Source organism: Betta splendens, chromosome 21, assembly GCF_900634795.4.
Source record: "Betta splendens chromosome 21, fBetSpl5.4, whole genome shotgun sequence".
Classification (NCBI taxonomy): Eukaryota; Metazoa; Chordata; class Actinopteri; order Anabantiformes; family Osphronemidae; genus Betta; species Betta splendens.
The window spans coordinates 4970142-5256747 of record NC_040899.1 but is presented as its reverse complement, the minus strand read 5'-3'; the positions used below and the strand labels follow the sequence as shown (position 1 = coordinate 5256747).

General features: G+C 46.2%; 10 protein-coding genes and 1 long non-coding RNA gene across 34 annotated transcripts in view; 7 read left to right on the top strand and 4 right to left on the bottom strand.

Annotated features, from left to right (window-relative positions):
- LOC114846734 (uncharacterized) overlaps positions 1-55965 on the top strand; it is a 94939-nt gene extending 38974 nt beyond the window's left edge. For 2 of the 3 annotated variants that reach the window (XR_008693348.1, XR_003784105.3), the window contains 8 exons: positions 4361-4460; positions 8922-9047; positions 9348-9677; positions 9958-10070; positions 10408-10712; positions 10850-11061; positions 33714-47721; positions 54974-55965. This is a non-coding gene — a long non-coding RNA (uncharacterized LOC114846734). Of the gene's footprint in view, positions 1-3785; positions 4092-4360; positions 4461-8921; positions 9048-9347; positions 9678-9957; positions 10071-10407; positions 10713-10849; positions 11062-33713; positions 47722-54973 lie in introns of those variants that run through there. The other variant, XR_005897137.2, reaches the window with a different exon arrangement.
- On the bottom strand, positions 51257-59178 carry tmtc4 (transmembrane O-mannosyltransferase targeting cadherins 4). 5 transcript variants are annotated; one of them, XM_055504786.1, is made up of 19 exons: positions 59122-59145; positions 58680-58758; positions 58371-58574; positions 58146-58261; positions 57828-58044; positions 56676-56760; positions 56428-56528; positions 55841-55933; positions 55499-55660; positions 55002-55204; positions 54666-54840; positions 54182-54313; positions 54010-54089; positions 53826-53933; positions 53608-53749; positions 53407-53521; positions 51801-51913; positions 51626-51695; positions 51257-51525 (listed from the first exon to the last, which is right to left on the bottom strand). In XM_055504786.1, exons 3-19 carry the CDS (start codon positions 58530-58532, stop codon positions 51377-51379), a joined length of 2223 nt encoding a protein of 740 aa, XP_055360761.1. In that variant the 5' UTR covers positions 58533-58574; positions 58680-58758; positions 59122-59145; the 3' UTR covers positions 51257-51376. The 5 variants fall into 5 exon arrangements, with proteins under 5 accessions (XP_055360761.1, XP_028992865.1, XP_028992866.1 ...); XM_029137032.2 differs by lacking the exon at positions 59122-59145 and adding an exon at positions 59087-59114; XM_029137033.3 differs by lacking the exon at positions 58680-58758 and having other exon boundaries at positions 59122-59178.
- Positions 59179-71143: 11965 nt separating this feature from the next.
- On the bottom strand, positions 71144-107288 carry nalcn (sodium leak channel, non-selective). Of its 9 annotated transcripts, none has more exons than XM_029137475.2 (46): positions 107162-107288; positions 105242-105353; positions 104968-105029; positions 104149-104289; positions 103888-104070; positions 102520-102603; positions 102227-102366; positions 102017-102145; positions 99938-100089; positions 99348-99490; positions 99160-99264; positions 97684-97770; positions 91849-91980; positions 91575-91742; positions 90107-90298; positions 88973-89110; positions 88413-88487; positions 80684-80820; positions 80104-80245; positions 79854-79927; positions 79103-79204; positions 78948-79017; positions 78781-78872; positions 78575-78697; positions 78342-78398; positions 77812-77932; positions 77567-77698; positions 77327-77494; positions 77130-77234; positions 76840-76946; positions 76634-76754; positions 76454-76552; positions 76266-76359; positions 75503-75609; positions 75345-75419; positions 75140-75259; positions 74980-75048; positions 74745-74893; positions 74510-74603; positions 74287-74419; positions 73831-73946; positions 73340-73497; positions 73112-73262; positions 72875-73024; positions 72290-72407; positions 71144-72086 (listed from the first exon to the last, which is right to left on the bottom strand). In XM_029137475.2, exons 3-46 carry the CDS (start codon positions 105007-105009, stop codon positions 71944-71946), a joined length of 5238 nt encoding a protein of 1745 aa, XP_028993308.1. In that variant the 5' UTR covers positions 105010-105029; positions 105242-105353; positions 107162-107288; the 3' UTR covers positions 71144-71943. The 9 variants fall into 9 exon arrangements, with proteins under 9 accessions (XP_028993308.1, XP_028993309.1, XP_028993312.1 ...); XM_029137476.3 differs by having other exon boundaries at positions 105242-105311; positions 107162-107287; XM_029137479.2 differs by lacking the exon at positions 104968-105029.
- Positions 107289-107377: 89 nt separating this feature from the next.
- itgbl1 (integrin, beta-like 1) lies at positions 107378-125770 on the top strand. The gene is made up of 11 exons (XM_029137486.2): positions 107378-108524; positions 111204-111406; positions 114114-114260; positions 114789-114911; positions 115078-115218; positions 116612-116752; positions 116888-117034; positions 119837-119953; positions 123038-123184; positions 123680-123793; positions 125199-125770. Exons 1-11 carry the CDS (start codon positions 108433-108435, stop codon positions 125285-125287), a joined length of 1461 nt encoding a protein of 486 aa, XP_028993319.1. The 5' UTR covers positions 107378-108432; the 3' UTR covers positions 125288-125770.
- fgf14 (fibroblast growth factor 14) lies at positions 125577-186388 on the bottom strand. Of its 5 annotated transcripts, none has more exons than XM_029137488.3 (5): positions 185179-186388; positions 143020-143130; positions 141938-142041; positions 129211-129409; positions 125577-128770 (listed from the first exon to the last, which is right to left on the bottom strand). In XM_029137488.3, exons 1-5 carry the CDS (start codon positions 185384-185386, stop codon positions 128628-128630), a joined length of 765 nt encoding a protein of 254 aa, XP_028993321.1. In that variant the 5' UTR covers positions 185387-186388; the 3' UTR covers positions 125577-128627. The 5 variants fall into 5 exon arrangements, with proteins under 5 accessions (XP_028993321.1, XP_028993323.1, XP_028993325.1 ...); XM_029137490.3 differs by lacking the exon at positions 185179-186388 and adding an exon at positions 183422-183543; XM_029137492.3 differs by lacking the exon at positions 185179-186388 and adding an exon at positions 183418-183521.
- Positions 183741-194741, top strand: cfap97d2 (CFAP97 domain containing 2). Of its 2 annotated transcripts, none has more exons than XM_029137494.3 (9): positions 183741-183862; positions 189973-190039; positions 190848-190965; positions 192969-193100; positions 193215-193317; positions 193663-193743; positions 193898-194016; positions 194110-194290; positions 194380-194741. In XM_029137494.3, the coding sequence occupies exons 4-9, from the start codon at positions 193069-193071 to the stop codon at positions 194584-194586; spliced, it is 723 nt and encodes a 240-aa protein (XP_028993327.1). In that variant the 5' UTR covers positions 183741-183862; positions 189973-190039; positions 190848-190965; positions 192969-193068; the 3' UTR covers positions 194587-194741. The 2 variants fall into 2 exon arrangements, with proteins under 2 accessions (XP_028993327.1, XP_028993326.1); XM_029137493.3 differs by having other exon boundaries at positions 183750-183862; positions 194104-194290.
- Positions 194742-194881: 140 nt separating this feature from the next.
- Positions 194882-200298, top strand: cdc16 (cell division cycle 16 homolog (S. cerevisiae)). Its single transcript, XM_029137485.3, has 18 exons — positions 194882-195191; positions 195349-195403; positions 195626-195723; positions 195808-195846; positions 195978-196118; positions 196470-196629; positions 196732-196826; positions 197145-197278; positions 197391-197470; positions 197589-197638; positions 197722-197795; positions 197882-198007; positions 198392-198544; positions 198642-198705; positions 198821-198882; positions 199052-199187; positions 199284-199374; positions 199494-200298. Exons 1-18 carry the CDS (start codon positions 195144-195146, stop codon positions 199745-199747), a joined length of 1860 nt encoding a protein of 619 aa, XP_028993318.1. The 5' UTR covers positions 194882-195143; the 3' UTR covers positions 199748-200298.
- Positions 200299-200819: 521 nt separating this feature from the next.
- upf3a (UPF3A regulator of nonsense mediated mRNA decay) lies at positions 200820-204137 on the top strand. Of its 2 annotated transcripts, none has more exons than XM_029136004.3 (10): positions 200820-201007; positions 201501-201607; positions 201709-201815; positions 201990-202088; positions 202185-202295; positions 202392-202447; positions 202527-202685; positions 202760-202893; positions 202985-203273; positions 203397-204137. In XM_029136004.3, exons 1-10 carry the CDS (start codon positions 200870-200872, stop codon positions 203583-203585), a joined length of 1389 nt encoding a protein of 462 aa, XP_028991837.1. In that variant the 5' UTR covers positions 200820-200869; the 3' UTR covers positions 203586-204137. The 2 variants fall into 2 exon arrangements, with proteins under 2 accessions (XP_028991837.1, XP_028991836.1); XM_029136003.3 differs by having other exon boundaries at positions 202985-203285.
- A 145-nt stretch (positions 204138-204282) lies between these two features.
- p2ry8 (P2Y receptor family member 8) lies at positions 204283-207239 on the top strand. Its single transcript, XM_029136005.3, has 3 exons — positions 204283-205187; positions 205816-206111; positions 206219-207239. Exons 2-3 carry the CDS (start codon positions 205825-205827, stop codon positions 206961-206963), a joined length of 1032 nt encoding a protein of 343 aa, XP_028991838.1. The 5' UTR covers positions 204283-205187; positions 205816-205824; the 3' UTR covers positions 206964-207239.
- Positions 207240-207571: 332 nt separating this feature from the next.
- asmtl (acetylserotonin O-methyltransferase-like) lies at positions 207572-212330 on the top strand. Of its 3 annotated transcripts, none has more exons than XM_055505201.1 (15): positions 207572-207992; positions 208191-208312; positions 208871-209002; positions 209084-209131; positions 209215-209279; positions 209397-209461; positions 209551-209659; positions 209946-210225; positions 210295-210519; positions 210721-210883; positions 210973-211172; positions 211265-211397; positions 211476-211616; positions 211704-211826; positions 211963-212330. In XM_055505201.1, exons 2-15 carry the CDS (start codon positions 208220-208222, stop codon positions 212166-212168), a joined length of 1983 nt encoding a protein of 660 aa, XP_055361176.1. In that variant the 5' UTR covers positions 207572-207992; positions 208191-208219; the 3' UTR covers positions 212169-212330. The 3 variants fall into 3 exon arrangements, with proteins under 3 accessions (XP_055361176.1, XP_028991833.1, XP_055361177.1); XM_029136000.3 differs by having other exon boundaries at positions 207573-207742; XM_055505202.1 differs by lacking the exon at positions 207572-207992 and having other exon boundaries at positions 208004-208312; positions 211907-212131.
- A 71569-nt stretch (positions 212331-283899) lies between these two features.
- The window catches only part of shox (short stature homeobox), a 9165-nt gene continuing 6458 nt past the window's right edge, over positions 283900-286606 (bottom strand). For both annotated transcript variants that reach the window (XM_029136006.3, XM_055505203.1), the window contains exons 5-6: positions 286219-286431; positions 283900-285866 (exon numbers count right to left, since the gene is read on the bottom strand). In XM_029136006.3, the coding sequence (XP_028991839.1) occupies positions 285777-285866; positions 286219-286431 (303 nt within the window). In that variant the 3' untranslated portion in view covers positions 283900-285776. The remainder of the gene's footprint in view (positions 285867-286218; positions 286432-286606) is intronic.

Below are 286606 nucleotides of genomic sequence, written 5' to 3'. Positions count from 1 at the left end.
TGTGTGTGTGTGTGTGTGTGTGTGTGTGTGTGTGTGTGTGTGTGTGTGTGGGGTTAGTGAGGAGTTCAGTGTGTCAGAGGTCTCGGAGCTCCGGCTCTTTGATTCCACTCCCTTGCCGCTCAGAGAATTTCCTCTCCAGTTTCCCAGTGCTGCTCCCATGCTGCGCTCCGAGAGCCACGCCAGGAAAATTTATGTTGATGTCAGCAATGAAAACACCACCAGCCCTCCACCACATCTCACAATATTTGTCAAACAGCAGTGTGTCGATTCCTCCTCTCTCCCCTCCGTTCTCTCCTTTCTCGCTCTGAATATTTCCATTCTTGCCCGTGTGTGTTTTTGAAATCTCAAAACTCTGTTAGCGAGGGGTTTCACACTTCACATGGCTTGTTGTCTCTGCGGGGACTTTGGTAACACAGCTCTCTATTGGTCTCCTCAGGGGCTGGGCCAGTTTGGGGGTGTCTTTTAAGGTGTAATCCACACATATTCTTTCCCCGAGGCGCCGTATATGGAAAGCTCAAACGAAATCACAAAAGAATTACAAATCCGGCATTAGGCCACCTCTGTTTTCTAAAGCGTCAGGTGCTTCATCAGATTGAAGGCTTCGGCTGCTGATCATCAGGGCATCATTAAGAACTAAGTCACAAACTCCTACAAGTTGTAGTTTTTTTGTAGTCTTTTTCTGTTTTTTCTTGTGAAGACACATTTCATATATTCATATGTTTTGGAAAGTGTAACTTACCTGCACAGCTGCATATCTAAACACTGTTGCACTTATAAGTTTAAATTTTGATTTACTACCTGCTGTATGGAACTTCTGGATGTCTGGTATAAACAACATGCAGAATATGTTTGTTGCACCCAAACAGATGTCATCCCTCGTATATAGATGCATATAGAACATATTGGGGGATTCTGTTTTATGATGATCTATAATTATATACTTACCGAATGTGAATAATATCACAAAAATGAAAAATATGTTAATTCATTTGTACCTTTATTAAGTTGCCATCTTGTGGAAACAAATGGGGCCTTTCTCTGCACCTTATGTGGACCGTGTGATCCTGCAGGTGCTCCAGCTCATGCAGAGACTAATCTGTAGACACGACACACTCCTGAATGAATTTTAGCACCTTTTTTAGGGTGTACTGTCTGTTGCTCTGTATAGAGTAAAGAGAAAAACGTATGTTGCCTGGATTTGTCATGCACACACACACACACACACACACACACACACACACACACACACACACACACACACACACACACACACACACACACACACACACACACACACAGTCTGCCTGGTCAGTGTGGGGTTTTAAGTCCTGTAGCCTCAGGGTCAGCGGCAGCGCTCAGTGCTCAGTGATGATTCCTCAGCGCTGGAAATTCACAGCCTCTCGTCAAACAAAAAAAAAAAGGGTCATACGGCGGCGTGGGCTCTTGCGTGTATACGTTTGATTGGGTTTAAAGCCAAAGTGCTGGTGCCGGACGGCGTCTCTGCGGTCGCTGTGGTTGGCCTTTTAGCTGTGGCTGTCAGTGTTCATGCACATTAAAGAGAAGACGTGCGTCTGTGGTATAAAATAGCTCCAGTCCAGTAAATCAGCTCCCATTTTGCATATTCACACAAACACACATTGAACTGGTGGTTATTTACTCCGGTCTGCGTCTGGACCTGGGCCATGCCTTCAGGCAGCCTCAGTCCCTTGATTCCCAGCCCCGTGCTGCTGGCCCCAGCTCAGCACCAGCCTCCCTCTACTGGGAGGCAGCCGGAACGGCCTGAGCCGCCGTGTGGAGGTAAATCACCGCGCTGGTGCCGCTTTTACTGCGTCTCTATTGTTATTATTACAGATGGAATGCAGAATTAGGCGGTATGCATATTTCACACTTAAACGCTGACACAAATAGGCTCCAACCTTGTATCATCAGTGTGTGTTTCTCTCTGATGTATTTTGCATTTCTACATGATTTGAATTTGAAGCTCCATCTTTGCATGTTTCCTATCCATAATTCATGTCATCTGCAATCTTAAGTCAGTAATCTGCACTGTTTTTCTCTGTAACGCTTTGAGTAGTCCTCATTTGTCATGTGCCTTAACATTATTGTTTTTTTATTATCATTATTATTTGCACCATCACCAAAGCACATATATGCCGATTGGACATAAGCGTGTGGGAAGATGCAATTTATGAAAAATCTCCTTGACTGGAGACATAATAAGGCAACATTCTAGTCACGTTTTCTATTTTCCTCCAGCATGGCATCTATCCATCATCTCATTGGTTGGCATGCTTGGCTCCTGCCATCATCACCATGGCAATGTGAGTGTCCTCCCAGTAGCCATCACCATGGCAATGGGAGTGTCCCCCAGCAACCGTCAGCATGGGCCGAATGTAAGCCTCTTAACCAGGATCACCATGGCAATATGTGGCTGCCAGCGCGGCGGGCTGTGGCACGTCTGTGGGTATGTGGCTGAATCGAAAAGAGGAAAAAAATGACAACCAGGCAGCGCTGGTGAACTCCTTCATCTGCTGCGATCATGCAATGGGCACCTGTCACTGTCTGCAACGCTGCGGAAAAGCAGCACCGCGGCCCGTGGGGGTCCGGCGGGAGGCCGAGCCCCATCCAACCCCGTCCTCCCGGGTCGCCATCATCTAGTGTCTGTGTCCTGACGCACAATAGTGAAAGCTGACAAAGCCACGGGGGCCGACTTCAGGAGGAGAGGGGGGCTGACGGCGAGAGAAGCATGTCGGTGCTCCAGCAAGGACGCGGACGCATCACACACAAGTGACACTCATAAACAAACACTGTCCCTCACAGTCCCACTGTTTAGACAGCGCGCACGCACACGCATGTGCAAAATGTAGTGTAACACTCGTGCAAAGACGCACACACACACACACTCGCGCGCGCAGAGTTAATTGTGCATATTCATGAGCATACATACAGGGTGTTCCGTTTCGCTAGGCTGACTTTTATTGTTTCCCCAGTGTGTGCGGTGCATGTGTGTGCGCCGGCACACGCGGGTCTGTTTGTATGAGAGCGTTGTCCATGTGTGAAAAGCATGTGTCTCCACACGCGTGTGTGTGTGTGTGAGGCTGGTGGGTATCAAGAAGCATAGCTTTAAGGTATGATATGTTAATAAAATGTGTCAAGATGTCTGGAACCCTTTCTCTCTTTATAAACAAACTTACAGCCTGAGCGCTGCTAATTAGCGAGCCCATCTGTTCAGTTTAGCGAAGTTGTTGAGATTTACCACAGAAACTGTAAAAAGACAAGCTCACTTCGACGCGGCAGATGACAAGTGTTAGAAATCCCAAATTCAATTCCCCAGCCTGCAGACTCTCCTCGAGTCTCCTATTCAATTACGCCTCTATTAATAAACGTGTTAATTCATTTATTTGCTCCGTTGAAAAGCGGGTGGCATTCTGGTTTCCGCGCGCTGGAACCGCTGCGGCCGCGTCTTCGCCCGGCAGCAGGGCCGCGGCGCTCGCACACGAAGGCGCACGGCAACGTTCCCCAAACAGCACCGTCCAAAGCTGTGGCAATTTGCTGGGAGAACATTAATTGCTGTGGCTGGGGCCCAGGTTCTGCATGCTAAGCACTCTGCAGCAGTGTGTGTGTGTGTGTGTGTGTGTGTGTGTGTGTGTGTGTGTGTGTGTGTGTGTGTGTGTGCGTGCGCCAGTGCCTGGTGGAGGGGGGGCACAGGGGGTCCATCTGCTCTTTTCTGCTCCTCTGCGCTGATATAAGATTACGTTAATCTGGGTACTTGTCAGGACAGGTTAGTGAAAGCAGGCGACTGGGTGGGACTCATGCTAAACAGGTTGGCTGGAAAGCGGCTGTTGGTGCCCTCGGACTGGCTGTGGGCTTTGGCACGAGGTGGCGGATGGTGAGATGTAGCTGCCGTGGGGTTTCCGCAATGTAGTCTCAGAAACCTTGCTTTAAAGCTCCAGAATCGATGGCCTCTGTGCTTGTGGATATCAGACATATGTGGCCCTGTGAAACCCAGGCTCTGGGTGTCCCTGCCATCAATTAAATAGCCCTCCTAAAGCCCGTCCTGCATCCTGGGCCCTTCTGATGTTGTTTTCTCTGTAAGTACTTTAAGGCTGTAATGATTTTGTAACTTGTTATGCTAATTAGAGTGGCTTCTCAGACTGTGAGCATGGAGAAGGATTTATTGCCCGTTTGCTTGGAGGGGAAGAAAAGGAAGAGAAGTTAGAGTAATTAATCCCGTTAACCAAGGATAATTGGGCAAAAAATAGCCCTGCCACTGGCGCTGGCTGGGAGGAGTAGCAGTTAACCTTGCTTCCTGTGTTTTATTTCAAACTTAATGTTTCCTCCTGTTTAAACTTCCTCTCAGGACTCCTGCTAATCCGTTTGCCTGCGCACCATTGGTGGAGTGAGGCAGCGTCGGGGGCCGAGGAGAGGAGGTGCCTGAATTCAGTCACACATCAGTAAAGGTTTGCTCTCCTGTTCACAGTCAGAGTTTAGATTGGATAGAGCAAATTTAAAAAAGGAAAATTATTATGTATATGCATATATAGATTTTTTTAAATGCTTAATATTCATTATTTTTTATTACATTTGATTTCTATTTTTTCTTTGAATTAATTCTCATCCCTTTCTGTATAAATAAACATTATTTCAGTCAACATACTGTGGACGTTTAAACGTTCCTATTTTACCGTCTTAACTGTGTTTGTCCTTTCTTTTAACTGTTTTGAATTAAGGTGTTTTTATAGGAACAAATATTTTCCACTTTTTACAGTGGAATTCCCGCGCTCATAGCCTTTTATGATGAGCTGCAATAACAGGCAGTGCTAACTGGTTCCATACTGGTTCCCGCCGTCCGCTCCCTCAGGAGAAACACTCATCTGTTTTTGTCAGTACCACGCCGGGACTGTAACCGGAATAGGCAGATCCTAATTTCATCCACTTTCAAGGAATTTACAGGCTTAAACAAGACCTCCTTGAAGATGTATTTTTGTTAGAATAAAGGAAAGGAAGAACTGTTCGTCCAAATGGATTGTTTGGTGTATCAAAGTGCTCGTGTCATGTTATTCAGAGAATGTGGGACGATAATAATCTATATCCAAACTTAACCTTTGATTTGAAATATCTTTTTTCATTTAATTTAATGTTGTGATCTAATTCTTTCTTTCTTTCTTTCTTTCTTTCTTTCTTTCTTTCTTTCTTTCTTTCTTTCTTTCTTTCTTTCTTTCTTTCTTTCTTTCTTTCTTTCTTTCTTTCTTTCTTTCTTTCTTTCTTTCTTTTTCTTCTTTTTTCTTTTTTTCTTTCTTTCTTTCTTTCTTTCTTCCTTCCTTCCTTCCTTCCTCCCTCCTTTCCTTCCTTTCTTCCTTCCTTCCTCTCTCTCTCTCTCTCTTTCTTTTCTATTTATTTCAAATGCCACTTGAATCCAACCCTTTGACATGAAAGGCAGCAAACACTTTTGTCCGTATGCGTTTGAGAAGTCATCATTGCGCTGCTGTTCCTGCTAATTGCTCTTTTGATTGTTTTCAAGTTCAGTTATTAGCCACATTAGGTCAGATTAAGGACGAGCACGATGAGACAAAACCAGGTAATTAATAGCGGATGTGGGAGCTGGAGTCGGTCCTGTCGGGCTTCATTACTATGGCCGGCTGAAATCAACCGTCACCGTGCTAGCAGGAAGGTAGTGTTTTCTCAATGTGAACTTGTAGTCCTGCCTCAGATTTCACAATAGGCTGTTTAGCATCCACAGTATGGCTATTGTCACTGTCAGCCATAGCATAGGAGGCAAGGGCATGGCAGAGGAGACGCTTCCAGCCAGAGAAGGAAGAGGGCGAGCACTTGACACAAGCAAAAGCCCTCATTAATTACACCCTAAAGATAATTATTTTCTTGAACTGTTTGCTCTCCGTGGCCACGTTTCCCATTGTGTCTGTGTTCCCGTCTCCTCTTGTTTACTTATTTATCTATTTTTGTGTTTACCCCTCCTCCTTGCTTACACCATATGGTTGCAGATCAAATAATGTCAAACATTTTGCCCTTGCAAGTTTTTGCAATTTGCAGTTTCCAAATGTGAGACCTGTTGAAAGCCGGAGTGATAATGGACATGCTCTACCACCCGCCGCTTTTGTCCCACCATATCTCCCTTCAATTAATGCTACAGCGGGAGTTTCATGTAATAACACTTGCACTTCTGAGCTGTCCGCATGAGAGAGGGAGAGGAAAGGGAGACGGGGGAACAGAGGGAGGAGACGGAGGCTGGGAGGAGAAGAAGAGGCCGCGGAAAACAATTAGAACGCGGCCGGGACGCGGCCGCGTGAGTGTGGCGGCGTCAGCTAAACGGAGCAGGAAGGACGCGCTGATTGGTGGCGGCCGCAGCGCACGCTAAGCTTGTCCATCATTGTTGCCGAGCGCCATCGCGCCGGTGCCAGCAGGACGGTGGACGCCTTGACAGCTGTAATTACACATCGCCATGGTGATCACTTTTGGACTTCCACGGATGGCCAGCGGAAGCCCCTCCTCCAGGCAGCCTTTAATCAGATTGGGCCGTCAGTTGTCAGGTAGACATGGGTGGGCCGGACGCTCTGTGTGCCTACTGTCATGGGCTCCTGGTAATTAGATTTTCCGTCCAAACACCACATAAATTAAGAGCCCAGAAATAGGAGACGAGACAACGAACGCGTTGGTCCAGTTGTCCACGTTTGTGTTTGTACACGTGGTCGCTGATGGGACGTATTATTGCAGCACGCAGGATGTCTCTTTGTGCCTATTTATAGCATCTCTTTGAATTTCCATATAACAGCAAACATAATCATTGTCTCCATGCTACCATGTTTGTTTATGTCTTAGTCATACTTTGTAGCATAAAGGGATAGATTAAATTTAAAAAAAACATTTCAGTTCACCAGTTCACTTCTCTATATAATAAATGATCAGTTTTGTGTTTATTTAGTATATTAGTGACAAAAGAAACTAAGAGTGTACGTAGCTCATTGCACTTTAATGCGATGCAGTTGTGGCCCATATTAGCTTAAGGTAACGGAGAAGCCAGGTAGAGCCTGATAATGTCAGTGCGATAATTAGTGCAGAGGAGCTTAAACCAGCGGCCCACAGGGAGACGGCCCCTGGTGTGGAGAGATGGCACGCAGCTGGATCATACTTAATTAACTAATTGAATCTCATTTTGCCAGTTAGCTGGAAATTAGTTAGAAATTAAAACACGGACAAGCCCAACAGTGAATGGACATTATGAAATTAATTTGTTATAATTTTTTGTGCAAAAGCTTATGTTCTATTGATGGGAGTTGATTTAATTCCACTGTGCATAATTAATGTTTTTATTACCTGATTTGCCCAGTGTTTAGCTGCGTCTCTGTCTGTCAAGCTCCACGTTTAGTGCCCACAGCCCAGAGAGTCTTTGCTTTACTGCACGCGGTGGTGTGACTTTCATTAGTCCCACACGGGAAAGCCCGAGTAGCTTCTTGCTGTGAGGAGGAAGACATATGGCTCAAGAAGGCACAGAAATGTCTGTGGATGTCATGAAAAGGAGGTCAAGCGTCACGGGTGACACTGGGACCCAGATTAAGTTCCAGTGATTTGGTGTTTATCCACAGTTCTGTAGGCGGTTCTGCACACGCTAACCTCATTTCATAACCCTGACTTTAACATAAATACATGTAATATCAGTATTCAGGCTGATATTAATAATGAGGTTTGGAATAGAGTGGTTGGCTTCAGAACATTAAAGCTGTTACTATGTAAAACACATCCAGGTCTTTTCTTTATCTGGCTATAAGTTCTCATTAAATAAAAATAAATCTTAAATGACCCCCTGCACAGATTAGTCTAAGTATCTGCATTAGTTTAAAATGTGCATTTAAGCCTCAGGCGGAGATGCCGGACTAGTGCTTAATACACAACCAAGTCTGCATTAGAACATGTCTATATAAGAGTAGCTGTTTGGTTGGTCTTCAATTACAGCGTGCTGGTGTTAATTAGCAGCACGACCATCGCTATCATATAGAGCGTCTTACACTGTACTCACAGCAGAAATTAATATGCGATCAGCGTGAAACGTCAGGAGCTACAGGAGGAACCCACTCAACACTACATGTTGTGCTGCCCCAGTTAATAACTGGGAGGTATGAGACAGAGACACAGTGTCAGTAGTAGCACTGCCTGCTTATTATTAGCTGAGCTGAGATCTTTATTCATTGCATTCATTCAAGTGTTGTATATATTTGTCTTCGGAGCTCCAGATCTGCGTCCTGCATCTGTTATTAGCTCCACTTTCCAGGTATTGATTCACAGCTGAGCGACATGCCTGAACGCAGCTGCAGCAAATCTCCACGGTCGGCGGCCACGTTTCCCCTTCCAGTCCATCGCAGACTCGGGTCATTTCAGTAAACGCAGCGATCACGAAGTCCAAGTGCATCTCGGCCGCTCCGAGCGCAGGAACGGCTCCGTGACCTCACGCGGCGCCGCGTCCCGGAGCCGCTGTGTTTGTCCGACCACAGGGACGCTTTGGTTCCTCAGATCTTAACACAGCCGCACACAATGGGCGTTTAGTACGTGGGGGTCAGCACAACAAAGGGGCTTATGGCTTGTTGTTTCCTAATTAAGAATGTAAAAGAGGATTAGGCTTCAAACAGCACGCTTTCTGCAGTTTCCTTCTTCCGCCAGCAGTGGAGGTGCAGGTTCCGTGATTAGCATTAGCCCATTATCATCCTTTTGTTTTATTTGTCCGAGCTCTTCCCGTCCTTCTGCCTCGCAGGCCTCTGTTTTTCATACCCCCCTCCACTCCCATCCCTAGTGGCCGGAGCACAAAACGTACCACTGGATCCCCTTTTACCCCGCCGCCCCCTCCCCCCCTTTTTCTGTTTCTCTGAAATAAGCAGTATTCTCCGGCTGTGTTTGATCCTTTGACTATGCAGGGGCTTCATGTCTGGCCAGTGTTTTTGGATCAGCAGGTAGTCGCAGGCAAGCTGTTAAAGGGGTCATCATTCTTCTCTCTCGCTGCTCCTCACACACAGATGGGGACCTGCTGAACTCTGCCAAAGGTCAGCGCTAAATTACATATTTTATGAATTCTTGCTTTAGTTCAGGCTTTTGAGGGGAGGCACAAAATAATAAATGGCTGCGAGGGGAACAATTACCGGACATTTTCATTAATCCCGTGGATATTTCGTCAGCTTATGTGTAATTTGGCTATTTTAGATTCATCTGTAAATGTCTGCTCTTCATTTAAGGCTTGTGATGCGTTTCATTGTCTGTGAACTGGGCCTGTGTGCCATGTGTGATGTTTGGAGAGGAGACGCTCTTGGCCGGCGTCCAGCTCATTGTCCACCGGTGTGCTTTAGCTTAGCGTACGGCAGGCGGATGACACCGGACCGGACCGGACCGGACCGGACCGGACCGGACCGCCACGTCGGATGCATTGGAGGCAGAAGTCGTCTCCTCTGGTCAAAGCAGGATGAACCTGATGCTGGTTCTGCACGCTGCCATCAAACGCCTGCAGGACCAGCACACACAGGACGAGCGGCTCCGTCATCGGGCGGCGCCTCATCGGACCCGCGTTCGGCGGGCGGCGAGTCCACGCCAAATGAAAGCGGGGCCGAACCCCGGCGCCTCTCGCTCACAGAGGCTTCACACAGGCTGCGTGGGAGCCAGGGAGCGGCGCCTGAGGGCTGGTGTGTGTCTGATGTTGGCATTGTTTACTCTGTTGTCCCAGAGCATGTAGGAGATTGTTGCTCACTTAGGCCGCGCTCCAGCCATGTATTATTCACCACGACTGGTGCGGACAGCGGGTTACTGTCCAGGAGAAGCGAAATGAAGGGGCCAGAGATCGAAGCAGACAGAAAGAGATCATTGACTGTATCTTTTCCCCGTGTATTTGTTCACACACCGCTCCTCTCTCCTCTTTGGTTCGTCTTTGATCCCTTCTCCTCCAACCTCCCCGTGGGTCACCAGCTGTCAGACAGCCGGAGCAGGGTGCCGCCTCTCTTCTTATCCTCTCTCCTCTCACTTCTTGCCGTTTGGGATCCGCGCCGTTTTGCAGCCGAGGGCCCATGTGGGAACCCCAGGTAAGTGAACCGAAGCCACACAGATGTTAATCTCCCCCCTCCCCTCCAGACACACTCCTTCACCCCCTTAAAGTCTCTCCCTTCCTTTTTTTTATCCCTCTTGCCCTAAGTCTTTGAAATCTCATTGAAGACAGCGAAGTGGGAGTTTAAGTCTCTTGATTGGGTTTCTTTTTTTAATGGAAGAGCGGAGGGGAGAGGTGGCTGATAGGAGAGGAGGGATGTGTCTCGCGGCTGGGAGTAAGGGCCTCACTTTGGGCATGCAGGCAGGTGAGCTGGTCCTCACCTCAATCTGCTCTCCCTCCTCCTCCAACAATCCGGTTATCTGTGTCTATTACAGAAGGCTGGCTGACAGCCTGGATAAACCCTCGCTCCTCCAGACATGTTCCCCGGTCCTATCAGCTGGGGACAGCACCTTGAGCCCTGATGGGAGACCTGGTCCAGGGAAATTGAATTAGCCTTTGTGTCTGGGACTTCATTGATTGCTATTAGAGCTTGCCCGGAGCTGGGTGAAGGAGCGACCAGGGGAATTAAGGCGGTTGGAGGCTCCTCCAGACAGGCTCCAGAAGGTGTCGGCTGCAAACGCTCCTCTCAAACCGCAGCGGTGGAAAACAAGCGGATTAGCAAGACAATGTTCACACTGCCGTGAGTAATGGTCCGAGTCAGTCATGTTAGAAGTGGATAACAATGAGAGCCAAAAGTCTATAAATGTGACAGGTCTTTTGGCTGGAGATGATGGATGGGGTCTGTGATGCAAACACTTCCTGTTTCTCTGGGTGCAGAGCCGCGGATGAAAGAGCTGCGCTGTGTTTTCAAACTAAGGAAGAACAATAGGTCAGAGGAAGAAAGAGCTAGGCTGACCTGACCCCCCCTCTGCTGAAGCTGAGACACCACTGATCTCTCCGGCTGACTCACACAAAGAGGGAGAGGAGCTACCTGTGGGCAACGCGAGGCTGCAGAGACACCTGCCTCATTTAGAGAACGAGAGGCCCAAGTACAATGACTAGCCCTTTTCTGAGATCATTATGCTCTTTATTGATAAAAATACATGCTATAATAATAATCTTTAATGTTGTTTAAAAATGGAATCATGGATGAAGGATGTAAATAGATAGATGGAGTCCTGCTTCTGAGCCAAACGGTGCTGATGAGAGTGTTCATGTTTCTGAGGCTCTTCTACCGGAGGGATGCAGTAGCATGTCACAACAGCATCACGCTAAGCTCGACACGGATCCGTCTGGGGGTTTGTGACAGCCACCTGTGCGAGTGTGTGTTCGCCTCCTCTGCTACACCGCCACATGTCGCTTCCTTCAGGAAACCAGCCGGGATGATTAATGACGGCTTCATTGTTTGGCGCTCGGCTCTGTTCGCGCGTTCACATCTTTAAAGCCCGGACCTGGTGCTATGGGACAGAAACACAACTGGAAATCAAATGCATTTCCTGCATTTCCGGCGTCCGTTGCTTGTTGCGGTGGATGTGGAGCTAAACGCTGCTTGTTCAGTCCCGCCACTGTCTTCGTTAGCAGTTCCCTGCGTATTCATGCGAATGCTCCGCTCTCCGCTGGGGAACCTCACTTGAGCGGCGGCTTCACATCCTCCGCGGGTGTGGGCCCAGAAACGGGCCTGGCGGTGCCTCACACTGCGATCGCCTCCAGCTCTCGCTGCTCTGAGCCCTGTTGTGCGCGCGCATCTGCTAGCGCCTCCGTGTGTACTCTGGCAGCCCTGCTCTTTTATGCAGGGACGGCTCTTTCATACTCGGCGCGAGGACCGCGGGGTCCTGCCCTCGGAGCCCCAGAGATGAAGTGGAGTGTTTATGTGCGTTAGATTTCCATCCCACTGAGCGGGCCCTCCCCTTCGACTCACATTAAAGAGGGGATGTGGACGGCGTTTTCATAGCTGTCCAGTTTTTAGAAGCAGTAATAAGTTGGGATAAAAAAAAAAGAGTAAATGTTCAGTTTGAAGCAGGAAACAAACATGGAGGTGCACGGACACACAACCCGCGACTGTACACACTGTAATGCACCGGGCTGAGAGACTGGCGGGTCAGTCTGGAGGCAGAGGCCGGAGCTGACCTCTAGTGAGTGTGTAGATTTATTCTAATCAGTACTCTGCTTCTGACAGGGTACCTGCTGCCCTCCGACCCCGCGAGCTCTCCGGGTGTCACCGTCCTTGTGTTGCCTGTCCGCTTTTATCGGCAGCCGAAGGAAAATGGAAATTAAATGCAGCATAAAAATAGATGATGGGAGCTTGTTCCTCTCATCCTTTTATTCACCCCATCTTATCTCTCCGCTTCCTCTTTGTTGTTGCTTCTTTTTTTTTTTAACAGCTACATGCTCAAAATGTAATCGTGCGGCTTTCTATTTTTTTCCAACCCTCGCTTTTTCTTTTCTCGGTCCACGTGTGCGCGGCTGATATAAAAAACCTCAGCCGTGCAGCGGAGGGCGGGTAGTTTTCCCGACAGGTGATGATCACCGGTGGATTTCTCAGCGAAAGGGCTTCCTGCAAACAGACTCCAGTCCTCTCGCAGGCGGCTGCAGGCGTAGCTGTACACGCGTCGGGTGTCCCGGGAGAAGCGGAGAGGCCGGTGCAGTCTGACGGCATTGTTACGCCTCCATCAGAGTCGTTTTCCAGCAATGCCACTAAAAGCCCTCACACACTTCATCAGTATTATTGTAATTCTTTAGCTTTAAGTTATTTGGCAGCTGCTGTGCCCCACTGGCAAATCCCATTCGCGATGCCGTCCCTTTCACCGCAGCCAGGGAACTATTGATTTTTTTCCTTTTCTCTCCTCCAGCCTTGCCCAATTCATTTGGTATTGCTCGACAGGAAACATTTTAATTTCTGGCCGCGCCTCCGTTTGGAGTTTTCCCTTTTGTCCCTCTTTGTGCTGCGTTCCTTCTTCCAACTCTTTAACCAGTCAAGAGACTAAATCGATCCAGGTTATTGACGTCGGCGTGGAATTTCTTTGACAATTTATTGATTAAAATAAGTTTACAAGCAGAGAAATCAACCTTAATGTGAAGCGAGAGTAACAAATGTGGGAAAAAAATTCTATTTATATTTGTGTTAAAATAGATTTTACCCCCAGACCGTTTGAGCGTTACTCGTTTTTGAATGTGTGCATAAGTGCAGGTGTGTAATCAGCAGTATTCCCTCTCTGACTGGGCCCGGACGCCCTGTTAGAGAACCATGTGCAGTCTGATGGAACCTATTGATGTCTGAGTAAACAGGCCCTACCTAATTAGTCCATCACACCCACTGCTTTGGTCTCTATAGGATCCCGTAAGTGCTTCTCCTTTGCATATGCTGTGAGATTTCTCTTTTCTTTTTTCCTGTGAAAATGATGGGAGGAATAACAAACATCATGAGCATCACCGGGGATGGGACTGTCTGCTTCAGTCAGGCAGTCTGTCTGACTGAGGCGCTTCCTCCACGCTTTCACCGGGAACTTTCGCCACGTGACCAAATTTGTGTCACTCTGCATTTTTCACACTTTTCCGGGAGCCCTGCCCTGGACGTGGCAGACATTTTGGACTGTGTCATTGATTTGGAATCGAGCTACACTCCTTGTCCTTCACTTAGTGTTGAAATCAATGATGCCTGCTCCTGACCATGCATTAAAATCCCCCCCCACGCACGGCTCCACTCTTACTCCTCAGGACGCTGACTCTGGCTTTTAATCTGCTCTGCAGCTTGTGTTTCTCTTTCACTGCTGGACTTGGAAATGTGCCACGCATGAATATTCAGATAAGATGGTCGCTATAATATTGAACATCGCCTGACACAATGCTGGGAAGCAGACAGATCCCGCGCGAACCCATTTATTTATCAGGGACAACACACATTAATTAACATCAAATGACGTAGATGTGACAGATGTAGCCAGGAGGCCAATTTTCCTCAGCTTTCCCAGACTCCTTGATGAATAAATATAAAAAAGAATAAAAATATTAAATTAAGTATGCTGTCACCGTACTGTGCTATGCAGGTTGACCTTTGACCCCCTGTGTCAATTCAAACACCATCACTATCAACATCTGGATGCCTCTCGCGGTGCTTTGCATCAAGCAGTGTTTTTTGTGCACTCTCCGTCCTATTCTCTGTTCAGCAGAGATGGAGTCGGTCGCTGTTGATGTCGACGGTCACTAACTATCATGGGAGACGGCTGTTAGTCAACTCACTGAAGGTGACAATGGGTGGAAAGAACGGGCAGGAGGAGCAGGGGATGCACAGGGTCAAGAAGAGGCAGACGAGGAACGCGCGGATGAAGAGGCCGTCTCATATGTGGCCCCCTGCGGTGCCCGGCTGAATGGGCCCTGCACACATGTCAAAGGCTTGGCCCAGGAGCGGCATTGTGCACCTATCTACCATCACACCAGCCTGACAATAGTGCATCCCCTGTTGACAACTAGGTAAATATTGTGCGTGGCGGGGGGTGAGAGGTGCACGCTGGACCTGCAAGGCTTAAGTGGAAATCAATGCTGGTGAGACGGTGTTTTGGAAGTGCAGCGTGTTCACCTGGAGTGTTTGCAGTAATGGCAGCCTATCATAATCACACACACTTAGAAAGGTGTGTGGCTCTAAGTGGGCGCTGTGCAGGCCGTGCGGAAATATGGAAATAGTCGCCAGCGAAATCCGAGCACCGGCTTTCAAATAACAACAGATTCCAGCTGCTCCACGTGTCTTACGTCCATCCTCTGCCTTTTGATCTGATTTCTCGTACCGAGAAGCACAAAAACATGATTAAGCAAAATCCAGAAAACCCATTGTCTAAGGCGTGTCCCTCTGCTCCCTCCGTCTGCCAAGCAGAACAGCTAGCGCTCACCCGCCCGGTAATGAGACCCCGAGCAGGGCAGACGGGCCTTTGGGCAATCACGCGCTCACACATACACACTCGCGCTCTAACAGCCCTGGGAGACTTTGATAAACACGGCTCAAATGCCAAGTTAGGACTGGAACACGGGCCTCGGAATCGAGCCGCCGTGCTTTTCATCGCCGTCCCAAATCCAATTCCGTGTTCTAGAAGCGCGGCAGTTAAGTTCTACCGCCGCAATGCTACGCTGGCGTCATCCAGGAGAAATCCAAGCGTATGATTAGGCCTCTGCAGCTTTGGGCGAGGTCGAGGTCTCCTCTTTCGCACTCATTTGCTGATCCTACGGATGGAGCCGGTTCCACGGAGGACAATAGCGGTGGAAATGGATTATGGTTATTAAGGGCAGTACGCTACGCGTTAATATGGCAAAGATCACTCCAGAAGGTTTGCTGTCTTTTCTACCTAAACCGCGGTCTTGGTAATATTTGATACTATTTTTCTGAAGAAGAAAAAAGCTCTTCTGTGGCTGTGCACCACACCTCATACCTTATTTACTCCTCCAGTCAAAGCCTTCAATAAGCCGCTGCCATGCTTTGAAATCTCCTCTGGCTTTTTTCTCTTATGAGGGAACTCAAGTGTGAAGGTTTGATATGGTCAAATAATCAGCATTAATTTGATAGAATCACAAAAGAAATACCTTTTTTTTATTCCCGTCTCCATCAAATAATCGAGTTGCACATTTTGGATATTTGATAGCTGTTTGGACATTAATAATTCATGCTCGCTAAATTCATAAAACATCATCTTGTCCCCAGCAAGTAACATTTGATATTACATCTAAGGCCCAGAGCAGAAATGTTTGCCAGGATCCCATCAAATGAAATTTCTAAAAATACTGACTAGCATGTTCCCCCTCAAAGGCTCTCAGTGGCCCTTTAAGAACGACTGGAGGAGGAGAGAAGTCCCCTGCTATCTATTTTCTTTGGCACCACAGCTCTTTTCTGAACGTCTTCCATTTGATTCCCTGCCTCTCTCTCTCTCTTTTTCCCCGTCCCGCTCCCTCTCTCTTCCAGCCCCTTCTCACGGTGTCAATTTAATTCAATCTAAAGGACTTAAAGCGACCGGTATCTTTTAATGTCTGCTGGAAAGCCACTTGTAACACATCAAATTTACTCTCACCTTTCTGCTGGGATTTTGAGGGGGGGAAAATAAAGATCAGTTATTCAGCGAATCTGAAGTTTCATTAAAATCACTTTTCTCTCTCTGTGTCCTTGCATCGTTTTAAGTGGGCCATCTGTCTAAACATCTCTCAGGGTTCTTTTTCCTTTTTTTCTGATCATTTCCTCGCCTTATTCATGAACCCTAGGAGTCCAGCTTTGTAGTAGTGTTGGAGCTGGAGCAGCCTACCCCCACTGAATACAGCTCTGGGCCTCAGCCCACACAAGACTCCCCTCTTCCCTCTTACCTCTCCCCCAACTCTCCCCAATAGCCTTCCCTTCCCCTTACCTCCCTCCACCTCTTCCCCATAAGGACCCACAGAATCTCAGAACTTGCTACACAGAAATGACCCGTCTTATTGAGATCGCTTATCCTCATCCTCTGTCTCTCTCTCTCTCTCTCGCTTCCCCTCTCAAACCCACCCACTGTTTGAGACCCCCTCCCACGCCTCGTACCCGGCCTTTCCCTCCTTCCCTGCCTCTTCTCCTTATTGCGGATTTGTATGCAGGCTGTGACCTGGGCGGCTACAAAGCACCGCACATTATTCTTGATCATTCCTCTGCCCCCCGTGAAGCCAGTTATGAGGAAAGATCCCTTAATGATGCTCCGACTATTAACAGTGTTTTATGTCCAAATGTCTTCCTCGTTCTCGTAACCAGCCGGTCAAATATAGATACAAGAAACCCGGGAATCTTCACTGGCAAGATTTGGGTAAAATATACATAAGCATGTTTGATTATGGCAATAACGGCCAAGTAAAGGGCCCAGCGTGACCACAGTGTTACTGAAGGGGACTTGACTGGGCTTGATTTTCTGTCAGTTTCAGCCAGTGATTTTATACATTTTTGTTTTCACCGTAAAAGATTGAAATCAACACTGAACTTTTATGAATCCATTGATGTCTAAGTAACTGCAGAAGGTTGAAAACGCCGATTTTCTATCATATACGTTAAATGACACCACGTAGAGTTCTTCCGCGTGTTCCGTCTCATTTAATTTAACGACATGGACGTGCAGCCTATAAATACAGGATGCGCGTGTGTGCGTATTCGGGAGGGGGAGATTAGTCTTGATCGGTGTCTGTTGTCACGGTGCCAGTATTGTGTCTGCAGTCAGTCCATCCAGGCCCCCGCGTCTCCCGTCCCGTCCCAGGCTCATCCCTCTGTCTGCGTGAAGACAAGTCACAGTGCCAGCCTGGCCCGACGCCAGCGCAAAGCTCTGGTTAAGACCCTCTGCCAAGCCTGGATTACACTCAGATGTTAATCACTGGAGAGCACATTAAAGACCACTATTATATACTTTTAGTTTCCGAACTGGATCAACTTTTCCACGCGGTAAACGTCCCACCTGCGAGCTTGTGGTCAACTGGGCTAAACCAGTTACCAGCTAGAGCGTCTGTACTGTGGTTCTGGGTGGAGTTTGGTGAAGACGAATATCCACTGGCTTCTGTTGCTTCATTGTTGCAGCTTGTTGTTGGTTTTACATGTTGTTGGCTGGTCTGTGGGATCTCTCTCCGGCGGGAGTGGATCCACTGGCCTCTTGTGTGAAAGGTTCCTCCCTTATTGACTTTTTCCAGATTGACACGTGACCCTTGTGGCGAACAAAACTTATAAAGCAGGAACTGGATGCCAAATCTGACCTCCCTGTAGTTTTTGCATGTTCTGTGAGGAATGTGTAGCTGATTGCCTTCATGCACGTGTGTGTGCGTGTACAAGGTTCATCTAATGGGTTTGCAGGAGCGAGTGGGAGCCGCCAAAATGGCAAAGGGAGCAACACAGACAGAGATCATGTTTCAGTTTTCTATGTTTTTTCCTAATGAACCAAAGCAATATATCAAAATTATGCATAATAAGAGCTTTTCAATATTGGCTAAGTTGATTTGTGTGAGATGTGTGTAGGAGACAAGAGGCTTCTAACGAATTCACTTAGGGCGTATGTATGCATGTGTGCCCCTATAGTGAAGCAGACAGACATTCAAATTAAAATGATGAATTGTTGGGCTCTGCTAAATCTGTCTAATCGGACTTTGGCAGCATATTTCAGGTGACCCGTCACTCATACATTGTCTCCGCTGCTTTAATCCTGTTTGAGCGGCCGCGTCAGACATGCGTCTGCGATCCTAGCGATTCGTGACAAAGCGGGTGAAAAATGCCTGTTTGGAGGAGAAAGAAAGCAGGGCAGACACAGACACTGTGTCTCTCCATGAGCATGGAGAATTAAGGCATTGTCCAGGAAAGTGGCCGGTAATCAGCGGGAGCTGGACATGATGAGGTTGCTGGCAGGGCCGGGGTTCGGGGCTCCATACTATCACTGTCTACCCTACTGGAGAGAGCTCCGCAGGGGACGCGGTGCCCTCTGGCCCCCACCACCCACACATCCACGCACAGTCCGCACACATTCCGTGCATAGCCTCGCTATTGGCCTGTCCATCTTCCGTGCATTCTGTCTGACTTACACCAGTATCTCGCTTTACATCACAAAACTGAATGCATGTGCTGCAGCTGTAGTCAGTGGCATATGTGTGTTATCTCAGTAATGATTTGCCCAAACGCAGCAGCTGCAGCTTTCGCTTTCGCTCTTTAAGGGATATCCGTTCTTCTCATTATTTTACCGTTTGCGTTTCCTCAACGAGAAAGTTTCAGCTCAACGACTCAACGTGCTCCTCAGCCTTAATGAACCCATCAGTCAATAACAGTCAATGACAGCAGTTCCCCGCGTTACCGGTATTCACGTGGGAAATCGTCAGCTTTCTAATTAAGTGGATCAGAATTAATCAAGCAGCCGTTCGCTGTGGCTGCGTGTCAGAGGAGGAAGCTGCCGTCACCTGAGGAGCACAACACAACGTGGCCCACGCAACCGACACACAAACACACACCACGAACGCACGGGTACAGTAAAAATTCAACCTTCAACCAACAGCATCCGTTTCGTACAGCTCATTAAAAAAGCCATTAAAAGTACTTAATTAACAAAAGCCATAATTGTACGTTTTGTTTTCCTGAAAGTACATGGAGCATGTGTTTTCCCCACGTTCCCTGTGACTGCGCTGCTGTGATGGACATCAACCTTCGTCTGGATCTGTCTGACATTTAAACCCCGCTCCCCTCGATCTGTGGAATCCGCTAACCTTTCGGAGGCGAGCCTGCGCCTCTGCGGCGTTCGAGTGACTCTGAGATGCTGGACCGTACGTACGCAAGCGCTGGTGAGAGAGGACGAGCGAGTCCCCGTGTGTGCGCTTTTATTGCCGCTGCTGCCGAGATGCCCCCTTCATCCCCGCCGCAGCTTCAGCACCGCCCTCCCCCCGCTGACCTTTAATGTAAACTGCTTGCTTTAAGATGCCACGTCGCATCAGCGCAAAGACGCGACTCCGGTGTCGCTGGGAATGAGGCAGACGATTCAGAGGTGGAGAGAACCCGTCCACGTGACCTCCCGATCTTTTGACCTTTGGATGATGCTTTCATTGCTCACATCCACATCCACATTCATATTGTTTTGTTTTGGATTTAACCCCCATTGAACCCCAGAGTTGATGTTCTTCCCTTTGAACCTCCGTTTCACTCCACTTCCCTGTCTGGTCCATGACTTACTCTCAGTATCCGTCTCCTTATTACATTCTATTAGAACAGCAAATGTATCAGGAGGAGATGGACACATAATAAACCTCCAGCGTCTCCTGTGACTGTTCTACATTATAATGGGGGAAGAGCTTTGATTTTAAGGATCCATTGTCATTGTAGCTCAGTGGGACGGATTAATGTGTGTGTGAATCTCTTTCAGTACGACTTCCTCTAATCCCTCTAGTTTCATTCAGACACTGCAGACCTGAGCATGAAGGATTTAGAGCGACAGAATTTTGCTGAGGTTGACATAATCTGCCATCGTTCAGCAGCAGCTGCATAAAAGTTCTCCTGTTTTTAGGGAAATGAATATAAAAAACACAAAACTTAATATTTATTTATAAGCAAATATTTGCCTTTTCACACTAAGGCGTGATGGGTTCTCTGTTGTTGGTAGATTGAGCAGAAACTGTCCGGCTTCTCTTCTCCACCGTCCCATTCAGGACTTTCATCATGAACTGTCTGCTTAGCCTGTGGCTGTCTGGCACACTGACCCCCTCAATGTGTGTGTGTGTGTGTGTGTGTGTGTGTGTGTGTGTGTGTCTGTGTGTGTGTGTGTGTGTGTGTGTGTGTGTGTGTGTGTGTGTGTGTGTGTGTGCGTGCGCTAAGCCTCCTCCAGCCTGACATCAACTCGTGTTGTCCTGGCTGTTATAAATAATTCATTGGCCATTTGAGGCCCCTGGAGCACAAGAGCACTTGTGTGAGCCTCTACCGATGGCCTTTAGTGACTCCTTACAAACACCCACTTAACCAGTGGAGAATACACTCCTCTCAGACCTCAACAAAGCGCCAACTTAAACTGTCACAGCAGATCAGTGGGAAGTTTCGTCTCAGTCATATTCTCCTAGGAAAGGTTCTGAGCACCTGCAGGTTGCCTTTCTTGGACCCAGAAGCTCCAGCCAGCGCTTGGTGGTGGAAGAAGAAGAAGGTGGATGACATCAGGTGAGCTTCAAACACTGGTTCATATCGTTGGATATGACGTGAGTGAAGGAACTGGGCGCTGAGGAGAGAGCTGGTAGAGGAAGGTGAGGGAGGCGCCGTGTCAGCAAGACGGGGAGGAGAAGATGGAGGATGAGGTCAGAGCAGCATCCCAGCTCCTGAGGAGAGGAAACCAAGTGTCCACTGGCACCTGCCTCATTATCGCCCCCCCCCCCTCCACCCGGCCTGACCCCGCTAACCCTGAGCAGTATGCATTAAGTGAGGGCCTTACCTATGGGCCACGCCAACACATTAGTACAGGTTTCTGTCCATGAACTAATTCAGAAGTGAGCTTCATTATTCCACTGCCCTTAATTGAGATAACAATGCAAATTCCCTTCATTAACTGTGACATGGACAATTTCTCCCGGGCTCCGCAGGGACACTATTATATTCAGAGCCCATGGAGCAGGTTGCAAGGTGTCATCAGATATTCAAATGGCATGCTTGTTTAATTGCAGTAAATGTAGCATGTCCGGACGGCTCGGCGGAGGACGCGGGGGCGCGCGCCCGGCCGCGTCCGTGTCAGCGCCGCGGCGCCCGAGTCCCCGGTAATAGAGGCGTTTGGACGGCGGCTGAGGCAGGAGTCGCTTCAAGGTGTGCGCGTTCGCATGCGGGGGGTGCGCGGGGCCGGCGCCCCCCCCCCCCCAGCCCCCCACTGGGCAGCTGTTTGCAGGCCCCTGTGCGATCCCGTGGGGCTCCTGAGGGAGTGTGTTGTTGGACTCTTGTCTTTTATTGCAGCAGCAGTAAACATGACAGGCTGTTTGGAGACCATCTGTTTCCAATGGCTGCCGCATGGTAACAGGGAGCTCAACCTGAGAGCTGCTCGGTGTCTGTCTCAGAGGTAACAGTCCTGTCTCCTGGCTTCTGCAACGGGGCTCTGACAGGGAGAGAGACGGGAGGTGGATGCGAGCGAGCGAGCGAGCGGGCGAGCGAGAGGGAGGGAGGGAGGGAGAGTCCGACGCGCTGAACTTGGCAACTGCAGGTGCCGCCTAGAATCAAACAGCACCCCGAGGACCCACAGGTGCACCCTCATCAGCATACAGGCCTGCACGCACAACAAACACACTGGAGGAGAGCGGCTACGCGCGAGCCTCTTTGACACACGTCGAGATACGGCGGCGTTCGGAGAGGCGGTCCCCGAGCGGGACAGATTGAGTCAAGTTCTTCTAACACTCGCTGGCTGCCGACACGGCGCTATGTCAAAAGCGTATTTCCCTCAACACCTTCTCTTGCCAAATTGAAATGAAGAGAAGCGGCGACTGTTGCACTCCTCTTAACACATATGTCATTAGTATGTCTCTAATGCACTCTTTGGTTCACCCCACTCATTAATTCCCATCCTTTCTTGCTTAAGCGTTTAAATCAAACCAGTGCGGGAGGCTTTGAGGTGTGACTGGGGATGATTTGCAGGTCCTTTACCTTTGAAGCCACCTTGTCATTACTACAGTATCACAGTTGCGTTTTTTTTTCCGCAGACGCTCTTTGAAAGCAGACTTTAGAAAAACACCAAATCACGGCCTGCTAATGTTAAACTGACATTGTTTTGATTTAATGAATCTGAAGGTGCGTGTGTTGGTTTCCTCCCTGTTTCGGCCCAATTTGCTTTCCCATCATTACCCTGCTTAAAGACCCTCATCCTGACAGGCCTTGAACCCCTCTCTCTTTCAGCCTTGTCATTTCACTCTCCCCAGACATACTCCCCCATTAAAGAGCTGCAGCAGTCCGCCACTCATTATTGCTCAGTACATTTACATTCAATAGGTCATTGGGACCCAACTAAGTGGAACTAATGTGGGACAGAATAGTGGAGGGTTTGAGTTCGGTGTTACACAAACCCGGTGCTCTCTAATAAGGAGTGTGTGATTGCTGTTAAGTGGGAGGGAGAGTGGCTCACTGAACCCAGGCGTGACTGAAGCAAACGTGCTGTTTGTTTGTTTGTGGTTGTTTTGTTGCTCTCTATTAGCATTTTAGCATTCCTTCTTTTTAATGGATCAAGATTCATTCAAATTATTAAAACGTAGCAGAAAACCCTTCATTTTCTCACCATGCGCACGTTTAAAAGGTTTCCTTGTGTTTTGTTGGTTTGTTTTTTTCAGTTGAACCCATTCTCCGCGTACAGTATCGGCCTTATGATTATGCAGACACAAAGACACAGAAGGCGAGGCCATATGGTAGATGTCTCCTCACCGTCCTGACAAACTGAAGACTTGGAAACGGGCCGCAGGGTCACACTTTGACACGGACTACAATCCGCCGTAAAGGGACAGCAATTACACGCAGGCAGGCAGTCGACCGTACGCTCGGACCGTGGGCTTTCATCACTTGCTCCCTCTCGTTCTGAAACATCTGTCGGGTTTATTGAAATGCAGCCGCGGCCTTTGTTTCGTTTTTTCACGCTGACAATAAAGTCCATCTTCCTACACAACACGTGTTGGGTCTCCAGTTGACGTAACCAGGCAGTAATTCTGGATCTTGTTTCTTCTTGGTGGGCTCATCTGTGGGTGCGGGCAGGGAGGAGATGAGAGCTGATACTTACACCTCTGGCTTAACATGGTGGGTGGGAGCACAGCAGCTGGCTGACTTTTATTATGGCGTTGCAGTGTGTGTGTGTCTGCGAGAGAAGAAGAAGCAGCAGCTACTTAAGCTCCATTTAAACGATACAGACAAGCGGTTTTCTGTAGTTGGTTGTGAGGTCATTCCACCGAACACGAGAAAAAACGCTAGAACAAGGAAAACGTGGAAGGAGAGGTTGAAGAAGAGAGAGACGATCCTGTCTGTGTGGATCTACCTCAACTGGATTTAGCTGTATGAAGTGAGATAGATCAAATATTGAGTAAGTGAAGGAAGGGCATCACCACATCAAAGGCATGGATTGGGAGGCACAGGGAGAGATTAAAGGCAGCCTTGAAGAAGTGGTGAAGGAGCCCAAACTGTGGTAGTTGTAGCCACGCTGGATGAGCCAGTCGATAACCAACCCGCTGCAAGTTGCCACTGTTTGGGCGGTAGCTCCCGCTTTTTTCACTTTCTTCTCAGGCTGCCAGATCTTAAGGACTCACACAATGACCTTGATGATGAAAAAGATTATGAGACCACATGGAAGGAGGTAATCAACCGGAAGATACGTGTCAAAATACAGACAGACCAGAGAGGCTCCACCGGCAGTTAATGCCGCTGCAATGCTGAGTGAAATATTCTCAGTGATCCTCTCATCTATTGTCTGTCTCCGAATTAAAATGCCCGTTTTTCTAGACAGCCAAACAATTAAGACAACAATGAAAGGAACGGACAAAATAGTGCGTAAACAAAGTGGAGTGTAGACCTAGACCCCTGCCGGTTCTGGCCCAGTCAGCCTGCCCCGTTCTGGCCCAGCTTGTGTGCCTGCATGCCTGCCTGGGCTTGGCTGGCTTTGAAAAGTCAGGCTTGTGGGTGGATGATACTCATAAATATGTATTTGGCTTAAGCCTTGTTTTCCAACTGCTCTCGGCTCTGCCTCGCTCGCCCGAACCTTATGCTCCTCTCTCGCCGGCCCTTCATAAGTTGAGGATGCAACTTCCCGGGGCACCGTCATGAAAAAGCTGAACAAAAAGAGCGATTGTTGCTCGAATTTCTGCTACAGGATGCCGCCGCAGGGGAGAGTGTACGCGAGCCTGACAGGGCGATTCAAGTTTACCCAGATAAAAATGCAGGTAAATGCCAGCGTTGTACCGGCAAATTCTGTCAAATGAAGAGCTGTTGTTGAAACCGTTTCTCTGGCAGCGAAGCCACACACAAACATGTGAGGGATTAAAAGATTTGTGTCGAGATGGCTAAATCTTGGGAGAATCAGGACCTTACTGGGAAGGAGCCTATCTATCTATCTATCTATCTATCTATCGAGCGAGCGATCTAATCGAGCGAGCGAGCGAGCGAGCGAGCGAGCGAGCGAGCGAGCGAGCGAGCGAGCGAGAGAGCGAGCGAGCGAGCGAGCGAGCGAGCGAGCGAGCGAGCGAGCGAGCGAGCGAGCGAGCGAGCGAGCGAGCGAGCGAGCGAGGCGAGCGAGCGAGCGAGCGAGCGAGCGAGCGAGCGAGCGAGCGAGCGAGCGAGCGAGCGAGCGAGCGAGCGAGAGAGCGAGCGAGCGAGCGAGCGAGAGAGAGACGAGCGAGCGAGCGGGGCGAGCGAGCGAGCGAGCGAGCGAGCGAGCGAGCGAGCGAGCGAGCGAGCGAAGAGCGAGCGAGCGAGCGAGCGAGCGAGCGAGCGAGCGAGCGAGCGAGAGCGAGCGAGCGAGCGAGCGAGCGGCGAGCGAGCGAGCGAGCGAGCGAGCGATAGCGAGCGAGCGAGCTAGCGAGCGAGCGAGCGAGCAGCGAGCGAGCGAGCGAGCAGCTATCGAGCGAGCGATCTAGCGAGCGCTATAGCGAGCGAGCTATCGAGCTAGCAGCTATGCGAGAGATGCTAGACTATCTATCTATCTATCGATCATCTATCTAGCTATCTATCTATCATCTATCTATCATCGACTACTATCATCCCTACCTACCTACCTACCTACCTACCTACCTACCTACCTACCTACCTACCTACCTACCTACCTACCTACCTACCTACCTATCCATCCATCCATCCATCCATCCATCCATCCATCCATCCATCCATCCATCTATCCATCCGTATGTATGTATGTATGTATGTATGTATGTATGTATGTATGTATGTATGTATGTATGTATGTATGTATGTATGTATGTATGTATGTATGTATGTATGTATGTATGTATGTATGTATGTCTGTCTGTCTGTCTGTCTGTCTGTCCGTCCGTCCGTCCGTCCGTCCATCCATCCATCCATCCATCCATCCATCCATCCATCCATCCATCCATCCATCCATCCATCCATCCATCTATCCAATCAACCAACCCTTTTGAATAAATTCCTAAATTTGACTTGTTTCATCCCAAAAGCATATTTTTTTTCTTCTCCGAATTGAAAACTGAAGAATGTCCGACTGAGCTTGCGATCCCGATGCTGAATTCTGATTTCGCCTGGTATCTGGTGTTTGGGAGGATGCGTTCCTTCTGTATGCGCTTCATGTCAGAAAAGCACAGAAGCTGAGACCTAAGATCTCTGCGTGTACAATCTGCTGGGAACCTGTCATGTGATGATCTCTTTTTATCCACACAGTTGGCGCGTGTGCGTGCGTGCCAGAGTGGGAAGTGTTTGCTTCGGTGCGTGCATGTGTGGTGCAGCTAATAAGCCGCAAAACCGCCTTTGTGTCTCCAGGTTACAGATCTGAAGTCGGGAGGACTTTAAAAGTACAGTAGCAGGTCTCATGACTGGTTCTTCTTTCATTTAGGACGATGGCAGTTCGTGCCTTTTATACTTGCACTTGTGTTCTCTGACCCCTGCCTCCAAAAATGCAGCATCAGATCTTAATTGGAAAGGAAGCTTTTTTTGTATCACTCCTAAATCCAATATGGAATAAGAAAATAAATCGTTTCTAAGCAACTATGCGGTGAGATTTGGATATTTAACTTTAAAAAATAAAAAGATAATAGAATATTGATTTCTGTTCTTGTGTTTATGTGTAGATTACTGCAGAAGGCTTAGCCTGGATATGATGATGGGAACAGGGAGACGTTTTCAGGTGGGAGTAAAAAGACGAGAGCCCCCGAAACAAAGTATTTCTCTTTCATGCTCATGTTTGTAGTCGCTCAACAAAATATCCCACTGAGGTTATTTATTCCTTCAATTACTTTAGGAACATATTCCTGTAATTAAGCAAGGATCAATTAAAATTCATAGTTTTATATGTACGCCTGTGTTTTGTGCACATATGTCAGTTCAAAGGCCAACAGCTTGAAAGGGAATCATCCACCACACGACGCAGAGACTTGGAAAGACTCGTGGTTGTTCTTTATTTCTGTCTTGTCACCCATGTCCCACTTTTAAGACAAATGCATCATAATGTTCCATCTGTATTTTCTCAATGTGCAGTGATTCTCAAGCTGAGACAAATTATTAAATATAAATGGGGCGTCAACTCTCTGTCAAAGCACAACAAACACATCGTGCAGCACGGAGTGACTGCTTTGAACGTGTGAGCGCCGTTCCGTACGCGAGCCCGTCGGAGCAGAGGTTCCACTGGTTCCACTCGTATCTGCTTTGTTGTAGCGAGAATGGGAGAATGACAGTCTCCCGGCCGCTGGCCAAACCGAACCTTTCAATCTCTGCTCTGCGGGGACGAAGCGCTTGACTCTGCCAGCCAAGCACCGTAGGCTGAATGCCGCAGTCACCTTCACAGGCGCTGACCTCTGCAATTATAATCCCTCTTTTCTCTTGTATTAGTCCTTTTTTTCTTATCCTGAACAGAGAAAAATGAACTCCTGTTCCCATCCTGCACCTTTGCTCATCCTTAGCTTCAGCTTTATGATAAGCTCTAGCCCTTCTCTGCATATTTCCCCTCTCCTCCCCAAGGCCCGTCCTCTCCAGGCCCAACCCAGTGTAAACTCCTGCGTACAGTAGCCTGTCCACCTTGTGCCCCGGCTGTCAGCTTTCCAGGCAGGCTGCGTTGACAAGGGGAGGCCACTAGGGCTGTCTGTCATGGGGTTATTCTCGGGGCGGAGACGGTTCAGCTGATTCGCTGACACCGGCTGGCGTGCGCAGGGGCTGAAAGGGCGGGCGTTTGGCGGGGATTTTACAATTTGTGTGTGCGAGTTTGTCCGTGTGCGCATTTGGCGGGGCGCTACCAGGGGTTAGCCTTGCCAGATGACAGGTACTTATGAGAGAGGTGGGGGAGAGCGAGAGAGAGAGAGAGAGAGAGAGGCTTGGGAGGGAAAAAGCAAAGAAGAAATACATCTAAACACACACGGAAGTGATGCCAGGTGAAGGACAACAGATAGACCTCGAAGGCTATCGAGCAGAAGCACAATTGTGTATGATAGGATGCCATCAGGTCCCTGAAGTAAAGTAGCTGCATCAGTAATTTGTGCTGTTTTTACAGATGTAAAGGTCTCAGAGTATTATTTGCTATAGTCAGGCTGAATATGAATGGTGTGTATCTGTGTGAGGTGGAGATAATCCCTTGATCTTCATCAGAAGGTCCCACTGACATGCCAGTGCTGACTTTGGCCATGGGAGCCCAGACAACCCAGACACCACGGCGGCCATATTTCACTCATGTGGTGCCAGCACTTTGAGCCTTAAACAAACAGGGTCAGCTTACAAAGACAAAAGAGTGACATGAAGCCACCGGACTCAGTCAAGCTCTCACATTTGCCTTCCACGAATCGTCAGAGACACAGAAACGTGCACAGCACTGGGTTTTCTGCTCCTTTTTCCTGTGATTACTTCTTATGAAATGTTCTAACTTCATTTAAAGTATCACACTTCATTCACCGTCTGAGAGACAATTACTGAGTTCACTTGAGAACGTCTTCTCTACTCTTACCTCAGACCTCAATTATCATCTTGAGAATTTCGAAATCCTGCTTTGGGTGAATGTCAATTGACTTTTCTGCTTCCTATAATAGAAGCAGCATCCTGACACCACAAATGAGATAGAGTTCAGACATTAGTATTCTGTTAATTTGACCCTAGGCGCGCCTATGCAATCAGATCCGAAGCCAAAGCACTTAGCCTATGCTAAGGATTAATGACAGCCATCTAAAACAATTTGGGACCCAATCAGTTGAACTGAGGAGGGTAAATCTAATATGATAATTTATCTGCATCAATGCAAGTCGCCTGGCAGGGAGGAGTATGCTAATTGTGCGACCCTTACCTAGTGACTGGATGCACACAGCTGGATGTGCCGGCTCGAGCGCCGCTATTAGGGGAACTTTGAGGGACTTTGGAGTTTGCTGAAGCGCGTTCTCCTTGGAGGGCGATGGGAAGTGAACCCCGCCACTTCACACTGAGCTCAGCCCTGCTCCCCTCAACCCCTCCATTTCAATTTCCATAATGCGCCCGCCTCCGTTGACATGACAGCAAGGCGCAAATAAGTGTCTATATTGGTATCAGATGGAGACGTAGAGGATAGGGTTTTTAATGTGCTCGGAAGGCCTCCCCGAGGGACCATTTTTGTCACTGCAGAACATCAGTTTCACAGTTACGACAATAGTCTCTTAATTGATTCGTTTAATTAGCCAGAGATGGAGCTAGTGCTACAGCCTGTCATCCTGTATCATAGGGGGTCTCCCCAGCAACCCGCATGGCCAGCCTCTTACCCCACACTAGTCAGACTTCCATTAAAGTGTAATTATATGTAAATGAAAACTACATAAAAACCTTTCTTGAGTTGACCACTGAAACAATCTTGGCTTTCAGTGCCTCTTTTTTTCCCCTTCTCTTCTTTTACAGATGAAAAGAGAGTGAAAGGGGCATTTTGAGAACACAGCAGCCAGTTCGCTCTTATGCTTTACATGGACACATTTGAAATCTTTTGCCCTACTTGTGAAAGACAAGCAATTAATCAGCGCTTTTGATGGAGAGGTAACTCTGTGCAGCAGTTGGCAGCTTTTTATTGTACAGAGCGAGTCGGGAGTTGGAAGGAAGGGTGGGGGGTCAAGGGGCCTGTTCGGGGGTATGTAAGAGTTTCTATTTAAACTGATGCCTCTCAACAAAAACAACCACCCTCCCAAATCCTATACACCCACTACACTCCCCCCCCTCGTCTCGTTGTTTACCACAGGCCCAACTTCACAAGCCTCCTTAGTATGAAGTTGGAGCCAAAGAGCTAAGAGCAGGGGAGTGATTACAACTTCCTTCACTGTGAATGGTGCAGATGTCGGCCTGGCCTCAGTGAAGCAGAACAATGCCCTCAAAGGCGTCCGGACACAATGGGCCTTTCTCCTTTGCTGGAGATGTCTCTCTATAGCAGCTTGCAACGCGGGGATGCTAAGCAGGTGGCGCACAGAGAGACAGAGCCGGCCGCAACCCTTTTAAGTTCCCCCGGCTGAAAGGCACCGGTGGGTGCGTGTGTGCGGGCGTGCGAGGGGAACCCGCCGCCCATCGCCTCTGCGCTCAGTCTGGGCATTAGTGTCTGGAGGTGTCATTTAGCGGCGGATTAGCCAGGCGGCCTGTTCTGTGGGGATTTCCCCCCATTGAAGGGCCGCTGAGGAGACGCTCTCTGGCCTCTTTCTCTTGATGTGCCACGGCTGGATTGAGAGGTGCTCGGCCTCGTGTTAAGAACGTTAGGTGTGTATTATGTATTGGTAGAAGTCATATTAAGGGGAAAGCATAAAATCATTTCTCCTATTTTAGGGAGTGATGCAAAGTTTTAGATGATGTCATGTGCTCTCTATGTACAGTATTTGTGCATTTCTATATTCGATATGATATTCAGCCTGGTATTTCGCGGGTTCAGGCCCTCTGCTTGATTGGGTTTACCACACCCCATGTGTTTGTGTACTAAAATGGAAGCACCCTGCTCTTATGGATTTGCAGATTTAATTATGACAGTGTGAGCGTCCCACCGCGTGTTTACCACGAAGACTCCCTCTCTATGGAGCTCAATAATTTGCTCTCCACTTCCCCGACTGTGGGGCATTACTGTGATTTTCCCGGGCCCAGTGGAGAGCGCTGGGGACCAAATGAAGAAGAGTCACCTGGCGTCTCCTTCCAAGGTCTCGCAGAGTTAACATGTAATGAATAAATTAATATCTAATGAAGGAGCGGCCCATTATTACGCTCGCCCCACACTCGTGCCATCAGGGATGATGGAGGCTGAAGACACTAAATGTTGCACTGGATGCTGTGAATTGACAAACAACATCAAAAGACAGAAAGAACGGTGCTAAATACTTTGTGCGCTCTCCTACTGTGCTCATTTGAGCAGAAGTTAATGTCATCTGTAGTTTCGTTCTTTTGTGTTATTTGTGTTTTCATCTGGCGAGATTCACGCTGAAATCATGCTTTCATCACAGTGAGGGTTGATTAGAGATTTTTGACTCTTGTAAGTAGTCTTTTCTGTTTTTTCTTCGGAATAATTGTTTTAAAATAGTGAGCAATGATTTGAATCACTTCTTTGCTTGCGTTACGTCTTCCACACAACAAACTGTCTGCTGTGAATTCAGATCCAGGGGCCTTATTAAAAAACCATTCACTCATTATTAATGCTATATTTTTCCTGTAGCCACCTGAACCTCCCTCTATGCTGTGTGTGTGTGTGTGTGTGTGTGTGTACAGTACAGTGTCAAGTGCATGATAGTGGCAAAACAATGTGCCCACAGATTTACCTTCCGTGTATCTTTTGTCATTGAGGGATTTAATGCGTCATTGGCACACGTGCAGGCTGGGTCCTGCTGGGCTGTTGCTAATGTCGAAGCCCCCTTGTGTGAGTACATTATCTCTGAGCCTTCCTATTATTCTGGAACAGTCTTTGACTTCTAATGTGCCTATCTACACGTCCCTGGATGTCTAGCGTCATTACGAAGCAAACTAACAATCCATTATTCTCATCTCTTGTCATTACGGCGAGCAATACTCCATTAGCTTAAGTTCTTTTGTGTAGTTCTCTTAAATTAAATGAATAACAATTTGCTGGCCAACAAGGAGTGATGCAAAATGTGTCTGGGCGAAGACTTAGACACAGGTAATGATTTGTTGTTCACATGAACAAAATTTGTTTGTCTGTCGAGTGTAGAAAAGCTCCAGAATAGTAGCATCAAAAACAGGCCACGAGCAAAAGCATCAGTTAATTAATTATGTCAAGTGAGGGTTTTAATATTAATTGAATGTGATTTGTGTGGACACTGTGAAATCAGGCCTTCCGCTAAATCACATTCTCACACTGTTTCTGTGACTGAAGCGGCACCAGACCTGACGGGCTGCAACACGACTCTATGTGACATAGACTCTTGTTCCACAGACTCGAGCTAAAGGAACAATTTGTAAGTGCAATTAGATTCCCTGATATTGACTGTTAAAGCGAGCTCTCCTTCTCCGCAGGAGTCAAAGGAGGCACATGTACTGCCTCCGTCTCCGATTACACAGATAATACTCAATGACAATGTTCTCGGCTGCAAAGGTGAAACATTTTTTTCATCCTTTTTTATCAGAGTATTTCTGTAACACCTCCCATATCACTGTTGTTTAATACAGCGCTCACACTTTTCTGCGAGTAGTAAACCCAACGTGTTGCCTCAGAGACATCAATTATCTATTAATTATTCAATAATGCAGCTGTGAGCCTCTTAGTGGTGTCTTCTCGTTCTAGCAGGTGCATGCTCTCTGCGTAAATCTGTCACTTTTACGAGCACAGCCATCATCTGTGTGGCGTGTTTGTGCAATGGCATCACTGACCACTGGCTGATTAATGGCCCCACAGGTCTATTCATAGGCAAGGTGGCGTTGTGAGGTCACAACCTCGAGGGGAAATGGCTGCAATAAGTGGGGGGTCATCCTTCTGCATATTCTACAGTGACAACCAGCATCACCTGCGACCGAGTTGCAGGAGAACAGCAAGCGGTCGCGTCTGGCACCACACTGTGGCCCAGGAGAACAATAAAGCCGTGTCAGTTTGCACAGGAAGATCCAGGCAAAGTGAAAGAGGAAACAATTCATCCACAACAGGACACACGGCCGCGGAGGATAACCTGCCTTCAAAGATGCTGGTGGGCCGATCGGAATGGCTCGGAGGTGGCGCACTTCAAACGGCCCGGCGCGGCTCCTGCACCGACTCGTTTTTCCTGCCATTCTTGTGAGCGGGCTCTGGGCTGCTATAAGTAGCCTGCATCCTGTCCGTCTGGTCTCAGGTGGATACGCGTTTTGTTTTCGTAGCTGGGGCCGGGCTTTTAACGGCCGCCCGCGCTCCCACTGCTTCTGTCGCCTGCGCTGATTGGCTTGTTAGCGATGTGTGTACACAAAAGAACAACTGTGTAAACCCACAACGCTGCATTGGGGGGGGGGGGGGGGGTCCCTTTAGCTTCCTTAGCTTTAGCGCTAAAGAAACATAAGGCTTCTTCAAGTGACTCCCTGAGCTTCGCTGCGCCACCCGTCCAGTCTGTTACTGCTGCACATCTGCTCAGAAACATCTGCTAAGTGCTTTATTGCTTGCTGTAGTGTTTTACACCCAAAGTTTTACATCTGCAAGAAGGCATCTCTCCCGAAAGTGAAAGGCCAGTCACATTAGAATAAAGTCGATATCTGAAACTCGTGCTTTGTTAATGTCTTTAAATCCCCTTTGTCCTTGTGTGAGAACGCATCTGCTCCGCGCTTGTCTTAAGTGTCACTGTATCCGCCTTTATCCTCCGCAGCCTCCGGGATAAATACAGGTTGGAAGACGTGCCAGTCTGCAACTTTAGTGGCCCCTTCCCGCCCGTCTGTCTGCCTCCGGCCTCTCCTCATGTTCTCCTCCTTTGTCACCTTTTGTGTCCTTTTGAAACATCTTGTCCATGTTGGTGAGAGGTGGTCTGCTTCTTACCTCGGCTCCTCCCACCACACTTGGAGGCGACACATGGCCCATTGTTGGGCCCGATTAGCGTGCACGCACCGGCAGGGTTGGCGGGCGAGCCACTTAGTGACCTCCGTGGTGTAATTACGCGGTAACCTGGTGCTCCGAGCTCCAGCCGGGGTGCACCTATGCCCCCCTTGGCCCACCTGCACCATTTCTAGCCACCCACGGAGGAGTGCGTGTCCAGCATAGCCTCCTTTTTCCTGTTAATGGCTCTCAGCTAGGTCTGGCTGTCCTTTCTGCTGCCCTGAACTGCAGGTCAGGCTCGCCATTAATTACGGCTTCTGGTGATTACGGGGCGAGAGGAAAAGTGGCGCAGTTTGCCGAGTGTGTGGCGGGTCCACACAGTGCAGCCCCCGTGTTTATTTAACCACGTTAGCGTCCCAGGTTAACTACTGTATGTTCATGCTATTGTTTCCTCGTAACCCATGACCCCTCGACTGCCTGGAATGAATCCTTCCATTCCTGTCTGAGGATACGAGCAGGATTAATGTGCAGACGCTCTTTTAGGTTAGATGAGGTTTATTTCTACATGTCATGTCACAGCTATGGCTGAATATCAGTAATCCCTCTTTTTTTTTTTTACGTTATAGGAAGCCAATGCAGAAAGTGGAGGAGCAGCACGACGGCCGACTCACACATTCTAACGGATGCGATGACGGACTCGTATCCTGATTGTGCAGTTGGTAGTGTGCACAATGAGGGCGGAGAGAGGGAAATGTGCACGGCAGCTTTCCATTATGAGATAGTGTGTATTACTGTAATCCAGAGGGCCTCCTGCTCGCTGTGGCGTGTGCCAGACTCCTGGGTGGGCAATCTCAGAGACAGTGGGGAGGCCCAGCTTATTTCTGGGCACATTTGGCATGGCCTATATGGCTGTTACAAGAACTAGAAGTGGAACAGAAGTCATAAAAAGACGTTTTGATATTTCAGGAGAAACTTCTTAAGTGCTTGAGGCGAAAGGTGTGTGTTGTTTTTTTTTTCCTTTTGCTTAAATTTGGTGTTAAAATGGGAAAATGGGCAGGTTGGTTAACACAATAATCATTCTCGAACACATATAATCATCACAATATGGATTATATATATATGTGTGTGCTCACTTTTATTGAAAGGCATGCAGCTCTGGTTGATGTCTTCTATTCTTTAAATAGCTGGAAAAGTGTGATGTTACTTTTTTGATTCTGTGATACAAAACACAGGGAAGCTGTAAAGTTACACATATGACAAGTGTGATGTGGTGATGTTACATGGTTTGGAATTGATTGTCAACTCCTGTCGCTTACTTTCTTGCGGTTCACTTGTCAGAGACCCTCACAGTGTGAAAGCCTGCGCTGCCCTGAAGGCCACTTGTTGGAGTCCTGCTGATCCTCTCTGGGACTGAATTGGCCTCAGGAGACTTTGAAAGCTTGTCAGAAAAGCTTATTCCTGGGCTGATGGCACCAGGCTGGCACTGGAGCATTGCTCTCTGCTGTGATAGAAAGCGATGGCTGACGTCCCACTGTAAATATGTCTCATGCCAGTTAAGGTGCCTGCTGGAGCATTGGCACAAAAAAAACGCCGTCTGAGGGCTTTGCAACAAAAAACACAGTGCATATTTACTGAAACAAGAATTATTACTGTCCCAAGGTCACAACCTTGCGCGGCCGAGTTCGGGGGAGGTTGTCTGTAGTTTCCTGAGAATAATAAGTGGGAAATCTCTGCTTCCCAGACCTCCCAGTAACCCTGCAAAGCGGGAGTTTTACAATGCCCAGCGAGGACTCCCCTGATTGGCTTTATTGCAGGACTTCCACTCTGTGTGCACCCTGTCGTCAGGGGGTCCTCCACTCTAAACTTAGGCCGCTGAGGTCACGCCACTCCAGCCGCGCTGTACGGACGCATTGATTTTATGTCTGCGAGCACGTCATTTGTCAAAGCAGCTGATAATAACTCATTCTTGAGCACATTGTGTTGTTCTGTTCTGCTGACAAGCTCGTTTTCCTCCTTCGACCATCAGGTGTCCTAAATCTAACTAATGTCCACAGACCATGAGGTGGAGCACATTCTGTGCCTTAGTAATTGTTTAGTCGTTTCACTGTATCTGTAGCTAAATAGTTACTGCTCTTCTACAGACAGAAGTATAAAGAATAAAGTCTATTAGAGATTATGGATGTAATTGCTCTGCCCTTCCCTTCAGATCCAGAAATAATTTGCTACTCATCTCATTTGTTTTAAATCACGGAATGAGCGTTAAACAGGCCACAAGTGACCCGCGGCCTGCTAATGGCTGCGAGGAGGCTCCCTGGGAGCAACCGTGAAAAATATGTGCAGGCGCCCATGACCGCTGAGATAATAGCTGCTGCCCGGACCAGGGCTCCTGCGTCCCCCATCTCACACAGGTCTGAGGTGGATCATGTCCGGGACAGATGGTTGGAGGAGTTTCTGAGTCGCCTGCTGGAGAAGAGGCCATGGAGCATCACTCTGGCTGTTTGTGATCACCAGGTTTTTGTACGCGTGTATGTCCTTTAGCATTCATGCATCCTGGCAGCTGCTGGCGCTAAGTGCCTGCTAACTGGGCCAAAGTTGACTATAGTGACTATTTTCCAGCGCAGAGTTTTGTTTGCGAAAGCTTTTTGTGTCCGTGTGTCGAGCCGCGTCTCCAGTAAGAAAGGAGAAGATGGGGCAGCTCTAATTAAAGCCAAAGGAAGAGTGTCGTCTGCTGTGAACTCACCACTAGGGGCCACAGCAAATCAATAGGCAGCCAGCACTGTCATCACCATCAATAGCTCCCGATCGGAGCAATTTGAGGGGAACAAAAACCAAAGAGAAAGGCTCTACCGGAAGGCTCCTACCACCTGTGCAGGGGAGGAGAAAGAGGAGAGAGGCAGGGAATAAATAGAGCCAGAGCCAGATTGTGACGCCACGGTTCAGGCTATTGTTAAATGCTGGAGATTTATCATTTCTTAGTTTAAGCCGGGCAATTTTGTCATCATCTCCAAGGACATCTATTTTGATAAACAAGCTGCAATTGTATGAACACTGGCCATGATTAAAATGATCTCATGACCCTTTAAAAGTATAGATTTTGGGGGGATCAAACCGCCGCTCGCGGTGAGTTTCAGTGGCAAATGTTCCCGGCGACACGGAAAATGTCAGAGCAGAGCACATTTAGACTATTGAACCCTGTAAGTGGTATCAGTGCTTTCCTGTTTGTGTGGACTGTGCCTCTTGGCCGGCGGGCGGAGGCGGCGCTGGATCGGATTCTTACGCAAACACAGGCGCACAAGCGGCGTGTTCTCATGGCATTAGCATTCCCCGTGTTTTTCAGGGCCGACGTGAATGCGGCTATTTTGGTCCCGCAACCCGCGCTCCCCGATAGCTCCCATTGAATAAATGAATCCTGACAAGGGGAATCTGCATACAAAAACACAGCGGGCCTGGAGGCGGCGGACGGCCCGGCGGCCGGGGCCTCTGAGCCGCTCCATTCACTGGCTGCTCCTTTAAATGGACGCCTCTGTTTACGTCCCGTTCCCAGCAGACGCTGGGGAGACGCTGGGGAGCACAGCTGCACATTACGTTCTCTGTGCTTCTGGCTGCCACCTGCACATCCTGCACATCCTCTACCTGCTCCATGTCACACACAGGCTGCAGCGGGCGAAGCTTAAACATGAACAGTCTCTCTTCTCAACATGACATAATCACAGTGCACCATTATTATGGTCCTTGCTTCATTAAGTGTCATGGTACTAGAGAGTTGTGTTTGTTTTACAGTAAGAGGATGTCACGACACCATCGCCTGGATGTTCTCCTCCAGCATTAGCTCCAAGCCCTGTCGATGAGGTGTTTGAAGCGTTAGTGCATTGAAGAGGGGAGCTCCCTTTTGATCGCAGGCATCTTGAGGCTACTCCCCCTGTCGCTAGCTCCACGGTTCTCCTTGGTAGGACTCCTCTAACTAACTAACTGTGAAGCATGTCAGTTTTTTTTTAGATGTGTTAAATTGTTGCTTTAGATTTCCTTTGGTTCAGCTAATGCTAAATATAATATGATACAACAAATATATCTGACCTATAATAAAATTGCAGGCCGGTGATTATACAGCTCATTATTTTATGGTGCAGTGAGCAAGGCCATGTAGTAACTACATCACTAATTATTTTATTCTAACTAACTAACTATATTATTTAAACGTAGTCATCTCCAGATTAAGTCCACGTTACCGTACAATAAAAAACACCATCTACAATCATTTGTTGTCCGCTGCTGTGTTTCATGTTGCATGAACCTTGCATTAGTCGACTGCTCTGTTATTGGCACTCCACCCGTCGTCCCACGCGGCGCTGGTGGGCATATAGAGCAGCCTTTCAAAACGGTGCCATCTCCATATGTTTACCACGATAATCTTTTATCTGCCATCCCTGACTCTGGTTCATTCGCTTCCTCGCCTGTGGCAACAATTTTATTTCTGCATCAATTAGCACAGTGATTAATGCAACAAGCAAACAGTTTAGAGGTAATGGCACACAATTAACATCTTTCCCCAACATAAAGGGTATGCTAAATGCTCACACTACCACTTTCTCTGCCTGGAATGGAGAGAAGTGTTTAGTCCCTAATTCATATGCTGTGGGACGGAAGTGAAGTGGGCCTGGCTTTGTGCTATGCTATTACCACATTAATCTAATTATAGTTAGCTGAAAATGAGTCTTGCAAATCAGGACTGAGTGTGACACCACCCCCCCCCCCTTACCCCCCCACATACACATTCACAATGTCCCCTAAATAGGAGAGTGAATGAGAATGCCTTCGCCTTTGAATGCACCACCGCCGAGCACGACTGCCAACCCGCTCTTCAAATGCCAACGTCGCCGCTGAAAAGACGCCATTCACTCGCTTTGTATCCAAACTTGTTATCGACTTACTTTTACCACCTACCCCCGGCTCATTTCTCCTCCTCTGTTTTCTAATTACAAACCCAGTGGCACCGGGAGGGTGTGCATGGGTAAATAGAGCTGTAGGGGCTTGTCATGTGTGTAGTAGTGGAGAAAAGTCCTCGCAGCGCTCAGGGATGAGATGATTTGTTGTGATTGACAGCTACCTTGAGACTGGCCTGATGGAGTTGTCAAAGCTTTATGCTAACAGCTGGTTTTCTTAGCACTGCAGATGTACTCTGCTCCGCTGTACTGCACACACACACGCACACACACACACACACACACACACACACACATGCACTGCTACATCATGGGAACTCAAATATTTATTGGGACAGTGGTTTTTAAATGCAACACGAGAAGAGACAGTCCGATTTCAAATCCAATTTTGCTTTCGGGGGGGTTGTTCTTGTATAAACAAGCATTTGGTCCGGACAGATTCTCGCTGCCACCTCTTCCATATCACAGACTTGTTTTTTCTGCCAAGCCGAGGCAGAGCTGTGTGCGAGGGTGCCGTCTTGGGCTAACACTGGGTGTGTGAATACAATGGCAATCCTACATCTGGGAACTCAGTGGGAAAACTATCCCATTTCTCACTTGTGCTGTTAGGAGAGGGTGTTCATTTTTACAAGGTGGATAGTGTTACTACAAAATGAAGCTGTGCAAAATTCCCTGTGAAAATCTAGTTATGAGCGTTCGCTTGGATTTTGACTGGTACTATTCATCACACGGGTCCGTCGAGAGTCCGCGGAACCAGTTTGTTTGTGGTGGGCCGGTCCCTTCCCACCTTTAGCAAAAGAAGCAGACTTCAGAAATTAAGTTAAAGACAATTACAGTTTGTAAAATTCAACTTTTCTTTTTTCTGCCAGTGTCTCTCTTTGCGTTTTGGAGCAAAGGCGACGCTGTGTCACAGCTCAGGGGCTCATGTTCAGTAGGACATGATCTTGACAGCGTTTTAACACATTTTGCACTTGGTCGCCGGATTTCTCCTCTGACCTCAAACCCTTTTCCCTCGGTCCCACGACGTTTTCCCTTGCACCTCGTTCTCCATTGCAGTTATTCATCTCGGGAACAAAAGCTAAGTGTTTAGCTGTGACCCAGATCAAGGGCCCGCGTCTTCCTCCCAGGAAAAGGTAGAATAACAAATAAGGCTGACGTTGAAATCAGCCGTACCTTCTGTTGGCTCCAGACTCCAACATCTGCGCCGCACCTCTCTCTGTCGCCCACGCAGCTGCTGCCGAAGCTGGGGAGGCTTCAGCCCAGTGCGTCCCAGCTCCCATCGCCTGGGACTCCCCTGGGAGGATGCTGACTGGCACCCCGGCTGCCAGCCAGATGATGGATCCTACCAGGAGAATCAGACGTGACAGGGGGAGGTGAGGCTTGGGAGAGGCCACCACTGAACCTGAGGACGAGGGGCCGACGCGGTCAGCCGCCTCGGCTCCGTGCGCGCAGCATTAGCGTGCTAGCGTTAGCATGTTAGCGAGTGGTGCTTTGGGGGCCCCCGTCTGCGCATGCATTCAAGCCTTTTTTTTTTAAATATAACTCTTTCACTCTAATCTCCATCTGGATGTGAAGCGTTCTAGCCGTAGGATGTTCTGGTTTATTTTGAAAGCTGACAGAATATCGACAGTGCTTGACTCTTAATGTTTGTCGTGTTCGCTGATGGACCCTCTCAAAACTGTGACAGATGCCAAATGACACATGTTGCGGCTGCGCAAACGAAATCGGGCTGGAAAGAGGGGAATCGTAGGAAAACAAGTTGGAGAAACGTATTTCCAGCGATAACATATCAGGTTCTTCCAGAAGACTTAATCCCTTTTCACATAGCATCGGCCCAACTGGCAGCCACGGGTCAGCGTATTGTATTTATAATCTGCAACTTTCAATTATTACACACAAAAAAGAAAAAGAAACAGGTTTTAAAGCCTTTATGGAGCCCAGCATATTGTTTTGTCATTTCTGGCATGACCAGCTTGATCTTGTGATACCAGCTGGATGAAAGCTTCATTCTTGCCCCGCGGCGTCCTGCTGTGCCATTGCCTCAACCAGACACTGTGATGGTAAGTGACTGCTGTAATTGTTCTGCTCCCAGCTCTTACACTTCAGCCATCCAACTGGCTCCTTCCTCCTGGTCATGCCATATTGCCCTCATGGGCCGCCTTGGCATTGGCCCACGGCCCCCAGCACAAAGATTTAATACAACACTTGGTTTAATGTGCAAGTTCTTTGCAGATTAATGCATATAGATAAATATACAGTAGCACTTACCCAACACGCATCCTTCTGTTGATGCAATGAAGAATTAATAAGAAACCTGTCCTTGCTTAGGTTCTTGATAATGTTTACATTGTTATTTAGCAAAAATAAAAAAGATAAAAAAAATTTTTAAGGCTAGATAATAAATATTGTTATTTATTTTAACATTTAAATCACAGTTAAATGTAAAAAGCAGCGATTAAATCACAAATAGAGACAAGCAGTGTGTGTGTGTGTGTGTGTGTGTGTGTGTGTGTGTGTGTGTGTGTGTGTGTGTGTGTGTGTGTGTGTGTGTGTGTGTGTGTGTGTGTGCAATAAACAACACCTGACTCATAAAACACGCTCTTCAGGATCACTCTGGAAATATTCATACAAAATAAAAGCAATGACGCAGCCGCCTTCTGTACAGTAAGTACGTATACGCCTGCACCAGTACCTCCGCGTTTACTTAGCAGCCCGCCTGTTTTCTTCTTCGTCATCCGGAGATTGAACATGCACTCAGACGCTCCCGTTGCCTCGCGTGGCCTTGCTGACTATACTCCAGCGCTCACACAAGACAACAAACAGACTAGAGGGGAGAGGAAGATGAGGGGGGGGGTTGCCTACTGTACAGTACATCAAATATTAAATTGTTTACCATGGTAAATAGACTCATCTTAGCCCAGTTTGTTTGAAGTGACAGTCACGGCTGCGAGTAGCGGCTGCACTCGTGCATTTGCCATTCACACTGTTGTGCCTCGTCTCCGCGCACTACATTAGTCAGGACTGACGCTGATATCTCTGCGTTCGGGCGCTAATGCTGGAACCCCCGTAGCGGTCTCCGTTCGTTTGCTTATGTAATAAAAGCCGTACAGCGAAGGGGAGGAGAGGAGGAAGAGCACAAACAAAATCAGGGAGGAATATTAAACTGTTCTTCACAGCTAAAATGTTTTAAACATCTGAAGCAAGCACACCACCCATCATCTCCCTTCACCTGTGGAGCAGCAGCACACACGCACACACATGCACACACACACACACACACACGCCGCACACACTTAAACCCACCCTTAGGGATTCGTGAGGCTGGCTTTTATCTTGCCTAACGACCAGTAGTCAAGTCAGGAACCTAGTGAATAATTCACTATATTTACCTGCTCCTCTCTTCAAGACTTATAATGTTTGTATTGCACTAAATAAATATATAAACGAAGCACTAGGTGAACATGTGAATGCATAAATAACTAAAGGAGAAGTGATGCGGACGAGCGCTTCCGTCAGAGGTATGTTGCCATCTTCTGGTTTTGGAGTCAAACTTCAGGGGAGCAGTTACTCGTTTTGATTAGAGCTGTGCTGTCTTCATTACGTCTCAGTCGTAAATGAATTGAGTAGTGAGTATGAATCGTCGGGATATTTTTGTTGCAGGACTCAAGGCTCAACTTTAAGGAGCCGTGTCATTTGCGTTGATGATCGTCCACATATGCCGTGCTGTTCCACTGCTTCCACTGATCTGTGCTGTGGCAGGGTGTTAATTGGCTCGGCCCCGCGGTGCATCTGTACCTCCACACAAATGTTTGCCTCTGTGCTGTATGTTATGAAAATGAGGCCATAGCCTGGTGCTTCTTTTCTTTCTGAGTGGCTCCTTCCTTTGTTGCTAACATCCCATCATGCTCGGCTCCTCGTCATGGGGCCCCGTGTTCCCGGAGCTGAAGCCATCATCATATTAGACTGCACACGTAATACAAAAAAACAGTGTGATCTATGGATATAGTTTTGAGCTTGTACTATTTTCATTTTTTAGCACCACAATGTCTCACGGGTTTATTGAGCGCTTTCATTCACACCAGCGAGGCTCCACCATGTTGCTCCAGGGCACAGCTCCCGTGTTTGTGTGCGATGGTCAGCAACATGCGAGCTGCTGCTTCCTTCCATGTCAGGAGGACATGTGTGACTTAACTTTGTGTGTAGTGTGGAGTTTTTGGTGTGGGGTCAGCATGGGGTGCTGAATAAGCGGGAAGCCACGCTGAGTGGGCACATGCCCCAGAAAGTGCCAGAGGACAATCAACGCGGCCGCCAAACACACACACACACACACACACACACACACACACACACACACACACACACACACACACACACACACACACACACACACACACACACACACAGCCATCCATTCTCTCTCTCTGCCTCTGTTTTCCTGTTTGTATCTGTTTTCCCATTCTCTGCTCCTTTTTGCCCGTGGCTAGACAGCTGTGTCCATCAGGCCGTGAGGCCTGTGACAAGGGTCACATGCTAAGAACCCACTAAGATCATGGCAGTGGAGCAGCTCTTCTGCTTGTTTGTTCGGGGGTGAAGTGCAGGAACCCAGGGTTTAAGCAATGAAACTCTTATTTTGATTACATCTTATTCTGTACCTGATTAATAATTAATAATTAACATAAAACATTGTAATTGTTTTTGTAAATGAAAATCAGTGATAGTTTCAACAACACAGGCTGATGAGTCCAGATCTCTACTGAAACTGACATTGTCCTTATTTTAAATGTTTAATAAAACAACACAAAGAGTTTCAAAAGTAGAATAGCGGGTATCATGTTAATGAATACATGTATATAATCAGAGTCAACAACAACAGACAATTAAATGCTTTTTTGTTCACTTTGCAGGCCTCACTTCACTCTATTAGAGGATTTAATGTGACGCTGGCAGCAACAGAACGTCCACTGTTTTGAAAGCACTCTGATAATGAGTCAGTGTCCCTCGAATGGGATCCATTAGATTTTATGCTTGGTTGGGTTTTAACTGTGTGTCCTGTGATACGTTTACAGTCGTTTGAGAAAAGTGCCAGAGTGTGAGAAACAGAATACTTTTTTAGGTGTCCAGAGTGGAGAAATACTGTAGCATCTTCATCATCTACAGATCAGTTTAAGAAACGAAAGAAAAAGAAAAGGCCAGGTTTGCACATTACTATAGATGAAGAGTGTACACAGCACGGGGATTTACGTATGTGGAACCATGGGTGATAATTATTATTATTATGTTATTTGAAATATTGCACGGGTTTACAATAGGTACAATGAAAACCATTAATTTCAGTGAGTGAGTGGAGTACAGTCAATGTTCATTCCCTGGACGCTCATCAGTGGGAAAGTCTCTCCATCTCCTTGGTTCTCCCTGCGTTGATTAGGAGGTGGTTCTGCTGACACCGGTCCACAAAGTTCTGAGTAAGTCCTCTGTTCACTGCGTCCTCGTCGTTGATCAGGCCGACAGCCGCTGAGACATCTGAGAACATCTGTAGACACACAGCTGTCCATGTTGTGTCTGAGGTCTGCGGTGAGGAAGTCATGTGACACCTGGAGCCTTTATTTTTATGTTACACACACAAGGAGCAAAACGTGATCAGTCCAAAACCTGTGGTGATATTTTTATCAATTTTATTTACATGTTACTGATGTTTTTCTAAATTTGCTGGACTTCAGAATGTTTTATGACCATTTCTATAATAACCATATAACAAAGGACTAATGACATGTGAAATGCCACGTGCTCATAATAAATATAAAGATATATTTGTCTCAATTCATTTTTCTTCAATGTCAGTTTGCATTTACATTTTTCTGTATTTGTGTTTTTGTTTTGTCCCATCGCAGATGGTTTTTGTATTAACATTACAGTAATCCTACTGTTGGCCATCCATTACCTCCAACCATGTGTGGCTGTGTTTATAGTGAAAATATTGTCACACACTGCTACAGCTGCTCAGATTCACTTCATGTCGGGCTTTAAGGAGCAGCTACAAGCTTTGCTTTAACAGCTCTGCGTCTTTGATGTCGGGGAACTGAATATCCCCCCAGATCTTGAGCGCAGTTCCAGAATAAACACTGTGGTCTGGAGGTTAACTTGCGGGGCATTATATAGCCTGAATGCTGAAATCCATACGGCTTCAATGACTTTACCCCTCTCTCTCTCTCTCTCTCTCTCTCTCTCTCTCTCTCTCTCTCTCTCTCCTCCCCACCTCGCCCCTCATTCATGCACTGCATTTCTTACTCTCTCTCTCTCTCTCTCTCTCTCTCTCTCTCCAGCAGCTTTTGTAACTTTGTGGCGTGGCAGCATGTGCCCGCTCGTCCCTCGTCTGTCTGTCTCTTGTCCTCTGTCTGTGTCTCCTTTCACTTGCCGAGGTCCAGTCGAACAGAGGAGCCGCGCTCTCTGTGACCTGCGCTTGTCACTGTTAATTGTATGGGTTTAATTACAAAAACACATTTAGCACGTTGAAAGGGGTTTAAGTTAAATCCTTCCTCTGCAGAGCAAACCTCCAGGATTTGGATGTGGCAGGGCTGTATCAGCTACGCGAGCAGATTAGATGTTGCTTCTTATCTTATCTCAGCCTTTTATTCAGCTGTCTGTCTGAGCTTTTACAGACTGCTTAGAAGCTCTTACAAGGGAGCTTGATTTGTGTGATGCACCCAATCACTTCCCTGAAGGATGTTTTGTGTTCCCTTCTGTTCTCTGCTTATCCAGTAAATTCTAACATAAACCAATAAATTTTAGAAGTGGACCTACATTTAACAATAAATGTTTCAACAATAATTAAACAAAGAGGAACATGGTGTCAAGAGGAAATTTTAGTTTTATCCTGTTGTATTTGTCTGCTTTTTCTTCGATGCGCAATTTAGGCAGAAGTTGTATATTCATTGCATCTGGAACAAAAACACATAGAAATGGACACAAACAAATTTGAGCAGTTTAAAAAATATATTAAATTTATAATAAAAAAATAAATGAATAAATCTTTGTAAATTTTTTTACTTTATAGTAGGCAGTCTATGCAAATATCTTTTAAAATAACAAACATGCAGCACAGGCGCATCCAAACCTCATTCACTGGATCCGGGTCCATTGTAGAGGAGCCACCGAAGCCCCGTTTAATCAGAAGGATTTGTCATGTGATTGACGGACTGTTGACAGCAGTATTGGGGCAGTATTTAGCAAGGTCTCAGGACCCCCGTGGCTAAAGTGAATTTTATGGAGACACTGGAGGGTCGCTGGCATAACAAGAAGTCGGGCAGTTTTTAGAGCTGATGCAAATGAAGGTATTTCATGTTGACACCGTCTGGGGTGTGATGGTTGATCACTTTGTGCATGGTGGGAAAACAAAAGTGTGCGCACAGCCAACCTAACAGCATCGCAGGCCTGTGTATGCGTGTGTGTGGTGTGTGACCACTGTCCCGCTCCACGTCTGGGAGCAGAGCAGAGTACGTTAACAGACCTAATTTACAATGTATGGACTCTGCGGACTGGAACATTCGGAGTTATGAGATAGTTAAGCGCTTGGTTAACAATGCCTGGATTAAAAATGGGGCCAATGGCTGGTGATGATCTTGTGTGTGTAATTATGAGTTATTACCAAGAAGATTAAAAAAGCAAACTGTGAGAAAAACAAAAAAAAGAAAGAAAGAATTTAAGGGAAATTAGTGATGCATAATTAGTAATGGTCGTATCATGTAATTTATAATATTTTAATGTGAGATTTTGTCACAATGATTATTGTATTGTTATATAATATTAACATCACTTTGTCTAATTATTTATTTGTTTTGCAGTTGATTGTTTTATTAGTATTATATTTTTTTGTTTTTTAAGATGTGAATGTGCTAAAATGTTGTTTTCCCTTTTTTTTGTCCCCAAAAGAATCAAGCTCTCACAAATGAGACTGTAATTGTTTTATTTGTAGCAGACGCACGTAGATTTTTGTCACTTGCTATTTCAGTGAATAAAACTTTGATTAAGTCTACTCCACAAAATACTGCTGTGGCCTCAGTGAAAATATGATCAGGCTAAAATATGCAACTGATATAGTCCTTTAGAACATTAGACTGCTTTTAATTATGAGAGCTGTGTTCTTTTATTATTTTATACTCGTTTTTTTATTATTATATAATGAGACTGTATGAATGTAGGTGGTAAAACCAAACTAATAAAAGTAAACTATAGTTTCACTAAACTATAGTTTCACTAAACTCCTATCACATCCTTTTTGACCTTTGCCTTTTTTAATTTTAATTTACATTTTCTTTTTACAGCCAATTTTGAAACAATAATTCAGAGGAAATTACGAGATTCAAGCCTTCCACTGCAGTCCTGAGGTCATGGTTTTGTGGGCAACACCGCCTCTAGAGGCAATAGGGAGAACTGCAGTTCTATCTCTATTTGCAGCTTCGAAAGAAAAGTTTTTTTGTAAGAAATGTTGTTTATTATTATCTTAAAACCTACGTTCAAAACTATTTTAAAATTATTTACTAAAGAATGCTCATTGTCTTGATTTCATTTAATTTCCGTTCGTTAAGTGTTGCATGATTGTTGTTGAGACGTGTTAAATCGGCAGCTGCTCTCTCTCACGCCAGAAAAAAAACGAACAAAAAATAAATAATAAAAAATTAACGCACATAAGTGATTTTAAATTAGCTTCTTTCCAATGAAAAGATAAAAATAAGAGTGAATGAATTGCAGCTCTGAGGTTTAATTGCTTTTTCATGATCCAGCAATCCTGCAGGAAAATGCAGCGTAAAAAAGCCCAATTAGAGTCTTTTCACTTTGTGCTGGAGACAGCAGGGTTCAGGCTGATTGTCTTTCTCTGCTAGTTGCTCTGCTCCAGAAGGTGATACTGGGTTGGACCCCTGTTACCCTCCGAGCCTTCTGTTAAATTTGGCAGAAAAAACACCAGTGCTCAAGGAAGAACAAAGGCGCACCAGTTTCGCCATAGAACCAGAAAAAGAATCCCTGAAGAATGGATTAATTTGGTCTAATCGACGAGACCCATTCCACGCTTACTCTAGCAACAAGAGCTATTGGAGCGAGCAGGAAGCGGCGCTGCTCCTTATTAAATTGCCTAAAATGCCTCGGAAGTTCTTTAGCACGCTGCCTCTATACAGCAGATGCTCTGCATTAATTGGTCTATGAAGGCCTGACCCAGGGCTCCGTGCAAGCGGTTTAAGAAGCATATTTATTATTTGATGTAACCTGGCATACATGACGCGTGCTCGCGAGGGTCGTGTTTTGGGATATTATACAGTTCCTAATGTTGCGCGCGCTTCGGGGAGACGGCGTTCAGGAGGTAATGTTTTAACAGCAGGTGAGTTCCCAAACGCATTCATCAGAGACCTGCTCTCTCCCCTCATCCGGCCACGGCCATGACTGATGGGCTTGTCTTTTGTATGAATGTTTAGCACAGTGGAAAGCCATATGCCACTGGCACCGGCTCCTGCCCACCACCTTCCACTTCAGCTGTGGTGGAGAAGAAGAACGTCAGGATGAGAGATGAGGACGACGCAGAGGAGAACGAGCGCCGAATGAGGAATAATGGAAAGTCCCACGCACCTGATCTCTGCTCCAGGAGCTGAATGCAGCTGGATGGACCTTCTCATCACAGCGACCAGCGTATGCATATGCGCATACTCACGTAAGTAGTGGTGGAGATGTATTTTTAATCAGAGCAGTGGTGGGAGGTGAGAGGGGAGGTGGTGTCGGCTGCTCCATCTGTCCCAAGCAGCCTCTCTCCCAGTGCTGCTGCCGCCCCCTCGTGAGAGAAGCACAGCTGTTACTGGAAAGCCCTACTGTCCAGAGAAGGGGGCCGGCGCCCCTCCCCTCCCCTCCGTCCCCTCTCAGCCCCGAACGCCCCTGCACGGGGATGAAACCAAGCGGCGAGCCCAGCCACTGTGCAGTCAGCCTGCGCGTCTGCAATTTCAAACCTCTTTAGATCATTTTTCATGCTCTCCAGAAATGAATAATGCACACATTAACTGGTGCCAGTTAATAAATTTCCATCTCGCTGCACTATATTTTTCAATAAGGGTCTAGCTGCTTCATTTTGTTTTGCTAAACAGCCTGTGAGGGTTCCTCCTCCCCCCCCCGCCTTTGACTCACGAAATAATAAAATGACCTGAAATCAGCTTAAACTTACACTGTTGCATGCAAATGTCGGTAAGTATATGTGCTATTTCCATGATCCTATCTGTGATCATCCGTTGTGCTTTTCTCAGCTGAAGATAATAGAGTGCAAAGAGTGCAAAGCATCCTCAACATTCAGCCCCCAGGGCACCGCTACATAGACGCAGAATCAATCTTGGGGAACTTCCAGCTTTTGTGAAGCAGCCAAATTGGCAGACTATGTCCATTATATCAGTTGTGCGAGGCCCTGGCTAGCATCTGGTCACTCTGGACGTTTTATAGCCCATCTCTAACTATTAATCAGTGGCGGCGACACGGCGGCCTCTCCAGAGGGCAGGCGGGACGCTCGGCCGCTGCAAATGCCAGGGCGCGTGGACGCGCCGCGCTCCGCGCCCGCCGACAGTGGCCCTCCTTAAAATGACAGAGTGCATCCGAGCCCGTCGGACAGGGCGGCGTCGGGAAGGGGCCGTGACAGGCGAGGGGACCCCTCGGAAAAGGCCAGCGCGCCCCGGCGGCCCCGCCGCGCCGCGGCGCGTCGCCAGCATCCGCTCGCAGGTCGTGTCATGTAATATGATCTAGATGAAGCGGACAGGGTGGGTCCCTCTCCAGGACGCGCACGGGTTGTCAGACAAGCTGCTCCTCTAATAAGGACTGCCATTCTAATGATCACTCAGTCGGCCTCACCTCTGACCCCTACTGTTATAAGGAACAGAGGGAGGGGCCGGCTGGGACGGCGGAGAGGACGGCAGGTTCAAATGCACAGTATTTACATCAATTAGACAGGCACGATGGAGGTGCCCATCACAGCCCATTAGGGTTGTTGTGCTTGGGGGGTAGGAAGGGTGGACACATCACAGGGATCGCATCCTGTCACACGGATGGGAAGTCTGTCAGCGGATCCACACAGTGTCTGTCACGCTATGAAGTCCAGCGGCCGTGGCCCGAGCTCAGTGAGCTCGGTTCTGGACCGACCGGCGCCGCCGCCGCTTTGTTTCTGTCGTGGACGTTTCCATGAAGCGGCCGCAATAAACCCACTGCTTCTTTATTTTGTTGGGGGGTTGGTGCTTATCAAATGCAAAATAGCACACCTGCTGTTCCAAAACACCCCCAGTGGGTTCAAATTAGTGATCCCCTGCTTCCTGTTCTCCTGTTTTGTTGCAACAAAAAGATGACAGCGTTTTGTTTTGTTTTTTTCTTTGTAAAACAAAACGCAACGTCTCGCAGAATTTAACGTTACAGACTTCTGAATTGTTTTGACCGGGAGCGAATCAGGCGCCATCCTCCTGAATCCATTGATTAGGCTGATCAAAACTCGGCAGCGTGATTATTAGAACGCCACGAAGGCGGCTCGCGCCGGACTTGATTTCATTATCGTGGCGACGGAGCATCCAAGCAGGTAAGAGGTGTACAGTGAAACCAGGAGAACAAGGGGAGGACTTCATACGGCAGCGCTGTTCCATCTTTTATTAATGTCACTCCCTAGGACAGCAGGTTTTTGTCAGTCAGAATGGATAATGAAGACGTTGGTGGGGCCGGTGAATCCATCCCTTTAATACTCACATATTTTATGATAATGAAAGGTATTCAAAGAATGATTATGATAAAAGTGGGCTCCCCTACTGATGTGCCAGCACAGCTGTGCAGCCAGAGAGTCAGCTGCAGGCACTGAATAAAGGGATCACACAGAAAGCAGAGGAAGGATCCATAAGTACATAAAGCAGAAGCTGATGGTATTGTAGCCAACTGTATATCAGCAGCGCTGCGTGTTACAAAAAATATAAAGGGGAAGCTTTTAGTCTTAAATGTCACTATCCAGACCTTTTTGATGTTGTTCTGTCTACATTTGTCTACATTAGCATAAAACCCTTTCACCACGCTGACCTTTACACCAGACTTCTTTCTTTTTTCCCCACAAGCTTTATCTCCAACAACACAATACCCCGAATGTGCCGCGTGTCCATCGGCTGTTTGTTGTGCTTGTGCAAATGTCTGCCACCGACTCTTTACATCAAAGCAGCGAAAATAAAAACAAAGTCACCGAGAAGGAAATTGCAATGTTATATTAGTGGCATGCTTAGGAGGTCATATACAGAGGACGCCGATGGTCGTGTGTGCTGGTGCAACCCCCCGATGTGTGTATCAGTAACATCTTCCCAGCATCAAAGTATCAACTGGTGCATTGTACTGTATGTGTAAACAAACTAAGGAGCCTAAAGCAAAGCCATACCAACGGGCCAGAGCTTCAAAAGTTTCCTGCGAGCCGTAGGATGCAGGTGAAAAAATAGAAGTGCGTTGAACTTTGACCCCGGGTGCACACTTGTTGACTGATGTCTCACACCGGGGTCACCCTTTTCCCTTGGCAGCCTTCCTTGAGACGCGCGAGCCCTGCGCTCGCGGGCGTCCGTGTGTGCGTGAGTGCGCGCGCGGTCCCCGGGGAGATCATCCGCCATCTCCCTTTGAAGGCTCTGTGCTATAGAGCTGTTTTCATACAGCACCGGCCGCGGGTTTCCTGTCTCGCCTGACCCCTCGGCTCCTTTTGGACACTTCAGAAAACTTCCCAGCATAAACACCTTTCTCCCATTAACTACAGAGGCTGGAGGAGGAGAGGGGCGGCAGACGGGCGTTTTGAACTTCAGAGTGTCATCCCACTCAGGAACAAAGAGATGAGGGTATTAAAAAAGCTAACATGATATCACTGCCCAACAGTGGTCAACACTTACCAGATGAAGCCTGCTATTGATAGTCAGAGTCATGTTTTTCCTACTCAAATAAAGGATGATCTAATGATCAAAATGAGTCCAAACCTGCAGCATTTAGAAAGCGGGCCAACACGTGTGTCTGCACTGACACACACATGCTGCAGTGTCCAGCTGACACAACACAGGGCCAGCGATGCAAAGAGGACGGGGCTCATCAAGTGTCACGTCCACATGGCCTTCAAATGGGGCGCAGAGCAGACCTGCACCAGACAACTCACACATTAAACCTAGTATGTTCGTTTTCCCTTTTTTAAGCAGTGGAACGTGGAACAAAAGTAGAGGCTCGTGCACAGATCATGGTCTTTATTTGCAAATGGTACAAAGCCAGAACCAGTGAGATAAAATCATACCAAATGGAAACAATGGGACAATTTGCCTTGCGACAGGCGGGGGTCCCGGCGGGCTCCCTCAGGGTGTGCTGCGTTTAAGCTGGTCCAGTTTGCGTCGCAGCATGTTGTAGTTGTCCCTGGTCCCGGGAGCTTCGGGGTCCAACGTTAGAGACAGCTCATAGTGTTTCTTTGCCAGCTCCAGCTTCCCCCAGCGATGATACAGAACAGCTGAAAGGAGGAAAACACAGGAGCACAGTTAGGGAAGACAAGTGTTCATTTATTAATTACTGCTTAGTAAAAATATACACCAAGGTTGTATCAGCTTTACCTAAATTGCCATGGCAACTAGCAGCATTTGGGTTGATGCGAAGAGCATGAAGGAAAAAGCCCTCTGACTCCTTAGGAAATAAACAAAACAAACTCTACAGAACACTAAACACTAATGAATGGAATCAACAGTCACAATAATTATGAGTTCCAGTGTTTATTCCGTGTTCACTCACTTTGTATTTCTGTAATTTCCCCAGGACGTTAGCCAATGAAAACATGATCGTGTGGTCATTAGGGAGGAGCTTCAGAGCCTCCCGACCAATCAGCTCCGCTTGACCCAAGTTACCTCAAAGACAGAAATGCAAAACAGTGTTGATGCTCAGAGACAAACAGAAACACATGCACATGTACAATTACATGTATTTATGAATTCCTGAGGATTTCTTCTAATTCTCCCTCATATCTTCACCAACTTATCCATCAATTTATTTCCTCCAAGTAGGAAAGAAGAATGAAACGTTGCATTTACTCATATCTGAAGGATTAAGTAACATTCTGACATATAAACAGCAAATACTCCAGACACACACATCCTTCGTGTGAGACAGATGGGACCTTACTGATCTGGTCAATACCCACACAAGGGGCTCTAAGCCTGACAAGGGGGGGTTATTTATGACATTTACCTAATGTCTCAGTACCAGGAAACGCTTCACCTGCATTCCAGTACCCATCTATTTCTTGTGATTTATACATACATACCATGTACAATATGTATCACTCACCAGGCATTTGATTTTACACAGACATGCATCTGCTTTAAATTGATCATAAGATATATACTGATAACACAGACGTGTTCCTTCTGAAGTGTACAGGGACTGACTGCTTGCTTTATCTGTCAGCGGTGTCTGGAGCGGAGTTTTTCCTTCTCCACACATGGAAGAGCGGTTTAGTCTCCTAATTAAGGTTGAATACAAGGCCCACTGGGTTATTGATCTCTGTCACAGACCCGTCTGATGTCTGGCCAGGAAGGGAGAAAGAGGCAGAGAGACAGTCAGACAGACAATGACAGCCATGTCCTGAGTCATGGCCTGTGCCCTTCAGACACAGCGTGCCAACATGTGACTGTGTGTCACTGTGTCTGAGCGTATCTGCCTGAATCTACACTGATTATGTCTTTTGTTTGTGTAATGATCAAAACAATGAGAAAGGGGGGTGGACACCAAAGAGAAAAAAGTATTCCTGTTTTCTTGCTATTTGAAAATGACACCTATTGTTCTTCTTTTCTCGTTTTTGGTTTGGATGGGAGCTGGGGAGAGGGGTAGAATTATTTCTGTCAGATTTGGGGAACAAATGCGGTGGGGGGACTCTGAGGGGGCGCTGTTCCGGCTGTGCTTGCTCACGTTTGATCAGGAGCATACTGGGCTCTGATTGGACAGTTCCAGTGCCCTCCTGGGAGACTCCGCCCCCGTGGGAGCGGCTTCTGACAAAACGGCTCGAGCGTTTGGAAATCAGAGCATTCTCCACACGGCAGGGAAGAGTGCCTTCAAAACTCACAACACAAAGCTTTAATACATAAATTTCAAGCATTGCTGATTCCTGCTCTTCCGGTCTAATCTTGTTGGTCATTTAGATTTCCTGCCTTTCTGGAAGAACAACACAGTTTTTTGGCTATCAGTGCTGAAATGAAAACAGAGAGTCTTACAAACTAAAAAAAAATTTACAAAACCCAATTCAAAAATGGGTCATTATTATTAAAATAGTTTATTTTGGCATGATTATATTAAAACGAGACAAAATGACTAGTACTATAAAGTGCAGTGAATGTGTTATTACCAGTGTTGTCTAGCAAAATGACCATGTTGTTCCAGGCCAGGCTGTGGTCGGGTTTTAGCACGGTTGCATTCCTCCATGCGTTCAGGGCGTCCACGTGTCTGTTCTGGTCAGCATACTCACAACAAACAGGGAAAATAAAACTGAATCTTCTGAATTTTTTCCATCTGACTTCCCTCTTGTTGGGTCTCACTGAACACTCACCAAGCGTCCCAGGTTATAGTAGCAGTCCGGATATTTCTTTCGGAAGCGTATAGCGCTCCAATAGCTCTGCTCTGCTTCATCAAACTTCTGGAGGCTGTTCTGAACAATCCCCAGGTTCATCCAAGCTGCAGCAAAGTCTGGCCTGCGATAGGTTATAGCTTTCAGTGTTAAAGGCCAAATAAATGATAACAGTGCTGTATTTGTGCAAGGCAACATACTGAATAGACACGGCTTTAGACAAAAGCTGCTCTGCCTCAATCAGCTCATTCCGCTCCTTCAGGATGTTCCCCAGGTTATTCATGGCATGGACGTAGGTGGGATGAAGCCTGAAAGTCACAGGAAAGGTAGCATCCTGCTCCTTTGTTAACACAAGATTGAATCGCTAGTGTTTGTGAGACATACCTGACTGCCTCTCTGTAATATCTAATAGCAGCAGTGCTGTTTCCCTTGTCAGCCAGGTTTTTTCCAACATTATAATGCACCTGAGGGATCAGTCATCAACACATAAGTTATTGTCCACATGGAGACTGGAAAGCGTACTCACACATGCAACAAGCACTGGGTAGAGCTTGACCTTGGCATTGAGAGGACAGACAGACAGGGCACTGGAGAAGAGGCTTTGCTCTGTCCGCCACTGGTGACTGCGGAGAGCGCAGCGAGCTACATACACACACAGCAGTGCAAACACCGACGCACACAGCAGCTTCTGGAACACAGAAGATGACAACACAGACCGTGACTCATTACTAGCCTTGAGTTTAAAAATAAAGTCTCTGCGACTGGGAGTGAATAGCCTACAAATGTATGTTTGTGACATGTCTGCACCATATGCGTGTGACATCCTTTAATATTAGTCAGCTCTCATTGTCTGCGTCTGTCCCTACTTTGCATCACAGGGTCACTGAAGCATCTAAGCTGCATGAACAGGTGGTTCAGCCCAGTGTGGCTGCAGAAATAGAGAGGTCATAGGTTTTATTGTGGGAAAGTACGGGGACAGTGATCAGGGGGCCCACTAGCACCACACAGTTGGTTACGGTTTTAATATGATTTAGTCCTACCCTGTATCTGGTCCAGCAGTAGCAGCAGTGCCCCAGAGAGTAGGCCAGCAGTAGACAGTAGCCAGCTGAAGACAGATAGAGCACTCTTTCAGCAATGACAAAGCCCACTCGGAAAAACATGTTAGAAGCTGGCAGGAAGGGGACCAACAGCAGCACCAGACCCAAGGTCAGTGTCCTGGCAAGGAGAGGAGAAGGACAGAGAGAAATATAATATGTACAGGAACTGTGAGACTGGAGTATACATAATACAATATTAAAATTCAAGTGCAAGTTTGGAGATGCCAACATGCTCTTCATCTCATTCACAGCGAGTGCGAGATGGCTCTGCTCTCTTACCTCCTTCTCTGGCTGTCCTGTGAGCATAAGGCTTGGCCTACCAAGCCTATCAGGATGCACCACATCAGCAGCAGCCACACCATCCGCCAATCCGCCGGCGACCTAATGAGTGGCACGCAGCCCATGGACCAATCGAAACACAGCCACCAGGGACACAGCAGCAACCACGCATTCAGAGAGTAGTAGTAATTATAGTTCACTATCTGCCAATCAAAGGGGAACAGGAGGAGCACAGAGTGAGAGAGGGAGGGGGAGAGAGGAGGGAAGGGCGAGAGAGTAGGAGCATTTCAAATGTTGGTTCAAAGTCAATCAATGTTTAAAATTGATGAATATATTAGGCACAAACCATGTTCAAGATTAATATTCCTCAATAAAGCTGATTCATAATTGAATAGAGCCCAACTGAAGAAATCAGGATGAAGTCTTGTATATCTGTAATGTGTCATTAAATGTGGCGTCTCAGATTTAATTATCCCATAAAAGCAATTGTTACTCACTCTAAGGAACAAATTATCTGCAAAAGAGGCCGGGTTGTCTACTTCAGTGAATGCCGGGGGTCCTGTTCCCATGATCCTCCAGCGTGCATAGAGCATTAAGAGTCCTCCGAGACCCATGAGGGTCAGACGTGTAAGTAATCCGGTTCGCAACATTTCACATACCTGTCAGAAAAAACATACTACAGCTTGTCATATACACATCTGCGCTATGCTGAGCACAGTGCAATGACATTCATTACTATACATACACAAAGTATGTGATTTGACATTAATCATATCATAAGGTTTAATTTAATAATTTATGACAGAATGGAGGGGGAGGGTATAAAAACTGGAACTCACATCAAGTGGATTCTTCCTAAGGAGCAGCCTCTGGCTGAGTTCATACACATTTACATTACAGATCACAAGGACATCAAAGGCTGCGTTCACACCCTGAGGGGAAATGGAAAAAGAAAAAAAAATTACATCTAAGATCTATATGTATATTAACAACACAACAGATCTACTCATGCATGTACATGTTTTCCATGGAAGCAGTAATAAGAACCAAACTCAAATGTGCACTGTTTTAGCTACAGATACTGATTCTCAAAATACTCCAACTTGAAAAGTTGCACCACCTGAGAAGCTAATAAAACAAGTTTGTTGTGGACTAGATTTGATTATTTTTCAAACTGGACTAAAAGGAACGTCTATGAAGATTCCTGACATGCCTTTTTGGGTGAGTGCTGTCAAACGCTCACATTTCAAGGATCATCAAGAACTGATTTCGGGATCGTCAGCGAGCTATCTTTGCGCATCAGATGAACGGTAATACATGAAAGGCACAAGCTGGGGTTATTATTGCGTATCACAGATAAAGTCTCACTTTGAAGCCTTGTTTTTAGCGGAACACTTTAAAATGATTTTACAAAAAGACTTCATACCAGGACCGTGATGCCTTGTTCTTTACAGAGCATCGCTGCAGCACACAGCGTGAGGCTAACCACAACCCACTGGACAGAAAACCTGTCATTTCTGGCGCTCCCTGAAAACATAAAGCCAAGACCACCATGCACAGTTAGTGTTAAAATGTAATGTTCAAACCGATGGATTTCAAACTTAGCAGAATCTCCTCTCTTGTGTACAGTGTGTGTACAGTGTGTGTACAGTGTGTATTAGGAGTACTACAAACCTCTGAAAGCTTTGCAATAGGTGAGGAAAGACAGCTGGAAAAACAGCGCACATAACAGGTCTGCACGGCCCACTATCCCAGCCACCTTATTAGGACAGAGAAATGGCAAGAGAGTTATTGATGTCATATATTAGGCAGAAGAAAGACATGTAAATATACCTCCTTTCATAAATTATATTTCATATCTTTTGCATAACCTACTGTTTTGCATTGTGCATCCGGTTACAACTGGAACCTTGTTATGAGAGGTAAGAAGAATCTCTCATTACCACTGTGGCCTGTTGGTGTGTGTGTTCTATACAGTGTGTGGGTACAGTATGGTTGGCATCCTGGGGTTGCCTGCTTTGATACATACAGCAGGCCTAAGCCAACAGTCTGCCTGCCTGCCACCCCCCAGGTTTCACCCAGTCCTTGCCCTGAATGATTAAAGAGAATGGAGAGGGGGAATTGCTGCCTTCCAGCCAGGCTTTACAGCAAACACACATATGCTGGCAGGTCAATAAGCCTCCCAGCTCAGCTAACAGTGAGGTCGCGCTACCACACATACCCTGGCCCTGCACTCCCAGCTGAGACAGGGCTTTTGTTCTTGGCATGGAACCACTGCATGTTTAGTATTAAAACCTCTGGACTGTTATGCCAAGATGCCACATTGCAGTGCTGCATGTTGTTAAGAAAACTTTTTTTGTAGTCAAATATCACAAAGAATAATGTAGCCCCATCAATGGTCGAATGCACCCAGGAAAACGGGGTTCACTTCACACACTGTAAAACTTTGCACAATACAGCAAAATTCATGTAACACTTCTTATAATGGTTAGAAAAATTAGAGATAATGCTTTCTGCTGTGTTGGCTCACTCAGTGTGTGAGTACATCCACGCATCTAACAGTTTTTCCTGTTGTGTCTCATTCATGTTGTGGAAATCCAGATAATTATGGGAACACTGTTTTGAAGCCTGTATTTGTTGTTGTCCACACAATAATGTGAAACTCCCTATAAAAACCTGGCACTGTTGTTTATAGTGATGCACAAAAAGAAATTAGAAAATATGTACACACAAATGCAACTATTTCACCCCTTTAGCACTGTAAATAAAAAACGTGATAGCAAAAACAATTCAGACTTTATGGAGTTGACCTTGAACTCTACTTACACTTTCTGTGTGAACTGGATGTGCAGCAAAGAACAGGGCAGCAAGAAGAGAGGTCTTGGGAGCGTGGTTAAATATCACACCCTTCTCATCATAGGCCAACCCACCAATCAGAATGGCAAACACATCAATCATAAGGGCAGATATGACAGCATGGAGGACAATGTTCAGCACATGGAAGCCAACAGGGTGCAGGCCTCCTGCCACGAGGTAGTTGAGCCTGCAACAGCAATAACTGTTAACAATATCTGATCACAACAGATTTTTACTGCCAAGGTTTTACATTATTGTGTAGGTCACAGAATGAACAGTATGCCCTACCTAAAAGTAAGGACAGTGAGAGGTCGGTAGGATTTGTGACTAGAGTTGCTACTCAGATTGCTTCCCCAGAAGTCATTGCTCCAGATGTTGTTCAAAGGAGTTGTCGGTTTCAAGTCCTACAATACAAACACAAACAGCTGTCAGTAGAATCTCTCATTCATTACAACTGACATAAAATGCTAAATATTTGCTACATAGATATTTTTGTGCTTTAGAAATATCTACCTTATTGTTGACAATCGCTTCTGAATCATCAAACACAAACTCCCCATCGTAGCTGTTAATGAAGCACAGGAGTGCCACCAGGGCAACAGTGACCTTGGCCTGGACCGGGGTGAGCTTTGGCAGGGGTATCTGGTGATCCCAGTAAACATCTGGTAATGCCATGATGCAGTGGGTCTTTGGTCATTCTGCAAAAATATCTGGTCCCTACAAGGAAGGAAGCACAAACAGGCAGTGGCAGGTGATATAAATACAACCGTATTCGTTCGTGGATTGTAAAGGCTGATAAATAATAAATGGGTTGGTCGTTACCTTATCTTTTTAGAGACGCGTTACGAGAAGTCACCTGTCTTCACTAAGCCCCATGTTAGCGTCTTTGCTAGTTAGCTAACTAAGGTTGGCAAACATAAGTAAATGTTCATTTAGGAAAAGCCAGCGGACTTATGCACAAACCATGGTTGCAATTCACGTTACACTTATATACGGAGAGGTCAAATAATTTCACTGTCAGATACGATTAGATGAGGCGATGTAACGCGACGAACTTCAGCAAGCTAGGAAAGCACAACGTTAACTTTAGCATGCCGTGCTACTGTCGTTATTATGCGGCATAAACATGCCCGGCACACAGTAGTAGCTACGCAGATATCACGCGCTCTCCGTTTAACTAGTTTTCTCAAAAATGTCAATATTTTTTATTCATGCAAAACAATCCTTACGCGGTGCCGACAGACAACTGTAAACAAGTACCCACGCTCAGGGTGAAACACTTCCTGGCTGACGTCAGTGTCACGTGTTCACTTGCACCCAATGGCTGAAAACTTGCTCAGCGTTATAGCCCGGTTTAACTGAAAACCAGACCTCACGAACTTCACATTATCAGCTGGATTCAGCTACAGTAAAATTATTTAAAATAAATATGTAGTCATCAGCTTTTATAACTTTGGCTAATTTTAGACACGTTTTTTTTTTCACAAGTCCATTTTTTAATACCTCTGACGTGTTATAATCCAGTTATTGATTGTTCTTGACTTGTTTATAGCACAATCACACCTTGACTGGATGGGAGCAGCAGCCCTTTTTACAGATTCTCACATTAAATTTGGTGCTGTCAAGTTCAGAGAGCAAGGCGACATAACGGTTTGTTATTATAACAGCTTGACTAGTGTTGGGGCAAAGGGCTTTGTTTTGCTTCACGTGTGTTTTCTATATAAAATCATTCTGAAAAATGTGAACATGACACTGATGCAGGGGTGGATTCCCAGTGCAAATGATACCTCTGCTTCTACAGCCCTTTGTAAAACAAGACACAGCAAACCTTACAGCTGCATGTGTGGATGTGGTATCTTAAGACGCCTGCGAGAAAAGTCACTGTTTAAGAAAGGCACCTGTGATCTAATCCATTGCTAAACTGTACACTTTTAATCTTCTTATTCTAATAAATGCCAATAAAGTCTATACGTATAGGAGGACGTAGTCTAAATCTCAGAAGTCATTTAATATGATGAAGAAACATGCCTCCACCAGCATGTTAACAATGCGTATTCAGTACTAATATGTTCAATATGTAAGTGTTCAGGTACTTATGCTCTGAATTCTACATCTCTTTATCAATGTGTGGCTGTGGTCCAATGCTAATCTGTTTTCTGTCATGAGCTATATTGGTGAAAAGACGTGTTAATAGTGGGCCGAGCGTCTGTTAGAATTAGCGAGGCTGTGGTTGAGAGGCCCGTACGCCAGGCTCTGGGATTTTGTGCTTCATTTCACCTGTCATTGCTTAAGGAAGACAGGGAATCTCCCTAATGGCTGAAGCCAGGGGCCCAGGGCAACGAGATGGCCTTAAGGTTGGTTAGAGAAGAAGACACTTATTCAGGAGGAAAGCGCAGATAATTAAGGCCAAGCTTCAGAACTGGAGAATCACAGCTTACATTACCATCACTGATACGTTCCCTTCATAAATGTTCAGATCTTAGTTCATATTTACCCAGTTTGAACATCTGGCCTTGACATTACAAGTGTTCCAGTCATATGCATACATGTAGGAGGCATTTAGTGCACCCAACTTTGCCTAATTACCAGTCCATGCAAAATGCATGAAGTATGGGTATCGTCTCCGGTTTCTTCACCCATGTCAGTCACCAGGAATTCCTGTTATTAGCATCACTTCCAGTGGGTTGGTCAGGGCAGAGCTGGGGAGCTAATGAGGGAGGATGTGCCCGTATCACAGTATCAATGGAAGATCGAGTGGCCCAAATGCAGGGAGACAGGGCCGCCAGTGGAGACCCCGTCAGGGAGGCTCCTCTGTCTTTGTCACCGCACAGAAGGTGACAGACGTTGATTGTGCGCAGCCTTGACACAGAGCCACAGCAGCGAGGAAAGGTCAGGGTCAAACGGCGTGAAAGTGAAGAAACGGGTGAGCGCCGCGCGACGCGCCGAGAGGAGCGACGCGGCCTGCATGTGTTTTTCATCAGTCGCTGTTAATCACAGCTGCTCTGATCACAGTTCATTGAAGACAATGTTAACGATTAACATTCAAAGTTTATATTTTTAGACCAGTTACACAGATGTACAAGGAAATAAATGAGAGCCTCTGGGGTGATGTGTGTTTTTTTAGAGCCAACACAAAAAGGTTCTGTGTTTGTCTTTTGTCTTTGTCTGCCTGTTGCTCTTTTGTCATGGTTCTTGGTTCTTCTCTCTCCCCAGCCGGTCCAGGCAGACGTCCGCCCACCTCTGAGTCTGCTTTCATTTAATTCTAATGTGCTCTCACTTATTCTGCTTGCTAATGCCTAAGTTGTCTTCCTACTGTATTTCAAAAGCCAAGGACCCTGTTTTCCATTAAAGTCGCTGGATTTGAACATTCCTATTTTTGTCTGGGTGCCGAGGCAGGAGCAAACATCTACAACAAAGGTGAGCGAGACGTAATTGACTGTAAGCCAGGTACTGAGTAATCACTTGTCACGCGGCCTGCCTGCTGCTCTTTAAAGGGCGCTTTTCACTCATTAGTTTGATAAAGCTGGTGCGCCTCAGCTTTTGTGATCAAAAGTTTCTTAATACCACTCTAACCAAACTTATCCTTAAAGACACCATTGTATCGTTGTACAGTTTCATCTCCTCTAAAGTTCTTGTAAGCGACTATTGATGCGGCGGAGTTGAACCCACTCCTTTTGAAACGCTCGCCTCAAAGGTGCTGAATCCAAATCGCTTCGCAGTTGAGCTGAGCCGCGGGGACTTCACATGGAAAATCAAAGGTTGTTTCAAGCACTTCCAAGCTCTACATCAGGAGATGCTGATGTTCAAGGCCCTTCGAAAGCTCCCCTGACAACCTGTACGTAAGAACTGCTAATTCGCTCACCTTTTGTCATCCGGCGCACAAAATCCACACACAGCAACGCAACGTGTGTGGAGCCACACAAGGCTTCGAGATGAAGCCACCAAACTCAGACACGGAGCCTATTTTTACCCATTCCTTCTATATGCCTGAGTGCTCATCTCTCAGCTCAACACACACACACACACACACACACACACACACACACACACACACACACACACACACACACACACACACACACACACATACAGGAAGTTAATATACTGTATATAACAAGCTTGTTGCAGGAAAAACGAACATCCAGCTGAATGAAATGTTGCCTGCTAGCATTTCAACTTGTAATAAGTTTAGAGCTATCAGCAGTAAATTACCATCTCATACTGTATACTTATACTGTGTCCTCCCAGTCCTTTGCAGCAGAGTAAACAGACGTCCAGGCTCTGGCAGATGAAGCTACCTGATGAGTGATGATGAAAAGCCGAGCGCATGAGATCAATCCGCCGACCTTAAGCGCGGCCACTTACACTCAAAGCCTTGTCTTGTAAAATAATGACATCAGTACAGTCATCTACACTTTAATTAGGTGTGAAAGCCAACAATTTCATCCTTGTCAGAGTTCTGTGGCCTGTATGAGGCAAGCGCCTCCACAGAAGATGGTGATGGAGCTGGCGTTGCATTAATGAGGGGAAGCACAGCAGGCAGAAGCAAAGGAACCAGCACTTAAAGAGCTAAGATGGTGGCTAATACCCAAAGCCTACAGAAGAGTGGGACGGGATGACACATTATAATAATGATGCATAAGTGCAAAGTAAGCATCTTACTGTAAAACAAAGTCCATTTGTTCCTAAAGAAGGAATGCGGCAAAGTATGAGTAAAGTTTTTGGCTTCGTTAGACTGACGGCACGTCAGAGAAGCAGAGAGGAGAAAACGGCCCCTGCTCCTTAATTCAAAACTATCTCATTTCAGCAAGAAACGTAGACAAACCTCAGCAGCCATTAGCGTCACTTTCAGATAGCACATAACACGTAAAAACCTGTAAATGGACATAAAGGTTCATATTATGGAGGCCTTACATTGATGAGCGGGCTCATGAGTGTGGGCTGAGGCAGCAACGCGCTCGGTAACGTGGTTTCCTTCATTTTGTGTGCGAGAATACGGTTCTTTTGCCGTTTCTGATGGCCGGTGCTGAGAGACTCCTTTGTTCTCCACATGGGGCCCAAGAGATGGCGATCCGCCGCGACGCGGGCTTTCACATCAAGATGAAGACCCGGGAGACCGGTGTCCATCACAGAGTCCCCATCGAGAACCTCTGCAGGCGGACGTTTGTTCTCGCCACATTTACATTTTGCTGTGATGGCACAGCCGCACATTTCTGCTTATGTGGTTCCCACTCCTACATTGATTACTTATGTGGTATGTATACGGTGCATCACAAGTGTCACATCTGGGACCGAACACGTCGCCTCCATCAGGCTCTGCATTTATTACGTACGGCACGTTTTAAAGTAAAGGTCCGGCTTTTGGCTTTGGTCGTCTCTGAGGCCTGGAATTCAGAATGAGGATGAAGTGAGATAGTAAATCGGTGTGTTTTAAGTCGTTTAAAAATGAAATCAAAATTCCTGCCAACAAAGACAAATCCGGTTAAAAATCACATAAACTCCCAACAACACCTGCTGTCATCGCCAGTCCCTTCAGACGGAGACAGAGATTAAGTCCTGTCCAATTCCATCAGCTGTATCTGGTACCTCCACAGGTGTCTGCGGTCCTGCCTGTCAGCGTGACAGAGCCATCATAACACATCACAGCTCGCAGTGGAAGAGTGGCAGCACCCAGCTAGTCTATTGTACAGCGGAGCCCCCTGGGCACCGAGTGGCGGCGGAGGTTCGCGCCATCCACATCCCGGGAACGGCTCCGAGGGCGCGGCCCAGCATTTTGTCTGCACGTGACCCCTACTGGGTCTCCTTCTTACAGGGGTCAGGAGTCAGAGCAAGGGAATGGATGGAGGCTCGAGTGGCCAGAGGGGGTCTGTAAAAAAACCACGGGATGTGGAGACCCGGCGGTGCTTCGGCCGATCCGTCCTGTACTGTCGCCGTCTCCGTTGGTGCTTCCCCTCGAACGCCGTGGCGCCGCGGGCCTCGCGTGATTGACAACCCGTCACATCGCCCTGTGACAGCGCCGGTGGAGCGAGCGCTGGGGAACGGTCCTGGGAAGTGGCCGGGGAGTCGCGCGCGCACACGTGCGGGGGATCCGAACCCAGAGGAACGGCCCGGGGAGCTGGACGGCGCCAGCTGGGGTCACGGAGATCTGTGCCTGCGTCCTCCAGAGGCAGCGGAGGAGGCTGACGGAGGGACGCAGATGTTTCACACACAAGATTAGGACCGGTCTCCAGTTCCTCTGAGATGAACATCAGGCTCCATTTAAGATGGATAGTTTCTTCATTCTATACTCAGGAGAGGCTCAATCTTTGTTTAACATTCAGGAGGATCCAACAGCTGAAAGGTTCCTGCTGTGGTTCTCCTCAAGTTCTCCACAGTTCTAGTTGTCTGTTCCCTCCACAAAGAACGTTTGGAAGTAGGTCTAAACATCTGTCACGGTTTTCACAAACTTCCACACTTATTTGCTGTGAAACCTCACAGTGTGGCTGCAGGCCGAGACACTAAATATAGTCTATAGGCGTGCGTGTTGGCGGGTAGGTGTTGAGGTCTGGGGGCCGTTCCCAGGCCTCTAAGTAGAACCGACAGCGAGAACGCTCTCTGTAAATGGGAATCGCGGGAAGCCGTTGCCTGCAGTGGGCCACCAATGTTTGTCCACACGGTTGCGACCCTTTGGAGGGCCGGGTCGGGGCAGGCGCGCCGCTAACAGCTGGGCGAGGGCGACGGGTGTCAGACCGCAGCAAATGTCAAACTCCAGACGCACATGTGACAGCTGGTTGACATTGAACCGGGAGTTAAGGAGAACGAGCCACACTCCATCATCACGTTACTTATTACGTGCCACCCAATGTTTAAATCATATATACACCGGCTATGAGGTCAGAAACGCTTTGGGACAGAATGTGAACGGTAAATTCTAGAGTGGTCCCATCAATTATTTGGCAGGTGTGAAGTCCCCCATTAGCATTTGAGGCCTGTTTTTAGATTGATATTCATCCAGCTCCAGTTCTCACACAGAGAGGTGGAGGCTAATCTCTCAGGGTAGCCCCTAACCCCCTATCGCCTGGCTTTCCATTCCACCCTCCCCTCCCTGCACCCCCTTTTCCTCTCCAGAGGCCTGCATTAAACATAAAGACTGTGCATGGATGACTGAGTCAACAAATTACCACAGCCAATAAATGGGGAAAAATTATCCGGCCGCCTATCTGCCACCAGCCTCTCATTTCACCGCAGTTTGTTCCTCTGGTTCCTCCCCTGACGCTCACCTTACTGTGGTCTATTAGGTTATTGTCCCGGGCTTTTAAATAAACATGATCTCAGCCCAAGCTTCTCCTTATTGCATTTGGTTAGAGCATCCCTCCTCATGCTTGGCTGGCCGTGTCCATCAACTCGGGGGAGCTTGACTAGCTGCAAAATCCAGCTAATGCACATGAAACCGCTGCAGCTGCTGGTCTAACCTTTGAGTGTCTCCTAAGGAGCACAGTGATATTTGCACTTAATAAAATTATGCCTACCAGGAGAATATGCCACTGACATTTGCCATTTGTCAAGTTGAGGTGACAGTGAGGCTTTATGAGTCATTAGTGTCCCGGGTACAGTCAGGAGCTTAGCCTACAGTCATGTTACTGTACACAGGGCAAGTAACTGTCACGCTACATGTGAGGAGTCATTCCCCTCTCCACTTGCATAACCACACACAGCATCATGTTCATTTATTCTCCGTGGCAGCTCCTCAGTTTTGTTCCCAAAGCGATCTGCCTTCGTCCTGTAAATAACCAGGAGGACGACGCAGGTCCTCGAAGAGAAGCCATGAGAATCAGGGGCACAGTCAGCCAGCGAGGCCCGTGCAGAGTGATAGATGCTGCAGATGTCGTGCCCTTCACCGATCCACTTAAAAATGGGCCACGCCGCGGATGCATGGGTGCTCCTGCTGTTAAAGTGAAAAAGCAGAAGAAGTTGCACCCAGTGGCCACAGCCACGTAAGGAAGGAAGAGCAGCGGAAAGCAGAGCAGAGTCTGGCATGTCTTAGATATAACAGACATGTAATTATTGTTGGTGAGATGCAATTCAACGCGTAGGTCTGGTTATTAAGAGCACATTTACTCTAAAATTAGCCATCATCCATAGCAGTAACAATGAGATGAAGTGGGAATAGATCAGAGACAATAATGAGCCTAAAGAAGCGAGTCACTCGCACGATTCCCTGTTGACTTTTTCATCTTTTATCCCCAAAGTAAAAGCTTATACCCAAGCAGTCTCTGTTCCAGTCCCTGGAAACCTGAAGAATGTTTGGCATTAAATATGCGTGAATAAATGAGCAGCAGGCAACGTGAGTCTGAAGAAAACAAATTTTTAAGAGTGCATTTTAGTCCAAATACAAGTAATTTCTTCTAATTTGAAGTTGGGAGTGAAACTAAGGATGAGCACAAAATCTAAATCTTACCAAGTGTATTTGTCTTGTTTTAAGTAAAATAATGTCATTATACCTGACATAAGTAATAATAAATAGCTACAAGACACTTTGTCTTATAGTAATAAAAAAAGAATATTGGCTGGGCAAACAATCCCATTCTATCTCATGAAATGTTATTTGTTAATTTGTTAGTATGACTTCTTTCAAGTATAATGACATTTACATTTATATTTTACTAAAAACCAAGATGTGATTTGACTTGTAGTCTATCTGTGATCACTTAACTCGTGGGACTCTCCTGGGACGAGACTGACATTGTGCTACGGCCACCAGACTACGTTTGCTGCTGATTACACACTGCAGAGGGAAACGGGCTCCGTTAATTGAACTGATCCTTGTACTAACAGCCGTCATCAGCCTGTGCCCTGTCATTACCGCCGGCTTCCTGTTACTGGAGCTAAAAATACCATTAGGCTGAATGGATGCTCCTCAGAGCCTCTTCAGACCATGAGCCCAGAGCACTACAGTGCAGTGGTCTTCATTACAAACGCTTTGCATGATCATTGCTTGCAAAGCAACCGAGGCCCTTGTGTTTGCTCCTTAGCACTGAAGGGAGGTGAAGCAGGCTGCTTCCCCGTCTCCTCCCAGCGACTCGCACAATGAACAGCTGTGTCTGCGCTCCGCTGAGTCTGGATCCCTTGGCCTCCGTAGCCTGTGTTGGGCTCAGTCGTTTCCATTCACTGCGGCTGCTGCCGGACGGCAAAGTTACACAGTAATGGGTTACTCTGTGTTTGTGTTTGCATGTGTCTGTAGAGACGGACCCCCTGTGGAGCCACATCAGTAATAATGAATTGTGTGGCTGCTGGACAGGGTGAAGCCTGAGCTGCAAACCACTGGTGCACTAATTTTGTTTGTGTGTAGTAATTATGACCTTCCTCTAAACACATCCATGCTATTTAACCTCAGATGTCACCCAACAAACCCGGGCATTTACATTATGTACCAGTAACAATTATAAAGTTAGAAAACTTAGTGGAGCAGGCTCATCCTGACAGTTTTCCTCCGAGCCATTTGTACAGTAGGTGTGTTCTGACAAGTCCTGTCCCCAGAGTGAAATTAATTGCTGTAAAGCTGTCACGCACAATATCAAAATCCTATTTTCAAATCAGATCAACACTGTCTTAAAAATCAGAGCTGCGCCAAGTCAAGCAGGAAACTATCTGTAGCATCACACGAACCCATAAAGGACGCTGATTTTCACCTTGATCCCGTTTGATGTGTGATTGTGTTTGTTTCCTCGGGAGCCGTTTCCTTGTGCGCGGGCACGCGCGCAACTCGGAATCGTGGCAATCTGAAAAATAGACAGTGACTGCAGAGCAGCGGAAGGTTACATTTGGAAAACAAACCGCGTGACAACGGTGTTGCCTTTTGATATCGTGATTGGCAATCTTCAAATGCAGCCAAACAAAGAGGGCCAAAGAGAGAAACACAAAGCAGAGGCAAAATTGAAGTTGTCAGTTTGTACCTGAGTTGTCCCGAACTATTCCATTCTGCAGCCAGTGGGGGTTTCTGTCAGTCGGCAGCAGCTTTCTATATTTCTCTGCTTCTGTCACCACCATTCAATTTCTCCGTCTGGGCTTTTACACGTCTCCGGGTCTGGGGATTAAAATCACTGCGCTGCACGCAGACGGAGGAGAGAGGCAAATGATAAATACATATAATGAAGCAGAGGGCAACGTGGGCGATGAGGTGAAGTCTGACAGAAATTAAAGGCCGCCTTTGATCTACAATAAGAACCTGCATATGGATTCGTATTGAGCTGAGGAGGGAGCATGTTGTTCTTTTGTGTGAATGCACAATATCCCAGTGCACAGAGATGGAGCGTTGGAAGCCACACTTCTTTAGCTTGACCTACTGTAGCATGTGGGATTGTGTTGCTATTCGATTGTTTGTTCCGGGGACTTCACAAGCAGGTACAAAGAGTCCCAGGATGCTCCGAGTGGAGATATCGGAAGCAGAAACACATGCGACGCCCATCAGACAGTGGGTCCTGAGTTGGAGTCTCACAAAGGGACGAACACATGGATCAATACCAGACAGGTCTCTGTTTTAGCACATCCTGTGATTTTCCTCCCAGTGCTGCTTCTGCTGGCGTCGTTAGTGCGTTCAAATCGCATTTTTCAGTCTGAACGCCTTTGCCTGTTGATAATGTCACATCCATTTTCTACTCCCTTGCTCACAAACACCATATTCATGCACAATTTGACATAATAGCAGCATTAAAAACATGAAATTATAAGGTAATGTCCCACAGAGGGCTATAGTCACATTAGAAAAGGCTTTCCCTGTGATCTGGAAGATTGCAGTGGAGTGTAATAGTTTGAGCATAGCACCCCCTGCAGGCAGCCACGCATTATTCCCTGCTAATAACACCGTCAATGCTCGGACTGAAGCGGAGCCTCTCATTGTTACCCTTTCACTGCAATTACAGGCCTTTCTACTTTGATTGCTGGGTAATTGAATTGGTTTGAGCCTGTATGATTTCCTCCTGAATTTGCCACTCATATTCCAATCTTGGCTCCAGATCAGACAAAGACCGTCTCCCAGTAATTAAAGACGCCAAAGCCAGGTGTAGAACTGGGGGAACTAGGGAAGCATGGCCAGATGAATGGGACTGATTAGGTGTTTAGTGAAAATGAGATTTTCTGGCTCAAAGACAAAGTACAGGCTCCCGCTCGGTGCTCAGCGTTCAGTGGGGCGGCAATTGACTGCTGTTGATGAGGAACATGAGGTAAAGGCCTGAAAATGACTTCCGACAGTCACCGCGCTTCCAAAGGAGGAGGTTTCAAACATGAAACAGGCTTTTGAGTGAACGCTTCATGGAAAAATACAAGAATTCTGCAAAAAAGAGATGCAAACATCCAAATGACCGCTTTAAACTTCACCTTTAAAGGAACTAACAGTAAGCGCAACTCCTCAGCAGCACAGCATTGGTCGGGTCAAGGCGGAGATGCCGGCCGAAGGAGAGGCTTTTCTGCCTTCATCCAGACTGGAATGGGTTTTAATCAACACGTTATGCCAGTTGTTAATTGCTTTTGCTGCCTGCTGATAAAATAATTTGCTACTTTTTTATCGTAGCGGTCGCCATCTGTTTCAAAACACAGGGACAGGATCGGGCCTGGACCTGGGCTGGATGTTGACACGAGATACAGGCAGCTAATTTGCGCTGCCGCCACCTTATTTATGAGGCTGCGACTGCGTGAGAGGAGGGACGGATTTACAACGGGGCTCAAGAATAAAGCGCGGCGCACAGAGAAATTATGAGATTACAATGCAATAATTACCTTCATTACGCATTCAAGGACTCCACTGTGCTGCTGTCTCGTGCATCTTTGAGACGTCACTTCGGCCTCGGGGAACAATGGCCCCTTATGAGGCTGACCCTGTTTAACCCCTGTCCGTGTTCCTTTAATTGCTCAAGGTTGCAGACAGACACTCTCGGTGATGCCTTTATGGGGACAAAAGCACCGAGGAGCTGCTGAGAGGAGGCTTTTACCCCGCTTCACCTCATATTTGCTCTAATCAGTCTCACACATCAGCAAAAGAACGGGCTCAGCCCTTCGCTCTCAGTTCTTCGGCCTGACGAAAGTACGGGATGCTGACAAGGACGCTGTCCCCCTCATCTCTGGAGACATCTCTGCCTCTCAGCAACAGGCACCGCTTATTAATAAGTGCTCTATTTCAATAGCACATACAATGTGCAGCACATGTTTCGTAATCTACTGTAGGAATTTCTGTTGCTGAGTTGCAGCATTTATACAACGTGCATGTGTGCGTGCAGCTTTAACAGTAGTGCAGGCAGAGAAGGCATTTTCAATTTCATGTTCCAAGAGCGACATCTCAACAGGAGGGGACCAATCCATCGAAGCCATCATGTACTTTAATTACAGGTAATCTCGACTCGCAGACACTTATCCCGTCCCTCTGCTCTTAAGAACTTCTTCCTCAATTACCAAAGTGCGTCAATTAGGCCCTAAATAAGCAGTGGACATGCACGAGGGAGAGATGGGCAAATTACAAAAGAGAGGGTAAAAACAACAAGGTCTGTAAGTGGGAGTGTGATGCAGAGGCAATTAAAAGACAAAAAAAAGTGTTGTAGCACGCAGTGAGGATGAGAAAAAAGAGAAGGAGCCCTTTGATGAGCTAGTTCTGAGCTAAGTGGCGCTTAGGAGGCAATGGTGGAGGAGAAGAAAGAGCAGGAAAAGATCAATTAAAGACAGTTGATTGGCACGAGGGCTGATGTCGCACGGCTTCGCTTCAGCACCAGACACTGGGAGAACAGGAATGAGAGAGCAAGTCGTCCTCCCACTGATTACACACTGTGCACTCACCATTAGCCCCACGCAACTAAAGCTGGGCTTTGCATGGATTAAACCAGTCCTAGTTAAGGGTGAATGCATCACTGCAGCTTGAATTGGTCAACGGGCTCGACTTTAACTCAGAACAACACAGAACACATCAAATGAGAGGCTAATAGACACACCACTGTTGGAGTGTGTGTTTTGTGTGGATGGTTCGCATGCATTTCCCAGGAACCACCAGAACAGAGCCGTAATAGTGAAGAATGGCATCAACAAGCGGGGAAGCGCTTCTCCAGGCAGCGCAGCGTGGATCCAGGAGAGTCCAGGAGAGGGCAGTGTTACCCAGGGAACGCAGAAGAAGCTTTCCTCCCAATCACCCCTTCCTTAGTCTAACATTATGCTCTTCTTTGACTCGTAGGGCAATTACATTTCACACATACTCCACTGCTGTAGAAAAAGGGGATTAAGTGGAAGTTTGCTGTTTTTGATGGAATGTGAAGAAAGAATCAGAGTCTGTGTTTGCTCATAGGCGCCTACGCAGTGTAGGCCTTTATTAGAATATCTCAATACCTGATAAAGATTTATTGTAAATAATATTAAGATAAATATGACTTTCAAGTACATTCACTGTCATGAATTTAAAAGTAGTTTTTCTGCCAACCAGAACAAGAAGTGGCTGAAGCTGAAGTATAAAGTGGCTATAAGAGATAAATGATTCACGATTAATACTGAAGACTAGACATGATCAGAAACGTGGACTCAACGCAGAGAAACACGGACAAAGCATCAACATGAACCGACATGACAAAGTATTATAGCTGCATCAACACAGGTAGTGTTTTTGAACATTGACGAGAAACAGCAGAACAGTAGAAAACACACGCGCACGCACACACACTAGCACACACACACACACACACACACACACACACACACACACACACACACACACACACACACACACACACACACACACACACACACACACACACACACACACACACACACACACACACACACACAGCAGCCTCTTGGTTTGCTTCGTACGTGTAAATCCTGTCCCCGCCCGTGCCTGCATAGGAAGCCTCATAGGAAACCCGCTCGTCCCAGAGGTGTGAAATCATGACTGCATGTCAAAATGGCTACTGCGATAAATACCATACAGATAGATTGTGCACAAAAGGTATTAGCCTTTCTGAACAGTTCTGAACCGGGATTAGGACAAAAACCAAACAGGATAGAAAAAGCTGTTGAGATGAAACCACCTGATTCGAGCAGCAGGGCCTCCAGCTCTGCACGATGCTGCCGCCGCTGCTCTCTAGATGTCGATGAGGTCGTCGCCGCTCTCGTCGCTCTCCACCGTCAGCTGACGGATCCACCACTTCTTCACCTCCGACCCGGAGGAGGCTTCGTCGTTGACTGGGTTCATCTTGCACACGATGGACTTGACGCTGGTGCGACCTAAAGCGACACGCGCAGAAGCGCCTCAGCACCTTTGTCCATTTCTACACCACCCGGGCTTTTGGGTGTCGTCAGACAAACGCTGTTATTTCCTGGACCAACAATCACATAATGGCACCAAACGCTGCTTGAAGGACAGCTTTGTTCCACCTATATGAACGTAGCTACAAGCCGCCACCGACAGAATTGAAAGCCTCACGCACCTGCAGGAAGCCGCCACTGGCCCAGCTTCCTCTGCGGCCGCCCGGCGTCTGAGGAGTCCTGCCTGTAGCCTCCTCTGTCTGACAGCGTGGGGCTCAGCAGCTGCTGGAGTCCGCTCATCTGGACAAGAGGGGACGTCCTTTGTGTTACACCTGCTATACGTGAAGCTGTGTGTGTGTGTGTGTGTGTGTGTGTGTGTGTGTGTGTGTGTGTGTGTGTGTGTGTGTGTTACACCTGCTATACGTGAAGCTGTGTGTGTGTGTGTGTGTGTGTGTGTGTGTGTGTGTTACACCTGCTATACGTGAAGCCGTGTGTGTGTGTGTTTTGGTTGTGCGCGTGTGTTACACCTGCTATACGTGAAGCGTGCGTATGTGTGTGTATGTGCATGCTTGTGTGTGTGTGCGTGTCTGTCTGTGTGTGTGTGTGTGCGTGCGTGTCTGTCTGTGTGTGTGCGCGCATGTGTGTGTATGTGCATGCTTGTGTGCGTGTCTGCCTGTGTGTGTGTGTGTGCGTGTCTGCCTGTGTGTGCGCGTGTCTGCCTGTGTGTGTGCGCGTGCGTGTCTGCCTGTGTGTACGCCAGGCTATACCTCAGGCTGCGAGGGGTTGTCGGGGTTGTTGGCGTTGTGGTCTTCGCTCGGCACGGTGGTCTCGATGCTGGGAGGGTTGAGGAAGCGGCTCAGTTCCTGCTGCTGGCTCTCCCTCAGGCTGTGGATGATGCTACACGACTGCTGCTGCTTCTGTGGACACGCACACGCACACACGTGATCAGCGCGCGCCGCCGCATCAGCAGCAAAGGGCGTTTCAGGCTCGAATAAGACACGCACCGCGCGGATGCGTTTCAGACACTTCTTCAGCCACATGCGTATGGTCTGCTTGGCGACCTCTTCTTCGATGGTGTACTCCAGCTGCTCCCGGGCCAACAGCTCCTCCAGCTGGAGAGACTTCCTGATGTCCACCGAGCGGTACGACAGCATGCTGCACATGGAGACGGAGCAGGAGCACATTAGAAGGGCTGGGATCCCAGCCGCCGGCGGCCTGGGAGCGCCGCCCACCTGAGCACGTCGTGGAAGGTGACGTCGCCGCCGCTGTGGAGGCGCTCCATCTCGTAGCACATGTGCTTGAAGAGCAGCTTGTCTTTGTCCAGGTCCACCTCCAGCCTGCCTCTGAGCAGGCGGAGCAGGAACTTCACCCTGGATGTCGGGATCACCCCCTGAGGAAAGGGGTCGCAGGCAGTGAGTGCACGTCCTCCAAGACGCAGCCACGTGAAGTTTAAGGAGAGGAATGTTGAGTCACTTGTGATGTGCTAATTATTCCAGCGTATACACAATATTAGTAGTGTATATTATGTTGCAATGCCTGGTTTTAATCCATCATCACTGTTCTAATCACAGCTATTACTCCTTGCGGTTTCCCTTCAACCCTTTAAATTAGCTCCCGAGCAGCTTTCAGCCTGCTCTCTGCTCTACTTTGTGCTTAGCTGTATTACAGTCATCCTCTCCCATCTGCCGTGTCCTCACCCTTTCTCCCACTGCTCATTTCTCACCTCCCGTTTGTCATCCACCATGTTCCAGATGATTTGGAAGTGCCGCAGGTCATTATAGCTCAGCAGCTGGTCCTCCTCGGTTGAATAGAAGAGGGAAAAGTTCTCCACAATAATGGCTGCAATGACAGGAATGGAGAAGATAATCACTAAGGCAAACGCTCTATAATAATAATAATAATGTAGATATGGTGTCAGCCATTTGTATTTCTATCATAATGAATTCATGTAACTGTATATTAATGTCTTGAGTTAATAACTCAGGCTTTTGGATAATTAATGAATCATTCTAACATAAAAGAAAATAAAAAAATATATCCATGAATACACATACTTTAGGTTTTACCACCTTAATCCAATTAAATAAATGAGCCATCATGTTAAACTAGGTCAACAAAACAACACAGAAAAACTTAAATGATCTCTAACATTAGTAACACAAGACAAACACGCACTGACCTACAAGTAGGTTGAGCATGATGTAGGCAATAATGACATAAAACGAGCAGAAGTAGATAAGAGCTCCAGCGTAGTTGCCACAGTCGGTCTCCCAGTAGCGATGTCTATCTGGGGTGCAAAATGGTGCCTGCACCTAAACACACAACACTTAGTTCCAACACTGTATGGAGCTACATTAAGGAAATATTAGGTTTAATAACCAAAAATTCAAACAGAGTCTTACCATGCAGTCATGCATTATTTTATTCCAATCCTCCCCAGTGACGATGCGGAAGAGGACAGTGATGGCCCTCCCTGCGGTAGAAAAGTTGGCATGTCTGCGAGGGGGAGGGGGTGGAGGGGGGTGTCAGACAGGAAGCGGCAACACTGTAAAGATGCGTCTGGTTGCATCCGCTGGACGAGGCCGGTGCTGCTCATGGCGCCGGATCGTGATGATGACGGGAAAAAGCGCAGCTCACCGGTTGATGTTCTCGCCGTACTTGACGGTCCCGAAGAGGACGACGCCGGCGAAGGCGTAGCAGAGGAGGAGGAGGAACATGCCCACGATGATGAAGAAGCTTTTGTACATGCTGACGACCACCGTCAGCAGCAGCATCTTCAGCGTCACCTGTGAACACACATCGTCTTACGTTATCACTACAGTTACTATTATTTTGGGTACAACACTATTCTGCAACCAACCAACGGACTCACATGCTTCCCACATATTGTGAAGAATCTGAAGACGATCACACATGTGCCCATCATGTAGGTATACGCATTCTACAAGGAGAAAGGGCTCATTTGTTTTAATTGTTAGAAGTGCTATTAAAATATCTACAATAATTACAATAATGGAAGAATGTGGTTCAACCTCTAAGGATAAGTGCAGGACGATCCAGATGACACCCAGCGATGTGACTAACAGATCGTAGCGGTTGCGTCGGCTCTGCCAGTATCCCGCCGGCGACATAGCTATCAGCTTCATGGTCACCTAGGCAACGGCACCAACACAAACCCTCAGACAGACACGCACATACAGACGAACCTTTGACGCTTTGGATGTGTCGCATTCTCACCTCCAGCACAAATATGAAGGTGAAGACCACGGACATGGTGGCGAGGGGATACGCTACATCTCCTTTGACTTCCCACTGCAGTTCCACACATACAGCACCAGCGTGTCAGTGCGGCTTTATTTGAACAGCGCGTCAGGGATTAACGTATGGGGCTTTACCTTGACTGACAGCAGCACAGATTGTGCCAAGACCAGCACAGCGATGCCCCGTTTGAAGAAGGGGTGTTGAGTAATGTCATACATCTTGGCCCTGAAGCCCCCGTTCTCTGCCAGACAGATCAAAAACGGGGGTTTAGTGAAACAGAGGGGATCGGGATCAGACTCCAGGCTGAGAGACTCTGCTGAAGCAAAGAAAAAACTCCTGTGGCTGAAATGAGTACAGGCCTGATGTGTGAATCAGTGGTACTACTGCTCATGTCCTGGAGGTGGCACTCACACGCTGCCGATTCAAGCAGATGCATCCGTACTAACATGTTTTTGATTTTAGCACTAAATGTTTGACATGAATGAAATCAGCCGTTCTGATCTTCATACGAAGGTCAGGTTGACATTGTTGGCTCTGCTGCCTTCATCTCCATCGATTTCCTCCGAGGTGAATGTTCTCGTGTGCTGTGTAAATGTGAATTTGCTGCGGATAAATCTGCAAGTTTACTTCAGCAGGGGTGCGAAAATGTGATTAATTCAGTAAACAAATTTCTTGCAGGAGGCTGCGACAGGCGTGATTCAGAGCCGGAGCCGTTCCCGTCATCTGTCTTCATATTCAGTTTTTCCATTACTGCTGCTAGTCATGATCTGGGTGTCACAATGAACTCCTCAAGAAATCAATCCTCAGTGAAAAACATGGACTATTAAAAATGGATTAAACGTCCAGGTGTTGATCTGTGGGTCTGTACTGCACACGGTGGACTCTGCATGCTCTTACCTGGGCGGGGGGGCAGGTGCAGAGGTTGGGCTATTTTTAGCCGACTCTTCAGGTCCTCCCATCGCCTTTGGTCCACAGTCAGCAGAGCAGTGCCCTGACGGTGAGAGACAACACGCATAAATCCAGAAAGTGGTGTCACGCCGGTGAGGCTCTTCCTTCACTGATCACCGATCGGTCGGTGCCTTCACCTTGTTCTCGTTGAAGTTTGCAATGACGACTCCAACAAACAGAGTGAGTCCGATCATGCAGCCCAGAAACACGAAGACGTGGATGTAGATGCCGTGGATCTGCAGGCACAGAGCTTCATGGGTTCAGCTGCACAGACTCAGCAGTGGAGTGGAGACGGCCTGATTAAAGGTGTTACGTACGGGGCCGACGCGGTGGATGATGACGTCTCGGACCTCCACCCAGCCTTTGAGCGACAGCACCTCGAAGAGGGCCAACATGGCATTTCCTACGTTGTCAAAGTTGAAATTACGAGGGTTGGCCCTGGAGACGGGCAGAAGGCACACATCACTCACCGTGCAGGTTACGCTCTGAAACCAGGCGCTAATGAAATAACAAGCAGTCGTACCAGACTCTTGGCACCCAGAAACCCGGTTTCTTTTCTCCAGCCATCAGCTTCAGATTGAGGTTTTTGGAAACGCTGACATTTATTCGGAAAATACCGTGACAATCCTCCTGTAATGAAGCACACGGGTTGAGAACACCAAGTACCGATGCAGTAAAACAGTAAAGACTTTTACTGTTGATTCGGATTCACTGCAGCAGGATAATGGGCCGTTAATTAATTAAGCCAGATTCATAATTTGACTGCTCTGCAGGAACGCCGTGGTATCGAGGAGCTTCTGTTTGTCGCTGTACCCGTTTAAGCATCCGGGGGTCGTTGCACTTCGCGAGCTTCCCGGCAAACAGTTGAACGCCGAAGCTCGCAAACACCAGCATGAGAGTGAGGAGGAGGATGGAAACCTGCAGCAGAGTCAATGCAGCGTCTCAGGCGGACAGTTCAACGCGAACACAGCGAGATCACACTTCACCACAGGAGAGCGTAAGCTTCGTACCAGGAAGATTTCTTTGAATCCTTTGAGGACCTCCCTCACCACCTTGCGCATCTGGGGCACCAGTTTGAAGATGCGGAGCGGACGCAGGCAGCGCAGCATCATCAGCAGCTGAGCCCCGGACTCAGGAGGGACGTCAGGAGGCAGCCAGCACAGAAAGATCAGGCTCACCTACGGAGCAGAGGGACGTGTGAACAGTAGCAGGGTGAGCATATTCCTGATAGCACTTAGCATTTAGCTTACAAGATAAATGAAGATGTCCATGACTCCTCCAAAGTCTCTGATGACAGCTGTGGGGGTGAAGAACAGCCCGTCGGCCATGATCTTCAGGTTCAGCTCGATGCTCATGAAGATGACAAACACGTACTCTGCGATCTGAAACACACACACACACACACACACACACACACACACACACACACCAGGCTTTTAGCCGCGTCTGCCCGTCGTTGCCCGTGTGCAGCCCCACAGCCCTCGGGCGTTCATACCTGCAGAGTGGGGACGTGCATGACCCTGGTGAAGGGTGATTCAAACATCATGGAGATGCAGGAGCAGATGGTCACGACGATCATCACCCAGTCCAGGTAGGTGACCAGGCCGAGCAGATCGCTGCAGGAACACACAAAAATACACCCACTGAATGCATCTTTGCCTTAACTAGGTCACCGGAGCTGCTCGTTCTGCAAACTAAAAGACTCTGGGATGAGACAGGGACAGAGAGGGAGAGATGGAGGAGAAGTGAGTGACTAAATCTGCGTGTACGTGAGCAGCACGATCTGTTCTACAGCAGGACGCCGTTAAAATCCCTCAGCACCAGCGCTCTCTGACACAAAGCGCTGCCTCTCATTTCAATGGCATCACGTCGCTGGTGGAATCTACTTCATAGCTCTTCAAGTCCCCATTCTCATTCCTTCCCATGCACAACGGTCAGGTAATGAGGCGCATGATTAATAAGCCTCCCACCCCTGAAAATGAACAGATCAGAGGAGAGAAGGAATCGATAATTCATTCCACTTACTACAGCTGGTGGTATTTGGTGTTCTTCACTGCTCCTGTTATGGGGTCAGTTTTGGACCTAGATATGAAACCATACAAAGAAATGAACTGACAGCATTTTGACTGGCTGAATATTCACAATTCTTACCCAATACTACGCTTGTTGCAGGAACTAACACATGAGCAGGATACTGTATCATTTTAGGCAAAAACACTCAATGAAGAGCGCAAACGAGTTGAAGGTACTGATCGTACACATTGAAGCGCGCTCGCACAATCATCCTGCAGAAGTTCCTGAAGCGGTGTTCCCGACCCACGATGAAGAGAGGCTTGTCAAAATACGGATGGTTTTCTCTCAGTTCCTCCTCCTGGACCTTCCTGTTCAGTCACACGACAGCAGAGCAGGAACATTCAGTCACAGAACATGCTTTGCACCGTGCTATTATGCTGTGAACGAACACCTCTTCATCTCTGCCTGCTCTTTCTTCTCCTGGATCATCTTGATCTCGCTGTCCTCTCTCTGGGCGTTCCGGTAGCGCACAGTGCTGGAGTGCTGCAACGAACGGGACAGTGAAGTTACCTCCCTCACACTTCACACAGGACACAACGCGAGTCAGTCGGTGCTCACGTCCTGAGTGAGGGTCTCCAGTGACTTCCCTCGGCTGATCCTCTGACTAGTGGAGCCATGTCTCAGGGATCTGCGGATGGAACCACACGGTGTGAGAGAAAAGGCCTCGCGCAGCGACGGGGCGGGAGGCTGCGCCTGTTGGTGTGTTCACAGACCTGCGCTCCTGCCGTATGTGATGCTGGACGCTGAGGATGGAGCGCTCCTTGGCCGGCTGGCCCTCGAACGAGCCACTCAGAATGCGCTGCCTGGTACAAGCCCTGGAAGAGAGAGAGAGACACACACACACACACCTCGTGCTCAGCCTGATGATAACAGTGTGTAAGGTCACAAGCAGATTCGTGCTCAACAAGCAGTCATCGGCCTGTGGACCAGGCTGTGATCCAGGCTCCAAGCGTTCCCTCAGTCAGTGTGAGTGTTTCCTGTAGGTTCCGGCCAACGACACAGCTAACGGCACCGTGGGCATCAGTGAACGTACTTCAATCATCCACAGAGACTCGGAGCGAGGGCTTGTTTGTTGGCAGGAGGCGCGGGCCGTGTTGGTGGTACTCGGAGCCTAATCTGTGTGTTTGCGAGAACGACGTCGGTCCAGACAGAACGTGTCATGACTACTGATTTGCTGTCTCTCTCTCAGACTGACAGAATAAAAAAAAGGGGGGGGGGGTGGATTGGACACGGTGTCGGCGAGCTAATCCACACGGAGGGCCAGCTCTGCCATGCTGAACGGCAAATTATCCATTGACTTCATCACAAGAGCGAATGCGTCTGAAGTGGGTCTGTGTGAGCAGCAACAGAACCGGAGCTGCGTCTGATATGCAAACGCGTTATTGGTTTCACCCGCACAAAGGCTTTGACGTGTTGGCTGCACACAGGATGAGCATGTTTGTTCATGTGGAGGATGTGTCTTACCGCAGGATTTTGTTGATAGTAGTTTCTTTTTCCAGGAGGTTACGAGCGCGGATGCTAAATATTGATCTGCGAAGCTGAGAGCAGAGAGGAGAAAAAGCCTTTAGGACACTGTTGGTTGGAGGGAGTTCTACTGCCACGGTACCTCCTGGTGCCGTGGGTGATCTACTGGGTGCCAAGCCACCGAGACGGACCTATCGCCACCTCCCTCCATGTCTCAGAGAGGGGGGGGGAAGGGAGTGCCTAAAAGTACCTTTTGGTCAATGTACTTGTTGTCTTCAATGGCCGAGCGCTTGGAGTGGTCGCAGGAGGAGGAGGAGGCCGAGGGGAGACGCCGGAATAAACAGCTGGTGTCCTGCTGCTGCCGATCAATGAACTGCTTCATGAAACTCTCCCTGGAGGACAAATGAAAAGCTTTACAGCCCGGCTTACTACTGATGAAATCCAGGCTGACTAATGGGAGCCGCCGTGAACGTTTAAACCAGCTCTGCAGGAATGGAGCAGCTCAGCTCATGGCGACAACTGTGGAGGCAAAACGCAGCGGGGACGAAGAAGGTGTTGGCTGAGATCTCATTCAGGTTCATATTCAGTGCATCTTTACCTCAGAATATGAATGTGACGTATTATTAGCTGTTAGCAATGTCAGATTTTAAGCCGTTATACATTCACTTACACTGATGCATGGTGACAGTCTGTGATTTCATAAGTGGTCAAACTTATAAAGAGATAATACACAATAATGCCATTTACTGGTTCTGTGTGAGCCATCAGTTCATGCAAATGATTCATTCACCCAAGTAAGGTTTTTTTTGCAGCTGACAGGATGAGTGTACCTGATCCTGGGGACGGTGAAATCTGAGGGGAGCTTGGAGATCTTCACCATCTGAGGTCTGTTGGGGAACTTTTCAAAGATCCTGAGGCGCAGAGGGAGCTTCTCTTTGGTGTCAGCGTTGGCTTCGCTTTGCTTGAGCTAGCGGAGGGAAGCAGACGCCGGTTCACTCACAATACACGAAAACGTGGAGGAGCAAGATTATATTTAGATAGAAAAGGAAAGGACACGAGCAACTTGGGTTTGGGTTGTGAAAAGAATTGGGGTTTGAAGTCACTCCTTGATATTCATGGGGGAAAAGCATGGAACTAATCCTGGTGCTGCCAGAGGAGAATGGCGGTTCTGCCGTCACTGGACCAGTGCAGCTTTACGTTTCTGCCTGATGATGGCAGCAACACACTCTACAACACACACGCACACCACACACTGGACAGACAGCACATTTAGGATGAGATCCCACTTACTTTCAGAAAAGAATGGAGGAGGCAACAAAAGAAAAAAGAAAGATTACTTTGGAGTATTTGATGGAGGAAAGGAGCGGTGCAGTGACGTGCATGTGTGCAGGCGAAAAGAAAAGATGACAAAGGGGATGAAAGCAGTTATTCCATTTAATTACACGTGAGGAGGGCCCATTGAAACGGGCCCTGCAGGTGCTCTGTGTCTGGAGATGCTTTGCAGATTAGGCCTGGACGTGAATGGCAGCTTATCATTCAGAGCAGACTGAACGCTGACTGAATGTCCCTCTGTCACTCACTCCATGCAGACGGTCTGCACCACTGACAGCATCCCTCCACTCTGTCCCCACGCGTTCGACTGGGAGCCACGGGAAAACCGGAGCGGGCTCCCGCTCCCGGGGGACAACAGCCGCAGGAAGGCGAGACCTGACAACGGAGGGAGTGGAAACGCGCCTATCGGCCCTCCTCTCCTCGCAGAGCAAAGTGTGGGAGCGTCTTTTTTACCCTGAGTGGGTGAGTGGCGTGCTGTGAAGGCAGAATAATGCAGCAGCATTTGCTTGCCTGGGCGTTCTGTCTATATTCTGTCTCCCAGGACAGATAGAACCATGCAGGGGGGCGAGGCTAAAATAAGTAAACGGACGAGAGGGAAAGGCGCTCCACGAGGAATGAATGACAGGAAACCTACGAGATCTCTCATTACCATGGGATGTGGAGCATAAAGCAATTAACACATCCTTTTAATACACGGTGTGCTGTAGAAATAGGGAATAAAAAGCTGTGTCCAAAGCTGCGAGCATGTTTCTAGTGCTGTGGGTAAAACTCACAGGAAGTGCTGCAGACATCTATAATAATATCTATACTGTTGTGTATGGACCTGCAGTACAAGCATGCTCACACACACACACACACACACACACACACACACACACACACACACACACACACACACACACACACACACACACACACACACACGCGCACGCAGTGCAGAGTTAATACACAAAGCCTATTCCTATTCTCAAAGGTCCTAATCAATTGGGCCAAGTCAGCAGGATGTTCAGTTTAGCCAAGACTCTCCCCCCTTATCTGCAGCGCTGTCCCACTCCAGCTACCCCCCCCCCCTTACTCCACTTTACACTGCCTCACTCTCAGAATATTAGCTCCAGCTTCCTATTCTGCTCGTTGCCTCTTTCCATCACTGATCACACATTATTCCTGCTTCTATATTTTCCCGGGGGAGAAATAAAAAGAGCTGCGGAGAGAAGAACAGAAGTCGACAATCAGAACCGAAGCTATTAAAATATGTCCTCATAAACAGAGTACTGTAGCATGAGTGGGGCCCATTTATTCATTTATTTCTTCATACTAAAACAAAGGACTGTGTCCACAGTAACACACAGTTGAAATATATTGTTTGGGATCAGCATCCAGTGTAAGAAGTGTCTGTCAGCTGAAGTCAAACAGGTTCACCTAGAGATTACATGCACCATTAAGATGCCACAGATAAAGAAGTTAAGCTTTTCCCAATAAGCTACTTTAAATAATGAAGCCTTGACTCCTGCTTCAAATGCACGTGTGTGTTTGCGTCTTTCTACTTGTACGTTGAGAGAAAATGTTTCCGCTTCCTTTTGTGTCACCGTCAGTGTTTGATAAATCAAAGCCGCTGCTTGAATTGCCACAGATGAGATTTAATGTATGGGTGTAACAGCGGAGCCGAGACTAATGTGTTTTGCCTTGAGACCCATTCAGGTAACTCTCAGCTGTTTCCCTCTCCATTAAAGCCAATTTCAGGCTCGGCTGAGCTGGGGAGCCTTCCATCTACTGTAGGACCTCCACAGATTCCCAGTCTGAGCCCAGAGGAATAAAAACTAATGCGTACCATTAGCATTAGACCTAATTCATTATTAGCTATGCAGTTCGCATGGTACTGAAAGTTGAACTTTGCTTTTAAGCTGCCAACTAATCAACAGAACACGGGATCCAACTGGAGGGTTCACAAATCAAAGTACTCCACGTGTCAAGTACTCAAAAATGTATGAGGCTTGAAGAGGTTGAGAAGTAACTCACAGCTCTGTGACAGCTGATTCTCCAGCAGCGGGACGACTACATGGAGTCTGACGCGGTAAGAATCACCAGCTGACTCACTTTGTCACCATGCAGTCGCTCTAAACTCCGATCATTCCTGCGAAAGTGTCTCAGGAACGATCAGCAAGGAGAACAATGGAGAACTAACGAAGAGCCACCCACGCGCGAGTGCAATCATCCCCATTCTACCGCTCAGGCATCAGGGCCGTTCAGCAGCAGCAGCAGCAGCAGGGCATGTGTGAGATCGCATGGGGACAACAAATCCGGCACAGAGAAAAGCAGGACTCCTGCCGTGCCGTACTGTACTGACCACACGCTGGGGCTCCCCCGGCACCGGGCCCGTCCAGTTGGACCCAGGAGGGCGAGGGAGCAGGGTCGCCCCCTCCGTCATTAGCCGGGTAATGAGCTGCGGTGGTGGAGCCGCTGTAAAGACACATCAACCCGAGACGCCGCCGCCCAAAACAACTGGGAGTACTGTAAATATCATAATACCTACACTGTACTGCGTTCAGCTGCTGCGTGTCGTGGAGTCCAGGTCAAGTGGCTCCATGAGTGACGTCATGTTACATAACATATGCACAACATGGCAGAGGCTCAGTAGCGTCCTCCAACAGGCTGTATGAGGATTCTCCAAGGGCCCAACGGCTCTTCTCTGCTGCCTGTGTCTTCCTTGCCTTTCATTAAATTCCCAAATAAGTCCTAGGTCTATTAAATCATGCAAATTAGGAACGAGCATTTAGTTTAATTCATAAATAATACAATCTGTGGTGGGAGCCCACAATAAAGTCACTCAATAAAGCATCTGATCGGACTAGATGTGGCTGAGGCGACACCGTGCGCATGTGCACACGCATCAGGAGTGAGAACCCAGTGTCACCGTTGCCACGGCGACCGTGCATGTTCCAGCCACAGCTGTGGAGCGGTGACTTCTCCTTATTTGCACTCACAGCAAACATCCATCCTCCCTCTCCTCACGCGCCTCATCTCACGCGTGTTTACCTCCGTCTCCCCCTCCCTCGCCCGCTTCTCCCCCCCCCCCCCCCCCCCCCCGTTTGATCTCGTGCACTCGGTGCCAACGCGCAGTGTTCGAGTGACAAGAGTGGAAGAAAAAAAAAAACAGAGAGACACAATTTACCTGGTGACCACACGCTGTCACTGCCATGTGTCTCCCAAAGCCAATGATGACAAGCCTGACACACTGAGAGCAGTAATCTGATTACCTGTGCACCACATCACACCTGGAGCCTGTGGCCTGTTTAACGCCCTGCAGGGCTCACATGCATCTGGTGGACGGTCCCCCCTCATAACTGTGTCTGTTAAACTCCTAATGTGAGTGGATCTGAGGGAGTAGTCAAACATCATCATCCATCATAACGTGTCAGACGTTCACCTTCATAATATGAGGAGAGAAAAAAATTACGTTTATAATAATATTAAGCAAAGTAGTTTTCCCTGTTTGCTTAATATAACCTGTCTAATGAGCGCAGCCTTCAGGGCCAAGCAAGGCAAGACAGGGAATAAATCTACAAGTTAGCTGCTATTAAACAACTGTAAGGACATAAAGTGTGTGCTTTGTACAAGCAGGATTTTTCCACACTTCTAACTGCTCCAATGTAGCTGCTCCGCGTCCTTATCTCATAAATGATGGGAGAAGACAAAGGCTGCGCTTGTGCCACTATTAAAGCCCCGACTCTGCCTGTGGAGCACAGATAGCAGCATGGCTCCTCTGGGCGTCTGCTGATACAAATCTGGCACACTTTGAAAGAGAGAGGCCGTCAGGGAACAGAGCGGAAAGTCTCAGAGCTCCACGTGCAAAGGTTCTAATGACGCTCGACGTGCATCATGTCAACAGAATGTAGATGAAGGAAATGGAGCTTTTAGCTTTTCCTGCTCTCTCTTCCTGGTTCTGCACTCGCTCCAGTTGCCCAGATGTGTTCCTCATGACTCATCTATCAGGCCTGAGGACCTGCTGGATCCCTCCCCCGAATCTTCTCTCTCACACAAACAGACAAATGCAAAACAAGTTTGAGTGTACGTAAAAATCCACACGCCGATTTATCACCACTGAGAATTCAAGTGCAGACACACACACACACACACACACACACACACACACACTCAGGCATTATTATGGTCATTATCGCTGCCCGTGGGGGTAAACACCTCCTATCGGGTTGCATCTTTTCCTGCACCTCTGGTCCTGCAGACATTGCTCTGTGGACATGAATGATTTTGTTGCACAGTGATGAGAAGCCGGTCAATAGTCTCTGCCTCCACAAAGCCCATGTGACGCTGCACATGAATACAGCATCCAATAGACAAAACATGTTGCATGTTACATGTAGCGTAAGAAAAAAAGAGTGTTCACTAAATAATAATTAATAATAATTTTGACGTTTCCACAACAAGCCTCCAGCTTCTTGAACCTGTCTGGCACCAGGAAACCGAACCATGAGTGTGTCAGAGAGGGGGCTTTCATCTGTTGAACATTGATGGTGATCAATGCCAACATCAGTGGTTAAACACAGACACTTGATTAAACAGCAGGTTTTTCTCCTGCACATCATGAACGTAGTCGCTCAGAGTTCTCCCACTTTCCCTCCGGCTATTAACAGAAACGCACCTGGGAGGAGGCTCGGTGTGTGTGTGGGTGTGTGCGACAGTCTACTCGCACACTTCGCTCCTCTTTTCCTCCGCTACCTTTCCTTGTGTCGCAGGATTCCTTTCATTAAAAAATCCACCAAACCTAATTTCACGCAATAAGAGCATTATCATAATCAACGTCGACACTGAAGCAACAAAATTCAACTTCGGTGAGAGGTCGCGAAGCCGTTCATCAGCTCCAGCTCCGCTCACTCTCACTCCCCTAATTAATAAAGACGAGTGTGTTCAGACGCTTTAAATACTGTTCTCACACAGTAACTAAAACGCAAAGACGCCGAGCTGTTCCACTTAGGCCGCCACACATCAGCACAGGAGCCAAGGATGATGCGATGATGCTCAAACACGCATCTGGCCTCGGCAGCAGACGCGGCTGCTCGACAGGTGAAGCAGGAACCTGTGCGGCTGAAGACGCGGTGACGAGCGCCCACGCGTTGCCTGGTAACGCCGTCTATAGCGACCGGCTTCATTAACGCCGCGCTGAGCGCAGATTAGAGTGAATGGGTGGGAGTCGGAGACGCAGTGACATTAACTCTGTTGAGTCGAATCCCAGGATAGAAGCTGTTCAACACGAGGCCCACAGAACTGAAGGTGATTTTTATTAGTTGTTATGAACTTTGACGCTGCTGTGGTTTAGTCCAGTGCCTACTGTATAAGCAGCCGTGTCTCTCAGGACGTTCGTCTTCACCCATAATGATTTACATTTTCATAGTAATGTACTGACACTGCAGCATCACACTCACATGGGCTCTATTTGCTGCCGACCTATTAAAAATAAACTTGATTCCTAAAATGAATCAGTCAACTTTGTTATTCTACTGTACATGCACTGCTCCGCTAGGGGATGGGTCCAAATGAAGAGCTCTATTATTATTATTAGATTTATTATTATTATTACTACTACTACACAGAGAAACATGCATGTTAGAACCAGACAAGGTTGCAGAAGCAGAACGCTGTGGGCTTTTGTGCCTCGTTTGTACACTTTGTGGCCTGAAGCTACAGGTGACACGCACACACGGAGTCACCAGCAGCACACCTGCAGCCGCGCACGTCTGTTGCCTAGCGTCTGTCAGGGGTGAGTGGATGCAGGCGCAAGCGGCAGGTTCTATCAGCGACGGATCTGAACAGTATTATACAATTAGCATGAACTCACTCTTTGAATAGTTTATTCCACTTCAATTTGTTGTTCTAATATTTCCAATTAATTTCAACACAGGAACTGTCTGTGTGCTCGACCAGCCGTGAAGAAGACTGAATTAAAAACTGTCCCAGAGAATAGGAGACGCACGCGACTTTCATGTATCAAATTCTAAAGCTAAATTGATCGTTTCTATGCAGACGCCATCACTGACAACACACCGTAGAAACATATCACATATTAATACATATTATTAGTTTATGTCCATCAGCAGGTCTTTCTTTTTTTGGAGACAACACTTGACAAAGAGTGTGAGACTCAGTGAAGTCATTCAACAGAGAGCGAGCAAAGGATTTATCACACAAAGTAATTAGTTTTTCATCTATGACAGCACTCGTGCAAATTTCCTACAGAAAGGCTGAACACTGGGCTCCCGGGCTGCAGCCATGTTTGCAGAAGCTGGAGGCTGATCACTATCTGCTGTCTATTTATAGCCACCGTCTGCATCTGATTGAAGCACCTGTAAAATAGGCGGCTTTGCAGGCTGTCTGTGCACCGGACCGGACACACACCCTGAGCTCGTCCACGCGACGTCCCTGAAGTGTGTCTGCAGCTGCTGCTACAGCTTTTCACCCAACAGAGCTATGAATGCACAAACACTATGTTCTGTCAGGCTTTGGTGTGTCACTAAGCTGCATCACCTGTGACATCAGCACCAGAGCTGATTAGAATCAACACCTTATATAGAACTACAGGAAAAATGGCTTGTTTTTCAAAACTTGTTTACACCTACAGTATTATAAAACCTCTGGCATCGTATCACCGTCTGGAAAACGCTGGAAAACAGAGCAAGACACTAGCGTTCACTCCAACATAGTGAAGTAATACTTTCCCCTCAAATGGAAAGAATTTGGAAATCCACGTGTTTATATTTTAAGACTGATGGATTTTGTGTTTTTGTATTTCAACATCATGTTGGACAAAAAGGAACAAATAACACAACAGACTAACAAGAGAGACTTTGGTGGACTAAAATCTTCCTCTGACGTCTTCGGTGGCTTATTCAGACTCTGTGCGTGTCGGGGACGGATTACAAACAGGCCGATCAACGCGCCACAGTGACTGAGCCCCTCTTTGTAGTCTGCCAAAGGCCTTGGATGTTTTGATGTGAGAGAAACACAGAATGTAGGTGATGAAACCTTTTAACTGTGCAACAAAGCCACTTTTTTAGAAAAAATCACTCCGGTGAAGAATCTCAGACTCGGGAGGTTGATGAGTCACGTTATCATCTAAACATTAGTTCTTTCTGTATCAAGGCTGAATATGAAAACATGCACACTGTTCATAGAAATCTGAACCTGTTTAGCGTCTTTTATACATGAGCTTCTAACCTGTTTGAGCTTCTTCAAGTCTTCATCCAGCTCCAGATTGTCCAGAATAACAGCCACAAAAAGACTGAGCAGAATCTATAATGCAACAACAGAAGGTGAACAACAACACATTCTCCAACTCAACATATAATGCATTTATTAGCTTAATCGTACATTCCATTTTCTAAGTATAAAGTCTGCTCAGTAATTGCATTTGTCCTGGAAAACGTCCTCTCTGTCTGAGCTGGGCTGTGACTCATGCAGACACTGTGTGCTGTCTGATGGCTCCTTGTATCACAAGGCCAAACGCTGAAATGCCAGCACTTCTCACACCTTCAAGTCTGATTAACTATGATTAGATGTAGCACTTGAGAGAAAAGTGAAGAGGCCGGGGCATTAACTGAATGCATTAAGAAAACACTGTTTGCCTCCTTTTGACACTTTTCTCTCCAATCTGTTTTTACTTTCTAAAATAATAGAACACATGGTTGAATAGGGTCCAAATGGACAAACACTGACTAAAATAGACAACTAACTCAACAGTGCCTTCAACCTTGAAGGCAGCAGAGTATGCTCCTTACCAGGGTAGCAAACAGATGGTAGAGGATGAAGTAAATGGCCACGACTGGAGCCCACACCTGACCTACAGCCACCAGAGTCTGGTCCATGACGTCTACCCAGCCCTCCTGGGTTAAGATCTGGAACATGGACATGAACGCCTACAGGGACCAGAGAGAGGCCGAGGGCAGACGGTGACAGAGTCAGAGAGGAAACTACACAAAGATCCAGGCAGGTTTGACATTTTAAAAAGGGTTTTTTTCACAGGACAGCAAATATCACACAGCTCGTGCATGAATCCCCCCCCGACGACTGTGAGCTTTTTAAACATATACATGTACCAGGGTCTGAACGGGGGAACCTGTTTTTTTTATTTGCTCTGCTGCCCTCTCGTCTACTTGATAGAGGTCAGAGGAAGGTGCAGGGAAAAGCCAGCTGCGACGCAGCGGCCCCCGGAGTCAAATGGCACAACTGCGCTGCCTTCTTAGCCTCTCACCTCCAGACAGCGGATAGCAGCTCCCCTCCTCTCAGCCTCCCACCCACTAACATGTCACAGTCACTGCAAATAAAGATAAACCCTGTCCATGGAGGAGACAGCCAAACATCGTTAACTATGATGGGGGCATGTGTGTGTGTGTGTGTGTGTGTGTGTGTGTGTGTGTGTGTGTGCGTGCGTGCGTGCGTGCGTGCGTGCGTGCGTGTGTGTGCGCGCGCGTGTGTGCGTGCGTGCATGTGTGAGTGAGAGGCACAAGCAATACAGAAACAGAGACAGAAAATGAGAGCGAGCATCTGTTTGTGAGCACCCCTTCATGTCCCGCTGGGTGAGATCAGTAAAATGTTGGCGGGGAGAAAAAGGGGAGAGCAGAAAGATAAAAGATAGAAGCTAATGAGTGGGAAAATATGAGCACTTAGAAATCAAAGGAGGTAGCGCATCTGTTGACCCATCATTAACATCTGGAAGTCTCCCCCCATCCTGTCGGTGGAGTCCATCTGGAGGCGCTCGCTCCGATTCGTTTTGAATTTCAAAATTTAGATTCGGGGGTTTCTCTTCACACCAGGTGAGTTTCAAGCCGCATCCACTGTGAGAACGCTTCTTTGCTTTAAACTGCTCAGCGTTCCTTCCTACCGACAGGTCAGATGTGCGTGACGCCTCTTACCCTGGGGAAGGTGGTGAAGCGGTCCAGCTCCTCCACGAAGCAGAACATCTGCAGGCTGATGGCCGACATGACGATGAGAAGGCTGGCCGTGAACACCACCAGGCTGCCCAGTTTTTTACCTGGCCCGAATATCTTGTACACAAAGTCCTCCAGGGCGGGCGAGATCTTAATGAGACGTACCACGCGTAGCACCTACACATACAAAACCAGACGCGGTGTGAATGCATCTCTGTGACAGGAGCTTTACAATCTGCAACCAAGAAAGCAAGAGTTGTTTCAAGGGAATGAAGTTTAAAATTATTACCCGCGAACAAGTTCACTGATTACCTTTTAATTTCAAAAGCAACACCATTAATAACGGCCCGGTGCAAATGTGCTTAGTCCATAAATTGCTTGTGGTGACAACAACCTCAAAAAGGTAATGCATCTTGGTCAAGCTTGGATGGGGCTACAGAGAGTGGCTATTGATCCAGCCGTGCTCTATGATGCCTCTGGCAAAAGATTGTTCTTTACAATCAAGCTGAGCCAAATTAATGACTATTTACTCTTCCCCAGATACGGTACCCAGCGAGGTCTGAACCTGATACTGGGAACCCACAGTAAACAAATCCTCTAATAGCGCTCCCAGCATGAAGACAGATGGGGCGGCGTCTCCTCCCGACAGGCCCATGACCGCTGCCCGCTTTCTAACAGACGTGAGCTGAGAGCGAGGAAGCGATGAGAGAGCACAAGGCCACCGCAGAGCAGCCCTTGGTTCGTACAAATACGGGAAGAAGCAGCAATTATTGGGACCCTACTACAGTAAATGTAGGCTGATGCATGTGCACGCAATCGTGTGCCAGCGCCGTTATTAAAGAAGTGGATGCGCTGTGTTTAATGTGGTTAATGCATGTGCTCCCCACGCTTCAGTCGCACGGGAGAGCATTCATTGTTTGAGTGACTGGGGTTAGTTAATAAGGAGAGCAGCGCTGTTCTGGGCGGCGGCGCTGGACCCACGTTCAGGCAGACACTGATCTATGTCAAGTGAAAAGTGCTGGAGATGTTCCTTTCAGTAAACAAATTCTAAACATATGAAGAAGAAAACGGTTGTTTTGGTGGACTGCAGCTGATGTGTTTGTACTGTACGTCTGCGTGTCTTGGCTGAAAGCCTCAAGCGGACACACATGTGGACGACAGCTGCTGGGACTCGCTCAGCTTTTACAGCCGAGGCTCATTAAAGATGCCCTTTCCCACGAAGCTTTTCATGGGCTTATGATGCTACCTACAGCAATGTCACAAGGTCAACTTTCAGGTCTCTGCTCACGAATGATGCTCCAAGGCACCGTTGCCATTAGAACCATAGCATATGCAACTGATTTATATTCCTGCCTCACCAGCTGAGAAAAACCATGAGAAAGAAGAGCAAAATACAAGAAAATTCCAAAAAATATAATACTGTTTAACCACCACTGTGACAGCGTTTACATACCTGAAAGTAGGTGAACTGCGAGTGGTAGAGGTCGGGGTAGATGTGCAGCGTGGTGCCAACCACCAGCAGAGACTCAAACTTGTGCAGAGAGGAGCTGATGTAGCCGGTGAAGCCGAGGCACCAGATCTTCAGGAGAGCTTCCAGATCGAACAGGACAGTGAAAGCAACCTGAGGGCAAATAACAGGAGCAAAGCCTGATCACACTCCTTACGAGGCACCACCCTAACGCTGCATTTGGGTGGGCATTTGTAAAGAAACAGACCCGATACCTCACCTCTGCCAGGTAAAACTCATCATAGTGCCGGCGGTAGTTCTCGCCTTTATAATAGTTGCTGGCAGCGACGATGACGTCCACGGCGACCATGCTTAGGATGAACATGTGGAAAACAGAGGACCGCATCAGTTGCTGTGGAAACAGAGGAAAGCGCAGTGAAAATCAAAGCAAATTACACCGAACGGGCAAAGACAGAAGGCATTCATAACCAAAAGTCCCAAAATAACACAGCACTGAGGTAATGTATTATTATTACTGCTGGTTATGACTAAGACAGGCACCGGCAATCAACCTACAGGTACAGCTCACTGTAGCAACTACTGGATGCTAGAAAGCAGCCATTCACTGGATCATGAGCACATTCAGAAACATGCGACCTCTTCAAGCAGCACAATGTTTTATATGTACAATATGAAGGTTCTGAGTTGAGTTGGAGGGAATTAAGATTGATTAAAAAATGGATTCAACCACTGTGCAGAAATAAGATGCGATGGGGCGATGATGCTATAAACTACAGACCGGCCTGACTTCTCATTAGGACCTTCTGGCTGCGCGTTACGTTCCGGACAATGCGACAGATGTGATCACAGGCTTGAACCGCACGTATGTGGCAGGAGAACAGCTTGTGAGTGGGTAAAAGCGTTCACCCTAAAAAAAGACATGCATGCTAGACCGGCAACGGAATGGACTGAAGAAAGAGGAAAACGCCAGAAATACTTTAGACAGAGGAAGAGGCTTTTTTTGCAGCATTGCTGGAAGGGTGGAACTCGCTGCAGGAGCGTGGGGCCGGTGCCATCTACACTCCTACACAGAGAGGCTGAGCACACGACGTGTACGAGGCCCAACAGGCCGCATTCACTATTAGGTTTGGTACCAAAGACAATGACAATGGAAAAGGGCAGACACAACTCTTTGAATGGGCTCCGGTGTAAAATACACTGGTTCGTTGCAGCTTTAAACAAAAGTTTTCACAATTTTTAGGTGAAAGTGTGAATAAAAAAATAAATCTGTGCAAAATTATTGAGGACGACGTGATTAAAGACGCTGACAATCAGTTAGCTTGAAGCTAACAATCTGAGGGTGTCAAGGTCAGCTACAGTTACCCAGAATGCATTGGGAATAACAAGAATATCATACATCCAGCACATGCAGGGATGCATCTGATCATGTCATGAATGTTAGATGTTAAGTTCAAATTTAAAAAAATTAAAATCACAAAGTCCTTGATGTCTTGAGAGTCTGTTAGTCTTTATAACCTTAACGCTCTTGTTTTCTTTTCTTTCATTATTTTCACAGTATCTGGTTGCCTCTTTATTGGAAAAATACAGAAATAAGCAAGCATGCGACTACATGGGAGTCTGAAAGTTTAGACCAGCAGAGCGTTTAGCCTTGGGGTTGGGTGTTTGTTTCCTCTGCAGAACACACATACACACACACACACACACACACACACTGGTTAGACCCCCTGACTGAGATTGGACGTGACAAAGCAGTTTGACATTTCCAGCAACCAGACGCTCTCCCCCACGGGGGCTTTGGGCTCAACAGAGTCGCGTGTGTGTGTGTGTGTGGGGGGGGGGTCGAGCCGAAAAAAGATGGAGGCACTCTGACGCGGAACAGAAAGTGCACGCTCGTGCGCATGAAGCGCTTGATTCTCTCAAGGTCCTGACTTTGCCCATATTCTCTGTCAGCTTTGGGAATCGTGCTGCAAAGAAAAAGCCGTGGAGCAGCGTGCGTTCGTAACCTCTGTCATGCACTGATACAGTCTGAACCTTTTAATCCCCCCCATTATTTCAGAAACGGCTGAAGACGCTGTGAGCTTCACCAGATTCCGCTCTCCTCGCGTCGTCCTACAGATAAAAAGCTTTATCTTTATATATTTATTGTTTGCCCACAGCGGCTGACGGCGCCGCGACACGGCCTCAAGATGTCACAATCAATTCAGCAGCATCAGTGGAGGGACGCGGTGGCGCCCCCCTGCTGTCGGATGCTCCGCGCAGATCCCTCCCCGCGTGTCTGAAGGATGCTGTTTATTTGTGCTGCCTGTGGCTGCGTCTCATCAGCACCAGGTGCTCAGCGTGCGCGGGCACGAGCGCGGCCTCGACCGAGGATGATGGCTGCTGTGTGGTACAGTATAAAACCTGACTCAAACACAGAACGCGCTAATTCGGAGCGCTATTGTCAAACGAGCAGCTGCGGCTGGAGGAGTGGGTGTGTGAAGCCTTTCGGGACGGCGATACAGCGCAGTGAAGGCCCCTCGGCTCATCACAGGCCCGACTAAAGCACGCTGACTCATGTCTCTGGCTGAAAAGCGGCCCTTAATAAAACATGATGGTCGGCCTGTCTGCACCCTCCTACTCTTAATAATATCTGCTGTGCTTCGCCACCTCTGCATCCATTTCCTGACCCGCTCTTCCTCATAAGCTGCGCTTCATTTTATTTCGTGGCTGATCGCGGCCTCCGCTGAATAAACTATTGCGGTTCTTTTAACCACAAATGATTTTTGTTCCTCCCGCGTTTCCGTTTTCCGGCCGATTTCTCCTTCACCGCATGATACAAATGGTGCCAGTGGGCAGATCCGCGAGGCAAAGATCAGCACGGGGGGAAATCAGGGCTGCAGGGATTTAATAACATCTGGCTCGGGAGGAAGAGGTCCAAAAGGTGTTCCATTCACTGGACAGCGCCAGCGCCCCGTGAGCCCCTGGGTTCTACATCATTCTGTATTTAGCTCTGCAGACAGGGGGCTGAGACAGGCCCAGTGAGTAGCATTAGCACTCCACGCCAAAGAGGCAATGCTAAATTAATCATATGATCCTCCTGGACTACTAAGTAGGCAGCACTTCATCAGGGCTTTTCCCCCGTTCTTCCGCCGTTGCCATTTTATATTGGTTTTAATTATTCTGTTGAAAATGTGCAGCTTGTACATTTTAATTTGGGGTGAGATGGTGCTTCTTAATACAAAGGGATTCACCCTAACAGCCAAGACTCCAGCCTACAGAGTAATTATGGCTCGGTGCCTCACCAGAGGCTAATTACTAGACCAAGTCTGTGAAGACTGAAACAAGGTGTTCCATTAACCTCTGCTGGTTATTACTGTACTGCACCTCTCAGAGAAAAAGCCAGGAAAGCGCAAAAAAGTCGTAAAAATAGCTGAACACATAAAGACCTATGGACCGGATGCAAATTCAGTGCAGTGGAACGAATAAAGAATTATAGAATCAACATTATGGCCGTAATGAACGTGGATCAGACTATTTCTGTCCCTGCTGTGACCGTCACATCAGCCCACAAATTTACACTGTTAACTACACATTAATTACGCATTCAAAATAACAGTCAAACTGCCATTTAGGTGTGGATTATTTAGTAATTAACTCATCATTAGTCGGTGAGGAATTCAGATTATCACTGAGTCAAACCCAGTGTTTTTTCCTGCTCTTGGCAGCACTGACAGTTTGTCTGCTAATAGATCTCATGAGCAGCAGTAGCCGTCGGGTCCGCAAATAGAAAAAGAGGCGAGCACCACCTACAGAGACTCAAACTTCCCAAGCAACTCAAAATTAAATCAGACGAAGTTGTCAAAGTCGTGGCTCCTCTTACAGTCCTGATGAGACAAAGCAGGAAGGTGGGGGAGCTCAGAGGGGTTTGTTTGTGTTCGCAGACCCCCGGGAGGAGAAGCTACTATTTCCTCTCCGCCGCCAAGAGGAGCAGGTGGTTAATCAATTATGTGTTATCTCCGACCGCTGCAGCCTGTTGGACCCAGACAGAGCCACGGTGACGCGCGTGCACGAACGGGCAGACCTCCGCAGCACAGGTGGTTTAAGAGGAAGCCGCTGAAGGAACAGGAGGAGCACAAAGGCGGCCTGTCTGTGGACGGCGCCCAGCTGCCAGCCCTGAAACAGCTCAGTCATTTGATGGCCAATTACTCAGGAGCCAGGTAGAGCAGAACAGAACCTCTCACTTCACTGTCCTCACGCTGCCCCGTCTGCAGCGCGAGCAGTTCAGGGAGAAAGCGGCCGTTCTGCTCCGGCACATGGAGACAGACGGGGTTTGAAATCAACGCACGTGTGGAAAGAAAGGAGTCCGAGTTTGGTCTCTGCTTTCCCGCCTCATCGGGGAATCATGACTGCATTGGCGTGGACCCGCGCTGAGTGGTTGGAGGCTGTGAAATGCCACAAAATGCCGTCAGTGTGTGACTGGCAACAGCAAACAATGGGCGGCTTTTGAAATTACGCATTGCACGATGCACGTCAAAGTCGCTGTCGACACTATTCAACTTTTACACTTCTTGACTGCCTCGTGTTTGACACTTTGAGAGCTCAAGTGGGAAGAAATTTAAATAAGAACAGAAGTGCTTCAAAGTGATGAACAGAAGCAGGATTTCTGTGCCAAATACTCCCAGCACTTGTTTCCTTATCGGTTGTTGTGGTCAAACTGTAAGCAATTAATTCAATAAATTAATCGTTTTCAGTAAAGATGGAAACATTAATAAAAATGTATTAGTTCTGTAGGAAGCTGAGGTAACGCTGCCTTTCTTAAAACAGGCTTGTAAGTAAAAGAGCTGAAGACCTAAGACTAGAAATGACTGCAACCCCATATACAATGAAGAAATCGCTGTGCTAATTCATGTAAATGGTGTCACATACTCAATACAATGGCTCTTTAAAGGAATAGTAATCTCAGTGATATACGACCAGTTAAATACATTCCCTTCAGAATTACTGGATCCAGAACGAAAAGCACAAATAATAAATGACTGGCAAAGATCTGTCATAAATCCACATCAGCAGAGAGGATTGTTTTAAGCATCTTCATAGGAAAAACACAGAATGTTGTTAGTCCAGGCCAGAAATAGAAAGAGGGTTGGACAAAGAACTAGAATGTGCAGAAACAGCCCAGCTGTCAAAAAGATGCTCAAAATGGACTAAAGGACAGAATCCAGTAGAATCTATGACAACATCATCCATATGGTGGTGCACTGCATACATATAGACGGCTGAAGCCGGAGTACAGCCAGTGTTCGGCTGGGGCGCTCTGGGATCTTCTTCTCCAGTCGGACTGAAGCTGTGTTTCTGACACACACACTCATCCGTCTTCATTATTCTCCATTCCACGCTCAGAAATGGTCTTTCTGTTGCCACAGGAAGACAATAATAGCTATTTTGGTGGGTGAGGCAGACGACGCAGTCTGTCCCGTGTAATAGAGCACGGGGCTCAGAGGGAAGCCAGCCGTGTTTACCCCTCTGGTTATCCCTCCATCTAAATCTAGATGAACTGATGATGAGGCTCTGGGGAACACGCTGCTTTAATATAAACACTGCATATTTCTGTGGCACCTCTTTACTTCAAGCCGTTTGCTGTTTTCCCTTGTCCCTCGCTGGGTTTTTTGCACGTGCCTCCTCTCCTCCGCCTCCGTTTGCCGACAGCCTGTCGCGACAGCAGGCCAGCTGTAGGCGACGCCCACGACCCGCGGCTTATCTTTACAGCCCGACCGCGCGGATCACAGCGAACTACAAGGCGACGGCGGCGTCCGTCATTAGGATGCGATTTAAAAGTCGCACATCGCTGCAGTGACACCGAGCATGAGCCTCCCTCATTAACACACAGCAACTTTACAGTAGCGATTGGACACAGCTGCACAAATGACAAAACAATGACTCTGTGACATGAGGTAAGTTTAAATGAGTTATGTCTACTTCTTTCGCCATCCACGCCCAATGCAACAGGCTGCATGCAGGTGCACACGGCGACTTCACACATCGTGCAGGTTGGAGAAAAAGAGAAAGCACTTCACACCAGCGGCTCCAGCAGCATATTAATTTCGTGGTGTGTTACCTGGAGGCAGGCGGGCGCTCGGCCATGCGGTTTGTTGACGTCCACCGCCACGAGCTGCCACCCCCCGGCAGCGTCTTCATGGAACATCTGTGGCACACAGACAACACACAAGCACGCGGTTCAGGACGGACGAGGCTCGGAGACGCGCGTTCGCCCGTTGGCCACGACTTCACGGAACATCTGTGGCCACAAAAGAAGCCGCGGGCGCCATTCACAGGAGAACAGAAGAAATAACAGGGGGAATCAGGGAACGGACTAATGTCTGGCCTCACAAATGTTCACTCATCGTGAATGCGAACACCAGCAAGTCATCTATATTCCACCCAAAGGCAAAGTGAATGAGGAATCTCAGTCCTAAGACACACTGAAATGGGTGAGTGGGTACAGCGCTTTATGAGGGGCCTGACTGTTTACACAGAATATCACGGGCAGACAGCAAATATTTGTTAAGATGCCCAAAGAAAGCAGCACGCCAACATCTCGCTGCTGCTGCTGCTGGAGAGAAGTCAGGACATCAGCTGAGCCATCAGGGTTCACTTGGGAGGGAACGGGCACAAAAGATAAAATGCCAGTCCGTTCTTCACTCTACATGGGAGAAAGCACTACAACCTGGATGTTAAACAATAAGGTTGATATAATGTGATCTGAGCTGAAGCTAATTTCTACTCCACTAATCAGATTAGGGTCTTAACTTACCCACCGTTACTGTAACGATGTGCGAAGAGCGCACACGACAGACGATGGAGTCAAGAAACGAGGAGCGAGCGCTGCTTTTGTCTCCCAGGACCCACTAATACCAGTGCTTCTCTCCAGAGAATGTGAAGACGGGAGCATTCGGTTTCAGGATCGCTGATTGACAGTTAAGTGTTACACCACCGCTAATTAGTTTCCCCCCCTCCAAAGATAAAGATTGGGGCACGAAGATGTGATTACAATTAATTTTAATAATGGCAAGGAAGGCTAATTGTTTTCAAGGTCACAGCAGTGTGTGCACCAACAATTTTCCCTTCACGTTGAAAATAACAGGTATCAGTTGCTTTGATACAGACGCACTGTATCATTATAAATACTGAGAGCACAGGAGCTGTTTGCCAGGCCAGCCCCATTATGACTCAAATATGTTTAAGAATTTTTGAGCCATTGGCTAATGACTGAATAGTCGACGTGTATTCATATAATAGAGAGAGAAGAGCCTAATATATTTAGGAATGGTTGGAACACAGACTGACTGACACTGTGGTTAAATCAAGAGCTTACACTTGAGGATCGAGAGCCTGTTCCTGCTGCTGATGCACACGTCTGACTGACTGTCTCTTCCCGTCCTTGTACGTGAATAACGCCATATAATACTGGAGCTTGTTCACCATTCAAGCGTTACCTCGCCACCAACCAAGGAAAGGCCATGCCCTCCGTTTGCCTTGGTCTGCCCTGACCTCCACTTCTACTGCTTTGTTCCAGTGAGTTCTGAGTTTGTACCTGTGTCGTGGCAGTAGAGGTGGTGCTGCTCCTCGACCCCCACATCTGCTGAAACTGCACTCTGATCTCAGCAAAGGTCTCAATGATGACTGCGATGAACACATTCTGTGGGCGAGAAGCATAAAGCATGAACGGGCTGTGACGAGCACAAATACAAGCTCGAGAGAGAGAGAGAGAGGGGCTCCGACCTTGACGAGCCACGCCAAGAAGAAAATGAGGGTTATGAAGTAGAAGTAGGAGCGCCAGCGAGGGAAGCTGTCGATGGCTCTGTACATGAGGAACACCCAGCCCTCCTGGGATGCAGCTTCATACACAGTGAAGATGCTCGTACCTGAGGAGAGCAAACACAGGGGTCAGGGTTCTAATCTCTTTTGCACTGTAGGCTCTAATGAATGTGCTCCCCAGCAGCATAAAGGATGAAAAATCCTCACAGTCCTTATTTATAACGACAAGCCTTAGATTCCTAACTGTTTGGCAGAGACATTAGTATGATGAACTGATCTTTAATGCATGTCTCTGTCAGCATCGCTGACAAATGCGGCCAGCCGAAGCTAACATTAATTCTGTGAGCTGGCGCCGCTACAAAAGGAAACTCTTGGCTCGTCCCTCAACGCAGTCTCTGCAAACGAGCCGCTTACCACTGGGGCGATGACTTTTTAAGGAACAAAACCCTTTCTTCTTTACGGTATTTAACGTTTGGAAGGAGCGGGACTGGAGTCATTACATTTGCAGCGTGTTTGTGTATGGATGTGTACGTATCAGAACGTGTGCACTGCACCTAGTTCATTAAAGCCGCTGTAACCCAGCTCCTGTCGGCTCAGGCCCATCTCCTGCAGGTCCTCACACTTGAAGCCATAAGGACACTGGTAGCCTTCTCCATCGGGGGAACAGTGTGTGTCTGGGATGGCCAAGCTGTTCCAAGACACATTACTAGGAAAAAAAGCACATTACTGTATATCAGTGACCACTGACCTGGTTTATGCTAGTAAACATAGAGTCTAACTCCCAGTATTTTCACACTGCCCTGCGGCGCCTTTACACTGTTGAACTGTCTTTTAGTCACAGGTGTTACTGCAGAAGCTGCTTGCGTTCACTAATTAAAATGAATGGTTTCAAGTTACCTGTTCACACAATCATCCAAACTGTTTATGAAGAGGTACAGGATCAGAGGAAAAACTTATAGGGCAGTCAAAGGCAAAGAGGTGAAACCTGACAAAACTAATTAGTCCAGTTCTATAATCACTATTTAATAACAAGCTGAGTTGAAATGCATCCGTGGATGTCCAGCAATAAGAATATGGCTGGAAAAATGCTTTGAAGTTGTTTATTGGGTCTTTGGTGAAGGTTTGCAATAGGGATAAATACTTTAAGGACTTGTCAGCAACTTCTACTGATATTAACAACATGTAGCCTTCACCAAAATCACAGTTCAATGTCGTCAAGGACACTTCAACATGAATCAGCAGCAGCGGGGACTGGACGACCGGCGCTCTCAATAATAGACGACCAGCGTTGAGACACAAGGTGAACTGTGTTACGTAAGCAGCTGCATTTTGACTTAACTTCATTTAGCTCTAATTCACATTGTAACAAACTATATGTGATATTCGGCTCCAGGGAACTGAGGTCAATTGCAAAAATCCTGACATCCAGAAAAGCCGATGTTGCATTGTTCACAAAGCCGAAACCATTTTCATCTAATATCCGTATCAGAAAATGTTCCTCCTTCTATTTTCCCACTACTTGCTTTAAATCCCTTGTGAGTGAGAAGTGAGGGAGTTTTGACTTTGTGCCAAGGGCATATGGCAGAGAGAGATTAGACACATCAGTCCCCATGTGACACATTTCTAAAATACTCTATTAGGAGCATATATACAGTATATGAGGGTTACAGCTAACAATGTAGATGTGCAGCTGCGGTGCAACATCTGCACTACTGTGACAGAGACACGTCAGAGCTCAACATGCAAGAATGTCCTTCGCTGTATGTGCTGCTGCTAATGGACAATAAACTGTGTGTGGTTTCCCTCAGATCATTAAGGACGATGGCTCTAAGGCTGCAGAGCATGAACAAGCTTAATATGGTGAGTGGACAAAGAAGGAAAAATTAATTATTCTACTTAATGGCTCTTCATGCAGCTTGGGGCTTTAACCCTGATTGCTGCTTCTTCCATCTATTGTGTCCTAAAGGATTCATATTCTCGGTATCACATTACCGTTCATGCATAGATGTGTTTAAACGTACACTCTACTACAGTATGTACTGTACAGTACTACACACCCCGACGGCGGCACCCAGGGATTTTAACATTACAATACAAAGCAATTTACTTTTATTACAATCACTGACAAAAGACAATTAAAGAATAGTGGAGTTAATTAAAGTCTGCTATATTTTTAATATCTCCAAAAAGTTACATTTATAATATAAGGAATTAAACTTCAACCACTTTGCAGAAGCTCTGTCTCTTTCTGAAATATGTGGGCATATTCTCAGTGTACAGTATTTGCAGTTTTATACCATATATTTACAGAACTTATAAAATACATTTTATAGTGCAAAATAAACGTGCCAAGAATATGGCAACTACCTTTACAGACCTTTAACTTGAAGCAATAAAACAAGTTTAATCATCTTAATGACAGATATTAGGGAGAACCAAGCCTGAAGAATAAGACTAGACTGTGCATAAAACATTCACATTTAACTTAATCCCAATTCGCTGTGGGAAATAACAAAGCTAAACTTTTATTACCAGTGGGAAGGATGGCTACTATTATAAGTACAGCATTTTTATAACAAAGCTACAGAACAATAAATGCTGTATTGTGAATCACCAGAGCTTGTTAAACTCACCCAGACACTGTATCGTTAGTGACGCAGTGAAAGTTAAACGTTCCAAACATCTGGACTCCCAGAATTCCATAGAGCAGAAGAAAAAACAGCAGGAAGATGGAGACGCTCCAGATCTGCTCCCCGGACCGCCTGTGAACGCAGCGCAGCCGGCGTCAGATGATGTCATTCACAACACAACCCTGTATTCATTTGTATTCAATATTATCTTACTTCAGAATGTTGGTGATGCGGGAGCGAGGAAGCTCGAAGCGGAAGTAGATCCTGAAGGCCCGGATCATAATGAGTGCTCGGGGGATTCTCAGCATTCTCCAAGGAGACATCTGATCCACAAGCGTGGCTATTTCAAACACCTAAAGCCAAGAGAAATAGATTGTTAAGAGGGAAAACCTTGCAGGTACAATAAATTGCCTTATGTCAAGTTGTACAAGAATCCATGAAGGTACAAAAACTCTACTGCGGTTTGGAGGAAAGAGGGAAGGATATTGTTAAATGTTACAGTGTACCTGCAGCACCAAGGACACCCAGATGAAAAACACCATAAATCCATCGAACACACACCAGCGATCTTTCACATAGGAGTTATCCCCCTGGGGAGCGGAGCCAAGAAAGACGAGACAGTGAGAAGAAGACAGTATATGGGCATGGTTGGCTGCATAACGAACGTCACCATAATCCGAGGCCGCATCGTTTTAGAAATCGCCTGTGATCTCCTGATTTGAGGCTTTAATTACGCTCGTCTGAGTGCTTCTGCAACAGGCCCACTTCAAGTGCCAACCGTTGCGCTCTGAAAGCTTTTATTGTGACAGAAAGCAATTGAGGTGAAAGCTGATATTGGGAGAAAAAAAAAAAAGCTGAATGCAAGATTACTGTGTCATTTCACAAGAAGGAGCACAGGCGGTTCTAAACATAAGTCGACCGGCGCAATTGAGCCCCCGGAGTGTGAGCGAACTGATGTGTCACGCAACCAGCAAAAACGGGCAAACTTAATTACCACGTACCAAGAAAGTGTCTGCAAGAAGCTCTTAGGGGGTCAGTGTTCCACAGGAAGAATGGCTGCAAATAGGAGGGTGTGTTCTGGAACACGCTACGGATACGGACCGTGTTTGATTACACACTGACAAGAACAACAGCGTGCAATTACTCCACCACGCGCCGTGGATCCTTCGCTTTTCGGAGGCATTTTAAATGACTAGCTATGAAATAATATGAAATATAGGTTCCAAGTGTCAGTCATGGAGAAACTTGGTTTTACCTGACAACTTCCACGTGTCAGTCATGGAGATGCTCAGTTTTACCCGACACGCATGAAGACAAAGAGGTATTTTATCTGTCTCCAAGGAGGAAGAAACATGAACAAGAAGTGAGACAGACCAAAATGTCCCGCTTTTATGCTTTTTATGCGCTGGTGGTTTTAATTCTCTACAGTGTAACTTCAAGGGCCTCCCTGTTTTTTTATCCTTGATTTGCCAATTAAGCTGTCCACACGTTTTTATGGCAGTAATTATGGGTCCTTCATCGCGCCAGCTGTCTGTTCCTAGATGCCTCTGCAGAACATTACCTACCTCCGCTCTGAATTGTGTTGATTCGTCTGAATTTACAGTTGAATACAACTGTCAACTAAGGTTAAATTTAAAGTGTGAAAAGAAGCTGAAGTGGCACAAAGAGGTCATATTTCTGAATATTATCAGCTTGTGCTAAAGCTCCATCCCATAAAGGCAGAGGCGTTAGACCACACAGGTCCCTGTTGTACTTTCTAAAGTTCATTCACACAGATAGTTTCTGGAAAAAAAATCTCCTTTAACTGAGATAAAAATGTAATAAAAACATGTAAAATCCCAATTATCTTATCTGTGTGTGACACTCTGCGGTACCTTGATGATTCCTCTGATGTGCATCTTGGCGATCATCTCAGCGGTGTAGAGGAACATGAGCAGCGTGTCCAGGGTGAACGTCACGTACTGCAGCGGGGGGTAATGCTCAAACGTCTTGGGGGTGTTCATGCACACGGAGATGACACTGATTATGGCGCAGGCCCGCAGCAGCGAGTGCACCCACTGCAGAAGGAGGACAGAGCTAGAACCTGCAGCTGTTACAGCGGCTCCTCCCACCACGTGAACACCGGCTGCACTCACCGGTTTGTTGATCCAGAAGATGTCGGCGCTGTCGGCCAGGGTCTCATCCGGCCCGAAGTCGGTCATGGGCTGGGCCTCGACCCGCGAGCTCTGCTTCCTCTTCAGCATGCTGGGGCTTGCCGTGCTATACAGAGAGTGGATCTGACAGAGAGAGGGAGGCGGACAGCGCGGTGACCACGGGGAAAGGACGCCGAGGGGAACACTGGCTGCATCCAAGTCTGGGCAGTGGCAGTAGCGCTTATTGTCTGATTGGGTGGATTATTACTGGAGATCACACATAACTTAGAATTAATGCAGCTCAGAAACGTGGCAGTTAGCTTGTCATGTATGGCCACATTACCAGCAACAGGAAGATCAGAGCACCTCTTAGGAATGAATGACTCTACAAATTGATCTTAAACATTATGTGACTATAGTATTAAATAGGCTGTGTATCAATAGTGGCTTCTCGGTGTGATTTGACATGTTAACGTAAACTACCCTGACTTGAATTGCCAGAAGCGAGAGGAGTAAAACTGAACGCGCTGTTGAATGGCCACCGTGATACACAACGTAGCACACATGGAACACAGGACAAGTGTATTCACATCGGAACAGCCCCAGGAACTTACCCTCGGAGAAGATCTACGAGATCTTCGTGGAGGCTCCAGTAAATTAGGCTGTACATCCTAGAGTACAGTGTGAGGGGGTGTGATTTTATCTTTGCATGTGCCTGTTTGTGTGTCTGTGCGTGTGTATGCAGAAAACAAAAACTGTCCAGGCCAGTTCAACATAAGAACACAAGAAATGACACTCTGAATGGAGACAAAGCGCACATACCAAAGGGAAAAGTAAAGCTGAAATTGCTCCAGCACTGCACATAACATGCGATCAGGCATACCCTGTAAATAACACACAACAGTTAGTCAACATCATGGCTTATATGGTGTACAGTACACTAACCACATCTACAGTACGCTCAAAGAGACAGGAATGCCCACCACGTCTGACATCAAGGCATTTATGCAACACACTCAGTGAGTGAGTGAGTGAGTGAGTGAGTGACTGAGGTGTGGTGGAGGGAGATGGGATGGAGGAGGACCAGGGCACTCACTGTGAGGCTCCTCATCGGTGCGTTCATCCCCAGGTCACAGACGGGTGGAGAAACCAACCACAGAGATAGACTAGAGGTGCAAAAACGAGATTGTCCTAAAGGCCCGGAGGTCCTGCGGCAGCAATCAATCAACGGTAGCAGTTATAAGAGCAACAAAGAGGGTTGAGAAAGCGTTAAACATCTCCTACCCCACAGTTAAGGCACCACACAGTCTGGTTACACTTGAAAATGCCGATATATCGTCATCTGAGCTCTCTGATGTCTCCCCGACACAGAATCTATACAGGAGACACAATTTTCCCAAACAACGGGGTTTATGGAAAGAAATGTTGCTTTTCAGAAGTTTAAATGTCACTCACAAATGCTGTGAGCATCATAAGCTGGGTTCATTACACGGGGACAGACGCAGAGGTCTCAGTGACACATACTGTAGCTCGGCAGATACATTTGAAACCATCACGGTCATATACAGCAGTAGCATCAGTGTTATACATCACCTCTGAAACTCCAAAAGAAACCAAACTCGAAGCATGAGCGCAAAACAAATGAGGAGAGGAATCTGGAACAATACAAATGTATCACCCTTGTTTCCTTTGTGCTTTAACCAAGAAAAGAAACCGTCCATCCTATAAACCACATGTACTGTAGTTAGCAGCAATTTCCAGTGTAATTGCTACACTTAACATAGATGGAGACATGAGGAAGAGTGAAAACAAAATTACAGGGTCTAAATGCTATTATGTGGGAGTATAGGTGGCGAAGACTGCAATTACTTTTCCATTTGGAGAAAGGACATGTTCCTCACAGGCAGGATGCGATCACTGGGCAGATTAATTGTAAGTGTGAGTATTTGTTGAAGGCTGCAAACTTTCTTTGCTGAAGTTTAACACGTAAGGGGTCCGCGCTTCAGGAATCGCAACAGACAGGAGAAAGTTGGGACGTTGGGGGAGTCCAGTCATTGGACACATGGGCGTGTAGTGGCAAAAGGGAGCATGTGGGGAATTATCACTCAACTCAATGGCTGTGCAGCTTTTCGTTTTCATCCACTCAATCTCAAGACCTGAGACTGCTGAGCAATATTGTTATGGCTGATTTCCCATTACAACAACCAGAAAGACACTCCCCATGCAATATCGTAGCGCATGGCCACAGGTGAGAGAAACAAACACACAGGTGACATTAAATCGGAGTTATGAGTGGTTCTGCAGACACAAAACACAACTGTTTCTCAAGTTAACCAACAAACTCAAACATTAAAATACAGCTCGATGTTTAAAATCTGCATTAAAGCACTATGATAAACCTTTGACCTGTGCAGTAAAAACACCAGTCCTGCTGCTCACAATACTGATCACAGCAGTTTTTGTTGCTTTAACATCTGGGTCTAAACAGAACCTGCAGCTTGTTTTACTGAGAGCTGATTCACATGTTGACTTTACCACAACCTGGAGATGTTTAATGATAACGTGTGGCCATGCGGTCCTGAAACCCAGCCGTGGCACACGATCGATCAATACGTCACTGTCAATACGGAAATGTCCAGATTAACTGTCAATGTCATCTCTACGGAGCCAAGGTTACTATGGGAACGGATGCGAGCTAAAACGCTACACGGGGCAAAGCAAAGGCTAAAAGCTCTACGTCCACAAAAACACGGGAGAGCACAGGTGCTAAACGATGCTAACACGGCAGATGACGACCCGGTCACGTGACACCTCAGCAAATACGCGCTAACGTTTCAGCGAGGCCTGCTCCAGAGGATGACAAGCTGTCCACTTCCTGGAGAGCCGACGAGCTAGCGAGCAGCCGCAGCCGCAGCCGCAGCCGCCGCATCCTCACGGCAGCCCAGCTGCCGACGTCCGTTCACGCGCGCACGGCGAGCCAAAGCCGCGGACCGACAGAACACGCCGAGTCACTTACGAGCGCTGGATTCCCCTTATCTGCCGCGCGCCGTCCTGCCCATGACATCAGCTGTTTTCCGGGTGCGTCGGGATCGTGTGGAACGGCGCGGGAGCGCGCGGGCTGCAATCACATCCACGGCTCCGGCGCCCGCAGCCGAGGCGCGCCGCCGTCTCCATGGCAACAGCGGCAGGTCTTCAAGCGGCAGCATCACAGCGGTCCCACTAAGTTTAAAACTGTAATTGATCAGTGTCAGGTGTAATTATTATTATCTGGATCTAAATTAAATACGTAGTCCTGGGACGCCAGCACCCACTGCGACCACCATAAAAAACCTGGGCAGGATTATCAACCTTCTGACAGCTTCAACTTAGAGAAATTACAACGTGGTAGAAGTAGAAATTAGTGGAAAAGATCCTGATTTGGACTGAATTAGACTCAATAAAGTGTCATATGAGTCTATATTTAATGTCTAACAATCAGAGCCAGCCTTCATGGAGCTGATTAGCATAGAAATTAAACATTTTCTACACTTATTATTTTATAGTTTTTAATCATGTGGAATTTGATAAAACACATATACTATATGAGACCATAAATACTGCATAGGAATGAAAACGCTGACAGGCTGTTGTGGATGTGAGTCACAGAAATCTTTGAGTCTGTCAAAATCCCTGAAAAGTGCAAGTTGCGGTCTAGGCGAAATGTGTACTTGTTTGCTTTTTCACAGCTGACATTTCACTTCATTCTCCTAAAAGCACCGATTTTACTGATAGCATTAACAGTGACCTTTCTCTTCTACTCAGTGGAATTTAAGCCACAACAGGCGCTGCCGTGAGACGCCGGGTCTCCTACTGGGACGTGTCAAGTCGGAGTCTGCGACGAAAAGGAAATTCATTTCTCAGCCCCGTGTATTTTTTTACCAACATCACAGGAGAAGGTGGAAACAAACTTACAGCAGCGTGGAGAGATCATCTGGAAAAGGAATGTGGAAAAAGTGAAACAAAAAAAAACAAAACAGTCTGCTTCTAATTACGTCTCAAACTGGTGACCTAACTTTTCATCCTGGCCGTTTGCCCCGTTCCAGCTCCTGCCCAGGACCGGGTCTGGGAGTCAGGACTAATCAAAGGCACTTGTAGGGGAGCGGTGCTGGCCTCTGCAGGGATCGAGCCAGTTCTGGCCTGCTTCTCTCTTCCCTCTCACTCTCTCTTCCTGTCCTGTCTGTTTAAGCAGTGAAAGATTTGGGAAATTCCTTCAAGCTACTTTACTTCACGTTTCCGTGGGACTTAAACATGCACACTGAGGTTCTGGTACAGTCCATGTCAGTGCCGCTGTTTCTGATTCTGCTCTCCACCGTGGATGACACTTTGTTACAGTCGGTGAGGTGAGTTTGTGCACAGCTTTGATTTTCTTGTTTATTTTGGGGTAGTCTGGAGAGCAGGACGAAGGAGGGAGGTGCAGCGTTGTGCTGACAAAGATAACATTGGGAGAGCACAATGGGAAAAAGTTCAGTTTTTGCCTACACGCTGTTCGCACTTGCAGGTTTTTATGCAGTTTTTACAGGCACGTCGTTTTATTTGACAGAGTTTGTAATACTGCGCTGTCACAAGACACGAGTCGGATTTGTGTTTTTAGTCTTTTAATGCTCCACAGCGCTTTTTGAAAACTCAAGGACACAGCTGTATTTTTATTCTCACAGCTCTGCCGACGTCGACTATAACAATGCAGTGACAGGCATCTTCAGTAACACCACAAGTTTGGTTCAGATGGTTTCACTCAGCGAAAAGGAGCCGCAGCCAAAGAAATGTCATTTAGCAGGAAAATAAAAGCCTTATTTAAGCAACAACTGTTAGTCGCTTGTAAAACACTGAAAGAGATTCGGAAATATGAGATTTGACATCACAGGGAAATGTGAGTGTGTTTAACTATCACGCGTGCATGAAATCATGTGATTTAAATGTGTCTGCAACAGTTGTTGACCCCAAGCAGGTGCTTCATGACCGCGTAGTGATTACATACGTCCTGCTGTACGTTGCGTAGTATTTACTGGAGCAACACACACACACACCCACACACACACACACAGAAAGTAACAGCTGCTGGGGAATCAGCTGATTTGAGCTTTTCTGCACAGATCCATGTTATCTCTAAATTGTCCGTTTACTAGGTTATAAAAACTATTCTGACCGTGTTGGTGAGAACCTGTCAGTAACGCACGGTTTGTTTTCATGAGCTCCGTTCTATGAGCACGGTCTGACTGTGACACATGACTCACTACCCATAAAAACATTCTTTTCCTCTTACTTGTCAAAACTCTGCTTTTATTTTGAAGTTTAGACAGTGGATGAGAGTCACTTGAGAAAAGTAAAGCAGCACACGCCGGAAGCAGCTGAACTGATACCATGATTTCAATGTGCGTTCAAAGCGTGTGCAAAGCTGTTTGAGTAGATTCAGTGGTGTGAAGCTTTTCTGCTGGTGGTGTTTCTTGTCTTCCTGTTATTTTGTCCAGATAAGCATCACAGTTTCTTAGTTATAAGAAATATATAGTAAGTCTACAGTATGAAGACATGGACAAATCCAGTGTCAACAGACAACACGCTTCCATCCCTTTTTAATCCATCCTGCACATCTGTGCTGATGATGCATTTGTTCACACTGGTTATAATTTATAGATCACTGAGTGGATTAAGGCCAACTGTTCTACACAACATGGACTGAACTATTTATGTGCCTCTGAATGAGCAGGCAGCTCAGTTGCATTAAATAAGAAGCACAAAGGTCAGTGTCAATTACAATTATCACTTACTGTACAGTAACAGACAGAAACGCTGTCTGACCTCCATGTGACACACACAACATACATTCTGCTTTTAATTTGAAGGGGAGTGTCTGCAACACTTGATCTGTTGGTAGTCCGTTGAACAGCTGGCCAACACCGAGAGAGGGCAGGGACAGAAAAATATCAGAACCCGTCCAAACGAAACAAATCGGACCGCGTGGAGGGAAACTGAAGCTCGGCACTAGTTGTGCGACTGTGCTCCTTCAAAGGTTAAGCTGTTTCTGCACAATTTGATTTATTTGATCCTCACATTCTTTGCATGTGCGTATGTGTGTGTTTGCTTTTCTCCATGTAGTAGACTCATGCTCGAACTTGCATTCCACACGCTGTTCTTCATCTTAGTGTTACTGTTTGGGCCAATAGGTGAATGAAAAGAACACAGCAGCACAACTGAGACCTGGCAAAGCGTTACCGAACTATAAAACATCACACGTTGTGCTTTGTGTTTTCTATTTTAGATTATTTATATTGTAAGAATGTGAGCTAAACTGTGATTTAATTATCATCCAAGACTTAAAAATCAGATCAGGGAAACAACATCTAACATAATAATTTATTCATTGTGGAAAAAAAATCCAGCCTTAAATATTTAAGTGTGGCAAGCGTGAACCCCTGGGGAAGCTAGAGATTCGTTTATATTTGAGGAATTTTTTGTGAAATTACAGTCTGTGGCTTCATACTGTTGTAAAGGAGAATGTAAAGGTATCCATCCATGAGCTGAAGCTCATGAAAAGTGGAAACAAAAACCCAAAACGCAGTTGTTCTGCCAAATGCCGGTGGAAGCTATTTGCTTTTGATCCGAATGGCAAGTTCTAAACTCGGTCCCATGAACCTGAAGCCAAGTAAATTCTGTAAGATGAAGCTGTTGTGAAGGAGAACGGGCCCAACATCCCTCCGAGCTGATGTGCAGGGCTGAAAAACTGTTACTGGAAACCTTAAGTTGAAGCGATTCCCAAACAATGAGTCACACAAGTTCCTGAAGGCATCGTTCACATACTTCAGCCCCACAAGCTTATTTAAGCCTGGATGATTTTCCCTTCATAAAAACACAAGTGTGCTTGAAGCCCAGCTAGTCAAACGCTGCCACCGCTGCCACATCAGCACAGACACTTCCACCACAGCTGTGGTATTTGTCTCCCCGGACGCAGGCAGACGCAGGTGCTGGCCCACTTGACCTTTGACCTTTGACCTTCCAAACGCCTGACCTTTGCCCCCTCCTCTCAGCCAGGTGGGCGGTGCGTGCCGGCTGTCTGCCGAGTCGTCCCTGCGCCGCTGTCGGACGCCCGACGGCAAGATATGCAGCGGGAGGGGCAGGTGCAGCTGCGGGACCTGCATCTGCGAGGCCTCGGACCCGGGGAAGTTCTACGGGCCTCGCTGCGAATGCCACGACTGGGTCTGCGCGGTACACGACGGGAAACCCTGCAATGGTGCGTACAGTGTTTTCCACAGACGTCAGCTGCTGCGCTCTGAGCCGTAATGGGGACGTGCGTCCCCCCAGTAGGCTCTGATGGTTGCACTGGGGCTGTACTGGTGGAGCGGCTCGTTTGGCTGCCGTGAGGAGCTCGTTACGGCTCAGCGCTCTGCAGCGAGAGGCTCCTGCTGCACCATAACAGGCTCTTTTTCGCAAATGGCCGCCGTGCGCCGACGCGCTTGTACTGGAGGCATACTGGGAAGCGGCGCCCTCGCCGCCCGCCTCTCAGTGGCCCATCAGCATGCGCGGTGCCGCCTCAGATCGCCGGCCAATTCCTCTCCCTGCTGCCGCCTTATCTCGCTTCTCACAACTGCCCACTGATAAGATTCAATAGATTTTTTTGCCTGAGGGATAAACTGTTATTTCCCCTCTTTCCCAAACCATTATCTTTCCTGGCAGTGGGATATTCTTTATTGTTGGACGGCGTTCATTAGACAAACGGGGGCTGATGCGGAGCCGCTGGCATTAAATGGACTGGGTTTGAGTCGGGTGGGACTCGCACCATGGTCTCTGCTATCTGTAACCTGGTCTCCCTCATGGCAGCAGAGACTAACATCTGTTCACCAACTGTGCACAAGCACCATGTGACTCCACTAAGTCTTCCCTGTTCCGTTTCCTTTGAACTGCGCTGAACTCATACTTTCAGAGGGATTCTCTGCGATTTCTGCTTTTGATTATTCGCGGATGCAGATTAATGCAGTTTGCTGGCATTCGTGTATAATCAGATGGAGGCCATGTTTTCACCGCGTTTCTCTCTCTCTGATTGCCTTCGTGTTCCGGCTCCCTCGCTGTTGTCGCTGAGCTGAGAAAAGCATTTTCCTCTCGTGCGTGTTCAGACAGGCTGTGATTTACTGTGTGGTCTTCAGCTGTTAGACGCCCGGAGAGCTGCAGACTCACATTGTGCCAGTAAAGAAAGAGAACCACAACACTGTATAATAACTTGTAAGTAATTACTCTTACAATACCGAGTCACATTAGACCATTTTATGAAAAGCAGACCCCTTAGTGAGCAATCATTTGAATGTGTCTCCATCAGAGAGACTCAGTGATCAGACACGAGCCTGAAACGCTCCCTGAGCAGGTGATGGAGGCTGCGGCACGAGGCCAAATGAGCGCAATCTGCAGCGTTAGGGTCCTGGCAGACTTCATCAGGAGCATCCTCTCACCTCATCTTAAAGATGGGGGGCGTTGCCAGCGTGGGCCCCTCCTCCCTGATGGATGTGTGGGTTTTTTTTTATGTGAAGGCTACATTTCCTCCTTCTTTCTTCTTCTTCTCTGGTTCTCCGGGAGCCCTTGTTCTTCGGGCTCAGCCCCTTTCGTCTCTGTGCCAGAACCAGGAAAGCCAGTTGAGCCCTGCTGTTCCAAACCAAACTCCTCCAGATGCACCTCCTGTCTCTATTACATAAACTCACAACGGCGCCTTCATTAAACACACATTACGGAGCGACGGTGGGAACGAATCGGTGGAGAACATCGCGCCGTGTCCAAGCTGACTAATAGCTTTTAATGCATAACTCCTGCCGATTTCCCGAAGATATAGAGCCCATAAAAGCGTGCGTTGCTGTAATGTTTCCCTAATACATACTTTGATGTGCTCTCACTCTGATACTGTGAGCTTGGTGAGGCTGTGTGCCTGCGTGATGAGTCACCTAATGATACCAGTGTGGGATGCGAGGAGAAAACGCCACTCAAGTCTACTAGTAAAAGGCTCCTGAGACTCCTGAGCAAGTGTTTTCTACATTACTGTGATCTTTCATGATGTAGATTATAGCCTGTGATGCACAGCGGCATTTTAGTCACATCGCACTGGGTTTTGAACTACAGATACAAACTGAACAGGCGATAACAGAGTTGAACAATATGGGACTTAAAAATAAATCAGCATCATTCTTCTTTTGATCACAACCTGAAGGATGAAACCGGGAGTTCCTGATTCGCAGGACGTCTCGCGATGATTCATTACACCGGACAGGTGACTCCTGGAGCTGCTCCACACAACACGAGCTGACGCGCTGTCGCTTCTCGCGCCGCAAACCACAGGCAGAGGAAGCGCAAGGAGCCGTAATTACTCCCTGGAATGAGCAACATCTCACAGAGAAGAGGAGGCAAAGTGGGAAAATAGCGTGCGGAGCGGCGGCACAGCATCCATCCATGTGTGGGAAGCACCAGGAAGGATGAGGTGTGGACGGACAGACACGAACCCACACATGAACCTCCACCCAGCAGAGTGGGATCTGTGCAGGAGGTGGAGTCTGTTCTTTTAAATGGGCTTGTTTTCTTCCAGTCCCAGTTTCTCCGTCGTGACTGATCGACAGCCCTTGAACGGGACACCACATTTACATGACAAACAGTCAGGCTAATGATGGAGCGTGACGTGCAAGGCCCCCTGCTGCTGCAGCATCTACAATGTCTTGTCAGCAGCTCTTATTTGCACCATGAGGCGGCTCCTGTTCTCACAGTGAAGGGGAACGCTCGGATCAGGCGGCCGGTGCGGGTCCCGCTGCATAAACGCAAATTAAAAGACTCACCTGGGAGCAGCGGCCTGTTCCCACGATGAGGAGTCAGGGGGCAGATGAGTTCTAAGACCCCGATTCCCCTGGTGGCACTGTGGCACCTTGCTAATGGGCATCCTGTGGGTGTGGGTGTGTTTGGTCTCCACTCAGACCGAGGCTACTGTGACTGTGGCTTGTGTGAGTGTGATGAGGGCTGGTTCGGAGACGCCTGCCAGGTCCAGGAGGAGTGCAACCTGCCCAGCAAGAAGAGCAAGGAGCTCTGCAAAAACCCACAGGGGGTGGTCTGCTCCAACAGAGGTACACACACACACACACACACACACACACACACACACACACAGAGACCGTGATGCGTGGGAGGGAGAAAACAGCAGAACCATCAAACAAACACCACAACTATTATGTTAAAGAGCATTGTACTGTTTTACTTTTGTTAAATATCAGCAGATGCCCTTTACTTTAATTTGAAACTAACACTGTGAGGCCGTGGGACTGTGGCAAACATACAGTAACAAGCCCGTGATAACGCTGTAACATGTGTATTAATTGTTACATGTGCATATCGCTCCATGCTGTGGATTGTGTGTGAGCATAAAGGAATGCAGATTTATTCTCAGTGTGTAATTGTCTGTTCCCCCATTTGAAACGCCTGCGTTACACAAACACAGCTGCAGTCAGACAACGGTCTAGACAACAGTCTGGATCCGGTGCACTTCTGCAGAGCAGCTGGGCTCTGAGGTGCACATATAATAATAATAAAGGCACACAGACGTCATCCCCTCACACAGAAGCCTCAAGAGCCTCTGACGCCGTTGTCGTCCTCAGGTACGTGTCAGTGCGGAAGCTGCTTGTGCGACAACAAGGACGACAGGGGTCTGGTGAGCGGACGCTTCTGCGAGTGCGACGACAGCGAGTGTCTGGACGAGGACACGGGCGACGTGTGTGGAGGTAGAGCACAGCCCGGGCCGGGCCGGGCCCACTTTCACACACGCGCGGTCCACGTCTGCAGAGTCATTCTGTCGTCTCGCGCCCAGAGACGTGGGAGGTGGCGGCGGTTTAGCGCAGGCTCTGGTGAAGTCATCAGCTGATGCTTCTTGCTCTCATCCGCTTCCAGGCCATGGCCAGTGTTACTGTGGAAACTGCTACTGTGCTGCCGGTTGGCATGGAGACAAATGTGAATTCCAGTGTGACATCAGCCCATGGGAAAGCAAGCGGAGATGCACATCTCCAGATGGCAAAATCTGCAGCAACAGAGGTCGGTTTTCCCACTTCAAAGCATGAAATTATTACAACAACATTAAATGAGTAAAGTTACATTTATCATCTAAAAATATAAGGTGTGGAAAAATATACTTTACAAAGCAAATGCTGGCAATAAAACACCCAACTAATAAATATAATTTTTATGTTTGTCTGCATCTTTAGACTATTTTTGATTTTTGTGTTTGTCATCATTAAAGACAGATTCATGAATTTAGTAAAACCCTGTAAAAGAAATAAATGTAATTCATAAAACGTTTAGGTTTAAATTTGAAATTTGAGTTTTATGATCTATTCAGCAGATATTAGAACAATATGAACGTAAAACCTTGCAGAGGTGGTCTCTGATTGGTTGGGAGCGTGAGCCGGGGCACCGCTGCCGGCTGCTCATTAATGGAGGAGCCACTGTAAGTGCTTAAGGTCATTTCACAAGTCAAGAGAACGCGATTCAGTGAGCTGTTCGCTATCGGACCACGGATCCGTCACCTTGAGGCTGACGTTGGGCAGAAACGAGGCTTTAGAGAGTAAGACCTTATAGAGAGGCTGTGGCTGCACTAACCTTGTTCAGACGATCCTGCAGGAACTCAGCAGAGCTCTCTGGTTAATTACAGCGGGCTGAGAGCTGGCTGAGCGCTGGTTCTAAACGCTGACCCAGTCCAGACCGGACCTCCGTCACACAACTGCCATTTCTGCTTAGACGCACAGCTGACGCAGCACGACCCCCTGCTGGGCCGTAACCAGAGGAAACATGTCTGCAGTTAAACAGGGAACCGTTTTGCTCTGTGGGCTTGACAGCGTGTTACTGTTCAGATTACCGGTCCAGAACCTTTGATTCTTCCTTTATATGTTAGTGGAAAATGGAGAAATGGGCCTCTTTGGTAAAAATGCACCTTTTCATCCTCCCTCATCCTCATTTCAAGTGTTTTACACTTGAAATGAGTCACTTGAGTGACAGTCAAACCTTTCCATCTGTTCGCTAGTCTTATTATTCATGAGCAGCTACCAGGACACTCGCTGGGTTCTGGAGCCGTGGGCTGGCGGTGGTGAGGGAGACCGAACCACGGGCCAGGGGCCAGAACGGCGCCAGCCCCGGCCCGCGGGCCTGCCAGCCTGGCCTCCCTGGGGTTCCCCTGCTCTGTCACCGCTGATAAGAGAGAGAAAAGGGGATTTCCAGCGGCTGCAGCTCAGCTGATGTCCTGATGTAAAGCGAATGAGGAGAGATAAAGGAGAAACGAGCCAGAGGGAGAGGGAGTGTTTATGCTGCTGGCTGCTGACACTACCCCCCCCCCCCCCCCCCACGCTGTGAAAGATGTCTGACACGGCGTCAAAGACGGCGCTCATTCACTCAGGGAGCCGGTTCCCATTGGTTCCGCTGTGCTTCGCCGCAGGGACCTGCGTGTGCGGGGAGTGCAACTGCCACGACGTGGACCCGTCCGGAGACTGGGGGGACATCCACGGCGACACGTGCGAGTGCGACGAGCGGAACTGCCACGCGACCTATGACCGGTACACGGACGACTTCTGCTCAGGTCAGCGGAGGGGGGGGGGGCTGAGATGTAGTAATCACATGAACATAACATGATGCTTATTAATCTGCTACAGCTCAACAAACATGCTCTGCACAGACTTGTTATTGCTGCTTAACCCCCCCCTCCCCCCACCAGGCCACGGCCAGTGCACCTGCGGCAGGTGTGACTGCAGGGACGGCTGGGCGGGGAGGAAGTGCGAGCACCCGCTGTCCTGCTCGCTGTCGCTGGAGAGCAGCCTGAAGAAGTGCCGGGGCGCGTCCGCGCTGCCCTGCTTCGGACGAGGTAGCGGGTTGCCGTGGTTACCGTGGTCGCGGCGCAGAACACGCCATTTTTTTGCAGAGCACATCTTAATCCGCACTTAGGGGGGATTAGGATCCATCAGGGGCCCAGTCGTCACGTGACCACGTCTTTGACGGAGCCTCCAGCTGAGTGGCGTCCACTCAGCTCGTTATGCTGTGTGTGTGTGTGTGTGTGTGTGTGTGTGTGTGTGTGTGTGTGTGTGTGTGTGTGTGTGTGTGTGTGTGTGTGTGTGTGTGTGTGTGTGTGTGTGTGTGTGTTTGTGTTGTTGTTTTTCCTGCTTTGTGTTCTGGGATGCGCAGATACCTGTGTGTGATATTATAGGGATGTCTATTATTACTGTGCACTGCTGCACATGCTTCATTAGTGGTCCTTCAGGAAACTTCTCAAACCTTGGGCCTAGTGCTAACACTAGACACTAAACACCAAAGGTCCAGATGATATTTGTTGCAGCCATGAGTCCTTATGTTGAAATCTCTTAGCAAATGATCCCTTTTGAGTTATAGCTACTTGAGTGAAGTCAAAGCATAGACACACATTTCCAGTAAGCAGAGCTTTGTCAGACTGATGCTGCAGCTTCGTCCGCTGTCATTGTTCCCTTCACGTCTGACAGCCTGCATTGTTCCACGGGAGGCTGCGGCCATTTGTTAATAAGATGAATGGCCTCAGAGCTATGGATTCCCTGCTTAGCAGTCTTCCGAGGGACGCCCTGCACTGGTACTTGATTCTGATATAGAAAGCTTAATCAATCAGCCTCCCGGTGCTGCTCGGAGCATTGTTCAGTATGTACAGTAGCTCTTTGTTTGCCTCAGGACACAGTGGAGCCCGCTGCACCTTCCTGCTCTGGCAGTGACTTAATAATGTAGTTAGCAGCGGGATGAACCGCACGGAGCGCAACCCGCTCGGTCTCAGGGCTCTGCGGTTGCGTCAGGGGTTAATGGGAGCCATTGATTTCCCGTTTCATTTGACTCCGGGGGGAAAACACAGGGGATTCGAGCCCTTAAACCTGCTGTGCTTCAGACAGAAGAGGCCGTGTGTGTGACAGCCCGCTGTGTTGGTACAGCACTAGGAGCTATAGATGTACATTACAAAAATATGACAGTTTAAATCATAATTGGGCCCTTTCTAGTAGCATGTGATTCTAGTGAGGTTCTAACCGATCCTTTAAAATGCTTTGTCACTAACTCCAGTCCCTGTCTGAGGTAGAGGTTAAAACTCAAGGACATTCTGTATCGGATCTTTTAGCATTGATATGATCTCACTGCTTTCTGACTTATTGCTACTCAAATTATGAAACAAGTCGAGTCAAGATAATCACGATTTCTAATGGTTAAAGCGTTGTCTGCTCCTCCCGCTGCCTCATCCGTTGTCATAAATATCTAAAGCGACCGCTCACACTGCTCAGAGGCCGGAAACTGTCAGCGCGGCAGCAAAGAGGACGGGGCTGTGCAGGCGTGCATGCCTGAGTGTTCAGAGCAGCATCCGATTCTGTGCTGGGAAGGTCACACACAGACACCAACACGAGGAACTGGAGCGGAATCACGAAAACAGAGGGTTTGTGGCCCACGTGGTCGAGCGAGGCCAGAGAGAGAGAAAGTGAAGGAGACGGATGCTCAGGCGTGGACGAATGCGGCGGCAGCTTGAGCGGAAAAGCCTTGAAATGTGAAACAGCAGCGTCGGCGCTTTTCTTCCTGAGAGGCGGAGGCGCGACACACGTGCATATTCTGTGGTATTTCCTTGAGGAAACACCTGCCTCCAGTGTCTTTCTGCTGATTCTCGGGATTCCTTCCACTTCCTGCTGCTGCGGGACTGAAGCGAACGCTAGTCCTGGATTGTTTCTATTCCTGTGCACATAAATATGGCATGTGCTCACATCTAGAGGATGCTCAGGAGGTGATGGGGCACAGAGCAGTGGGCCATTGTTACACCGGACACTAATACGTGCTGTGTGTTTGATTGAGTCAAATGTTGGGTTTAAATGGGTTTAAATGGCAGAAGTGCAAATGTTTCTTTTAACACACACACACACAAACTAAAGAGAGAGTGTTATGACATCATCAGTTACTAGGTCCCTGGAGCAGGTGGTGGTTTGCTATATACGGCACAGGAAGAGTGTGTGTGTGTGTGTGTGTGTGTGTGTGTGTGTGTGTGTGTGTGTGTGTGTGTGTGTGTGTGTGTGTGTGTGTGTGTGTGTGTGTGTGTGTGTGTGTGTGTGTGTGCCAGCAGTGACAGTGATGTGACAAGGACAACACATTCGATGATGCTGTCAGTCACTGCCTGTCTTGGAGCCTCCTTTACGGCACTATTTATTACCCATAATTCCACTCAGTGACTCATCAAAGCATCGAGGAAGCCACACAAACATTATAAATATGCTTCAGGTGTTTGTAGTGGCACTAAACACAAAATGTACCCTGCAGGGCTCCGAGCACTCAGGGTGAATAATACCCGGCTCAATAAAGCAGCAGAAAATAGAGGGAGAGCTCCTCAGCGCTGCGGCGAAGCCACCTGTCCTCAGCGAGCTGCCAAACGTGTGCGTTTACGGTGGGCACAAACCTGAAGCCCCGCTGGGCGTCCGTGGCCCCGGCATCGCTGAATACGAGCATTAAACAGCGGACGACGCCTGACGCTTTGTGGGATGAGCTGAACTGGAGCAGGTGTCGTCTCTCAGGTCGACGCTCTGATGAGGCTCTGATGAGCGCTACTGGGCGTCCTATGGAAACCAGTGAGATGAGTGACAGCGGCACTGTTGTGTGAGGAGACGTGTGTGTGTCGGTGTCTCCACAGGCCAGTGTCTGTGTGGACAGTGCACCTGCCACCCGCCCGGGGACGGACGCGTCCACGGCAAGAACTGTGAGTGTGACGACCGGCAGTGTGAGGACATCAGCGGAGAGGTCTGTGGAGGTGAGGGGGGGGGGCACGCAGACAGACACAGACAGACAGACAGACAGACAGACAGACAGACAGACAGACAGACAGACACAGAGACAGACAGACACAGAGACAGACAGACAGAAACAGAGACAGACACAGACAGACAGACAGACAGACAGACAGACAGACAGACAGACAGAAACAGAGACAGACAGACAGACACACACACAGACAGACAGACACAGAGACAGACAGACACAGAGACAGACAGAAAGACACAGAGACAGACAGACACAGAGGCAGACAGACACAGAGACAGACAGACACACAGACACAGAGACAGACAGACACAGAGACAGACAGACAGACACAGAGACAGACAGACAGAAAGACACAGAGACAGGCGGACAGACAGACAGACAGACAGACAGACAGACAGACAGACAGACAGACAGACAGACAGACACAGAGACAGACAGACAGACAGAAAGACACAGAGACAGACGGACACAGAGGCAGACAGACAGACACAGAGACAGACAGACAGAAACAGAGACAGACACAGACAGACAGACAGACAGACAGACAGACAGACAGACAGACAGACAGACAGACAGACAGACAGACAGACAGACAGACACAGAGACAGACAGACACAGAGACAGACAGACAGACAGACACAGAGACAGACAGACACAGAGACAGACAGACAGACAGACAGAAAGACACAGAGACAGACGGACACAGAGGCAGACAGACAGACACAGAGACAGACAGACAGAAACAGAGACAGACACAGACAGACAGACAGACAGACAGACAGACAGACAGACAGACAGACAGACAGACAGACAGACAGAAACAGAGACAGACAGACAGACACACACACACAGACAGACAGACAGACAGACAGACAGACAGACAGACAGACAGACAGACAGACAGACACACAGACAGACAGACAGACAGACAGACAGACAGACAGACAGACAGACAGACACAGAGACAGACAGAAAGACACAGAAACAGACAGACAGACAGATACACAGACAGACAGGCAGACAAAGAGACAGACAGACAGACACACACACACACACACACACAAAGAGAGAGAAAGACAGACAGACAGACAGACACAGAGACAGACACACACACAGACAGACAGACACACACACACACACACACACACACACACACACACACACACACACACACACACACACACACACACAGCGTCTGTGAACAGCGTGAGGACCAGAAGGGAGTGATAACATGGCAACAAGCAGACGGTGAACGTGTGTAGTCGTATTATGGGTTCCAGCTGTTTGCAGACACGTTATTCACTCACAGTTAGTTCTGCACAGGCCGCCGGCCTCATTCGAGCCCATCCTTCTGCATTTATGAGCACTTTCAGCAAAATTGTCACATTTGCCGATTTTCTCACACCTGGAATTACCTGGAAATGAAATGCGCCAGCGACGGGAGCCCGTCGGGGCCACGCGCTGCGTCTGCCGCCGCCGCGGGGAAGCGCTCGTTTGACTCGGTCATTAAATGACAACGACGCTGCTCAACTCCGCGTTACATCCGCTGATGGCGGCGAACGCAGCGACGCGCGCGCTCCGCTCGCGATCACTGGACGGGCTGAGACGGATGTTCCCCCCACAGCACGCGCTTCCGTTTCTTCCGCGCTACCCTTTGATGTTGCCGCGCGCGCACGGACGTCCCAGCTGCGCTGCGTCTGTCTGTCTGTCTGTCTGTCTGTCTGTCTGTCTGTCTGTTCATTCCGCGTCCTCCGAGGCTGCAGCGTCTCACAGAGCGCGTGGACTGGGCTCATCCGGGCTTCTGGGGTAGACCCTGCTGCGGAGCTGAGCTGACACGCACGCGCACACGCACGCGCACACACAAGTGCGTCTCGTCAGAGGCGTCTGAAAGTCATTGAGTCTCTGCTGCACGTGCCCAGGGTGAGAGTGGGCGAGACGCTTCATGGAGAGGGAGGCAGATGACAACAGAGCAGCGCTGACGCACAACAACACTGACGCACAACGACACTGACACACAACGACACTGACACACAACGCGGCCTGAAGCCTGAAAGTGGCCGTGGAGGAAGCGCTCCAGGACGAGCGAGGCGTCAGCGCGCGCTGATTTCCTCTGGTTTGACTGGTCACAGCAGGAAAGCGCCTCCCACCACTCACTGGACAGCACAGCACGCGTTCATCCCTCCATTAAATCAGCCGGCGTGGACTTATTTCTGTGAAAGCTTTGATGATTAAAGTACAGTAGCGTCCTCCTTTCACTGAATTAAATTAGGAGCACTTCAAGCTGATTGTACAATATTTGAATAAATACATTTACATTTTTCCCTCTGTTCTGTTTCACAGCAGATTCATTATCTTTGGGTAATTATTTATCTCTGTAGCTGTGAACCCGTCTCCTCTCACTGCAGGTCACGTGCCCCTTTTTTAAAGCAACGAGGCCCAGGCCGCTGTTCCTGCAAAGCAATTAGCTGATCTCAGGTCAGCTCGACTGACAGGAGCCGAAGCTCGTCAGGCGGCTGCTTCTTATGACTAGGACCTGATCGGTGCAGAACGATGATGCCGTTGTGTCCGTATAAAACGCATGCGTGCCGTCTGACGGTTTATCGCCACGTTTAAAGGCCCGAAGCATCGACTGGATCGATGTCGTTCTCAGCCCGTGCTCATTAGCAGCTCCTCAGACTCACACCTGTTACCGCACAGCTCTCAGTCGCGGATGCAACACGTCTGTTAAAGTGGGCCCACCGTGACCGGTCCTGAAGGCACCGCCGTCAGAGGATCCAGCAGCGGCCGTGCTCTTCAGCCAATTACGCGTCCGCGGTGCGTTCGCGCTCTCGTCTGGCGCCGCTTGTTTCCCGTCGCTCTCTGGAGCGCGCCGCGGCCGGCGATGACAGCTCCTTTCATGTCCCCGGGGAGAAACACAATCAGCCCGCTGTGTCTGCGCCTCCTCGCGCTGCCCATTAGTGTCAAGGTTGTGTCAACCCTGTGTTTAGACGCCTCATCGTTCGGCTCTCGCCCGTGGATCTCGCCGATCTCCGCGTCGCGTCTCCTCTAACGCTCCTCTGCCCTCCGCCGCCAGGTCACGGCTACTGCTCGTGCGGACGCTGCATCTGCGAGCAGGGCTGGTTCGGGAGGCTGTGCCGCTTCCCGCGCGCGTGCGACATGGGCGACGGCCGCAGCAGGGAGCTGTGCGAGAGCGCGGACGGAGTCCTGTGCAGCGGGAGAGGTGAGGGACGCACGGGTCCAGGCCCAGCACCGAGCTTTGGTCGGGTCATTATTAGAGGAACGGGTCCCACCCAACACGGTTCCACACGTTGTCAGCTGCCGGACCTCTGCGTTTCCTCACACCGAGCTGCGGTACCGTATTATCCTGAGGGGGACGAGGCGGTGAGCAGACAGCAGCTTTAACGCGTGGGAGGACCCGTTTCCCGGTGGCAAAAGCATATTAGTTGGCATTTTCCCCAGGGTGGATCTCACACCCACTCCACCCAGCGCTGTTTGTTTTGTGGGTAAAGAAGTGACAGCAAATGATACAAACAGCATTTTTTAGAGGCACCGGGAGCAAACTGAACACAAGATAGAGCCTGTCAAAATATTCCCAGCCTGAATGGAAAAATGGGATGTTAATTAACAGCTTTGCGCGTGTGTGTGCGTGTGTGTGCGCGTGTGTGTGTGTGTGTGTGTGCGCGTGTGCGTGCGTGCGTGCGTGCGTGCGCTGCAGGTTCCTGTCACTGTGGCAGATGCATCTGCTCTCCCCAGGACTGGTGGGTGTCTGGAGAGTACTGCGAGTGCGACGACCGGGAGTGTGACAAACACGACGGCCTCATCTGCACAGGTAGAACCCGACCCGAGTTCCGGGTCCAGAATCTCCCTGACCAATGAAAAGCGTTCAGGCAGCAGGATGCAGCGACGCCGAACGCTGCCCGTCAGCATCTGTCCACTGGACCCGTCCTCCTCCGCCGCACATGTTTATAATTACTTTTCCCCCCGAGGGCTCGTCTCCGTCTGGACAGCTGTTCACAAGTGCTTCCCATCACGACTCCATGACTCCAAATGTCATCCCTAATGTCATTCAGAGGATCATTAGTGGGTCCAGAAGCGGAGAGAGCGTTGTTTAAAAAGCTGCAGAGAAGCGGGAGAAAACAAAGAGAAATGCACGGAGCCCATCTGCACAATGTCCACGATTAACATATCGAGTGGAGTACGTATGTGGAAATTACCATATGCATGAGAGTTATTCTAATGTAATGTTTTTTTACATGGAAGAGCGCTTTCTGGGAGGAAGATAAGACTCAGGTTGTCGTTTTTTTCCCTAACTATACAAAAGCTGGATGCTAATAAATCCTTCTGCAGCTGGAGGAGCCACGGTGCCTTCACTGCCCATTCTCATCACAGCCACTGCCGATGACTGATGTGGAAAATGCTCCCTATTAGAAATGCTTGGCGGCTAATTTCATGCACTGGATCCGAGCGTTCCAGCAGCCAGGTCTGTTGACGCAGGTGAGACCTGTAAACGCCGGCTGAGCACAGACTCCCGGACGCGTCCCGGCCGGCACCGTCCAGTCAGACGCAGGGGTTCTGCCCAAAGAGCACAATCGCCAAACGATCCGCCGCCCTGACGCAAAGCGTGACGGAACCGAGCGTGACGCGTGAACGCGGGGAACACGGAACCCTCCTCTGAGAAGAGACGCTTCGTTTAGACCCTCACTCCTCCTCCTCTCCCTCCGCTCCCACTGAGACGTTTTGCAGTAGATGTGTCTCTCTGCTGTGTGACAGCAGCTCATCGTGGCCGCGCACCTCCGAGGCGCCGGGTCTGAACGCTGTTTTTCCACCCTGTGTGTCATTATGCTTCAATCAAACACTCTGATACCTACAGTACATGTCAGCACATCCTATCACACACTATGTGACTGGTCACCTGTTGATGGAGGACGTGTCATCAAGCTCAGTGAGCTACTTAGTGAAGGTTATAGAGGCAGGATTTGAGATCTGCTGCCTGAAGCTTCAGACGCGATCACGCACTTCTTATGTTCAGTAATAATGTGTTGAATATCTATCTATAAAAAGGTTTTCACGCTCCATTTTAAGCGGCGTTTCCTCCCGTTCTGTGTGGGCTGCAGCAGGGACCGCCTCCACCCCCCACACGGGGACGCGGGGTGTGAAAGGAGGCGCGCCGCTAAAGGTCAGACGCGGCGGCACAGCTTCCAGTTCACAGCTCTCCCTCTCTCGTCTCCTCGCAGGCAACGGGGTGTGCAACTGCGGCACCTGCGAGTGCTGGGACGGCTGGACGGGGAACGCCTGCGAGATCTGGGTGGGAGCCGAGTACTGAGGACGGCCGGGCTGCCTGGAGCCGCCAGGAGCCGCCAGGAGCGCGGGGGAGGACGAAGCCACGAAGCTCTGCATGTCGACAACCTTCTTTTTTTGGACTGGCTACAAATGAGTCTTTATTAAAGTGGAGTCTGTTAATTTAACAAAAACGCCGCGTTCCGCTGCAAACGAGGCGTGTGTTCCCCACAGCTACACTCACCCTGCTAAGACCAGGTTCTCTCACCGAGACGCGGGGATGATGTGGGCCTGTCGGAACCGGAGACAGAGTTCACGCGAGCTCAAGGCAGAGGTCACTGTTTGAGTTTTTTTATTTCTTTTTAATAATAAAACATTAAATGTGCTGCATTACACAACATTTTGCATGGAAAACAATGCGAAGACCTTAATCATACATGGTTACAAATTCGTTATAACATGACATAACTCCAATGGGCATACTTGCAATGGTATATATATCCTCTGAAAATAAATCATCTCAATAGTGCCTGTTCTTCTCCACTGGGAAAGCGAACCGCTATGAAACCCCACGACGTACTGACGGTACATGATGGACATTTCTCACACCAGTCAACTCACACACATCAGGTGATCAGGTCGAACGAAGAGGAAGGGCATTCGCATGCTGGGCGTCCGTGTCACTCCGTGAGGCGGCGTCGGGGGATGAGATCTGCATCGACATCAGGACCAGGAAGTCGCCACAAAGAAAATTGGATGTAAATTCTACTTTGGCCTTTTTCATGCTTACACTAGCCAACCCCTCTGTTTAGTCTGTCCCATCAGGAATGACAGGTGCAATAATATACTGCACACTATATTGCATTAAGTTTGTTACTGACGTTACAGTACACCTTTATATAAATATTTGATTCAATATGTTGTATATGTGTATACAACCAACACAAACTGTATAGTGTAGACAAACTCGTTGCATATATGTATGTAAAATTAGCGCTATACTGTATACCAACAGTTCTTGATAGACATAGCCTATTACATGCAGTTCATCAATGCCATCCTCTCCCCATGCAACAGATGGGACAATGCACAAAGTAAGTAACCGAATGGATGGAGAAATTACATCTGCCAGAACGTTACTGTGACGCGTCACGCGAGGAAAAAAGACATTGAGAGGGGGACGATGGACGGGAACGAGGACCCACATACGACACCGGCCCCACATACGAGTGCAGCACGCGCGGGTGCTTCCGAGTAGCTTTGTACAGAAAAATATAGAAGTCCCGCTCGTGTACTGTAGCAAGTAATGGATCCCAATGAACTTAAATCAGTTTCTTCATATAGTTGCAGTTTAGCAGCATACAGCAGCAACAATCTACCTAACACTCTAAACCTTAGGAAAAATAGTAGTAGGAAACTCATTAAAGCAAGACAAACGTTATAAACGACTGATTAGATATAGATTTGATAAACTGCTAACAGTCGTGATGGAAACGCAGGAACAGAAACTGCAGTGGGTTCTCTTCAGGTCGGCAGCCTACAACATGCCCGGTCACCGGCGACAGCCGGCTCCGGCCTGAAAAACAGCCTCGTTCCTCATAGAAAATACATGCACGTGAACAATTCAAGACATACGCACTCCTCTAAAATGACGCCGGCCCGAGACGTCGGCCGGTCCGAGCTCCAGACACAACGGATGCCGTCACAGTGAAAGCTGATGAGTTGAATCGGAGAGAATCTGATTTGTTTCGTGGTGTCGTTTATTTATTTTTTCTTAAGAAGAGGAAACAGCTCTTCTTGGGATGACATAAGACTTTGGTCATTTCAGAATGAATACATCTGAGCGCGGTCGGTCGATGGATAATGCTACGTCCTCTACATGGATGTATCGAGTGGGTGAGGCACCTTTGGCCCAGTGGGGACTGGGAACCTGTTTTTGCATGCCGGGAATCAAGGTCCAAACAGGCACGTGATAGGCCAAGATGATCAGTACTGGACTCTGCATGCTGAGCTAGGACACAAATCCTCTCAATAATAATCATTATAATATTATCTAGTCAGGATCTTTAATAGTCATTTCCCCGAAATGTTATACAGTGAAAATGTTACAATAGAAGCCATCTCTTATATAACTGCTGCGAGAAGAGAGAACACAATATTAACCTTGGCCATGCTTCAGTTTGCTGAACCAAACAGGGACGCAGCCAGTACAAATGTCGCCTTGCAGCCATGTTGTTTTCTGGCTAAGCAGGCGCTGCCGTGAGATGGCTGCCGTGCTGCAGTTAGAGCCCATCTGGGTCAGAGCCACGAGCCTTTTGCCTCGCGGCCCCAAGGAGTCAGCGAGTGAGGGACGGGGCCTACAAGGCCTAGACATATTCCTGGAGCCCACGCTCCGAAATCAGGTTAAAGAAAAATAGACTTCAGGTTTGGTTTTTACCAGAGAAGGCGGCCGGAGCCGCTGGTGGGACGCGGTGATATGTATACGCTCTGCTCCCACACACACATGTGTATGGAAACGTGTGTGTGTGTGTGTGTGTTTAATGTGTGTGAATATGTGCGCGTGTTTAATGTGTGTGTGCGCACGTGCGTGCATATGTGCGTGTGCAGGGAGCTCCTCGCATTGATTGCAGCGGCGGCAATTAGCACTTCATCAGCTATGATTGCGGGAGCTTTCAGCCTCCACCGCGCGCGGTAGAAAAGCACGATCGCAGACGCTCGCCCACGATCCGCGTGCGTCTGCGTCTGCGCATTCGCATTTGTAAAGAAGGAAATTTGGATCGTACAGCGTTTCCTTTTCTCGTGTGTTGTTGGTGAAGGTGTGTCGTAGAAAATCGCACAGCTCTCTTTGCAAAATGCTTCTTAACGTCTAGGCTGACGAGGAGAAAAGCGCGTGACTGGAGATAGAAAGAGAGGGAGAGGGGAACAAACTTGTAAAAAATATTGACTCTATCTATACAGTCTCTGTCCCAGAACATAGCTGGTGAACTGTGGTATAGAAAATAGATCTGCAGGTACAGACTCCGCTCCAACGCGCCGACTCAGCGAGGGGGAAGGCGTCGGCAGCAACGCGTCGCTCACCGGAACTCTCACAGTTTCACAGGAGCCCGAAGGCATTCCACCACCAGAAGTCCTCCTCCCCCCGTCGCTGCAGAAAGTCAGCCGTCTCACGATGTGACCCCCACGCCTCCCCTCCCCCCCCGAACCCTGCGTTGAAACAGCCGGCGAAAGGGAGGACGAAGCGGGGAGAGAGAGGAAACTAAAGAAAGGGGCTTCGCCTGGTTGGGGACCGCAGAAGTGAGAGGGTGGAGTTCGTGGGGGAGAGCCCTGCCTCCGTTCCGCTCCGCGCCGTGCCCTCCGTCCACGCCCTGGCCTCCGGCCGGGTGCGGCTATGTGGCCGGCTTGTCGGCCTTGCTGACGGGCTTGCCTCCGTTCATCATCGCCGGCTCGCTTGTGCTTTTGCTGGGAGGCGCGGCCGCCTTCGGCACCGTCTCCCCGACGTCGTGCAGCGACGGCTCTCTGTACATGGCAACTGGAGGAGGAGACAGAGACGAGCGGCTGTTAGCGTCAGCTAGCGCGGACCACGCCTCCACCGCCCATTCTGAACTCGAGCGGGCCACAAAGCAGCAGAGAGTGTCTCATTCTCAGCCACTTTGTGGCCACTACACTACAGCTGTATTGCCGTCCTGACAGGACCCTTCAGCTTGATTGCATGCTTAAACGATGGGAAGCAATCAGTCTGACGAGAGCAACGATGGCACCGAGTCCAACTGCCCTCAGTCCCACATGGTGCAAATACCGGGTGGAAACATTCAACACCATGCGTCAGATATGTGGAACCATACAAAGGCTGATCACTTTATATGGAGCCAGGTGCATGTGTCAGAAGACCCATTGGTGAAACACCTTTTCCCCCCTTGGGTTAAAGACACAGAAATCGAAGCAGGTGAATGAGACACAGCTGGGACGGACCTTCTAATGGCTTGGGCAGGAAGTGAGCAGCTGGTTTGGTTTTCTTCACCCGGTTCCCCTTCATGGCTTGGCCCTCTTTGTTGAGCCCTAGGAACCAAGCCCTCCCCGACTCCTGCTGCCTGTACAACATGGACGAGTAGATCACGTAGTAGTTCTCGAACACCGACTCTTTGAACTTGCACTCGGCCGTGAAGAGTTCCTGCCAAGACACAAAGGGCAGGAAAAGCAAACGCCATGAGGATTCAAATGAATAATTTATGATCCAAAAGAATGAAATCAGACTCATTAATTACATGTGAACTCGCATGGAGGTCGCAGGGACAAACACAATGCTTATATCACACTCTGTGTCTAGAGCCATTTGATGAACATGCACTGCTGCCTTAGACGACCTTCATCCCACCTGCCCTGAAAGTGTGTGCGTTGCAGAGAGGATTGCTACGATCAGGTCTGATTTCAGGCCCAATGACCTGCTCCCATGAAACGCTGTCTCTCCTTGACCTCAACCGTGACATCAGGCAGAGGAGCGCTTGCTTAGTCAATGAGGTCCCGTTGGGGCCAGAGGGCTTGTATTGTGGCGCTCTGACCCCAGTTCCCATCACTGGACACGTTACTATTCTCCATCTACACCTCCATCGTCACTCATCACTTTGTCCATTAGTGCTTTTTGAACTTTGCACCGCTGATCACAGGACGAAACAAGTGACTCGCTCCATCATTTACACCTCAGTGTGCCGCTGATGAATGGGCCGTGTTGCCTATTCATCTCCAACCAGAATAGTAAAAAAAGAAAAAGCGTGTCCACATTGTCTGCCAGGCTAAAAATAAAGGCATTCATAGCGGTGTATTAATCAAAGCACTCGTCACAATGGCTTTCATTACATCCTTTGTGGGCACTGAGCTCACAGTACATGCATAAGGAAAAATCCCAGCGGAAAACAGACAGTAGAATATAGTTTTACAGTAATTTACTGTAAAATTTAAAATTGCTGTGCACTAAATTTAAAAAAGACAAGATGACAAGCTTAAAAAGTTCAGAGATCTCATTATTTTAATTGAGAATATTTCCATGGGACTTTGATTGTACTGTGTGGTTTCTGTGCTGGGACGTGCTCTTGCAGCTTCACAGTTTTACAAATGGGTGAAATGCTCAATTCTGAACACAGGACACCCTGTGCGTGATTATGGTCTAATTAGCTCTTTGGTGAATTACTCCTGTCGGGGCGCATCCTCAGCAGCTTTCAGCCGAGCAGGAACGAGCAGAGGGGCCTTAATGATGCCGAGCAGCGCCCGGCCGGATCTGGAGTGTCCTCTCCAGCCTTGATTGAGGACTCGTGGGCATCTCTGAGCGCGAATGCGCGACGTGGAAAAACAGCTCGGGAGGAGATGTTGGAAAAACACAGGACGCGGAGCGGGCGGAGCAGGAAAGGCTCCAGACTCTCCCCGCAGTTATCAGAGCGCCTCCAGGCTTCAGCAGAGCCCTGACCCCATCATTACTCCCCGTCCTCGTGCTTGTTAGGGTGGCAGGTTGATCACAGAGCTGCTCATTCTGTCAGCAGGCCTGGCTGCGTGCTGTCTGCCTGGACGTGTGGGTGACACAGCGGCGTGTTATGGACTTATTGGATCCCATATTATACGAGGGCTCTCTCAGGGGAGGCGCCGCGGTGTCTAATTAAAACACACTTGCCTGGGTGAGCTTTAGCCAACGACACCCAGCAAACGGCTCCATTGTGCTGTTTCACTTGTTAAAGCAAATACCTCTGTTGCCCGCGAGATTGTTTGACGCATGCTCCCTGTTACTGAGCCGATTAGGTTTTACCTTCATGGTTCCCTGACTTACTTCAATGTCGCTAATTAATTCAGCTTCTCCCTCATCAGGTGAGCCGCACCACGCGGCGGTTTGCTACGGTAATTAGACACATTATTTTGATGCCGGTCCAGGTTTAAAGCCCAGCACTGATTACTAATACGGCACCTCCACAACAGCCTCAAGTCAAAGCAATCATACAGGCTGGTGCCAAGGCCGTAATTGTGGCTAATCAAACGCTTTCACACAGACGCACTAAAAATCTGTCTTTGTTTACGGAGGCAGAGCAAGTGGAGGAGGTTTGTTTGGTGGAATGAGGCTTGATGGCGAATAAACACTCAGTCAGTCACATAATCAGTTTGATTTAAGGCCCGGAGCAATGATGACAGAAATTCAGGTACATCGTTTGCTGAATGAAAATGAATTCTGTATCAGCGGCAAGATGGGCGCCGTCTATTAGTGGGTGATGATTTTAGTCATGTTTCATCATTTTGGGGATCAGAAGTAATTCATGATGACGCCTTCCCTGAATGTGCGACTGGTGGACGTGGAGCAGCCGTCGGGGGGACCTTGCACTGAACACGCTGAGACACAGGACCGTAGTTCCTGCCACACAGTGAACTGCTCCCTGTCGACGCCAGTGCAGAAACCTAGTGACAGGAGACTCCTTGCATGTCCTCAGACATGAAAGGGGGCTGGCAGCTCCTCTTCCTCACCTACACGCCCGACTGTGATTCCCTTGAAGGAACGCGTTGCTACCGTTCTTTCTTCTAGAGCTCAGCGCATGAACACACGTTTGCTCTCAGGTTACCATGGTAACACTGAGGAACCTCAGGACAATATAGAGTAGTAGGAAGGGACTGGGCATCTCCATCACATCCATACATACAGTAGTGGTGTATTTTAACAAATCAATTTACAGTTTATTAAGAGGCTTTCTGTGCTTTAATTAAATTGAAAGTGTGATATTAATGCAAGAAATAAGAAAACTCCTCTCTTCTCACAACAAGCACCTCCACCAGAGAGAGCATTTTCTTGTTTGCTGTATTATTCTTCACATCCAATTAATATCTCAGAAAAATAATATATGGGTGACATTGAGGAGGGAGAAGACACCGCACACAATTTCACACCAGTGGCAAATCGAATCATTTTTGAGGCACCAAATGTTTGATTTTCGTCCCGCTCGATCTCTCTGCCTGCCGAGCCACATCAATGGCTCCCCGGCCTGTGATTGGCCATGCTCTGAATGGGGAGGCCATAATTGACCTTGGCCGCAGACAGCGCGAGGGCCGAAACTGCTCAGCTCCACATAATCAGCCCGTGTCACCAAAGCAGAAACGCAGGGACACGAGTGAAGGACGGGCGAGGAGTCGCAGACGTCCAGGAAGGAGGCGCGGGGCCTGTGTCCGCACAAAATAGGAGAGGAGAAGGAGCCAAATGGCTGCAGACAGATGGAGAGAGTGGGAGTTTAAAGTTAAACAGCCCTGGGAACAGTGAACAGGCAATAAAAGACAAGAGAGCGAAGAGTCACTCTGGAAAAAACAGACGCACGGAAAACAGGCCGTGATCACGAAAACCCACTAAAAGTAGGTGATACCAGGCTGGTACAGGGTTTTTTTTTTGGGGGGGGGGGGTGATGCCTTGCTCACTACCCCGATACTGCCAGTGTAAAACCTATTAATCCATGGAAAAAGGTCAGCCTCCAGGAAGCTGAGCTGCATCCTCAATGCTCAGCCGCTCGCGCTCATATGCACCAGAGTCACGTCGGCAGCGCGTGCAGACAATGAGGGCATGGGCAGACCGGTCTGATTATCACGCCCAGAGGAGAGCGGGGCGGCGGGAGGACGGCGAGGGGGGGCGGAGGTGGAGCGATGCTGGAGACGGGCTCGTTTTCAGTGACGGCGCTTTAGAAGCACATCAGTAATTAACTATGAAAAAGACCCAATACTTCCATTTTACATGTACACATCGCACTCTGCATGTCTGACTCCAGCGCTGCAAATTATCAGCTCCAGCTGATGGAGACATCTGCAATTTATGGGCTTTGGCGATAATACCATGTTTCATGAAGAAAAGCAGCTCCGCGGTAAGTGACGCTTGTAAAGCGCCGGGTTACGAGAACTGTAAACACATTAATTGTGGCTGATAGCGATGACATAACGCGCATCGATAATACTGTAATGTAGCCAACAGCTCCACGTTTTACTGTTGCGCAGTTGTTGCGGTATAATAGAGTTTTCAGCTGTATTTTATGATGCTTTGCTTCATGCTATCGCAGCAGACGTGGGGGGGGGGGTTCTGTTCCCTCTGTGCTCTGCAGATAAAGACATTTTATTTTCCTATTCAGTAAAGTAGATTAAAAAAACACTTAATCAGTCTTGAAACAATGAGCCAGCAGGCTACGTTCCTGCACCCCGACGTCTTAAAGCCAATTTACTGGGTGAAACATGACTTTATTCCTCATTCCTCTCAGGCCATTTGCATAAAGTCGTCCTGTTCGGATCCCTGCTCTCTCTGTGCCCTTCTTATTGAGATGACGACCAAAGGAAGGGACACGGTTCAGGCGTTTGGGCACGAGAGGCACTTTGGTGTTCGATCCAGATTCCCTGAAAGCAGAGAGCATTTAACACTGAGTCTGAGTCACAGGACCCTCGCTGTGAGTCAGAGAATCCACCATCAGGCATGATCTGGGCTCACAGAACCTCTGAAGGGAAGGTTTTTCTCTCGCTGCGTTAGAAGTGAAGGCAACAGGAACGTTCGCCGCTGCCTCAAAAAGTGTGAAATCCCCGTTTTATTGGGGCCATTCTGGACAAACACACTGACTTTAGATGAAATCCCTGAAGCAGGAGTGAAGGCTGCAGGAGGCAGAGAGCTTCTCAAGTCCTCATCCCACTGTAAATAAAAACACACACCATTCTGTTGGCGCGCAGACATGAAAGCGCGTCCACCCACAGTCGGCTCAGCGGGGGGTCCAGTGCATGGGAGTGTTTGTCCACTCTGCTGCCGATCAGTGAAGTGGTGCCAGGCTGGAGCCGGGGCGGCTGCAGTAGACTGTGTCTTGTTAGGAGAAGGCAGCAGTCTGCACCTCGCAGCACGCTGACAAGCAGATCTCACACACACAGTACACAACTCCCCCCAGCGAAGCACCCACAACAACAGAAACAAGTGCTCGCTGTGAGAAGGAGAAATGAGAGGCGTAGGTACTGTCTCTGTTTGTGTTGAGTTCACCCTCAGGAACGCGGACCCAGATCGGGAGCGTCGTCCTTTGAGGTGAAGGACTCGTCCGTGGCTGTGGATGCACCTCTCCCGACTCCTTGCACTCAGGTCCTCCTCATCTGGACGGAAGCTGTATGTCTTGCATGTTTTTATGCTCGTTAAATTGTGCTGGAGAACTTCCTCTAATCAGAATTACACTACAATAATTGCCTGTAAGTTCTGCTTGTCAGTCGCCACAGTGGCACAAACATCCTCGTCCCCATCCACCTCCTGCAGCTTCTCCTCACCACCACTGAGCTTCCAGACGATGGGGAGGCATCAAGTCAAAACCCCTTTAACCGGCTCCTCACCAGGTTTCCCTTCAGAACAATCTTTAGATCCCTTTCTCAAAGCTCATGACCGTAAATGAGCAGTGGAACTCAAGTTGACCTTATAATAACTCTTCAACACAAGGGTCCAGGACTGGCCCTGCATTACCGCTGACGCTGCACCACTCACGCTCTGTTCTACCTTTACTTACAGAATGAAGAAGGCTTCAAATGGCACTGCTCTTCTCTAGATGCTGTATAGATCTAAACAGAGAACTCTGTGGGCTCCAGCCTTCAAGGCTGATTAAGGTTCCAGCTTTCTGTCTCCTCTATTTGATACTTGACCGGCGTCCGTCCCACATTGTCCGTGTCTGCGTGTCCCTGTTGACAGGCAGCCAGCGCTCTCAGCATCAGCGTGTGTGCATGAGGGGAAGGCAGCAGAGCATCTCTGAGGACGGAGCGCGGCGCCGCTACAGCTGGAAGCCCGAGTGATGCGAGCAGTCGGCCAGAAACCCAGCGTCCTGCATCTCCTCTGCCTGTGAGGAGGCTTTTCAAACGCCACGCTCATTGTTGACGTGCAGAAAGTCACAGATGAATCCACAAATTTGAATGCACTTAATGCAATTAATCCTATGCCAAGGTTTAACTTCATTCCCTCAGTGCAAACAAGCCGGTGACTGTGATTGATGACATTTTTAATGTATTGCACCGGTTCTTTAATGTGCTTTGAGGGCTCAGCGCACAGGACTCTCTCCTACAGCATCTCTGTTTCTACTTGTGGAAGTCAGCTCTCCCACAGCCGTCTCGTACTGATGCCATCACAGACTCTGATGATCTGAGGAGCGCGACTACGAGCAGCCGCATCTGCAGGCTTTGATAGAGGCCCCGGTCGGGTTGCAAGTCCCCAGGCTCCGCTGGGATGCAGGGAAATGCTTGATTTTGGATTCCTGTACTCAGGTGGCCGCTTCCAGGTATCATGAGCAGATTTTCCAACCACCACACGTCTCAGGGCTGCTCTTTAGCACAGGTGCTCTAGGATCAGACAGCACAGGATGCTGTGTGTCCACAGAGACGACCCAGTGGCATCCCAGCATTTCACTGACACATGATTTAATTAAGAGCAGAGCAGATGTTTCAGTGCTGTGGAGGAATTTATTTAAGCATAAGCTTCCCCTTCCTGGGTGCATGTGTTTTTTTTATTATGAATAGCTTTCTAGTGGAATAACGTATGTGGGTGTTTCAAACAATAACTTCCTCTGACATGCCGGCCTCTGCACAGAAGCTGCGGTGTGAATGCTGCAACCACAGGATGGCACAGAACAAACATTTTCAGGTCACATCAATTTTTACCGGAGGCGAAAAAATACTATTTCTGAACATAACTACACACTTCACCCTTATTTTAGGAAGCGAAAGCCAGTTTGAATGCCTCCCTAAATTGCCTTCACAAAAACCATTAACACCACGGTGACACCGGCTGCCATGACGACTGTTTCAGGACAAAAAGACCAAGAGCTCCACTGCCGAGCTTCACACACGTTCCACTAAACAAGCGCATATGAAACAAAGATAAAAGGCTGAGGGGAAGTTGTGTCCAATCATTGCTGCCTTAACCTTTACATGATAAAGGTTAAGATGCATGATAAAACAGCTAGAATAAATCATTCCCTGATGCCACACACATGTATTCACTGTACGACAGCCGCAGCAATGCAAGATAAGCATCTCTCACAAATCTTCTTTATACGTTCACTGTGTTTAATGATGAGCCTTTGCTGCTCGTGATCCAATCTATCAATGCAGAGGCAGCGTCACGCATGTATCAGACTGTGAGTGGAAGCTATTCTTTTCTCTTTTTTTTAACAGAGCAGAAATCAGATACTACAACTGCTGTCGGCTGAGGTTTCATTTTCACAAGTTGCAGCTGGTTCGTTTCCACTAGTCGGAAAAACAAAATGGCAATAAAACAGAGATACAACAGACACAAATGCGCCGCTCAACAACACAGAAATGAAACAAAAACAATTAAAAAGGTGCTGCAATGTTCTCTGACTCAAGTGTCAGAGACAAACACTTTGTGGTTGCATTAATGAGTTACTTGTTCATTTAATCCAACCGCTTTGTTCCATTTCACAACTGGACTGACTGACAAACGCCAGACTCCCACAAGCTTGAACATCTGGAGCGGTTACATAAACGCTGCACATGCGACAACAAACTGCAAAGTGATTGCTGCAAAATAATAACTAGCCACGAGGCCGGTTGGACTCACAACCCAGCGTGACACGAGTGCCGCCACTGTTTGGATAGCGACTTCCTGAGGACTACTTGTTGCTTTGGAGCCCCCGTCCCTCCGCTGCTCATTTGCACATTACACGGCTCTCGAGGCAACAAGCACAAGTATGCCATTTGTATTTGCATGGTGCTTGACATTTTCACACTGGGAAGGCAATTAGGCCAGAACTAGGTCATTAATACAGAGAAGGCGAGACGCGACTGCTCCGGTAGATGCTGCAATGCGCTTTCATGGCGACGAAGACGCCGTCTGTGTGTTACGGCGGCAGACGGCGAATCCTCCGTGGGTCTCAGAGGAACAAAGGCGGATAAAAAAGCATCTTGCTTTGGCTTCTTTGTTTTTCTTCCTGCGCCTACTTTCACTCGCACACACACACACACACACACACACACACACACACACACACACACACACACACACACACACACACACACACACACACACACACACACACACACACACACACACACACACACACACACACACAGCTGCAAAAACAGGCCTAATAAAAACTGTGGCTTTGTTTATTACCAGCGGCGCAAATGTAGGATGCACTGTGTTAACATGTACTCTTCCCTGAGCTGAAAAACGATGGAATGCAGGCAACAAGGACACTTGAACTGAAGCTGATATTTGAACATTAACCAGAGTAAAAAGGTTGGTAACACTTCCTCTGACGTGTGCTTTTTAACCTAATATGAGGAGTGTGTGACTGTGGATGATGCATCTGCCTTACTCTAATGATGAATGAGTGAAGGAAAGCAGCGATTGTCCGCCTTGACACACCTGACTTCCCTCTCAGCTGCCTCCAACCACTCGATGCACAATGTGTATATTTTCCGGTCTCACGCGTTCTCATTATCTGTCAAGAGCATAAAATGTATAGCAATTTCTGCAGCATCCTCTCTGTTCAGACTGACCACCGGCTGTGATCCATTTTAATAGAGATATAAGGATTATCCCTGATGTTTGAGGGAGATTCAATGTAAGCTGGAGCTGACAGATCGATACTTGGCTGATGGCCACCGTGGCAGGAAGTCAGGCCGCGCGAGGAGGTGAACTAAAGCAAGAACACGCTTCTTCAAAAACAGATCAACTATTTTAGAGACGCTGAATAGGGAGTTGTCAGCTTTTACAGCAACCAGCATGAACATTTCTAAAACTGAGCGCTGGTTATATGGACTTGTATGCGCTTATGCTCAGTGTGAGGCAATTACCGAAGCAAACCTCTAGAACCAATGGGAACGCTGACAAATAAGAGTGTTCCACAGATGAATTAATGATAAACATGCATGACATCATCGCAGCGGAAGCAGTCGTCCACATATTTCCATGTTCGTTTGTCTGTGGCATCAGGTATCCATGCCTGCTTCGAATCCCTCTACAGTCAAACTAGTCCAACCAGATGATAACCAGTGGGACGGTGGTCATTCCACTGGTACAGCCCAAACACATCTTTATATTCCACATATACAGAGTCATGTGACCTGTAATGCTTCATGACGTGACGGAGCATTCAACAGAGACATGAAATGGGCGAGGGACTAGTTCATCTACACACAGGTCCTGTGGGCTCTGCTCCTCATGCTTCAGTAATGCATGAAGCAGCATCCCCTACGCTCCTGTGACCACCTCCCCTCCTGACATTGACACTGCATTAAAGATAGGACGGAGCAATGCTTTGGAAATAATGAGCCCCCTCCCGTCTCGGCTGCGAGAGCTCTCTCCTCCGGAGGTGCTCTCATCTGAGTAATTACTATAGGTGCCAGGGATCCGATGGAAGGTGGAAATACTGTGGTCACCACCCTTCTCTGCCAATTAGCACGTAAACTGTGTAATTATGCCCGTGGAGCAGCAGAACCAGGCTTGGAGACGTTGTGTTTTGGGGATCCATGCCGTCGCTGGTTATCCTTCCACGAAACACCCATGAAACGCAGACATTTTCCTTCACGCCAGGCGCGCAATCAACACCAGTGAGACGTGTTCACACTAAGCCATCTGTTGGGCCCTGACACATGTGTGCTGGCACACGCGCCGTCGCAATCCCGTTAATGTTCATGCCTTTATATTTTGCCCTCCATATGCTGCAGGTGTAAAGCTGCAGCGGTGCCGGTCGCGTTGTCTTACGCTTCCTTTCCTTCAGGCTGATCCGTGGTCGCCACTCGCTGACGGCCCAAAACCCGGCCGGTCCAGAATATGACAGGGGTTAATGAGTCACAGAGACCCCCCACATCAAGAACAGACAGCTAAAATAAAGTTTAATCAGCCGTTTGCAGTTTGAGGCCGTATGATGTACTCTACTGTAACCAGACCATTTAGTATTATGGATATGCAGGTTAACACCATACTCCAAAAGGAGGTTTTATCATCTGGAACTGATTTCTCACCCATCCAGTGCCAAGTCTTTGGGGCGGTCCTAATTTGAAAAGACGTCCAAGAGATTAAAGGAGGAATAAAAATGTAGAGGAAACATTAAATGTCCAGTCCTGAGGCGCTTTGAGTGTTCGCAAAGGTCCCTCTTGGTTTCACACCAACAACTCCTGAATATTCTTTGCTTCACACAGTCCGCGCCTTCGTACACCAACTGGTCACTACAGGAACCAAAGGCGGCCGCGCTGCCCGTCTGGATGAAAGTTAAAAGCCCTGCGCTGCCCCGACCGGTCCGACGGATTTCATTTCCACAAACACCCACTCAGGTGATGTGGCTGGCCAATTTGACAATCAGGAGGGGTAGCGCTGACAAGTGCAGGCTCCTGATAAAGAAAACCGGCTGCGAGAGACTCCAGTGAAGTGAGGGAATAAGGAAAAGCTGTAAAGCAAAGCAGCCGAGCGTGAAATGCTCAGCCTCTACACTGGAGAGACGCTAGGAGGCTGGAAAACGACGAGAACATCGGCGCTGGGGAGTTGCATTGAGTGGCAGCACCATTTCATCATGTGTAACAAAACTACGGCTGTTGTTTGCTTCCAGAGATTTAATACCCGGGCCCCTGTTGAATAATTAAGGTTGTGTGATGCTGTTTGAAATCGTCCGGCTTCTATGACAATCATCCAGAGACGACCACAAGGCGCGTCGCCGCCGCTTCCTACAAAAACCTCGGAGAATTCCTTTCGTCTTATTAGGTTTCTGAAGAAACGCCTGATCCAGGGAGCAGCCGGGAGGAGAAATTAGCCGGGAGTTTATTGGCTCGCATACAAAAGGAGCAGATTGAAAAGGGGTGAGATGATTGAACTCCCCTTTATTCCTTGGCGTGTCCTTTGTGCCAGGCTGCACAGCCACTTTGATGCTATCGCTGCCATTGGAGCCGCACGCTGCGCCTCGGGTGCCTCACACAAAAGAATATGATGCACTACCTGGAGCCCTGAATGGGCTTCCCATCTATGTTCTGGAAGTGGGACTCTCCCTTTTGAGTCGCCTCATAAGTGTCACTCATTATCAAGGTACGGCATCGCGGTAAAAGCTTCAGCGATGCACTCAGCAGAGAAAGAAGACGACTTAGCAGGTGAATTCCAGTTAATGAAAATGTGCTGGTTTTAGGGAAATCAGACTATATTGACAAATCATCGTGTTTCCAGTAGAAACAGGTTGGACCACAAAGACGGTAACGCAGTGTGTGCTCATGCATTAACATAACCTTCAAAGCAGTTTGCTAAAATGCCCTTAATGGATAGAAAAGGTCGACCGTCAGAGCCCTGCTTTTGAGTGATAATGGGAGATATGGTTGAACCTTGGCTACAGCAAAAAGCAGCAAAGGGGAGAGAAGGTGCCGAGCGAGGAGAAGGAACATTTTACAAGGCTGTCATTACCGCGGTAATTCACACACTAAGGAGCAAAGAGAGATCTTTGGAGTGGGTGTCTGGATGCTTGAGGTCTGATCAGAATGTCCATTAGCGCTGAAATAAGCTGTTAATGGAGCAGAGGGGCTGCGTGAAGAGGAGCGGGGCCAAAGGAAGCCATCGCTAGCGTGTGGACAGAATAACAGCGCGACACTCACGCAGCCCGGCGCTAGCGGCAATTAGCTGCGCTGATCAGCTGTTGAGCGGCACTGGCAGCTCGCTGCAGACGAGCTAAACTGGTGGTGATCAATTTGTCGTTATGAGAAACAAAATTACTGAACGTGACAAGTGAGGCGGCGCGGGAAATCGTGACAACAGTGATCACGAGTCGAATTAGAGTCACTGCTGCCTTTTCCCCAGGTTTTACAACAATATTTTATTTCAGATTTTATTAACCCTCATTGACTCTTTTTCTTTCTTCTTTCATTTAAATGTTTTTTTTTGTTCTGCATTCAGCCCGAATAAATCAAATCAATGAAAGCTGAAGATTGTGTTTCCAAACTTCCTGCTGCTGCAATCAAACATGATGGAGTGTGTTTCTGGAGGGGTAAAGACAAATTGTGCAGATTAGACCCTGCTCTGTTACTGTACGCAATGAAGTGTGCCCAGATTTATCTATACATCCACAATCCCTACTGTGCATCTGTAGCTTATACTGTACTGTAAGATAAATAGGCCCTTTAAAGCTCTGAGGAAATGAATGAAGAATATGGTGGCAATCCCTGCCCTGCTCTGCTCTCTGAGGAAGGGCAGCATCAGGACAAGAGAGCGAAGAGGAGACAGTGATTCTGATGGATCCTCTTGTCCAGGAGACGGGCACTGCTCCCAGTTTGCTTCCTGCTGATTGATTTGAACGACTAGAGAGGACTGAGGGGTGAGACTCGAGGCACTGTCTGTGCCTGGGGAGGCCTTATCACCCTCTTGGCTGTCTAGTCTGCAGACGCCTCTTTTATTTTGAAGAGGAATGAACCATAAGAGCAGGTGACCAGATCCAGCAGTGCACCTCAGACGTCCTCTGCACAAGAGCAAGTCTGATTTGACATACTGTACTTTTATGACCATAAGATTTAGAGCAGAGAGTAGAGAACACATAGTGAAGCCTAATGTTTGTGTTATGCTTCACTATGCATTTATACACATGTATTTAATTCAGTTTTATGTCATATGCTACCAACAGCCCAAATAAGGACTATGCTGAAGACCAAGGTGTGAGAAAGAGCATAATATGTATTAGGAGGAGATGAAAAGTGACAGGGTGCTTACTGATGTGTACAGATGGCCCTCCCCGTTCATGGCGATGTATAACCCTGTCTTCACAGACTGAATGGCGACAACTCGGAGGCCCACTGGAATAAGGTTGAACAAAGCTGCAAACACACAACACGCACAAACATAGAAAGGTCATTAGCATAAAGAGAGCTACAGTAGCATTAAATACTGGGGCAAAAAGCATCATGGTGTAATTCATATTCCAAACGGACGCCGCCCGTCATTAATGCTTGACAAAGCAAAGATAATACAATTGCTAGCGGTTGCGTTTAGGTAATCAGTGAAGATGAATTGCAGTGTGGCTGGTGAACGTGACCAGCGTAGCATAGCCACCCAGAGCTACCTGTGAAGCGGCTGTAATCGGGCCACTGCTGATGCGTGGCACGTTTAATAGCCCTTTGGTTGTTATAGCAGGCTCCTAGGGGCTGCTGGGCAGCGGCTATTGTTTGTAGGAGTGAGAGACAACATGTCCCACCTACAGTGGACTAAGACCTAAAATGACCTTTGTTGACCTTGAAGGTTAAAAGCCCTGGCAGGTCTGGAGTCTTTGTATTTTTACAGTAAGAAGAAAAGCTAATGTGGAGCAATCAGTACAGACTCCTGGCTTTTAACATTGTAACACGCGTATGAAACGCTCAGTGTTTCAAACAGTCCCGGTTGAGGCTGACATGTGCTGCGTCTCCTCGCGCTGACAGCCATAAGTGTCAGGCTAGTGTTAGCACCAGGCACTGGAATCAAATTAACCACCTAGCCCCGAGCGCTAGAGGAGCGGCGCCAGAACAAGCTAATAATACCCTTTCCCCTCCATTAGGCCTACTGTTGCCTGGTCCACTTTCCCCTCACCCACCGGTGTGATCCCACAGCTGCCATTAAAAGGAGCCATTTGCCGTCTTCACAGCTGATATGTAAGTTTCTAAACAGATTATTTGTCCACGTGTCAATTTCAGGCAACTTTTGGATTCATCTTAAAAAATAACCAATCAAATTATTGCATTAAATTAAATAAAAATTAGTCTCCTTACTTCGCTGTGAAGTGGTGATGTAGAAAGACAACAGACATCATTAGAAGTACTCACAGGAATTACTGCTGTCATCCTTGGTCCCATCAAGAGAGCCATCGGGGTTCATTTGCAAGTAGTATCCCTGCCTGCAATATAACCTGGTCACTATACCCTTGAGCTGGGGATCTGCAGGAGAGAGAAACAGAGGAACATTAGCAACACTGCTGCTGCAAACCAGCTACGTTTCAGTCTAACTGTGTTTGAACGTAGCAGCGGTAATGTGCTTTTCTGATGCTCCAAATCTCCAACCACTCTGACCACTGTGTGCGGACCTTTGTTATGGTGTTTTCACACTTCTGTGGAAGTCCACAGGAGAAATCCTGCAGCCAAGTTTCTGTAAACGTAAGCCCTGCCCCGCTCTGAGATAGGCCATCCAATTATAGGCCGCAGGATTAATCCGCAGTCGCCTGACTCCCATAATGAACCCAACAGCACCCTCTCTGGGCCCCCAGCGCCGGTGCTCGGTCCTTTCTAGCCGACCCAAAGGGACTTGGACACTTATATACTGTAAATAAATCACTGCTGTTGGGAAATTGCCGAGTGCGGCTGCAGCTGAAGCAGTCCTGCTGCAAATCGGCTCACGTTTTGTGTGTTTATTTATTATTAAGAAAGTGAAAATAATACAAAATCCTTGATATTTTGGAATAAACCTTCATGTAGTTGCATGTTGGCATGAGCTCGAGCTGTTCTGGATGTGTGTACTTGTGTTCGGGTGCGTGCGCCGACACCCGCTGGGGTCATCCACCATCAGCATTAGTCGTATCCTGGAGACGGCATCACACCAGATTTCATTCGGAGAAAACCCCGGGGAGGCAAACAATCAGCTTGACCTGAGCTTAAAACTGTGCCACTCTGTGTATGAGCGAGTGCACGAGGAAGAGAGAGAGCGAGATGCAAAGACAGAAGAAAAACAGGAGGAAAGAATGAGGGCGTGACCTCCGAGGAGCACTCAAGGGGTCTCGCTGAGGGCAGAGAGAGGTTTTTTCTCCTGTCCATGTATCGCTCAAGGCAGTGTCTCTGTTGGTGAAGCGCTGGGTGCTGGTGTTAGTACTGTAGCTAGGAGACCTGAAAAGCCAAGAAAAAGCCTTTCTGCTGCTGTATGTGAGCAATAATGCCATTCAGCAGCGCTGCTTTGTTGCCTCGACGGAACAATGAAAACACGGCTATGGCAGAATGTGCCTGTCAAACAGCCTCGGCTATGCATCGAACAGCCTGATAGGACCCTTTACAACAACAGCGGGCACAGTTCAGGCCGAGGCAGCTCCTCGGTGAGAGAGGTCACTGTGCAGACGTCGTCCTCTGAGCTGAACACGGGACGAGTCGTACTTAGCGTTAACGTCATTGGTTGATTTACTGTACTGTAGTTTACACACAGGTTTCTATGTAAAGCTCTGGCCTGAGCGTGTGGGATGGACTCAGATCAGTGTCCATAGATGACCACTCCACCTCCTAAACCAGGAAGTGGAATCTAAAGTGGAGATGATCACTGATGAACACTACAGTCAACCATTTTGTTAATCCTTCAGCAGTTTCAGCTCATTTCTCAAACATTTAACCAACTCATTGCATCTCTCGTTTCATACTTTGTCTTGCAGCCAGTGCCACAGGGAGCGGGACGGAACAATGACCACGGCCGAATTCATTCATTAATTATGCCTTCTCCAGCTTCCAGCAGCCACAAGCCGCCCAGTGAAACCTCTGGACCACACCCACGGCGCCTTTAATCTGAGGACAGCAGACGGGCGAGGAGGAAATCCCACTCACACACTCGCGCGCACGGCCCCTGTGGCTTTTTAATGAGTGCAGAATTCCTTTGAGTGAATCGTTCTATCAGATACAAAAAGTTGGCAACCCTGAGATCGACGATCGACTCTGATCGGCAGCTTTTACACAATGCGGGGGAGTGGGATTGATTCTGAAGACAGATCAGTGGGAGGTAATCTGTAATAATTAAAACTGTATAACCGGCTGCAGACTGTGTGGATAGCCTGGCTGTACGTGTGTGTGTGTGTGTTTGTGGAGGTGAACTTGGCTCCTCTGTCATGCTATAAATCATGTGATGCAGCCTGCGCTCCCTGGGGCCGCCCGCCTAGTATATCTCTCTCTCTCTCCCCCTCACATGCGGATTTCCCCTCAGTTTTCAAGCTTCAATATTTCTTCCGTGGCTCTGAGCAGCAGCTAGAACCAGTTGAGAATCTGCAGAGTCTTAGCTAATTTATCAAAAAGGGAGAAGGCTGAATGACACGCTGTAACGGCAAAGCGCGTGAGCCTCAGATTTATGAAAGCTGACATCTAATCACGTCCTGAGTGGCCACTGGATGAATATGTCTAGAATTCAATCATAGCGTTAAACACCGGGCTTGTATTCATGCCTGACACTTTAACATCAGACGAGCTAATGCAGATATTGTTATAACAGCATTCGCGCGTCCTCTGTGAGGTGACGATACATCGATCCAACTCCCGTTAAAGGTCAGACTCCCTCATAGTCAGTAGCGACGCGATTTCCAGCACAGCTGCGCAGACGCAGACGCAGAGGAAGAGTCTGCCTGCGCCCACCGGACCCCCTCAATCGCACCCCCGCCTGCCGGAACCACAGCGCTGTTTACCGCACTTGGACTTCCCCAGCATCACGCTGATATTAGTTTTGACAACAGAAGCTCTGTAAGTTTCCACTTCTTTGTTTCTAGGGAAACAGAGCGGTGGTTTGGCAGCAGCGGGGGGTTTCCTTGGAAAACAACAAGCTTCAGAAGCGTGCGATGTGAAGTCATGTCGCTCTGCTGCACACGTCCTCTCCGCGTTCGAACAGAAGAGGTCTGGATCCGTGCGCTGGCGCCGGTCCCTCGCTCCCGTCCTGCTTTATTTTCTGTGGTGTCACGCCTGGGCACAGCTGCAGCGCGGCGCTAGACGGCCGAGCCCTGCCCTGCGTGACCCACTTTGGCTGCTTCTGGAACGGGAGAGGGGCTTTTCCAGCCGGCCAAGGAAAAACCCCTTCATGTCGCTCAAGTCGTCACGGAAAAGTGGACGAAGCGACTCGCGGCCCTTCCCCGCGTCTCAGCGACACGCAGCTGAGCATCTATCACGGATGGGCTTCCACAACACGCAGGCTGATCTAATGGTCCGATCTCGGGAACATGATCCACTGATGAATCTAATCTAGTGGGATAATTAGACGCGGAGCAGCGAGATTATGTGTGCGCCCAAGCTGCATGTGCCCCCAGCTCGCTCACTGGGTTGGAGTGTAATAGGATTTACAAATCACATCTAATCCCTTGAAAAAACATCAGTGTGATCAGTGATTCTGCATCTGCTATATAAAACTGCATGGCTGCTTATAAATTAGAGCCGATATGACAGGGGAAACACAAAGTGTTCCCAGCATATCCCCCTGAGGTCCTGGATGGGAACACAAACCACAAACATGGTGGACAGCACTTGATTTTTTCCAAACTTGTGTCGTTTCTCTAAAGTAGGTCTGCGAACGCTGCTTTTATAAATAGCCCTTGAAAATGGGAATGCTAAATTAAAACAAATGACATTTACCTTGAGTTTCACCAAAATGCTTTGGCTCAAGGAGCTCAATTTGTGCCTTCCCAGTGAATAGGACTCATAAGACTCTAGACACCTGCTTGGAAAATCAATACTCGAAGCTAAAGGGAGTGGTGGTGTTGAGTACATTTCACACACCTCCACTCCCTCATCCTGACAGATCTCCGTGGGAATCTCAACGCGACTTCAATATGTAATCATAGTGTGGACAGTTAAAAAGCTGAAGGCTCAGCTGACGGCGAGATCGGCCTGGGGAATGGAGACAGCGGCGTTAGGATCAGTGTTCGCTCACCAAAGGAAAAAATGGCCTTCAGGGGTCCAATATTAAATTGAGCTCACTAAAGAGGCCATTAGTCTTCTTAAGATGGGTGCTCATGTGATAACATGGTAAACAAAGAAGGGAGAGAACAGAGAGCGTGAAGGCAACGTGAGGGAAACGTGAGGGCGTGAGCAGAGAAAGGGCCGTGGTTTAAAGAAAGTGTTTTCCCCAACAGCCCCACAGTTAAATCCCACCACTTACTGAAGATTCCCCCAACTCTCATGTGAGGCCGGAATTAATGAACACAATTCCCCCCAGGCCTTTTAATCACAAATAACAAAGACTCGGAGTGTGTTTGCTCTGATTAGAGCGTCAACAACGAGGACAATGCCGCACACCTGCTTAAAAGCAGCTCTCGACTTCATCTTATTTTGACTTTAGTGGGAGTGTTTCTCAACCTCCGGGCGTCAGGGTCACGCTTTTCTCAAGCCTTGTGACTCACAACACCAACACATCAGTTGGCAGCGCTACTATGGGTTCTTATCATCATTCATATGCTCAAGGAGATTCCAAGTTGCTGTATAAAATGGCCACTGTAGGCGTGATGCGAGTGCAGGTTACCTTCGCACCCGGTGCCTCAATCTCAGATTCATCTGTGCGGCTTCACACACTTACAAAACACTAAAGACACGTCCACATCACGTCTGTATGTTTTCATGTGGTGCAGCCCGACAATAATTCCCCGACCAAACGACAGCATCATCTGTCCACGTCTCTAATCTGTGGGGGGGCTTCATCGGCCACTGATGATTTAAAATGCAACCACAGACACAGCACCAGCCAATTCAGGGATGGACAGTTAGAGCTCAACACGGGTCCACGGAGGGCGGTCTGGACAGATTATGACCTCATCTGTATCCAGATGTGTCCTCCGTGTGCTATTACTGTATATACGCAGATCCTGTTGAGTCACAGCCATTTTAATCCACGTAATCACGGAGCGACGTTTCAGGGTCTAATTTGAGACAAAGACAAAGCATGAGAAACACTTGTCTCCGCTATCGAGATTATTAAAATTACGAGTATTATGAAATTAGAAATGCTGAGGGTTTGTTAATCAGTTTTAACAAAGCAGTCACAGTGCAACAGGTTTGATACCTGATGACTCCTGGAGGTCCTCATCATTCACTAACCAGATAAACCCTGCGACTGGAGTCAGTTCTTCCCCCAATTAATTATTCTAATTCCTTCTACAAAAACCACATCATCGCAGTGGGCACCAAACCCAGCAGCGAAATAATTGTTGACTGTGCTCTTTAACAAGCCAAGGTTGCCACATTAGAGCAAATAATGTTCATGACATTTCCATAAGTGGAGCGAATATCAGTTGGAGCGGAGAAGAGGCCACCGGGTCCCGAATTTGTAAAAGATTATGTGTGAAATATTAGGTTTGAAAGGCATAACCTCCATTCCGTGGGAGTGCTGACCTTTTTGCTTGCATATAAATGAGTTTAATTCCTGTCTCCTATGAGGACTTTGGTGGGTTGTGTATGTGCTTCACCGCGACCAGCCGCCTGTTTTGGGGGTTGCCGAGGTGACAGCTCGGTGAGGCTGTCTGAAGCATTCGCTGCAGGTCGTCAGCAGCCTGGCAGCTGCCTGGGATTACATGGAAATCAGATGCAGGTTTGTTACCGTGGAGCAACTGGCGCAAATAGAAAACAGGATGCTTTGTTTATTTCAACTCACTGCTGATGACATACAGCCAGCGGCCTCGTCCTTAATGCCCCAGTGTAGGTGGGACTGCGATTGTGATAAGTAAAGGCCTAATTAAGTCATCAACCAGTGGTTGAATGCACGCAGCTGCAGTAAAAGGCACGGTGCACATTAAAGTTCTCACACCTTGTCTCCGTAGTCTCCGTTTCCTGAGGCCGAAGATGCGCACTTTGGAGAAGATGTCGACCAGGTTCCCATTGCACAGCCCCTTGTTCTTGTTGGGGCTCTTCCTGCGCCGGTTGGTGGAGGGCCGGTCCAGATGCTGCTCCCGCGCCTGTCGCTTCTGCCGGATCAGCCCGCTCGCGATCGCAGCAGCCATGGCTCAAAATGTCACAACTGCCCGGTCCAGTGTGCGCACGGAGCGCAGGCTACGCAAACAGCCGCTTCTCGGAGCCCGCACCCGCGGGTCACAGTCCCATGGTGGCGATTAAGTGCTCCGTTCCGCGATGCCAAATGTCAAATGTATTTATCCTTTAGGCGCTCGTCTCTTCTCAAACACTACATGATAGTTGAGATGTTACAACTGCCGCCATCCTCATCAAAAATGCTCGGACATGGTGCAAAAAATGAGCTCAGTCCATGCGTAAATCCATACGTGCATCAATTATCATGGTCCCGACGGAGAACAACGCCAAAACTCACGCGCACGGAGGATTCTGAGGGCGCTTCATACCTGCACGCGGATGCTTTTAGTCGCCGTCTGTAACGCGCTCGGCGGCATCGCCTCCTGAAATGTCCAGTCCCGGCTGCAGCCTCCTCTCCGCGCCGTCACCCACTACTCCCCCCCCCCTCTCTCCCGCACGCCGTTTTCCGTCGCTCGCGTCCAGACGAGGTTAGTTCACCAGGAGTCGCCGCTTCGGCCGCGACGGAGACGTTTGTGCAGCAAACAGGCGGAAGACGCGCGCCTCCCACGAAGATCGCCGCACGAGTGGGGGCTCAGCGGACCGGGCGAAGCGAACTCCAAGTTTGCGCGAGGCGGTCCGCGACAGGGACCCTGCGGTGACCGATCACCAGCCGCACGTCCGGAGACCGAAATACGCAGCAGCGTAGCGTCAAATTGATGCAACAGGATCAATTAATTTAAGGTATCGTCCAACTCCCTCTCGACTCATGATCTCGGTATATTTTTCTGTATATTCCACAATCACAAAACAGGCGGCGGGGCTTGACAGGAGCCAGGGAGGGGACGGAACGGAACCGACGCTAATCTGAGTCCAGTGGAGATGACGTCTGCATTGTTTGACAGGCTGCACGCAAAAACTTAAACCCCCCGCGACCAGCGCACAGCTCGACCCAGTGGAAGCCCGCACGGAGCCCGCTGCGTGGGAGAGGCAAGTATGGCGATCCGTGCGTAAAAGCGGATGGAGCAAAGTGCCGCCGCCGCGACAGTGCCGTTCCCGTTCCCACGTTCAACGGGAAAAGCCATGGGAAGCGGCGTTCCGACCCTTCAGTCTATATAGCCCGGATCAACAAATCCTTCCCATCAACAAGTCCTAACCACTCGTTAGGGAGTGAAGAGGATACACCTCCCGCCCCCTCCCTCTCGACCGCCAAGCCCCTGCCTGAGGGGAATGAGCAGCCGGTCTCCGTGATGGTGAGATTTCATCCTTATATCTGCAGACTGAGCTCCAATTTTACCTTTCTTTACCAATAAATAGCACTGAAGAGAAGACTGGGTCTGAGCTGGTAGACAGGTATAGCTGCATTGGTGCATCACTTTATTATGCATTATTACACCCAATAACTCAAATAAATAAGCGTATATTAATATAAGGGTGGGATCCACTGTGATAATTGTGACCAACAATGTGCCACAGTGTTGTAATTGCGACTCCTTCACCCGGCTCTCCGTTTGAGCGCGTGATTTCAGCACCACGGACAGCGTCGCTACACGTAATTTTGGGCTCAGCACCATGATGGATGAAATGTTTCCCTTCAGTCAGACATCGCAACCTTTACGGTACTCTCGTCCCCTAAGATCCACTCCCTCCTGCACCTGACCTGGCACCTCTCTGTTCACAGACACTGAAACGCTGAAACGCACGGCTTGTTCAACACCAGAAAAACCCCAGACTAAATAATTGTTTCTTTGTTTTGGGGCGAGAAAATAATCTAATGCTCAATCACAGGCACGGAAATTAAAACTCAAGAGAGCCATCTGCTGTTTGTAGCTGTAATTAAACATTTGGACTCACAGGGGACTGGAGTGGTGTATTGTATTGCTGCACACACTTGTAGCTAACCAGCTGTGGCCGCGTCAAAATATACAGTATGATCGGCCTGAGTGGCAGAAGCACAGCCGCGTTTATTCATCCACCTCCAGCAGAATTTGGATCATTTAAATCGGACACACAAGGAATCAAACAGCCCACAAGTGCAGGACCACACAGAACAATCTGTCTTAAAAGTGCATGTATTGTGCAGGATCCCCATCACACAGGTCCGTCCGTGCGGTGGCGTTAAGGCCCCGCTCCCCTCCTCTCCCGGCGCTGAGCCCCGTTCAGCCTGCGCGTCCCCTGGCTGCTGGAACGCCTCCTGCTCCGGCGCAGTGGCAGCTACTGCAGTTAAAGAACCAGCCAGCAGCGGACACTGTCAGCCCAACAATGGGCCGAGCAGCACTGTGGATAACTGTCAGTGCTTCCTTTGAACTAAAGCTGCTTCTGCTGTGATACTGCAACGTAACACAATAAAGAAATGGAAGGCAGGGGATGCATCCTGCAAAACTGTATGTAGCTACAGTACATTAGTGTTTGTACGTCTACTCTGTGATGATATTACAGCCTGTCAGCAGAGCTGCACACACACAGAAAAGTCATAGTATTAATGTGCTCCTGTGTTTGTTAGCTTGGATCCCAAATTGAAAAACGACCTAACAACTACAGTACATTTGCACAACATTACGCAAATGTGTCAGTACAGCAATTAACAGCGTGTTCCAGACAGATGGAAGCTGCATCCAGAGGAGGAACGACAACTGGAAAAGGGAGGAAGGGACGTTCGAGCCGCACGTGAGCTTGAATGTGCGGACAGGCTGACAAGACTTCTACATGCAAGTCTTATCAGCGCTCACACAGGACGAGCCACAATAATCCGGCGTAATCCACACGAACGCGTCCTTTTTGAACAGAACCACATCCAGGTTGCGATGAAAAACCCGTCAAGAACTGGAACACGCACATACCTACATTTTTTTTCCTCTTGCATGTGAACGCATGGGTGTCCATGACTGCTCCATCCCACAGTGCGCTGAGCAAACACCTTTCCCACGACACCCGCCGTCCCGTTTATACCCCCTCCTTCTGCCATCTCGCATGCTTAGGGCTGAGCTGACGGTCTGACCCCAGCTGTTCACAATGATTTGTTCACATTTCATTTCCGTTTAACGCGCTCAGACACTTTGTGATTAAACACAAACAAATAGGACTAAATGGCGCCTTAGGATGTCATTTGTCAAAGTCCGGCCACATGCTATAAAGACGCGCTTAAACGATGTGCCCATGAGCGCGTCGCCGCCCCATCAGTCAGCAGACGCATAATGCCAGCCGACCTGTACGGGAAACCCAGCAATATTCAGCAACGCAGAATCTGATGCAGACTTGTAAAAGCCTCGGTCTCATTAGGTCGGAACATTTTAATCCAATCTCCTCCAAGGAAATCGCATTACTCTTAGTTAGATGCCCTGATGCCGAGGCGAAGGAAATGTCACCCAGTGGAACAGGGATAAACAACCCATTTGCTTCAGGCCCGTGTTCCTTTATAACCCATACGGAGTCGGTGGCACTCTCTTCTCGGAGTGTGTCATATAATCATTTAAAATGTGTGGGCAGAGAATGCAAACAGCAGGTCTAACCCCGTTGCATTGTGTCTCCGCCGCTGCCCTTTGCCCGTGGGGTGAGATTAAACCGGCCCCGCGGCGCGCAGCCCTCACGCAGGGACAGTAATGAAACGCAGCGGCTGCAGACTGTGGGCTCCGCTCGCGAGTTGCCTAATAGTTGGCGCTTACTGTACGCTGCTGTACACATAAACCAAGTAAACTAGCGTGCACGGCCTGCACCGCTGCAAATGAATAAATCAGAGGGGAGTCAAGAATTGGCCTGTGGGGGAGGAATTATTTCCATGGTAATAAGGCAATAACAGAGCGGCCTAATTAGGGATTCCTGGCAACTACATCTTAAAAAATAAAAGTGGTAAATAATGTATACGCAGCAAATGTGTAGCTGGGGGATCGCTTGCATGTACTATGTCTTTTAAACGCACGAAAGTCGACATAATGTGGAACAAGTGGGCAAGAAGCCCAAGTTAAACACAACCCGAGGCCCCTCGACCAGCGGTGACGGTAAACAGAGATTGGCTGTGCAACTTGGGGGATGTGAAAGGACGCTAACGAGCGAGGAAACAGGCACAAGGAGAGACGACAAGCAGACGAGCGGTTACCTCACGGGTCGCACACATCCCTCCATCACGCACACACTGCTCCATCCTTTGCTACTATTTTAAGTCTGCAGCGGTGACGGAATGTGCCTTGTCAGCAGCACTGCAGAGTGAGGTTCCTGGGAGAAGCCCTGGGCAGCGTGGGAGAATATCAATTAGTCCCAGCCCCTCCGGCAGCGCCGGCATCCAGTGTGCGATGGGTGCGGGTGTGAGTGAAGGTGCTGGTGCCGCCATGCGAGCGCAAACAAGGCGCTCCAGTAGTGGTTCGCGGTAATGAGGCTGATCTCAGGTCAGATGTGACATATGAAAGCAGACCCCCTGCTGTGATAAGCATGTGTGCCTCTATTTGGTTGACAAGCTCTCAAATGTGCAGTAGGTTGAAAATGGCCTCCCGTTGAGCGGCCCCTGTCCTTCAGGTGTGATCAGTGTCTTCCTCATCTTAGCCTCCTCCTTGTCTACAGGACGACGTCAGCGCCAGCAGGCGTGTCCCTCAGGGCAAACCCAGAGGTCACTTCAGGTCCTGAACGAACAGAAGCTCAGGAATAAACTCTCACCAAGCTGTTGATTTGCCACTATCAACACACTCCTATTAAAACGTTTCAGGAGGAAGTCCTCAGTCCGTGTCAGTGTTTCCTATTGCTGCATCCTAGAGGTCTATTAGGTTGTGTTCATGTGACATGAATCATAGATCAGAGTGAGACCTCAGCCACCACTCACTGAGGACCTAATCATTTTCTCCAGGGACAATGAAAGACTAATGACGCCCGTCATGGACACAGTTTAGATGCTGATCATTAGCCGACGCGTCCCTCCTGCGCTTGATAATAAACCAAAATTCAAACCTACCTTGCGCCGCTCCTGCAGATAGAACGTGTGGCGCAGGGCAGAGATTCACTGAGAGCTAATGGAGGTGACAGAGGGGCAAGGAGCGCGGCCATCATGAAGCGACGGGTTAATGCTTTAATATGACAGCAGTCATTAACCGGCAGACATTAGCGCACGCACTCACACTCTCAGACGCCCATTAACGCTGTCACAGATCAAATGCTACCGCGGCTCCGAATGCATCACTTACTTCACGTACCCCCGGACCCGCTCGGGTCGAGCTGTCAGAGCATCGGCACCCGGTGGGAACTAGAGCGAAGTTCTTCTAAGTTCTAAAGTTCAGGTCCATCTCAACATGCCTGTTTCTGCCATTTCTCCAATAAGTCAGTTTGGTCTCATAGAACTTAATTTAATGTTTGTCATTTAAACGTTTGCATTTGAACAGAAACTACAATCAATGTTGACACAGTCACTATGGGTTTCATCACCCGCGCTACAGTGACTGTATTTATGCACTGCATCCTTATGATCTGTATCTATTATTGTCTTGGTATTGCACATGCACACATGTCTGAATGCACACAGTATAACCTCTACAGGACCTAGTGAGGGTTCGCTCACCAGCGGAGGTTAAAATCCCTGTGTTGCTTCTAAGCTCTTCATAAACTCTCACAAAACCAGACGACAATAAAAATCATTAAAGTATTCGCCAACGCACATTGACAAACTGTGTGGATGTGGAGGCAAGTCTATGTGACCCTGTAACCCACGCCCTGCTCTAGAAGCAGTTGGCCAATTAAAAAGCTGGATCTCTGCACTTAAGCATCATACCAGCTACGTGGAGCGCGTTCCAGCGGTATTACAGGAAAAAAAAGATTATTATTGCTCACAGTGAGCGATCACGTCTGTGCTGCTCCTGGATAAATGCAAAATAATTTCATACAGTGCTGGCGGCATATAACAAGGTCTTTCATCAAAATGGCAAATGGGAGAACTGACGTAAACATAATGAATGACTGTAGAAAGGCAGCAGCTTGCCAACATGTACACTGCATATATCACCCAGTTCACGTCACGCACCTCTGTTTTACCAGCTGCCCTGCTCCTGCATTAAAACAATAACACGCAGTGAATGCAGAGCCTGCTGGGGTGATTTGACTCTCCTGTCACGGTTCAAGTGTTTTACTAGGCTTTTGCCACTAGAGAGCAGTGCAGAGCTCAGCAGGACACTGCTGCAGGATTACAGTGCCGATGGAGCAGATACAGCGTCTCTCAGGAGGACGCCTTCACAGCATCCACACTGTAAAAGGCAACGCTCCACCGACTCGAGCCGCATCGGGTTTAAACGGCAACGGCACAGCGCGTGGTGTGAAGCTGTATGAGGACAAAATGAAGCAGCTCTCTGTGGTGGTGACAGCGGGCCATCTTGGCACGTCGCGTCGACTGCGGTGTTAAGTTGTCTGTGTCCTGCTGCATTCAGACGAGCAGCTGCTGTAGAAACAAGCCACAAGGCGCTCCTTGCTTTGCTTCTACAAACAATAAAATGCCATCATGTGGTCAAAACAGGCTACGTCACACACGCAGTATCCACATAATGACAAACCATTCAACTCCCAGTTTATCAAATCTAACCCATTAAGACTCTGGGGTGAATTAGAGCCAACAAACGAGGATGTGAGTCTGTGTTGTTGTGAGCAGCAGCTTCTATTAGAGGGTGACGCGATGAGCTGTAATTTAATTGTGGGTCTCAGTTTCAAATGAAAAAAGTGGGACTAGGATAATAAATATGAAGAGAAAGAAAAGTTAGAAAGGCACTTGTTTCCAAGTAATGAGGGCCTCAGGACACACTTCCAGCACCACTCTGAGCATGTGATCGACACCGACAGGATCACAGGCAACGCTGGGGTTTGCTAATCAATCATTAAAGCTTCAGCTGACTCAAAACAAACCACTGATTAATATGTACATCACAGCAGAGGTGCATAAATACAGGAGACCTCACAGACACGGTGACTCTTTCTCTGGCTCCGTACCAAACATTACAGAACCAAGTTGCTCGATTCAGCAGGTTTTAAGAGCATCGTGTCTAAGACAAAAGAGCAAGTAATGCAGAAAAGCGTAGTGTGAGGATCCAGCACGAACCCACAATCAAAGCCTAAATGTCATGGTTTCAACTTGTGCCCAAAGGACCCATTTAGCATATTAGCATGTGATAATAATCAAATTATACATTATAGAAAATAAAGCTTTATTAAATTATTAAAAAAGACTAGTAGCTTTAAGCTGATTTTTTTATTTCATGTCAAACTGTGAGATCTGAAGTGGAGCAAAAGATAAAAAAGCCTTTTAAAACACAGGGCTTCATGTGCATGTCTGCTGTTATGGCCTAATGAGAAATGACACATTTGTAATTACAGTGGACTATAATTAGCTGGTGTGTAAGTGAGATGCCAGGACTCAGGTCTTCATGACTGGGCCTCACGAAGCAGGAGGGCGCGAGCGCACGCATCCGAGACGTAATTAACGGCCGTTTCAAGTTACGTCAGACAGCTTTTAGATTCCACGGACGGGGATCTGAGGGCTCAAAGGCTGGCAGGGCGGACGCGAACGCGGACGCGGCCTCCGCGCTACCGATGAAGCTCACTCACTCACCTCCTCCATCACGCCTACTTGCAGAGGAGGTGGAGGAGGCGCGTGTTTATTGTGGGCCTCGGGCCATGGAAGACGAGGTTCTGGCAGAAGAGAGACGAGCTGATGCTGATGATAGCGTTCTAACTTGACACATCCCTGACCTCGTGTGGCTGCTGCTACCACAAATTAATTTAAAGTGATTTTCTCTGTTTGTTCTAAACATTCTCTAACGGAGACGCTCCGTATTCATGGAGCTTGTGCTGTTGATGCTTTAAGAACATTTCGCTGAAAACACTGCTAGTCTAGACTCTATGTTAAAAATATTTCCCCAGCTAGTGAGAAGTCTGTGAATTCAAAAGAAAAGAGTACAGGGTGCAACAAAAAGCCTTTTTTAAGGGTACATTTGCCTAAGAATGAATAATGATGACGCCACATAAAAAGCCAGAATCACTGTTCAGCTGATCAGGAGTCGAGCAGCTGCTTGAACCCTGCATCTACCTTCTTCCCTTCTCCATCTGTAAACATCTGACTACCGCGTAGCGCACGTGACCACGCGTTAATGCTCAGCTCAGCATTGTTGGGGGTGATGTTAGATATTCAAGCGGGTGGCGATGACAGGAGCGCGTCCACCCCCCCAGAGGACGCACGCTTTGTGTTAAACAGTTGTCGTGCGTTGCTCGGCTCAATACAAGGAGTTGACCTTTCGACATACTTCTAAAAATAGCCCCCTGGAAGAAGGAGGAGCTCCCCGGATAAGGAGGATGCTCGCTCAACAATAGATGACGGCACACACACACACACACACACACACACACACACACACACACACACACACACGGGGACATTACCACACACACAGCACATTGGCCTCTCCATTAGTCCCCTCTGACAACTGGTCAATTTCTGCTGAAGGAAATGTGCTCCCCTCCTATCGATGGGCTTGAATTAGATTGCCTCAACTCATTTGTCTTATAGAGAGACCAGTGTCTTGACTCTCCACAGACTAACAGGATCCCACCAAAGAAAAATGTCCAGCTGTTATAAGTAACATGTACTTATACTGTTTATATACTGCACTGTACAGTACAATAAAACTCAAACATTTGGACCTAAGATCTTACTTTCGAGACATGAGTGTCTAATGTGGCCGTATCCATGTAGTGTAAGTTGACAGCACGGCTGCACTAACGCCTGCACCAGCTCTCAATCAGCCTGGGCCTGTTCGCTCCAGCTCCTGACGTACAGAAGCTGCTCCTGCTGTGGCCTCCGTGGTCAGCAGCGCTTCAAGCGAAGCCACGCAGCAGCTAAAGCACCAGCCGCGACGTGTGCTGGCGTTCGTCCTCCCGTGACGGACAGCTTTCGCTCACTGCCGTCATAAAGTCGGAACACAATTGTTAAAACTGCGGAAACGGAGATGTGATAAAACTGATCCCCAGGCGTCCTGTAAAACTAAATTGGCCGAACGTTACCATAGCAGCACCACTGCTAATTCATCCTGGGAATGACGAGACAGCTGCTGGAGTATTTATTTCATTGGGTTTCGTCTGATTTTTAGTTGCTATAAGTGCCAGAGAGAAGTTGATGCTCCAATACCTGAGCTCCTCAGCGTCCTGGTTAACGGCTGGTTCAGCATCCCCACTTTCTACTGCATTTGCCACATGTAAACAGTTTGCTAATGGCTATAGCAGTCGCAGCATTAGCCGTTAGCAGCTTCTCTTCACTGTCTGTTTGGTGCCTTTATGGACGAGAACGTCATGAACTGTCAAAAGCTTTAATGTAAGAAATAAATGCAAAATGCGGACACTAATAATAGTAACAGTAATATAATGGTGATAAACCAAAGCAGGGCTATAAGGTTCAATAATTCTTATATACTGTAATAATTGAAAGGCTTGATAAGTGTGTAGGCCCCTCTGGTTCTGGTTCTGGCTTGTTTTTAAGCCTCTTTGGACCTCTGACTCTAAAGACGCACACCAGGGATCAATACTTGGCCCAAGTACATTCCTGTCTGTTCTTGACAGCTTTTGGCCACATATAATGCTTAAACGCAGGATATACAACCATCATTATGCTGATTATATGCAGTTTCACCTGTTCTTGTCCACCAAAGACTTGTCAAAAACAGCTGAATGCTACAAGGATATAAGCAGTCCAATGTCCCACAGCTTCCATCAGCTTAATAATGACAAGACAGAAATCCCTATAGTGGCGCTAATCCTCTGCGACACGAAGCTGTGTTCACTTCTAACTTCCTCCATTGCAGCGGACAGAAATCGTTACTGATCTGAATGTCACACGTCGACACTGACACAAAACATTATTTTCTTTATTTTAGGTAGAATAAGCTTGATGAAAAACTGCAAAATGATGACCTGACAGCAGCGGTTCTCATCACTCAAAATTTCCATTTTTTCAGCTGCAATGAACCTATGACCCTTAATCAAGCTACTCCACCGGTCAATCTGAGACATCTTGTTGTTTCCCGAGCAGGGAAGTCGGTGTTCCTGTCTTCAGCGCACTCAGATAAGCGTTCGAAGACGGACAGAGAGAAGGTGCTCCTCAAGGAAACTGAAATAGATGCTGCAGTGCAAGCACACAGTTGCTAAGTAACACACATGAAGCTCCCTGAAGTACACTCCAGTAAGTTCAGTGGCTTGTCACAAGCCTACACAGGGTGCACAGGTAAACATACCGAGACAAGCTCGCACGTTTCTCCACCACCGTGTAGTTTACACCTGCAGGAGCAGGCTGAGCAGTAAACGTCTGCAGCCACTTGGAAGAGTCATGGTTTCATTAGAACATTTACATAAGGGCATACAACACATTCAAATGTACAGTATGACAACATAAATTCTGATCAAAGTAAATGTGCCAAATGTGAAACGTGCGAGTGAAATATATATTAAAAAAAAATAATGAAAAAAATAAGAAGCGAGAGGAGACAGAGAGAAGAGCTTTCTGCAGCAGCAGCAGCAGCAGCAAAGCTGGGCCATGTAATTTATGGAAGCCCATACTCATAAAACATGAATCTTGTCCATGAAGTGCTGAATCATTTGGTGAGCGCACCCACTGGTCCGCCTCCCGTTCCCACATACACGCATGTGGCGGCCCCGCGGCCTCCGTCAGCGCTGCCTCCATCCTCCATTCACACTCTCCATCACGATACAGTACGTCGCCACACAAAGGACGCCCGTCTCCAACTTGTAGGATGTATATTATTGACACACTGGGCCTTTCAGCCCGTGCTGGGGAGCCCCTCCCCCGTATTAACAATGCCAACTCTGCAGCACCCGGCCCACCCACCCACTCCTTCTCCCACTGCACTTGATGTGCTAGCGAGAGCGTTCTCAATAAAACTATTTTATTACGAGCCCTCTCCTTTGGGCTGGATCGAGTAAGTGGCCGGGTTCAGCTGTTCAACGCAGCAGACACTCGATGCAAGCGCTAGCATGACTTCATCAGGCTACAGTACATTAGCTGATTAAAAACAGTAACATGCGGCCCATGTCAAACGAGCCGGGGAACAGTTTGCATGAGCGGGCTCCATCACATTCGCTCATGATGGGGATGCGTGTGTAAATAAATCAGACTTCCACAGCCGCCATCGTTTGTTCAACTCTGGATCTTGCCCCACTTATAAACAAACAATATACAGTCTAGCATGTTAAATCATTTCCAGGGTTAAATATGTGATTGGAGGGATACCAAATTGGAATTAAATGATTTGCTCTACAGTGTCACAGTCAAAGTCTGCTGCCAATTAGAATGAGTACAAACTCATAAACTCTGTTTATTTGGCATCCAGCAGAGGGGGAGCTGATTCATTCTGGAGCGGCTCAAATATTTAACTTCCAGCGTATTTGTGGTCCAATATGACTAGTGTGCACACGAGACGGGCCGACAGTGAGTGGGGGGGGTCACAGCTTTCAACTCTTGTGTCTTCTTCATTCTCTGCTACACACATAATTACAGCACGGCCCAGGCCAGTACAGTAACAGAGAGATGAGACCGTGCTCACATGCGGACGGCACCAGTGATCTTTGCCGCATAGTAATAAACACTGGGCACTTTGTTGAATATTCATGACCCTCCGTGCTCCAAGGTGATGCGTCTGGAGGTGGACAGGGTGAAAAAACATGGAGAGTGGACCAGAGCATCACGGGAGGACTGTGAATTTGGTGGCTGGTCCACTCTGCCCACCCGCCCTCGCGCCTTCATTTTAAAAGCACTGCGAGGCAAACGGCATTATTCCAATATGTTGTTCAGAGTGAGGTCGCTGACACGATGCAGCAAAAAACGCATTTATGAGAGGCACCCGAACACAAAGTGGATATAAAGTAATATATGTTTAGGGCATTTTCCTGCATTAATGTTCTGAGTTCAGCTAGAGCATATTAGGGATAATTACCCGATCTCTCCTCTGCCCGTATATTTCACACGCAGACGCCTTTGATCTCTTTAATTCCGCGAGGTGCTGCGACATCGCCAGCCCTCGCTGGCGTCACAGAGTCCCTGCTTCGAGTAAGAGAACACAAGCTATTGTTTCCTCTGTGACCACAGCGCAGCCTCTGTGACAGCGGCACTTTGACACGTGTTTATCTCATAACCACCAGGTAATTCATCACGTCTCCAGCCCCAGCACAGGGCCGAGCCGCTGTGTTAAAAGCCTCCAGAAGACCTACAGTAGACAGTGGTGTAAATCACACAGACAGAATCGGGCCTTTCAGAACTCTCCTATTCCTTTTAAAATACCCTTCTATAATAACCTCTCCCATTTACAGTACAAGCAGCCTAGTTTGAGGGAAAACTAGCTAAGCATGTGCCTCACAATGAACCAGAGCTTCAATCAGATACAAAAGGGACGACTGACATCCCTGAGTTTACTTTAAAGTAGAACAACAATAGAATCAACTGTTGCTGATGTGAGAAAATCATGTGTGGCTCATGAACACGTCTTCACCCTTAACTAAAACCAACACATCCAACATCATTCCTATGACCTTTTAAAACATAATAGCAGACATGTAATCAAAGCCAAAGCTACTGTAGCACATCAATAGATGTGGAGTTATTCCCCATTTGGTTAAATAACCAACGTAACACAAAGAGCTGTGCACGTGCTAATTTAGTCAGTACTGCTTCAGTTTCCACGTGCTGACACCGTGTTAATGTAGCCTGTAATGCAGCGCGCTGCAGGACGGTTAAAGTCAGCTTGAATTCAATAAGAAAGCCTTTAATCAAAAACGTTACGCTAACCTGTAATTAAAAGAATGAAGAGGCTCTCCAGCTTCTGCAAGAGCCTCGCTTAACCTGCAGGCGAGCTCCCAAGAGGCCTGCGTACATGTACCTGCTAGTGGTGGCGTTCCCTCCCAGGGTGCACGCTCTCTCCAGCACCTGAACGATATCGCTTTATAAGCACCCACCCAGCCAGGCACCGATACATCAGCTGTGATTACTGGAGACGGCACAGTGGATACTCCACATAAACAGTGGAAGAGCAGCTCTACGGGTTGATGTAGTCGGGAGAATAAAACCCCAGCATGTTTATGTCATGTTTATATCATGCATTGGTGGCCATCGCAGGTCTCTACAGGAGCATTCATGTTGCCCTGCTGTGATTCATGGGGAACAGGCAGCTCCAATCCAAGTATCATTCACTCATGCCTCAGAGCATATGACATATACTCATAACACAAATCTAAACAAATCAACACACTGCTGGATGTCTCAGACTCAGTGTCATCCAGACCTTGAGATGCTGTATTTCATGTTAGTAAATCAAAGCGAAGTGGAGCGGCTGTGTACTCTCAAACTGACGGAGCCTGTCTGACGAGCAGCCGACAGCGATTAAGACTACACATCAGCTGCACAAGCATTTGATTTAATGCCTTCAGACCCAGCCTGTGCCTTTTAATGTAATGCATACAGTACATCTGCGTCACAGTGACGTGCAAAGCAATGCACTACAGATGCTTAACTGTGTGGAGTCGCATTTACAGTACAACACCCTGGAATTGTTGAGGTTTTTTCTGAATCTTTATACAATTGTACACAATAGATGAGAGGCACATCAAAAGCTCTGTATCTCAGTCAGTGACTAACCTTTTACTGTAAACCAATGTTACACTCGCTAGTTTACAACAGAAAGTCATCTCAGGCACCTTCAAACAGGCGGCCATCTGCCTCGACCAGCTGAGGTGAGGGCATAAAACTGAGTCTCAATAGACAACAACAGGAGTGAAAGCAAGGCATCCCTCCCACTACGGTACCTGTCATTGTCTGCCTGTAGGACAACCAGAATTAGGTAACAGGGGCCACCTTTTGGCCATAATATCCAGGACAACCTGCTTAAATCTGCAAAAGAAATAACATTGAATGGAAATGGGACTCGACTAAAACAAGGACACAAATCTTAAAACTCTGGATCTATAAATAATTAAGTAAGGCATGTTAGACAAAACATGACACGGAAATAAAAGCAATATAATCAAGACAAACAACACTACAGCACCTCTGTCATAGCACAGACAGGTATACATACATTCTGCTTACGCCTTTGCCCACCATTCTGGTTTGAGGTGAGTGAGTGTGGTGCCGATGGATGAGTTCAAAGGATCCGTCAGTCATGGCAGCGGTGCCCTTCACCAGACAGACTCCGACTTCACGCTGGCTACGGGAGCCGATTAAAGCTGTGACAGCCAATATCACTATGGTGGGCGGGAGGCAGAGATGAATAAAGGGCTGACACAGGAGTTAAACAATGGAACCAGCGAAGAGAGAACATGTGACTGATGGACGAATGTGTGAATCTCTTCATATCACAGAGGCCGGTGACACGATGGGAGGACAGTCACAAGCTCTCACTCGCAGGAAGGGTTAAACTGGAGCTGGTCTTGACCCACATTTTGGCCATAATATCCAGGACAACCTGCTTAGAGTCATGCAGCTCCCTTATTAAACTATAAGTGGGTCTTGCCATTACACACACACACACACACACACACACACACACACACACACACACAAACACACACACACACACACACACACACACACACACACACACACACACGCCACTCGATGCTTCTCAACATCCGCAGATACTCAACTCTAATATGCACAAACCTCATCTCATCTTTTTCACCCACTCCAAACTGACACAGTTATCATTCATACATACTCAGCATCACATTATCCAGAGCACAATGTAGAAAAAACACAAGGGAAATACTTTCATCATACATAATGAAATTAATTTCTTTTTTACCTGTAAATCAGTGGTATTTGTTACAGTTTAACAACTGCAATTAGCATAAAAACATGACTCAAACTCAAAAGACTATTATTATTAATAGTACTCTAAGTAATACTCTAAGCCATGCACGTTTTCTAGGCATATGAAGGCATACTTAAGGCTTCTCCAGAAACAGTTGGGGGACAATTTTGGCAAGTTTTAGTCTGCTTGTCCAAAAGTGGGATAAACAGAAATGACTTTGCTGGACCTTCAGTGTAGTACAAACTGGATGTGGTCTGACACATCCTCCCTTCTCTCTGGAGCACCGCCTTGTGTTGACTCTAAACAACAGATGGGCATGAATATGTCAAGTGCTTCTTAAATGCTCAACGATGTGCTACTGTAGCACCACATGTGTACGTGCCTTCTCTCTCCCTCCCTCTCTCTTAGAAATGCACACACACACACACACACACACACACGCACACGCACACACGCACACACACGCACACACACACACACACACTCTCTGACAGTGGCTCTTGGTGTCTTTTGTTTTTGAAGGGCATCTCTCTTTGCCTAGATGTGTTCCACTGACACAGTGTGTACCTGTAAAAGTGACCCAAATGGCCAAAGGTTAGGTTGGAACGGATGCTCATATTACTCCATTATTTTAACATCCTAAAATAAATAATAACTTTTGTCCTTAGTTTTTTTTCAACTAAAAAACACGGTTGTTAAAGGACAGCTTTCGAATTTTTAAAAAAGCAGCACAGTGAAACAACCTGTGCAAGGCCAATCTATACTGGTACTTTAGATCTATAGGAATCCCAACCACACAGCTGTGCTGTTAGATAAACACATAATCCACATACACAGTAGGTTAGTGAGGGCATCATTTAGTCAAAATACTAATTCCACAGTTTACAACAACCTGAAGTGACACAAGGCTTCTGAGCATCCTAATGGATTCAATATGTCTAATCTAATAAGTGGCCCGTATTCTGTGGGTTTAACATGCCTTTAGTGAGCGTGTGCAGCTGTTAACATCAGTTACATGCAGCCTAAATAGGTTAGCACTCCATGGTGGCATCAAGGATCAAATGAGCAACAGCCTCTGCATTGCATTACCTCTTCCCAACCTCAGCATTTACAGCACATTAAAAATATATCACCGCTACAAGATTCAACGCCATCTGTTCTCCGTTAGCCACGGCCACGGCGAAACGGGTTGAGGCTTAATTCACTGCCTTTGCATGACAGTGCCTTCCTCAACACACCGTGGACCGAAACACTGGTAATGTGGCGCTGGTGAATCATCTACTGTGGCGCCGCAGTCTGTCAGAGACATCCAGGGGCGCCGCTTTCTGTCAGCGAATGAGGTATTTAGGGGAGGTGATTGGAACTGTTGTGTCTGTAACATTGCAAAGGCTTCTCACCTCCTGCAACATGATGAGAGCTGACTCACAGGGTGACAAAATGGCACCTGATATTCATCTGTGAATTCATCACTTACAGACCAGGCAATTTGGGATGTTAGGTTGTGTAACTACAGAAAGGGTCCAGATCTACTCCGACTGCATGTCCACATCTAACTGTGCACCGTACGAAACTAATGTCACGCATGCGACATGTTCATCCGTATCCACAGCTCTGCACATTCATGTGAGGGAGATCCACACCCACAGCAGGAGTGAGTGTGCAGGATCAGTGGGCTAATGAGTTAACACTGCAAGGGAGAGAGAAATCTAGCAGACCTGACATTAGCCTGTTCCAAGAGTGGTGGAACTAAGACAGCACATACATAAAAGCAAGAGTTAGAGTTTGGATACGTTAAGGACAAAACTAAAGATCTAGAGGAGAGATAAGCTACTCTAAGACCACTGCTGATGGACAACACAGTGCTCTGTGGGGAGGCTTCTTAATAGAAGCCGGCTCGTCCTGTTGTTTCCATTATCTACCCTGTAAAGTTGTCTTATTCTGGTTTAATACATTTACCTTCTGGGACACAAGGAAAAGTCCCAAAATGTTTCAAATATTAAAGGCAAAAAGCTGCTGCCGAGTCAAAAAGGGCTTTTCTTAGATGAGCGACATCACTGTTGCATTAAAAGAAAAAATATTTAGGTATAAACTAAGTTTCTGCCACAAAATGTGACAACGAAACAATTAAAGTATGTAACAATTAGTAACATTATTGATGCAGTAAACATGTTGATTTTTAATTGATAGACAAATGAGAAGCACCAGAAAGCTGGTGCTTTACTAAAAAGGTGAACTAGTGTGTGAACTATTGCTTGTTATCCATTCTGTCACGTGTCGCCTTTGGGAACCACCTGCATCAACATAAAACAGATCAGTGTGTCAACTGAAGGCAGAGAGACCAAACCACTGAGCTATTAACTCTTGGTAAGATGATCGACAAAACAAGAGAAGGTCAACAGATGTCATTAGCATTAGCATCATGGTAAGGCTATAAGGGCAACACTTATGTTTGGGTGTCAGTAATAGTGTTGAAGGTTTTTGGTAACTGGAACTTAAATTAAATTTTTATTTTAATTCAAACAAAAACTTAGTTTAGATGAAAAATAAATAAATAAATAATTGTAGGTAATATACAGTACCATCATTTACTTTTAATAAGTAACTGTCCCAACACATGCTGAATATTATCTTTCAAAAACACAGGTGTCAGGTAAGATTTGTCAGATTATGTAAGCCAAACAACAAATAAGCAATGAATAAATGAATATCGCCTCTTTAAATGGTTTCAAAACAACAATAAGAGCTGCATTATTCAAAGTTAAGGAAATGGCTTCACTTCCATTTCACTCCATCCCAAAAAGGAAGTTTTCTCCGGCAGATAGGCAGAAACATGCTCGTCTGCCCCAATGCAGTTTCCTTGTACAGTCCACATGAATAAAGCATGTGAGGTGTACAACAAGGCCTATCCTCTGTGTCCAGTCACTTATCATTAGGGAGAGTGACACACACTAACTGCACTGTGTCATAATTAGACAACACTCACTTCACTTGGAATCTGGAGGAATAACACATCTGACAAGTTTCCACCACAGGGCAAAACGGCTGCTGCACAGCTCTCTGCTGCTGCAGCAGCGAAAGGACTTTAAAGTACAGCAGTGTTTTCTAAAAACAGAAGGTTGTTTCCTGACTTATTTTAGTTCCTGCGTGTCGTCAGACTGTACCGACTGTCTTCCTAACCGGCCGCTGGTGCAGACGACTGCTCTACGATTCTTTCCTCATTTCAACAAGACATGCAGTCGGCACCGTTTTGTTGAAAAATGGCCTGGGTTTCATACACAGCAACTGATAAATGAATAAATAGTTGCAGCACAAACACCGAGACGTCCCCTGACGTTTGTGGTGTCATGCTGTCATACACAATACGCGATAGTTGTGTCCTATACCTGACATCCATGGGCTACCAGTGTCCTCAATACCCAGCTGTGGCACAGGGAATGCACCCTTGACACAAACCGGCTGAGATAGATTTTGCACCACTGGGGACATAGAAATCATACGTGTGACACATAGAGTAGACATAATATTTGCACAATAATGTAAACCTGCATCAACACAGTCAACCACCAAAAATAAAACACACGTGCCCCAGAAAGCATCTGCTAAATCACTGAGAGGAAAGTGGAAGGCTCCAAACTACAGGCGCTAATCGCATCCATTGTATCGTTTCCCCACCTCCTGCACCTCATCACATGCAGGTCATAACAAATGATGGTGGTCTTATTTTACACCTACAGTACATTACTGTAATTACCTGAATAAGATCAGTCAGAGGCACAGGAGTTACCGCTGTACAGTATATTAGTCAAGGTCTGAGACTCTTCCTTTCAGGAAAGCTTGAGATTAACTCAAATGCTCAAATGACTCAAATGCTGTCTTGAAAAAATTTGGGCTGGATTATCAGCACAAAGACAACCGACCTTCTCTTTCTCCCTCCGCTTCTCCATCCTCCCCTTTTTCTCTCTGATAGAATAGCACGCCGGCAGAGTACACAGTGTTTTTCGCCAAATAAACCACATGTGTCATCACAGAAGATCCAGTGTGTGATCAGCGGAGGGAGGCGAGAGGAACAGGGAAAAACGTGGAAAGGTTAAGTGTACACAAAGATATCGATGTGTGACTCAGAGGGAAGAAAGAGGAGTGGACCGCGGTTGGACTGGGAGGCATGACTAAACAGAGGGAGACAGGGAAGCCGTTAAGGAGAAAAGAGGCAGGTAGGTAGAGAGGGGTAGAGGCCGAGACAAAAGAGGGTCAAAGTGAGGATGAAAGTAAAAGTGAGACGGAGGGAGGTGCAGTGGCGCGTCCTCTGTCCCAGTTGCACTAATCAGCAACATAGTGTCCCCTCAGGTGACTTCAGGCCCCGCAGGACAGGACGCTGGTCGTCAGCAAGCCACAGAGCCCTGCTTCCTGGTGGGAAGTGCACACGCACGCACGCACGCACGCACACACGTGAGCTGAGACACACACACACACACACACACACACACACGCACACACACACACACACACAGGACAGTGTTGTGCTGGCATCCATACAGTATTATCAGGCCCATCAGGTGACAGGGCTATTCTTAGAGTTTCATATGCACCAAAGAGAGGGGAGATAAAGAGGGGAGTGAGGATGAGTGTGGTGCTACTGAAACGTATGGAATCAAATAGACTGTAAACGATGCAGGACATAATTAATAGTCCTCGTACGTCTTGACACATTTTTCAGTCTGATTATATTAATTACCTGCAAAAAATGTCTAAAAACCCACACACTAAAACATGAACACACACAGAAACAGAGGCAGGTTAAAATAAGCTAAAACAGACAGTACCTGCACTGATTTATCAGTGACTGGGCTTTGGACTGGATGGACGTTGTTTCTGTCTGAAGGCAGAACTTTCGCACCACTAACTCACAGACAGCTGAAATGTAACATGCACTCAGAAAGAAAATGCACAGCTACTACACTTTGATGTAGGACACAGACGCACAAGTAGGCTGGCCAGTGTCACGCACACGCGCACGCGCACACGCACACGCACGCGCGCGCACACACACACACACACACACACACACACACACACACACACACACACACACACACACACACACACACACACACACACACACACACACACACAGAGGCTACTTCATTTACACAGGTATGGACACATGCATGCATTTACTGTACACACACATGCACACACACACACACACGCGCGCACACACACACACACACCAAACATTAATGGAAGAACACTCTTCCTTTTTCCTGCCCGCTCGCATGTAGCAATATTACAAAGTAACATCCCCACCCGCTGTGAGAGTACAGCACCTTTACTTGCACTTGCTTTGCTCCTGGTGCCTTTCACAATATTGTGGTATAGCATGCGCCAAGCTTGTACACAGCTAAAATAAGCCCATAACCTGCAGAGAGTACAGCGAGCTCCAAACGTCTGACTGAATGAAAGAAGAATGAAAATAAGCCTGTTTTTGTCCACGACAACAAATAGTAAGACAATACTGAATAAATACTGTATGTACAGAAAGCAAATATGTGTGGCAATGCTTATTATCCTATAACCCTGATTCCACTGCTTTACGCACATGACAGTGTAACAGGGACTATTCCTGCGTTAATTGGCTCTGCATGAATATTTTCTGATTTGTTGTGTTTTACTGCAGACTATCAGACTATACGCTGAGGCCAGGGAAGATCTGCTTGCAATAACAATAAAAACACTACCTCTAATTGATTTAATATTTTAAACTAAAATAAAAAGGTGTTTAGTGGCATTGGGTGCATGTATAATAATAGTTTACTGCTATTAAATTTTATTTTTCATTTTTTTTATTAATTATTTTAGAATCATTTCAGAAACTTCAAAGGCCAAAAAATACATCCAGTCCACATAAAGCATTTGTCTCAGAGCTATTGTTCAACCTTTAATTAATAGGAACCTGCTTGGTCGTATATTATCATACTTACTGTAGCACAAGAGGTAATTCTTCACACATCAAGTTTACAGACACTGCTCTGGATATAATGCTGAGCTCGTCAAAGCAACACAACTCCTCATGTTTAAAGAATGTGCTGCATCGCTGCATGTGCAGCCGCACAGACGCGTGTGAGGAGGTGGCGTGTTTTCGCCCTGCTTCACACTCTCCTTTTGTATGCGTCTCATTTTATGCCCCTGTCATCTTTGTCACCGCTCAGCGAGCAAACACGGGGAACGTTCCCCGACGATCAAGATAACGAGAGAACATGGTCGTAATGGTAATCAAATTTATAAGCCTGAAGGTGGATGAAGACGGCATGCTGATTTGTCTTAGAAAACAAAACTCAAAACACCACAAAAACTGTAGATTATGGTATCACCTCTAAGTGGTAATATCAGCTTTTGTTATCTGCACTCTTCCATGCATGCCTCTTGTTAATGCAAGGAGGAATTCCCCTCTAACACACAAACACAGGAAACTTGTCACTGTTCTGTGAAGTCATCAGATTTCATTACGGTGGGACATGGAACAACACAAAAGGCACCCTGCACATGGCGTGGAGTTCCGAGGCGGACCGTCCCTCCCGCCCCGCTACTTAGCAGCCTCCTCCATCATGCATCCATTCTCACAACAGCCAGCAGTGCTCCGTGTTCTAAAGCGGGACGCGGGTTAGAGCCATTATAAATTCAACAGGACAGAGTGCAAGCCGCAGCTGTTGTACTGTACCAGGCCTGAATGCACACACATATGCTTATTTATTCCTACACGCTCGCTGATTGTTTCTAAGAGTTTGCCGAGGACAGAGGGACCTTATGGAACAGACGCAGAGCCCTCTGAGGACTCACGTGCCACAAGCCTGAGCTCCATTCACACCTGAAGTCAGAACATATGACGGGGAAAGCTAAGGGACATGCACAAAAACCCTGTGTATATATATATATATATATATGTATATATATATATATATATATGTTAAACACACAGAGTCATTACACCTTCAGCTATTTTCCAGGTAAATACAAGTCTAGACTTGACTCCAGGTGGGAAATGATGCTACTCCAATTAGAAGAGCCAACTGTGTGTGTGTGTGCATGCATACACAAACATGCAACTGTGTGTGTGTGTGCGCGTGCATACACAAACATGCAACTGTGTGTAAGTGATGTGTCGTGGGAGCCGGCCTCCGTCCTCGTACGGGCCACCCGGCCGGGCCTCGGCTAAACAAAAGCGTCAAGGAGCTGAATGAATCCCAGGCGAGCGCAGGTGGCTCACGGAGAAAATGCACAGGTGGAATGAAAAACGACTCTGCGGACACGGGATGACACACACACACACACACACACACAAATGTGTACAAAGCACACATTTCACAGCTTTAAGTGAACCACCCTTAATCGTTTCGCTTCCTGCTTGTCAGCATTTTGTGCCCCAGTCACGGACGCATGCGTGCGCACACGGACAACACCTGCTCTACCTGTGGCCGACCTGCCGTAGGAGGCAGCAACAGTTAAGAGCGACAACGAGCAGGAGGATTTGCCCGCGAGAGGAAGAGAAAGCACAAAAACTAGTAAGAATAACATCAAAAACACAATGGCGTTATCATCAAAGCCCAACCTCACTGCTCATGTCTGTGTGTGATGGCAGATGGGACTTCAAGTCTGGGCATGCTGTGCAGTTATCAGCTACAGAGGTAATGTCTCCCCAGGCTGACGACAACCACACAGCTTTTTACAACTGCAACATCGCTGATAGCAAAATCAGCAGAGCTCAGGCTTTTAAGCAGCCGCTGTGACCTGGCTACGGTGAGGAGGATGTGGAACAGGGACAGTGGTGATAAAGAAGGCCAGGACGGGGAAAACGGTCCGCGGGCCTCGCGTCGCACGCGCGCAGCAGCGCGTGGTGCCGTGAATTCTCGCCGTGCAGAGCGTGGATCGGGGGAAGACGGATGCCGAAAACACCTCTGGGAGGATTCTTCTATCAGCTCCTCGAACAGCACGGAGGAAAGATGTGATGGCTGCAGGATGTGGAATGCCCTGGCTGGTAGAGCGATGCGAGTGTGGTACCATGAGCCATCAGAGCAGTCCTCAGAGGAGACGGGAAAACATAATCCGCTCCATAATGTGCTACTTAGCAAGAGACACAGTGCACATGTGCACAGTTTCCAGAGGGACTGGAGAGAATGAAATGCACCCAGCACAACAGGTAAAGAGTGTCTGAATGTCTCAGTTGAATAATACACCCGTCAAAATGCGTGCATTTACTTTTACTACAATTTCTTTGACCAAAATGTCTCTTTGTTTGGGTGATTTGCTTAGATCAGGCCTTTAACCCCAAACGCAATTTTACTTGCTGCACATTTATCACAAAGACCAACAACAAAAGCACAAATCCTCCCTGTGTGTTGGTCCTTCCTGTGACGCCCAGAGCAGTGGTCGTATCTCATGGCTCGTATGCAATAAACATGATGTTATACCACAGGGCAATGAGAACAGGCCTCAACATATGGGCCTCAATCTTCAGTGTGATGTATGGACCCATAAAAAGGGTCATGATCCTCCTGTCAGTGACACAGCGTGGATAAACAGGCAAGCTGGAGACATTACACCATACAGTACGTGCAGCACGTGCAGACACAATACGTTCACCAGAAAATCACTTAAAAAGGGCAAACAACGCTTTTGTGTGGTTTCTATTTTCCACCAAGCAAAGCTACCCAGAGACTCCAGCAGCTCCACACAACGTGCGGATCCCGTGCCTCAGCAAGTCCATGTATTTTTTGCTTATCTTGTAGTTTTGCCACAATACCATTAACCGTCAAGTGTCCTGTCAGCCCCCGTCCCCTTTAAACACAGTGCTCAGTGGGCTGTTCCTCCTTTTTTTTTTAACCCAGCACCTCTAATAAGATCAGCTGAAAACACTTTAATATAGAGTACGTGGGGGCAGGTCGGCGGCGTGGGAGTGGCAGGAAGCACCTGTGTGACACAAGAACGCCGGCGCTTTGTGCCCTTGTCAGCCACTCTTAGCCTTTCTCACCATCAATGCTGCTGCCAACTTTGTGGGGAAATCAAATAAGGGTCGGTGTGAAACAGTCAATGTTGTGCACACAAGTAACATATGCGTTAAATAAGTTCAAATGGCAAGCACTGCACATGGACTTTACTGATACTTTACCTGATGGGGAAAAGTGACAAACTTGCAGACGTTACATCACTGAAGTTGCTGAACGATCTCATCTCATATTTAACAGTTTCATTACTTTGGAAATATTCTTGTCTGCTTTACATAAAAGTAAAACTGGGGATCTTGTTTCTTTGGTCTAGGACAAAATGTGATGACTTCATTTTTCTCTGACCAAGACGGTTCAGCAGTGTCTGGGTCTCGGCTTCGCTATCGATGCTCATTTTATTACACCGTCTCAAATTTGACATATTTTGCTCTTGCTCGCATTGATCCATGACTGTCACATATCCCCATTCCAGCTTCATTCCCGCCGCCCAGAAAGACTGCTGATTTGGTTAACAAGAAACGCATGCACCCCTCAGCTGCCGCACCCTCCTTCGTCAGTCTCAACACAATCTAGAGTTACTGTGGACGATGGAAGGAGACCTTTTCTTGCTGCCGTGGTGAATTGGAGGGCACTAAAAGGACATTTGGCCCCCCATCAACAAGACTTTGGCACGCAAAGACCCGTCCTGCTCAGACTGAAAGGATCAGATTTTACTGACGGGTCATTTTGGAGCAGGTTGAGGGGAGCTGGTGTCGCCCTTGCAGGGAAACGTGATATAGCGGAGGAGAAGGAAAAGGAAATAAAGTGCACCACAAACAGATAAGAGGGAGATAAAGAGACCACCACAGAGGCTCCCAGGGATTAGGCTTAAAATGGCAAGAAATCATCTAGGTAGCACTCAGGTAGCCTTCAAATATTCAAGACTAAAACCATAGGAGAGTTTGTATGCAGTAAAGCAGAGGACGGCGCAGCTAGCAAAACAAATGAACAATGAACTTCATGAATGGCCTGTGGAGACAAATGCAGCAGTCGAATCAGTCAGTCACTCATCCAGTAGGAGTTGGTTAAAGAAAATATCATGACAGCTACAGCAAATGTACTGTAGCAGCACCCAAAAACAAAGCACGCCAAAACTAAACGGAACACCCATTCATACACAGTTTAACCCATTCACAAGGCTACAAGTGGATCCATTATTGGTTTCCCGCAATTAAAAGGTGGGTAAATTACACTTCTGAAATTGGCAGGATCCACTGGACCAAAAGTGTACAGCATCATTGGTTCCGACTGAAGCTGGAGACCACACGTCACATTCTATGACATTTCATTCAGAAGTGATTGCTTCTTCCCACAGTGGATCCATCACCAGTGGCTTAGATCTTCCCATTTCATTATCAGAGGGATTAACCAGCACACAGATGGTAGCTACAACTATATCAGCAGCGGCGATCCAACATTCCCCGGTACTCACTTTACACCACAACCAAGACAGTGACCTTTGTGAGCTGTGAGAAAGAAAGCTTGATACTTCGTGTTATTGATTGACAAGAAAAACCTTTATTCTCTGCGGCAGGAGAAAGGCACTGCTCACCCACCCGCTTTCATTTTGCTTTATTAATAACAGTTTATGGTTAGGTAATAGCACCAGCAGTCACAGGCCCACTGACTTTTTCTGATTGATTTATACGAAAAGGTATCTGATCTGTACACCTCCTTTTGCTTTATTCAATTATTAACTTAGGTTTCATTTTCTCTAGTTCAGACGCAGGAAAAGAGAAAATTCTAAAAAGGTGCATACATGTTAAAGCACTGCTGTGTTGGAGAAATGAATAGCACAGGGAGGTCAGACAATTAGGTCAGAGCTGTAATGTTATCTTCTGTTTCCCTGAGGACTTTCTGATATTCTGAAACAGACCACAAAGTAGTCATCAATTACAGTGAGTGCAAGGAGCAATACTTAAAAGGATGGATGGTTTTGCTTTCCTTTCTCCTTTTCTCTGTTAGGCCACAAATACTGATAACACTTTCAATTGGTAAATATGTCCATTAAGCACAACAATAGCAAAAACAAAGGATAGTTCTGTTTTTTATAATTTTACTATTCGCACTAGGTTTTGGTATATTCCTATTACAACATATGGTTATAACTAATGCTGAAGTTTTACTCTCTAGTTTAGACAACTAGAGCAAGCACCACACAAAACATGTAGACTTTCAGTAGGAGGCCTGACTTGTGCTATCAGTGGTTTAATCCCTGGTGCTGTAGACAGCTTTGTTCTTATGAATGTTAAAAATCAATGATTCATAAATTTCTCAGCTGACACAAAACAATAGTACTGCACTAATCTGATTCTCTGAGGCGACGGGAAGAAAATGACTCACATTTCTGTAAGCTAAACCACAGGACTTACACAGAGAGTATAATTACTCAGCAAAAAAGGTTTTTCACTTTTACTTAGCTTCAGACAGATTTTTTTTTTGCCAAGCAACGTACAGAGAAACACCTCAGACCCTCTCTCACTAACGGGTTTCTGTTTTGTTTCAAACACTGCTCTCACATTTGCACTGCAATGGTTAGCAGTTAGTGACCAAGTACAGTACTCAAACCCTGAACCGTGGGTATATGGAAAAAATAACATGACGTTGTTAATGTATTGATGTACTGCGTTCCAACAGTGATTTTAAGATGTTACATAATTCCTTTAACAAAGAAAAGTTCTCAGAAAAGATTCTTTTGAAAGCGCCACAAAAGATTGTCGTGATGTTCGGCCTTGGAGTCTATGAAAACGACCACGTGTAGTTATTACCAAAGAGCAATCAATGAGCAATTTTTATAACACGTTGGATATGCTGCTGACGCAACTACAGAAGTAGGTTGTTATCAGATGTCTCTCATGTGCATTTTAAAGAGCATCAAGCTACTTGGCTTTCTGTCTTTCTATCCAGGGTTCATATTTTATGCAGGGCAAATAAAATGAAACAGAAGCAACGATTGAGACTACCTCCTCCTCTTTGGCATGCTGCTGCATGAAAAATAATTGGAAGAGTAAACCATGCACACAAGCACACAAACATTATTCACACACAAAGTGTGACCTTCAGGTTTGATCATCTGCAATGCAGTGATTAGTTTTATTGGTGTATAAGCAGACTGCATTGATAAGAGGCTTTCCCTGCACATCATCATGTGACAGTCTATTCATCTCAATCATATTCACTCACTGAATCTATAACCTGATGAGAAGAACCCGTTCCCCCACTAACAGTGAGACAAACATTTAGAAATAGACCATTTTACAAATGCCTTGTCCAAGCTGGGACTCACCATTCCCTGCTTCAGCCTTCAGCGCCCTGCGTACACGCTGCTCCACAATCATTGCAAAGGATGTAGCCTCCATAATTTGCTGGATCTACTCAACTCCCAATAGACAATAGATTTGCAGAGTATAGAATAAATCTAGTATTTAAGCTGCTTCTTAAGCTTCTCGCACTCCCAACAACTTCCTGTATACTTTTACACAACCTTTTAACCTGCTCGCACAGGCGTGACCACCTTCTGGCACATTTATACCTCCCCTGTCACCCACTTGTGAAGACCCCGCCACCATCGCCCCACTAGAACCATCCGACACGCAGATAACCATATCGCGCAGATAGTGCCAACACTTGCTCAGCTGGGCTTGAGGTAACCTACCAGACATGTCAAGTGCTGTCATGTCAGGGCTCATGGGTGTCGGTGCAAGTGCAACTTATGCAATGCCCGTGTGGAATGCGGCAGTCGAATCCCCAAAGAAAAATATATGTTGTGTGGCTTTAGCGTTACTTTAGTTGGTGGTGTTTGTACAAAGCTGTTTGAGATTGTAGCCTGTCCCCTGGTGCTGTAGCCGCCTGCTCTATGACACACTGTACCTGAGTGCTTCGCTGTCTTTTGCCTAGTGTGTAGAACTGAAAACATCAGTGGCACAGAAAGCATGCTTTAGTCACTACTGGCCCCTAATCTCTCCACCGCCAACAAAAGGACAAGGGCCACGTGGGACGAGGCAGCCTAAAACTGTGGCATTGAGCTTCCTAAAGACAGGGATGTGCAGGAGGTAAAAATGAGAACTTTGTAAAGGTCATCATAAAAATGTTGACAAAGCTTTGTAAGTGTTGGGGGGGGGGTGCACTACTGTAGGTGCTGGGCTTGCCAGGTGTGATGAATGACAGAAGCTCTGGTGCTAATGTCATTTTTTGCTTTTCATTTCTATACGGCATAACAGCCGGGAAGTGTTCCTGCTCCCAAACAATGTACATGAAAATGAATGCATACAGAGAGAGAGAGAGAGAGAGAGAGAGAGAGAAAGGGTGAGAGAGAGCGAGAGACAGAGAGAAAGAGAGAGAGAGAAGGCAAAGACAGGGGCAGCAGTAGCACAATACTGCCTGCTGCACTGCAGCAAAAATCTACACAGCATACTGTAGCCAGTACACAACAGACCCCTGGACGGAGGAGGAGCAGCGTTAGAGACGGACTCCGAGGTCGACAACGTGCATGTGTGTGCAACTGGTAATATACGTATGCTATTTTTTAGGAGATTCAACAAATAGGATGAATTAATTAGCATCAGGTCCTTTACACACACACGTAAACAGGCTTTAGAGAGAGCAATGCGTTTCTATGAATGCCTTAAAGCCGGAGAGTCCCAGTTAGAGTCGAAGTGCAAAAACAAAAGAAGAAGGAAAGACAAATAAGTAGAATAAATGCAAAGTACTTCATTTGGGGATGGGAGGTGGGTTTCAAGCACTGAGATAATTAAATATGAGCCACGACATCTAGTTTCAGGACGATATCCATCAGTCTGAAGGCTTCTCCGGTGCCAACACACAGCACAGCAGTTTATAGGATGAGGACGGGATTTACTGCTTAAGCACAATATCACGTGGCAGGTTATCAGGGTACCATCAGCGGCGAGAAACAGGGAAACCAAAGGAGTTGGTCGAGTGACCGCAACCTGGACGAAACAGTTCTGAAGCCTCTATATTAATATACAGGCTAAAAACTTGCAACTCCACATAGTATGCCACAGGTTTGATTCATTTATGTTTACCTTTAGAAGACTGATGTGCATGTACCAGGCACCTTGAAAATATTGGATCTAATCAGTGTAATCAAGCAAATCTGAGAGAGGGAAAAGGGGTAAAAGAGAGGAGCATCCTGTTCAGCTTAGTCCCTCCATGAGCAGAGAGCACAGTCAGATGATGGACAACAGTAATAAATGAGCTACAGGCCAACAGTGAGTCATGAAATCACATCAGCAATCAATCATAATCAAATCATTACGATGTACTCTCAGCACAGGAAAGGAGCAGGCCCAGCGGACATCGCCCTGCGTTTCCCTCCAACGGCGCCGTCACGTCAGTGCTGCGCCTCTGGTTGTATGAGGTGTAGCAACACGTAGCCTAGCGCAATAACAGACACCCGCACACGTGCACGCACCTGTATGCTCCACCTGTTTGATGAAGGTTAAGGAGCCGGAGCCGGCGACCGCGGGTCAACATGCACTGTCGCTGCATCATTTCCCGCTCGGAGATGATAGTCTGTAAACAATATTACTAATAATGTGTGGAGTCATTCAGCACTCAGTCCAGCTTTTAACACTTCACCTGCTGGCTCCAAGGACAGATAAAAATAGCACTATCAGGTTAAACAGCATTTTTAAAAAAGGTGAAGTCAGACTGTACCTAAATTACAATCAAACTGAAAATTCCATGTTGTGTAGGGGAGCTAATTAAGTTAAACCTGCAGACTGTCCTGATCCTGCACCTGCCATCAGAATCAGCTTGGCAGTTTGACATGACTTTACCAGTGGAGGGACAATGCCATTAACCTAAGATTGATGGTCTGTCAAACCTTAAAAAGACTGAAAATGAACAAAGCTAATTTCATAATTTCACATTTTGTGACCTACATACAGTAGAAATTGCAGCGCAGTCAGTCCTGTCAGATAAAAAGGAAAAAATAAATATATTTGTATTTGGTGGAATCTCACCCAGATTTTTATACATGAACCTGGAAGCTTCAGTTTCACTTAGCTTTTTCCGTCTATAGCACTAATCTGCTACTGTCACGATATCAACCCCTGGCTTCTATCAAATCAACAAAAGCTCAGGGACGTGTTCACATTGTCACATTCAACAAAGATTCCCACACAACAGGCATCAAAACACAAGACTGAGATTCAGCAAAGCTCAACGATTGGCACAACAGGCAGCAGCTTCAAAACTCCACCTAGTCTTTGAACAGGGTTTGGCTACATTACATTACACTGTCACAGTTATTGCTTTGGACAAAAGCTGTCTCTGGAGACAAAAGCCCTCCGTGCACCCTTTAAAACAGCTTTTATCCATGTTCACAATAGCATCAGTCACACACATGCATTTCTGTCAGCTCACCATGTAGTTTGAGGAACCAATGAACTTCAACAGGTGCATGTGTCTGCGTCAAACTCCTGCAACTCCTCAGGCTTCTAGTACAGTAACTCCTACAGTTACTATAGGAGTTACTGTACTAGTAAAGTAACTTGGTTTAAGTGCATTATTCTCTGTACTTTTTCCATCTCGCCATCTCATCACGTTGTCACATTAATATGAGTTAGAGCCCAGTGCACTAGAACGGCTTCATAGCCTCCACCATGTGCCCAATCTTCAGAGATCTGTAAAGACGTCATATGTTAGAAAGAACATGCTTAATAATGTGCCCTAGTCCTCGGAGCACCTCCAAAGATGTATATGAGACAGCTCAACTAAAAGAACAAAAAAAATCCCAAAAAAATTACAAGATGATTTATGAAGCCTGCATGGGACACAAGGCAGAAAACTAAGTGGAGAAAAGCATAAGAACACACCACTGGGATGACAGTGTCAAGATGTACCTCAATTTCCCAAATGGTTTGTGAGAAACAACTGGGCATGACCTCTGTTAATCCAGCTACTGTATATACAGCTGAGATCAGTTAAATCAGCCACTGACAGGAATCTGTTAGCATTTTAAGAAGGGATAAAAGGTTTACAAGTACATACAATTAAGGTTACAGTCATAAAACCCACAGAGTTATAAGGCCAAGAGGTAGCAGGTGTATAATACTGAAGACAAATATAAACCTCTATAATGTGTCATCAGATTTCACAATATATGACTATTATATATACTATATAGTATTATAGCACCATACAGCATAAATTGTTTGCATTCATCTGAAATTGTGGACTCAAGACTGATTCATTGAGTAACAGTTTGTACAAACTGTTTCATTTTGCCAAATCAGCATTATTCATGGTTATTATTTTAGAATTCTCATTCAGCCGCGTCGTGTTCCTCACAGCAGTGTTTGACGCCACGGGTAGCAAACTACGACTCAAACCGCAAAGCAATCAACAAAATGCTGCTCCTCGCTCGCGTCTTACCTGCTGCTCATTCTAAGCATATTTATTTGAATTTACTTTAACAAAGCTGCAATAAACATATCAGGCATTTGTCTGTTTTTACACCCACCAGCATAAAGCTGACAGTTACTGTCGTACTCCAACACCTTGAGAAAAATAGAAATGTCATCTTTTTAGCCTGAGATGTTTTGATCATTTTTATCAAGAGTAAAGGTGCATCAAATGATTTTCTGAAGAATGATTTAACCTTTAAAGTGGTTGCTGGGGCTACCATTTTATTCAAACTGACAATATCAACTAAATACCTGAATGTTATGTCTCTAATCCAGAAGTGCATGTTTCATAAAAGGTCGCCTTCTTACATCGTTAAGTACAAACACTCATTCTTCATTGTGTTATTGTCTAATAGCTGGTCTTGGATTCACTTGGCCTGATAGGCAGTGGATTAGTCCGATTAGTCAAGTTAGATATGAAGACCAAAAAAAGCTTCCACCTAACAGTTTAGAATCATTCAGGGTTACCAAAAGGGAAGTAGTATCTCTGTGTGAGGCCAGACTTATACGTCAGGGCGCCCAAGCAGGACCAGTCTCCTCAGCTTTGGAAAAGGAGAATCTAAGAAATCTCCAGAAGTGCCAGGTAGGAGCTTAATGTTCATTTTTTCTTTAGTGACATTAATCACCCTAAGCTAGTAAGGCCGAAGTCGTTCTGTCTCTGCAGTTATACACACTGGGCATACTTTTCATCTAACTTGATTTGTGTGTACAGTAAGCGTCACTGTCTGACAGAGGCAGAATGAAGCCAGGAACCTGAGCCCTATCCCCCGCAGGCCATTTTACTCAGGAGCAGAACAGAGAAAGACCTAATTCAATCATAGTGGAAACTGTTAATGCTGCCGCCATTATCATGTCCAAAAGGATGAGAGCCAAACTGTGGTTCTTGTTGACCTGACACATCCACACATCCAACCATGTACAGGACAGCAAAATCATTTTAGTGCATCTCTCTATACAAATGTGCATGTCATTAAAAATGTGTGTGATGAGATTTATCAGTCACACCCACAGTGTGAAGAAGTCCTTTTCTTTGACTAGTGCCATATAAAGAAACCCTGAGCAGTTGCTAAACAGGCTTTTCACGATAAAGCCTGTTTCATTTTATCACAACTGTGAAATGACACAGCTCACAAAACCCACGTGTTTTACTGGGAAAGCTACTGCAGTTTGGTCTGTTGCAAACTTGCTGCAATGTTTTTGTTTGAAACCTAGCAACATGCCCCGGTGGTTGGAGGAGGATATTTTAGCCAACGTGCTGTTATTCTAATTGTAGGAGTTCTTGTTTACACTCCCTTTAATTACACTGCTGTGTCTTTCCTACCACAAATTAAAGTATCGTGAGCATGTTGCAAATATTAATCAGGGATATTTTAATTGTATTCAGATCTAGCCCTTTTTTAATGACAAGCAGTGGTGCTTTAAAATAAATAACTAAATATTAAAGGAATTAAAATAACATTATTTGAGACTGACATGCACATGCAGTACGTAACAAACCATGGACCAAACAAAAGCAATAACATTATAGTACTAACTTTTTTAATTTCCTGGATCGGTTACACACTACAGGCTTGAGTCTGCCTTTATGCATCATAAACTATTATCACGTGTTTGTCACGCTTCACTCTGCTCTCAGTGAAGCGGCTGCTGTGCAGCTACAAAGCCACATCCACTACAGATGTGCTCTTTTACTAAGCTGGCACTTTGCTTTTTAAAAAAAGAAAGCAGCAAAACTTAAGAAACTACAAAGCCCAAGATATGTCTAATCAAATGTCTGCCTTTATTACATTAAGGAACAACTTATTATAACATAGCTTTCTCCTCTAATGCTTGCCATCTAATGTCCTCATTAAACCACTGCCATTCATAGCAGCTGTATGCATCCTTTAATGACATTCAAAAAGTTTTATAATGAAAACTGTGTTGTCATTATCACAATCATCACTGCTACACAGGCCGCAGGGTCACACTTACTGTAGCTCCATCCATTCGACTCAGCCAGCTCATTACTTAATTGACCTAATGAAGTACGTGCAGTCAAAGACATGTTCCCTTGCTGGGACACATGAGCGAACATTAAGGGTAGCTCAGCGATGCCGACTGCACCGGACCGCCAGCCAGGCTACCGCACTGAAACAGCGGCATTGCTGGAAAACTGTGATGGAGGAAAATCATCAGATCAGTGACTACAAAGGACTATCAAAAGATTTTCTCCAGGCGATTTTGCACTAGGGCTAAAATCGGGCTTGCTTTCTTTGCATGATGACAAGGAAATGACTCACTCATTTGTATGCTACAACTTTGACTCAACATTTCACTTGCATCAGAACGCAGCATCTCTTGGTGGTTTATCTTATTCTTAGCCTCATGAGGAAAACAACAGCTTCTAGACTGTGGATGATACCAAAGGGACAAAGCTGCATCAAACCATCTAATTTCAGCATCAACGTTGTATATGCAATTATGACCAGGAAGGAAACACTTTTATACTTTGAGGACCCGCAGTAAGTTACAACAATAGGGAGATTTATAGCGCCTACTGTATCACAGAAAACAAGTCATATGAATCTATACCAGGCTGCAGGAAATACAAGTGAGGCTAAGTTGTGGTGTGAAACAAATACACATAACAATCTGAATTATGACGCACGTTGACATATAGAGGTTGACAAAGTCTTATTTATACAGCCTGGTTGGCTTTGCCTCCCTGTGTTCTCTCAGTTATGTTCGGTTACTATAAATACAGCCTAAAGAGCTGAAGCACTATATCTAAGCCTTTGCAGCTCAGGCCCAGTGAACACAGCACTGGAAACACCTGCCTTGTCTGACAAAGGGCCACACAGACGATTCCCTAAAATGCTACTAAAAACACACTGGGGTTGTTTAGGACGTGTCTGTAGCTAAAACTGTTCTATCAATAAGAGCGTGCATTTTTAAAACTTAATAGAAGCATCTCACTGACGCACACTATCTACAGCTTCAGCACAAACCCTGACAGCAGTATCTGTTAGTTAGTTAGTTAGTTAGTTAGTTAGTTAGTTAGTTAGTTAGTTAGTTAGTTAGTTAGTTAGTTAGTTAGTTAGTTAGTTAGTTAGGTCTCTACTAAGCAGTAATTAGTTGTTTGCTTCTAAAGGTTAATGGGTAATTTACAGCAAGATTTATAATATGAATAACATATATATGTTATGACAAGAAACTCACCCACCACTGTTTGGAGAAATCTTCAGGTACTGTAGATTTAATTTTTCCCCAAAGCTGAATCTTCTTCCCTTCTTTTTTTTTTTCATAGCTAAGTTTTGCCATCTTTGCCAATAAATATGGCGGCCGGAAGTGACGAAGGTATTTATGTGAAAAACATAATTATGTTAACTTATACAGTCCTCAAATTGGCTTAAACATTGATATAAATATAAGTTAATAAAATAGATATTCGATGTGTATGTACAAGCTACCACGCTGAAACACAAGTATGTGTGTAAATATGTAACTATGTAAGAAACGAAGCATCACTTCCTGCTTTGACGTTTGTGAACTTCAATTTAGGGAACCAGTTTATAAAGGTCGTTTTTATCGCGCAGTCCTTTCCACATGTTTGTTTCTACTTTAAGTGGGTATTAAATCATTCTAAAAAGTTTCCAAGTTCCAGGTAAGTGTCACTCACTCTCTTATTATCACTGGCCTTTTAAGAAAAAAATAGCATTTTAGCTAGCTGTAGCACCGTTGCCTCTAGTGTAGCTAATTGTAATTGGCTAATAAACCATGCAACAGATTTAGATGGGGGGGTGATTGGTACGTGACATACACTACACACACCAGCTTGACTGAATCTATGCCTGGGAAATGATGGCACAGTATAAAGTGTTGTTGTAAACTGTAGTGGACAGTGTGTTGTCGCTGCTGTATCGTATTGTAGCTGACGATCTACTACGTATGCTGCAGTTGCAGTGTTGATGTCTCATCACCTCCACACAACAAGTAGCTCCGAGTACATGCTAACTACCAGGAGCTCCTGTAGATCCTGCACCAGACTCTTTATATGCGCGTGTGTTTTCGTGAATTAGATGTAAAATGTAACTGCTGCTGTGGAGCTGGAGCCGCTGCATATGCGTTGCCTTTTTACAACAAAAGTCCATGTTCTGACTCTAAAAGGAGCCGACTGCTGAAGTGCGGGATTTGCACCAGTGCCGTGGAGCCTGGTTCGTTTCTACGCCCTGTTCGCACCTCGGCTGGCTTCCTCAACACAGAATCAACTCCTGGTGCTCGCAGTGAAATCTCTCCGGGCCTGTGTGATGAATACGTGTCTGCAGCGGCCGAGAGACAGACATGAAAGCGGCGTCTGCCTCCTTTGGCTGGTTCGGCTGCTGGGAGCATAGCGAGTAGCCCGTTTAACCGAGAAGTGGTGGGGGGGGGGGCGCTGCTGCAGTAAACCCGGGGATGGAACAATCTGGTTAAAGGGAATCACGCTGGACACCACGTCTGTGCGTGGATCTGATCCACTGATGTAACATCACCCCACCACCACCACCACCACCACACTGTGTGTGTGTGTGTGTGTGTGTGTGTGTGTGTGTGTGTGTGTGTGTGTGTGTGTGTGTGTGTGTGTGTGTGTGTGTGTGTGTGTTCACAGAGAGAGAGAGAGCTATTTGAAAAAGTTAGGAGATCGTGGTGCCGTGGCGATGCGGGGGGATGCGGGGGGGGGGCTTTCGTGTGTCTGTGCGCTGCGCGTCTCCAAAAGCGGAGCTCGCCGATAGTAGGTGCACAGAATAAGTTGTTTCCCCCTCCCAGCGCCTCTGCATAATCCACTCGCTGCATAAATATGATTGCAGATCTATCACCAGCACAACAAACAAACGAATAACGCAGGTCCGCACACACACACTTACACACGCACACCGCATGCCTCACGCACGCACAACGCCGGTTCACAGCGATACGGAGTAGGCATAATGGTGATGAGCTTACCACTTGGATTCTTGTTTTTCTTAAGGCTCTTGCCACAAAGACACTGCAGCATATGCGTTCCTTTGCTGAAAATGTTCCAAAGAAACCACATTGATTTGGGCGAAGAGCAATCCAGTGGCTTAAACACCCAGGTATAGATGAGATCCTTGCGGTTGCATAATAACACAATTAGATCAGTTCTACAGGACAAGGCTACTAATTGTACCATAGAAAAATAGGTATATCCAGCTCCTATGCCTTTTAATTCACGTGGCAAAATATTCTTTTTCTGCCAGACTTCGTAATAATGGTGTGTTTTCTTCTTCTGGCGCGCAGAATGCCTCCTCAACTAGTCGATAATACAAAATATACTCTATAAATTGCATGTGTCGCACCGGGAGGAGCCGGGCCGCCAGTAAACAACTAACACAACTAACGTGAAAACAGTAAAACACGGCGGGTTTCCGAGGAGAAATTCATTGCCTATTAGTTCATCACTCTGAGGAGAGGAGGGTGGATCTGCACAGCATCAAAAGCCAAGGGAGGATGCATCCCATGCACAGACTGCTGCAATGATCGCCCCAGCGAAACACCACATTGCCGGATCGGGTCCGATTCGTGCCTCCTCAACAAGCGGCTTGTTTGGCGAGGTCAGATAGCACCAACCTCAGTTATCATTTCTTATAGTCCCACACTGCAACGTCTCTGTAAACGCCAGGCTCTGGGTCTTGGCGTGTGTCCGTGATTCCTGGAGTGTGCGTTCCTTCCCGTTTGCGGGGTATTTTCCTCAGCCCGTTTCAGCGCCACGCCACTGGCATCTCCAAAAGTGCGGTGCGTCTGTATAAAAACATTTGCGCGAATTTCCTTCAGCGTCGGACCTCTGTTAGAAATAGACAGGGAGGAGGGGTTAAACTGGAAGATTGGCTTTCCATTACGTAAACACGTGGTTTCTGCGCCGTCATATCAGTGATGCTCTCGGAAATTTTCATGATCCGACTGAGACTATTGTCCCAAGCTGTTTCAGCTCGAATTCATAGCGACGGCTGCCTTTGAAGTGGATGCTGTGTCTGTGTGCGCCGCATGCGAACGACTCCGCATCCCGAGACCGTTCGTCGGCGTTGTGTCGCTCCCGTGCTCCTTAAGTTGTTGCAGCCTTGTCACTCCAGATGCGGTTTAAACGTGAAATTATGCAGAAGAGCCCGAAAGTCACACTCGGCTGGAATAGGACGGTGGGGATCGTTGTGCGAGCATTTGTCGAGCCATCGAATCGATTCTGAAGCAGGTCTGCATAGTACAGAGACGCCAGCAGGGCACTGCAACAGATAACTAATGCTCCTGTAAGACGAATTAAATACAGCATTAACTGCAGAAAATATAATAAACACATTGCAGAAAACATCTGGATAGCAAAATAAAACACTCCAGGGACCTCTTTCAGTTCACTGATATATAGATAATTGCAAAGTCTTATGTAATTATGTTGGTGTTTACATTTTGTTCTGCTTTGCTTCTTCTCTGACGATGAGGGACCAGTTAGTGCTCATGGCGACATGGTTTCCACCGTATGAGTGCTGTTCTCTAAGGGCAGGAAGATTTTCCATGGCACAATGTAGGAGACCTTGTTTTCAGTGATCAGGGCTGCCCTCGCAAACAGAAGGGCTGTGGACAGTGGACGGCACATGCAGTGCCAGCACAGACTGTCCAGTTAGACACACAAACTTACAGAACACACATCCAGCACATCAGCTCAGACAAGGGCCGCATGTCGTCATTAAAGCCGGCAATTAAAGCAATACATGTGTGTGCTGTGAGGTCAAAGGACCTATGGTGGAGTCAGCACAAGGACCTCAGTCAGTGCACTGCAGCCTCAGCGCTCGCTCTCTGCAGAGGCCTCTCGTGTCATCCTCGCTATCGATCCGTCTACTGTAATGTAAAGTATCATCACACCCTGGGGGATATTGTCTGACAATTTTGTCAGGGATCATTAGAATACTTCTTTTTGATTGCCCAGGCTAAAGCTGACAGGAAGCGGCTCCCTTGTGACTTTGTAACGGCCTGTTTTCTCCTGATGGGGAAAAATAACTTCAAGATAAATGGCCGGGTTCCAGTTTTACTCATGGTCTCAGTGGTTTTACTGAAAATGTTTAAAAAGTTCACACATGGAGGAGTGTGAAGATTTCATGGATGAGTGTTATCATTTGGAGACTTGTATATCAGAGAATCATGTCATATTTTTAAATATACACACGTAATAATAACATTTAAAAAAGTAATTGTTAACACACTATTTTGATTAGTTTGTAGTGTTACAAATGTCCTTTTAAAGTCTTTACAAGTCCACAGTACATTTTTAGTTAAGAGCTTGAATGAAATCAAAATTCATCTCCTGCTGTTTAGATTGGTCTGATATTAAAATTGATGTAAAAACATGTAAGGTAGCGGTGAGCAAGGAAGTGCTTGGTGGGATGACTTAGGTCTTTTATCTTGATTAACTAACTGATTTGAATTACAAATATTCACAAACTTCAACACCCGGATTACGGTAGCACACATCTTTATTTACTAGTTGTCATGTGAAATCATGTTAAATTAATCATTTAATAGCAGCCTTTGTCAATTTACTGCAACCTAAACACAATCTGTTTTTAATATAAAATAGTTTTATACAATGTTGCATCTGTTCAGTCTGACACTATCATTCATGTAAAATGTTTCTCTGCCTTTTGTGGTGTTTTGTGTTTGAACAGCAACTGCGAACCAATCATGACCAAGAACCTTGTTCAAACACGCACACACAGACTAAGTTCTCAAGCTTTCTACCCAATGAAGCCCCTTCTTCAAGATGTTCACAACGCATCCACTCAAGTCTGTTCATCACTAGACCACAATAAGAGAACTGTTAGACACGGTGAATATCATTTGATCCGAGGTAGATTCACTGCTTATGCAAACAGGACATGGAAGGGCGGATATAATAGATTCAAATAAGCATCCAGGTTTGATTTGCTGTCAGTTCCTGCTCACTGATACTTGGCTAAAATACAACACCATATGTGATGTTTAGACATCGGCTCCAAAACCTCTCCAGTGCACCCACATTGTGACTAACAGGGCAAAAGACCAATAGAACAAATTGAGGAATCCCACACACATAATAACCGACTCCTTTTTAAAACCCATTGTGACCAGCAGTATTCATTGTTGCGGAAAGATAAAGGTAATGACACTGGCCCCATGTGAATTTGGACACTACTGTACTGTACCAGCCCACAAAGTCCAATCCTCTCCACCACCAGAAAATACAGCCCGTTTTCTCCAAAGACTAACCTGCCTCTGCCCCAGGGCAGCGACTTTTCAATTAGGTGTTGTCTTGTCATCATTAACATACATATTGCCCTCATTTTGCTCCTTTTCAGGCCACAGCCTCCCCTCCTGTCAAAGTCATAGTCAATAACCTGTCAGTTCTCAGGAAAATGAGGAGTAGTTAAAGGTGTGATCCGCTTTAGAGTGAGTTGTCTGAAGGGTTTAGTCCTAATGGTGTTCCTCTAAACATGGGGAACTTTGGACAAGTGGGAAGAGTGAACAAACTCAGAGAATTGTCTATATTTGGAGACATCTGTCAGAAGAGCGTGTGGTTGAAATATAGATGAAGATAGATGTTCTGAATTTTGCTTTGAGGCGAAACAAGAAATGACTTCAGTGAGTTGTCACCCTGAGCACGGGGAGCGAACTCTGGTCTAATGGGGCAGTGAATAAGTGATTTGATATTAGTAATGAATACTGCAGTGGTCAGTCTCATGCCAAGCATGTTCCAGCGACGGCGCTGCCCTTTATCTGGCCTTTCTCCCCACACCCTTATCTAAACCTTACCCAGACGCCATGCATACACACACTCGTCTTAATGATCCACTAGGCCTAAAATAAGGCCCAGTCTCAGGCTGCATCCTTTATGATCATGTCTCCGGTAGTTTCTTGTGAGGTTTGTCATAATAAACATTTTCATTTCCTCATTTTAGTGTGAAGTTTCTGTAGAATATTTGTTTGTCTCTCAGTGGGATCAGTGAGATGCACCACCCTCTAATATGTTTGCAACACTTGCATAGTCAGGCTCATGAAGACGTAAATGTTCGATTGGTTCCCACAAGGCCAACAAGATAATCAATATTTTCAGCTATTTCACTTCCTGGTTAGCCACCGATCAATCTTGATCCTTCTCCTGTAAAGAAAGCGGCAGTTCCTGTACCAGCATGGATCAGAGATAATCTTGTATTATGTGTACTGAAACAAAAAGCAAGTTGGAAGTAAATGTGATGCAGTCACACGCCTTGAATGCTAAGAGTGAGAAGGTTCCGCCTTCTCGACTCCGCGCAGGAGGGTTTCATTTTCTAGATCTAGGTTTGCGCATATGGATTACCTGTGAAATCAATCATACACACTGGCTCATTTTGACATTAGTATTCACTGATGCTCCAGAAGCTTTATGAGCCAAGCAGGATATTTTAAAAAATCATGTTGTCTGTTTGTATTTGTAGGTTCTTTTATTACGCTACCAAAGCTTGTTCCTGAAGGCTGCCGTCTATTACAACGAAGGGATATTGTGTTTAGATATGTTCTAACTGCATAAAAAGAAAATCATAATAATCATAATATGGAAATATACAGTAACCACACATTCAAATTCTTAGTTTGGCCTCGGATATAATATCAACATTAAGCAAAGGAGATTTTCTATTTAGCTATTTAGAGAGCGACTAAGAGATGGTGATTATCCTGTCAGATACATTATAATTTAAAGGAAGTGTTTGCTTTTTGCAGGTTTTCAGCCGACATCCAAGGAAGAGGGACCTTGCCAGTAACCAAGAAGCTGAGATGTTCAGAAGAGGTGAAGTTGCCAAGGGAAACAGGCGAACATTTATAGTGTGAACAAAACTGAGGTTACGTTTAAAAGGACGAATCTGAGCATAAAACTATGTCGGTGCTATATCACTGCGGTCGATTTGTCCAACATGTTACTTTCCCAGTCCTCCCTGTGCCAAATTTGTTATGTTCATAACTGATTCCACTGTTATGTAACAGCACTGTGTGTCTTTTGTAACTTTTAAAGACTGCATCTTTCATTATGTATACCCTTTCATAGCACAAATCTATCTGGGATATAGGCCTGTGTGGATCTGAGTATTAAAATGGGGCAAACTTCCTGCATTCGGGAGGAAGTGCAGCTTGTAGGCGCCAATCTGTCATCAAAAGAGCCACTTTTAGAGGCATAAAGCCTATTTCCGAGTCAAAGCCTCCGAAGCTCTGTAGCTCGGCAGCATTAATGGAGCGGCATGGTCGGGAGTATAGTGCCTCAGAGTTGTTACTTATTCTACCATCCATTAGCTGAAATTTGTGTTGACTTTAACAACTTCTGAAAACCCTCCTCACTTGATACAGAGAAAGTAGTTGTAGAGTTGAGGTTTAGGCACCGTCACCCAGGGGAACAGCGTGGGAGTCATTATTGCACAAACCCATGCAACACTGCCACATGATACCCACACACGCACATGTAACGTAACACTGGCAGTGTGTTATCATGTGAATCTATATAATAGCAATAATCCCTACACATAATAGGAGAACTGGATCATCTCCAAAGGAAATTACTAGTGTGCCCAGCACTGTCTCCGATGTCTTTTTCTATTTTTAAAAAGGTCAAGACACGTTTGTAATGCCTCATCAACACCAATGAGACAGATGATCACAGGGTGAGGAGAAGAGAGCGGAGGCGTGTTCACAAGCCATTACGTCTCTGAACTGTTGATCTAAAAGGTATGTGCAACGTGAGACATTTGACCAGAGTAACATTAATGAGAGTTAATGTTTATTTCTTACATATCTGACAAACATTGTTTCTAAAGGTGCAATAGAAACACAATGACGCTTGAGCTCGAACAGCCGAGGTTTTCTAATGCAGGTGACTATGCAGTAATTCTAATGAGCAGACTGGGAACCTGCCACTAAACCGCATCTTCTCATAGGAGCCGTTACCATAGTCACTTTCCATCAACACAGTATTAAAAAAAAACTTGATCCTAACCTTAGGGAACTGCACAGACTCCTGCTGATCTCACTGTGGTTCTGAATACAGACAGAAAAATATGAGCTGTAAAGAAACTCAGGCATTAATAATATAGGATAAAGGATCCTATAAAGTCAATCAGACAGGATTCCAACCTCAGAACAATTGCAGAAGGGAAAAATTGTAAAATATATTTTGTTTTGCAGTATAAATCTGTGCTTTAAATGTGATGTTATGAGTAACGAGTCCAAGTGGCTTTGTGATGGGAGAATACATGTGCACACACTACTACAACTACACACTTGTTCCTGTTGATGAACCGTGTCTTACTGTAATTCCCCTACCCCAAAGAGACTGTATTTCCTGTCACTTATTCCCACAACAGTGTGAAGTGCACTTCCCTTGAGCTGAAAGTGTCCCCAGCCATTCAACTGTACAGAAAAACAACTTTGCTAATCTCAGATGTGTCTTTATATCCCTAATTAATGACAATACATACAGAGAAAAAGAATTAGATTTTGGATTTTTTTTTGGACGATCAAAGGGAAATGCACACTATGCTTTAAATCACAAATCATGTCATTGTAGGTATATTGACCCCTTTGAACTGTCCGCCATGATCTGTCCCATTATGCAACAAAGTAACAAATTGGACTGTAAGCGCTTTATTGCCCATGACTCATTTATGAGGACTCAGATTTAGCTTGAGATGTGACTGCACAGGGAGGGCGGACATTTCTTCATAGATGAAGAATTATCTTATGTCACAGCTGCTTTAAATACATTTTTAAAAAAAAGGTGTTAAAGCACAATTTACAACAAATGTATTGTTTAATAGTCTTTTGAGTGTGTTGGGCTTTAAATTAAAGATAAGTTTGTAACTTATTGTATCAAGAGTTTTTAAACTAATTTCTATCGCTTTAAAAGATTGATTTTTATTATTTCCAACAGTGATTCTATTTTTGGGACGGATTTTTGGGTTACAGCACAAACAGTTGAGATCCTGCCGTATCTAAAGTTGTCGTTGCCAGAGGTGGTCAGTAGGGGGAGCTGTTGTTACGTAGACGTTCATTCATCAGGGAAACTCAATGGGATTCATTCAATAAATGCTGAATATGAGTTTACACTGTAAATATTTTACTGTAGAGCAAAATTCAACATGACACCACAGCCTGCAACAACGTGTGTATTCATATAATGTATGTTTACAACGCTAAATCACTGTACTGGAAATAAATGTACGTGTATTTATTATTATTAATTAATGTGTATGAAAGCAAATGCTTTTCCTGTAACCTCTTCTGTGAACTGTGTTTGCACCAAGTGCTTTGTTTAAGTTTCCAAGTAACTGTTACCAAGGCTGTTATTGAATACATCAACCAGTAGGAAGACAGAGCAGCCAGCTTCCCAACCCAACCTGATTCTAGTTATTATTTTACATAGCATTTGGCTAATTTCATTAACCATCAGCTGACTTATCACGTCAGTTGATCTTCAACAGAACCTCTGGTGGTCAGTGTTCATACATTATCACTTATCCATTTCCTTTCTAGTAATAAATACTAGTTTAAAGTAGAACAAATACATCAAAAGAGTGTTTATTTTCTGCTTTGAACCGAGCAGCGTTTTTACAGCTCCTCACTCCAGTTTCTTCACTAATTAGCCTATCTCTTAAGCCTGTGTGCGTTCCTCTGTGTGGAACTTGGTAAGCAAGCCCATCGTTTGAAAACCTTCATCTCCGCTCTCTCTTCAGCTGCTGTCATGGCAACCGTGTATGACTGGCAGAAAACAGACTGCAGCCTCTGAGTTGGGCTGTTTTAAGGACGTACGCGCTCTGGGGCAGGCGAGGAGATATGGAGATACCGGAGCAGCCACAGAGTGAAAGGTGAGTAAGAAAGAAACGAAGGTCAGCCGGCGTAGTGCTGTGTGATTAATTCTTAAAATCTTTAAATTATGTGTGCTTCTTTTTTAAGTTGTGTTTGTTTTTGCTTGTTTACAGGGCAGTGATGCAGCATCGTGCATATCAACCTCTGCAACCAGCCGGAAACAAATATCTTCAGCAGAAATGGGACAAAGCTTCATATGATTTGCACAGGAGAAAGGTTGGGGTATTTTCTGTTTTTTACCTTTACGCTGGACCCTGACCATGATCTGTCACAAACACTCATATGGACAAATCCAGACCATGTGGATAATTGTGGTTATTTATTATTTATTTATTATTATATAGAGGAAGCTTTTTCTCTCCACTGCTGTGAAATTGTAATTAATTCTAATTAAAAGCTTGCTATATGTGGGATTTTTTGTGTTTAGTTATGTAAGGTCTTAAACTTTACCTTGTAAAGTGCCTTGTGATAACTTATGATTTGGCGCTATTTAAATAAAATTGAATTGAATTGAATATTTTCATTGTGCAATGTGAGAGACAGAATTATGTGCCCCTGTAGGTGGAATCTGCTAAAGCAGTTGTCAACACGTCTCCGCCTAAGACCTATGGGCATCTGGCGCTCAAGCTGAAGAAACAACAGGTTGTTGTTTTTTGAATTTTATTATTATTTGTTCTCAACTCATTTCATGTCCATAAGGTGGCAGCAAATATCTTTAGAATTATTACAAATTACTCACAGTTTACAAAAGATTATTTAAATAGTGTTTTGGTTCATATTGTTTTGTTGTATTAAGCTTGAAGAGGAGTGGACAAGGAAGATTGAGAGAGAAAATGATATGCTCATGGAGAAAATCGCACACATCATGAGGACAACCGGAGCAGTTGACAACAAGATGTATTATGACAGGAAAAGGTTAGTTGAGGTTTCACTCTGCGAGAACCACCACTCCCGTTAAATATGCATATTTGTACAGTCTAAGACTTTTACTTTGCTCTGGAGCCTTAGCACAAAGAAGCGGCAGCAAGAGTTGCTCCGTATTACCAAGGAGAATGAAAGGATCCTGTCACGTGTGAGCCAGTGCAGGCCTCACTACAATGTTCAAAGCTGGCATGAGGACTGGCTCAAAACCCTCAAGATGATGGACAGAATTACACGTTACCCACAACGAAGAGCAAATTATCAGAAGGTTATTTTTCTTTCTTCTTATACAATATAATAAAATATCTGAATTGCAGTAGCCCACATCAATGTATGTTATTTTTTTGTTCTTTTAAGGGTCAATACCAAGGGCAAGAAATGCTCAGCAGGAGGAGCACTGGTTGTGATGAAGAAGAAAAGATCAGCAGTGATGCAAGCAACCATACAAATGGCAAAGCAACATCTGAGGAGAATGAGAAAAGTAGAGACACAGAAGAGACGGCATCTGAAACACAGCAGGATATAGACACACAGCCGTTTTCTGAACCAGATGTGGAGGAATAATACAGTTCAGATTATCACTGAAGAACAGCCTCAGACTGTCTAAATATCTGCATCTGAAATATCCAAAACTCTGAAAACACCAAACACAAAACAGCAGGCCACAAGCACAGGAAAGCTAAATTCCTGTTGCGCAATAAAGTTGTACTTTCCTTGCAGTCAGGAGATTAAGAATATTTTTTTTTTACAGAACTAAACCCAAATCCATGGTTTTATTACTGTTTATTAGGCTGAATGATTGATGCTACCTAATATTCACAATCAAATTACAAATGACAAATTTGATTAACAAAAAAGACACAATCTTTGAGAGAATTGTTTCTATTTAAAAGCTAAAGGGGCTGAAGTGACACTCGCGTCATGTGGAACGTTTCTTCCTCCACATGTTTCTCTACGGTACAATTTAACAAAACATCCGCTGCAGAAAGAAGCCGCGGGTTTGATTATACGCAGTTAGCAAAGCTAACACGGACTACCTGTATGTTTGACACAGTTTTTGATTTGTCTCCAAGAATGACTCGCTTTTGAGAATCAGACAGCAAAGTTTTAAAACAAGCAAAATGAATCTCGACAGACTTCGGAAGCGGGTCCGGCAGTACATTGACCAGGTACGAATTGCGAGTTGTTTGACTTTATATGTTGCTAGCTAATGCTAGCTTGTGTAGAACCCTTGCAGTAGACTTGTGAATAACGTACCGCTGACACCCAGTCACAGCGTAAGCTCATATTCAGAACGATAACGTGTCCGTTATGTTGTGTTCGCAGCAACAATATCAGAGTGCTCTGTTCTGGGCCGACAAGATAGCGTCCCTCTCCCATGGTGAGTCGCTTCAGATCAGTGATGGCTAACACGAAAGTTGCAGCGCTAATGTCAGATGAGATGGTCTTAATGAGCGTTATCTGACAGTGCTCGTGTTCGGCAAGTTTATTGCTATTCAGTCATAACTGAAAGTAAACTTCCTTGTTAACTGAAACCAACTTTAGCTTCGCGAACAGTTACGAGATGAACGATGCTAACAGTCCGTCGTTGTTTGCCATTCAGAGGACCCCCAGGATATTTACTGGCTCGCTCAGTGCCTTTATTTGACCTCACAGTACCACAGAGCATCTCATGCCCTCCGCTCACGAAAACTTGACAAGGTAACTACAATTTAAACCTGCGACGCCGATGCAAGCAAAACCATAAAGGTTTCCGTTATAATTTTCGTCTTTTCTCTCTCTCAGATGTATGGTGCTTGTCAGTACCTTGCCGCTAGGTGCCATGTGAGTTACCTATAAGACATCCACAGCATAAATTCTCACAAGTCCCTTCCTACATGATAATAAAGAGCTAGAGAAGCCTGTCAGGAATTGTACGTGTATGATTTTTGTTTTGTTTTGTTTTGTTTTTTTAGTATGCTGCCAAAGAGTTTCAGCAGGCCTTGGATATTCTGGATGCGGAAGACCCAGCAAGTAGGAAGCTACTAGGCAGGAGCACAAAAGAGGACAGTGGGACACCAGAGTCAGCTAAGGAGTGGGACATGTCTCCTGCCTCTGTAAGACTAATCACATTATTAAGGATTGTTTTGTAGTCTTGATTTTAAAAGGAATACATCCAAATTCTCAAAGCTATTGTAATCACCGCTGAGTTTTTATATATAGTCCCAGTCCTTCAGACATTAAATAGCAGGATTTACTACATACCCCCCCCCCACACACACACACCAAGCACAGGTTGTACAAAGACATTATTGGTATAGACTACAGTACTTTATGTTGCATGTTATGGCTTTATTGTATCGCATTTTGCTCATTATCACATGAACCTCTGTTGAAGCTTTAGTTGTGTAATGGGCACATTCTGACAGCTGCCCTCCTTTTTTGTTTTGCCATTATTAAATTTTCAGATCAGCAGCTCTATCTGCCTCCTGCGTGGTAAAATTTATGATGCCATGGATAACAGACCTCTGGCCACCTCCAGCTACAAAGAGGCCTTGAAACTTGATGTGTACTGCTTTGAAGCCTTTGACCTTTTAACGTCCCACCACATGCTGACTGCGCAGGAAGGTGAGGCTGCTTTGTGTCAATGATGTGGACTGATCTTTTTGTTGTCTACAAATGTCAGTTTTTAAAAATTAATAACTTGAAAAATGTGTTGTTTGTTAATAGAGAAGGATTTTCTTGACTCACTCCCTCTGGGTCAGCAGTGCACTGAAGAGGAGGAGGAACTGTTACATTTTCTTTTTGAGAACAAGTTAAAGAAGGTAAGATGGCTCTATATTTGTTTTTTTGCATGATTTTGGTCAGGGGTGTTAAACTGTGGACCTTGATGGCCGGTGTCCCTGCTGGTTTTCCAACTCTCCCTGCTCATCACCTCAAAGTTGTGTGAGTTGACTTATCTAGCTGCTGATTGACTTGATCAAGGCAATCAGCAGGCTCTGGGGAAGAGAGAATTGGAACACCCCTGTAGATTATTTTGTCGTCAATCCTACATACACTAGACCTGTTTTATAATATGTACATTTTATTCACTTACAGAGACACACAACACTCATAGTTTACCTATCTCTTTTCTACTGCAGTATAACAAGCCCAGTGACTTGGTGGTGCCAGAGATGGTCAACGGTCTTCAGGACAATTTGGATGTGGTGGTGTCTCTTGCTGAGAGGCATTATTATAACTGTGATTTCAAGATGTGCTACAAACTCACATCAATGCAAGTGCCTTTACTTTTTCTCAGTGTGATGATCATTTTCCTGTCTTCATTTGATCAAACAACAACATTTTACAAATACTACAGGGTCATTTACTGTAAATCTCTATTTCAGGGTGATGGTTAAGGACCCCTTCCATGCGAACTGTTTACCAGTGCATATAGGAACTCTGGTGGAGCTTGGGAAAGCAAATGGTAAAAAGAAAAAAATCATAGATAGATAGATGGCATAAATATTGTGGTTCTTTTTGTTAATTTTTCTTATTACTTTATTATACACATTTACATTTTACTTTTTTTTTTTTTTTTGCAGAGTTGTTTTACCTCTCACATAAACTTGTTGACTTATATCCGAACAACCCAGTAAGTGTTTAAATTTACATCACTTTCCTTGTGATTAAATTGTCATACTTGCTTATAAACTTGTGTTAAAATTGCTTTACCAGGTATCGTGGTTTGCTGTTGGCTGCTATTACCTCATGGTTGGTCACAAAAACGAACATGCTCGACGATACCTTAGGTAAGTGTTTACATGTAAAGCAAAGGAAAAATTCTATTTCCATTTATTTGGGTTAAGTTACACCTTTGTCTGTTTATCGTCCACAGCAAAGCCACCACACTTGAGAGGACGTATGGTCCTGCATGGATTGCCTATGGTCATTCATTTGCAGTAGAAAGTGAACATGACCAAGCCATGGCTGCCTACTTCACTGCTGCCCAGCTGATGAAAGGGTAGGCAAGGCTCTCATCTTATCTCAATGTGCTTTAATAAAGCTGCCAAAACCAAGGTTTCTGAGAAAATATTTACTTGTATCATCAAGTTCAGTTGATAAAAACTGGTCTCTCTTAATTAAAGTCCTCTAAACGCATTCTATTAATGTTGAGAAGGACGTTCTGCTCAGTCAGACAGTTAAGCTCTTACTGGCACTGCTATTATTAAACAAATTGTGTTTGACAGATTAATTATTTATTCAATACTGCACTTACATTGAATGGTAGCATGCAAAGAGAAAAAGCAGTTTAATACTTTTATTCTTGATCTACCAGAATCTATATGAATTGACCAAATAAAAGGATTATTTTTGGTCCCAATATTTTCTATCCCATGTCTTTCAGGTGTCATTTACCCATGCTGTACATCGGCCTGGAGTACGGTCTGACCAACAACTCCAAGCTAGCAGAACGTTTCTTTAGCCAGGCTCTTAGTATCGCTCCAGAGGACCCATTTGTCATACACGAGGTGGCAGTGGTTGCATTTCAAAATGGAGAGTGAGTCATGAAGCCACATACATACACTAACACTTTGGCCTCTAGTTAGACAAAGCTACAGCAAATTCATCGTGATATTTATTTTTCCCTGTTTCAGCTGGAAGACTGCAGAGAGGCTGTTTCTTGATGCAATGGAGAAGATTAAAGCCATAGGAAATGAGGTAACAGCTGATTAATTTAACTGAAAAAAACTTCCTATTGTACAGGTTTCATAACACGCCTCAAACAAACAAATGCTTAGCATAAACTAATTCAACTTTCCTTTTCAATCTTAAGGTGACTGTGGACAAATGGGAGCCTTTGCTAAACAACTTGGGTCATGTCTGTCGGAAACTAAAGTAAGTATGAGACAATTTACAGTGAATTATCTTCATTGGAATCAGAGTTGCAGAGTAGCAAACACTAGCACTGCCTTTTTCTATATGACAACATGGCTTTTATGGTTGTCTTTGAGTAACCTCTTGTCACTGATATTAACTTTATATATTCTGCTATTTGTTTCCATAGAAAGTACGACCAGGCTCTGGAATACCACCGTCAAGCACTGGTGTTAATCCCTCAGCACCCTTCCACCTACGCCGCCATAGGATATGTGCACAGTCTCATGGGAGACTTTGAGAGTGCTATCGACTACTTTCATACAGTAAAGACCTTTTTTTTCAATTATTCCACATGCAAGTGCAGAAAACAGTTTTTTGTTTGGTTTAATAAGAATTTGTAACTTTTCTTTTTGTGGCAGGCACTTGGGCTGAAAAGGGATGACACTTTCTCTGTGACCATGCTCGGCCACTGTATTGAGATGTACATTGGGGACACAGATGCCTATATAGGTACAGTATGACATGGCTTTGCAGCTGTTTAAGTAGCTGATTTATAAAAATTGATTTATAAGATTTATAAAAATAATAAAATGCCCCCCCCCCCCCCCCACACCCCCACCCCCACTAAGGCACAGACATCGATGACAAGGTTCGAGGCACCTTGAACACCCCAGCACTGATGAAGATGCTGAACCCAGCAGAGTCTGGTGAGCTGCTAGCAACACCAAGGCTGGAAGACACCAGCATCACATCCTTGGAAACGCCATTGTCAAATCAGGACAAGATGATGCTAGAGACACCGCTTCGACTCTCTTTAACCCTCGAGTGTGATATGTACGAGAGTGACGTGATGTTGGACACCTTGTCAGACACCAGCACGTGATCTCATGCTGCCAGGAGGTGGAACTGTTGTAAATCCAGGTTGTCATAGATACACACATCCAAGCCCAAGGACAACATTCAAACCAAAACTCTGGCACCTGTCCTCCACCAAAGGTTTTCTGTGGATTCCCTGTTTTGTGCATTATATATGGTTGTCTCTGCAAGTGATAAAACATGCAACATCAGATAGTGAACATAATGAACATGAGTAAATTTGTATACGGCAAATGCTGTACGTCACTAATTCCGCAAAATTGCACTTTAAAGGGTAAAAACACGTGCCTTTGTTGGATGGTTTGAGTACCTGGCTTAGCATCGAACCTCGGGTTAAGTCTGGAAACACTGGAACATGTGATCCTCTGACGCCTGATTGAAGAACGCAAACACAGCCACGCACCTCGCATCTCAACAAAAGTCCTAAATAGTCATTTAATTGCTGCCTGTGGCAGGACTCAGCGTGTGGTTCAACCTGTGGACTTTCACCTTGAATAAAGAGCCAGCAAAATGCTAAACCATTTCTTAGTTCAAATAAAATGTGTTATGTTTATCTTATGTTGTGTCAAAATGAAGAGCGTGGCAACGCATGGTGTTAAGTTAACCTGATTATTGCACGGTTTACCAGCCAAGATTGTTATAGTTTGGTTTGTGAAATCTGCGGTTTTGAAAAGTCATTTTAGTGACTTTTACTAGTAGTACTAAAACTGATGTCATAGTATCTACATTCACACTCATACAGAGGTGTAAGTCCTCTACTGGTGGCAGGTTTTGAGTGACAGGAAGTAGACATGGAATTCAAAGTAAAAGTTGAGGGCTGGGCATCACCCTTGGCATATGACACAAATACATTTTATTTGGCAGTAATTACTGACATGTTATTCAGACATATTTGTTTTCCAGCAAAATTAGCGTTTGCTTTGAAATGTTATCACTTTTTAAATACTTATTACTCTATAGATTATCGATTATGTGGCTAAGACAATTAAACTTAGTAATAATACACACGTTTCATAAGGAATCTACTGCCAGGACTTGACATCAAAGTCCCGTCCCATTACTCTCGCGATATTACTGTTCTCGCGAGCATACGGTGACTTAACAGTCTCGGAGAGGGAGATGGAGAGAAATGAGGTCTGAAAAGGACCAAATGACCGTGGCCAAAGATAAAAGCGTCGAGATCCAATTCAGGGACGTTCCGAGAGAGGCGGAGAACGCCACTGGTAACCCCAAGCAGAAAGAAGAGAAGAAGGAGGTTTTTACGAAGGTAGGAGCCGAGCGTGAGCGCCGTGGCGCATTGTTTACTAAGCGAAATAGACATGGAGGATTTCAGCACCGCGGACAGCGACAGTGGCCTCAGCTGCGTTGTCATTTCCTTCTGATGCTCTTTCACGTTTAAACGCTTCCATTTACAGGTAGAGATCTTAGCATTGTGTTAAACAGCCAGTTGCTGTGGAACATGCAATGGGATCTGTGGTTTTCTTCTACTGAAGGATTCTTTCCTGGATTACTCACAGAAGTTTGTTTGCAGAACCTGCTCTTATACATTGTTAAAAAACGATCATTCGTTAATTCTAATTTAGTTTTAATGAATTGATCTGTCCGGATTAATTCATAATCTCTTGCTTGATGACAAACAACTCATATTTTCAATTCTTCAACTCTTTTTGGGTGTGCTGAAGTAAGCTGGTCCATCATTCTGAGTAAGCTCATACTCTAATACGAACTAATCGTAAATGAGTGTAAATGTGTTTTTACAGGTAGTAATTAGAAGACTTCCCCCAAACCTGTCCAAAGACCAGTTAGAAGAACAGCTGAGTCCACTGCCTTCCTACGACTATTTTGAGTTCTTCCCAGCAGACCAAAGGTTTAATAATCCGTAAACAGTCTGATGTAAAATCCTGTCGATTCATTTTCTTTTTTATTGGACATTATGACTTTTTCCTTTCTTATTTCCTCCCTCCACAGTCTCTACCCTCACCTGTTCTCTAGAGCTTACATCAATTTTAAGAACCCTGAAGACATCCTGCTCTTTAGAGACCGATTTGATGGATATGTCTTCATTGACAACAAAGGTATGTTTTAAATTAGTTTTCATTGCCAGCCTGTTGCACAATTTGGCACAATTTATTCAGATATAATAAATGCAAATGAAAGGTGTTTGGTTCACGGCCCCAGGTTGAATGTTAGCTTTAGCTATTGCTGTGGGCTTTTAAATGATGAGCCTCCATATTTTAATATTATCTCAGGTCAAGAATATTGTGCAGTCGTAGAGTTCGCTCCTTTCCAAAAGATTTCCAAGAAGAAGCTTAAGAAGAAGGATGCAAAAGCTGGGAGCATTGAAGAAGGTAAACTTGAAGAGTTGTGCAGTTATTGTTCAAGAAAGTTTAATGAGCAAACACATGTAGTTATAGCTTACTGAATTCTGGTCATAAACCTTTTAGACCCGGAATATAAACGATTCTTGGAAAATTACTCCTGTGATGAGGAGAAGTCTATGGCAAATCCAGAGACTCTGCTGGGAGAAATAGAAGCTAAGACCAGAGAGCTCATAGGTAGGCGCATGCACAGAATGTTGTTTTTCTGTCAAGCATGAGCTTCAGATGTGATGAATATTTGTGGGGTATTTACCTGAGATTGTTTTTCTTCAGCCAAGCGTACAACACCACTGCTGGAGTACATCAAGAACAAAAAAATTGAGAAACAGGTGAAAAAGACAGAAAATATTTATAAAGTGTTTTTAAAAAATATCCACAAACATTTATTTGTCGCATTTTCTCATACAGAGAATAAGGGAGGAGAAGAGGGAGGAGCGACGAAGAAGAGAACTTGAAAAGAAAAGGCAACGGGAGGAGGAGAAGAGAAAGCGCCGCGAGGAAGAGAGACGCAAACGGAAAGACGCAGAGAAGCAGAAGAAGCTGTCTGATAAAGACATTAAAATCAAGGTAGCTCCACTTTACCATTTTAATGAGTAGCAAGCAATTACTTATTACATGTGTCCTGTATGATCCATATTCAGCTCCTTAGGAAGAACGACAGAGATGATGACGTGGATTCAGACCGAATGAAGGACAAAGGTGACGTTGGAGAGACAGACAGAGGGAAATGGGAGAAGACGGGAGGACAAATGAAGTCGAAGGAGCCCAAAGAAAAGTGAGCAGTGGTACAAACACACCGCATACACACAAATAACGAGCCCCCCGCTACTGGAGAGCGTGCCTGCAATCTCACGTCTGTCCACTAGAGGTCAGCCTGAGAGCGACAAGGAGCAGCGCGAGCAGCACGGCCGCAGGCAGAGAGACAAAGACCACCGCGGCAAAGAGGAGGACAGGAAGCGCCAGCGGCACCACTACGAGTTCGACAAGTTCATGCGTCGCAAAGAGGAAACCAAGTGGGGGAAAGGTTACTGTCAGGACCGAGCCAAGAAAGAGGGGCACCATCATGGCTACTCCTACTGCCCCGACAGCGGGGACAAGCTGGGGAAGGAGGACAGGGAGGATCTGGGCAGTAGGAAGGAACGCCTCCGAAACAAGGTGAGCGAGAAGGTGAGCACGAGATGGGGAGGGGGGGGGGGGGGGTGATGACCCCCGAGGCACGTGGCTGCCATGCAACGCGCCCGTGCCTTCGGTGTGTTGACGTCACGCGTGTCCCCGCAGGACCGACCGGCCATGCAGCTCTACCAGCCGGGCGCCCGCAACCGCAAGCGCGTGGGCTCGACGGGCAAAGGCTTCGACTGCGCGCCCGCCGGCCACTCGCCGGAGCCGGCGGCCGATCGCGCCTACGAGGCGGTCGCCATGGCAACGGCGCTCGACAAGGCCTTCGACAAAGGCAACGATGAGCCGTGAGGGCCGAGGATGCTGTGATTGAATGACGCCGGCGAATCAGGTCGATTCCTCAGAGACGCTCCGTTCACGTGCACGTTCTTCCGCTCGTTGTGTGTTACCGTCGTCACGCCTTTATAACACAAGTCCGTTGGCTCGATGGGTCCCGTAGGAGACTATCCATCACATATAAGATGAACTATATGTACAGTTGTCTATAACATATGAACAGAATGGCTGTGGAAAACTTTAATAACAGAAATGATGTGTTTTTTGTGTGAAAGGAAAGGAAGTCACTACATCAGCCTGTTTGTTCTTATTTATTTATTAGACTTTCTCTTTTACCATGAGACAAGGTCTTTTGTGAGCAGAATGTTGTACATGAGCCAGGAAGAACACGTTGTCTACATTTCTATAACGCGTTGACTCCCGACAGAATAAAATGCCCCACTGTAAAATGTGAAACATATAAGTGAAAACAATTCATTTCTAAGCTGTTTCTATCAATTCCGTGTATCAAATGTGAGCGTAGAAGCCACACAGTGAAATAAAGTACCGTGGTTTGTCTGTTTAAAAGCTTGTGTTTATGTTCAGTTTACTAATGAATCCCCTCCAGCTGAGGACACTCTGACCCCCAACAGGCGCGTCTCTCGCTTGAGCTGAACGGTTGAAGCTGCACCGTGAATGACTTCCTGTCTTTACGCGTCCTGGAGGATGTGAGTTCAACGTGCCAACACAACTGACACCACAGCTGTGTTTTCCGTGGAGGTGGCGTGAACCATGCCCTGTGGGACCCTGATAATCGGCTCCTTTAGCTGCTAGCTCCAGGACGGGTCCCCAACGGCCTCCGATGGTTTCCTCTTGTGAAAGTGCCTCTGCTGCCGAACGCTCTGCAGGCTCCTGCCCATCGGCCGGTGCACCTGCAACGGGAAGCGCCAGGCTGAGGCAGGATGTGACACACAGCGCTTGTAGCGCCGTTTGACTGCAGTGGTTGTGACAGTTGGGGTGAGGCAACGCGGCGCCGCCCGGCAGCACCGGCGCTCGGCTCCGTCTGATCGTCTGGGCCGCAGCAGGTGGGGTTTCCGCGGCGCTAATAGGGGCGGCTGATCAAAAGCACCAAGTCGATTTCATCTCGAGCGTTATTAGGTGAGCCGGTTCCCACGGCAACCAGCTCGTCAACAGGAAGCCACCGTGCGGGAGAGCGCATCAACAAAGAGCTCAGTGGAAAGCACGTTATGGCCGTCGGCTCCTCGCTCTGACACGGTTTAAATCACAGCACTGATGCAAATGATGACGAGCAGAACCGAAACCAGCGGCCTCTGATCGCCGAGACCCGAGGAGACCCCCAGGGACCCGCTCCACCCCCGGCCAGCTTGTGCTGCTCAGCGCCCCCCGCGGTGAGGGGGGACCCGGGCCGGGCCGAGGGAGGCTGAGCCCGTGCGAGCGTCGCTTGGATCGAGACGGAAGCCGCTTCTGCAGTGGGAGCGCGAGCCGGTCACATGATCCATTTCCGTTCTGTGTGTCAAAGTTTGAAGCCGAACCCACACTTCCTCCGAAGACAAACATCTCTGCTTCTCTCTGGAACGGGCACTCGGCACCTGCCACGCTGCCTCCGCGCTTCTGTAGGTGAGCCCTGAGCTTTAACTTCCTCCAGACGCATGTGCGACCAACGGCTGCAGCACGTGTGGCTTCTCATCTTTTATCCTGTTTTCTATTCTGCTCATGTATTCATGTTAGTCAATGCTTGTGATATTACACGTGTTTCAATGACAGAAAAACGTTGAACAGAAAAAAGTTAACAAATTTCATCAGTTTATTTGTGTTGAGGAAATCATATATTATATAATATGTATAATATATAGCTGTATCTGGAACCAAGAACAATAGCAGCTTAGTGTCAGTTGGTGTCGGATCTCAGAGTGAAAGAACAGAATCATCAGCTCTCGTGACAGAGGAACAACAAACACACAAAAAGGGAAACTCCGGCGCCGCTCGGAGCCGCACTGAGCAGAACCCGACGGGCTTCGCGCGGCCCGGCCGCACGCGGACCCCCCGCCACGACAGTCGACAGACGTGTCTCCTTCCTGTGCGACCGCTCCACCCGACACGTAAACACAACCGCGCTCCTGAAATGAAAGGAGCGGCGTTTCACACGTTGAGAACCTGAAAGTGTTCTCAACGTGTGAACGTGTGAAAGCTGATTTGTCGCGCTGGGGCTTTTTGTTCCTCAAACCCCCGCTCCTCTCGCACCCAGGCCACCATCATGACGGGCAACTCCAGCGGGTTGGACAACGCCACCCTGGCGCTGTTCCAGAACGCCGACACCAGCGTGGTCGTCTCCCTCATCTACGCGGCGGTCGCCGTCGTCAACCTGCTGGGCAACGGCCTCTCCATGTGGCTGCTGCTGTTCCGCACCTCGCCCAAGACGCCCTCCATCATCTTCATGATCAACCTCACCTTCACCGACCTGGCCCTGGGCCTGGCCCTGCCCTTCCAGATCGCCTACCAGCTGCGCGGGTACGACTGGGGAATGGGCCCCGGGATGTGCAGGTACCGCTTGTTGTTGTTGTTGTGGTTGTGGTTGTGGTTGTCGAGCGCTGGATTGCTTCCTGTCCAGCTCAGACGCGCCCAAACCCCTCGTGTGTCTCCGCCCGCAGTTCCCTGACGCTCGTCTTCTACACCAACATGTACTGCTCCATCCTGACCATGACGGCCATCGGCATCGACCGCTACCTGGGCATCGTCAAGCCCATGCTGTTCAGGGAGACGCGGGAGAAGCGGTCCATCGCCGTGATCAGCTGCTTCGCCATGTGGGGCCTGGTGCTGAGCGTGCTGCACCCGCTGATGACCACCGACCTCACCTTCCGCGTGCCCGAGCTCGGCATCACCACGTGCTTCGACGTGCTGAAGTGGAGCATGCTGCCGTCCATGGCGGCCTGGGCGGCCTTCCTCTTCGCGCTGGTGTTCGTCCTCTTCCTCTTCCCCTTCTGCGTCACCACGTTCTGCTACGTGCGCGTCATCGGCCAGCTGGGCAAAGAGCGCACGGACAAGAAGCGCAGGGCGACGCGTCTGGCCTTCGTCGTGCTCCTGGTCTTCACGCTGTGCTTCGCGCCCAATAACATCCTGCTGCTGGCGCACGCCGTGCTCAGGCTCTTCTATGATAAGTCTCTGTACATGGCCTACAAACTGTCCCTGTGCCTCAGCTGCCTCAACAGCTGCCTCGACCCTTTCATTTACTATTTCGCGTCGAAGGACTTCAGGCAGAAGCTGAGACAGGTCTTAAGGTTGTCGAATATCCACAGCCTGAGCAGCATCGACTCCGTGAAGCTGGAGCACAAAGAGAGCCAGTACACGGCACACTGCGGTTACGAAGGTCAGGAGAGAGAGAACAGCGAAGTCTGAGGCCCCCGAAGAAAACAGTAACACGTTAATAAATGAGCTCAAGCTGCTGCAGTTCACTCTGAAAAAGGCATTACTATGTAGCATCTACACATACAAGTGCATATTTCATCTCTTGCTCATGTATCTATAAATGATCTTTTTTATATGTTTGTGTACTTTTCTATGTATGTAAAAAGCAATTTTCTTAAATGTCTATATGTTTATGTTTCCCTTTTTTTACAAATTCACTACTTCTCCTGTACTGTGTTTCACTTATTAAACGCAGTAAATGTGAAATTGAAGCGGGTGCCATTATTATTATTATTATTATTATTATTATTATTATTAGTAGTAGTAGTAGTAGTAGTTGTTGTCTCATCTAATTATTATCATTGACAGTTACTTTACTTGTGTTTCCGTCTTATTATCAACACACTAATCTTCACACCCTTACTACATTATTTAATGTTCAGTTGTAGCGGTTTTCTTGCTGTACTTCCTCCCGCGCTTGGAGGCTCTTAGCGCGTGCTGCTTACTCTGCCCCTCCCACGTTATAAAACGTCATCACGCTCGCGGCGTCATCACGCTTCGTGTTACCCACCTAACGTCACACAGACGTGTGACGTTAGGTGGGTAACACGAAGTTCCTTCAACATTATATGAAACGGGTTCTTTTTTTTAAATGCAGTTAGACCCGCAAATGAAACGTTTGGTGATCACGTATTTAGGAAGTGGTTTGTCTGCAGAAGCCACCGCTCGCAGTGACCAGCTAAGCTAGCACACCGACTAGCTAGCACCGGGTTAGCATGTCAGAGTTCACGCCAGCGTCTTCATGAGTTAACAAATATATAATCATTATATGATTATTTGTGATGAGACGTTGCGTGTTTAGTTTTAGTTACTCACATTAGTTGTGCCGTTTACTCCAATCAAACCGTACCACAATAGTGTCAATAGTAAATGTTCCCAGTACTGCAGTTATGCAGTAGTATACACATAAGTATATGTGTATTAAGTATAAACAAAACGATATTGATGAAGTTTAAACCTGTAAGTGTTGTCAGCTTATTTGTACATTATTAATGGGTTTCATGGTAATCGTTATTTTATCATTCAATAAGTTGTTTTGATGGTTTATTTGTGCAGGACTGCACTGTGCGATGAGTGACCTGTCCGTGTTTGCTTAGTACTTGCTGGGTCTGTTACGTAGTCTGGTCCACATGGGTAATGTGTAACCCTTTGAATCAGCTTGCAGCAGCAGTTGCCCGTGAGCCACCATGGTGCTGAACCCCGTCATTTCCAAGCTCTCTGGAAAACTGGTTGTCTTGGCCAGTGCCTCTCCGAGGAGGCTGGAGATCCTCCGCAATGCGGTTTGTTTGTCTACATTACTTTTCTAATTCTTTGCAAAGAATTCAGTACATTCTGTACAATTTATTTCAAAGAACTAAAGACCCGAAAAATCACAAATGACATTTACACTTGTGACACGCATGCATGTACTCAGTTTTGTTTCCTGCATAAAGTGCAGAAATGTATTCTGGGGGTTTTGGTTTCGTTTGACAGGCTTTTGCTTTGCTTATTTTTCTCAACAGTTTTAATTTTGTTGCCAACAAAAATGGCAAAAATGTGGCAATGTGAAACATACACAAATCTAAACTACTAGTTCTATTACGTGTATGTAACCTTTCGCAAGTACTGACAGTGGGGTTAGGTAGGGTAGGTCAGGGCTTGTGTCACAAATGCATCATACCAAGTGAATTTGTGAAATACCAACATGTGAAAAGAAGAAATTTAACAGGAACTAGGCAATTACACAACCTCAGCGCTGAAAATGTCCAGGTTTGCGAATAAGGTTGTTTTCAAACTTGTGGTGTTCCTAGTCTGGAATGAAAGTAATGGCTGTTAAATGTTGATCTCCTACACAACAGGGTTTACAGTTTGAGGTGGTGCCTTCCTGGTTTAAGGAAACACTTGACAAAGGACTGTTCAAAGCTCCTCATGAGTATGCAGTGGAGACAGCTAAACAGAAAGCCCTGGAGGTGGCCCGGAGGATGCCTTCTGTAAGTTCATCTGCTGTACAACTATATAATTTTATGTATTGTACTTATTTATTGCTGATTTCAAACTTATTGTCTCGATAGAAACACCTAAAAACTCCAGACCTGGTAATTGGGGCAGATACTATTGTGGTAAGAGGAAAAAACATCACCAAACATTAAAATAAGTTGTGTGTGGTTGCCTTACTCTGTTTATTGCTGTTTCCTTTTTGAAGGCTGTAGATGGTATGATCCTGGAGAAGCCAGTGGACAAATATGAAGCTTACAAGATGTTGTCAAGGTTTGTATCAGTCACGTTTTCTGTCTAAAGGAATATTAAAGACACTGAGAATGAAAAGCGACAACTTCACCGTGGTGTTTAAATTCTTTTTGTGAGCTGCTGCTTCTCTTCTTCCAGCTTGAGTGGTAAGGAGCACAGTGTCTTCACCGGCGTGGCTCTTGTCCTCTGTAATGACAAAGAAAGTAAGTCTGAATAACCACTGGACTGTTGAATCGAACATTCTCTGACATTCCCTCAGTGGATAAAGAGAATTTCCACGTCTCTAACCCAGATGAAGAAGTGGATTACAGGTTGATAGACTTCTATGAAGAAACAAAGGTGAAGTTTTCTGATCTGTCAGAGGACATGCTGTGGGAGTACATCAATAGTGGTGAACCTATGTGAGTATGTACATTTGGACTTTGAATACTGCACTGTTGGTAATGGTCATTTACTCATCATGGTGGAGTCACACATTCAGTCAATAAGGGTCAGGTCACCTCACTGGATATAAGCTAAGTGAACCTGTTGCTCTCTTGACTTTGACGCTGGACTGTTGTTACAGCTGTGTTTGTCATGTTCTGTTTGACATATTGTGTCAGCGAGATCTAAACATTTGATTCTGATTAGGAAAAGTATTGTTTAATTTGTTCTGTATTTCACATACACACTGAATCTGTTTGTCAGGGACAAGGCTGGCGGCTATGGTATTCAGGCTCTCGGTGGCATGCTGGTGGAGTACGTTCATGGAGACTTCCTCAATGTTGTGGGTTTCCCCCTCAACCACTTCTGCAAGCAGCTGGACCATATTTACAACCACAGGACTTTGTCTTTACATCGAGAAAGTACGTCTTTACATCTGAGTCACAATGGCACCCACAACGCCTCAATACTTACTCAACCGTCACCCAAGATTTCCACCAATTGCACCTCCTCCGAATGCTCTTCATCCAGTCCTGTCCAAAAGGTGAGCAATGTTTGCCTCATGAGCATAAACTAGATTTTACCAATGTTTACTAGACATCTGTTACTGTAGGTGAAGAGGAAAAGCAGTGAAAGTGAAGTAGGTGAGAGTTCCTGGACATCTGTCAACAGTGTGTCTACACACACAAATTATAAAGAAGTTGAGCTGCTAGACTGTGGAACGAACAGCAAAGGGCAAGTGCCAGAACGAAATGTGGCAAAGCCTGATGACAGTGAGCCCAGAGAAGAAGATTTACAGCGAATCAGTGAACTGATGGACGGGTTCAAAGCCTCCAAGGTAAATGTACCGCATGTTTACACTAAGTGTTACGAGTTATTCATTCTGAAATATGTTTGCCGATTGGCTCCACCAAATAAATAACATGTAACGAATTACCCACAAGATTTGTAATTAGTCAAGGTAATCACCATACATTAAATCGAATCAAAATAAAGACACTCTACTCCTGTATTCATTCTGCCTCCCAAACATTTCCAGGCGCTGTTCACTGCCTGCGAGCTGCGTGTGTTTGACCTGCTACAGAGCCAACCAGGCCTGGATGTGACTCAGGTTGCCCAGGAGTTAAAAGTGTCTGTGAAGGGGACCGAACGCCTGCTGGAAGCCTGCGTGCCTCTAGGACTGCTCAAGTGCAAAGAGAGAAGTTAGTTCCACTCTAGTTGATTATTACTGTGTGATAATTACCATCTAAACCAAAAGCCGGCGTCTCACGCGCTGTGCGGTGTTTCCCAGCGTCCCAAAGGTGCGAGTATGAAAACACAGACCTGGCCACTCGGTTTCTGTGGTCAGAATCCCCATTTTCGCTGCATGACCACATCCAGCACTGCAACAGCACAGTCTGGCCCCTGTTCTCCCACCTGGAGAACGCTGTGCGGGAGGGAACCAGCCAGCACGAGAGAGCTGCTGCAAACAAGCCCAACAATCTTTTTCAGGTGATTGTCTTGCAGTTTAAGCCCAGACCATGCATTTCTGTTAAATGCTTTACAGATGCTAGTTTGTGTTCCCCTCTGTACTTTATTTAAAGGATACTTACTACAGGAGTCGAGAAGTGAAACTGAGGTTCATGAAGGCCATGCACAGCGTCGCCAAAATTACGGGAGCATCTGTAGCAAAAGCTTTTGACCTGTCTGGTTTTAGGACGGCGTGTGACGTTGGAGGTGGGAGCAAGATGCGACAGTCAGATTTGAACCCTTCTTTACTCAACCTATCGATGACTAGTCTGTCTTTCTTTTAAGGATGCACTGGTGCCATGGCCTATGAGTTTGCTAAAGCCCATCCAGGACTGTCAGTGACAGTGTTTGACTTGCCAGCTGTCGTTGAGATGACGGAAAATTTCCATCCTCAGGACAAAAACGACCAAGTCTCATTTGTAGCAGGTCAGACTTCTGTTTTATACTCGTATCAAAATTACAGTAAACTTAAACCTAATCACTTTGGTGGCTTTATTTTCACCATATAAACAGGAGACTTCTTTAAAGACGAGTTACCTAAAGCAGACCTATACATCCTGGCAAGAATTCTTCATGACTGGCCTGATGACAAGGTGCATAGTCTGCTGAGTAAAATTGCAGCTATGTGCTCACCGGGTAAGATTTTAAAGCTATATACTGTATGTCTTTTTGGCAATATGATTGAGTGATTATTTAAAAAATATTAATGTTTTCAGTCATGCTTAGCGGTTCAGAAAAATTGGCACTCATCATCCACTTCCTCTGCTGCCAGGCTGTGGACTACTGTTAAGTGAGATCTTCCTGGACAAAGACAGAAGCGGCCCCAGTCGTGGGTTGCTGCAGGCCCTCAGCATGAGCGACGGGAAGCAAAGAAGTGCAAAGGAATACAGTTTGCTTTTGGAGAGCCATGGGTTTGTCACAGCACACGTCAGACATACAGACAACCTCCTGGATGCCATGCTGTGCATCAAAGTATGAACACACTGCACAGAAAGGGGTTTGGGTTTACTATATGTCACAGGTAACCAGTGTCACAAAGATGGAGTAATTATTTTATGCTAAAATGTCTATGAATCAAGATCTTGTCTTCATGTTATTATCACGATTAATGAACCTAAATGAAGCTTCCTGCTTACAACATGTTGCAAGTCTTTGTGGTCTGACTATGTTGTGCTGCGCTGTCATTCCCTCATCCTGTGTGTCATCAAGTCAAGCAAGCAGATCAGATGTGACAAACAAGGGCTGAACAAAAGCAAGTTCAAGGTGTGCGATATGTAAATGAACACTGTCACTTCACTTAAACTAAATGCACATTGAGTATCTGTATCATCAGAAGCAGTTACCGTGAGATGGGGTTTGTGGGGTCTGCGGATTCCTCCCACAAGCCAAGCACATGCAGTCTGGTTAATTTGTGGTATTAAATTGCTCGTACATAGGTGTGAGTGTGAATGATTCTCTCTCTCACGCGCTCTCTGTCTCTCACGCTCTCTCTCTCTCTCATGCTCTCTCTCTCTCAGGCTCTCTCTCTCTCTCTCTGTTGAAGTGTGCAGGATGGAAAACAGGTTCATGTATCATCAGTATGTCAGCCTATGTGCAATCTGATGGGATTAATTGAAAATCATCATTAAAGCAATGATCCTGGTGTCACCAGACAGCAGAGTCGGCCTGAATCACTGCACACTGCGAACGGAGCTGTCCGGAATTGTTTGGCGCTCCATTCTGTCGGTGGTCAGCTGGAGGCCGGCTGTGGCTGGAGCATGTGCATCCTGCCTCTTAAACACTGTGGAGTGTCATGTTAGGGTGATGTAATGTGGTTGCAATAGAGCCGGAGTGATTAAAGCAGGGATGATAACATCCTAGTGGTGGTGTCTTCTAAGCAGGCTGTCATTTTCATATGCCTGCAGACATGACTTCATGTTTGCTTCAGCTTGGGGCGGAACTTGTCAGTGATGAGGGAGGAAGCCCTCTTTTTTTACGCCAGTCCTGTCAAACATGCTCTGAGTAATGGGTGGACCCTTCTCCTTGGTCTTGTATGGTCCAAGTTCATCCTAGTTCTCCCAAGGAAATATGTGCAACCTTCATAATAACCATTAACACATAAACAAACGTTGTGTTTGAATTTTATGTTATTCCCACTTTGACCATTTTTTTTACCCAAAAAACAGGAAAAACCAAACTGATGCTAATCCATTCCCTCGCGAAAAACACATACTGTAGAGCCAGCGTACCTGTTAAGTGATGCTGTAGCTCATACAGAAATGTAACTCAAACATGTCTTGGCCAGAGTTGCAGTGTTGAAGCACCCTGTCATGTCCATGAACCGCCTGAAGATGGCATCAAACGCCTGCACATCCCTGTCAGCCAGACCCTCGTTTCACCACCAAGAATTGGATTTTAACTTTTAGGCAGAGTGAAGCAGCCAAACAGCTGATGGGAATCTGGGAAAGCCTCTGCCCAGGATGACTAGCTCTTATTCTTTGTGACACTGAAATTTACTCATCATTTCTGATCCCTCTCTAAGTGTTTCCCTAGGAGCGTAATAAGGGCGGTCACGTTATTCGCTGCTATTTTCCTGTCAGTCTGGGCTCAGGCTATGTGACGTCTGACTGATTTTCATTACTCTGATTTTTTTTCCTGTGGATGTGCAGAGACAGTGGGTTCACATGTGACAGTGGAGCATGATTCACAGGAGATTTGTGTTATTGTGAGCGCACACTGAACGCATCACAGCATCCTACAGAGCTGAAGCCTGTATTGATGCAATACTTTGAACATGTTGCATTACTCAGTGCTTCTTTTTTTTTAATGACAGCTAAGTGACATCAAATGGCTGTGTCGCCCTTGTGAAACACAGATGAGCATCACAAATCGAACGGCTCAGCCTGCGTTCCCCTAAAACGCGATGGAGCATTTCCACCAAGAGCTCAAAGTATCCGTCGGATCCCAGGGTCCCAGCTGCACCCGCTCACCCTCCAGTGCCTCGACTTGTGTGCACGAGTGCCGGCTGTTTGCATCAACAGCGAAGACTGCGCGGGGCCTTCTAATGAAAACCATTCAAGTCAATCAAGTTTAGCAGAGACCAAAGGCCAGTGTAATTTGGGAAAATTGCTGAAACTCCAAAGTAATCTTCTGTAATGCGATCTCGCCTATTGAACACTGGCTGTACTGTACGTGTCGGATAAGAGCTCAGTCATTTTCTTCAAATGCAGTCTTGACAAGCAGTGTGGACGTCCACCTGCAAGCAATCAACATTCTAGTGTTAAGTGCTTTGATATTAAAATGACTGATTTACGACCATTTGCCGCTGGTAGATAGCGATTTGAAAACACTTCCACATGTTGATAGGGAGGATAAGGCGGGATTGTGATCTGAGCACCGTACAGTATGGGATGTTTACTGCCGAGAAGCTGCCAGTGAAAACAGGCTACGCTTAAGTCTCTAAGCTGAGAAACCAGACGAGAATGATGCAATAAAGGCTCATTAAATCATAATGACTGCAAAGTTTCACATTATTTAAAGTAGGTATTACTTTGTAAAGTAAACTTGCGCAGCTTATGCAGAAGTAACCACATGGGGGCAACGTTGGCTAAAGAAAACCATCCAGAGAGGCTGATTTTGATCATATTTTATTGTTTGTTGGCATTTTTATCAACGTGACAAGAGAGGACAGACAATTTTGCAGCCGGGATGTTTGAAATTTTCCAAATATCCGCGTCAAACCTTTGTGTTATCTAAGTTGAAAAATAAATAGCATCATTGTTTATACCGAAGCCTCTTTGCGACTTTGGGAAGGATACACAGAATCCAAATGGTTGCATGCAGAATAACAAACACTCTCTAATCAGTCAGTTTCCCGAATTGCCTCTCAAAACTGAACTCACGCTTGGGCACCTGTTTCAAAGAACAGGCTTGTTTATCAAAGTCCTCCTCTGTCAACAAACAGAATAAGTGCGATGATGGCTGGCTCTTCAACCCACATCTGATTTCAGCAAATGTGCAATTGTTCAAAGTGAGTTGTGCTTCATTGATTTGTTTCAAGGCAGAGGAAAAATAACCTCAGGGCTTCTACCAGTTAGAAATAACAATGGAGTCCTTCTCTGCTTGTAGTAGGGTTTTTTGGCCTTACATCAGCAATGGAACATGGACAGATTCTAACTGCTGGATGGGACCATGTAAGATGCTACTGGGCTGTACGTTGGAGATGGGGCTTCACGTCACTTAATTAAAATATTACTTAATTGTTACAACTGCGATTCTGAATTGAATGTATACTTTTGTCTTTTGGGTCTGTTGAGGGCTACATTTCTCTGAATTTGTGGAAGTAATAATTTTAACTTTGGGAAACTAACAGTTTGAATAGACAATTTCTATTCTCTACCACTTTTAGGGTGTTGAACACTTTCTTTGTGATGAGCTATGACTCCCTGGGGTCTCTGTTGGTTGCCTGGCAACGGCAGTGCAACAGTATCTCTCCACATAAACCTCCATATAATATATCTAAATTTCTGGTCATGTACAAATGAAAATGAAATATTATGAAATGCTAAGTGGACGTAGCAACAACTCTAAGTCGCTGGTTAGCATCTCAGCATATTAGCCATGTTAGCTCGTGTCGACTTCAGGTGCAGCACCCATTTGGCAACTGCTGAAATCCAACGATAATTTCATCAGCGAAGAAAAAATATTTGTGGCGGTCAAATACGAGAGTCTGTCTCCCCTTCCTGTCGGCATGTGATGTGTGAGGTGTCACTCAGAGATACAGTAGGGGAGGAGACTCTCTGTGCCGAAATGGTTGGTGACAGGGCTTTCATCCGACCCACTGAGGGCTCTTTGTTGTTATTTTGGGATCTCTCATGGGTGCAATCTGAGAGAGCAGCAGACAGACTAGGTCTCATCTCTGCACACACACAGACACACATGCCATCAGACACCTCCACAGACTAATAATAATAGTAGAACCTTTAAAAAATATGCAGTATATACAACTAAATTCATTAAAACTGCAATAATGACTAAAACTTGAAGCTTATGTTGCTCACTCCACATTCATTCATCCTGTTGTTGGCACCGGTGTCTATAAGCAGGACCACAGGTGAGGAGCCCACCTCTAAAATGCCACTGGGCGCCCCCAGTGCTGCTCCTCGGCTTATGATTATAAATGAACCCAAACCTTTGACTTAGGTACAGTAGCAGTTTCAGAAATACAGTCTTACAATTCACAGAATATGATCAGTAATAATAGTTAAATTTCACATTGTGGTCCAGGTTTTGGCTTTGCTTAGACTTCACATTATTTTAAACTGTCACCACACTGAGACATTTTTAATGGATGGTCATCATTCTGGACAGTTTTTATTGGATTATTCAACATCTTGTAGAGTAACAGGAATGTAATATTTAAAAGACATTTTGTTTTCACTGTTTTATATGTGAAGCACAGTAAATGTTTTCCTGCAGAATCAGTAAATAATTATTGTCTGTAACTTAGACGCTCTTTAAAGAATTCGTCCCACTGTGCAAACAAACATAATTTTCCTGCCACAGTGTTGCTTCAACGCTATTTGTTTGAAAATGAAAGTCTCCGGTTAACAGCTTAAGTCTATTTGATTTCACATTCAAACAGTAACAATGATCGCGACCTCTGACAGTGTAAGATGCAAAACGAATGTTTAGCCTATCAATGGTTTGTGACGATAAGATATTTATGGGGTTGACAAAGTTGTCTTTGTGTCTGTCTTGTTGTCTGTTATCACACGTTGAAGGTGCTCCTGCGTTGGCCCCTGACACCGATCACAGGCAGCTGCTGTTTAAAAGTGGGAAGATATATTCCTCTCACTGTGCAATGATGACCCTTGCTCTTAACCCCCTCCAGCAGCAGTTCATTCTCCAAACAATAACAATCAATTCCCTCCACATCTGACAGAGTCGAAGAACAACTTATAAATGATATGCATCTCCTGCTGGTCCCATGGCAACCGGCTTGACTTTATTGTTGCGTTTCTTTGATCCTGCCAAGCTTTGATTCGTTTCTCTTTCACCCTTTTAGCTAAACATATCATGTGAATTCGGAGCTTTGTTCCTGACAGGCCCCGTCTTACCTCGCTCTCTCCACAGGCTCCTGACGCCTCCCAGAGGAGCCGCGGAGGAGGAGAGGAATTCCACAGGATTCAAAGACTTCTCCGGGTTCCGTTCCGTCTGTCTTGCCTTCCCCCGGCTCCTCGTCTTGACCCGCTCCTCGTGATCCCCTGCCAAACCGTCTTCCTGGCCCTGAGGGGACTGTGGCTGCATGTGTGCAGGCATTATGGGTGCATGGAGATGTTTCAGGCTTTTATTCAAGACCATCTCCAGTATAGACTCTCTACGTGTCCAGACCTTTGATTCAGTGAATGAGGAGAATTAACTTGGCCTGAATCACTGGACGTTTTTCATCAGTGCCTTAAAGCTCGTTGACAGGACAGTAGATAAGTTGCCAGGTTTTTCACAAACTCCAGCCTTGGGTGTGCTCTTATAGATTCCATTGACAAATTAATTGCAGGCCATGTTACACGGTTTTAAGACTTGTCTTCAAAAGCATGTGACATTACATCTAAAAGAGCTTCACCAAATGGCAGCCTAATGAGAAATGAAAAGTGTATGTTTTCTCAGTAACATCTGGCTTCAATCATGACAATATCCTAAACATGACCGTTTTTTAGAATGAGCTACCCTCAGCTTGCCTCCCAGGCGTTAGGCGGTCATTATTCTAGTCAGGCTTCTCCGACAGCTTCACAAAATCGAACTTTTTTCCCTTCACCAGTGAAGTCCAAATAGATGTCAGCTATTTTTTACATTCACTTTGTAATTATGTCACAACAGCTCTTTTCACTGTTCACATAATAGTCCAAGTTGTATTCAAAAACATGCAATTCTTCATAATTCTAAAGTAAATATTGTTTCAGGAGATCAATACTGTAAGAAATTATTAAAACACTGCGTTTTTTGACAAACAAGTTTTATAAATACAGGGCTATTTCTTTTTTGTTTTTAATACAGCGCTATTTCTGCTGTTTAGTTAGATGAACAAGCGCGTGAACGTTGTGGTGACGTCACTAAATCAATAACTATTACAGCCTATCAGAGGTCTGCAATGTCAGGGCGGGTGCGGTTGACCCCGTTCAATCTTTGAGCGCTCCAGTTACGTTATTATTTGAAGGACTATCTAAAGTTTGGAAAGTTCAGATTTCCTGGTGAAATTGAAAACAACGTAACACCTACAAATGTCATCAGCTGCTCTTCATTGTAAATATTAAGTCTAAGCAAAATATCATAATTCTAAGTTTGAAGAAAACCGTTGGCTGGATGTTAGCATAAATGTAGCTGGTGTTAGCTAACACATCACCGTTAGCATGTGAACGGGATTGAATCATTGATCTTATTAGTAGTGGAGGCGTCTCCATATTCAACCGTGAGTTTGCAGCAACAGCCTTCCTTTAAGCGGCCAATGGTAAGTTGTGGTAAATGCGACTTCATGACATGGTGGCAGTTAATTCACGTTCTTTTGTTTTAGTGTTTCACCTCTACTACTACTTGTCACACGGACATAAATATTCTTATAGAAGCTACGAGAATGAATTTGGTTTGGCTCAATTTTATCATGGTGGAAACTTGGACTGTAGTCTTCTTTATGTGTATAAATAGTGTACAGCCTAATAACACATGCGTTGTATTGAAATAAAGCGCTGCTGTGGTAGTGAGGATCGTGTTGGTTTGTAGGTGCCAAGCTGAGACCTCATTCCTGTTGGTTCTGCAAGTTGGCAGGTTTAAAATATCCAGGTCGTGCGAGGTGCGTCAACTGGGAGATGTCAAGAATGAATCACATTTTATTTTCCCCTGTCTTTGTTACGATAACCTGAGATCACCAATAATAAATCCAATGTGTGATCCAAATTCAGGAGTGTTTAGAACCGCTACCAAAGAATCTCTTTCTGTAATGCCTGAAAAAAGCAAGGTTGGTTTAGAAGTGGAATGAGGCAAGATAGTTAAAAAAAATTAATTATTATTCATAGACCTAACTAGTCAGCTGACAAATAATACAGTATATAGTAAACATGTTTAGGATCCAACCTTCAACATTATAGTATGTCATAACTTTAGTCAAAGGAGAAGTTGCAGAGATAGGAAAAAAAGTATTGTACAGGTCAGCTGATGAAAACAGAAAACCTTGGTCAGGTTCCAGTGTCACAAAAGGCACAAAGCAGTCGCATCAAAATCCAGAGACAGACGCTGGTTCTAAGTGACGTGAATCTGCTCTGTTGCTGCAGTCTAATATACAACTCGTTGGGAGTTGGACTTGGAAAGGATTAACAGCCCTTCAAAAGAGCAAGCACCATGAAGTCAGTAATTCTATCACACCTGACTCTAACAACTCTGAACGCTATTAGTCAGATTGGAATGTCAATAAAGACTTCACCCTCGGTGCTGTTGTTGTAATATGCCGCATCACCAATGGAGGGCAGTATGACTATGAAAACGAAGGCTGGAGCCCACATGAGCTGCGTTCACAACCTCCAGATGCTGCTGTTTGGGGATGTAAGGCACGACATGTTCACTACATGGTGGATTCTGTGTTGTCTGGCATTAAGATGACACCCTGACAAGTTGAGATACATGTGATTATAACTGATAAATGAGAGCAAGGAGAATAAAAATAATGACTGTGCTATAGTATCTTACAGTGAGATTCTCTAATAAGCACAGCTTAGTTGTGTTTATTAGCTCAGAACTTGCTCCTCTTTACTTTGTTGTGGTAAATAGTTGAGTAACAGACCTTTAATAGAGTGTGTCTTTAATATTCTCAGATATGTTAGGAGCGTAACGTGTGTTGCAATTTGGTCATTTGTTTGCTAATAAATGTATTTATTAATTTTTAAAGAGTTTAGGAACAGCCCATGTAGATGTTTACTATCTGTTTGCTATATTCTTCTTACTTCTTTAAAGCGTTGGTCCTTACGAATGATCATTTAACACTGTTGTGCTGATAACCATTGTTTAATCTCTCTATTTTTGTTCTTACTCAATCACGTTGAGGTTCAAGCAGTCTTTGAAGTGCAGCCGTGGTGGAGCCTGGGGATAGTTTGGGGGTGATCCACTGTAGGCCTGGATGGCAGACGGCACCTGCGATTAAACCTCAAACCTGGAGGTAAGGCCCACAACATGACCTCTGCAGTCAGAGCATAAACACAAAGAACCGCTATTAATAACAGAAAAGCAGAACATGTCTAGTCCTCTGGGCACACTACTATGATGGAGTCATTTTCTTAAATCTGCCTAATGTGCTCACTGGTTTAAATTAGTTTTGATTGAGGCTTATGTCCTGATTATTATTATTATTTTAATCCTCATTACTATTGTGTTTAACGTTAACTATGAGGTCCATCAAACCCATTCTTACTACTGTAAGTCTTGGTTTGTAATTTAAAATAGCAATGCAGCTTTTCTCTTCTCAAACTCGTATCCACTCTAGTTATTACTGTACCTCTTCTTCTGTATTTCTCTGAAGAGCTACAGCAAACAGCTGCCTGATTAATAAGTTAAGTCCTCTAAATATGGCTCAGAGTCATGTATCTTTAAAACCTACTTAATAATGGTAATCAACATTATCAACATCGCACCAATTACATCTTTACACTTTCCTCTCTTAATTATGTATAGCTCTCCTTCCCTGTGAATAAAAGGGCTGCTCTCTTGGTCTCAGGTGCATTGTTCATCTTAAGTGTTTATGATGGTGTATTTGTATCACAGCTAAGCTACACTCCATTAAAGTGGCAGTGAGCTAAAAGGGGCCTGCACCTCTTCTGTGTGTGAATCAACCACAATGGAGGAGTTCCTATGTTTTATTTATTGATACGCTTTAGTGGGGGAAGACCTAGTATTCATTATCATAAAGGCCTCTAGACATCAAGTCACACACAAAAGACCCAGCCATTTCACAGTTTCATACACACAGATCAACACAAGAGAAACAGGCCGCTTTGCTGCAACGACTCCTCACCAGCAGCCATTGGTAGCTTCAGTGACAGAAGCTGACAGTGTCAAAGTATCTTTGTCTCTAGCACATAAACTGTCCCTGAAGCTGTCGCTGTGTGAGAGAGATGTAAAACACAGGCTTTTTTTGTCTTTATGGGGGAAGTTGTTTTCATTCCCCCCTTCCAGTTTAAAAAAAAAATGTCATATCTTTTCTGTCAAGGCCCTGGGGCGCCTACTGGTGCTCATGCTAGAGGAGGAGGATTGTAAGCATCTGCACACCCAGTGGAGTCTGACCATATTGTATCTACACTTAATCTTCATCGTGCTTATTTCATCAAAAGCTCAAAGCTGTGATTTTTAGACAGCTGCGTTGTCATCCGATTTGTGAAGCTTTACGTGTGTGTGGAAACATATGAGGAGAAAGTCAGTAAAAACCCGATATGAACCCTGCAGAGGCCTTTCTCTCGCTCTCTGTTCAATTATTTAGACTCAAAGAAAAGAGGCAGGAGTAACATATTTCCTCAGACGCCACTGTGTTCGGCAGGAATGAATAACATATTTATCTAGTCTCATCTTTGCCAAATAGCCGGAAATGGAAACAAATACCTTCAGTTGAATTCCTGGCTCTGGTGTTTTCCTCAAGCTGCAGCGTGTTCATACAGTCACACTGAAAAATCCTCAGGACCAAAAGTTATGGAAGTGCTGACAACCAGCATTTTCGTAGTATCTAGTTTTATACCTGGCAAAGCTGATCCTCGTCTGTCTTGGAGAGCGAGAGCAGGAAATAGTGCTCACCTATTTAATTTGATTAGAGATTAGAAGAGAAAAAAGTCACATTTCCTCTCTGGCACATCTCTGCTTGGCGCACTCTGACACCTGATTTTATAAAGAGATGTCACAGCCAAGCACCGTGGTTTTGCCTGTAATTACTCTGAACTCAAATAAATAAATATATTTGCTTTCCTTTGTGAGAGTCTGACAGGTTTTCCAAAATCCTTGACTGGAAAAATTGCATTGTGTGTGTGCATGGAGATGTTTTCCTGCGCTTGTGTGTGTGTGCTTGTGTTTACATATAGTGAGGCGCTTGTAAAGGAGAAATGCAGACAGGATGAAATTTTGACAGCTACAGTATGGCTTGTTTTCCCCCTCTCTTCTTTTTTGACTGTGATAATCTTCGCGCAGCCGTGCGCGTTGAAGGCAAACCTCCGTTTGAGACTGATAAGGTTCGAGGTGCAGCTTTGTAAATAATAAGGTTAGAGTTTCGACACAGTTCCTGGTGCCGCCGTTGATCTCGCTCCTATTAGTGACAATTGGCTGTGACCTCACCTGCTCACCCATGCTGTCATCACCGGGAGTGTATCTACAGCAGCAGCAGGTGATTAGATCACCCACTCTGGTCATAGAATTAGACAAGCAGACAAATGTTGCTCTGCTGAACCAAAGGAGGTCTGAAGCATGTTGTCATGAAGGCTGGCTCTGTGACTTTTCAGACTGTTTTACTGCAGAAACAGTTTCATATTCCCTTTTATTAGCCACAGTGTTTTAAAAGCTCACAAAATCAATTCTTCTGTGGAAGTGCATCTCAGGTGTGTAATTCCTTTGTGATGCCTGTGTTATATATACAGTACTATATAGGCCATATTGTAGTAATGGACACAGTATCAATATAGTCCTCTGTTGGTACACCATGAGCTTTAGCATTCTTTTGGTCACGCATGCACACACACACACACACACACACACACACACACACACACACACACACACACACACACACACACACACACACACACACACACACACACACACACAGAGTTTTAAATAGTCTGTTTTAGTTTCTTACAGTTAAAAAAAATCAAAACATGCAAGTGTAGCAAAGCAGGAAGAAAAATAACTTCCCTGTAGTGCCTGTTGTTAGTCTTCCTGCTTTATTGATGGGATTACTCAGTAGGAAGGAAGTTAGATTTAAAAAAAAAAAACCCTGTTCTCCAAAGAGAAAATAGTCAGAATAGAGAGAAGGTAATTACAGAAGTGTTCAAGAAGCTAAATTACGATGCTTCCTTCTCCTTCCCCTTCCCATTGCTCCTTGTCTTCTACTCATCTCTGAGTGACAGTCATGTTTGTATTCAAGGCCTTCTCAAGCCTCCAGCCTCCTATTTCTCTGGTCAATGAGTGTCAATCACCCTTTTCCATACAGCTTGACAACAAATACTGTATCTTTGCGCTCACAATGCTTCCGTGTCCCATGAGTCGCCTGTATGCAGCGGCAGTGTCAAGCAGTCACACCTCTGTGGCGCAGCAGATGTTCAGGAGGCTCTTTACCGTCACGATCAGCAATTCACCAGCTGAAACTAGCCCTTTTTCCCCGACGAAGACCTACCGGATAAATTATAGATGGTGAAACAATCTTTAAACATGTTCATTAAAGACAACACTTTCTTGAAAAAAACACAGCTCATAAATATTTCTTTCAAGCAAATCTCAATACAACTCCCCTCACCCCTCCTCACGCTGCTCCAGCCCCGTATACTCTCTTCCCAGTCAACTGGTATGCGTGAGGGGAAAGACAGAGACAGTGCCTCAGCAACCTTGACTGGAGACAAGCAGGAGACACATGCGTGACTGCATCGGCTTCGCCTGTGATGGCTGTTAGCTAGCTTTCCTTCCAGAAGTCGAGCCGCCCGCCCGCCCGCCTGCCTGCTGATGTGCTATTACTCGCTCTGGATGAGATGCTTGTGTGGAGGATGACACATTATTATCCTTTAATCTCAATCTCAGCTTGTTGAGCATCAAATTGAAATATCCTGAACAGATGTAAAAACACATGTGAGCCCGGGCGCACAAGCTGTGCTGCGCTTTGTTTCATCTATCCGTGATGTGAGCCTTAAGGAGAAGCTTTTTAAAATTTCATCACTATTCAAAAGGATAATTAATACGTACCCCCAGGCTTTGATTATGCGATACCCAGTGTGTAGTGCTGGTGTTGCCATAATGAGCCACTCATCAGTGCTCTGCCTGTGCCTCCCCAACAAACATACAGTTTGCATAAGGTACTTAAGATTCTGCTAAGGTGCCGTCATTCATGTGTGTGCACCTGCGTATATTTATTGTAGGTACTTGTTTGTGTGTTTGCTTGCAGGGTGCGAGTCCTCCTCTAATTTGCAGTACAATACTATAGGTTAGATCACACCGGTTGTTGCAGTTTGTTTACAAGCGGACTCTTGTCAGATTGTCAGCAGATAGCTGGGCTGTTTCTCTAAAGCCTGCCACTGCCTACACCCACACACCCCTCCTCACCTCCCTCCCCCACACACACTCACACACACACACACACACACACGCACACACACACACACACACACACACACACACACACGCACCACGCACACACTCTCGCTTCCACCAGCTTGGTACCAGCCTAAAAGCTGTCGAGGAGATGGTTGCTGTCAGCGAGTGGGTGCCGGGGTGATGCTGCAGTGAGATGGACAGGCAGGTGGAGACTGACAGGCCATGGAATACGAAGGGGAATATTGGGAGTTCACACATAATGAGACCTGTCAATTTGAATGCCTCAAGGCTAAGCAGTGAGCAGGCCGTGGCTGATGACTGAGGCTGCCATTTTTTTTTCTCTCTGGAAAAATATTTTAAGGCTAATCTCTCACCCTTGACCCTGAGCAGACTCTAAACAACACTGTTACCAGAGCAATTATTCTGTTGTCGTATGGATCTAACCACTGCTTCTGAATGGCAAAACACGGAACAACCGACACCACTGAGAATAGAAAACTGTCTGTTTATTAGTACAACCTGCTCGTGTTAGAGCATTGTATGAGCTAATGCAGCTACCTGACAGATAACCACACATCACCTTCTCAGTGTCAGGATCTCCACTGACTTTTTATTCCCTATATGTTGTGCTGCTGCCTCTCAGACCCTGGTCCAGCATAGTGAGGTATATGGGGAATAGAGTGTCATCAGAGATTTGCCCATAGCCTTAGATAGCCTGTGATGGCACTTTGCCCTGTTAGGAATTTAGCATGTTCACTCAGCACTGAAGTGACACATGAGAGAGGCACAGGGACCTGCTGACAGCAAACGGACCTGTGCAACTTCTCTGTCTTTAAATCCAATTCCATGCTTGACACTGGTTGGAATTAGCTTTGGACAGGTGAGTGATACGTTCCCTGGGTGCTTTAGCCAAATAGATCTGAACCACCTCACGGAGCCTTGAAACCCTGCCTTCAGATATTAAATTGCTATAGAGTTATAGTTAAAGCTATAGAGAGTATGGTGATTACAATCAGTGTTAGGGATCTCTTTGATAAAGCAAACAGGCATCTGTGTCTATATAAAGAGACGATTTTATCAATTACTAATCAATAGTTCCCTTGCAGCTTAAAGTGGATAAAATATACATTTGCCTCTGTAGAGAACAGTGTTAAGAAAATCATTAGATTTGGCCCTGTTTCTTTTCAGGGCTGCTGCTTTATTGACTTGTGTAAATGATCGCTCACTAGGGAGCAGGTTGAATTTTGAAAATCTAAATAATGAAAGAGGAAAGATGTTACAAATGATAAGTAAGCTGACTAAATGGAGTCATGATTTTTATGCTCTTTTTACTTCCACGTTTTTATTTTCCTTTTTTGCTTTTCCTCAACTTCCAAACGCCTCCTCTTCACAACTCTTCCGTGAGTGACAATCATCATGATACTCAAGGCCTTCCAAACCCCCTCTCCCTCCATCCCCTGGTCTCTCTGGTCAATGTGTGTCAATCAGAGCTTGGCCCTCACGCAGATTGGCAACAAGTATCCTTGTGCTCACGGAACAATTATGATTGGGCTGCAGTGAAAATGGATTCCTGCGTTACCTCTCCACACTGGGCTCCTCTTCTCCTGGCCGACGGGGTCCTGCCATGGGAAGCAATTATCGCTAGATGCCAGCTGACAGCCTGATTCTATTGCCAGCACGATCAGCCCCCATCCTCAGGCGTTCTCTAGGCAAATAGCATCCTCAACACTCAAATCAAACCTCTTACCAACCACTGGCTTCTATCAGACAAATAGATGGTTCCCTTTTGTTGCCCTGGACAATGCGGTGGGAATAAGTCGGATAGAGAGATGGACAATAAAGCAGTGTTTTGATTTTTGCAAGCACTCAAGTGAAACTGCTCTGTCTCTCTGGTGCCCAGCTCTCAGAGAGGTATAGTATGTGATGAGTAGTGGAAACTGCCCTGTGACTGAGACCTGGGAGGCAAAAAGAGGCCCCCTCTAAACCTTGTCATGTAGATATGAATTCTTATAATTAAGATACACAGAATAATTTGTATCCTTCTACACTCTAGACTCTATAATAATAATAATAATTTCAGTCCTGTGCCTTTTCTAGTTAGGTAAAATTGTGAGGTAGGACAAAATTGGTGTCAATATCTGCAAGAGCGCAGTAAAACAACTGGATGGACCTCTGGATATATATAATATATTGTTATCAGAATTAAGTGGGTTTGTTTTGAAAGTGTAGACGGGTGATTCTCTGGTAAGCTGGTTCAGATTGATGTGGTGCCTTAAATCTGTGTAAGATGAATGAGGCTAAATTAAAGAAAATGGTACAATTAGTAGTTATAAAAGTCAAACAGTCATGTGCCACTTTGCTTATTAATTGAATGAACACATCAAGGCAAAGTTCAGTCAGTGCTTTAATCACTTTAATTAATGCACATTGTTCTATTTACCTCTTCCTCCTTCAGCAGCGCGCTCCTTCCTTCTCCCTGTGTACCTATATTTGTGAAATAATAAATAAATTAGAATACACTCCGCCACCGACTAATTATCATGCAAATAAAGCTGCAACAAAGCATAGAGGGACTGTTAATGTGCCAAATCCAGAGTGAAATTCCCCAAAGTGCTTAGAAATGTCCACCATGCAATTAGAAGAGAGACTTGGGATGGAGGGGAGAGGAAAAAAGAGCTGCGCTGAAGGACGGGAATGGCTGTCGCTTATTCACTGTCAAATTAATTCTGTCCCCTCTGCTTTGCCTTTGTCTGTGGCAAAATATCTAGTTTGTCTTTGTCTCTGAGTCTCACGGAAATGCAGTGCAAACACAACAATCTAAAGTCTGGCATGTGCCTTCTTAAGTTTATCGTTCCCTTTGAACTCGTTAATATTTGCAATACTTCTACAATCTGAATAAAAAAATAGTCCAAGTGGAAGAGTCAAAGAGCCATTGTGTTCAAATATGTACGTCGTAGCATGAAATAATTCAGTTGTAGCTGTTTGGGCTTGAAGAAACGTCAGAATGTGTGTGACTAACATGGTCCCATTTAGTGACGTAAAAATGAAAATATGTGGGCTAATAAAATGGAAATATATTGTGAAAGGTTATATATTTTCCGGGCGGTGAGGGCACAGACAGGTGAAGAAATGTGACTTTAGCCTTTTAATAGAATTTACTGCTTTCTTGTTTATTAAAGCTGATGAGATGACTATTTGGTTTCAGAAGGAGATGAAATCCGGAGGAGGCTGAAAATGTAACACTTCATATGTAAAGTTCCCTTTGCAATTATTCAGACTATTTATACTGTGACTATCTACCCACTTCTACAGTGTAGTGCTCATTTGCAAACTCTGCTGCAAACACATCATCCAGCTGATGCTCCTGCCTTCACTGGTGTTCATTTAGAGTTTAACACGCTCAGACTGTACCCCAGCATTCACCTGTGCTTTTGCATTATGCTTTGTGTTTGTCTCTAGATCGCCAGGGTCACAGCTTGGGCACCAAATATCAACTCCACATACCTTTGACGTGTATATTAAATCCGTTCCACATGAGTCGGCTGACTGAACCTATGTTTGAATGCGTCCGCTGTAATCCCATTACCCAATGTTTTAAACTTGCTTAAAAAGATCCAAAGTGGGATTTGTAGTTGATAGCCTGTAGTTGCCCAAACACTACAGCCCTGTAATAGTTGCTCTTTGTTTAGAAAACCTTTCTCAGATTAAACACACACCAAACGCATCACCCACCATGTCAAACCAATTGCACTTTTGGTGAGAGCCTTCGACTTTCAGACGGTAACCTACTTTAGAGAACTTGAATTCTCACAGGTAATTACTTCCCTAGACTACCCCCACACAAAGGCAGTGATAATCCTATAAAATAAGCTGCACAGAGGACCTTGGTTAAATATTCAGACCCCGTCTAGATTCATCCCTGGCGAATTCAAAGCACACATCAAGGGTGCTGTGCTCTGAGAATTAAAATGGGTTGAAAAGGAACCAATATAAAAGCATCCTTTTTTTCCTTTAGTTGCAATGTAGGGTAAATATGCCACAAAATAAGAAAACAAACAAGAGCAAAAGTGCCTTATTATCAGCAACCACATTATCATAATGACCTGATTTGCCTAAATCATGTCCTTATTAGGCCCAAGTCTCTCTGTCCCCCATGGGTAATGAGAGGCCAGGCTGGGATTCTTAGCCCATCTCTGACATGTCTTTTATTAGTCTTAGACTAAATGGATGCAATGATGAACATTTCAGTCGTGTGATTACTTTCTGTGCACCCTTGATGTCAGAGGGTGGAAATGGCGTGTGCCCTCTTTTAATATTTGATTGTTTTTTTTCAGTGTAATTTGGTCCAATTCATCATTTGGGCCTTTCATTTGCTTGCTCTGTGACATTTGTCTAATGTGGATGTCCTGATTACTGGACTGTGATATTGTGTTGGCCTTTGATCTCCAATTTCATCTCTTCGTGTCCCAAATTTGTCTAACATGAGCGCAGGAAACTTTCTCCTCTCTCCTTTCCAACTTCTGCAGATTTTGCAGACAGCGTATTTGGTGTGCCTCGCAAATGACCTAGCTAAATTATTTACAAAATTGTGGAGCTACATAATCAAAATATTTGTTTTTAGCTTTTTTGAATTAATGTTTTCTAAAGAAACTGCTGTAATTCTTAGGAATGTATTCTTGGAAAAACACAATTTATGCAGGCTTGGCTGGACGAGCAGTAAGTGGTCCAGGGACACAGTGGCATCAGAAAGGACAGAACTGCCCAAAAATATGTATCACAACAATTAATATCATCGTGAGGATTGAGCCTTGGATGTGGACTGTACATGAAATAATAAGCTGCTTGTCGAGCTCCCCATGTTTGGCGAATCAGCTTCTTTTTCGAAGAGCAAAACATCAGTCTTGTTATAAATGCTGAAAACAGAACAAATTGGTATGTAAACAGCTACAAAATGCCAAGGAAATCCTTTTGCCACATTGAAAGGGAAGAGGGATCAAAATCTTCAAATTATTCGCTGTCTGTGTCTGTCTCCATGTGTTTTATTATGTCCAAAAACCCATCAATTAGAAGTTAAAAATGTGAGGGAATCACATTCATTATTTTTATTACACGCACCCACCAAATTGCATCAAGCTTATGAAATATTTCTTCCTCCTGTTCAAAGGCTTGTTAGAGCTTGTATTCAATTACAGCTGTGGCTGTAACATGCTGTCAGGTCTCTTTAGCCAATCATTAGTCAGGGACTATTCCTCGCTGCATAGTTGGCCTGGCAGAGCTAAGCCGGCGAGCGAACGACAGGCCTAATTGTTGTTCGGTGGCTAAAGGTCGACTAATGAACCAGGGGGCTGACGGAGGCTGTTGGTACGAGGGTGGTAGGGTGGGTGCGGGTTCCGAGGGCTGCTCTCAACACACAAAATTTGCAAAACTTTCCCCAGATCAAAGGGAAGAGGCAGGGCATTTTAGGAATTTTCAGCTCCAGATTCGCTCTGTCTAAAATGTAACTTCCAGATTTCCCAAAAAAATGAGACATTGAAGAAAACGTGTGCAGGAAGGGGTCAGGGTATTCCTCCTTCCCAGAAATTGCAGTAATATTTTTGTATATTTTGTTACAATAAACAAAAAACAATTAGTCAGACGTAACATAGCTTTGGCAAAGGTTGGAGCTTTAGAGTCAACTGCTAAATATAATCAAATAATAAAGACAAACGCTACTTCCTTCTTATCCTCATTCTCTTCCTGAGCTGAATGCTGTACACCTCCACAGGTGAGTTCACTGTGTCTCTATCTGCATTTCCCTTTCTCATACCTTTCAAGAACACTTCAGCTCTGACTGAAGTGTTTTACTATTCCGTGTGACAGGGAAATGACGTGAGAATGGGCTGGAGTAACATGCGACTGCACTATGAGCCCTATGTTGGCAAAGAAACAAAGAGAAGCTTAAGTTCGCTGAGACAGTCACAATGCTGTTGATTCCCTTTAGGCTTTAGAGGACGGGTAGCATGTTGTGAGAACCTGCCATAGTGGTTTAAACCTGATGAGGTAGAACTAATGTACAGTACCTACAGCATCAACCTAAGATTTACACACCATTTTATTTTCTATAAAACATAGCCTCAAAGGAACCTGTTCTTTTTGCTGTACATCTATAACTGCTTATCTTTCTATTTGGAATAGTGTTAGTCATGATACTGTCATACTGAACTGATACACACATCTCTGTTTAAAAAGGTTCATTCCTGCAATTAATGCTGTATGCCAGAAACTAGTCTCATTCCAGACCCCAAAATTAAAACTGTTTTCTTTACATATTTCTTTGATCAGCCTGAGAAACATTAACGAACAAGCGTTTGCATGTCTGAACATGCTGGTCAGTTACTGCAAACCTTTGATCTTGGATAGGCCTGAAATATTTCAAATGACCCTGTAAAGACATAAAACAAAAGATTTTCAGATAGTAACTAGTCATAGAAATATGCCTTTCAAATGCATTTCTCAGTTACAGCTGAGCAGACAGTTAAAAATAGTTATTAATGGGTTCCAGGTGCCACAAAAATATGTTGCAAGTCATTTGTTGCATAAAACGGTCTGTCAGTCTGTCTGCCGATGGTCTTTAGCTTCACTGTATCCCACAAATATTTATCAACATGTGCATCTTTCTGTGGTTTCTAGTTTTCCCCGTTTACCCAGAGAGCAGCTTAAATATCAGGCCTCCTTTAGAGTTTGACTGTGTCACCGCATTTCATCAGAATACCCTAGACTCACAATCAGTCTGAGCTAGTTCAAATAACTCGACTCAATCTCTCAGCAGCCGCGCTGAGGCACGAGGCCTAATAAGCACATGCTAAATGTGATAAGCTGCTTTGTAGCTGCGTTTTGCCTGTTTTTTTCCACTATTCTTTTCTTCCACCCTAGTGATTTACCCACACCAGACGATGCATGTTTTCTGTTGAGCATCGACTTATACACACCACAGAGCAGTGCAAATAGATTTCTGTCTCAATTGGTCCCTCGGTGTTGCACTGGAAAGATACTTGGACAGAAGACAGGGTGAAAAGGGATTTTTATTTTAGAAATATTCAAGTGCTAAATCGCAGCGTGTGCTCTGAGGAGGTTGAGTTTAGTGTTTTTAAGAGGCCCCTGTTGGAAACTGTGACTGGAGGCTGAATCCAAAGCCCAGAACAGCTCAGCACCACTCATGAAAATTCATTCACAAGTACCTGTGCAGAGGTCAAACCAAAGTTTGGGGAATGTTGCCAAAGCATCTCCCACACATGAAAGCCATTTTAGACACAGGCGAGAAAGATAGGTGCCATTTGGTTTCAGTTACAGACTTAAGAGCAGTTATAAAGGGAAAACAATGCTTCTCCTGATGCATAAGATTCCTGTATAATAATATACCGTGTATATATGTTCACAGTACAGTATACGAGCACTTGCTTTTTATGTAGCATGTGCTCGTATGTCGCCTGAGCATACAGTCACAATGAGCCGTTAGGAGCATAGCCCTGGCATTTCCAGCCTACCAAGGGGCACTCTGACCAGCTGGCAGATTGCACAGCCAAAGAGATGAAAAGCAACTCTCTGCAACTCGCCGGAGTGGTACTGATGGAACCTTTTAAGAGCCGAATTGCTCCAGTGAGTGAAAACATGGCCAGCGCTTTGGCTGATGTCATATCCCAGCTGTTAGCTCAATCAGAGCAGGTCCCACCACGACTAAGTGAGTCTCAGCGCGACGCATTCCGCGTAACACGCAGTTGCTCCATAAAGCGCGGGGAGCTTTTTGAAGCGCCGAGCCTCCGCTGGTACACTTGTGACCCTGCTGCCAACTTCCAGGTCTCCAAAGGCCCGCTGGTTAAAAAGACCCAGGCTCAATCAGCACATGCTTAGACTAGTGATGACTCCCTTCCCCTTGTTGCTGTGAGTCTATCACTGTTCCCTTGTATTGCCCTCCATTTTCCATCCTCCATAACAGACGGCACTCCCATGCAGCTGTTGAGAGATTGTCCCTGATGTCATCTTAATAGTGCCCTGCCCCCTCTGTTTAGCATCCATCTTTCAGCATGTGTACCTAAGCATTTTTGTTTGATGACATCTTCTTTGTGGTTTTCACAGTTCGGGCCGCTGATTGACCCCTTCCCCCCAATAGCCCCACTATGTGGAATGTTGATTGTGCCTTGGTTTGTATTATAATGGAATGACAGACCGAAAATTCATGTCAGAGCAGCGGGTTTGCTGTCTTCTTATGTCAACAGCCATTTTAGCCTCAGTCTCAGTAAGAAGGGCACCACATGGCCGGTGCACACACGGAAAGGACAAGCAGTTATTTGGTTTTGACACCACTGGTGCCAGCGAGACCTCAGCCTGACTGTCGGTGTGTGTGTGTTTGTGTGTGTGTGCTCATGAAAGTCCACAAATGTTATTGTCTAAGGTTTCCAGAGAGACTACTGGAGCAGAATGGCAAAAAAACTGGTATATTTGCTTTCTCGCCCACGGCAAGGTAAGATATGTTGGCATTCAGAGACGCAAAGCACTGGAGGCCAACTAGCTGAAAGCAGGAAGGAGAAGTGGACGAATGACATGCACAGCTCAGTAAACCGCATTCAGGGGTCATGGTGAAGGGACAAGGAGGCGGAAGACGAGGAAATATGGCAAAGCAAAGTAACTGTGTGCGCACGGTGGGGCACAGAGCTGGTTTTCCACTAAATAAGTGGCATTGTTGTTTTTCTGTGTCATCTAGTATTCAGCAGTAACACTCGATGGAGCGTCACGTTTGAGATTCAGGCAAGAGAAAAAACAACAGAACGCACAGAGAACTCCTGTCAGAGCTGACTTGATTAGGTATCACAATCTTACAAAGCAGAGTTTACTTATTTACACTAACACTCCTCGACAGTTCCCGCAAATTCCTCCAACATTGCCAAGTGCAACTGTGAAAAAACAATATCCAAACCCCCAAACAAGAGGAGACTCTATTATTATTTTAATTATGCTCTTTTTGTTTCATTTCCCCCGGCTGAAAGTCAGTAGAGGAGTGTGTGAGTGAGAGAACAGGCGTACGTGTCTAATGTTAGGAAGCACCCTGGTGATTCTTCAGCAGGTACAAAAGCCGGCATGTAGGAAATGGCTCATATTAAAGTCAATACATATACATATTCCTGATGCATAATTTATGGCCACTTCTGTAGCATTAGAGCAATCATGGGAGAATTGCTTTACACACCACCACAGTGTTGGCTTTTTCAAAGTGTTTAGAAAAGGTGCTCAAACTATGCCAAATTTGGGACGAGGATAAAAATAGTGTGTAAAAGAAAAGCGTTGAAATTGAGCAACTGCAGCGCTATTTTTTAATGAATACACGTTTACTGCACATACAATACAGCACTGTATGGAAAATCACACTCCTGTAATCTTTGTAACGTAGATCTTAGGCTAACTATCAAAGTTTGCACAGAAGAGAACAAGTGTGGGACTGTTTCCATTTTTAACATTAAGCAATAGCGTTCCCGTTCTCAGCTCACATGTCCACCGTGTCAGACAACAGGTTAATGGGGCAAAACAACTCAATTAAATAAGTCAACAGTTTGTGGTTCCCATCATTAGCGGTGTAGCCAAGCAGGCAAGAATATTGCACATTCCACACTAAAGCAGGCCATCTGGTCCCCCAGTGCACAAAACATCTCTTTCATATTAAGTGTTTATTGTTTTGTTAGATTGATGCTGTTAATATCAGCCCTTCAGAATGACAGATTAGCATCACCTTCTAATCAGCGCTATTAGGAGATAAATATCAGTAATTTAATCACCGCAGCAATTTCTTTTACAATAATAAGATTTGCAAATGTAAGTGATTAAGTAATTAGCTTACATCTCTGCAGATTACAATCCCCTGGACTTTGGCGCGTCTGGTTCTGAAGATTACATGGTTTTGCTTCAGTCGGCTGTGTTGGTTTTTTTTTTTTGTGAATGAAATTGGTGCTTGACCAAAGTGTAACGTTTTTAAATGACCGCAAAATCCCCTTGAGTGATTTTTTTTTTCCTCCCTAAAGTGCACAATTTTCTGTGCGCAAGTATCGCACACGAGGGAGATGAATGCCCCAAATTTATTTCAACTGAAAATGATGAAGACCTGATGGAATAAAGTCAGGCTGTACTGTAGGATGACATATCTATGCAGTTATCAAGGGTTTCTTTGTGGCCGGCAGAACACTGGCCCTTGGGCTAGGCCTGGTCTCGACATTATAAGGCTCTACTTTTTTTATTTACAAAGTAATTTGTCGGTTAGTGTTAATTTCCTAAATGCAACATAAAAGGAGCGCAGTGCGGTGAGAAAAAAATTAAATGGGAAAATCATAAAAACAGCAGAGAATCAGGCAAATTGCTTCCATGTGTTTGTGGCTGCCAGAATTAAAGGAAGCGGAGCGCTGCCTAAATGCCCCTGACCCGCCGAGACTGGGCCAATTCAGTTTGAAAGGCCCAGCTCTCTAATGAAGCCCTAATTTTTATTGCCACTCCATTGACTTCAAAGCCGTTCAGGTTGCCAAACATAATTTCACTGAAGGTATTTTCAGGTGCGCTGCAGATAGTTTATAAATAATTTCCCTATTAGTCCAAGCGATTCACTATTTAGTGAATGTTTCGACTTTTGGGTTCCTACTATATCACTCATCCCTCCTCATGGCCTCAACGGCGCCACAACGGCACCGAGGAACGGCCCTGCGTCCTTCCTCTATCCCGGCACCCCTTTTAGCCCCTAACCTTAGTCACTCTGGGAGCTTAAGGAGTCAAATACCGCTTAGTGGCTGTGTGAGATTTCTGTTGAGACAGCGAGACAGGCTGACCGTGCCTCAGTGCCGTCGCTTGTGTTGTAAGGAGCCCCACAGCCACAGGGACACGCCTCTACCATTACAGGATTAGCGAATTAAAATAAATCCAACCCAAGGAGGTCCGATCATTACTGGCTTATTGGTTGTGACTATGCTGCCACTTAGAATGGCTACCTGATATTCCACACGAGGTGCACTATCACCATCATACACCAGGCTGACCGGGGAGTAAACAACGCAGAAGGTTTGACTTTCCACAAAATCCATTGTCAAAAGCTCCTTCAACCATTTGAGACGGAAATAGTTTCTGTCAAATTTAATAAATTACAGAAATTATTTGATCCTGCTAGTTCTTGGCAGTACATTGGATAGAAAATGGATGGAACATTTTTTTGTCTGAGCATATGTAGTCACCTACAGGCCGTCAGTCTTGGCAGTGCAGGGCTTCTTTTCTGACAGGCCGTGTTCTGTTTAGCTGCAAAACACTACGAGCCACGTTAGCTGTAGTTTCTGCTGTCAGCTGTCCTTACTGCAGTAGTCTAAAACTGATCTTGCTGCTTGTGATGCCTGACTTGCTTTTAAAACAATGGGGGAAAGTAGAGTTTCCCAATAAAGATCAATGTGGTATCACATTACCTTAGTATGAGTGTTATAAACAATAGCCAGACTTTGAAGGTGTCCAACGGCACCTATCCAAAATGTGGTGTATGATGTCAAATCAGTATTTTAATGGATAGTGAAAGCCTCCCAGGATCCTGCAATCACATATCTAATTCAAAACAAACTAATAATAAAAAGACTGAGCGCCATCAAAGCACAGGTGTTTCCCATTTCCCGACTTTCTCAGAGAGCGGTGGAATCTTGTGGGGTCACGTCTTGACTTAGCAAGCTGTTAAACTAGTTTTTCCTTCTGTCCAACGCTCTGTAAAGAACTTAATAAAAAACTATGAACCTTGTGATGGGTAATAACGCAGAGGAAGCTGCACGGGCCTAGATGAGTTGGAGGGCTCTGGAATCGAGTGGGCAACCGCTGTAAATCTCGCAGACAGGAATACCAGGCTGGGTGCCCATTAACCACCCCCTCCCTGCCAACAAGCCACATTTCTCTCCTCCTTTTTTACATTTAGATGCTATTATTGTTCTATAATTGCGTTTCCTTCCCCGCAGCAGACCAGATTCTTTTGAAGAGGGAAAATGGAACACTTCTTTATTGTGAGCAGGCAGGTATTTTGCAATAAACTGGGGTGTTGTCACTGTACACATAACATGTTTAATGTGAAAACAGGCCATAAATCAAAGTGGTGATAACTGATTACTCTTGATTTCTTCTCTTTCTCGCAACCTCCCCTCAGTTTGTTCCATTGCTCAGTTTATCCAACAGATGATTGGCCTTGCTCATCCACCAGCGCTCGTTGTTGTTGTGGTGGATCTATTTTACGTCAAATTACTTTATTTATTATATATAATTTATGTATTTTTGATTTGGTCTAATTATGATACTGTATGACTTGTTGATCTAACGACTTTGTAAACTGAATGCATTAACTTACATTATCACATTATCGATAATGACCTAATTTAGAAATGCATCATGTGGCTAGTTAGGAAAATCTGGTATCGGGTAGAAAGTCGAGCGTAATAGATGTTCAATAGTCATTTGAAAGCACCCAGATTAATGGACGTGCATATAAATGACCGTTGTTCGTCCAGTGTTTATCTCTGTCAGTCTGGCGTTTGGGATCTGATCAACAACACAAGACTGATGTGACTCATGATTCATGGCTACATCCACTCTAATTCCCTTACGCACACAAACCTTCATTAATGAGTTGTTATTGGAGGAAAGGGAGCCCTTGGTATCTGTTAAACACACATGGGTCTTCTTAATGAGCTCTCTCTCAACACACAGTCTCTCTGTCAGCTCTTGGGCGCAGGCCTGCCCCAAGATTCAAACCAACACACGCTCTCGGAAAACGGCGGAGACGTTCCGTTGTTCCACCGTTCGTGGGGAAAACGTTCTTGCAGCTGAAATCCTTTCCTAAACCATAACCTTGTCTCATCTGCAGAAAAATAAAAAGGACTTCTGCAGGGAAATTATAACCATGCTGTTGGGATTGAATGGGTCCTTGAACCAGTTTGATATTTGATTGATGGAGACTTGTCCAGGCTGACTCTCTGTGCTGTAGCAGGCCCTAATCCAGGCCCCAAGAGGCGTCTAGCCACGTCCTTCCAATTCTGGCAACTCCCAACAGGAAATGAGGGCTTCAGGGGGCACTGGTAAAGAGACGGCAGAGTGAGTCACATGCAGGGTACGGACACGGAGCACACCCACAGCATATGTGAAAAGAAAGCATCCAACAGTAATATTCAGTGGATCACTGATAGTACATAGAGCCCTTGCCAAGAAATGCATTTTCTTTGTCTCTTTGGCAGTTTCTTTCATTTTTCACATAAATCACTTTGCATAGGCCCGACACGCAGCCCAGAATTTACACCCTGAAATCACTCGCTTCTCTAAAAACAATTTAAGTTCAAAGAACGCTTAAAAACTTTGGAGGCTTTTGTCTTTGTAAGAGGCAGCCCCTCCTAAGCGGAGGCAGCCATTAGACGTTCCGGACATAATTAATCAGAGCGAGCGGCACGACACTGATCCGCATCAAACACGCTCTATTTCCAGATATCTCCTCCAGATTTTCCACTAACACTTTCTAATCATAAATAATCACACACAAAAAAGACACTCAATTAGATTAGTCTCCAAAGTCCTGGCATTACGGCGGAAAAAAGACATTCCTCTGGTCCTTCACCAACTATTAAGCTAAAGCATAATTGCTCTCTTGTGACTTCATACTGTTGCAAGCTTGGGGTTGCTCGCCTTATTAGAGGATTTTCAGAGATGCGTAGCTTGTGTTGAATTTAGACTGACTAGTATGAAAGGCAAGATTGGGATCATCAGTAGACTGTATATGGAGATTAGATTGGCCCTTGTTTTGATTATTGTGCGACATGGAGTGAAATTATCGTCTGCAAATTGATGATGTCTGGAGTGCGTGCCCAGAGTTTTTCAGGCTCCAGTGGATAACGGCAAGTTTTCAGTTGCCCACTGAAAGGCTTCAAGTCACGTTTTAGCCATAAGAGCGACCGGTTCTTCCATCCCCTTGTGAGAAGTAATGATGCACATGTGTACATTTTGTTAATCGTACACATGTTTTTCTTGTCCTATGAGCAGTTTGCGTTCTTTCGCTTTTTTCTAATTGATCGTATGTTTGTCATATGAGGTTCAACTCCCAAGTGTGGATGTGTTCTACAACATCATGTCACCAGATCATATCATGGATAATAGAAGTGATTGGACTGAGTTTGGAAGGTGTGTGGGGTTGTTATTGGCTGATAATGAAATTAAGGAATTGCAGTTCTGAAAGGATTTTTTTTTCCCCTGTCTCCAAATTTTGTTTCTTCCTATGCCAGCTAAGATTAGTGCATAAGGGTTTTCTCCCTGGCTCGTCCCCCTGGTAAAAGAAATTGCATTGACCTCTTCTATCCATTGCTTCCATATGAGAGCAGTTATCTCTCTTGCAAATGGAAATGAGACCCAAAATTGCAACAAATGGGGCCATGCCACTGAATGCAGATGTTCTCTGCTCCTCGTCCAGAGTACACATGCCCGATCAAATTAACATTAACCCCTCCGCCGACAGAACAGACATCTCTTTTACAAACCCTCCACTCCAGCAATTTGTTTTGAGTCAAGGCTTGAGGAACAACTGTATGTGCACATGTGGTAAATAAGAAGTGATAGTGTCAAACACCTGGGCCAGGCAGGACTCTGTGTTGCTGCTCTGGGGAGGCCCACAATACCAGGCCTCTAAGTCTTCCCTTTCTCATGCATGGGCCAGTTGGGCTTCAAGAAGTTCCCCCTCTTTGGGTTTCTCCCTCTCTACTAGCTATGAGGGGAATCGACTGTTTGACATAGAACACCTGCTTGCGGGGTGATTCTAGGGGGTCGAGGCTGAGAAGCTGCAATGATGGAAGGAAGAAGGATGAAAGAACAGCAGAGAGAGGGGCAAAGGGGGAAGACTGTGAGAGGCTAACAGGTGCTTCCTCTGTGGGACTCTGGGAAAGGCAAAACATTAGTAATGTATGTAAATGGGAACATTGTCCTTATGCCCACATGCCCTCATCAAGTCTCCCTCTCTCAGAATAATGAGAAATCCCTCTAAAAGTAGCCTCAAAGAAAAATAATAACGCATATATTGGTTAAATGTTGCTGAGAGCCTGAAGTGTTAATATGCTTCCATTCAGCGCAGGCAGAGGTCAGTGGAGTCGCCGGCTTGCAGGAACTCGACAGAAACAGCGGTGGTCTGATCCCATCCCACGCTGTGCCCTTTGGGGTCGTTGTGTAATGACCAGCACGTCCAAGCACATTTAGCGCTTCACACATCCGCCGCGGAGCTGAATTTTGTTTTATTTACCCAAACTCTGTTTGAATGTGCTCAATCCTATGCTGAAGGTGATATGTATATTTGTTAAGTCAATTAAAGTGTGACTTTTATTCTTTCCATTCATGTATGTATTTAAATGTGCAATGAACAAATCCTTGTTTTCTTTCCTCTCCACCACCATCTGCTCTCCGTTAGTTGCCCTGATTATGGCTAATGAGTGTTTCCAACCCATTCCCTCATCTATCTCCATGGACCCAAAACGTAGAACATGTCACTGCTGTTTCTCTACTGTGGCCCTTTTGCTTTCGCACGCCCATCTCTCTTCTTCTCTCTCACAACACACAGCAGCAGCATAACAACGCCTAAATCCATCCCATCATTTATAAGGCTGTCAGCTTCATACACACAAATATTACGTACGTATCGAAGGCATGCAGAATTGGAACATACAGGTGCTAACTTATTTGGCTAGGTCTGTTTCTGGTCCAGGCTAATGAGGGGCAGGTGAGTGGCTGTTGCTTTAATCAAGTGGAGAGTGGGCTGTGCACAGATTTGCAGCTTGTTGAAAGGCCAGTCAAACACATGGCCTTCATTATAGGGTTAGGGCAAATTCAGTCAGGAACAATTGTTTTCCCACTCCTGCTGCTAAACTGGAATAGTTTTCACTCTATGTATAACACACACAACTTCAAGTGCCATTGCATACTTAGTGATACATTCCAACTTGTCTGCTTTGAAAACAAAAACAAATCTTGAAGCTTTTTTGTTTTTTTGCTAAATTCTGAACACCGTTTAAATCTTTGACAGTGAGGAAAGAATATTTTTAACTTCGCTGGATAACAAACTGCAACAGAAGTTAGAAAGAATATATTGTCAGGTAATTATTCTCTAATTTTAGACAGTACAGTCTGAAAACATATCTCATTAGCATTTTAACATTCGCTTTAGCTTGTTACAATAATTGGCAGCTTTATTATCTCATATAATTTAAGGATTACTTAATTAATTAATTGTAACATATGATGCATAATATTGTCAAGTGTCAAAATGTTTTATTAAGAACACATCGTCTTAGAATAGCAACAGTACGCAAGGTGGAACCAACGGCTTCCTTTGCATAGTTTATATTACATGCTCTCTCTTTACGGGTGGATAAGGGTTTGACCCATATCTGGGACAGCCAGAAAAAAATGCTAAGATCTGACTGGTGGTAACTTTGAGTAATGACGTTAGAAGAGAATTTACTTCACAAAACATCGCTCTTCAAACTGACTACACGGTGAATTCTGCGAGCAAGATTTGTCTCGCTATGAATCAAACTGTGAGTGACTGAAGTGGGATAAACAAAAGGAAGCACATTATGTTGGTGGGCCACAAAGAGCTCTTTGAGATTTATGGACCACTGGGGATGTATAAAAGCACATTCACACAAATTATTTTAACGATTCAGACAAATGAGCAAATAACGTCATGTTAGTCTTGATGGGGATGTATTACCATCCTGGAGTTGCAGCGTGTAGCGTGTTCCTTTTCAGTTTAAATGGAGTGATTCTTACGGAGTATGATTCTAAGGGACTACCAAGAAACAAATATATATTTTATATTTTATGATGCCAATAATTGATTAATGGCAGATTATGTTTCTGACAAAGAGTGTGAGGCTTCATTTATTTATTTTTACACACATACACAGAATATACCTGTATACAGAATCAATAAACAGAAAAGTATTGTATAGATTCCACTAAGGCTGAATGCATCGTCTTAGTTTTCTCCTTACGTGGATTTTTAGAAGATTTATTTTTTTCCAACTCCCACGGCCCTTGCAAGGCCACAAAATCCTTTACTCAAAGCTTTTAGTCATGCAAACCCAATCGCTTCTCTGTTTACCTTAACAAAGGTACTTTGCATTCCGTGTTTTTCAGTGTTTGCGTTCACAGGGGGATGTGCGGCGCAGAGCTGGCTTCCTGAGTCAAAACTTCAACAACTACTGTACATAAAAACATATGCCTTATCCTGTGGCTGAACTTTTTGGGGTGAGATTTAGTGGAAGTCTGTGTGTGTGTGTGTCTGTGCGTGTGTAAGATGGGTTGTGTGTGTTTGTAACTCTGCATGCATACATGTATGTCCCCGTGTGTTAAACTCAGCAATCCCCGCAGCCCAAAGTTGAAAAATTAAACTCGACCCGGCTCTGCATCCGCAAGACTTCTAGTGAACTTCGGAAGGTCATCTCCAAGTAAAGCGCAAGGCCTGGTTTTGCATAAAGCTCGACGGCTGATCTATGACAAAGCTGCTTAATGTGTCACTCCACTGACAGGCTCCCATCAGTCCTCATTAAGTCCAGCATTGTCAGGGGTGTCAGCTGGAGTCTCTCACCGTGCACCAACACCCTTGCCATATGAAAGCAGGTGACAGGAGGAGTTACTGTCATAGAGGAGGGACTGTGAACTAGCACCAACCCCACTGTCAGCCCTTATGACTCGAAGATATACTCTGCAAAGATGCAATAACAAGGAGCAGTTTGGCCAGTCAATGGCACAGAACAGGGAACAATTAGGAATGTTTTTTTTCCTCTCAGCGGTCTCTCCGTGGATACAGAAGTCTGTTAAGTCGTTTCATACACGCTGCACCTGTAGTGCTGCTCTGTGAAGCAATGCCAGTGTGAGAAGAACTTCAGTTTAACCTTTGAGCCCTGACCTTCGCACAGCTTCAAGTGTAAAATGGGAGGCAGACGAAGACGTGGCGTAGAAATGTGACACCTTAAACTTCATGTCAGGAAGGGGCTGTTTGGAAGCACAAGGAAGGATTAGTTTCCGAAAAATAGCGCTGTACTCCTCATGCATGGTTCTTCACTTCAGTCATTTTGGGTCACGTATCATTCTGTAGGTGAGTAGCAGAGAAGGTTTACGCTCTCAGAACGTGCCTCTGGGTTGCCAGTAGGTGCAGCTGTAGTTCAAGCCAGCAGCAGATCGGAAGACGTGTGGACATGGTGAGGAAGGGCGTGATGTATGGTTCGAGTTACGTTGGAGTTAATTGAGGGATGATATTCTCAGACCATGAAAGCTTTTGGACATTTGTTTTGGAGCTAAACCTTCTGTACTATAAAGAGCTGGACAAGTTGGCAACAGACTTGTTACGGGGACACTGGGAAACGTTTCCCGTTGAGCCTGATCAGCTTTCCGAGCGCTGAGAGAGAAAACAGATGCTGTTTGATTAATCAGAACGTGCATCAGCCGGGGCTGAGGAGAGCCCAGAGATCGTGATCCAAGGAGCTGACTCACTGCTTATTTTTCTAATCACCACGTATCTGACGAGACTCTGTGTTAATTTACTTTCACTAAATGCGTTCCTCTCCCAAGGAGGACGCTCCACCAACAGGTTCTGCTCCTCGTCTGAGGCGGCTCACTTCCTTTGGGTACCGCCACACTTCCTGTTTGGCTGGTGGCCTCCTCACCACAGCGGTATATGATGTATAATGAAGCGAGCAGCAGAGTGTCGGCGTATTTGCTGTGATTTGTACGTGTGCGCCTGCACTGCAACCCATAAAGCTGTCTTAACTTGAGCAGTGATTAATACGCCCATCACTTTCTAAATGCTGCCTGCCTGTTCCCCAGGTCCAGCCTTCAGAGTCCAGCAATGTTTGCCTTTCCCAAAACGCCCTCCTTTAACGGCAGTGTGGGGTCAGAGTCAGAAAAGAAGCATTCTTTAATTTGATAATTAGTCAGTGGACTCTTTGGGGTGAGAGAAAAGGATTGGCCTCATTAGCGGTAATTGTCTAATTGCCTTTCATCTAAATAGTGTGTAATTTTCACTTCATGGATTATACAAATACCATAAATGCGCCGACGTGTTATTTGTGTATCTTGCAACTCACCTCTGTGCAAAAAGCAAATTCTGCTGTCAGAGCCTGCAGAAGTGAGAGACGGGCGAGTTTAAATGGTGAGACAGCTGGAAGCGTTAGGACTGAAGCGGAAGAGTGAGTTTCTCTACCTGTAGAATTGTCAACAGGAGGGAGACTATGGCTCTGGAACGGATTTCTTTGTCTTTCATTTTCCCCATTTAAGATGAACAAAACACGGGCCTTTTAGTGGGAGACTAAACAACTAGAGGTGCAGGATACTCAATCGCAGCTCACTCAGTTTTCCACATGGTGAGATCTGGACAAACAAACACGGTTGGAAGTGTGTGGAAGTACTGTGCCATCGCAAATTACAGTACCAGTGTTGTCGCATTTGAAACTTTGACACACTCAGGACAGAGGGCAGGGAGTTTGTGGCCCCTGGCTCTGGTTTGTGTGTGTGCTGTGGTTTGGAGAGCTTCCTTATGGACTGACAGACATAAACAGGTCAGCATGTCTACAGCGCACTGCCTGACTCTCACCTCTTTGTGTGTCATGCCCACGGGAGGCACCATCACTCAGAGGAGGAACAGGCACTGTAAGTGTAAGTGAGCATTCACACCCCCGCCTCCCTCCCCCCCAAAACTGAAAACACGCTTGTCTATGCTGGGGCCACCTGCCAGTGCAGGCCTGTCCTTTGTGTGGATGTCTGTATAAGCCTGGGATTCTGTTACCCTGCTCCCCAGGGAGGCCAGACACTGCTGTAGCCAAACTCCTGCTACACTGAATGCTTGAACAGGATGACATATAGGCCAGTCAGCGATAAGAGAAAGTGCATCGCCTGTTATAAGCGCCTTGGGCTCAGCACTTCCGGGTCAGTCTCTGATCCACTAGCCTTCACCTTTTCTGTCATCTGCCCGACACATCACATGTATCGGCGTGTTTCCATAGTTACACAGTAAACAATGGTCTTACTCTATTAAAAGGACTTGCACACAGCAACTACACCCTGTGCATAAACAGCAGATGTTTCCATCTTAAAGCAGTCATCGAGTTTGTGTTTGTAAAACAAGCTTTAGGGATCATGGTTATAAACAAAAGTGAATTTTATGGCACATGTCAGGCTGCTATTAGTGGTTTATGTTAGTGGGTCACTCTGTGATGTTGTGGTTAATTGTGTTTATACAGTTGTTCGACTGCGGATTGATACAGAGCATTTATGTAATTCAGTCTTCTTTCAGACGGGTTTAAGTTACTGTGCACGCAAGCAAAGTCCAGGACTCCACCTTTTAGACCAACTGTCAAATGTGATTGTAGGAAAGTATTTGGGGATTATTCCCCTAAAATCAAACAGAATTATGTAATCATTGCGGCTCATGAGCTGGAGTGTATACAAAAGAAGCGTAATGACTTTGGGATGTCTGCATTAAGTAGGTCCCAATCCCAGAGATCAGAATGGGAAATGCAGCCTGTCGGCTGAACAAGGCAGCAGGGATAGAGATGATTGCATCACAGGATCATCCATTCGTGCTGTCATGTGAAATCCACTGTGGGAGCGGCCCAGCTCAGACCAGCGCGTTTAGCAGCACGTTTAGCAGCGCACAGCGCTTACAGTGGCGTCCACCACCGCCTCATTTGTACATGAACCATGTGTTAATTCAGGCCAGAGATGGAGGCCTCCTTCTGGCATCTGTCTCACAAAACTCAACTATTTTTTGTGGCATTTTGCCAAAGAAGAATTTTAACTTTTTTTCTACCTCATTTGTGCGTCATTCTGGAAAACATCTGCCAAATCACATTTTTTTACAAACACAATTGCAGAGCTTGATTGGTCCTTTCAGCGCATTGTTTTGCTTCGCTTGCTGCTCTTATGTTGCTTTCCCGGCCACAGCCGGCTCTGATAAACCCACTGCTCTTACCTTACTTGTTATTTCTCCTCTGCATACTGGAAAAAAATCTCCACAGCGACATTTTTTGCATTTCTTCTCAATGAATTTCACACTTCTGTCAGCTAATGAGCTGTTAGCTGCTTGGCCTACTAACGAGGTTCTAGTGGCTGTTGACTTGAATAACAACATGTAAGTTACTGCGCGGAGCGAAGAACAAAGGCCTGGTTCTTGTTACTGCTGGTGCCTGATTGTTCTCAGCCTCTCTCTGAAGACAGCTCCTAATATCATCTCATAATCTGCTGTCCTCTCCTCTAGATGCCTTCTCCACCGCTCGCTTTCATGTCCGTCTGTCGTTCAAAGCCAAATCATTAATGTGATTTATTTTTCGCTGTGTATTATTTTGTTCCTCTAATTTGTTTGGGTTTTTCAGCAAGGGTGTAAATCAGAATCAAAGCGATTTCTCCTGCTTTTCTCTGTCACCTCTGTTAATGGCCTGTCTACTGGAGGTTTGCAGTGAGACGAAGCAGACCTGCTGTCTACCTAAATCACCTTTCCATCCTTTCCCCTCATCATAAACACAAAGAGCCCATTGGCTACCAGCACAAACACCTTCTCTGACTAAGTGTTAGCCATAAATCAGCACCTCTGTGCAGTTGCAGGCCTAAAAAGGGAAAACTGGCAATGTTGAAAAACAAAATTCAATCATTAATCATCATTAGGGTAGTAAAGTCTGATACCAAAGATTTTATAGTTTGACACTTTTGTCAACAATATCGTTTGACACGTTTTAAGATATAAATGGGAACAAGAACTCAAAAATGCATGCATCCCTAAGATGAGTAGACCAAGTGAAGCAACGACGCGGGATGATTGTCATCTGTCCGTCATGTGAAGAAGGCGAGCGGCTTCTCAGACGCCGTGATGTGTAATGTGATTGGACAGTGCTGTGACAGCGAGCGGTGACCTTCAGCGGCTCGCCTACTCCAACCCCACCTTCCGGGGTTTGGGAGGGGTGTCAGTGCTACTGATCAATGGGGGCATTGGCACTCATCATGTCACATCCACTCCATGTCCATTTCCTGTCTCTTTTGTCATCAGGCCTGCGCTTTCCTTCCGCAAGTCAATCACTCAGAGCTGTGAACCGAGCTGCTCACACGTCAGAGAAAGTGGCGATACTGCATAAATTCTGCCTCATTTTTCTCTTGTCTTACATGTAGTGCTCAGTTTTAAGGCGGCCGTTGTTCTGTCATCTAAAAACTCCCCGCAAACTCCACCACTCGGGCAGTGCATACAAAGAAACAGCCAGAAGAGAATTTTCCACAGAGGCGCACAGCCACGGCAGCGCTAAATGAGAATTTCACCAAACAAACACAATCAGGCCCCTATTACATTTCTCTTTCATGATGCTGAAAGGAAATGCAAACGAGATTAGATAACACAAAGGCCACAAGGCTCATTTCTCTCCAGTGTCTGGAGATTGGTAAATGCTCTAATTCCCCTCTCCACTCATCTCCTCAGGCCAAGTCCCCCTTTTGTTGAACCCAAACCAACTGCATTAATGTGATGTAAAATTGCCTCTCTCAGGAAAGTTTCTTTTTTTTTCTTTTTTCCCCATCCCAACTGTCTTGTTTCTGGTTAGACTCCGAGGACAAACAACTCTCGCTTTAAGTGGGCATGGCTTTGTTTTGAACTGCACAATTATGGAGAGATCTGTCTGACTGCCAGAGTTTTAGACTCATGGTGCAGCCTTGGCACTTAGAACAATCGGAGGAGTCTGAACAGGAACTAGTGGATAAGTTTGGACAGAGAACAGGCAGCAAGAGAAAAGGGGTGCACAGCTGAAGGCCATAACGTCACAGCTGCTTGTCTGCTCACAACAGCAGCGATAAATGGCAGCACCACAATTTTCCTTAATCAGATTGGAGCAATCAGCCTGAAAAAGTTTCCCATATGTCACTGTAGATGTTTGGGGGCGAAGGGGAAGCAGAAAAAAAAAGAGGGAGCGAACAGGAGGTGGCTAATTTAGAATAGACTGATAAAACGGCAAGAGAAAACAACAGAGAGGTCGGATATGAGAGAGAGAGAAGTACCAGGGTTACAGCCAGGCCACAGGCCGCAGGGAGGTTAGAATGTCTGGCTACAATTAGCCCGCTGCAGAGGAGAGGGAGATGATGCTTCAGGGAGCTATTGGTCCTCAGTCACGAGTGATTATTCAGTGAGAAATGAGTAACTGCGAAGGCAACGTGCGCCTGCGTCTGCTGGTTTACTAACACATGTTTCCTTCCTGCACTGGCAGCAAGAGCCAAATCAAAATCTACTTATTACAGGAAGTGTCTTGATAGACATGTTTATGTGCATTTGATTTCTCCAATTTCGGACGCCAGTATCTATAGTCTCAAATGAAGTGTGACATCAGTGACACTTAAAAAAAAAAACACCACGTGCTCATATAAAACTGAGCTTTGTAGCATAATTTGATCCAGTCCGCATTTCTTTGCCAAACACCATCTTGAGATCACTGCTTTTCACGATCGTGGCAGCCGTCTGCGTTAATGTGGCTTCGCTTCGGAAATCTTATTAACTCTGAGCACTTTATGAGATGTGGTTACGATTGTTTAATGAAATAAGCATTAGGGGGTGTTTTCAAACTCATAAAGAGTTACTCCTTTCCCTTTGCTTTCAACAAATTCCTGAAAATTGTGTGATAATTGAGACCTTTCGAGTGTTTCATAACAACGCGCGACACCTTTGATTAGGGAGCCTACAAGCGGTCTAAAGTAAATCTCTTCTCTTATTGTCTTTAGATGTGTTGTGTTGTGTTGTGACGTGACTCGAGTGACCAAAGTTAACTTTTTACTGCAAGTAAACTGTAATGAAGCTGATGCTATGGAGGCAGCTTAGAATGAAGACATGCAGAGAAGCACAGACACTGCGTCCACCTCACTGCCCTTTTATGAAATCTTTATGCATTATGAGCTACGACAAACACAAAACGCAGTATATTGTGTTATAGATTCACATGCAGGCTGTTGTGGGTTTTGTCAGGCCCGGAGTGAGCCGGCACGTATTTGTTTGTTATCGCAGCTGATGTTCAACATGGTGAACAAACACAACATCTGCAGCTTGGCACCGCACAAGAAATGTTCAAAGCCTCAATCACAGCCTACCCAGGGATTAACCACGTGCACTCACATCCAGGCACACACGCGGGTCCACGAGGGCACGTTTTGCAAGTTGCTGGAAATTGCTGACAGTTGAGTTGGAGCGCTGGTTCCGATGATCTTACTATAAGCTATAATGGTAATGATTTCTTGTGTGTTCGCCTTCAGTTTGCCTTGACTCCACTCAACATCTGAAGGACTCGACCTGCGAGCGTGCAGCTCCAGATGTGGTTTCGGCTTTGCATGGTCTCCCACACCTGATTTATGTCCCTCTTAAGGGGCTGCACATGTACCCATATACATATAGGCTTAGTTATGTGTGAGTGTATGCATTCAGAGGATGCGAAGGCTCTTACTCCCACACCCCAGCGCCACCACATGAGTGCACACTCACAAATAAAAACAAGAAATCAATGTAACCTGTAATTTTTACAGGCCTGATTTGAGTGTGTGTGACAGGCCAAATCCAATCGCTGCAGCAGGGCTGACAGGCCTGACATGAGTCCTGCCTTGCCGGCCCCTCAATTATGCATGGCCCAATGTTTCCCTGGATCTTAATTGAATCACACTGTCTCAAACTTGTTATTTCTAATTTGTTGCATTTGATTTCTGACATCAGCGCTGCTGTGTCATGAATTATGCAAACAGGGGGACCTTTAATTGTGAGTGTTATTAAAACAAAACTAATTGCAGATGATTAAAATGTGACTGGGAAGCAGGATGTCGGGGGCTTCACCCTGACATGGTGTTGCTCTCGCTGCCAAATAACGATTAGGTCGCACGGCTGTCGGAGCCGCTGCTGTTTTGTGGCTGTAAGTGTAACCTTGGGTGGAACATGCCGCATGGTTTAATGGACGGACGTGATGTTCTCTGTTGGTGATAGGCTCTGAGGCGATGTAATGCGCAATGGGCGCACGCTCACATTTACCAACACATGCTGGAATGTAGAAACGCGTACACGTGAAAATGTGAACACAGTGGGTGAAAGACGAATTGGTATAATTCATCATTCTGGACATACGATGCAACTTTCCCTCGCCGTTATTGATTATACCTCATGCATTTTGATAAGTTCTTCCAGAAATTGTCTGACTCTCCCCTAAATATATAGAAAATTGCTTTCAATAATGCCTTCTTCGAGGCTGACAGTGTACAGACATAGACATAAAATGAGAGCCTCTTGGAATTCATTATTTTTAAGTGGATTTTTGGCCAAAAGCAATAAGGCATTTTGATTAGATACATGAAAGCACTATAGAGAGAGCCGTATAAGACTCCAATAAGTCAATACAACCAATGTCTCTAACATTCCTGAATGATTACCAAATGATCAGGACTTTGTGACGAAACAAAGGGTTTAAAACGCTACAGTATGTAACCACAATAACCTTTTTCTTCCTACCATTAATTTCTCTTCTAGCCTTTATTTATGCAGCCATGAGCAGTTGAAAAGAACACGATTATAAAATAAGATACCTTGTAAGATAATTGTGCAATTATTCCAATAAAGTAAAAAACCTGCACATGTAAGTGGTAAAATGAACCCTCCCGCTCTACTCATAAGAGATTTAACAATTGAATTGTGCCTGCAGGGCAACAGCTCAGCACCTGACTGTAAGGTAGGGATCCTCACGGCTGTGTTCCATACGGGACGTTGGAGATGTCTGGAAGTCATTTCCACATGTGAGAAGGTGGAAGGGAGGGCACACTTAAGTTTCATGAATGTTCAATCAATTCAATAGGACAGCTTAACTCTCTCTTTCCCTCTCAGAACACATTTATAGGCCCACAGGCAATTGCAGGCTGCACTCAAAGGCTGACTGTGCCTCGTACAAAAGCAGGGCAATTTCACCTTTAGGGAGCAACAGCTGAAATCTGTAGTAAAGGGGAAATAATAAAGGAAACGCAGCTAGACACAAGGAGCTGAAACAAAGGCCATCATACGTTATTTTGATGTGCTACATGATAAAAAGGTTTTATCAGTGTAGGCTCACTAGCACCATCTGTTCAGCACAATACACACTTTCTTGGTCACCAGAGGATAAACTCTGTGTTTGGTGGTTCTTTGACCTCTAGTGCTACAGCTTTACATTTTGGGGTTTTGTAAAAATTGAGATATTTTCTGTACTCTTCTGTACTGTGAAACTAATAACTTTGCTAATTATAAAGTGTTGGTCTGTTAATGCTGGAAATAGCCTGTCATTGTCATTGTAAGAGGTCAAATAGCATCTTACCAGAGCTTGAATGGCTGGAGCCTGTTATTGTCATTATCAAGCTTATTTCTGTGTATGTTTGTTTACCTCATTGCATCATTGCCTTTTACTCTTTGACAGAACATTTAGCTCTGATAGCTTCTATTAAGACAGGACTGTGTACGCTGCAGTTGAGGTGACACACCACTGGCCTCAAACTAATGCTATTGAGCACTGAACATTTGGTAAAACGCTCTGCTCCTGGCTAACACAATCATCCATAACCCACCCAGGTCCAGAAGATGAGGCAGGGAATATATATATTTCCTTGAACTCCCAAACCCTACCTGTCAGATGCCTGTGTCTCAGCCAGGGCCCAAAAAGCTTTATTCTCATTATGTATGCATGCTAAGCAGTGGGTGACGTGACCTGCCAATTCAAAAAGTCTATCTTTGCATAAAAGTCTATGTCAATAAGCTGCCTCGGTGGTTTGGTTCTGTCTATATGATAAAGTAGCTAAGTATATTTTGCCTGTGCCTCCAGGATGGCTGCAGAACCTTGTCTGTGGAGATGACAATTAGAGTCACTTTCCACCCAGGTTAGGCCAGACAGGTCCTGTCAACCACCAGGAGAAGAGAATGGAGGAAGACAGAGAGTAATATGTGTACCACTCTGATTCTGCTTCACCTCATGATCCTTTCACTGACCACCCAGGGGAGGTGGTTGAAGCGGGGAGGATGGAGGAAAGTGGAGAAAATAGAGGCAAATACACCTCAGCAGTTACTGTGGAGCTATTTCTAGTTTTAAAATACTTATGAGCTGTCAGTGAGTCATTCTTGTATATATTCTTTCAGTTACTATGTTTCTCATATCAGCTTTCATGGCTTTCAATTTGCTCTGACCAGGAAAAGTGCCAAAGGAAGCATTTCTGAGCTTAAAACGCTGCGTAATATGTGATGCAGCAGGAAATTATTTGGTGCAGCACATGTGAGAACGCGTTAATATCCAACGGGTGCGAGGGCTCCTCAGTGCGCTTTCGCCACGCACGTCCGGCCAAACAACCATTACAGCTGATGTGTGAGAGTGAGCTCAGATCAGCTTTTGAATCCGACTCGCGCTCAGCCCCAATGTCTTCTTAAGAAATCTGAAGTAGAGCAGGCTGTCAGACGTTTTGGCACAGCAGTGCAGCTGTCAGCTTGGTGCGTGTTAGCGATGTGCTGCATGCCTCTGTGTTGCAACTTCCCCTGATGGGATTAATAATTTACATGAGATTACTCCAGAATTCCACTATTTGCCACAAACCTGTGTAACACAGATTTGTTGAACTGTCGTAATAGCACATCACTCAAAGTAAACAATCTCACCAAGAGCTGGAAGTGTATGTCTGTTTCTCAGAAAGACAGAGGAGGAGGGGAGGTTTTCATTCCTTTCTCGCGCTCTACCGTCGAGTGGCTTTCTCCTAGCGGAGAGAGAGAGCGAGTAAGAGACGGGGAAAGAGAGAAAAAGAAAAAGCTGTAATTGCTGTCAGTCTCTCCTCAGCACAACCTTAAAGGCAGCTGCTGTTTCGCAGCTGAGGAGTGAAAGGCGTTTGGGCTGTGTGGCTTCCCCTCAAGGCCTCTGGAGGATTTGGTGAGTTCTCTCCCCCTTCTTGTTTACCTCTCATTGTCAACAGCGGCACGCGGTTTCTGGGTGCAGGGGAATCACAGGGCTAAGAGCCTATCACACCCCGAAACAGAGCGACGGATAATTGAAAAGATTATCTTCAGCGTGCCAGCTGTGATTTGGAAGGTTTTCAAGTGGTGAAAGTTTCCCTCCAAAATATTGCACACAAATATCACAACACAAAAGGATTTCCCAGAAACATCAAGGTGCACATTTTGACATGTCTGTGTTTACTCCAGATGCCTTGTCAACCACTTTGGCAGATATATATTCATCTGAACTCTCCTAGTTTTACCTGAAGCAGCTTCTAACCTGACAGACTGTCGCCATTTAGTATGTTAAGCATCAGCTGCCCCCGGTCATCCGGGCGTCACTGGGCTAAGACGTCACTTATGAATATTATTGTCTGATTGGATGCTTGCACAGTTAATGTATTTGTATATAACATATAATCTATAAATGCACATTTATGTTTGCTAATTGTGAAACACTCCCTTTCCGTCCAACTAGTTGTGGTTGACTTAATCCCTCCATATTGGCAAACATTAGAATTCACTTTAAGTGTCGCCCACAGAGGTCAGACTCCCTCTTAGGGTGAAAAGCTGCAGGAAATTGCCTGCATTAGAGAGATGTATTGGTGTGAAAAGATCCCATGACATGCTGCAGAGCAGGTCAACTGTGATATTCGTGCCTGCTGCATTCCTTCGGTCCCGCTCTGTGCCTGTTGAGAAGAAGTAATATAAATGTTTGATTGTTCACACGAATGGAGTCTTTATTAAATAAATGTATTAGGCGCGCTCCTACACAGGCCTCTCTGCCAGATCCTAATCAGGTTGTTAGCACTGTCATGTTCATGCACCTACCTGAAAACGAATGGCTATGGGTTTACGCTGTTGTCGGCGAGCTGCAGAGGAGCAGTCAGACTGTTGTCCAGTTTTGGACATTATGTTAAAGCTCAGGACATCCACAGCAGCTTTCCATTAACTGTGAGCTCATGAACGGTAAAGATAGAAAAAAAGCTGCAGACTGTTGGTCAGTACTTTGTCTTAGCGCAGTGGTCTTAAGGGGTTATTTTACTTGTTGGTTTTAAATATGCTATTATTCTTGTTAACAGGAATTTTTTTATATCTTCTACCTGCTGTTCACGTTTAGTTTTTTGTAATAACTGAACAATGTGTCATTCATTATCCCTCATCTAAGTAGTTGACAAATAAAGATCTAGACCACAATAATAAGTGAAGCAATAACTAAAAGACAGACTTATTTAGAGCGTATACTGTACAATAGAATAGTTGTTTTGTGAAGGAATAGGAAAATACTGTGTATGTAGTATTTGGAGCGTATTGTGCCAGACGACCCTTCCTTTGACACAATGATCTTTCCATGTATTCGTCTTATTTGCACATAAACATGTTAGAGGTCATGATTTGATGAACCGTATTTAAATCAACTTAACAGATCAAATTGAAGACTAACCGAAATATAGTAGCTCAGCAAACACAGAAATATCCTCCCTTGAAGAAAATGCATCCATCTGCAGAAAAAAAGCCAAACCCTCAGATGTTAATCAACACGTTTGAATTAGTTTTGAAAGTTAATGAGTTTTTAAGGAGCCCCTGGGACTTCCCGTCAATAATCTACAAACTCATTTTAGTTTCTCTTTCAAATCCCCATAAAGAGTACTTCCTCTCCAATGCCGCAAAGCTTTACTTTGAAATGCCTTCACTTTGATAAGAAATGAATTAACGCTTTGGAGAGAGGCACAGTGGTAGCAGGATGTGATGGGCTCCTGCGTCTATCTGATACATATTCTAATTGCTGAGTGCTGACCCCTACTCCCACTGATGAGCAGCCTGAGAGATTTTGACCTTGTGGTGTGTGTGAATCGATGGGAAGTTGATAAAGCCAAGTTCATTGCTGCCTAACATAAAACAAAGCTGATTTGTTTACCTAGCTAAGCCCGCGCGTGTCAATCCCATTACGGAATGATTTATAGACCAGCACCCAATGAAATTGTTTAAAGCAGATTAGGTAGAGCCAACGATCACCACTAATATGACAAGCTGATATGCTGTGACAGGTAACCAAGCAAACAAGTTCCTGAAATTCAGATTGAATTAGAATCCTAATAATCCTACAGGGAGCAGCAGATTTAATCAGGAGACGAGAGGAGGAAGAAAGCAGGAGGAAAGGGAAGAGGGCTGAGCTGAGGATGCTGCTTGTTTAGCTGCGCACAGCAACGCCGCCGCTTTTGTGATTTGCTTGTCTGGAAGCATCACTCGGGGTCTGTGAGGAGGCGAAAGTGAGATGAAAGCGCCAGAGATTAAGAGAGGGTGAGCTGTCTCCATGCTAATGTACGGCCAATAATCTCAAGGTTTGCTGTGATAAAGATCAGTTTCTGATAAATACTCAAATATTTCTCTCCCCCTCTATTTTCTACAGTGCGCTACAGTATATATGGCTTGGCTGCATTTCAGAAATTAATTCAGTTAAAAATTGTATCATAATATCAAATATCCCAGGAGAAAATATTTGTTTTTAGAGTTATACAATATGCATGTGTTGTATTGCGTTACATATGAATATGGTGCCACAAATAGAAATATTAATGTAATTTAATGTGCAAAGACTCCACTAAAGGATACAAGGAGCCAATGTCCCTCTCAGAATGATAAAAGACTCCCTTAATGGTATGGATATTATGTTCCAATAAAATCTCGTTTAAGGTCACAGTACAACTGGAACATCAAGTATTTAAAACTGTAAAAGTAATCAGAGGATGTAGTTTAAACCCCACTAATATCTCCGAGAGCTTCTACATATTCATCATTTGTCTCTCCTCCGACACAGTGTCCTGTTTATTTGAAAATAATGAGCAAAATGAGGAATAATACTTCTTTTCCCAGACACATTAAACTGATTGTATCTACATTATGGTATTAATGTTTAACTAAGGTGTATTGTTTTGAATATGCATGATGTGCATCACATTTCAGGGACAGGAAATTTCAAGATCTTGCCATGCCTATATTATGCATGCTTAATATATCTGGTTCTCTCGGGAAACAATTAAAACTTTTGATAGATATTATTCTCTCAGCTGAATATTGGTCACCGCTCTGTAACCAGATTAATCTCTCGTAAATATGCAACTCAGGGATGATTGTGTGTATTTTAAAGCATAGGTATAAACACAGGAATTAGAATATACACATTTTGTAGCTTCGGATAAACCTATAAATGATTTGCACATTGAACTGACTTTTCATATATTACAATATGTTGGCATTTCAGAAGAATACCCCTTCTACATAAAGCTGATTAAACTTTCTTGCATAAATGTCAGCATTCTTTCTCCTGTGATGAAGAGACATGGAGTGGGGGGGTGGGGGGAGGATGAGGGGAGGACAGAAAGTTTCAGATGGGGACCTAATTAGGCAGCGCGCAGCCCCGTTCTCGCCCCACTCCTAATGAGGGGTTTGTTATGGCGCGGGCGAGTGGCGCGTGTCACGGCGAGGCCAAAGTGGAAGAGTATAGAGCGCGGAGCGGAGCGGAGCGGAGCGGCCGTCGAGCTGCCTGTTCCTACACCTGCAAATCCCCAACACATTGAAACCAGGCCTCGTTTGATGTGCTATTCTTTTCATGTTGGAAACCGGGAGGGACCGAGGAGCAGGGACCTAGTTGAAAAGAGGCAGGGGGGCTCGGGAGGAGTGCCGGGGTCTATTAGACGTTTTAATAATGTTAATTAATGAATAATAGGGTTTGTAATGAGCTACCGGCTGCATTTTATTCATGTGATTATCTCACCCGCTCTCTAATTCTCTCTGTGAGCACTGTCAAGGGAAGGCAGCGATCAAGTGAAACACAAACAGACACACACACACACACACACACACACACACACACACACACACACACACACACACACACACACACACACTCGCAGCGTTGCATGACCTGTCAGACGCTCCTGTCTTTCCGCTGCATGTCCCTGCTAAACGTACTCTGTGCAGAGCTTCGGCACAGTTTGCGATGCAGTCGCACGGACCCAGAGGGACTCAGCAGGCCCTCCATGGCTTCTAGACCTCCTCCACAGGAAAAGAAACTATTATCAGCCACCAATTACAAGCCAAGGGGGGATCTGCACGCACCAGGACACACATCTACACACACTCTTTATAAACAGGTGGGCCCGTCCGTTCACCATTATCTCTCCTCCCTGCGGTGTGTTCGCATCCAGAGCGAGCGGAGGAGCACGGGGAGCATGTGGACCCACTCGCTCTCTTTATCTCGCTCCCTACCTCTTTAATCTCCTCGTGGTTCTCACAGTCATGTTTCAGCCTCCGAGTGGCTGAAGAGGCACAGAACAGCCACTAGTGGGCCCCAGGAAGACGTCCTCCCCCTCCCACCGACTCTCCCTCCCCACGGTCTCTTTCTTACTGTGTCAACAACAGGCTTTCTTGTTGCTGGTAGTTGTCGAGGGGCCTGTTGACAGAGGCAGTTCAATAAAACTGCAGCGGACAACAGCCGGTGGGAATGATTTGGAAAACAAAAATGTATTTGGATTGAATCAGTACTTATTGATTCACCTGTTCACTGGTGAGCAAAGTAGTGAATGAGAGGTTATTAAAAGCCATAACATCAAAACCTGTGGCTTCAAAGTCAGGACAGATGGAGCTGAGAGAGTTTTCTGAAACCAGCGAAACATTTGTATCATAAAAAAGTAAAACTTTGACACTGACAATTGGCAGACACACTCCACCTGCAGCACCTGACACGCTTCCCAACCAGCCCAATTCTGAGCCACTTCCACCCCACCTCTCCTCACTCTGTATTGATTTTCAAATCAATAGCAGCTCCACCAGCGCCGTCTTTGTGAAACGGCGTTACACGCGAGCGGCTTCTTGGAGGAAGGAGTCTGGAGCTCACGACTGGCGGGTGGGCACTCACACACGCACCGGTAACGCTGGAAATAAATTAATGAGGTTAGCCTGGCAACATTATCTGCGGAGATCAAGTGTGAACTAAAAGCAATCACCGGGCTCTTCCTTCAGAGGACAGAGATCCCCAAAGCTCGCTCCATCTGTTTGCGCCGTAGTTGTAATGAAGTTATCAGTGGGCGTCGGGCGTCCATAGACCCAGATCCAGGTCTGTAAAGATTCTCATTAAGCCTTTGCTCATTGTCAGCTGGAACACAAAGTCGGCCAACATTGTTCCCGTCCTTTCTTCTTCTACTCTTTCCCTTTCTCCTCTTTCTGGGAGCGGCGGAACAAAAGGCAGCCCTCGCCCCAATCAGCGCCTCCTGAAGGGGGATCCCACTCAGGTCTTAATCAGTGCTCTGCTTAATAGAGCAACACTTCCCAAATATTATTAACCTCATCTGTCTGCATTAGGCCCTAATGGCCTCCCTCTCTGTGTATTGTCTTTGCAGCAGCTGGTAATGTACATATATATTAATCCACTCTCTCCTCTCCGCCGAGAGATTGCGCAGCGCTCTCAGAACAAACGGTGCCCTTCAGAGAGCGAGGCAGACACAGGTTAGGAAGCCACTAATTAAATGTCAGACTTGACAGATTAAAATTATGAAATTTAAAATCTGCAAGTGGCTCTTTGTCATTGTCAAATTAAGGGGTGCACTGTGTGATGAAGGGGAAGGGGACGGTGAGCTCTAATGGATTGAAAGGGAATGTGCTTTAGCAGCAAGCAGCTCTCAGTGAATAAAGATTCGCCTCTCCTGCCTTAGGTAGCATGGCTGCATGTTCAGTGCTTCCATATTCTCCCAAGTGTAGAGGTTAGGGGGTCGCTCCAACGCTGCCAAGCCCATCCTGACCACTCCATTTAGATTTTTCATTCCTCTGGCAACACAAATACCTGGCCACGAAACCAGTGCTCCTGAAAAGCTATTCCACCTTTGGCTTTCCGTATCTCTGCGTTAAGCACAATGTATGAAGACGTCAGCAGCCATTGTTTTCTCCTTGGTGAGGGATGGAATCACTGAGGTTTGTGAGATCACTGCAGCTGCATGTTGAGCGTTGAGGCCGGAGTATTTCAAGAGCCTGGCAATTCTGATGATCTGACGCCAAATTAAAGTTGTTTTGTTTCGATCGTCTGATGATCAGGGTTCAAAGCGTTTTTCAGCTTCAACCCGGTCTAAATGCATTTAGCCCCGGCAAGTTCAGGGCCACAGACTGTAACCAAACTCGATGTGAAGCAGAGGCAGAAAACACTCAACAAGGATCAAAACACGTCCAGCACAAGAAGTGACAAGAGCCAATTAAATTTAATTACTGGAGCTGTAGTTTCATTTTAACTGACAATTTTGATTAAGGTAGATACACACACTTAAAGCTAAAAGCAGAGGTCAAATTGTATCAGAGTAACCAAATTAGTGCAGAGGGAACCTTGACTAGCTAATTAGGTTTAATTAAAGCAGGGCCAAGAGGATTACAACAAGTTCAATAGGACAGAAGAACAAGTCGGTGCTGTGACTTGGTTCTGCTTTGTTTCTCTGGGTGTGTCTGGATGTAGTTGGCGATGGCTAATGCTAAATTCCAACTTCTGTGTCCAGTTTCTTGGAGTCTAACAATGACACAAGCATCTTTTTTTCTGGCCTTGGTTGTAAATTTCAAACAGTTTCATAATGCCACTAAGCTCCACTGCGTTATCCCACTGAATCCCCCTTAAAATGTGAGATGACACCTTTAAGACTGGCTGGTGTGTGTTCGTGAGGTTAGTGGGGAGTGTGAGTGGCAGGAACAGCAGTTAGCCTAAGGTGCTTCACTTTTATAGTCCCATGCTTCGCTGGGAGCGCGCGCACACGCTCACCTTTGCACAAAGAGGCGCGTCTTCCACAGGGATGAGGCTCATCCGCCTGCCCTCTGGTGCTACACTCAGCTTTCAAAGCACCCGCAGCATTTGTTTTCTCAGTGTTTGTCAGGTGAACATGCTTCAGCCTATTTGTCAAGCTACTTAGGAGCCAAATCATGTTCTGGTTAGGATTTCCCCTGTCGTACATCATCGTAGAACCCGACTGGCTCTGTTTGAGTAGTGACGTCGTCTATGGGTTGTCGTTGCATCTAGAAATGTACAGAAATATATTGAGTATAGGAGCTGCTAATGTACGTGTTAATCTGTAGCAGGCACCACTGCTCCTTTCGTGGTATTGTGTGTGTGTGTGTGTGTGTGTGTGTGTGTGTGTGTGTGTGTGTGTGTGTGTGTGTGTGTGTGTGTGTACTCATGGGGGGTCACACAGGTCAAGCCTGACACCATTTTTAACTGTTATTTACTGTGATTCCACGACAAGACAGATACCAGCTCCTACGACTCCACTGATGTATGTTAAGCGCGCTCCAAATTACCCGGCTGATAGATCTATTGATGGCCCATTCCAACCTGTCACCTAGTCTCCATCAGCCTCTCAGTTATCCCCCGTTCCTCCCGCGCCCCACCCCCCGCCTCCCCCTCCTCCCTCCACCCTCCTCGCCCTCCGTCCCTGTGGGTCTGAATAAGAAATGAGGAAGCAGGCAGATAGAGACCTTTGTAACCCAACGTGTGCTGCCTGCTACGAGCCAGTGGACACCACAGCCGCCGCCGTTGCAGGAGGGAAGCGGTTTTAGTGCGGGACACGTAGACATTCATGCATGCACAAAGACACACGCGTGCTCCCGTCCCTGGAGAGACAAAAAGGGCATTGTAGACCATGACCGCGCTTGCTAACAGCCTAGTCTTATCACATCCTGTCATTTATTATTCCCTATACAGGCTCCTGCTCCAGATAGCAGACCCTGTCATAGGGGAGATGAAGATCCCAGAGGTATCTGTTACAGGTCTTGTAATATGCTGTCACCTGTGCGCCGCGCTCATAATATCCTGCGAGCATTGATTGAGGGGAATCCAGGTTAACATGCTCATCAGATCGCATAACTGAAACGATCAGGGGAGGAAAAATCCACTCTTAAAAGACTTGTTAGTGCTGCAAATCAACAGCTACTCAATTTCAAAACTCCCTTCAGGCCTAAGAAGAAAAAAAAAAACCTAACGCTGTATTTTAGAGAAGAGTTGATGATGGGCCCTGCGGTCCCATTAGCAGAAAGATAAGACGAAGATGGTCAATACGGTGCGTGTGTTCTGCTGTGTGTACTTGCTGGCTCTGCTCTATTAGATAAATACTGCGCTGAATCTAGTTGCGCTAATTGACTCTCGCAGGCATTACTGGGATTAAGTTAGCTGGTGTCCAAAGTTCATTACGCAGATAAATGCATCTCTTAGCCTGCTAAAGAGCGTGTGTGCAAACTTAACTCCCACACAATGCATGCTACAAAGACATGCTTCCTGATCCATGGTAAAGTGAAAAGGTTGGATCGTTGCATGTGTTCGCGCTGCACGTAACCGATGGAGGAATGTAATGCTGTAATTAAGATGCCTCCCTCGACCAGAAGCACCAGAATGACATCTGAGCTGATTATGGTAAAGCAATTGAACATGTGATCTTTGATAGCATTCCAAGCACTTAAGCTCGCTCGCCTCCGTTTTTTTACATCTCTGTATCTGCAGCGATGAGTGACACAACAGCAGGTGCTCACAGAACCGTGGAGAGTGCTTTCATTTTGCCACTTATACGACAAATTACCCAGACAATGGACCTGGCGAGTCGGGACCTTAATTCAATTCCAACTGTTGACTCTGGGCATTCGCCTGCATGCATGCGCCAGCCTCGGGAGAAGGAGATTCCCCTCCACAGGAACGAAAGAGGGGGGCGGTAATCTGAACACAGTCAAACAAAATGAAAGGTAATATTCTTTACCTAGCTGAAGATAGTAGCAGATGAACTGCCCTAATATGAGCACAAATATGATTTAGGCATTCCATGCTTCAGACAGCCCTCAACTCAAAGTGATTCGGATCAATAGTGTTTGCTAGGCACAGCAGAAACACGGAGGAAGAGAAAGGAGGAGAAGAAGCACGTACGCTTCACGATGGGGGAGCGAGAGAGCAGCACCAGAGCTGTAGTCAAATTTCACTGGTGTCAAATTAATTTCCGTGTTATCAGGAAATTCAATTAGAAAGGACCCCCTCCCTCTCCTCCCTCTTCTCCTCCTTTGTGAGTAAGAGAGTGTCGGACATCCCAGTGTGACAGATTACACTGCTCAGAGTGCATATCAGGCCGAAGTGTTGAGGCCCACTAATCCGCCCTCTAATTCTCAATTAGTGTAAAATGAGGCCATAAATCACACAGACAGGCCGATCGATGGAAACGTTGTTTTAGGAGTGATTGGCAGCCTCCCCAAAGGTTACTGTTTAAGTTGGTTTAAGGTTACAGCTCTCTCCAGGCTGGAGGCAGGCAGGCCTGGGTGTGTGTGCACGGACGTGCGTTGGCTCGGCTGGTGTGAGGGCTGGGGGGGGTGGGGGGGTCGAACTCAATCTATATGATGCAGGGACTCGGTCCTTTGGGGATACAGCGGAGGGACAGCACCAATTTTTAGCCCATCAGCCGTCCAATTTTTCTCCTTTTCATACCTGCTGTAGTAAATGAGAAACAAATTAAATTTCACCCCACTATCTCCACAGAAACCATTTAAATCCTTTATGGAAACCAAATTGTCCCCAGACAAATCGCCCCTGGTTCTGTGGAAATACACTATGGCGCTGCAACCGAAATAAATTTGTGTCACTCTGGATATGGCATTGTCTGTAATGCCATTCATTGGAGGATCCTGGTGAAAGAGAGAGGGGAATAAAATAAGGGGCACTTTTGGAGGAACAAAAGGGGTGAAAAAGAGCCCAGCTCTGCATTCTCTTCCTCGCCGTCCCCTCCATCTCTTTCTCTCTTTCCGTCCCCTCTCCCTTGCGCCCACTTTTCCCCCGCGTGGTGTTATTAATTTTCGGCCAGGAGTTTTTTGCATTCATGAGGTTGAGATTGAAATGGAAATGAGGGCTGGCGGAGCAGCGTCGGCGTCGGCAGTGGCCAAACGGGGCCCCAGCGCGGCTCAGGCGACACGTGTCAGAGACGGAGGGGACTCTGCGACCGGCCGCCCAACCGCCCGCCCGCCTCTCATTCCCCCAGATTACCAGCCTCTGACATCAATCACGGCATCAGGGAAACAATGCATAAAACGGCCCCAACAAGGGCGATGAAAAAGCCCTGACGGTGCAGGAGCGGAGGGGAGGACGGGGTGAAGGAAGGAGGAGGCCCGGTTCCACTCTACCTTCACCCAGCTAGAAGATTAGTCGCATTCAGGGAAAGGACATGAGGCGATGAAGAAAATTAAAACGAGAAAAAGTGGGAGGAAGAAAGTTGCAAAATAGAGAAGATCATCGACTGAACTAGACTTTGCTCCCATTGAGCTTGTTATGTAACAGAAGTTGGAAGATATGTTTTTGGCCCACGCACGTCTTTTTTATATATTAGTAGTTAGTGAGTATACTGTTATTTGCCTTACTGTATTTATTACCAGAGGACGTGTTTTGCGTCCTGTGCCTTTAATCCATCACCTCAGCCTGACCTGCCTGTCACACGTTGACTTTATCCAGGAGACCCTCCTCATCGCCTTCACAGAGCGCCACGCGTTCGTTTGGCTCTGCCACACGGGGTCACCTTTACGACGGCGTCGCCTCTGGTTCACGTCTGACCCAATCGGGGCCACTATTGGTGACATCACAACGTAGGGGGCCGTTTTTGGGCCGGTGGAATTCCGCTCCAGCAGCGCCCGACTGCTCTATTATTATGATCATTATTAACTCTGTGTTCCTTTCCCATTTTTTTTTTTTTTTTTTGCTCTTCTCACTCGCATTGGCTCTGTGTCTGCTTTGTGTCCTCTACAGCAAAAAAGCTAATGTGCTGAAAGGCTGGTTCTTGTCTCCCTGAGCTTATTGAAATCATGTGAATGCCATTTGTGCTTAATCCTTCTGGGTGTGCCATAAAGAGAAGAGAGTCGGCAGCTCCTGAAGAGAGATGAGAGGACCTCAGGGGATTCACTGTGTTTCGCCTAGTCTGCTGAGGGAGAGAGGGAGGGAGAGAGAGAGAGAGAGAGCGTTCGACAACTGTCAGCTAACCAAAATACGTCTCATAATTTGATTAGGTTACAATGACAATCTTTATTTATAGTCAGTCTCAGAAGCAGGGAGGTGGGTGGGTTTTTGTAGATTCACATTAACTGCTGCCGGTTTCAGGGTCTAGTCTAAATAACAACAAGCGACGCACATGTAGCTAGAGGCTAATTACAGACAGGAGCGCGTCGGTCCCACGCCCGGTCCCAAACACCCGCTCGCCCCGTTGCGTTCGCGAGCCCTCGTTTCGTTCAGCGAAGGGTCGACCTCTCCTCAAAACCAGGATGTGAAGTCACGGGAACACCTTCATATGCATGAGAATTACATCAGAGACGGCGCTGTTGTCGAAGCTTTTGAAATAATAATGTGGCAAATGATAACGCCTCAGGACGCTACAGCACCTCATTACAGCTCAGCGTAGTTTGTGTAAAGGAGAAAACAGGCTGCAATGAATAGGAGACGCGGCGCCGCTTGAACAACAGCGGTATTTATATTCATCCGTTTACATCAAATTGTTGCTTCCCCATAAAAGCCTGAAACAGCAGCAGGGTTTGAACTCGGGGTTAATGAAAAAGTCCCTGGCGTCAAGTTACCTGCTCGTCTGCAGGTGAACCCGTCTGTCGAAACAAACATTTCATTTGTGCGCCACATGTTTCTCAGGCGAGACCCCAGTAAAAGTTGTTCAATAAATTTTACCGTCTGTTTTACAGACCTCCCCTTTCCCCCCATGTCATTTTTTTAATTGAAAGTAGATTTCAACTCGGCTATAAACATCATTCCACCCAATCAGAGCTGGTTTAGATCAAATGCTTGTTTCAGTGGGCCGCGCGCTTACAGATGCCTTCAACCTCGCCTTGTCTCCCAGGCTCTCGTACTGTTAAACACTCTGGCACTCTTTTAAGGCTGGGAGATGGCTGTCACTGTATTTTGTCAGCAAAGCATAATATTTCTTCAGCAGTTCTGAACCTGGCACTCAGCGGGGTAGAAATGAAAATAAGGTAGTACATAAACGGAGGGAGTCAGCCGTAAATCACCTAACACGCAGAGCAGGCAGCAGGTAGACGCGCTGCTGGCTGTCACAGCGCTCCCTGTGAAAGCAGATTGGACACCAGCCATCATGCTTTAATCAAACTGCACATAATAGACATGTCCCTGCTCTTTGTGACACGCACACACACGCACACGCATGCAGACACACACACACGCACACATGCGCCGAAGAAGTGAGCTCTCAGACTTTTCCAACTTGTGCTATTTAAATGTGGCTTATGTTTGTTTGTTTGGGTGTCAGAGGTTATTCTTTTGTGGTATTCTAAAAGCGATCTTTGAAGCTTTAAAATCAGCGGTTCACACAGACACGCACATCCTTCAAAGGTCGGCTCTTTACTGTGATATGAAACTGGGTTTTTTGACATGCTGCGTGTCAAACGATAATGTTATTGTTGGCAAGAGTCTTTTATAGCGGTATAATTTTATTCTGACTTTTTCCTTTCTTTTTTTTTTTTAATTAAACAGTAGATGTCTCTCATGGCTGTGGGTTTGCAGCTAAGTGCGGTTTGAAAGCTAATACCAAACAGATGGGGAAGTATTCATATTCTTATGAGAGCAGAATTATGCAGACCACTGGAACAATGGACAACCTTATCATATCCTGAATGATAAATTGTCCCAGTAAGCAGAGACACTGGGGCTGTGGACTAAGGATCTGCCTGACTTCATCCAGACCATAATATTATCCTCAAATCTTGTCCAGTCCTGTGTTTCATGACGTCTTGTGTTTCAAAAGCATTATTATAGAATCTGCTCCTCAGCTTAGAAACCAGAGCTCCCATTCCTCATATTGTGCTTTTCCTACTCACTGTCACAAGTTTAGAGATGTCGAAAAGCGACTTACAGCCTTTAACAAGCGGCGCGACATCCTCTGTTGTAAACTCAATCTAAGTAATATTATTTAAGTCAAAAATAGGTTAAAAAAATGACACTTCAACGCCTCCTGAGCTGTTAGACTTCAGCAAAGCATGCAGATGTGTGACTAATGATGCTCTCATTCTGTGGGAGGTTCAGTCTGACGCTCTTGGAGGTCGTCTACCGACTCATCACTGCATTCTCCTCAAAGGCAGCGATGATTGTTTAGTGGTGTTTCCAGAACACAGCGTCCTCTGAGACTCTACAGGTCAAATCAGCAAATTATGCTTTTATTTTGAGTTTAATTTCATTCTGTTTTGTTCAAATCCTCCACTCGGCGCGATGCTGCTCATGCATCTCATTCATGAAAGTTCATCCCCGTGAAGGGGAGGATCACGCGAGTCAAGCTGCATGAGAACACCAAGTAAATGACTCGCGCTGCTGGTTTTGTGACGAGCCACGCACGCAGCTCCTTAATGAAGTGTTATTGTAATGTCATGTCACCTGTAAAGTGAGGATGGGTGGATGACGGCGATGCGCCGGGCCCCGAGGGGGAGCGGGAGACAGATGCCAGCCGATCTGAGAGCAGACACCGGGGACGGTAAACCAAAGCCAATCGAGTTACAGCCTCATTGCATAAAGCCAGCCAAGGTGGTTTAAAGTATATGAATGATAACCCAATATATTGGGCATTAGCAGCACAGATTGACATGTGACAGGGGGAGCGTGGTAAAGAACGGGAGCAGATGGTCGGCCCAGCGTCTCTGCTGTAACATGGTACATCTTGTCAAGGGGCGAGTTTTATTGATTGAATTCCTGCCCTCAGACACTGGTCCTATAGTTACATGTGTCAGTGCTGCTACTGGCTGCCGGAAACCCAACACCAGGGCACAGGTTGTGCAGCAGGCTGGGGAGTGGCCTATTATGGGAGTCACACAGTTGGTCCCATCTGTCATGTGAAATAGCGCTTTCTTGTTGTCAGGGTCCTGCAGAACAGAGCTTCATTATCCCTTACAAACACGAGCTGGGACGTTAGCAAAAGCATCTCTCTAAATTACCTTTGTACATCTAAGATTTTTGTATTTTATTTAGCATCTTTCATCAACTTACGACGGAGATTTTAGTCAACACTTAAAAAAGAAAACCCAATTCAAAGCGTCATCCCGCAGAAGCCTTGGATGTGAGCGTGTTGTTTGTTTTTTGTTATCCTGTCAGAAGGGTAATTGCTGTGGTTGCAGTAAATTAAGGTCTTGTGAGAAAATAGAAGTATTGAGTGGTCGCAGTCGTGCTGCTAACCACAGTTTAATCACCAGAGCACAAAGTGACCCGGCGCCCGCGAACACACCACTTAACTGCATACAGAAGGCAGCAGAAATGTCCCCCCTTCAACAAACTCTTCATCATTTGGTGTAAACTATAAAATGATGTTATATAATGATAAGCATCAACAGTGATCCAGTGCACCCGAAGACCTTTCTCATCAATTATCTGTTATTGGAGCCTCTGTATCCTGTGTATTGTGATATTCGTTTACGTTTGATGAATGTTGCGCTCGGCGGGTGTTTTGGTCCCCAGGATATCTTTCTCCCACTGATGTACTTATTAATAATAAATTGAGCGAGGAATGTGTGAGTTCTGCCTCCCTCCTCTGTGATTATAGAGACAAAAGAGCGTTTGAAGTATCCATCTTAATACAAAGACACTTTATTAGATAAAGCTAACTTGCCTAAGACAAATAGTGACGTCTCGGCGCGGCAGTAGCAGCGGCGCTCTCGCTCCTTCTTCGCCTTCTTCTGTCTTCTTTTCACTCTCATCTATTTTCAAATGATGGTCTCTCTTTTTTAAGCCCGTCACTTCATCTCGCAGTGATGACGGTGATGAGGGCGAGACCTCCGCAGAGTCAGGTGAGGAGAGCCCAGGGTGTAGGATGTGGTCTGAGGCGGGCTAAGTAGGTTTCAGCCTGTGTAAACCACCAGCGGTCGCCTGCAGAGTCATGTGTCATCCATTCGTATTACCACATTGCCACCATTCCCCACCCCCCGCCGCTCCAACACCAACAATACATAATCGTCATGTGTCAGACATTCAGAGGGAAACACAGAGCGTTATTTATGCCTCCACGCAGCTCTCGGATATGTGTTTTTCTCCTGCTCTATCAAAGAGCAGTCAGTCACCTCGGCCGTATAAATCACCCTCAAGCTGCACTTTGTGAAAACATGCCGATTAAATTTGTGCACCGTGGTCGGCCTGGGAAGGCAGTAAATTTCCCTAGTAACAAAGTTAACATTGATTCAGATATAAGCACTTGTCCGCGTGTAACAACGATAACCTTTTAGTAGATTTGGAAAACATATTTGACACCCATTAAAATAACGAATTACTTTTTCTCCTCCGGAGAGGAAGGCACAGAAGGTATGTTTGGACAGGAAGGGGGATAACATGCTGTGACTAACACGAAGTCCTGCATCCTGAGCAGCCAGGGATGAAAAGCGCAGAGCAAACTGCCCATTAATTCACGAGTCTGAGAAATGATGTCGGCGTTTGACAGCATTTGGATGCAAACTGGACAACATTCAACAAATAATCCCTCATTTTCATATAAATAAACCTCTGGCTGGTTCCCGTTGGAAATCTACTGTAAGACTATTTTTAATTAAGGATACGCTCTTTGGAAAAGCTACAGCATTCACTACTTATTTTAACAGGAAATCTTTGAATAAAGGAACCATTTCACTGCTTATTTCTTGAACTTTGACCTTTGCCATTATTCATCAGGTGTTTGTGCATGTCAGGCCTCAACAGGAAAAGTGATGTTTATTAGATTCTTCCATTCTGGGGTGGGGGAGGGGCTCATGATGAAAGTGCAGTCATTTGTATCGGTGACCATGTCTCACAGAAAGATGACCTACACTCTGTCCCTGAATGCACCACTGATTTCACCTGCCACTGTAGCTGTAGCCAATGCTTATACTAATAATCAACTTCTCCTAATGTGCCTTAAGGTTCATAAACTACATTATTATTAATATTGTGTGTTTTGCTCAAGTGATGAAAAAAAAAGTGAAAAAAAAATTAATATAGTGTTACTACACTTGTGTAACCTTTCTGTGTTGCTACATGCAGCGCAACCTTCTACAAGTAAGTTATAAATAAAACTTCACCATGCTCCATGTTTTAAAAGGAACTCGGCCCATCTGCCTAAATAAAGCTCTGATTAACGGGGATCTTAATAACCGTGCCTTTCGGTGCTTCATGGACTAGTGGAGCAGTTCCTACTCATCGTATGTGTGTGCAGACCAGTGATGTGTGTTAAAGCCTTTAAATCATTTCCCAAACAGTGAAACCGAAGCGCTTTAAATTCCCTCCTCCGTCTTTTCATGACGCTGTGCTAACACGCAGCCGATCGTTTCCATTTTAAGTGTAAACATAAGAGAGTATGTACGTGTGTCCATCCTTTAGCTGTTGTATTTTCATGTCACATTCAGGTTAGCTTCGACTTCAATGAGTTATGACAAGAAAAGCTCATAGTCTTGAATTTGTAAAAGTATCAAAGAACAAAAGAAAGAACAAGTATGCCTCTCTCATTTTTTTTCTCTCCCAAAAAGCAGGAACACATGTCAGTTGGTTGTGTGTTCTTCCCAAGGTAAAATATTTTCCTAGCAAAAGCACCAAAGTGACAACTCCATCACTAAAAGTAGTTTGTCCTGTGCAGTTCAGTGAAAATATTATGAGAAGCTGGAGAAGCAGAGGTGAGGGGGAGGGGCCGGGATGAGTGACGGACAGTTTTGACACACCGGAGCACTTAGACAATTACTAACAGTTTCTGCCAGTCACCACATCTGACACAACACAAACACGGCGGGGATAATTTTACACTACACTGCCGGGCACGGGTCACTTTAAAGGAACACAGGGAAGCCCATTTCAGCTTGCATTTCAAGGCCAATCATCTAAATTGGACCCACAACAAAACCAGCTGCCTGAGACGTTCCCACTCTCCAACATGCAACCCCCCGAACAGATGATAACCATGAAAGCGGCAGCGGGAGCAGATCTTTGAAGCGCAGCTGTCAGTCAGCGGCTTCCAGGGTGGGAACCGCCAGGGTGAAATGGTGTACAGGTGTGGGAGCAGACGCGCTCGGGCCCGGCCGGGTCAAAGGAGGCGAGCGGAGGGCGCGGGGAGGCTGCTGGAGGTTGGTGGTGAGAACAGGCCTTGAAGGGCAGAGAAGGGATCCTAAAAACCACAACCTGTTAAAGGGGAGCTCGGAAAAGAGCAGCATAAACGAGACGCCGCGAAATTTAACAATGGATCAGAATTAGCTGAAATTCTCTGATTGTTAGAACCACAACATGGAGGTGAATGGCAGCAGAGTTGGGTTTTAATTGCAGCATCTGTGTCTGTCCCACACTGCTTTCAATACTAAACATGGAATATAAAGCAACCTCTGGACTGTAGCAGGTTGAATTCTACTGTTGTGCTTTCCGTGGAGCAAGCTCTGCTGACAACGCTGCAGCAGCGTGTAGGAGTCACATATGGTAATTCTTGTTGTTGAAGTGTTTGGATGTGCTTGAAGGGAAATAATGACGTTTTATCATCTTCCATTAATTCACTGCCTCGGATCCACCAGTGAATACGACATGTCATGAAATCGCGCTCTTCAAAGAGCGCTGGCTTTGCGTTCCGCCGCTAACGGCCGCTCACTCAGCCCGAGCCGCCTTCAAACATCACATCCGGTGACAGGCATCTTTGTCGTTCCACCGCTGGCTTTTCACCGGTGTCCACTTTCTGCGTGGAAGACAAAACACTGATGAGAAGCAGAGAGTCACTGAATCACTGAGTAGATAGCTGTACAATAGCTGTGTTCCTGTGGGACGCTTGATCTGTTGGGACGAGTGGAAATTTAGTTGTAGCTATTATAGTGCTGCATAAAACACTGTAGATCTTCCACATTCAGAGTCTTGAAGTCCCTGATAATATTTGTGTATTGGCCAGCTTTCGGTTTTGCAGCGTTTCGTTCCCTGTGCACGTCTGCGACCTGATTTCACCCCCGTGTAGCTTCAATGGCGCTAACGTTGGAGCAGCTCAAGTCACCTGTCATAGCTAACAGCGGCGTGCGTCGCTGGCACTCGCTCCGGCTCGGCCGTGGAGCCGGGCTAATTGTTTCCCAGATGTGAGCCTCCGCAGCCATCTAATCACGCTCCATTCGGATGCCTGTGCCGGAGTCCAGGTTAATCTGAACTGAGCGTGAATCTCATGAAAAATCAAAACCGTCCTGATTGTCTGACAGTCCCGGTTAGCTGCGTGATTTGGGAGTGACTACGCCATCTCCAATGGACCCGGACCTCCCACTGATGGGTGCTCAATGGAAATTTGTTTGAAAGACACTCCTTGGAGATCTTAGGCACACACACGCACACAGGCGTACACAAGCACGTACACACACACTATCAGAGGGAGAACAAGTCCAACCTCATAACTGTCAGTGATGGACGGCTTGATGCTGAGACGTTTTGAAGTGACAGGATGGACCAGGTTTCCGCTGCACACCCTTTTCTGGCTGTTTTTGTCTGACTGTGCTTAGATGTTCACTGGGAAATACAATATTCTGTTGTTGGTATTTTTAATGCCGCGTCTGTCTGGCTTGTTTGACTGGGCAAATTAATAGGTCTAATGCTTGGAATAATTAGGAAGGTAAAGTTTTGCAAGCCGAGGTAAGAAGCAATTCCCCGCCCGCGCACACGTGCCAACACATGAAAGTCATTTAGCTGCACTTAGCTGTCGAGAAACAATTAGGGCGAAGCATAACAACATCTGCATGCGCGACTTCTCTTACATGTTGTCTGCATCCTCCCTCTTGCCAGCACGACGCGCTATTGGCAATCCTCAAATGCTAGGTACACTTCATGAATTTTACATTACGCCCGATCATTACCATAACGATGCTATCAAAGATATTAGGAGCCTTCAACGCTGTTTTCTCTTACACGGGGATGTTTCTTAGATCTCTTGTCAAGAACCTGGGTATCAGCTACCGTCATCCAGCATATACCACGTGCAAGCCCGCTCTCCTAATGAGTGCGTATGCATGTCAGAGGGTGCAGTATGTAAATCCTCGTACTGAGTGATCGGGGGGGGGGTCGGAGCTGCCGGTGGGTGTGGGTATTTGAGGCTTTATAAAACAGGCAGCATTGTCTCAACCGCTGCATTTTCTCTAAAAGCCTTTATGGCGATTAGACGCGTTTTCTGCCCTTATTTCCCCCTTTTCATTATTCTGGACAAACTATTGTTGCAGCTGTTTGGAACACGGCGCTGTGAGATATAATGCATCTCCGTGTGCTCGGAAAGCTCAAACAGTCAGATGTATTATGAAACGGACGCGCTTTGACAGACGTGCAATATAAGGTGGAGTAATTAGCATTCTCCTCTCTCCCGCTATTGTCTCCCCCCTCTCCTCCTCTCTTCCTGGGCGACGTGACGTCCTCTGAAGCAGGAAAATGAGGCTGGTGTCGGCGTTGCCCTCCCTCCATCGCAGCGGATCACAAACAGGCTGTAATTATTTTCTGCCGGGGACGGGATCAGCGCCGAGAACAAAGTGCACACAAAACACATTTGTGACAATTGGACTGGTTTGTACAAAATACGAGCTGCACACGCGTTAAGATCACAAGCGGACGGAAGCGTTTCCACAGACACACACGCTTTTACACAAACCAATCCTCCATGAACACAGACGCCCAACAAGCCCAACTTTTTCCCCCTGGTTGTCTCATTATACTGGGTTTTTTTAATACACAAACTGATTTGCTTATTAATACAAAAAACTGTTTTTGTTTTTTTTCTAAACAGATTAAAACTGGACACATGCAATCACGTGTTAGTATCAAGCACAGGGCGACACATGCTCATGCAGGGCCGTATATGCACATATATTCTGTACGTATGCACAGACACCAGCCATCTAACAATCTCTCGGCCCTCGGCGGGTTCCTTCCTTCTATCTGCTGGTAGCAAATTGGATGGTCTCCCATACATATTTTCCTATGCTGATGGCCACATTACTGGTGCAGGCATCCTGCTGAAGTGATTTGTGGTGCTCATTTGAAAGTGATAGGACGCAGGCTGCCACTGAACTCCTACTCAGTGGTGGCTAGAATCAGGCTGTCTTTATTGGTTTACAGCCGGCGTAGTAACCTGGACACACTGATAATGGGCTGTTGTGCTAATAGGCAGATAACACATCCAATCCATCACCAACTTTGCAGGGTATGCGTGTTGTTTGCTTTTAAGTAACAGATATAGCCACTGAAATGTAGCTCGTTTGTAAGGAGCCGTCCATTAATGCAAAATAAATCCCTTAGATGGAGCCGAGTTTGTTTTAACTATGGATAACAGGCGTTTTGACGCAAGAACACACAGTTGTTAGTGACAAATGATGTAGAACATAAAGCCATAAGTACTATGTACAAAGTTGCTCATTATTCACTCTGAACTATTTTCCTTATCAAACTGTCAGACTGTGTGGTTGTTATACAATGTGATTACCCTCCTCTCTCTCTCCTCACCCCCGTATCCCCTGTTCTCCCTGTCCCACTCTCCTCCGTGATTACCACACCGCCTCAAGCTAGTGAATTTGAATTGGGGCCGCCTATTATTTTCCCCCCATGTGATAGTAATTATTTACAAATTTCTGAGTGTCCGCGTGAAATCCAGGATGTTCTGCTAGGAGTTATGTGGCGCGCTGGCAGCCGTGCCACCGTGCTGATTTAGAATGTAGAGCTATTAGTGCAATCAGATTAACCCACCACCACAGGTAGATGGGAAGTCAGGGAGGAAAGGCCCTGAGTCGCCGCTAATTTAATCAGATTAATATTACAGATTGTCGTGACCGCCTTTGTTTTCCATCTGGGAGAGCATCACAAACACAAACTGGGTGAATGTGATTAGCCACCAACAAAAAGCCCAAAACAATAGGCTAGCAAACGAGCGTGGCTCGTGGCGCCGCTGTGTTCAATAACCACGAGAGCACGCTGGATTCTCGCCCATTATGTTTCTTAATTTGGTGAATCCTCGCTCAAATTACTCGGGCTGCTCTCGAGCGGGTGGAAGCACAGATTACATAGCAGGACATAATTGCAGGGGACATGGGGCCGCTCGCTGGAAAGCTAGTGAAGCTGATTGCACAGGAAGTGCTTTTATTGGTCATGCATTAATGTGACAAACCTGAAGGTTCTGTAGAACTCACTCATGTCACTGCAGCCTTTCACTTGTTGGTGCAAAGGTGAGACATTTTTGTCGCTTTGGTCAAATTTGCAGGAAGGTTCCACTGTTCACACAAAACAGCAGTTTTTATTTCCATCTTCACATAGTTAAGCATGTGTAATTAGGACTGAAACGCCACTGGAGCATGTTCTAACACCTCTCGTGCTGCTCTATGGCACCCAGCAGTTTAGTTCATGGCCTGGAGCGCGCCACAAGGTGAGTAAACACACACTCAGAGCCTGCTCGTTGTCTCAGTGTGAAAAACACACAAGGCACGGATACCCTGCAGAGCCAGCGTTTAGCTACAGAGGGCTGCCTTCACTACAGCTAGCGCCTTCCATTGCCCAGCACTTCGATGGCACCATCGATTCCAGACTCTTCCAGCTGGTCGGCTACTGCAGTTCACACCCTATGTAACACATACACATGAATTGTATTGATCTTCCTGCGCAGCTCTCATGAAGGAAGCATAATTATAATATGATATATTAAGTGCACACTTGCACGGCGTTCCTTCTAAGAGCCTGCCTTAAGGACGACATGCTACTAACCACATGCAGTCGTCCTGTGCAGCGTTCCCCATCATCTCTAACCCAACTATCCATTTCTAATCCTCCAGTGTATTTATGCAGCAGCTGCTGTGGCCAACACGCTGAAGGGTTTGGAAAGCGCTTGCGTGAAGTCGATTTAATACTGCACATACTACACCTTAAAACAAAACAACTGTGATATTGCCTGAAAACATCCAATAATAGCCAATTAGATCATCAAAAAACTCTATTCCCAGCAACACACCCTCGCACAAACACACAAAGCCAGGGCTAAAAGGAAAAAACGGAGCGAAGGAACCCGACGGCTGTTAAACTTTAAAGCTTCTGCTTCAGAAACTACATAAAACAAACAATCTGACTAAAACCATAACCCTAGGAGACCTCGCTCGCTGCCTGATAATTGTCTTTTTTCACGACGCCGTCCATCCAGAACCTTGGGCCTGCGTTCTGGGGCCTGCTGAGTGCTATCGCTCATGAAGGGGGGCCTGGGGGCGGCCTTCAGAAACGCTGGCCCCCCGGGGGACTCTACAGCCCCATGCTCGTTTGACCGTGGGGATCTGAGCCCACATAAACAATTTCAAAGACAGGGCGAGATTGTTGCAAACAGCTCCGTTCCACCGCTGGTATGTACTGTATGCATGCGTGATTTGAAACTCACGCTGGCTTTGGTTTCACTCGCTGGTTCTTCACTCTGTCTTTCTTTGAGGCAATTGCTGCTTTCAAACAGGATCTATAAAAGATGAAACACCTTTGCACCCTCATCGCTCTGATGTTGGGAGACACACCTGCTGCCAGTGATATTAGTATTGATATGCAGCGTGTTGGCGGGTGAAACCACTGTGTGTTTCTCCCACGCCTCTTCCCTTTGGACAAATGCATGCACTCTGGCCTCCAACCGCAGCCTTGTGTGGGATATGCACGTCTAATTGGGTCTGAGAATAACATCGGCGAGGATGAAGAGTTCAACAAGTTTAGCTACAGGTCCAGCGATGAATCCAAACACGCTTTAGTGAATATACACATTATACACTGTAGGTATTTGTTTTTACAGAAGTGAGATATTCAGCCTGAGTGTGATGGTAAATTTAACCCGAGCTGATGTGCTGCTAAGCATTCATCATAACAAGCACAACTCAATTTAGCACGAGCCAATTTCCTGCCTCCCATTGAAAGGCTTCTGGTCTGGGCTGTGCTATTCAAATCGCAATTGAATTCATCTTTCATGGCTTCATCTAATATACGCGTCTCCAGTCAAATCCAAGCCTGTTAATTTGCTCATCAATACTGCGTATGCGCGCCTGTAGGGACAGACAGTACAGTAACTTAAGAGGGACCATCCTTTTTCATCAGCATGTCCCACATTATGTACCTGTGACGTTTATTTGCTGTGCAGATGGGGACAGTTATCAAGCTCAGTCAGGCAAAAATAAAACATCCTTAGTTCTTTCTAAAGGCGATTATGCAGTGCATTCATTTTAGTTACTGCGTTAATGTGTGTGTGTGTGGCATCCCTGTGGGTTTGCAGGCGTCAATAACACTCTATAAATTCCTCCAACACATCCGAAATAACTCACGATAGGGTTGTCTGCCCTTTACTTCAAAGATGCATTTCTGATTTCCTACAGAACACGGCGATATGCATGAAGCGCTGCTGGAGAAGTGAAAATCCTAATGATCGTATTTATTAGGCAAGTGACTCTGTCACAGCAAGATAATATGATGCCTTACTCAGAAGCATCCTGTAAATAAGGGTAATTAGATACTCTGTTCTCTTCAAAGCGAACAGCAGCCTTGCTAGATTCACTGATCTTTCACTGGTGGATAATCATCGCTGCAGAAATGGAGGGTGTCCGTGCAGACGCTTGTAAACACCCACTACAGCGGCCGGTTCGTAAAGCTGACAAATGGCTTCATGTTCTTGGCTGAACTGGTTGTTTAATGGCCAACGCAAACTGGAGTAATGAGCACGATTAGAAAAACCTGCTTCATTAGGGAATCCAGGCAATAAGGGTCTAAGTTGAAGTGTCTTGTTGTAGCTGTACTACGTCCCGGCCTGTTGTACAATACAATGAATCAAGAAGCTCATTCTACTAAAAAATGACATTGTCCTGTTTGAAAGCAGTACCTCTCTGGGACTGTGTTGTAAACTCTTTTAATAGTGGAAATATATTTACCAAAAGACTTAAAAATAAAACATAAACGTACTCTGCATATTGCCTTTATTTACAGCCTATAAAGCTTACTTACGGTGACTCATAGGGGAGTGATGCCACATGCTTCTGCTTCTCTTTGTTCCCATATTTGCAGCAATATTTCACCCAGACAGCGTCTTACACAGCACAATTCTACAATATCCACATTTCAATAACCTTGTGAAAACACGAAAGCTGTCTGTTTGTTGTGTGCACAGCTGACAGTGGAAGCATCCGTCTGTCCTCATCCAGCCTCAGACGGAGTCTGGAAGTGGACAGTCATTGACTGACAGCTACTCCTTAGGCATACTTTGAAAGAGCAGCCCTGGCTGAGAGGTTGCATGTGTAGCTATTGATTACCAGTCAGAAGAGCGTAAAACATTTGGGAAACAGTGAGATGAGTAGCAATCAGCAAAGCTAGCTTTCCCTCAGGCAATTTATAGACCCATTTGCCTTTATTGTATAAAAAATTCTTGTATTCCTCACCTTAGGGGAAAGGAGTATGGGTATCTGCTGGTGCTGGGTGCCCTCCCTAAGGCTCTGTACTTTGTGGAAAAAAAAAGCACAGGGTCAAAGGTCAGATGTGTGTTACATGACTGGAGATGACCCCAGTGTGTTATCATGAGGATTGTTGGGTTTTCTTCAATGCATCCATATTCATATTCATCACATGCATTGTGGACATAAGACTATAGCTGTAAATGCTGTGCTGCACCATGAGGTCACGAGTTCAAAGCCAAAACACATGTTGTGTGATTTACGTGCATTTATTGATTTTCACTTTCAAGACTGTGCATAAGTATTTAACCTTTAAAAAAACATGAAGCATCGGCTTGAAAGCAAAGATCATCTCCTCGTATCAAGCAGTGTGTTGTACAGTATTTGCACTTTTGAAAATTTACATCTTCATGCGTCTTGATTACATAAAATCATTATTACAAAGTGCCCAAATATATTTTGCTCCCCATCTGTTTTCTATTAAGACAGGCAATATGCATAATTCATAATCATAATAACCCTGAACCAGCAGTTGCAGGTTTCAGGATTACTTGGGCTTGTTTTAAAGTGAAGCTGTCGTTCTTATTTTCTTAATGACCACAATAAAGATGAGGAGTCATTCTTGTACCATGATGTGATTAGAGAAGATCCCGACCCGTCTGGCCAAATGAGATGATTTTTCCAGACCGTGCCTTGGGCCAAGCCCAGATAATGTGCTGCACGCTGCATTGGCTTATTGTACCAGTTAAGTTGCTTTCTCATGTTCTTTTTTATTGTTGCTGATCAAGATGATCCTCGGCTGAAGTAACCAAAGCAGGGAGCCACTCAATGGAAATGTGGAATAAAATGTGGAATTTTTCCAAATGTAGGGACCGTATGAAAATTATATGCATGTCTTGAAGGTGCATTTACCATGTGGGTTTCTTCTCACCTAAATACGTCACCTTCCATTATTTGTTATACTATATGTTTTGTTGGAAATCAGACTGGGCACTTGTACAGTAAGTAAATAAGAGGCTAAATTGTTATTCTCCACAACCTGACATGTTTGGACCAGTTCAGTGGTGTCATGTCCAATGATTCGCTGACATAGGCTTTTTTGTGTCTTGAACAAGAAGAAGAGAAGAATCCCAAATTAATATGAATTATTTGAAGGGGAGTCTTGCTATTTTTTTGACTTTACTTCTTCCCTCCTCCTTTTCTTTTATCCAGTCATTTATATACAAGCCCTTAATAAAAATGCTCCATCATGGTGCATTCTGAGTTGCACTTCAGCTGAACATTATCTGAACATTAGGTAAAATCCTTCAACCTGTTCCCAGTCGCTCACAGGGTCTTGGTTTGTAAGATGATACAGTCAGTGTTACACAAAATATTTGTCTTCCTTCGAGTGCTGAAGGTTTGCCACCAATTTAGTTGTCGCTTTCTCAGGTTTCAGCAGTCTATGCCGTAGGATAACTGCAGAGCGGCGGCCACTTCAGTACCAATGTTTTAGGTGTCAGATGTGAATATAAATACAAATCAAGCTGATGTGTGGTCCTGGAAGCAAGTGATTATTCATTACTGCTTGCAGAGAGCTGACTATATCATATGTAAATCACTTTTCCTACAACCCAAATGTTCCCTGAGGATGAAAATCTGAATTCATTCAGTGAGGTCCGACCTTTTGACCTAAAAAACCATGGGTTAAGATCAGAGACTCAATAGCTTATGCCGTTCATCCTTTGTGGATTTGCAGCAGATGATTTATTTTTCACCTCGTGATGGGAGAAAAACAGGGAGGTAAAATTTAGCTTTGCTCATGTCTCATTGTTTCACATTTATGTCAGGCCACCTGTGTTTGTGATGCCACACTCAGGCTGTTTCATTTGACACACTGCATGAAATCAGCATCAGCGTCTTCTCTTGTTCATAGCATCTCGTTTTAGTCTGAGAAGCCAAAACTTGACAAAAAGTTGCTTGTTAGTTTGTAACGATCAGACAAGTTTGATCACAGTTAAAAATGTTTGTACGTCCTATTTGCATTTTTTCCATTTCATTAGCAAGAATCCAAACCGTGTGTTGCTTTCATTTGCATCTAAATGCTTTTGACCCTCAGCCTGGAAATGACACATAATTATCTTCCCTGAACGGTTCCTAGTTTTCAGGATGAGTGAGGCAGATACAGAACAGCGTCAGTTGTTTTAACATGGTTCCAGCATAAATTGCAGAAGCAAGTTTGTTTTTCCATTAACATTCAGCCACTGTCTGATTACCACTTTAACCACTTCCCAGGTGCTCAGGACACATTATACATTATCCTTTAGGGAAAGATAATAGTTGGTCGAAAGCAGGAAATAGATTTAGTTTTTGTTTAATATAAAAAAAGAACCATTCTGCTGATTAAACTTCAACCATGTGCTGCTGAGCCTTAACAAAAGCAACACAACTTTAAGAGCACAGCCGTTGCTCTCATTAATACTGTATTGCAACATCAGATACCTTAGCAGGAAACAAATTAAAGGCCAAGTAAAATAAAATCACTGAAGTTCGAAACACACTGGACACGTTAAGAAGTGCAGGGCTGAGATGTGGAGTTTTGTCAGGACTGCATCCACTTAGCCAAAACACAAAAAAAACAGAGACAATTTCACTTTGAATTAAACCTCAGGTAAGGATGTCAGAAAAATATGTAGTCTTAGAGGAACACCATTTCCCATGAGCCTTAGGCCCAGACATCAACCTTGCTACAGTTGAGACCCCCACCACCATTAACTCTATATCAAGTACTTCCTGTGATCTAACAATGGAAGCATTTGGAGCGCTGAAATCAGCACATGTCTGTAAAAATACACAAAACCATATTTTAATGCAGCATCATCAGCAGAAGTTGAGACCAGAAACTGTTTATGCAAGAGTCTTTCTACGTCAGCACTACGTTAGCTGGGAAGGCACGTCCTCGTCCCGTAGCGGCAGCTTGGCTTTGCCTCAGCCCTATCAGGGCCCAGTCTGTGTCAAACACATGTTGTCTGAGCTCAAGCTGAAGTTCAAACTCGCTCAAACTGCTGAGTGACTGCTTGTGATTGTAAAGATGGACCAAAACCCCGGAGCAGCGTTGGTGAAGTGCTTTCTGGTGAGGGCCAGCGTGTATAGTTAATTTAGTCTCCTCCTCACTCTCTCCCTCTAACAGAATATTTAACAGCCAACTTCATCCCCTCTTTTGATTTATTCATGGTGACAAATGCCAATAAATCATCGCTTCAGTCCTCTTGTTTTTTAATTGTGCAGCTAAACGAACATGCACTGAGATGAGCGATGTGATTTTGAAACCTTCTGGCAAATTGAGCCAAGTTAATAGTGTTGGAATTTACTCTGACGGTCTGTTGGGATGGTTCGCAAATGTTTACTGCTGACATCTGTTTCGATTTCTCAACTTAATCGTATTTGCTTCCCCATTTAAATGAATTTTTTCGTAAATAAGAACACAACCTAAAGTGTTTGCGCTCGCAAGCCAACCAGCATCGGCTGTGTTCCCTGCATGCGTTGTCTGCAGCTCTGATAAACAGTTGGCCCGGCTGGAAATAAAACTGCTGTTTGTTGGGATTATTGATCACATTAATATGCAATGATTATTTTCTCAGGGTGAATTTGTTGTCTAAACACTGGTTTGAAGATGTGCAATTAGAAGAAGAAGCTTTGAAGAAGATGCATTAAAGAGATTTGACATTTTAAGAAACATAGTTTTGAAAACAGCTCTAAGTGAAGTGTTTGTTACTCAGCACTTCAATGGAGGACATTTCAAAATGAATTATGCTTTTAAACAGCTGCTGAATGTTTATTTGTACCATATCCTGCTGCACTGTGGAAAAAAAAGCAGCCAAAAGAAAAATGATGCATCATTTATCAGAGAAGCTTTCTTTTCTTCAAACTGAAGCAGTTTTATTTGGAAGGAAAAGTCACTTGACAATAGAGAATGTGGATAAATGAATGTGGGCAGTTCTGTGGGTTCGGGCTCGGCCTGATCTGATCTACGGTCACAACTCACTGTATTTACGTTAAAGTAATACTGTGTAATTTGAAACTAATTTGAGTGTTGGATTCATGGAAGGTCTATTTCAACTTTAACAGAATTTTCTTTATGTTTTTAAAATACCAAGCCACCAAACTGTATATCAGGGTCAATTTCTACAGTAGTACACACAGTAGTTTCCAGAGTTATTGTTTAAATTTTATATTATTATTTTTTAAGATTTAAAGTCAAAAATGTATAAATTTTTGTTTGAATTTTCGGTATTGATCTTGGCTTCTCAAGTCATTTCCGTAGGCCTTTCTACATAATATACTGTATATAAAATATAACCTTTGCTCTGTTTTACTGTTATAAATACAAATCTAAAATCTTAGAGGTCCATCCATTATTTTTACTGCAACATAAGAGCAGACATTGACTTAGCAGCTCTATGAACCAGACTTCATGAATGTGTACTTCCAGCACGAGAGAGGACGTGAACAACCACAGCGCCGTGGTCAGAACCGTTCTGAGCCCACTGGATGGAGCTGCAATGACACCACACGACCAGAACCGGGCAGAAACCCACAAAGCAGCACGTCAAACACAAAGCACTTAGTATCTCTTACTCCATCTGTGTTACTGCCGCCAGTGTAAAACTAGAACAAAAATCGCATGCATTATAAAAGACAGAGGAGGAATCTGACGTAAGCAGCTTCAATGACTGTTGGATCCTGAGAGTTTGGGCTCAGTATTTACAGATGGAGCTGATACTTTGAATAATGACTGTAAATTAACGGAACATTACTGTATTTTGCAGAAAATGTAGCGATAACAGGATTACGACAACAATACGAATGCTGCAATAGAAAATAAACAGCTAATGAGTTTGACTGTGGAATGTGAACTTCGTGGCTCCACTAGGTGTTTTTTCTTTCCTCTATTTTCCAAGTTTAAATTCTTGACAGTTTCCTCCATTGCCGAAAAAAAACGTGTTGAGCCAGACTTAAAATGTTAGTTTTAATATAGTTTTGCACTGTTGACGACTCCAGATACTTTTATGTGCATTAGCCAACAAAGCAAACCCACGTCTAGCCCAAACATTCTGGGATGAAAGGCGGCCTTTGATCCACGGCCGACCGTAGTGACTTCAGCACTTCAGCTCGATTGTTTTCAGCTGAGGTTTCTCTGGGTGGCTTCACTTCAAGCTGCAACTGAAGCTGCCGGAACAGGATTTACTCGGGTTTTGGGAACCACGAAGTTGGTTCACAGAAGACCGTTTGCGAGCAGCGCCCGGAGTTATTGTGATATAACATGACAAACGGCCCAACTGCCCGTCTTTGTGCTACGCGTTCGCCGTCGTCCCCGGCCCATAAGCTCCGTCATTACAGCAGCAGCCTCCGCGCTGGGGCCACGACAGCTCACATTCCGTCTGATCATAGTTGTGTGTGACATTTCAAAGAGGATTATGAGAATGAAATGCGATAAAAAACTATTTTCATGTGACCCCTGTGCACTTGACCTCCGATAGGCTAGCACGGCGTAGAACCACGGCTCAGACCGCGTGCTTTGCCAAACCCGGACTGAGACATGGACGACAAAATCCAAAGTCCCGCAACTAAAACTGTGGCTTTATTAAAAGTGTTGGAAACAGCGATCTCCTCTAAAGTCTACACGTACGTTCAGACATGAGAAAAAGTCAAAGCTGATCCACAATAAACCCAGATGTAAATGTAATAGAACACAGCCGCCCACAAAGTCTCATACACCCACACACACACACACACACACACACACACACACACACACACACACACACACACACACACACACACACACACACACACACACACACACACCCCTCTCCCCCTTTAATGTATTATTGTGTATTTGTTATATGTGGCCAACACAAATAGCTTTATGCGCTCGAACATGTTGACAAAGCAGCCATGGCTCGTTGCTGCTTGATGGATGGCCGTGTGTGCCTTGCTAATTATTAGTACACATAAAAGGATGCTGTTATTTCCAGACCCGGCCCAGCAGGCCTCAGCTGGAGGGGTCACTGGGTAAATACGGAGCCATCAGTCTATGACCATATCACTCAATCTTGATGTATGAGCATGGAGGTACAAATTAAACGCACAGCGACCTTCCAGGGGGTTCTGCACTCAACAGGACGCCATTTGGGCTAATTCCTGCACGGGGTTCAGACAATAGGCCACTATACCACATGCTGTAATTACTTTGTGTACACACATCTGGAATTAAGCTCCCAGAAGAAAACTAATACACTGGAATAAAGAGGCCAACCATTTTAGATGCCGGAGCGCAGCATGTGTGGGTCGAACCGTGGAGAGAGTGTATATGTGGATAATAGAAGCCAGTTTGACTTCAAGTGCAGATGCTAATGAGAAAGCACCAACTTCTGGCCTTCTTTGCATCATCTGCTCAGAGTTAATCACAGTAGCCGAGGAGAAAAGCAGTTATTTGAGAGCGGAGCATTAAACGGAGCGCATGCTGTAAATACTGCAGAGTTTCCCTCAGACCCCGCTCGCCTTCTGTTTTCCCATCCCGCTCCAGTTACAGCCATCTTGCTTCCATTTGAGGACGACGCAGCCCCGCTTTCCATACCAATACCGTCTATGTCATCCTGACGGACCCCGTAGGAGGCTCCGAGCTCGAGGTGCATCTGGATTTTATAGCAGCTCAATTTTCTTTGCTGGCGCGCTGCTCAGATTGGATGTGATGAGCTGGACTAGCTAACACGACTCTGCGTGAATGTCAACTCTGGACTGATATTGGTATTGATCCACAGGTTGAGATCGTTGCAGAGATGCAGGCAGTGTATGAGTCTGCATCAGGAGACGGTAGCCGCTCATATCGTCTTATAATTATGCTTACTTGTCTTTAAGCATTTTGTGTGTATATGCTCCTGTGTTGCATGAAGCAAAGTTAGTTTAAAACTCCAGTACAAATATTTATAACTTTATTGATAGTTTACTTGTACAAGATGTACATTCATATTTTGTGAATTCAAAAGGGGAAAACAAACCGTACGATGATTCATGTTTAGGCATGCTTGCATATGAAATGATGATCATTTTTAATGGGTACAACAAATTCCATGGAGTATTGTTGGATTCAACCATCCCTGAAATGTTTGTAAACGCGGACACGCTACATTTTTTTAGGCAAACAATGCACTACAGCCACACCTCCTAATTCAAATTCAACACTTAAAAAAACATACAAAAATAAATGCAAAGCCATGTAAAAATGTACACTTGTAGTTCAACTATTTCATCTTTCATAGACTTTCAGACAAAATAATAAATAAAACACCCATATGTTTAATTTAAAATGGAGACATAAACAATTCTAAATGGAGGTCTGTTAGAGAAAAATGCTGTTTGGAGGCTGTTCGAGGTACGTAAACCTTACACGGATCTACATGTAGCGCAGCTTTGACAGCAGTGTTTAGAAAGTTGTCAAAATAATCTTTGAACTCCAAAACAACCCAAATGTTCTGTTTTGTCTGGAACAATCAGTAAAATACAGTCTGAATTATTTGGAAATGAATAATGAAATGTCACATATCACATGCAGAATTAAGCCAATCATATTGTAAACAACTGCTTGGTTTGGACTAAATGCTGATTGGTTGATTTTATGGACACTTTCCAAAAAACCCAACTGGATTTTACTGTAGTTTGGTTTAATTTGTCCTCATTTCTGCAGCTTGCGGAACAATGTGCTCATGTTTTCCTCAACCTGTACAGTAACTGTACCTGATACAAACTGGGTGAACACGCTGGTTATGGCACCTGGTTGACACTGCTTTAGAAAAACTGGTGTGTTTAAGGTCATTCAACTCTCCAACAGTGCATGACAAACAACAGGAACTCGGTGGGTCTTTATCGTTGAGGATTAACTGCTAACTGTTTTTACTTTTTTGCTATTTACAGTATTGCACTTAAACTGCACACCATTGCATTTCAGTCTGACTGATGCTTTCTTCATATTTTGAGAATAAGAAGGAAAAAAGAAAGGAGAAAACTCATTTATACCCTTTATCCAAGGTGATGTCCTTTTTGTGGAACACGTGACAATATCAAACCCCTCCCCCCCGATTTAATTAGTAAAGTAGTATCTGCTTGTAGTGCCATGTGTGAACGCCCACATACAAGACCTGAAGTGCAACGGCCACGTTCACTTCTTTACCCGGGAAGAAACAACACAAGGAAACGGAAAGAATAAAGACGGGCGGCGGCGAGCAGCGACGTGACGCGATGCGACGCACGCCACGCGCCGCCTGACGCCCAGCTACAGAACGAGGCCTCCGCCCTCTGCAGCCGAGCAGCGCGGCTGCTGCCCGTGTTTTAGTCCGGAGCGTGGAGTCCGTTAGCTTTGTCGGCGTTTGGGGGCGGGCGGGGCGGCTTTGCCTCGAGTGGCAGTGTGAAAACAGTTGCGGAGCGTTTTGTGTCAGGTGTGGACGGAGGCCAGTCCCACAACCGTCCTCCATTAGAGCTCATGCACTCGGCGGCAGCAGGGAACACAGTGGTTGGAGACAAATATGGCCTTTTTTTTTAAGAAATCTTTTTTCTTCCTTTTTCTAGCGAGGGGTGGGCAAAGAGGAGGGGTGTAAAGGTGAGAGCCAGTCCAATGCCTCGGTGAGATGGTGCGTGGGTTCTGAACCCCCCCTCCCCCCTCCCTCCCTCCCTCCCACTGCTCAACCATTCGCATTGTCAACATGGCGGCAGCCAGCGTCAGAGAGCCTCAGCTTTTTGGCCCCTGCCTGTTAGCTTTGTTCTAACGTCTTCTGGTCTGACGGGCCCCGGGCCGGCCCTCAGACAGACATCCACATGTGTTTGTATGGTCCTTGGGATGTGATCTGTGCCTGGAGTGGACTGAGCCACTGGCCCCGCAGAAGTCCTGCCTGTTGGGCGAAAAGTAAAAGGTGATTTCATTGGTATTTAATTACCGTTCTCTACAAGTGGTTTGTTTTGGCAGCTGGTTTTGTGACAATTTTCTCGCTCCCTCCTCCTCTTTCATTTTCTTCCTCCACTGTTCTCCCCCGTGTTTCTCTCTCACACACCCTCTCTCCCCCTCTCTGTATGTGTTCCTCTCTTTCATTCTCACTCAGTGTTTTTGTTTAGTTAAGTTTTAGCTGTGAGTGTCACGGCCCTTTCACAGGCTCAGTCTTGTGTGAGAGGCGATTATGGGCATCAGGCGAGCGGAGGGGCAGCCCGGTGGGGTCAGAGTCCCAGAGCCTCGGTGTGTTTTCTTGCCTTGAGTCGCAGGTCGGCGATGCTCGAGTTCTTGCTGTTGCTTTTGGCAGCTGCCGCCACCGCCGCCGCCGCCGAGGCCGAGTCGGCGAGAGACGCGATAGGTAGTCCGAAGGGAGGGGGCGGGAACATCAGGTAGGGAGCGTGAGCAGCCAGGTGTGGGTGCAGGTGGGGGTGGGAGTGGGTGACGCCGTCCAACTGGAGCTGGGCTTGGACCTGCAGAGCAGCAAAGTGCAGAGTTGGTCAGTGTCTGCGCCGGAGGCCGTGTGTGAGAAGAGCTTTAGGTTTCACAGGCTCACACTATTAAATCCCCCTTCAATCGCCGGCCCCTCGAACCTGTTGCTGTTTTCTAAGAAAATACTGGAGGGCCGCATTCTGTGCTTTAGCCCTG

What these genes read in the sequence shown, in the direction of transcription:
- tmtc4 (XM_029137033.3), bottom strand. Translation starts at nt 58,532, where the DNA reads ATGGCATTACCAGATGTTTACTGGGATCACCAGATACCCCTGCCAAAG. An exon ending in CAGGACAGCCAGAGAAGGAG is followed by an intron (nt 54,841 to 55,001) that starts GTAAGAGAGCAG and finishes TCTCCTTGCCAG; the next exon opens with GACACTGACCTTGGGTCTGG. An exon ending in TATTACAGAGAGGCAGTCAG is followed by an intron (nt 53,934 to 54,009) that starts GTATGTCTCACA and finishes TGTGACTTTCAG; the next exon opens with GCTTCATCCCACCTACGTCC.
- nalcn (XM_029137475.2), bottom strand. Translation starts at nt 105,009, where the DNA reads ATGTGCAGTGCTGGAGCAATTTCAGCTTTACTTTTCCCTTTG. An exon ending in TTCACCGTCCCCAGGATCAG is followed by an intron (nt 80,246 to 80,683) that starts GTACACTCATCC and finishes TTTGTCCTCCAG; the next exon opens with GGAGAGTTTCATGAAGCAGT. An exon ending in ACAAGTACATTGACCAAAAG is followed by an intron (nt 79,928 to 80,103) that starts GTACTTTTAGGC and finishes CTCTGCTCTCAG; the next exon opens with CTTCGCAGATCAATATTTAG.
- itgbl1 (XM_029137486.2), top strand. Translation starts at nt 108,433, where the DNA reads ATGCACACTGAGGTTCTGGTACAGTCCATGTCAGTGCCGCTGTTTCTG. An exon ending in ACTTTGTTACAGTCGGTGAG is followed by an intron (nt 108,525 to 111,203) that starts GTGAGTTTGTGC and finishes CCCTCCTCTCAG; the next exon opens with CCAGGTGGGCGGTGCGTGCC. An exon ending in GCTGCCCTGCTTCGGACGAG is followed by an intron (nt 117,035 to 119,836) that starts GTAGCGGGTTGC and finishes GTGTCTCCACAG; the next exon opens with GCCAGTGTCTGTGTGGACAG.
- fgf14 (XM_029137488.3), bottom strand. Translation starts at nt 185,386, where the DNA reads ATGGTACAATTAGTAGCCTTGTCCTGTAGAACTGATCTAATTGTGTTA. An exon ending in GGATGACAGCAGTAATTCCT is followed by an intron (nt 142,042 to 143,019) that starts GTGAGTACTTCT and finishes GTGTGTTTGCAG; the next exon opens with CTTTGTTCAACCTTATTCCA. An exon ending in CCTGCCCAAGCCATTAGAAG is followed by an intron (nt 128,771 to 129,210) that starts GTCCGTCCCAGC and finishes CTCCTCCTCCAG; the next exon opens with TTGCCATGTACAGAGAGCCG.
- cfap97d2 (XM_029137493.3), top strand. Translation starts at nt 193,069, where the DNA reads ATGGAGATACCGGAGCAGCCACAGAGTGAAAG. An exon ending in GAGCAGCCACAGAGTGAAAG is followed by an intron (nt 193,101 to 193,214) that starts GTGAGTAAGAAA and finishes GCTTGTTTACAG; the next exon opens with GGCAGTGATGCAGCATCGTG. An exon ending in GAAGAGCAAATTATCAGAAG is followed by an intron (nt 194,291 to 194,379) that starts GTTATTTTTCTT and finishes TGTTCTTTTAAG; the next exon opens with GGTCAATACCAAGGGCAAGA.
- cdc16 (XM_029137485.3), top strand. Translation starts at nt 195,144, where the DNA reads ATGAATCTCGACAGACTTCGGAAGCGGGTCCGGCAGTACATTGACCAG. An exon ending in TTAAAGCCATAGGAAATGAG is followed by an intron (nt 198,706 to 198,820) that starts GTAACAGCTGAT and finishes TTCAATCTTAAG; the next exon opens with GTGACTGTGGACAAATGGGA. An exon ending in CTATCGACTACTTTCATACA is followed by an intron (nt 199,188 to 199,283) that starts GTAAAGACCTTT and finishes TTTTTGTGGCAG; the next exon opens with GCACTTGGGCTGAAAAGGGA.
- upf3a (XM_029136003.3), top strand. Translation starts at nt 200,870, where the DNA reads ATGAGGTCTGAAAAGGACCAAATGACCGTGGCCAAAGATAAAAGCGTC. An exon ending in ACAAAAAAATTGAGAAACAG is followed by an intron (nt 202,448 to 202,526) that starts GTGAAAAAGACA and finishes TTTCTCATACAG; the next exon opens with AGAATAAGGGAGGAGAAGAG. An exon ending in GAAACAAGGTGAGCGAGAAG is followed by an intron (nt 203,286 to 203,396) that starts GTGAGCACGAGA and finishes GTGTCCCCGCAG; the next exon opens with GACCGACCGGCCATGCAGCT.
- p2ry8 (XM_029136005.3), top strand. Translation starts at nt 205,825, where the DNA reads ATGACGGGCAACTCCAGCGGGTTGGACAACGCCACCCTGGCGCTGTTC. An exon ending in ATGGGCCCCGGGATGTGCAG is followed by an intron (nt 206,112 to 206,218) that starts GTACCGCTTGTT and finishes CTCCGCCCGCAG; the next exon opens with TTCCCTGACGCTCGTCTTCT.
- asmtl (XM_055505201.1), top strand. Translation starts at nt 208,220, where the DNA reads ATGGTGCTGAACCCCGTCATTTCCAAGCTCTCTGGAAAACTGGTTGTC. An exon ending in ATCAATAGTGGTGAACCTAT is followed by an intron (nt 209,660 to 209,945) that starts GTGAGTATGTAC and finishes TCTGTTTGTCAG; the next exon opens with GGACAAGGCTGGCGGCTATG. An exon ending in CATCCAGTCCTGTCCAAAAG is followed by an intron (nt 210,226 to 210,294) that starts GTGAGCAATGTT and finishes CTGTTACTGTAG; the next exon opens with GTGAAGAGGAAAAGCAGTGA.